Below are 288,358 nucleotides of genomic sequence, written 5' to 3' on the forward strand. Positions count from 1 at the left end.
CCTTTGAAATTGGTACAGAAATAATTATATATATATTTGAACAAGAAATATACTAAAAAAATAAATTCACATATTAATTAGCGTAATTAATTAAAAATCTTTGTATAAGATCTTGATTTCAATGAACGTACAGTGTCGATTGAGAATCACGAGAACAGAATTATTTTTTGGAATATTCTGAGTTTTTATCAAAAAAAAAAAAAAAAGGATTGGATCGATAATTATCGAGCAGATTTATTCTGAGAATTTCCAGCTGTTGCCTTCTCTTTCTATTTCGCTCTGTCCTTTTCTGGTCATATGAGACAAGAGACAAAAGGAAAATTGGACGATAAAGAGAGAATTTTTTTTAATTATGATACTTCATCGTGAAAAGACTTGAGAGAAGTTTTTTATTTTCTATTTTTATTATTCATTGCTAGTTAAAATAACGTTTAGAGACGAGGTTCAGAGACTCCGGCACTCTATCGAAGCAATTCTATAAAACGGCGAAAATAAGTCCAAGGCAGTTAACGAGGCAGAAAATGTAGCACTTAACGAGGCTGTACTTATACAGGGTGCAGTTATGTACTGCTATCAAGCAAGAGTTTCTCAAAAAAGAGGGGGGGAGGGAGGAAAAAAAAAAAAGTATTTCGTAAAATTTTTCGTCGGAGGTTTAGTTTTCTGAGGGGAGAGAGAGAGAGATAGGGAGGGGGGGAGGGGGAAGGGGAGAAAAAAATCGAGTTTGAAGATCCTGGTCGAGAAAGCACTTTAAAGTTTTAGTGCAGTGCTTCCCGACCCTTTTCAAATCCCGACCTACTTTTATTATAGTCAAATTATCTCCGAGTTTCACCCTCATTTGCATAAAAAAAAAAAAAAAAAGAAAAAAAGAAAAGAAAAAGAAAAAATCAGCGTTACACTAAATACCAGAATTATTGAAATAAATTAGTGCATTTGAGGTGAATTAGCGGAAATTCTCTCAGCGAAATAACTCCCATGGAAATAATTTCATATTAAAAATAATCCTCGCGATTATTGGTAATCCTAAAACTGCCCCGCCTATTATATTCTCGAAAACGATAATTTTATTCATGGGAATAAAGAATTACGAATTGCAATCATATAAAAAGAAAATTCCATGGAATTCTTTGAACACATAGATTGTTCGTGTAACAATCGACGATACCGAAAACTCATAGGTTTATGGATAAATCGTTCTTGAACGTTGGTTCGTCGTGAAAAATGGCGGCGTGCAACACGTCGCGCCACGTTTAAAAGTACGGAGATAAGTCTGTTTCCACTACGAAGCGAACCTCGTTCCCGGCCGCATAGCAATTCACTGTGCAAACCCGCATAAAATTTCAAAATTAACACGTTGACTGCCGCGCTGCTGCCATGGGATTCCCGCGAAATTTTCGTTAAACCGCTGTACCGATCCCGCAGGACCTGTAAGATATATTAAACTTTTGAAGGAAGCTACGCTCGCCGTTCTAATTAAACAAGAGATCGATATTATTATTAACAACGGCGGTTTCTCCTTAAAACGTGAAATTTAATAAATGATATATAATAAATAACGTACGAATTGTGGATTGTTGTAAAAGTTTCGTGTAAATAAATAAAAATAGGGAGAATAGTGTGAAGAAAGTATAATCATCAGCTCGAAAGAAACGATAAATTCAAAGATAAATATTTTATTTTAGATTGTTTTATACCCAAATGAAGATCGAAAAATTTTACAGTTGACGCTCTTAATAGAAATTCAAGATTCACTAGATGCAGATTAAACGAAGTGATTTTTATTTATTCACAGTCCCTTGAATTGATTATATTTAAATATCAATCAAGTATACATATATATATCATCTATTTCCTGAATACTTAATACTTGCTTTCGATATCCTTCAATTTTTCAAACATTTTGCTCCTCCCAAAATGTGTAATTATATTCGAACTGTATATCGCGAAATTGTAATTTGTGTTAAATCATTATGGAATTGTAACGCGATAACCGAATAGAATTTCATCTGGAAATCCTGGCTTAACCTTTCTCTCTCTCTCTCTCTCTCCCTCTCTTCAACGCAGTGATTTACTTCCGATCGGCAGTGAATGATAGTAAATTCGCTATTTAGCAAGTTCTCAGCCGATGAATATTCTGCTATATGACGTATAATGGGATGTACGCGGTATACATGCTTCATCCCCTCTTATTATAGCGGTCGTTTCTCTGCCTCTTGCTGAATCCCTCGCAGTGCTCATCTCCCATTCCGTGGCTATTCTATGGATCTCAATTTATACAATTATTTGCGAGAGAGGCGAGCTTTTGCCCGTGTATCTAGAGCTGGGGATGGGAATCGATAAAGCTCCGATTTATCTCGTTTCGAAATTATGATCGACGACTTCTTGTCCACTTCTTTTAATCCACGAGTGATGCGCAATTCGAGGATGCTAATCGTGCTAACACGATTGATAGCGAAGAACACGCATGTTGCTTATTGGAGTTTACCTTCCCTACCTTCGAATATTTCATTTCATCAGCTTGTTCGTATAATAATCGAGATAAAGAAATTAATAATGAAAAGGAAGAGAACAATATCGTGGATTCCAATTCACGAATGAATCATTCGATGGCATTTCTCTCTTTCGCATTTTCACGAAAATATATATATATACATATTCAATTCTCATCAAACGTATCATTTAAATCCTTCAAATCGAAATCGTTTAAAATCGTCCTTTGATCCGATTCAACGATCCATTCGCTTTATTATTTATCCAACGGAGTCCGAATTCAAAAAGTGCAATTTCAACCTCAATTTCCGTCGCATCGGCTGTGACACACTCGAAAGACCATCCACCGCGCAACCAACGCGTGTAACAACAAATTGCCTCGTCTAACGTAACAAACAGGCATTGCGGAGGCAACGTGTCCGCCGCGTAATGCTCCAGGGTGTTGCTTCTCTGGCAGCAGAAAAAAATTATCACTTCAAACACCCTCGAACGTAACCGTGTAACATCATCAGTTGGGCAGCGAGCATACAAATTTCACACACACACACACACATATACACACATATATGGGTCATGTGTGTACCTGAGTCTCTCTCGGTTGCTCTTTCGGCCACCGCGACGGCCATTTGTCGTTCGAGGGACGTAGTTTGAACGAGCGATTCGCTTACCATCGAGTCAACAGCAGATAAAACCAAGGATCGATCGTCTTGTAATGGCCGATCGGAATCCAATGCCGCGTATCCCCGCATTAGCTTTTTGTTTCTAACGAACGGTGACCGCCGCCCATCCTCTCCGCTGGAGAATGGCCAGCATTATACTTTATTTCTTTTTTTTCTCTCTTCTTCTTCCACTGCCGGAACACGCATCCCTCCTCCCCTTTTGTCACGCAAAAAACCGATACGGGTAGATGGAATAGAATTTCCCCCTTTTATTTCCTTTTGCTCGCGCGGATGGATATGATAAAAGAGAATCAGAGTTGGAACTCTTGTGTTCAATCGGAATCTCGCGTGAATCTTTGTTTGAAATTGTGTGGTTTGTTCGATCGTGTGTGATGATTTCTTTTTTTAGGAGGAGTAGAGTTGTTTATTGGGAATTTGTCGGGAAATTGATTCGATAGAAAGATTCTTGGGGGTTTGTGAATCTTTCTTTTGAAATCGCGCGACGCTTCCTTCTTGCTCTTTTCCTTTTTCCCGAGGAAAATTATTTAGCGGGAATGGATTGCGAATTTGCGGAGGAATTTGCATATGATCCAGGTATTTTCTCTCGATGGAATATATTTAATAAATCGAGTTTAACGAGCTTGTTTGGAGTACGTTGAGTAATTTTTGCGACTTCGAAACGAGGTTTAAACTCTGCCGGGATTTTACCCGCTGTAAATTATAACTTAAATCGAATATCTAGCGGAATATTAAATTTATACTCGTTCACTCGATTATTTATGTAAATTATTTTATATATTAATAAAAATTTATCTCTCGTTCCTTCGAGTCGATCGTTTCATAAATTTAATAGCCGAATCAACCATCATCAAAATTCCATTCCTTCGATTTGTAATTTTTCTTCCGAATAAAAAAAATTATCCTTCTCTCTCCGTTTCAAATATTCAAATTCACGGATCGTTCCATTTAACGAACGGAATATCGAATGAAACAGTTCAATCGATAGTTTCGTTTCAATAATTATCATCCGGTATCTTGGATCATTTTAATCTCCTGTAAACAGAAAGCGGTGTTATTCGAAAAGGATCGCCAAGCGAGGAGAGCACTTTCGATTTGTAATCCGAGTAAATCGCATCATCGACGAAATGAGCGGCAACGGCAGCGGCCTTCCTTTCTTCCCGGCCATCAGAGGGGCGGAGAAGCTGAGACCCTTTGGCAGAACTTATGAATAATGAGGCGGGTCTCTCGTTTCAACAAACGCTCGCTTTGTCGGCCGCGCTTTTTTCACCTTTCCCTCCAAAAAAAGACGAGAAACTTTCCTCCTCCTGTAAACGTGACAGATCTTGGAAACACCCGTCCTCTTTTCACGCGTCATCCTCGAAATTAAAGAAGCATCATCGGCCTCATTTTTTAATTTTCCCCATTTTCGCAAACACCAAGTTTTATTAATAGCATTCCAATTCTTATAAGGGAATGTATCGAAAAAAATGATTCCATCTCAATCTCTCGCGAGTGGCGAAATTTTTTTCTTCAATTACGACGATGTAATTTTGAAAAAAAGAGAAAAGAATGAATATATATATATAATTCGAAAAAATTGAAATTGAATTTTGACTGCATAAGGAGGTGATTGATCTATTTGAAAATTTCGTAAGTTGTATATAACTTATTTATTTTTCTTTCTTTCTTTTCGTATAGAAAATGTAGTGTAACAGATGAGAAATTTTTAGGAATGAAGAGGAAGTGATTTTAATCGCTTTTAAGAAGAAGCCATCGAACAGAACAATGAACACACAAACAATTGTTGTTAAATCGTAACTTGGAGCAACATCGATTGAGGATTCTAATCTTCGCAGGTTTCTGTCAGCTTGGTAGAATATGCAAACTTTGACGCTTAACCGACTTTGCGATCTCGCCATCGTGAAGATCGTTACACGTACATTCACGCAAATTTAACTATTCAATTTCTGGAAATGACTTTAATATTGATCGATATTTATTTTAGATTATTCTTTATACAATTTTTTAAAAATCATATTCACTGATGCATCTTGAAAAAAAGAAATGAGACATTTTATTAACTCTCTTCATTGCTTTCCTTTCGAAAATATATTACTCTAGAACGATGTACAACAATCAACATTTCTTCCAATTAAATTACTCTCGAACAATACGCAATCTCTGTATACACATAAATTTAATTATATTTTTTAATAATTTCATTTTATTTTACCAATAGATTCAATGTATATTCACGTACATAATATAAGTATCGGAGCAAAAATATCTCAAACACGAGCGCAACTGGTCGATCCAACCTCTGGAAACACGCACGGTCCATCAAAAATCCACGTCCGACACCCGTAAAAGTTTTTAACCTAGGATGGGCCACTTTTGTTTCAAGATTTTAACCCGTGCAATGGGCGACGCGGAAACCATCCCCCTTTTGTTTCACACGCGCCACGGATACGTGGCTACTTCCTGCGAGCTAGTTTCCTTTCATGCAGATACGCGTATCGTGTTTACACGGCGAGAACTGGTGGTGGTGGTGGAAAGAGATGTTTGAAATAACAGCCGGCCACCGGAAGGATATTCGAAACGGTCTCGACTCCGATCACAAACAACGAAAGGAGAGAGAGAGAGAGAGAGAGAGAGAGAGAGAGGGAGAGCAGAATGGGAGGAAACGAGGGAAAAAGGGGAATAACTCGCGTTGTGGAACGCTGGTAACGGAATAAGTTTCGCGGTAGGCAAATCGTCGGGATGGGCATCAAGTTCCTCTGGATGTTACTTTTTTTTTTTTTTTTTGCAATGCGAGTAATATTTTAGGGGGCTTTCCTCGTTCATTGTTGTCGTTTCGAAAAGTTTCTGACGTGGAACGGCGAGAGGGAGAGGACTCGATGACGGGTATATACACTCTTTTACTTGCGGAATTGAATGTCGAATTTGAGAGATGATGAGAAACGATGGGTTTTCGTCGAACGGATCAAAGGATTATATTAGATTTTTTTTTACCCAACTCTCGACTTGGAATTTGTTCCAAGAGAAAAGTTTTTTTATCTTTTCGCGTTACTTTGGCTGGTCGATCGTTATTCTATCGCGTGGTCGTCGTTTTACTTTCTGGATTGTTTGTTTGAAGTTTATAACCGCGCGTGGGGAGGTAGGCTGTTGAAAAATCAATTTATGTATCGGCCGGATAATTGTTTCGAACAGTTGTGCATCAAATATGTAGGTTACTTATCATAGGATCGTTATATTAAAAAGTTGAGAATAATGAAAATTTGTTGTCGAGATATTGTTTCGCAAACTTGAAATTTATAATTGGAAAGATTAATGAATTTTCTCAAGGGGGATTTTAAAACAAACTATAAGTGATTGCGATTATGGATGGAAATGGTACATCGTTGACCGAGGCCGGTTGATTAATAATTATGAAATTTCAAAGTTTCGCGCGAAAGTAGATGATACTGCCAAGTGGCCTAATAACAAAGAGTGTTTACGTACTCTTTCCGAATGAAAGTCCTTCTTTCTGACATTAACGCCACCCTTTGTTAAAGTTTTCAGACGGACGGTGAGAAGAAAAGTCTGCGACTTTTAATAGAATTGCAAACTACGTTCGAACCGGCGACTCGGCAAAACGGGATCCTTCCTGAAAATGGAAACTAACTAGAATCACGTAATATGTTGCCGGCTTATTAGAAATAAACAATCGAGCGATACTTTCAGATCGTTCTAGAAAACTTTGTCTAATTGACAATAATCGAATAAGAACTTTACAAATATCGATGATTTTTTTATCTGGGAAAGAAAAGGAAGGAATTTCTGTTACACAATTTCGCGATGTTTCAAATATTAAATTTAATTCATATCGAAACACAAAGTTATTGAAATTATTTATACTTCCTAAGAAATATTTATTCTTATATTAACGATTTCAATTTTTCTTTTCTTTTCTTCAGGAAAATAAAGAGATCGTCGACGAGAAGGAATTCGCGCGCGTAAAATAATTTACCGCCATATAACTTATTAAAAGGAACGCTCAAATATTTGCAAAGCAGTTTTTCATTTTTTTTCAAGCTCAAACTAATCTTATATTTTCTTCCATCCCCAACCTCACTTTCGTTACACGTATCCCAACCTTCATCCATTATTCCCTTGTACAAAAACCGCAAGAGGAAAGGGAGGGACGTGAGTGACGACAGACGAAAAAGAATGGGGATTAAAGTTGGTAACGAGACACCTTGCTTAAAAAACACTACAAATTAGTTAAAAATTACGGGACCGTTTTTAGATTTTTCTGCACGTGTTTCGCGGCCATTCTTCCTCGCCCAACAGCAAACAGAATTTTCCCTCGACCCAATTTCTTTACACGCTATTAATTCTTTTTTCTTCTTCGTCTCGAGGAACGAAATACCACGCATTTTTAATGTGTGCGACAGAAGAAAAAATTCCCGCTTTTATACGTGTATGTATGCGCATAGATAGTTTCATTATTATTTATTAATCGTCACTCAACGTTTTTCATACTTTCTCAAATTCAATTCTTTATATTTTTCTTTTGAGTCCTTGCACGATAACTCATTTGCAGCAACAATAATTTATAACTTTCTTTTTCGTTTTTAGCTTGAAATTTCGACGTGACGATCGCAAATTTTTAAATTTCCCTAAGAATCCCTAAGAAAAATATACTTTCCTATATTTTTATAAACAGATGAATCGCACTCAGAGCGCTTCCAAACGAAACGATGATCCCAAGATATCAGAAAATGGAATTCCAAACGGTTTGAAAGATCGGGCAAAAAACAAACTCGAACATTCTAATCACGTTAATGTCTCAAGTTTTTCTAGAAAATCGAATTGAAGAAGAAAACGAATTGAGAATCGACAACCGCCCCGCAAACAGATAAATCGAGAAGGTTTATGCTCGATTTGTATCGAGAGGGAGGAGCAGTTTTTAAAGCGCGGCTTCAATTCTCGATTCAATTCGCGACACACGCATCGTTTATTCGCGAAAATTTCCTTTCGAATCGGATCCATAACAAATCGTCTCTAACGTCTCGGTTTCGCCGAGTACGCTTGGAAAGTTTTCGCGCGGTTAAATATTTCAAGCGTGGCGAGAAAGAAAAAAGAAAGAAAGAGAAAGAGAGAGAGAGAGAGAGAGAGGAGCAGTCGAGCTGAGAAAGTTCAAGTAACGACGACGGGACCAAGGTAGCCACGGCTGAGAGAGAAACAAATGGAAAAAGTTTCGACCTCGGTCTGATTAACGGGAAATATGTCACGGTCTCGAAACTCGTCGCGGATGGAAAAGAAAATCAATCAAGCACCGGAAAGAGGCGGCTTTTATGCGTTGTGGTCCGAGTTTTGTGATTAAATGAAAATACATGGAACGATATCGTTTCGATTAGCGATAGTTTAATAAATATATTGTAACGATAAGTTGATTGGAAATAATGTAGAGATAATTAATTTATCATGATGGAGAATGGTAAACGAGTAGATTGGAATTTAAGGCAATTTTTATTTCTTAGAGTATAAAACTTCTACAAATATTTGATCATTTTCATTGATTAAATATTATTAATCATGTGCAGGAAAGTTTGGAAGATATATTGTACGTATGTAGATAGTAGTTAGTATCTCGTCTTTCCAAATCATCTTCAAACACACTGTTTATGCTTGTGAAGTTACTTGAGCTTAACTAAATTGGACTTCTCGAGTAATTATATAACGGTCTACCGAGGTATCGAGAAATTATAGCTTCGGCAAGCTGTTTCGCTGGACAAATTAGACAACTGGTGGAGTTAATGCTCAAAGAAAACTGATTATTTATCCTATCGTAAGTGGCTCTTCTGTAAGTATAAATTTACAATTTATTATTTAATCGATTATCCGATTATTCTCGATAAAAAAAATGAAATAAAATAAAATCAAACTGCTCGATTCAAGGAGCATTTCCAAAAGAACAATCGATCTCCAGTAATCCAATTTCAATATCTTCAGAAGTCAGATCAAATGGCTCCCTCCATTTTCACTCATTGAGCTAAACCAACTAAAGAGACGGAAGAAAGGAAAGTTTGAACGGATGATAAAAGAGATTCGTATTCACTTACAGAAGAAAGAATTACGTTGGAGAATCGTTTGGGAATAATGGACATTCACCTCTTCTGCGTGTTCATAATTAAGGGGTTGCGTATGGGGTTCGTATTGTCGCAACGAAAGTCGTCGAAGGGAATATTATTCTTTTATTGGGATACGCGTTAAATATTCAATGCGACACGCCCACATTGTTTCCTTCCTCAACAGGGGGGGAGGGGGTTATAGTTCGCTTTATTTAATTTTACTCCTGCACGCACCCCATTGAAATTCCGCCCTTTGCACGAAGAAATCACGCCTTTAATGTAACGGTCATTGCATCCTGCTCGAGATATTTTCTATGTTAATGGAACACGTTGCGTAAATTAATTTAATGTATATTCCAATAATCTTAATATTCTGCGAATATTTTATCCTTATGCACGATGCGAAGAATTTTAAAAGATTTTCTTTTCAATTCGATATCGTAATTTCGATATTAATTTATGTGATTATTTATATTGTATTATTGAATTTTATACTAGTGTTAGGATATTTGTGGTGCCAATTCAATGGTGCCAGCAATATCGTTGTGAAATAAAAGATTTTATAAATTTACTAGGATTACTAGGCAAGTTGTTAGTTGGTTAAAAGATTTTGAAATTAAAGTTTTGCGAAGACAAAAAGCTTTCGAAACTTTTAGATTATTAAAATAATTCAATTATATAAGATTTTCAAACTTTACAATAGTTTGTAAGATAAAGCATAGTTAATAAATTATAAAGTCAGTGGTATCTTTGAGGAAAAGGTTTGAATAAAGAAGGAAAATTCTTTTCGCTTTTTATATTAAAGAATTTATTTTACAAGTTTTTCAAACTGTGTAATAAATTCCTCTCAATGAATATAATCTAAAACAATTAAGTATATAACTTATTTTAATTAAATTTGCTAGAAATTTAATAGAATTTTTTCTTCAATTAATTCAACGTTTTCCGATAAGAACATCTGTCAAATTCATATTCATACTAACAATTTAATTATCCGAATAATGATGGATTTTTCTTCCAAATTGACCATTTAATTACAGAAATTCCATTGTCAAAATAGGATACGTGACATTTTAGATAATGAAAAATTTAATATTCCTAAAATTAATTCTCAAAATATTTATTCCTTTTATTTGACATGTGTTACGTTGTAACATCCATATTCATTAATAATACGTAGTTAATTTTAGATTTAAAAAATTTTTTTATTTATAAATCTTTAAAATATATACAGAATGTTATTTAAATAATTTTGAATATTAAATAAGTTTTAATGATTTATTTATCAAAACTAAGAAAATCATCAATAATATGCATATTTCTTTCTATGTCTAAGAAGAAAATTCATTTTACGTGAAATGAAATGTTTAAAATTACTACGAACTTTAGATTCTTCGTTTAAACCATTCCTCTATTTATTCACACACAGAGAACAATTATACCTTCCATTAACTGAAAAAAAATCAATCATAGCAATTCTCAGAGCAAAATCTCTTCGACAAACAATCCGCGAGTTTTATAGTTCCATAAAGTTTCGATTGGACGAAGAAAGTTTTAAACACGAATGGACCATTTACACTCGTTAGATCGAAAAATAATTGGACGCATGATTTTCAATCGAACACTTATAACGCTTGGCTTCAATTAAATACCATTATAAAATATCCGACACTCGACCATTAAATGTTATTTCCATTATTTATTAAATACACACCGCTATCAATTTCATCTCAACAAACTGAACTTAGCAACGCTTATGAAACACCAAAACTCTTGTTCCAAAAGGGCACGATTTACACTCGAAGGCCCCAACAATGATAACTCTGTGCTTCCAAGCCTGCGAAAACCTCAAATCCCCTAACTAGAACTCTCCATTCAACTCTCTCCCTCCCTTCCTCTCCCCCCCCCTCTCTTTCTCTCTCTCTCAGAAAGGAAGAAAGTCTGAGTTTCTAACAGGCGTAGGACACGCAGGTGCAGGATACGTACGCTGTTTCGCGGATCCGCCAATAAAACAGAGGGTATTATCTCTTCGTTCGCAGTGTCACCATTATTATTTGTGACGGGCTTAAACACGAGCAACCGTGTCAAGCGTGAAAATGCCATTGTTTCAAACTGGACACGGTAAATCCACCCCTCGTTCGCCTCCTCCCATATTCCGCCGATATTATGCTGTCGGGTGAAAAGTAACCCTGCTCCAACGCATCGATACATCGACCGACCCTCCTCGTGCAAAAATCATGGGCGTTCGAGGGGTGGCGTCAACTTTCCATCCCCCTCTCCCCCCCCCCCCTCGAGCTTTTAAAACGGACGAGAATCTCGCTGTCCGACAGGTCAACGACAGCGTCAATTCAATGGAATTACACGATGTTTAGTGACAGTTTCCTAGTTTCGTCGATTATCATTTCGATTTATCATTCTAATTTGCCCTTTTTTCAGGGACCGTTTTTTTTTTTTTTTTTTTTTTCAAATAAACGATGGCTTGTCAAAAGTATTTGTTACACGTGATTCGATCGAATCGACGTTGTCCGATTATTACAAATTACAGACTAATTCTATCGATATCTAATACAGTATAGTATATTTATGAGATTGTGATATGACAATTCATATCCAATTTATATTCCCTGAAAATGTGTTTCGTGACGAAAGACGAATAAAATTCTGCATAAACGTATCTTATTAAACGCACAAAGGCCCATCCGATTTATCGATGATTTTCTTACAATTCTTGGATCGTGTGTACAAAGGAGGAGGAGGAGGAGGAGGAGAAGGGGTTTATTTCGTAACGTTATAGGAAATAAGGGTGTACGGATCCCCGCGATTCATCCCTAGCCGGCCGGCCTTGTTATTCCACTCGATAGAGCTTACGCAATAAAATTTATATGTTCATAAGACGTGACTTTGAATTACGCGTACAAACCCTCCCCCCGTAAAAATGGAACGAACGAGGGGATGGAAGAAAGGAGATTAAGTATTTACCTGGGGAACAGGAACGCTCTAGAAATTCTAAAGCTCCGGGGGCTATATCGAACCAGCGTACCACCCTCCCCCTCCCTCCGTCTCCCGTTGCATACAGTTTTACGAGGGTAATCGATTTGCGCTTGGTTTTGCTTGCTCCCAAGAAGATCCACCGTGCACTTTTACCGTGGACGCGAGTTTAACGAAGTTTCCCTGCCACGTAGCTCATACAAATGGGAGACGGGATTTCCCTTCTATTTTGACGGTGATCAAATTCGAGGGTAACGTGATTTATACGTGCCTCTCTTTTCTTTTTCTTTTCCTCTCCTTTTCATTCCGTTTTATTCTCTCTCTCTCCCTTCTTCTTAGCAAGGAAACTCGAAGGGGTGGTTAATCGTTGTGCAAGATCAGAAGGCGAAAGAAGCTTCCCTCTCTCTCTCTTTTTTTCATGAAAATTAATCTTTATCTGCGTATATATATATATATATATATATATATACATATATAATCCGCGTGTACATGCATGATAAACGTCGGAAAATAGGTGTCGAACTATGGAATTGAAACAATAATATGTATCTCGAACGTGATCTGATACATTTCCAATAAAACGAGCAACGTCGATAGCAGGAAACCTACTATAATAATCCTAACTTGCGAATTTAGTTTAGATTGCGGAATAGATTAGGCCGGAAACTGTATCCAAGGTCAAAGTTATGAGGCATCATCGCTGCAAACTTGGGCACATCATTAACGTCGTACAAGGTACGTTGTCAATCACGGATACAGGGAAAACGATATTCACCGTGAAAATGGAATTTTCGTCGGGCGTTTATTCCGTTTTGGTTTGCCAGAGAAACACGAGTCCCTGTGAAGAACGCGCGGAAGGCGGTTTTACATTTGAAATTCGACCGTCTAGCAAACGGCTTTTGCTAAAGCGACTCCGAAAGAGGGAGCAGTGTCAAATGTCATTCCCCTCCCCCCAAGGGTTATTTACGCCTCTAAACGGTGTAAAACCACGAAACGGGCAAGGACGTTGCGCGCCAACTCGCTCGTGTTAATTTCGAATGTATCCGCATAACACGAACTATGGCCCCTTTTTGCTCCCTCCTACGTGTCCTCAATTAGTCTGAAAGCATGCACGACGAATGTTCCGAGGGAAGGATTGACACGAGGGCGGGTTGAACACACACGACGTTCCGCGAATTCCACATTTTTGCGAATAAGGGATGAGGATAAGATTGGTGTAATAACAAAGCGACGAGGTTGGTGGTTATTTTCTTTATTCCGTTCACAGTTTTATAAAACATTTCAATTTTTATTTCAATATCGTCTCGGGTTTTTAATTTGTTTTTACGCAACTCGATGTATTGAAATTCGCTATAATTTTCCAGGAAATAAAATAAATTAATTTTATCCGTGGAACGAGAGAGATAGAGAGAGTTGAACGGGCATAATTATTGCAATGTGTATTATTGCTGCTACAATAGATAACGATGACCATTACCTATACCATTGTTCGGCCGGGTATTACGGGGGATAGAAATTAAACCAATTACAATTTCCGAATAATTCTATGCGTTAAAAACGTATATCGTAACTAAAGGCAAGACTGATCGTTATATCGAAATAAAATTACAATAACACGAAACTTTATTTGCTACGAATAATTAAGTAGGAATCAATCCAAAATTCGGATTATTACACGCATCATCCTCAAAACCGGTCGAATATAATTAAAATATCGTTTCAAAGGGGCGGTGTACAGTTTGCCTGAACTGCATGCAACCGAGGTATTGAAACAGAGGTATCATAAAACGGAAGATTTCCACTCGAACAGTTACCTTTTTCAAACTGCCATTTGATCGGATAATCCCGAAGAGAGAGAACGTTACTCCGGAGAATTTGGTAAATTGCGTATTTTTGCCGATTATTTTATTCCATTCTCTCTCTTTCTCTCTCTCTTTTTATCGCGATCTTTCAACCGGATTTATTGTCGTCACGGTCCATTTAAACGCCTTTGCAAAAGGGCTTGATTACAATTTATTACACGTCTGAACGTTTCGCTAGTGCTACTTATCAATTACTCTCAATTGAAACACAATTGACGCTGGAAACGGACGCTTTGCCTCGCAGAAACGATAACATAAATCATTCATCGCGCTGGGAAATCAGTGCGCGGAAATATACGGATGGTCACGCTTCCTCGAATTTTTAAAAACACCTGCTCGCGTTTCCGCCGATACATTATTTTCCAAGCGTTGCCGCCCAGGGATTGGGATGAAATTTGAAATAGAGAGCAAAATGTTAAATACCGAAGCAAACGTGTTGACAAACTATATATATATCGAGAATAACATTACGTGATTAAATATTACGTGTTTAATACAATACAAATTTCAATGACTTTAATATGTTATTTATTCCTTATAAAGTGTGTATGAATCGGTGTATATATATTTTATTTAAATACTATTTCAAAAAAAGAAAAGAAAACGTTTATCGAAATGCATGATCGAAGTTATTTCTATTTGTTCAAAATCTATTTTACCGCAGAGTTATGAAAGAATTGCTGTCGTTTATTTCGATAATGGTATAATTTATACGCACGTGTGTATCTTCGGAATGGCCATAGATTAACGATGATCACACTGTGATTACATCGCATATTAACACCAGATAGACTGTCCAGCAACGAATGTTCAACAATCGAGAATAACGTAATTACACGTGTTACGTGTAAGCGAAATAGGAATGTGAAATAAAATTTCTCGATACGGAGTTTCGTTTTTGGGGAAAATTGAATTTAAAAATTCTGCGCATGATGCGCGCTTTCAAGTTCTCGTTGCGAGGCATTGTTATATTTATACAATCGACGATGGGAGGGAAAAGAAAAAAAAAAAAAAAATAGGAGAGGCGATAAGAGAAGGATTACGTTTTCGAATTTGAAAAAATTTAAACAACGATAGAAATCTTGGCCTATTCCGTGCGATTGAAGGTTTAATTTAAAAGCGCTCGTGCCCGAGGGATTATATTTTTAAAAATTTAATTTAACGGGAAATGAGGCCTCGTGTTATAAAAAATTTTGCCCGTTTCTCGATTCGTTTCTGCATGTACAATCACTCCACTTTTAATCATATAATATTATTTCAGAATATTTTATCATTTTAACCATTCAAGTTTGTAAAATATGTAAAAGTTATATCGCGTGGAAATATTAATTTCCTTTGCTTCGATATAATAATAAATAAAACGATGCTTAATTATCGAAAATGGGATAAAGTTTAATGAGATGTTATAAACAATAAATAATAGCATAATAGTTTTATGCATTTCGATTACAACGATTGATAAATATTTTGCAAAGATTTTTGCGAGCATCCGTTGAAAATTTATATAGAATTAAAAATGCGATGAAAAGAATCCTATCAATATATTCGTACATTATTATTACAATAATTTGCAATTCATATACTCAAATTTTACTTTAAAATAATAACAAAATAAATTATTGAAATACTTTTTCTTTGAGATACCAATATTTCGTTTCAGAATTTAATTGTCTCAAACATTCAGAATCTCCATCCTAGAGCCTATCTTTATCAAATTTCGTCGAAAGGAAATATACTTTTCCTTGCAAAAAATTTCTACGAATTTTCTTCTTCCTCCAAATTACAAAGTTGAAAAATAGAGAATTAATTACAATCACAGGATTGTTAAAGTAAATTCTAGGATCGCCAGGAATTCTCGAGTCCCGTCAGATGAGCGTTTTTCTTCACAATGGAAAATCGGCGAGACTTACAAGCAAGCAAGTTGCGAAGCCCAAGAGCCTCGGTCGCCGACTGTTCCCCAAACTTCATTTCGCGTCGCGTGGGAAAAAGTATGTGAGATCGTAGAATGCGAGTCACGATATTCCCCCAGGATTCAACGACAGTTTCGTCTGGCGTATCTACGAGACGCGACGAACGAAAAAGGGGAGGACGAGTCCTCCTCCACCTTTTTTCCCTCTTATTGTCTCGTGGCTATTTCGCGAGAACTCAAGAAACGCTAACTGAAACAGTTCCACTCGAAAAGTTTGCAACTGCAAAACTGTTTATCATCCAATCCGATTTGCATAACTCAGACTTTAATACATTTTGAGTTTTATTTCTAAAAGTATCTTTAAAAGTCCTCGTATCGATTGATTAGTAATCTTGATTTTCGATATTTTGTTTCGTCAAAAAATTACAAATTGGTAGATGTAATTTCAATTTTGGAACGATATCTTTTAAGGTAAATATCGAAATCTCTTTGATTTTTCAGAAAATGTAAAAAAAAAATACTGTGAATGAAAAGCGTATCAACGATTCAATCGTTCTAACTCCAATATTTAGAGGTTTTTATACATCGAGAATTTTCTACGTGTAATACATCGAGTTTTAATCTTCAAAAGAAAGTGAAACTCGGGATAAAAATCCGAACGAATTTCCAAATTGAATATTTAGAAGACATTTCGCTTCATTTATCGAGAATTCTCTTTGTTTAATACCGTGTTTTAATTTTCGAAAAGAACCGTTAACGATCTTAAATTTAGACGAGTTTCGCTTCGTTTATTGGAATTTTTCTTTTCCGAATAACGATGTTAATAGTAAGTTGAATATTTAAACGAGGTGCGTTTCGCTTTGTTTATCGAAAATTTTCTTCGTGTAACGCCTAGTTGGAAATTCCATATCAGCGAAAATTTCAAATAACTCGCTCAGCCGTACTTACTTCGGGGGTAGCCTAATTGCCTTAGCCAAAGTGGGTGTTGGAGATATTGTTGACGTTGATGGAATTATGGATCTATTAATTGACGAGCCAAACGCATATTTTAATTTTAATTGATACTTAATGAAACACATTTTTAAAGAACTTTGTTTTCGTTGATCAACAAGTTAAAAAATTAGACTTAGCTATGAGATAGAATTACCGATACTGATAAATATCGTCAAATAAGTATCTTGTACTGGAACTTCATTGGTGTTAAATTTTTAATTTAACGTTGTATAAAAGAGATTCTCAGTAATTCAAATTATTGAAAATATTTTTGGTTTCTTAATCTAAAATTTTTATACAACTTTATGAACTTTATGAATCATACAAACTTTCACTTCTCTCCAACGATAATATTCGAAGAGGAAAAAATATATTTACCTCTTACATTACATTTTAAAAATTTCTTTCTCAATATCATACGTATAAATTTTGTTAACATTCTGCAACTTTATATCCCTCTATTAACATTCCTTCAATATTATCAACACGAATTAGAAATAAACCCAGCTCAATCAAAGATGATATTACACACACACGCGCGCGCGCTCGTAATCGCCATGTTCATCCTGAACAATTTCCATTCCGGTTCCGATCGTTCGTTTACTTAAACGTCACGTGTAATTTCTCGTAACGCGCGCACAACCGGCTTCCTTTTTTCCCCCTCTTTCCCCTCCTTTCCTCCCCGTATCCGTATCGGTCTGCGTGCAACGTTTTCCCATGAAAATCCGCGCGGCTGCGAGAGAAGCCGTAAGAGCCTCGAAGTCTGAGAAACGGTTCTGCAAACTTCGTTTCACCCTCACGAGGGGGTGGAGAATGCCGCGAAAAGTGTGCAAGATCGGCGAATCCGAGTCACGATATTCCCGCGGGAGTCGGGGGTCTTGGTTATGTACGTCTGCGCCGTTCCCGACGATGAGGAAAATGAGATTTGGCTTGATTCTTTTTGCATTCAAATTCTGGGGGGCCCGTGCTTCTCCACCGCGTCATTACGGCTCGCCATTCCTTTTATTAACAATGCATTACGCGCTTTGACACTTTTTCCCACTTGGCGGTTTTGGTGTATACCTGCTTTTCCACTTTGCTCTCTTTCTCTTCGAATCTTGGGGAAGGAAGGAGTTACGATACTCGATGAATAAGGTTTTTAAACGCCTTTGTGTAACTTTATATCCATCCTGTGCAAGTGAAATACACGAGAACCGATTGTTTCGCGCTTCACCGTGACCTGAAAGGTCTTATTATTTCTCTTCCTCTCGAAAAAAAGAAAAAGAAAAATAATAAAATCAGTACGAGAGTTCCTTTCGAGGGAGGAACGTTGCATCGAAATGTGCGAAGCCACCGTTTTTAAAGATTAAAAACCTCCCGTTGCGGGGGTAGCTAAGGTTAAAAGATCAACATTTTTTTCAACACGTTCGAAGTTAAGACAAAAAAAAAAAAAAGAGAAGAGAGACAAAAAGGAAAAAAAAAAAAAAAATAGCAGGGCAAAATTGCACGGTTGACACACCAGCGCGAGAGTGCGCCCATTAATTTTCTCGACCGTTTTATGATCCGTATAAAAATAAGAGGATTAGCGGGGAAGATTGTTCGTGAAAATAAATGCATCCTCGTAGAACGTCGTTGCGTTTTAATTACCTCGCGCGGAATTCTTTCGTCTGGTAATAAATGTAGGGAAACGCTCCTTTTGAAACAATTTTAACGACAAAGCCTTCGCCACCACTTCTACCTCCCACCTACACCTAACATAAACAATTAACGTCGGTGGAACGCGTATTTTGCTTGGCCTCAACCCACCCCCTCCCCGCCTACACCTTACACGGGAACGCACTAAAACGCCATCCGTGAAAGCTTCCATTTAATTTCGCACGACTGTAGAAGTTAATTCCCGTATCCCCGGCCTGTTATTGTATCGCTCGTTATTTCGATTTATTTTCTAAATGTTTCATTAACGAAGGCACGGTATCCGTGTTCAAAGAGTTCTGAAACAATCGAGGGGCGGCACAATTTGAGAGAACCATTCTTCCGATAATAATAAATTATTTCTTTTTTTTTTTTTCTTTCGTTTAATTCATCGTGAAATATGGGTTAGACGTTTCGTTGGTTTTGTTGGATCCTGGGTGTATTTTCTTCTTTTTTCTTTTTTTTTTTTGAGTTATCCTTTCATCAAGTTTCGAAATAAGTTGTTGACGAGTACTCGCGATAACGGTGGTGTTTCAATGGTGTTAATGTGAAAAATAAAAGTGAATCGATAATTTTCCTTCGTATTCGAAATTTCGAATTTTTGATAAAAATTTTAATGATTATTCAATTATTTCGATTTATTATTAATTATTCGGATAATTGATTTTGTTTATACGTATTTCACGATAGGTGATCACGATAGATTTTGTTAAAAAGCTATCCATTAATATTACGCGATAAATTTACTTAAACGCGAATGGAATTGTATTTGTGATAATATTCGACTCGTGTATTAATTTAATTCAATAAGCACGATTAATAAAATTGTACTTGTTCAAGATATCCACTCTCCAAGATTTATTTCCAAGAATAAAATTATGAATCGTTGCGAACAGCTGTCGCACAATTTAAGATTAACCAAAGTCTAAAGCTAAAAGTGTCTCTTTTATTAGCCACTGTTCTTCGTTAGTCAACAAGTGTCCTTTTGTTTCAAAGATTCGCCACAAGGAGTTTCTGTCATTATCTCGTGAAATCTCTCTAGGTTCCTCGTACTTCAGGCTAATCAGATTCAAGCAAACTAACTTGCACACTGTCGAACATAATCTTAAAACTGCCGCCACCGCACCAACCACCCTCTTTATCCTTTACGTTGCATACACCCGTTATCTTGCGTTATCTTTAGCGTTGTTGTTGTTTGGTAAAAGGGCCACCATAGATAAAATAAATGTTAATTCAAGCTATCTTAAGTGATAATTGAAATAGACCGTAGTTAAGTAAATTGGTAAAGTTATGCTCAGACTCTTTACTAGACTTAGGCCAACTTGGCGCCAACTCGTAACCACATTGGATATGCTCGGTGTGTTAAATGCGACCCGATTCAAGTAATTCGGTATTATAAATTTGCATTATCTTTAAGAATTAATAATTTCAATGAAATCAGAAGGAATATCGCGATGAATTGTTAATCCGTATTACAATATCGTATACGATGCGATTCCAAAAAAGAAAGTCTCAATAAAAATCTGCCATTTATATAGAGGAAAAGAAAAAATTACTCAAGAAACAGATTTGATTGGTATACGTTGGCACTCTTTATTCTTTCATAGATTTCGTTTCACAGCTACGGTAGAAATTTATTTACAGATGCATACCATGCCATAGAAGAAAATGGGCGTACTACGGGGTTATAAAGTTCGATGCACTTTGAACCGAGTTTACCGAGGTAGCTGCGAGCTGAACGATAACAGGTCACAATTTTTGTACGCTTGACAATGCTATATATATATACATATACAGAGTTTCGATCGGCGGTGTTTTATCTCTTTTGAAATGCCAGTAATTGAAAGTCAATTCCTACGTTAACGAGTAGGTCGTGCGCGGTTTCCATGCCGGCGGCCTGTGTGGCGACTGTTTTCACCGTCGAAAAGAGCACACCAGATTTTTTTTCCCCCTCCCCTCCCTTCTCTTTTTCCTTTTTTTTTTTTTCAGCCGTGCGCGCCTCCTCTTTATCTCCATCGTCGAGTAACCGTTTTTGTAAAAGCCCCGGCGGAGCATCGCGATAACTGGAGAAATTATCCGGGGCCCCCGTGTGAGCAAAGCTTTCCGAACGGCGTGTTTCAGATTCAACGTTGGATAAAGTGTCCATTCATTCTCGCGAAACCTGCTCCCGGAAAATATACACACACACACACACACACACAGTCGAGGAAGAAGGAGGGAAAAAAGGCAGTGAAAGAAGATGAAGGAGGAGAAGGAGAGGAGAAACACGCGTTCAAGAATCTTTCGAATAGCGAATTTCGTAGTTCCTTATCGTATGTTTCCTTTCGATATCTGATTGTAGGTAGTTCACGACAACCTGGACGAATCTGTTGGCCTCTCCCTGATTTTTATCACCGCGCAATTTACGGGATAGAAAGCGAAAATGAGCAAGGGAAACGGGTAATTTCTATGGACGTATCGAGCTTGCCTCTCGGACACGTCGCCGCGCAAAACGTCGGGATAATCAAAATCTCCCATCGGCGCGATTATCGGAAGGGTTGATTGTAGCGTGAACCTTGGAGGTAGATTCGTCTCGTTGATAAATTGGAAAAGATAAAGAAATTTTATTTCGTACGCTTTTTCCCCCCTTTTTCTCCAACTTGGCGTAAAACTTTCAACGATGATCTTTGTTTATGGATGGTGCAGTTTCTTCTTGAAACTCTTCTTTCTTCAGCAATTGTTTATAAGCAATGAACATTTGTATCTGCATTGGTAAAGATTAGCAAAAGCAAAAATTAAAACTCTCTTTTGAATTTCGATTTTCAAGTACGATAAAAAAGATAGGATGAGAATTAATTTGTCGAAAAAATCATTATACCGTTTATTTATTTTTCAATATACACAAATATCGGATAAATTTGAATAAGATTGTCGTGCAAGGTATCGTATTTGAAACGTGATTGTCCTTCGAACGGCACGATTTTTCCGGCAATAAATATTTCGAACTGCATTAAATGAAACAATCATAACAATTTCTATGAATAATCATGCGCGTCTCGTGAAACGAAAATAGAATATTAAACGAGGAGATCAAACTCGTGAAGCATCGAGCATTGCACGAACAGTTGGATGTGCGTACTCGATATAAATCGTCTATATATCTTTTTCTCGGTTTACTTTCTCGTTCAGCTTATGCTCGTGGCACAAGCTTCCCCTTTGAAACGTAATCAACAAACACATAGACGCGGCGCGATTAGGGGAAAGATATTTCTCAGTAGAGTCTTTATGCGCGGTGCGGAACGTGTAATTGGCCGTGTTGCTAATGGCCATGTAAATCCACGTAAACACGCAGTGAATCATACCGTGTCGACACTTCCAAATTTTAATATCGCTTATTACCTGGAATCCGTCCAAATAAATTTCGAGAAAATTCCGCGAAATTTCTGTATCAGACGATTAATTGAAATTTATGGCCACGAATAGGCAAATATTATTTCTAAAATAATTGATAATTGGAAAGAAGCGGAGTTGTCGTGAACTTGAACGTGTATTGAAAAATTTAATAACGACGTTTTTTGGTAGACATTTTTCTTCTTCTTTACACAAAATTATAAAAGCAAACGAATTGAAATTGTGAATTACTTTAAGGTATTACCGTAACGGAAGTATATGTTGCTATTTTTAATAGCGATATCTACATAGTTATCAATGTAATGTAGTCTCTTTTAAATCATTCGTGTTTGCCTCTAATGTTCTAATTATAACTCGAAAAAATATATGAGCTGTCACAGTTGGGAAGAGTACCTTATACAAGTGAATCGCGATTGTTAGTAAGAGGTCATGCTTGTAACTGCGAAGATACGGAGTTCTCTACAAGCCTATTATAACTTCTGACGTGAAAATAAGTGTTGTACATGAAGCTTTCATAACTTTTAACAACAACTTTATGTTACATGCATGGTACAAGATGGATCACAGTCATCGTTCAAAGTTGAAACATTTTCGGAATTTAGATCAATTCAACGAAATATCCATTTGCACATTTAAGGATAGATTTTTGGAACGATTAAACTCGTTTCGATTTCATCAAATCAAAAAGACAATGGAATAATTAAGAAAATCATGATTAATTTTCACTCTTCTTCATATCTCTTAAATAAATAATATACTGATCAACGATGTAACACTTAAATAAAACGAGACAAAATGAAACGAAGACACGTTTCTCTCGTGTTATATCGTGTTATTTCTATAATGGGATCTAAACTGCAATTATTATTTCCTCGCTCGATATCTTGAAAAAGTATTTCGAGTCCAGCAAAATTAAAAGAGCACATGCAGTAGGCGGTAGTTGCGACGCACTACACACAGAATGTGCATCTTTGAAAGACTTTTATCAGTTCGGCGCCGCGGTAGCCGACGCCGTTCTGCCGCCGCGGAATGTCTTGAAAGAGGACGAGAGGGCAACCCCTTGATGTTATACCTCGAAACACTCGTTAATCTCGCTCGTTCCAGAAGTGGGGAAGAGGAGAGGCCGTAAGGTCCCGCAAGAAATCCTTTGGGAGATCTCCTCTATTGACCCTCGTCCCTTTTCTCTATATAGAAAAGCAAATAGGTACACCGGTAGGGATGAACGGACGTGATCGGATCGCCTTCCCTGATCTAAACGATGTCTTTCAGGACCCGCTACGCATATGTAATGCGTGTCCCACAGAGTTTATGGAATCGTAATAGAGCGGAGCCTTCATCGTGTTCAGGGGATATCAGTTATTTAAATACTTCTTTGGCCGTGAAACGAGGTTGAGGAGAAGAAAATATGCGTCGCTGAAAGTTGGGAGTCGAGGAAGATTTATTTCTTTGATACTTGAATCTCTCGCGGGTATGTATAGTTACGATGAGTTTATATTCATTTACGTTAAAATTTAGATTCAATTTTATTAGAAGAAATAATTATTTGGTTCTATATATGTAAAAAAACAACTGAAGACGTTTAATTATAAACCAACATTCTCAACATATGATCAACTTAAAGTCGATCACCTCTCGATCCCACAGTTTCACATCTTCTTTATAAGCGTGTAACTACTTTGTCCTCGCTTACGTAGCGATTTTCACTGTATCTTGCACATTATCGACTTCTCGGTTCAAGCAGTCTTCCCTCGCCCTTCCCTCTAATCAATGTTCCACCCCCCATTCTTCGCAAAATATTCCTTCGATATTCCTTCTCGATTAAAAAAGAGAGAGAGAGAAGAAAAAAGAGGAAAACGTAATTCCATCGTAAACGTTAACCAAGTTTCCGCCGGTATATCCACCCTTTGAATATAGACTAGAAATTTCGTTCCAAAGTTCCCAGTTTTCCACGGATCGTATCACTCGACGTCTCGTATAATTCGATCGACTTTCCAGGTGATATTATGCGCGTGGAAAACCTATTTACCGTTGGCCACGGAACCGCCACCCCGTCGACACTGTTTACAGTCCAACGAGAGAGAGATTGTGTGTCCCCCTGTGTGTCTACCTCTTCCAAGGAAACGCGGAAAGTTTGCACAGTTCGTTCGGGCAGGCACAGAGAGGAGGGGAGAGGATGGACGTACTTGGTACTTGGTATACCTACAATAGGCGCCTAACAATGAGTTTACCGGCGGCGGCCCACAGACAATTTCGAGTAAACTCGCAGAACGATGGGATTCGTTATCCCAGTTATAAGCTGCCGTCGTCGTCGTCGTTGCTTGCCCTTCTTCTTACGTTATATGTACAGGGAGGGTGAGAAGGGGGGGAGCATTGATCTACAGGGCGTAAGAGACGGCAATAGCCGTAATGGGTTGATGATTTAAGGACGCAATTAGGCAAAGTGGAGGGTTTCGTGGAAGTTGAACGTACCACTCCCCGGCCAAAGTATCCCCGGGTGGTGTTTTCGCAAAGGCACTAATTATCCTCTCCCGGGCCGGTTTTTCCTTCCACCGCCACGCTGCGACAACCGGTCGATTTTGTAACGAGCTTTTTCCGCTTTCACCCGCCGAAGACGGCAATTGCCAAGTCTCCCGTGAATATGCATATTTTTCTGCCCTTCCGCGGTTTATCCGACGCAGCCGCCGCGTTATCCATTATCGTTCGCGCGGGGGAGAGGAGGGGGAAGGGGAGGGGAGAGAAAATTAAAATACACGCCCGTGGCTTGCCGCCAGAACCGTGCATGCATACCATACGTTGATACACCGTTCCTGCAACGTCGATTAACCAAGTCCTCACCTGTAGCCCCGCACCTGTATCTGCTGTATTTGTATTTTTCTGCTATTGTTACGCGTCGCGACGATAATAACTGGTACACGGTGTTACGATCGAGGTTATAAATTAATAGTTAGATTGGAATGTGATCTAAAGGAGAGAGAGAGAGAGAGAGAGCGTGATCAGGTTTGGTTTCGTTACGAAATGAATGTTTTATCGTGAAGTTTCTCGTTCAAATTGAATTCGGGAGTTGAACGAAATTTCTTGAGGAAATTTCAATAAACACCTTGCTCGAAAAGCGAAGGTTTGGACAAAGAATAAAGGTTCGAATTCGAAGAATGAAACTTGAACGAGTTAACGAACGAAATGATTAAAACTATTTGCGAAACGATTTGCTTAGAGTGTAGAAATGCGACAAAGGGGATGCAATTCTCGGCGAGGAGGGGAACCCTTTCGCTCCATTGTAAACATTGACTCCTATACCACACAATTCCAAATTGAAACTTGTATATTCGATCGCAGGTTATTCTCGAGACAATCCCCGAAATTAGAACGTTTCCTATTCCGAATTATTTCTTTTTTCCTCTCTCTCTCTCTCTCTCTTTTTTCTTCTTTTTTTTTCCTATCCGTTCCGCGGAAGAAATATCAGCGAGCGGAGAAGAATAAAACGGAGGAAAAAGCGAGCAAACAAACGGTGGCGGAGAGAAAATCGACAGGGGGAATAATGAGAGAGAAGGAGACGAGTAGAAGGTTGAAGTAAGGGAGAGGGACGAAGGGAGAAGGAGATGGTCGTTTCAAGCGGTTTTTTTCCCAGTGTACGTAGAGGTACAGAGCAACACGTCGCTCGTTGTGTGCTGGGAATACCGACCCTTACACGATTAATCACTGCCATCCGCGTGGCCATGCCCCATGCCCCTACGGAAAGAAACGAGAAAAGCTCACGAGAGGAGAGAAAGAGAAAGAGAGAGAGAGAGAGAAAAGGGAGGAAACCTGGTTGGATTGTATATATTTCGACTCGTATACCACTGACACTTTGGACAGGAGATGCTTTATTGCCAACCGAGTGTGGTTCGGTCGCATTTTCGTACTGGACTAGGTGGATAAAGCGCGAACGTTTACCGGTCTACCGAAGAAACACGAGCACCTATGGAGGAGGAGGGAGGGAATGGATTTTCTGAATATTTTCTCTATTATCGGACGAGCCATATTTCCATTTGAAAAATGATTATTACGTGCTAAGGGATATCGCGTCGAGAAACGCGTGGTAAAATCTTTTGGAATCATTTTCGAGAAAATTAGAGATTGAAAAAGGAGATGGTTAATTCTCGTGATTGGCGAAATTGAAGTAGAACTATTTCATATCGATATTTTTATATCTAGTAATGGATATTTATTCTTCTGAAAACATAATAACTCCACGAGAAAACTTGAATTCATATTACACCGTAATAAGTAAAATATCTTTTCCCTCTACAAGAAATCTACACATTTGTACTATGTATATTTCTCTCCTGGTAATAACAATTTTTAATGCATGCTTAAAAAACGCATGATCGAAACGGAACGAACAAGCACACGTATATTATCCATTATTTTCCACCGCGTGATCGAAATCCCTTCCAATCACCGTTCGAGGGTGCACAGCCAATACTTGTAAATTTCGCGTAAACTCCTCGTCGAATCCGTGTCGAAAGCATCGCGGAACCCTTAGCCGAGAAATTGAGAAAAGGAAATGAAGTCCCCTCTTTGACGTAGCGTAACGACGAGAAACAAGACAGGCTTTAAAAGCTTGCCGAAACAATTTTCGGGATGAAGCGGATGACGATAAATCGTAAGCGCGGTGCCGAGAGGAGGGGGCAAGGAGGGAGAGAACACCGTGGAAAGAAAACAGTCTCCCGAGCATTTGTTATTCCAGCATCGTGCGCCCTGGTATATCTATAAAGTTGCGTGCGTGGAGGGAGGGGAGAATGCCACTTTCGAAACTGTTGTCGCATTTTCCATAGTTTCGAACCCTCCCTCCCTTCTGCGACAACCACCTTTGCCCTCCTCCTCCTCCTCCTCCTCCTCCTCCTCAACGTTAGAAAGTAATTCGCGTGTGTTGAATGCGCGTTCGATACTTTCGTCGTCCCATTTTGCAGCGGCTGTGTCGGCGAATATATGTATATATATATATATTTTTTTTTTTTTCATATTATACGCAGGACAATGGCCGACGGGGGTGAAAGAGAATCACTACGCATATACGTCTTCTTCGTGTATTTTTTTTAATTTGAATCGAGCTTTCCTTTCGTTTCCTCGAAAGTGTAACTTAATTGGACTTGGATTTTTATCGTATATATCGTATATAAGCTTCAGAGTTGAAGCTATATGTATGCGAATGTGCCACTCTTAGAAATCGGATTTTGTTTTTTTTTAATAAGAATTTTGTTCAACTTGCTTTTGTTGTTTGCTCGAGGCGTGTGCTTTATGCTGTCGCTTGTTATAAATTAATTTCACAAACGAATGAATTTAATTTTATTGGTATTTATTGGTATTTTTGAATAAACGAATTGAATAACGATTGGTTATGATGATTTTATGCAATACTTAAATACGATAATGTTGAAAATTGTGGTACAAGAGAGAGAAAGATTCGTACAAAAATAAATTGAGAATGTAGAATGAACAGTTTTCATTTGAAGGTTTATTTTAGAAAATTCATTTGCTTGTTCGAATCTAATTTCATCGAAAATAAAACTTGAAAGAAAAATATTGTATTCCGCATTTTTGACTTTATTTTGTACGAGGAGCCATTAATTTTCGACTTGTAACGCGATACTCTCTGCTCGTTATTCTGTACTCTTTATTTTTTATTCCAATATCGCGAAAAGATTTATTGAAAGAAATATATAATTTTTCTTTTAAAAAGATAAGGAACGATAATACCTATTGCAAAAAATCTCTTCGCGAAACTTGGGAACAATTAAAAGAGTAAAATTCAAACTGAGATAGCTCCCGTACCATTTGACAAAAGCTGAAAAACAAAAAATTCGTGTACGCTGTAACCATCCTCTTCGCAGACCGGCCGATTAAAAGTTTAATTACTTGAGTAACCTTTTAAGCAGTGGACTTATTTCCTTGGGGATTCGTTACAGGAACTAGATTCAACTTACTTTCTACGAAAGTATATTTTCAATCAGAACATCTTCCATCTTTGTTTAAAATAAAATTTTCAATCTAGCTAATCTTTTGTTAATATAAGAAAAAAATTTATATTAATATTCATTTTTTTCCCCTATTGAATTTGTTATTTCGTAGAAGAAAATATTTTAAACGGTGATACTTGTGAAATAAAATTTAAAAAAAGAACATTATATTTTCACGTTTGTTCATATCAATTAATATTTTTAAGAAAAATATTTTGCATATAAATTTTGTAGAAAATTATTATGAGTTTAATATCTTCTAGTATTCTAACCTTTTCGTTTAATATATTTGTCTATGCTTAAAATAATTATTTTCGATATAAATAATCTTTTCTTTAAAATCTATAAAATATTTTATAGATTTAAATATAAAATATTATAAAAATATATAAAATATAATATATGAATATAAAATATTTTAAAAATTATAATTATTCACTTATATTTCCACGCATAATCTTTTCGAGTCTAATAAATTCAAAAGTGAATCGAAATAAAAGCTGAAAAATACGACTCATATATGATTATCTATCATTTTATTTCAAAATGAAAATTAGAATTTTTTGCAGCAAATGTCTTGCCATGAATTATAATCCCTGCGCTTTTCTGAAATGGTACTACATCTTGTTATACATATCCTGACAAAGGGCAAAAAACGTCTCCTCTCCAAAGTTTCACGGTTACGTAACAATTGGTGCTTTTTTATTCCCTCAGTTTTAAATATCCGGCTCTCGTCGGTACACTGTGTCAAGTAAGGGAAGCTACGGAGTGTTTATCTTTCTTCTTCTATACAGTCAGCAAAGTGTTAAGAGGAAATATATCCAAGCAGATGCGCGCACGTGATTTCCCTCGAAATGTTTCATTCGTGTTGATGGTTTCGAAGCAGCAAAAATATACACAAATTGTGCAATAAACGTATGGGGAATGCCATGAAATTGTGGAAATAACAAGGGAGAGAGGCACGAATTCACGAATCTGGAGTAGTTTGGAAAAAATAAAATGTGCCATATGTTCTTTTTTTTTTTTTTTTTCTTTTTTAACGATTCCATCCTATCGATTGAACGATGAAATTCTATGGAAAAACACGTGTACGAAAAACCGGTCGGATATTTGTGTATCGATAATACATTCAATGAACAAACGTGGTTCCCTATTGTTTCTCCCTCACAATGGTTAGAATGATTAGAAATAAAATGGAAAATGCGGTGAGCGAGTTTTATTGGATAAAAGTATATTTCACGAATGTGTCGTTATTTATTAATATTTCAGAATTAAACGAAAGATAAATACTGATTATCGTACTGGATTAATTTGTAAGTTTAAATAGATTTTCAAATTTTTTTTTTTACATACAATGCACCTGCATATTATTATCTGAACATTGTAACGATACGAATTTATTAGATATTGCATAATAATATATTTACTTATTGTTTGAATGCAAATGTTATATCCCTAAATATATTAATTACTTTAGCATTAAAAGATATATAATAAAGATAAAAAATATTGAATAGAGAAAATTTGAATAGATTGCATTATTTCTCTTTTATTTTTTTTTTTTTTTTGAAGGAGAAAAACTAACAGGGGGATTATTTTCCTTATAAATAATCCCCCTTCTTAATTTCTTTCGAATTTCATTTCTTATGTTATCATGAACAAACACAAGCAACATTTTTTAATATCCAAGATAAATAGCAACCAAATTTCAATTCCTCCGAATATCGTCCTTTCATTGCTCGGTACATTAATCTCGTTTCTTATTTCGTTCTCGTAACACACGGCGACAAATTATAATTTCCATTAAAACATGACGGATATTAAATGAATATAAATGGATGAATACATAATGGGGTACAGTGATGCATCTTATAGTAGCCTAAAATACGAGGATGGAAAATACGAGAAGAAAAAGGGTTACGAAGGATAGAAAGAGAAAAATTAGGCAGCCGCTAAAGTGCGTGACGGTGCGTCGTGGTTTCTGGCGGGACGATCTTCTTCCACGGCTTTTTACATATCTTCCTCTTTTTGCTCGCTCGATACTCTTCACGATGGATCGTGCTTTTGCTCGTAGACGTTTATATAAGTTACACGTTTTTGAGGGTGCACGTAGCGTCGTAGTTTCGAGGTTGGTGGACCATCGGCAGGCAGGGATGTTCCGCGTGGATATAACGTACGGCTACCTTATTTTTGATGAATGCATTTTAATTTCGAAATTGCGTATAAAAAGATATTCGCGATAATTTTATTTCTGGATTACTACGTGTACCGTTTTATTACAAAATTAATTTGAAAAATGTATCATATGTTAATGAAGATAATCCTCCTGATCAATCTATCATCTATGTATATATCACAATGAACATTGTACGAACAAATTATTTAATTATTAGATTAAAAAGATTTCTATCAGTCAATTAACTCCACGAAATAATAGACAATCTGTTTCGTTATCATCGATTCGTCTTAAATTATTGTAAATCGATGTATCCATCTTTGGGGGAAAATAAATGAATACGACACGTGATAAGAAGAAACAAGTAACGTGCGATAATTCGCGCACGCGTTTGCTTCCTGAAACTAATTCCAGAGGATCCTTCGTAAAAGAAAAAAAGGAAAAAAAAAAAAAAAGAGGGAAAGATGTGTTTTCTCCCTTTCTACCTATGTGGTCGTCCTATTAAAGTGCGATCTTCTGAATCCCGGGTTCGTAGACAGGGATCCAAGTTGAACCACCATGAATGAGGATGGAGGGCAGTTTTATACGTTCGAGGCGGAACGACGATACGGATAAACGACGCAGCGGTAACGAATGATGTCTTCGTAATATTTCAAGCGGGGGTCTTGCTGCCTTTTGCCCGGTTCCTGCACCCTCTTCCTCCCCATTCCCTTCCAGGCACTTCCGGGGTCAAGATTCACGAGACACGAAAAAGGAAGAGGCGGAAAAGGAAAGAAAGAAAGGCGACAAAGGGTGAGGCGAAAGAACGGGCCGGGAAAAGATAAATTGGGATCGCGGATGCGACCTCGTAAAAGTTGCGCTTGCTCGCCTTTTTTGCGATATTCCTAATGAATGCGTGCGTATTTAACCGGGAAATTGTTTGCTGAAAACTCAAGGTTTGCTTTCCTTTGAACAAGAAGCGCGAAATATAACAGTTTATTAGATCCTTTGATGTGATAATTGCGAGAGATAGATCTCCTAGGCGTTGGATATCTCATTTTGATAATTATTCTTGTTTCGATGTTTTGGAAATATGTTTCAAAGAGGGAGAAAGCGAGACAATTGTTATTTATGGAAATTATATTATTGATTAGAGATTTTAAATTGTGAATATGGACGAAGAAAATGTTGAAAATATGTTTCATAAAAATATAAATATAAATTATTACAAAAATATTATTTCGTATAATTTTATATATTTAATTTTTATTTGCAAACGTATAATACTTTCGTAACTGCGTGATGAGTTATTGAAAATGGTAAAAAATATTGAATAAATACATGTATATTTTGTTTTCTTCGAATGATCTTCCTTTGTGAAAAATGAAATTGCGTATGAAGAAATAATTGAAAACAAAGTTTCTATTGAATAATTAAATGTAGCAAAAAATGTAGAAAAGCCAAGTAAAACTTTTCGTAATTAATAAAAATACATTTATCATAACATTTTTTTACAACGAAACTTGCAGTATTCAGATTTGTTTGCACACAATGTGATGTTACAAAGCATAATTAATTAAAAAACAAGATCAAATTGTACATTGTTGAAAAATTGAAGAATTAGTTGGGAGAGATTTCAAACGAGGCACTAAAAATAGTCAAAAAATCCCGGGTGTTATTATTTCATTTGCCTGTAAATTTCACGATCCGTAAATCGTACATAATCGACGAACAGCTATCTATTATATAATACACATAGCCGTTGCTCATCGAGCATTTAAATTTTCTAGGTATTCGATGTCCAGATCCTCCTCTCGAACTTTCACGGAAACTCCGGAATCGCGTTGTCGATGTTCAAACAAGAGATCAGCATATGTTGTTACACAGTTCGACACCCTGGCGCCTGCGGACAGGTCGTGCGATGGGGAGACGAACAAGAGTGTAATGCACGTCAGGGAGATATCCACTGCATGGATATATACCGTGTCTGTGGTTTATCGCGTGTCTGTTCCATGAGGAGGCGCGCAGACATTGGAAAATATATAAGATCAAGACAAGAGGGAGAGGCTGTGGCTCGACAATGGCCTTAATGCGACTGAATGATGATACGTAACAAACCTTATTCAACAAAAAGTTTCGGCCGGCAAATTGAATCCAGAGGGCTTGGACTCTCTTCTTCCTTCTCGTTCCTTCGAGTCTCGTCTCACCCCGAAAGGAGGTGTGGAATAAGATCACGGCGCGATCGTGTGCGTGCTGCGAGGGCGAGTGGCAATGAGTGCAAGTGAGAAGCAACGAGAAGAGAGAGAGAGAGGCACATTCTTTCGGATGGTTCGGGCGAAGCAGAGTGGTGGGGATGGAAGGGCGGTCTGCGCACGCGCGGCTCGCGACGGAACAGCTTCGCGCGGCGACGCTCAGTCTCGTCTGTCGCAATCCAGTGCAGATATACGTGCAATTACCCTGTCAACAGTGCTTAAAATCTCTTCTAGTGCTTGTGCCGTTGCTCTACACTTGGTGATCGATAACGTTCGTCGACCGATACGGCATCGATCGTCTTAATAGTTCGCGCGTTACGGTTCGAAGAAGTGAAGATCGCGTGTCGCGGCCACGTGAAGGAAAAATTAAACGAGTCCTCTGTCTCGCGGTTCGCGATTTGAATCGCCGCTGTCGCCACCACCGCATCGTCTAACGGTTTCGCGGATCAGTCGGTATCCACGCTGCGCACAGTGAGTTTGACGTTTCGTTACGGGGACAACGTGTGGTGACGTTTGGTTCGGAAAAAAGTGGCGTTCATCGTCCTTCGTGTACCATGACTATTTCGTGAGACCGGTGAAAGTCAGTTATCATCGATGCATTGTCAAAGATTTCAATGCCTTCCATGTAAATAGCGCGAAAAGTATCGCGTGTGGTGTGCTATTGTGTGAACGAAAGACCAGTGATCGAAAGGAAGAACGACGTTATCCACGGATTCGAGATGATTCGCCACCTGTGGCTAAGAGCGGTTTTCGCTTTCTTCGTAATATCAGGTAAGCTGTTTAATAATCGCATTTCCACGATCGCGTAACTGCGATTGTTCGTACACGGGTCGAAATATGGAGTAACGGAATACGCGAATAATGACGCTTGATGCGAATGTACGCGTGGGACGCGAGTAATCGCTTGTAATGTGACAAAACGATAAGATTACCATTCCCCTTCCGTATACCGGATTCAACATCATCGTCGTGTGTCGTAACCAACTTTTTAGTTACCACATTGTCCGGCATTTCGCCAAGCGGGACGTGTCATTTCTTACGGTGCGCTCGGTTAGCTGGTGGTTTAAAAGAAACGACAAAGTGACAACGAACGCGAGAATAAACTAGGGGAAAAGTATGTCCCGTGATAACTGTTGGCATTATTTGCCAGTGCCATTGCGGAAATCCTTTTTTCATCGTTACGCCGGAAGCGTGAGATAGAGACACAAAGGAATTGTACACCGGGTTGCAAAGCTCGATTGAGCAAAGAAATATTTTTTCCTTCTGAGCGTGCAAAGGAGTTATAAGGAACAATGTTGAAAGGCAGTGGATTTTTTGTAGCTTTCATTATTGTCCCAACTGATTCAACTGAAATTATCCTTTAAAGTAGAATACGTTGAATACGCTTTTTACAAATTTCCATCAGAAAGCTATAGATTTTGAGACGAAATTTCGAGGGGAGCATTATATATTCGTAACATAGGATTTTATGAGAATTTATTCGTGTCGCAGAATAGAAGAACCCTCGAGCGACATTATTCCCGTGAGAATTACAGAAATAAGAGATCAGAAGATATCGAGTCACTGGTTCTACGAACTTTCTCGTGATAATACGCAAGTACAGTCTGCCATGTCCGCGATTGTTTTTCACCTTTTATTTCAGACAATACATTGTCAAGAGTAACATAATCGCATATATAATACTTTGAAATTACCATTAAATCCGCGACGTGAAATTGCTTGATGATTTCATACTAGTAAGTGCAACGACCGAGTAATGACTTCGAAATTGACAAAGGAAATTCTGGTGTATCCACCGGTACAATCAGACTTCTTTGGAAATGCAAATCGATTTCATTTCTCTTTGGGACGATTTCTACGCGTAACTGTGCCCTTTGTCGTGGTTCGATATTGTGCTGGCTGCTCTCTCTTTTCGTCTCTTTCTCTCTCTTTCCCTTTATCCTCTCTCTTTCTCAAAAGTAAAATATCTAGTAGTAGACAAATTCTAACGAGTCTCCTCCTCTCTTCTCTCTCTCTCTCTCTCTCTCTCTGTAATTAAAAAGCTATTGCGTGGAAATTTATCGCATCTCCTCTATCGACGTTCGACGAACGATCCCCAGGATCCGGTGGGTGGGTGTTGGCTCGTTTGCCTTTGGGCGGAAATTCAAATCGCAACCTAAGAAGAGAAGGTTATTCCCTTTTCACCGCTTCCCTATCCCTATCCGGCTTGATTACACTCACGAAACTCCGTTGTCGTCGTTGTGTAAACTCATTTGATTCCGTGGCCTCTGCCTCGCCTTTTTAGACGACTCCCAACCGTGACAATCCTCCATCTGCCTGGTCTCGTTCTGTCACGTAAACGAGCTAAAGCTTGGCTAGCTTTTCACGGTACAGATACTCGAGACCAGTACGATCCTTGGTACATTGTTAAGACCGGATACTTGACTAAGCTGCAGAGAGAGAAAGAGAAAGAGAAAGAGGGCGAGAGAGAGAGAGAGAGAGAGTTCACTTTTGACTGCCTCGGTCGAGTGTAATCTCTGCGGTTGACTCGTGCACGGAGCGAGAGCAACGATTTACGACACATTAACGGGCCTTCCGTATACCTCTCTCGGGCAAACTTTACAGAGTGACTTAACTCGAGCGAGCGTGCAGGGCGGCACGGTGGCAACTCTCTTTACTGCCGACGCTGCTTGAAACTCCTCGACATGCGCGTATTAGCAAGTGAACCTCAGCCATCGAGGCTCGGCAATAATCGAGGCTTTGCGCTTTGCCGGGGGAGAATGACACGCGTTAATCTCGAGATCGAGAAATGCCAAACTGATCGCGAGGGAACTTTATTGTTGTGATAGATGCAGAGTTTGCTACGTGAGAAGCTCGATTATAAGTGGGATGGAGGGGAGATGGAGGGAGGGGAAGGGAGAAACTTAGAAACCCGTTGCAACCGGGTTGTAAGCAAGAGCGAAACGGATGTCGGTATTAATCGCAGCTAGTTATAATTAATACTGGTGGAATGGTTATGAGAATAGATGGATGGATGCTTGTACAATATAATGGGGGAATTTAAATCGGTGAGAATGTAGAAAATGCGGATAACGTTTAATCCAGCATTTCGGTTCGTTAATGAGGGTGCATTCCGCTGTGCAAGAATTTTCCATCGTTATTACTACACTTTTATCTCTTTTATCTCTTCATTATATTAATGTCACTTTTTTTCTTTTTCTTTTTACCCGTATCATTTCGATGCGACGCGATAGAACGCGCGCGTATCCGTGCCGTTTCAACGAGAATATTATTCAAAGTAAGGAACTTCTTGTAATATTTAAGGGATGAAAGATTAAGATTCATTTTTAATCATCGAAAGATTGATCGAAGGTTTCATATATTTCTTTTCGTAAAAGAAATATTATTTTACGTTTTAAATCGTACGTTTATTTCATTCTTCCTGGCTCTATTGATCAAGATTATTTTGTCAGAATGTTATTAACTAAGCGTCGAAAAAAACGTCGTCGATTTTATTATTCGAACAAATCGCGGTTGTTAAAACGCTATTGATCATTTTATACCATTATATTGTTATATTCCCCGTAAAATTGGGAGATTTTAATTGGAGGTAGCCATGCCCCCGCCTAAATTTTATTTCACACCGTTATATATGTATTCTCATTTAATGAACATTGTTCGAATTCCGGCATGCGCAAAAATTTACGTATATCGTTTCTTTGATGTTCCTTAATTTATTCATTCGTTGTTGTTCTGCCATTATTCGCCAGAATATCGTTAAATCCTCTCCCTCCTCCCCCTCCTGCACCGTGTAATTTATTTTTGTAATTAACGTACCGTCAATTACGTTTGATTGTTCTTTGCACGGCGCCGTGACGAAGAAAGGATTTTTACCTCGAATAAATGTAAATGACGTCGAGTAATAGCCAGCCTCCTTTTTTTTCCCTATTCAATATAAAGCTACAATAAGCCCCGCGTTTCTCGTTCTCATCATTAATAATCCATTTCGCTTTTCCACCAACTTACGAACTTTTAGAATGCTATTAATATTTTTCATACCTCGTCCCGATCTATACGCATAAAGAGACACGTGCCACGCTCGTTGGAAACAAAAACTTGGAACAACTATCCTTCCCTTCCATAAAAGTCCAGTAACAGTTTGCGAACAGCGAGGATTCGATCGAGAGAAGTTCGTTCTTCCTCCTCTCTCTCTCTCTCTCTCTCTCTCTCTCTACGCATCATGCAATTATTCGATGCTAATCGATTTTTTTCATCGGTTCACGCTCCGTGAAATCCTCTTGTCGATCGTCGATTCATCATATTTAAATGATATATTTCCACCCCGTACGTGGAAATATGAAATATCGCTCGGGTGAAACAACGAGTGGAGGGACGCGCCCCTCGCGTGATTGATCGCGAAATAGAACAGTCTACGCGAGTGTTATACCCCCGAAATGGGCGAGGAGGAAAGAAGTTCTCCTCCAATCTCCCTCTTCCAATCCTTCCCTTCAACCTCTCGTTTCCATATCCTCGGAATCGAGAAGAAGAAGAACCATCGAGGAACGATTCTCGAGGACCCACTGTCAATCTTTGATCGCAAGAGTACAAGTTATCTCGTTAAAGCGAGGAGAAATATCCTCTCCTCCAATAACTGGAAAATTCCTCTTTGAAACTCCCCGGGGGAGAGGAGGAGAGGCGGGGGTTCCGTCGAAGATTAAGGGCAGCTTTTTGTAAGGGTAAACGCTCGCTCCACGGAGCGACCAAACGAGTTGAAACGAATCCCTTCACTCCCTCTCCCCCTCCTCCTCGTGTGTACGAGCATTGGAAAGGATGGGAAGAGAGGAGAGGAGAGAAGGAATCACGAGGACGAAAAAAAAAAGAAGGAAAAAAAGGAAGCAAAGGTAGAAAAGGTTGAAAGGGAAGCTGGCTGGGGAGAAGGGGCAGCGCCGCCAGTGTCTTTCGAGTAGACGGCGTGACTGCCGACCGGAACCCCGGGGGGCTGTAATTTCATCTCGCATTAGCTTAGGGAAAGTCCCCGCGGGATACGTTGAATGCATCTCACGGTTCGCGGACTTCTTCGGGGGCCAACGAAACGAAAGGAAAGGAAAGGAAAGGAAAGGAAAGGAAAGGAAAAAACAGGGCTCCGGCTTTGAATCAGCCCACCGCTTTCTTGGATTTCCATTGCGGCGTAAATGCGCGTCTCCGAGTCCTCGACCACGATATCGTGAGAACTTCTATCACGTGGCTAGGTGGTTACATTCACGCAACGTATTTCGCCCGGTGGCTTTTCGCCGATTTTCATCGTTATTCCGTATAGCTGGAAGCGGTTCCTCTTGAGGAAGGAACTTCGTATGAACGAATCGGAGAGGGGGTTTCGGTGTTGGAGGGATTGATTCATTTAACGATGATGCCTTTTAAGAGTGAGGTTAATTTACGAAGAAATCGTGCAACTTTTATATATAACTTTGAGATATTCAGTTTTAGGGCAACTTTCACGTTCTTCTGTTAGGAAGTGGTAGTGGTAGTTTTGACGCAATGAAATTTTAACACCGACGTGATGTAACGAAGCGACTTCTCGTGCATCTTTCAATCGTTTCATTACTTTAGCAAACTATCTTCCCCTCCTAAATTCTCGAAATCAATTGATACAACTAATTTCTCCATCTCTCCGCTCGGTCTTGACTTTGAAAATTTCAAAAGTTGGTTGAGCAAGATCGGTACGATAAATGTGATCCGAAAATCAATTTCTAGATCTGATCTCGGGATGGAAGGCGGTCGTTTAAGTTGAATGGAAAGATGAAGATAGAGGCGATGATGTAACGAGTCTGTGAAGTTAGGAAGGGATGACTCGAATCCGTCGAATCTTCCCTTCGATGAGGCGCTTCAGAGTTCACCGATCGAATCTTTATAACGGTGTGCAGGGTGATTCAGGCCCGTTGGCGAAGCAATTAGACGGCCGAGGTATTCTCGCCGTGAATTACGACGTGATACCCGAGAACGTGCTGCTGCTCGCTTACCTTTGAGCGTAATTGTTTAGTTAACGTAGAAGTAAATGGAAAATTTTCTGAAATGGAACAATTGCCGTGAATCGGTTTCGAATTTGTTTCCTTTTTTTTTTTTTTTTTTTCTCGTTTTATTAAACGTTAAGTTAAGCAGAATTGCCATTTTCCATGTTCTATTTTTCCCCACGAGCACAATAGGACTTCGATTAACCGAGTTAATTAAGATTCGAATCGGTGAAATGGATCGAGATTCGTTTGATAACGAAGGCATAAGCAAAATGGATTAAAAAAAGTCATTTGGGATCGCTGGAAGAAAGAAATTCGTTGGAATTAATGTAAAATGTGTAACAAGTAAAGAAAATATATAATAATAATAATAATAATAATAATATTTGTTCCTTAATCGTGAATAATATAACGAAATAATTGTCAGTCTATTTAAAGAACGAGGATCGATTAATTTTGCACTGAGATTTATTTGTAATTTATTTATTTAACGTTTAAATATTCAAAAGAAAGAAGAAACAAGATACATTGATTGATAATAATCACGCGCCCCGAAATTCAATCGATGATTAATAATTTTCGAGATTCCTATATTTGGACGAGCGAAAAATGATTTACAATTTGAAACGTGCAATATAAATTGCACGATATATGTAGATCATATATCAAAACATATTCTCATTAATTGAGATTGAATTTACACGATGAATACACGTGTACATATTCTGAGGAATGATCATGTATAAAATTCTATTTTCTTAATGAAAATTAATAATCGTCGAAATAATATCACGAAATAAGTATGTTGATAAAAAAAGTGGGAAAAAGTGGAAAATTACTTTTAAATATATTAAATTTTTTCTAACTTAACGATTGAATTTCTACTTTGTTTTTAACATCGTGCGTATATAATCGCGGTAAATGTACATTTATTAAATGTACATTTTTATCAGAGTATAATAATAATAATAATTTTTTCTTACATATTTTTATATTTGTAACGATATCATAATATGATCGACTGTTCACATTTCACAGTATAATTACTTTGAGGAAACTGTTTACGATGATGTAACTGAATATTTAATTACAAGTTCCATTTATTGCAAGAGACGTAATATTTTTGATATTGTTTCATATTGATTAAGAAATGTTTATTTAACCTGATACGGTAAATAATTCATTTCTATTATTATTTCTAAATAAATAACGCGAATAAAATTTTATAAGATTGTTTCCTCAAAATTGATTTATTATCTCCATGACGAAGTTCTTGCTCTTTGTAACTTTTTTCCATAAATTCCTATCCTCCTTCTTCGAATCGAAGAAGTATCTTTATGCATCCAAAAAATTCAAATTTTACTTTTCTACATCTCATACTCATCATCGATTAATTATATCTTCTTCCATAAATAATTACAATTTTTGCCACGTTTATTTTCTATTCGATCTCGACCCTTTTCCACGCGCGATTAAAAACGGACGTAACCCGAAACGAATCTTTCAATATTATTCGTTCCCAAGCATCGTTCAATAAACCCTCGTTCAATAAATACACAGACTCGCTGCAGGCGGACGGTTCTCTCGCGTTATCGATATAACTCGTCAAAATTACACACTAACGAAAAGATTTATCGCGAGACAATGCGCGTGACGGTGTCCCTTTTGATCTACGCTTTCAGAGGCCGCGTGCCGTGATATTAGGGGGGGCTTTTTCACGCTTGTTTTCGAGGGAAAACGCACGTGCGAACACGCGGTATGGAATTCCGCCAAGAAGAGTGGACGGCTCGAAGAGAAGACACAAGAGTGTACGAAGAGGAGGGGAGGAAAGATCGACGGCTAATTTTAGAAACGTCCGTGAACGTAAAGGGACGCCGTGCATCGAGGATGAGGATGGTTTAATAATATACACGAGTGTCCAACTGTGCCGCGAATGCGATAATAAACGATTTGACGTGTACGAGCGCGCATGCTGATACGATACGACATTCCTCGGCCAACAGTGAGAGATTATTATCATTAGAACCTCGAACAGGAAATCGTGCGAGGCGCCTCTACGATCACCCTTTCTTCTGATCCTTCCTTTGCGAAGTGCCTCGTTTCATTAAGATAGTATGTGATCTCTTTCGAACGATATCCAGTTTGGAATGGAAAATAATCCGAAGTAATTCGTACATATTTATCGAAAATCAATTTCTCGCATATGAGATTAAAAATTTTTGATTATTTGTGAAATGGGAAAATAAGAAACGAATAAATAGTGAATTTTTTGAAACGATTATTTTTAGGTATTAGAAATTAGTGCTTCGTAAGGCAATTATGAATATATGGTTATATCCGTTTTGATTCGACTTTTTTGTTCAATTCTTTTAAATTAATTTAATCCAGAAATGTTTTATCTACTTTGAACTATTGTATCACGGTATTGATATAATATTAGCATTATTTAGCTATTTTAGGTAACATTTGATATATTTTCGTATAATATCTATTATATTATAATTATATTTCAAGCATGTTTAAAAGATATATATATAGAGTAGCTCATTTAAATCGATCCTATCGAATATCTACTGTCTACTGACGAAAACTATTTTAGATAAAAGTTGAACGGAGACAAACATAATTTAAAGTTAGCGTCTTTAATATTTATACAAATTATCAACGTTTGTAAATAGCGTATTGTCTCTGATAGATTTGAAACATAATTAACTCGATACGTTCTTTAACAAAACATCAAAATGTTTTATTACTTCCACGATTTGTTAAAAATTCTTTATACAACGGATAAGCTTTCGGGTGCTAGCATTTTGTTGAATACTAATTAAAAAGCTTGTTTTATGACTTTCATGTTTCCTTTCAACTTGACAAAGTGTTCCAAACGAGTCAGAAAATAATTTTTCAGAGCAAAAGTTAACAAAGTTTTATATGTTCCAAAAACTATCCCTCTTTATATTTCACGTCAACGAAATAATTCTCACATTATTCTATTTCTTCCATCATCATCCCTCTGTCTTCATCCCCAAAGCGAAAAGCGCCAGCTCCACTCTCTCGGTATATTCATCGAGCAACCCCTATTTATTCTTTTTATCAAGAATTCTCGTATCCCAGTTCCCCCGCATAATATAATAATTTCCAAAAGATCAGAAAAGCTTAAATATTCAAAAACTATCTCCACATTATATCCTATCCTATCATAAGACGGTACAACGAAATAATCCTCCATGTTACTCTATTTCTTCCATCGCTCTTTATCATCCCTCAATCAAATAGCTCTATTTTATACTCTTTCCATCAAGAACTGCATCCGCACTTCTACATAATTTTCAAAAAAATTTTTCAACAAGCTTAAGTATTCTCTCTGTCTTGAAACTATCTCTCCATCTATCATTCCATATACACATCTTGTCATTCCATTTTTCCCCCCGAAACGAAAAGGAAATCTGATTCGTTCGATGTATTCATCATTGCCATCTCTTTTCATCGAGAACTCTCCTCCTCAGTGATAACATCATCTTTTTTTGGAAAGGGAGAGAATATATATTTTTTAGCCGTGTCAAGAGCAACGGTTTAACGTTCGACCGTGGCCGGATATTACCTCACGAAACCGCATTCATATAGCATTTCCCCGCATTATGAGGCCTGGTTACATGCGTAATGTGTGTGTCTCGCTTGTAAAAATGCCCCGTAAACGAAAACTTGGAGTTTTCAACGGCTTATTGGTCCGAACCGGTGGCTCGTTTTGCGAAAACACGTTTCGCGAGATATCGTTCGAACGTAGGAATACTTGAAAAGTTTCGTATCGCGGATAAAATTTTCGAGAGACACGTGTGACCTGTCGCGTGGCTGTCCTTTCTCATTCGGATATATTGGCAAATTTTGGCCAAGGAAGATACGTTTCGTTTTTTCTCGATCGAGGTTTTAAAATTTGAGAGGGTTGAGAATGTTCTCGTGATAGAAGATAGAAATTTTCTTTCTCTCAAACGCAGTATCGAGAAAGAAAAAATAACTCTTGAATATTTTTATTTTTCATCGGTGGATACGTGCGTTGATACCGTTTTGCGAAAAATATTCGCGAGGCCAATTCTCGAGGGTTTTATTCTCGAATATATTCGCGCCCTTAGAGAGACCACCGTGTCCGCCGACATTTGCACCACTGAATTTTAGGAAAAGGATTTGCTCTTCTGACCGAGTTCTCTGACCGAGGGGATTCCAAACCGAGGACGTTTCCACGGTGTGTTTGTGTGTGTGTGTGCTTATATATTTTCCGTTTGAATTCATCGTGTTGCACGAGAGATTAAAGCAAGCAGGTAATGTGAAATTATTATTTTAATTGTGTGTGTGTGTGTAGTATTTTCGCATTGTCGTCCATGGTTGTTAGAATATTTGCTGATTTTGCGAGAAATGTGATAATCCGAATTATCAGGAAAAAAAAAAAATTAATTGTTAATTGTAAAGAAGAATTATTAGGATAGGATAAATTCAAAACTTATGGAAGAAAGTTTAGAAAATTATTGATAAGGATTGTTTTCGTCAAAATTTGTATCGTTGAATATAGAAAAACAGAATTAATTATTAATCACACAATAAGCTAATAATACTCTCATTCAAACAAGTACTCGTAAAAGATTCAACGTGCAAGGAACAAAAATTTGAAAAAACAAAAAATCCACCAAGAAAAGTTTTTCAATTTACCTGAAAAAAAAAAAATAAACACCGAGCAAGATTCAAAAAATAAATTTGATTATCCAACTCACGCTTCACACACAAAAGGATTCATATCGTAGTTGCACGAAATAACTTTCTCCATTCCACATTCCATACATCCCTCTTATCTTTTCGTCGCAAGATGACAAGATTAAAGTTAAATGAGAAACCATAGGAGAGAGACAGAGAGAGAGATACATCATTTAATAGAGAATTATTGAAATGTAAAACGCTTCGAATGCATGGTTTCAAATCCTGTTCCACAATTTTTCTCCCCTCAGATATAACAGGGAAAGGAAATACATGGCGGTTGTTGCGGTAAAACATGCTTCGTTCTGACGTTATCAAAATTCCATCCATCTCCTTCCCTTCCACGCGATCTGATACACCACTCTCTCTCTCTCTCTCTCTCTCTCTCTCTCTCTCTCCCTTCATCCCTCGTTGAACGCAATAGGAGTTGTGTTCCCGTAGAACGCCTTTTTTTTTTTTTTCAAGGAAACACGAGACGAGGATGAGAAACCCTGTGCGCATAATTCGATAGAAAATCCCACGGGGAAGGAGGGAAGGAATTCGAATATCAGCAGGTTTTCTTACAGTCTGCGCGCGTTAATTAATCCCCTTTCAATTAGGAGCCACGCCTTTCTTGCCCCGGCAAAATCCCAAAGCGCGAAAGCTAATGTCTACAAGGATACTCGGGTTGGATCGAGTGTGAATTCGAAACGGGATCGTCTTGCCATCGTGACACCGTTTACTTAACCGGCTCTCCCTCTGTAATCGTAATAATCGGGGTTAGGTGATTCGATCAGCGTCGCTGATGGAATTTTAGGCGGACTCGAAGTTTAAGAAACGGACGATTATGGCGGTTCACGGTGTGATAAAAGATGTTTATTCTCTCCCTCTGTTTAATACTCTCTCGTTCGTGTGTAGAAAATAAGAAGATTTTTTTCGCGTAGAAATGAGAATTTTTACGTTTTGTCGATTTTTAATTTAATAATTTGGAAAGTAATTGTTTCGGTTACAATAATAATGTAATAAGTGTAGCATGCATGTATGTGAAAATAATTTTCATTTGAAATATTAAGCAGTTGGTTTAAGTAGAAACGGATGAATATATATTTATAATCTTTTTCATGTACTTTTATATTTTATTTTTTAATTGAATTTTGTTTGTATAAGAGAATAATATTTATTTAATTAAGAGAGGAAAATATATAGTTCTATTATGTTTTTAGTGTTGTCCAATTTGTTTAGTTTAATATCTTTCTGTTTATATCAGTGGATGGATGAACATCTCGAGGAAATAACAAATTTTGCCACAAGATAGATCAATAGATCTTGCAACTACCTTGTAATAGACAATACACTTGTCAAGAACGTTGACAATTTCAACGTTAATTGAGAGTTGTCATCGCCAAGCGTATCATAGCTGACCTACTGGGATTTCATTTGACAGTCATCAAATATATTGATATTATAGTTCAAACTCGGTATCGTCGGGTTGACTCTGTCATAAAATTAATGTACGTACACTCAGAGAGATTCTGTGAATACATTATAGTTCGTTCTAAAAAATTCTATGATAAAATTATAAAAAATATTATTCTAGAATTACTTTAGAATCGGTATGTTATATAAAATCAAAAATAATATAAGGATCCATGAAAAGTTTTCTTCTCTCAAAAATTCCTAAACGGACGAAATTCCTCTTTCATTTATTAATGTTTCATATTCTTATAAAAATTAAAAAAATTGCATAAATATTCACAAACTCGTTACATGCTCTACGAATAATTAAACTGTATCATCCATAATTGAAGACGTTACGTTACTGGTTAATCAAACTCGGTAAGAAGCCAATTATCCTTAGACACGAGCATTCGATCAGGAAATTGTTCTCGAACCTCAAACTAGTTGGATAGTTTTTAATAGATCAAAGAACAGGCTGAACGCGTCTTAAGGTGTCTTGAGAGGAGAAATTCGGATAGTTAGAGTTGTCCAACAGTAACGCTCAGACAATTATCAAGTCGTTAAGAGAGGCAACACATCGGTGAACGGTATTTTCTTTAACCCCAAAGCTGAGTTGCTTAACGGGGCTATAGTCAATGTTTGCTCTTCGAGCGTGGGGCATACTCTGCTCTTTTATCGCCCGCTTACAAATGGATCCAAACTTGGTACAACCGGCGAAGAAGGGGCGGAACTGGGGGAGCCACGAGGGTTCTTATGACAATTAGTTTGATGAAAGATTTGTGTGTGCTCAAACAATAGAATGGATATAAGATGTTCGGCGGTTTATCTTTTTCTGTCTTTAATTTTATTTGGAGAGGAAAATTGGTATTGTATCAATATTGTCGACGAGCAGGTAGCAATAAAGATTATTTATAGTAGGGATTTGATTAGGGATTTTTTAAATAAGATTATAGTATTAATAAATATTACACTTTAAATTATTTCTAGATGTTAATGAAATATAGCAATATTATTCCTTCGTTATCATTGTTAAGATTCTTATTAATTTCTTTTCCCTCTGAAAACTCATAAAGTTTTACAAAGAGGTTCTGACTGAACTTTAAACTCCCGTATTTATATACCGACATATGCTCGTCCAAAAAGGATGTCTGGTAATAATTACGCAAGCGTTGCTAGTAATGTAGCATACACTTCTTTCGGGTATCGAAGTATTTTACGGCTGAGATCCAGCAGATGTCGATCATAGACTTCAAAGCTCGTGTTTCGATTTAAATTATCACGTGTGATAGTTTAAATAATTGATGATTCGAATGTTAAAAGATCTGCAGATATAATTGAGATTATTTTTAATTAAGTAGCATACGTAAATTTTTTCGAAATGATTTTAATTATATTTAAAAAATTACTATGCCAAAAAGTGCATATTAAGTGAGTCAAAAATTTAATCAGAAATGTATTGTAATCCTTTATAACAAATCTGAATATCCGTTTGAAAAAACGACACATAAGAATGATTGTTCTTTTAAATTCAAATGAATCAACAAACACGATCAGGAATATCAAGTTTCCACATCTTCGATTGTAATCTAAATTTCTTATATTTCCAAACACTTGATTACCATTCAAATTTCACTTGTCCATAAATTTTTATTCTCTCGATAAATTCATCGCTGTATATACCTTTGCTGGATCATCGATCGTTCACAATTATGGCCGCCCTTTCGAGAGTGTTCGTAAGGAAAGTGGAGAGAATTTAAAATGGAAGACCTTTGTTTTCGCGCAACTTACGTTGAATAGAGGGAGGTAAGCCACTTGAAGTACACTGGAACAGAAAACCAAACTCGCTGCTTGGTCGAGCTTCATTTTCAGACCTATGTTTATTCTGAACTCTAAAACACTCTTCCTAACTGCCCGCATGTTTCGGTCAAAAACAAAAGGGCGCCCCCCGCGAGATTAAACTTCCTATTTCTTTCCTGTATTTTGTATTCCCTTCCCTCTTTCCATAAAACCACGTAAACCACCTCACCCGCTTTAGGGTGAAAACCTGCCCTCCCTCGACTATCTTATCAAATTGTTAGCCGAATAAAACTCGAATACACACCGATCGATCCTTCGACTATTTAATCCTAGCTGAAACACCCTTCAACCGAGCAGCGAGTAATTGATTTTCCTTGCTGCCTCAACACCCGCGATCCATCCAACATTTTTCTTTTTTTCACATCCCCTGGCGTGTATGCATCGATCAGATCACGTTTCGCGAGCGGAAGAAGACTTCTTACCCTAAGCCATTTTCAAGAAGTAAACCGCGTGGAAGAGGGTCGTCGAACGTAATGGAACGATGAAGGAGGAGGTCAGAGTGACGAGGTCGAAGGAGAATAATTAATGAAGAGAGAGAGAGAGAGAGAAAAGAAAATGAGCGAAAGGAGTTTCGATCCTCTTCGTAAATCGTATACCGCTCTTCGAGAGCCGGAATTCTCAGAATTCCCTCCCCCTTGAGGTATAGCGTGGATTTATAAAGTATGCAAATATGTGGAGGGATGCAGGGCAGAGGGAGATTACAAGTAGAGACAAGAAGGTAAAGGTGAAAGTGTAGGAATGGCAAGTGGTGTAAATCCAATTTGCGCAACATCGGGGGGGTTACAGCATTTCGTTCATTAGCCCTTATTAGGCTGCATTATGCAAAAATGAGTCAACCTGTGCAGCGAACCGGAAATTAGGCGTGCACATCTCACTCTGCACACCTCCTCTCTTTCCTTTTCTCAGAAGCTCGAGCGTGTCTCTCCCCTCGTGTTAGCTTTCGTAGGATGGATCACTCGTTCCACGAACTACTTCGCTAAGATTACAAGGAAACTTCTTTTGTGTGTGTGTGTGTGTGTGTTATTATCGTTATGGCGCGTGTTCGCCTGGATTATTGCCTGCTCAGCCCTGTAATCACCTGGAGAAGTGCGTGAAGGGTGAAGGTAACGAGCGAATTTTTCGTGGCGAGACAAATCAGAAAGTTTTCTTTTATTTGTCGTGTTTTAAGTAAGTTAGATGGAATGTTGGAAATTATAATGTGTAATGGAAATCGAAGAATACCGGTGATTTACTGTATAAATTGAAACGATTCAAAATGATCATATCTATGTATGTGATGGATGGAAAATTTAAAGCTTTTTAAAAATATTATTGATAAGTAATAATGGCTTATTATGTTAATTTATGGATATTGAATTAAAATCGGTTTGAGAAAAAGTTCAGTAACGAGATCATTATCATCAATAAAGAAAATAAATTTATTCCTTTTGTTACAATAAAATACATTCTGAACATTGAAATGACTTATAGAGATTTTATTAATTTATAGCAATTGTAATTCTCTTTATACGTGAAATATCTACATAAATATTCTCGTGGAAAATTTAATAAATTCGGAATTATTATGATATTTCTTGATCATCTATCTTGAATATAGAGAAGTGATATTTTTTTCTTTTTATCATTAATTCGATATTAATAAATACAGGTGTAAAGTATGTAATTACGTATAATACAATTGATGGTATAAAACAATTCGAAACAAAGGGAATAACAAATCATTGATACTTCAATATTCTTCTCGTATCATTCATTTACAGTGTGATGCAAAATTATTAAATGTTAATAATTAATTGGGAAGGAATAATTTACATATTGTTTATGATAGGATGTTCTTGACAAATGAAACAATTATTGTTCAAGAAATAACAATTCATTTTAGTTTAACAAATTTAACTGCTGGAGAAATAAATAAAAAGTGTAATAGTTAGATTCATTATTTATATCGAGATTTATTTATGATATTTTATAAAAATTATTAAAGAGATTCTGATGTGATTTTATTCGTGACGTTATTCGATTTTATTCTTTTACAATTTCCTACGTAATTTTCAACGAGAAGTATTGATCGATCCGAGAGAAATGCCAATTAAATCTAAAATTAATAAATAATGGCGAATGGTATCTTGATAAATATACTTCACTTATGAACACGCCTTTTAAATCATCCTTTTGTTTATTTTCATTCAGAGATTTATGACTTTTCCTCCAAGTAAAAAGGATCCCTGTTCAATGAATCTTTTTTACCGAAGGATGTATATTGTATTATACTATTCTCTGTTACTTGTATTTATTTTGTGTTATCAATAATTACATTTTTACGATTTCTCGTAAAGCATTTTGCCTAGTAAGAAATTTATAGACTACTATTGGTACGTTTTACAGCTACATCTCCACAAACGGAATTTATAAATCGTTTGAGCTCGTGCATACGATCCTATGTTCCGTGTTCTATTCTATATTTCCACTGGACACGTTTTTCTGTGCATTCTATAAGTGGATTTATTGAACGATAGTTGATTTTATGGAACAGACTTTTAACTTCTTATTCTCTCTTTCTCTCTTTTTTTTTTTTTTTTAATGAACATTCAGAGAGTTTTATCGGAAACCAAGCCTTTTTTACTTAAAAAAGAAATATATAATTTTCTAATTAATAGTACGTGTATTCATATGATGAAAAATTTTTTCTAAAATTTTTAGTATTACAAACTTGGACGTGAAGTGCGTATCGTTTGAAAAAAATTTACTTAAAAATTTGCTTTGAAGGACGTGTGCTTCATGAATTTTAATGCTGGTTTAAAAGTAAAACACACGGAAACATTATTTTTTATTACACATTATGAAAGAATTTAAACAAACAGAAAAGGTTTTTATTACGTTTTTATAATAAATGTAAAGATAAAAATTCTGAAATATTGTATTACCTATTGTATTTTCGTTTCACATTCATCACTGCGAATATTATTATTAGTAAATGTAAAAGATATGACAGTTGTACGAAACTTTATACGTTTCTACTAATTTTTGGAATACTTTAAAGAGAAAGAATAGAAAAAGCGCGAGAGTAAGTAAAAAAAAAAAAAAAATTGGTATAATTTTTCATTGTGTCGAAACGTGAATAACTCATAAAAAAAAAAAAAAATTTAAAACTTTAATATCACTGAAATACATTTAGATTATTGGAATATATTTATGCTTTCGTATTTTCGTACAGAAATTGTGAATTAAAATTAGTTCTACCAAAATTCAAACTGAAGTACCACATTTATTAACATTTTAGTAGGGAGAATAGGATATTAACTTTCTCGTAACAGAATAAATTCAACGTGAATATATTAAAAGTAGTAGAAAGCGTTTCGAGTGGAATATAGATAGGAGGTATTTAAATAAAACCATGCTTTTACATCGCTTTACTTATTTAAAACAAATTAATATTGTTAAGTACACTATCACTCCAAGTTTAAAAGACTTGTCTTGATTTAACTGGAAGATTATGTTAAAATAATCATTATTTAAAATTATCTAAAAATGAATTTAATTAGACACTTATCGATTATTTTTAACTAAACTCCATTTTTTCTTTCTTTCTTTTTTTTTAATATATTTTTCAGATATAAATAATTTAAGTGAAAATCTTTTTCCCGATAGTATTTTGTAATTCGATAGACTTTAAAATATTTCACAACTGAACGCATATTTTAATAAATTCTTTAAAAAATATTTTAAAAATAAAATAAAATTGAAGTAGAAAATATTTTAAAAATAATATGAGAGCGAGAGATAAAAAATGAAATTGTCCATGCTTTCGTGTCTAAACAAAAATTTCAAAATTATACATGAATATAATATTAAAGGAATTGAAAAATTTTATATTTTTCCTGAAGAATTTTAAAATCAATTGACGATTCTATCTTTATACTCGATTTTTTTGCTTCCCTAGAGGTTGCTCTTTCCTCATGCCGATATATTTCAGCAGATATTAGATATTTTTCAACGATGGAAGCATAGAATCGAGCCTGATATCACGTAGCACGTAGAGAAATCCTATGCAATTGGAGGACCGATCGTTCCTCCAAGAGGGGGAAGAAGACAACTGCGTTTGACCTCATTCCACGCATACCGTAAATCGCATTGTTCTTTGGCGTAGTCGATTCCTGTCGTTCACAAATTGACCAATTCGAAAAGAAAAAAGAAAAAAAAAAAAAAAATAGAAAAAATTCGTAATCACATTTTCCAAAATTCCAATAAGCGTGCTTAGAGCGCGTTCAAAATTTGCAATAAAATAGCTCGCGCAATTGTGTGGAGTTTTTCCATATCCATTCCAATATCCATTATTATTTGCATTATTTGAATATGTTCTAATCAAATTCTAATCAACACTACGTTCTTTTAATATAAAATTTCTTACCTAACGAAGGAATCACGAAGGGATAAATAACGCCAATGGACAAGGAACAATATTTCCTTTTTTTTCTCATGTGTAACATAGATTTTTCCTTAAGCATCTTAGAATCCGATTCGAAGAATGCACTCCGGTTGATTGCAACAGTATCAATAGATTTTTACACTCCACACACATTTCAATATCTCCTTACTCTCCATTCCCCTAATGGCCAGACCGTAACACTTTCTTTCCACCACTTTTAACAATACACCATTGCAAATCCGGGCCTCGCAACAAGACCCAAAAGAACTCAGCCGCCATTGAACATCGAGAGATTAGCGCCCCCTTACGGATCAACTTCAAACTATCGCTCGAGCATCGTCGTCATCGACATTGGAGGGAGGAGGGTCCATTTCCGCCGGACTTAATTAACAGGTTTTTTTCGCATTTTTCCCAAGCGTGCAAGCCTTGCTTTTAAATGCATGCTTTTTTGCCCGGGGAGCTCGTTATCCCGCGTCCAATGAAGCGTAAGAAGTAATTAACGTAAACGTTGCGATGGAATTCGAGCAGTAAACGAGGCCGAAATGAGATCGATGCTCTTCTCCTTCCGAATCGGATGAAAATCCGACATCTCTTCCCACCCAAACTAGTTATTTCGCTAGAAAGTATCTCGAAAAACGAGCGAGATAGGAATCAAGGGTGGAACAAGAGTTTCACGGGTTGGTTGCGTTTTCTTTCGCGAAGAATCGAGTATCCAATAAGATGGGAAACTACCTTCCCCATCCCGTATAAACGAATTCGCTCTTTTTCTTGAATTCTCCACACGCTTTCGCGTGTTCACGAGCTCTTTGTTCTTTTGGTGGAGGTACGATAGCACTGCGGATAACACGGATTTCGTTTAATAGGTAGATATTGCCGGGTGGGGATTTTGTGCGGAAAAGTGGGCAGTATAGGCGTGTATAAACTATAATAAGATGAACGTCGAATGTTTATCCAAATGTTTTTTCCTTCTTTTTGAAAATTAAAGGCGATAAGATTAGGCGAGAAGAAGATTTCGTGAATAAATTTAACAAATCCCTTCGTATTCCCTTTTAATTTTTAAAGCAAATATAAGTTTTTTAAATTTTAAAATCATAACGCGTTTCGAAGAATTTTAAAAAAATGTTAAATCAGAATATTATTAACGTAGAAAATTTTCTCATTTAAAGTTTATTGAGCTTATTGCAGGATACAATTAATTCGACGGTAGCTACACGAATAGTTTCTCCAACATATATATTATTATTCTTTAAATCACAAAATCACCAGTGGTGCAAAATTAAATTAAAAAGAAAAATTTAAATATATCAATATAATGATTCAACGTATCGTAGAAGAGAAGAGAATTTTTATTACTCTATGGACAACTTATATATATATATATATTCCAGTGTCATAACTTACTTCTGCCAAATGAAATAATTTTATCGCGCGAAATAACCGAGAATATCATCCATTCTTAAAGGAAAACGAAGACGAGGCTATAAATACATTTCTTGGTTCGTTAGACGGAATTTCGAGGGACGAGCAAGTACGAAACGATTTTTAACCTTTCCAGATGTAGTGGCACCCTCGTCCGACACGCCTTGACTACTTATACTCTTCCGGGCAAACAGCGAAGCGCGGCAAGTCCAATTGGGAATGATTTAACGTCTTGCGTATAAAAACGGATGGTTTACATAAGTACATCGTTGTCATTCATGGCCGAGCCGTGGAATCTTTTCGGTTCCCTTCAATGCGGTTTCAGATACCAGTGGCCTCTCGTTAAAATTTTTTATCGGCACTAAATATAGCGCAGTATTTGCGCAGCATTTATTTCGTAATTCGTGAAAGAAATCAATCCGCTATATAATAGATCTTTGTTTCGTATGATCGATTAAAAGCATCAGTTGTTTCGTTCAAAATTATTAATAAATTTCATTTCTCCTTTTAACTAACTTAATTATTTGTTTGCTTGTTTTTAATTGATTGTCGATGAAAGAAAGAGTGATTGTAGAATTTTTTTTTTTGTTTCCACAAACAAACGATTTCACTTTCTGTTTTAAAACTCCTTTGATCTCTCGTTTCTACAAATTTAATTACAAGTTTTTTTTCAAACTTGTTACGCTTGTTCTAATGTGTTTGACAATTGATAATTTTGAGAGACAGTTCTTTGAGAGACAGTTTTAATGCGAAACTTTGAAAATGGAATTGGAAAGAAGTTAATTGAAAATAAATTGAAAAGTAATTCTGGCTTCTTTCAATTTTCTTTCTCTCTGTGGTTTCTCTTCCCCTTACAGTTCAAGTTTTACTTTGGAACTCGTTTTCGAATAGGGCTCGTATTCCATAGATTGGAAACGTAAATTGTTTTAACGATTTTATCTACAGATTATTAATATTTCACATAATTCTGTAATTAATTATTACGATCAACGATAATATACAAACATTTATATAACATTTTAAAATTGCAAAATTTTTCCCCGAAATCTTACGATCAGCTGATAATCATTATGCCATAATACGAATAGATTTGAATTAGGTTACATAAACATAATTTAAATACTTAATTTAATCTAAAATCTCACGAAATATGATAAATATTTTAAATAATTCACATCAAATTCTGTCGTATTGTCAAAACGATAATTAATAATTCGTTCCTTTAATTTTCCTAATCAATTCTATTCATCGCGTTTTATTTCCATTCATTCTAAAACAAAGAAAAAAATTCTCAAAATTATAGGAAGAAACGAGATAATTCCTACGAGAGCCATCTGCGTGATTCGAATTTGAACCTCGGTCTACCGTTTTCCCGCACACGTGGTCATATTTATAAAGAATAATGACGTTTGTCTAGAAAACAAAACAACAGGAGAGAGAGAAAGAGAGAGAGAGGAAAAAATATATATTCAGCACGAAGAACGATCGTTGAACCGCTAAAAGACGCGAGGAACGTACGCTCTTTCCACGTGCACCATTCCCTTTGTTCTCGAGCACCCGTGACATATGTTTCGAACCCTTGAGGCCCTTTCTGAATCACAGCCCGTAGTGCTAACCGTGGTTGGAGCGAAAGGCTCAAGGCACTAGGTCATAGTCGAGGCGGCATTCAAATACTGAATCCTCGAGACTCGAGTTTGCTTTATTGTTAGCCAGCCTGAATATTTTATCGGTTTTTCGAGCGACAGGAAAGTTTTGCGGTAACATTGCTTCTACAAACACCTCGAGCCACTCGTTTCGCTTCGGCTTACCGAATCTTACCAGTATATTTAACAAGGCGAAACGTGCTCTCCTCGCACGAGCCGCTGCGATTTCCTTCATTTGCCTGCCTCGATTCATTCGTCGGGAATCAAGCTGTAAGCAGATTCGAAAATTTAAATTCTTCCTTTTTTTTTTTTTTTTTTGTGTGACGATTCGTGAATAATGACGAATTCATTACGAAACGTACGAGCTTTCCTCGCACGATTTCCTTTATTCGCCTGCCTCGATTCATCCTCGTCGGGAATCGAGCACAGCTGTAAGCAGATTCGAAAATTTAAATCCGTTTTTTTTTTTTGTGGCGATTCGTGAATGATGATGAATTCACGTACGATGGACATTGTCTGTCGCGCATCGTATTCACGATCGTGGAAATTGTTCAATGGCGATTATTGGAGAGCCAATTTTATTCCCTCGATCTGTCCACGTTCTTCGAATCGACGCGGCCGATAAATGTAGAAACAAACGATAGAATTCATTCGAGAGAATCGCTCATTTGCAGACAAAGAAAGCTTCTCGAACAAAGAAGAACAATGCTACGAAATTATGGATACTGCATACAGGACGACGCGAATTCATCACCGAGAATTCTTTCTCAAAGTAAATTTCGCACGAGCATAATTTTTAAACCAGTTTCGAGATTAATATCCCTATAAAATCTTTTACTCGAGCAATCGCTTTTTTTTTTTTAATTAGAAAAACAGAGAACAAAAGTTAGAGATCACTCGATAAATCGCTTCCCGCTTCTCGTCAATCGCCCTAAAACTAAAAATACCCCGCGTACCCACCCTAGAACCCAGGGGTGAAGTCGAAAGCGAGTGCATCTTAAGTGTGTGTCGCCATAAACACGTCGTCGCGATTTGTGAAAGCAAAGGGGGCATCCCCCTCCCTGGCTTTTAGAAAAATTGACCTCGTCAACCCTGCCTGCCTGTAAAAATTCCTCCAGTAATTGCGTCCCCTCCTCCTCCTCCCCCTCCTCGTCCCTCGCCCATGGCTCGATTCTCGCGCGCGATTGATACGAGACCAGGTGCGCTTATGACGCTCGTAAATTTCTCAGATCGGATAAAATTCAGATCGGAGGAGGGATGGAAAAAAATAGGCGCATTATCTCCTGGAGGCGAAATTAACCAGGTGAAATTAACGTTTCAGTTTTTCAATCGATACGTGTCCAGTATGAGAGGCCATTGGTTTCGAGCACAGCTTTTGTTGAAATTTTTCGGCGAAACCGAAATTGAGCGCGAATCTCGAAAGTGAATGGATAGGATTCATCGTTTCTTCTATAAATTTCGTATGGAAGGAAAAAATTTTAAACTGTCGTTTTAATGGGATGGAACCGTTTTGACCGATATTTGTAGTGAAACGGAACGAAAATTCGTTCGAATCGGATGTAATAAATATGCTATGAATGGTAAAAGCAAGAGTGTATTATGCTCGAACGAGCGATAGAAATATATGTCAAAGACTCGAATGGAAATGGAATTTGAAAAATCAGTGTTTGAAACGTTAGAACGGATATTTTGTTCATCTTCAATTTGCCGGCGTTTAATTGGAAGCCGCTTTTGACCGGATCCACGCTCGTATCCGGCGGAGAGGAGAGCCCCAATTAACTCCGGCTCATCATTATTTCATTCGCGTTTTCCCCTCCCCGCCTCTTACTTTCGAAAATGCCTAATATAATTGCACGGCTATATTTAAATTCCGTGGCAATGTTCCGAAAACCACGTGCACAACGGTTCGAATCGCGTAGCAACAAGCGAATATTGCAATACGGGCCGGCCATTCCATTTTTCTCCCTCCCCCCTCTCCCCCCCTCTTCCGCCGTTCCGCTCTTTGTTCTCGCTCTCGGGGCGAGAAATTTATATAAAATCGCAATTACTTTTGCCTTCGGTGCATTGATGAACTATTTCGCGTTTGAAACGTGTACAAACGTGATCTCTGTCGAATTAAAGAGAGAGAGAGAGAGAGAGAGAGAGAGAGAGAGAGAGAGAACTCGTTCAGGCGTTCGATTATAACATTGATCATAAAATACTGGTAGGGCAAACATTTGGATTTTAAGATAAACGTCAATATCGATCGGACTTTGTAAAAATCTGTGGATCAAAAAAAATGTTGAAAGATTTTTTAACACATCATCTTAATTTTTGAGAAAGGAAACGAGCTACGTTGCGAGAAACGCGCAAATGAAATATTTCTTTTTATTTTCAACTCGATTCATTTATGAAAATCGTACAATTGCTTTACGCGTTAAAGACGTCTCCTTCTTTGTCAGAGGTTCTTCGTTAACGAACAATTAAATCGATTAAGTTTCGTGCAGCAGTTTAATTTAACTATTATTCTTGATTAAGCATCCTGAAAGGAAAACAGATAGTAGCAGTTTTAACCATAGTATCGATTTTTCATTTTCTAGCATTGGCTGCAATAATTATTTTCCGATATCCGTCACAACCCGTGCTTTATCACTTCCGTTGTACCCTCCGATTAGGATAGATCGTGCACACACGAAAAATCCATTTTTTTTTTTTTCGTGCTTGCGTAACTAGTTGCTCGGATCTATCATAGTAAAGTATGATAGGGGTAATTTAGTTTTGACGCATCACGCTATATTGTAATGTCCGTGAAATTATCAGCTTCGTTCATGATATAATCGCAAACAAATCAGATAACAAATGGGGTGGAAATAAACGATAAATAATGAAATTGAAAGCTGGTAATTATTTTTCCATTTTTTTTTTTTAATTGTGATGCCTTCTCTGGTATAAAAACTTTGAAATTCAAGTAGATACTTGTTTATAGTTTCTCTGTTAACTCGTTCGATATTTGTATCTTGTTTCACATTTCTTCAGAGGAGTGTTCCTTTTAACTGTTGGACTTATCACCACTGGTGTTCTATTTCTTTCGTGTTTATGGACAGAGTCCATCCAGAGTTTTTTCTCGAAAGTTTTTTCTCTCGATATATAATATTTCTCGAATCGGTCATTCTTTTATTCCGTTACTGCTGTGCTTTTATGATTCGACAAAGTGCCAGTTCTTTTAACACTTCGTAATTGCAGAAAATAGATAAACCGCTTTTTGACATTTGTTTTCTTTTTTCTTGTCTCGTACAGTCGAACATTGAAAGAATCGATTATTAATTAATATTTCGATTCTTATAATGGTTATAAACAGTGTTATTTATTATGGTCACAAGAAAATCAAACTCACGTCTTTACAAAAGGACGTAAAATTATATTTTATGTCGAAAGTGTTCACTTTATGGAACTGTATGGATCAAGTCGCGCATTCTTTGTCTCTTTTTACGAGTGTTATAAACTCTTTATATCTTGTCTTTTAACATCCTGTGTAAGTAAAAACAGGTTTACAGGATACTTATTCCACGAGAAAAAGTGAAATAACGAAAGTTTTAGACTGTTATTTCAAAAGGAGCTCCTTTTTATCTCGTCACATAACTCGTCACTTGAATTTTTAAATCATAACTAACACACTTGCTCTTCGATCACGCGTTAAATTCAATTATTATTACATTTCAATTTAAACTAATTATTATAATCATCAGACATATAACAAAATTACAAAATTATAACATTACCATAATTAACCTAGACTCTTTCTTCGGATTGAAATAAATTCGAAAACGATTCTCAATTTTTACATTACCAAAAATTATCCCCACGATAATTTTAAGGTGTATTAATTTCGTTATTACTCTCATAGAAGCCTAACGAAATAAGCACGCCTTATTTAACGTATTGGTATTATATAAATTATTCTATATAACAATCATTCTTTCGTAGATATAATCGTCTAATCCATTGTCAAAATATTTTGATCCAAGCTGAACTCGCGCAACTAGCTTCATCAAGCTCGCGTGAAAAACGTGGGCTTTCCAACCTCTCGATCCTCTGCAAGATTCTCGGCGCGTAATGCGATTTGAGGGCACGGAGTTAGAACGCTGCTTGTCATTACACGGTCTCCTAAGAAGCCGCACCGTAACACTGTTTGCACCGGAAGAAGCAAACCCGAGCCTCGACACGTAAGTATATCCTCGGTGTCTCGTTAAACCGAGAATTTTGGATATACCACGGTCGGTAAAATAGGATAAAATAGGAGCGGAGAAGGCGAAAAGCGGGAAGGGAGCGACAAATCAGGAGGCGCTAATTGCATCTGCATTATACTGCATCCGGTGCCGAGTTTCGAACAAGTACAATAATTACGGACTTAGCATGGCGACTCGAGATCGATCACCTCGTGTAGGAGGGAATACTCGATGGATTAGCCCTCGGTAAGGCGTTATTGCGCCTCGAGGCGCAGACAAGGCAACGTTCGAAATTTCGATCGTTCGTTAACGAGCTTTTGCACCCGTTACGGCCTGTCTGCTGCTGCTAATTACTCTTTCATATTCTGGCTGGATACGTTGCGGCGCCTACTGACGCCAGTTCCTAAGCGCTGGCTGTCTCACAAGCCGGTATTAACCTGTGAGGGGGTGTGTGACACATTTGTGCAGGGGTTCTCGATTTCGATATTAATTTCGGATTCGATTCTATTTATATTGCATTTCGTCTGGATAATTGATCGTTTTGTCGATCGCTAGTAAAATTATATTGTCTCTAATTTGCAATAATATAATTTTGAGAACTTTAAATTTATATCTTCTTAAACTCAGCAAGTTTATAAATGTAAGAAACAGGAAGAAGAAGTCTTTTGCTTCCTCATTTGTTATGCGTGAAACTTGATTACTTCTGATTTAATGAAAATTTGTATTAATCAAGAATAATGGAAGATAACGTAAAATAATATATGTATCTTTTGTTTAATTTAAGAAAAAAAGAATATCCATTGCACGCTATTACTAATTATATTTCATAAAGAATTTCGTCTACTCGAATCATGAAGTTGTAATAAGCTTCATTGATTAAAACAAAAGTTCGATTTTGTTATGAACGTGTTCGATCATTGAAGAAGCTCCATATCCACGAAATACCTAATTACTAATTCAGTAAGATAGATAGATTAATAATTATAAGCAGCTGAATTTCGAAGACAGAACCAAAAGAGATTCCACTCAGACAAGAGTGGTACACCCTTTTATTAATCATTCCTCTTTAACCGTCTCTCTCTTCGGTTACCTTTATCCAATACGTGTACGTTTTCTCTATGAATGTAGATGACTCGGTTCATGGGTGATACACGGCTGCGAGTAATGCGAGATGAAGCGTAAAAGAGCGCACGTATACGTTGCGCGCACACAAAGCAGGTTACACCGTGGCCACGTGATGGCAATCGAATGGCCAACATTTCACTCCACGTTTGCCTGTTCGCCGCCTTTGCAATGGATAAACGGATATCCTTGCAACGCCACTTGTATCTCTCTTGTATCGAGGGTGCTATCCCCCTTTTCATCGGTATGAATTTGTTCTCAGAGGGGCTTTTACGGTCAGCCACTTGACGAGGCGGTTTACGCACGCTTCTAATTAAATATTTCGCCACTCTGGTTAACGCCACCGTCCACCGTTAAACTTTTACGACCGTCTCAGACCGTCACCGTTGCCGTTCTTCCTCTTCGTGATCGAGTAATCGCCATTTTTTTTTTTGACGATTTCATCACTTCGAAATTTTCACCAGGTGAAAATTGATTTGTTTTTTTATTACCGTTATTATTATTTTATCATATATCGTCAAATTTATCGGCCACTCGGCTCGGCTGTTAATCGTTTAAATCGCTGCCCTCGATGATTTCGCGCTGCATTAATTATTTTTAAAGGGCTTCAACGAAGCGGTAAAACTGAATACGCGCACACTGAAAATATAATTTTCCAATTTCCAGTGATAAAAAATTAAAGGGGAAATAATGAAATTATAAACTGGGAGGGAATGAATTTGCTTCGCGGATAAATCAGTTTTTCCGTTATTTAATTTTTTAGCATGCGAAAGTAAAGATTCGTTCTTTTTCTTTTTTTCTGTTTTTTTTTTTTTTTTTTTTTTTTTTCCCTCTTCGCTCGCCTCTCCCTTTTGTCAAACGCGTAAATTCAAACGTAATCTTAACGTTATTTTCTCGTTTTGTTGAAACAGAGTTTTAATTGCACACGTGCTAATTCACACGGTGGAACGAGCAAGAAGAACAGATTTTCCAAATAAATGCAACTTTAAACGGTTGTGTAAATGTCAGCTTTGAATTATCACTGATTATAATTGACATTACGAAAATATTAAAGCTTAATTTGTTGTTTCTAAATTAGTAATATAGCAAAGAGATTGTCCGACGATAATATTACCGTAGAAATAATGTTTATATTCTTTAAAGCGCTTTGTGTTTTTCAAAGCCTTCGCTTCGACGTTAAAAAAAAGAAAAGAAAAAAAGAGAAATAATAATAATAATAAAATTAGGAAGAATAATTTCACTTTTTTTTTTTTAATTTGAATCACCACAGCACCATACCTACGTAAAAGAAGATTACTTTATTTTTATACGCTTTCAAACCTTCAGACTCCCATTAAAATCTAGGTCAAGCATGTCACGCAGCGCTTCTTTGACAAAGGGAACTGAGAAAAAAAAAAAGATAGGAGCGAAATTTAGTATTTTTATCGCGAAAAGTAATCTTAGAAAAAAAAAATAAAATAAAATAAAATAAAATGTCCGGCAGAAATATGAAATATCTGTTTAAGTGGAAGAGGGAGGAAAGTATAATTTAATTATGCATAAGACAATGCTTGTACCGACTCTCATGCACCTTTTTATTAAAGAACACTTCAAAGGAAAATACACGTGACATACCTACCTATCCACCCTTCCCAAAGAGAGATATTGAAAATTGTATTAAACTCAAAGCCTTTATTCCTTTTCGAGCAAAATGAAATAAAAATTGCATCACGACAATGGAATGGGATACACGTCGACCCAGTGATGTCTGTCCCTGTTTTCCAAAGAACCGCAGCGACGTTTTTCCAACCCTCATTAGCGTGGCTGGCTCGTTCATGCGATTTTGATGTGCGTTCGATTTTTATTTCACATCACTTGGCCATGCATTTACGTCCACGCTTGACGTCCGAAATATTGCATTGCAAACGGAATATTTACATTGCTGCTATAACGTAACGGTAAAATGCGAATTGCCTATTAGTATTCATAGTGGATGGCCTGAATGGCTTACGTTGTTGACCAATGGTCATTAATAAAACCGTTATTATTAGTAATTACGCGAGAAATTGTTTCGTCGTATCCTCCTATCATGGGAATTAATAAAATGATCTGGTTTGTAATTATGTCATTTCAGTTAGAGGATAAATACACATATCCTGTGAATTATGCGTATAAATAAATTTCGTCAAATCATTTTGGAAATCGGAAGAATCATATTTCTTAAGCGTTTGGATCTATTCGAAACTTATTAAAAAAAAAATCTGTGATGACAAAATTTTTATCAATTTGCCAATAATTAAACATAGATACAGTTATTTACGTACGATTGTATGTACATTACTGGGCCAATCAAAGCGGCGATTTCTATCAATGTGAGCGTTAAGCGTGTAAATTGGTGATAGCCAGGTTTGTTCTTTCGTTAAGCCCATTAAGAGTTATTTATGATTACACAAATGGAGGGGGAGGAGAGAGTGATTATTCAGGAAACGGATTGTCTGAGCTCAATCGGGTAATTAACAAATACTTCGATCGGTTTTCGTTAAAATTTATGGGCAATCGTTATTTCAAATAATTCTTGCGCGGTGAATTGATCGAATTTATTCTGCAATGCTTTCACATGGATGTATCGTACGTTACTTACAGTGCAACATCTTGTAACAATTTCCATTTAGCTTCGTATGAAATGTCTGATGTAATCGTCATTCTATTTTTTCCAAATCTTTCACCAATATTTGATTCATCCTCGTATTATTTTTATTTTAAATACAATCTCTTCCTTTCCAAGCTCACAAATCGTGATCACTTTTCAACCAAACACGAGAAAAAAGAAAAAAAAAAATTCCTGTAAAATACCGAAAAATTCTCCAATCTCTGTGCAGCTTGAACAAGCATTATTGTAATACGCGGAGGGAACGTCGTCCGCGAAATTTATTGCAATCACTCTTCACCTCCATATTTACCTAGCTACGTACAATTATGCATTCAATCGAGTTCCGATTGAACGTGGGGGAGCATCGAGGATAGGAGAGTACCGGCGACAGGTGATCAATGAGCCGATTCCCTCGATTCCAGAGAAAAATCCTTCTCCGCTCCTTCAATTTCCAATCCTTATCTTTTCTCTCTCTCTCTCTCTCCTTCCTTCTTTTCCTCGATCACATCGCGCGATTCATCCTGTGGAATTCTGGATGCAAGACTCTCCGTTGAAAGGGAGGATGTGTACACGGGGACCAGGAAGGGAAATCTGGTGACGATCACCAAGATCGGCCAAAGAAGTGAGAGCTGGTTGGATGGAAGATCGGTCTTCTCGGTTGATTAATTAAATCCGACAGCGTATTTTCCCAACGAGAATCGTCGTGTGTTGAGATAGGGATCAATGGAGCCAGATCCAGGTTTCGTATCTGGATTTTTTCGCGATTCGTCGAAGAGGGAAGAGTTTCTGCAAAGCCGATCGACGAAGAATCTTCGTCGAAGATTCGCTCTCAAGGCGAATTTACATTGGACGTACAGCGTCTTGGATGGACAGATTTCATTGTTCACTCATTGTACGATTTCGTTCAAAATGAAGATCTGAAATAGAGCCAGTTTTGGCGAATAGATTTATATAGCGATGAAACTAAACATTTGTATAACAGTATCGAACAATTATTCGGTTATGCAGTTTCGTCAAAATGAAATATAAATTTTTACAATTGTTTGCAATAAGTGAAAAAGGAAAAAAAAAATGTTTTTCAGGGTATTCGTTGATTTCTTTTTCTTTTTTTTTTTTTCATAAAAAAATATTATTTTCTTGTTAAACGGCTATGAATATCTAAGGCGTATCCAATCCTGTTTTAGATAGTTACAATCCCCATCTGAACCAATTTTGAGTGAACCGGCGTATGCCGGTGATCTACCTCAATAACCCCGTGGCTGTTGATTCTACAGGAAATTCGTTTGGATAGACGTTGGACGATAAGAGAGAGAGAGAGAGAGAGTTCCTGTGTGATCGTTTTCGAAGTAGATTCGTCTTTTGTAGAAGTAGATTCTATTACTTTAGAAGATACACGAGTATGGAGGATTATAAGAGAGATAAAATCTCCTGTTAATTGGTTATTCATTTGATCGATATGATTAAAATGAGAATTTATTACAAATCAATCTTAAAAATTAATATTAATATTCCGTTAAAAAAGAAGAGAAGAAAAATCTGAAGAGTATAATCCTCAATTCAGGATTATTTCTCTTTTTAACCGATTTAACAAATATGGAACGTATGTATAAATTGTTGCAATTGATTCTATAGAAATTCTATTGCTTCGAAATTCGAACGATTAAAAGTAATAAATAAAATTTGGAATAATTTCACACACGCTCATCCCTGTTTCAAATATTCATGAGAATGATATATTATGATCGAAGGTATTTCAACTATGCGGCCCGCCTTTCCATATATTTCCGCCAAATAATAATTCCGTGCCGAATAATAAATTTAAAATGAAAATGCGAACGATGTTGTTACGCACGCGAAATGTTTGAGCTTTTGGTCACTTTTCGCTAATAATTTATGAGTTTATCTCATTATCACACGCGCGTCATCTTCATTTTCACAGTTTTCACAGCTGCGGGAAATTCGCATTTTCGAAAAATTCGCGTCCCGTTCCTTATCGTTTATCGCGTTTTTCAATTTAAAAATTTCCCTCTCGCGGATCGAGCCCACAAAATTTACCTGCCAGAGGAGAGAAAACTACTCTTCGCTCTTTGTATATACTCGAGCGGGCATAAATTCGCATATAGAATTTTCGAGATCCTCTCGAGAGAGCGAAAGTTTTGGTTAAGCTCGCCTTTTTAAAGCGAACTCCATTTCAGACGGATGAGGATATAAATCGACGAAGCCTGTGACGAGATTAGGCCGCTTTCCCACCCGAATCATACATATTCGATACCATTCCGAGGTGTGAGAAGAGCATCTGGGAAAACGTCGCTGGCTTATTGATGCTGCTCCCGCTTTTGTTCTCCTATACTTTGTTATCCACTTTCAGTGCAAAGCCAATTATACCGTCAAACCGTGTTTTCTGGAAAGAGATAGATAGATTTGGATATGAAACGTGACACATCGAAAAAAAAAAAATCTATTTAGAATTTGTGCGACCGAATATTGGCGTTGAATAACAATACATCTTAAAGACGAACGAATACGATTTGAACGGTGTTTTATAAAGTTTTCTTTTTCTCGTAAATTGGATTTCGCGGTGGAAACGAATATTTTATTGTTTCAATGCTCTCTGCTGTGAATTTTGTCGTCATTGGTATTTTCAAACATGGATTATAATTTACGCGGTGTACATTAAACTTTGAAGATTATCATCAGAGTTGTGAGAATAATTTGTGAAAGGAGTGGATGGAAGTTGTTAGTGAGCTAATTATCGGTCCCTTTGCTTCTATTTGGCTACGAGTCATGCTGTCGTTATAAATTATTAACTATCTTATTTCTTCTACTTTGTCCATCGAAACGAATAATTTCAAGGAATTCTGATCACCATAAATATAAATTCGATGGAATAATATAAATTTCATTATTAAATATTCATAATTTCATTCATTAAATTCCATTCTAAAATTGAATATTCGTATAAAATCTTTTTTTATTGTATATTTTATTTATATATTTTGAAATAATAATTGAGAGATGGAACAAAATACATTGCTGTGAAATTTTTTTTCTGTTTGTATCTTTCTTTGCTTTGTAAGTGAAATGCATAAAAAACAGCTTATGTTCATCCTTCTCCTCGAATGCAATTTATTTTTTATTTTATCCGTTGTATGTCCAGGGAAACGAAATTTCGTTCAGATCTCTCTTCGTTGTTAATACAAAGGTTATTATCAAGACTTCCTTCATATTTCATAGATCAAAGGGTTACTGTTTCGTTTCTTTCCTCATGCAAAAGGCACAAATGGATTCCCTTCTATATGATTTTAATTCTTCGTTATTTTACGTAGAAGAAAAAGAAGGATTGTTCCTTTTTATTGGAAGAAGGTTGAAATATCAGATTTTACGTGTAATGCATCAACTATCTTTATTCTTTTTAATTCCATTTTGGAGAATTAAATTTACATTATGATTGAAACTTTAAGAATATATTATAATTTTGATTATTCTTTAAAAATTCAGTAGATAGTTAAAATAAATTTGTCGATATGATTTCTGTGACATATAGTTTATTCTCATTTTCTATTATCTAATTCAATTCGTGTCGATCTTTTCAAAGCACAATTTTAATTCAATTTTCTTATGAATAGCTATCCCTTTTTTTCATAACTTGATATTGGCCTTGACCAATTTAACCATTATTAACCTATTGATCTCTATAAATTTAGGAATTAGAATCCCTTACAAATATGAAACAATGTATTCAATTTGAACAAAACAATCTCAACTTGCATAGTCACTATGCAAGAATATTTTGAAAAATCGTAAAATCGTAAATGCAGAATGTAATCCTAAATAATCTGCGTGTAAAAATTAAAATATACATATCACTTTCGACATAGATAAAAATCCTTGTTCATTCCGTGTTCCAAATGTTCAAAAAGCGGAAAAATGTCGAAAAAAGTATCGTATTCCGTTAAATCCGCTACAAGCGTCGTTCAAAAATCAAGTTTATCTCGGTAATACGAAAATTTCACTTTTCTCTTTTTCGAACATGCTCGACCATGCTCATTTTTGGACGTTTAAGTGCTTTTCCTTTTTTTTTTTCTTTCTCTCTTTTTCTTTTTCTCTTTTTGCAACGCATGATTCTGTCGGAAAATGAAATTTCAAAAAATTCTGACGAACTTCAAAGCCTTTGCAGAGAATCTTTTTTTTTTTTTCTGCAATCCGTATTTTGTTTCTCTAACTGCTTACGCACACGCATACCGGATTTATTTCACGCGCGTGAGTAGAATGAATAAGATCAATTTATTGATTTCGTTGAAATTCACTTTTAGTGAATTTAATATAGTGAATCATTTTTGTGAACTTCGTGTTCCATATTAGCTATATAACTTGAAAAAAAGAGAGATGAAAATTTCGTTAGCCGAATGTATAATGCAAACGTGTCTGGCATTTGAAGAAAAGATTCATAACTTTAAGATTATTTTCTTAAATTAAGAAGAAAAGGATTAGTTCTAGTAGAAATCGTAACATTGAAAATATTAATTTTTTAGTTAAAATTTATTTCTCTCGTTCATACTAATCCAAGAAGAACTCTTTCCTTTATCATTTCTCATAGGTATCTATTTATCTATTTATTTCCTTTCTGTGAAATAATATTCCTTTGCATCTTTTATTAATAATCACATCAAGTATTCATAAATATTTTTGAAATAAATATAAATATTCTAAGTTTCTTGATCATGATCATTTTTGTTTATATCAATAAACGAATATTTTCACCGAGCATATATAATTTTATACTTAATTCTATTTTGAATAATATATATATATATATTTTATTATATATCCGAAATAAATTTCGATATCTGCATAAAGTACATGTTTGTTTATATTTACGTCAATGCAACATTACAATATTCATTATAATTTATGCATTATACGGGACATTATGCGCATAATTAATTTGTTTACCGTCTCGTCAAGGAAATTACATTTATTTAAATATACGAAACGTCGAATAAGTCGGATTTTAAAGTGACATAAAATTTGCATTCCGCCAAATCCGGAGAATGTCCATTCGTATTTTCTTTTAGAGAAACAATACGAAAATTTTTACGCCTGTTATTTTCTTTCTCCGCGAAATCTGACTTTTACATGACTATTTTTCGTAATTACGCGTAATTTCAAAAATTTAAATATCAGGAAATTAAACGCAAAAAACAATATAAAAAATATAAACTAAAAATATCCTTAGAAATTCTCAAAACAAAATGTTGATTAAACTATAAAGTTGAAGTGATATTTATCGTTTATTGAAATAATATATTATTAAATTATATATATATTATTCCTTTTAAAAAATATCCTTTGATATTTATACGATGTTGTTAACGAAAGCAGATTTTATTTAGTAAAGATAAATATATTTATCATATTTCTTTCCTTTAATAATAATCTTGTTGCGTCGAGACGCTTAATCGGGTTTTTTTGTGTAAAAGGAATCTAAAAACCGGTTCATTCGAGCTATATTAATTGCAATTTATTTAAACGGAAACCAAAGGAAAAATATAAAGATCAAAAACATTTCATTTGACGATTTACAGAATTTTTATTCATTCTGATTTGTCATACTGATTTTCATCGTGAAATTAATTTTTCTAGGAATTCTCCTTTAAAAATTATCCTCCTTTCTTCTTGTTGATTCCATTAATTTTAGAATAATCGTGTAAATACAAGGAGAGTAATTTAAATTTTATCGAGGATTTCACTTCAACTTTATAATTTAATCATTTTGTTTTGAGAATTTCTAAGGATATTTTTAATTTATATTTTTTATATTGTTTACTTATATTAATATTTAATATATTTTTATTAAATAAAAAATAATAATCTAATTTTACAATAAATAATTTTAAATTAAAATATTTCTATTCTAATAATGTACTAGATAATGTTTATTAAAATTGACAATTCTTTTAGATGTATAGATAAGTGATATTTGTATACCTTTTGAAAAAAAATAAACAAATTGTAGAAATTAATGAAATTAGTAGAATAGTGAAAGAAAGTGGAGAAGTAATGAAATTTTTATAATTCCTTTTCATAAAAATATACATTTATAAGATAATTTTTATCCCAAATTAACATCTTGCAAAGTTTTCAATAAAACTTATAAATTACAATTTATTCCAATTATAAACTGATAAAGATTTTTCAATCCTTTTATTCTAGTCTCTGTGAAACAATTGCTCGTTACTGATCTTATCATTTCTTCTGAGATTATCGGTACACGTGTATCCCATTGATATTTCGAATGTTTTTTTATTTGCATAGAAATAGCCAATACTTTAAAAAACTCCACTTTGTCAACTTCCCTTTTATCTTCGGTTTAATCCTACAGATACGTTTAACCAGATTTATTTGTTGGTCGATGACCATTCGATTTCTTTTTTCCCTATCTTATCGATACTTGGCGAAGGAATAGAAGGAGAAAAGTTCTCTTTGATGGCCCTTTGACTTTTTTTTTCTTATTTATCTCAACGAGAAGAAGAAAGTAGATTGGAAAATCATTCAATAGAATTCGATTGACCAATCGAATGAAAACAAAATGTTTAATTCGAAAATAAATATTTCAATTTAGATACTTTTCGACTTTCCTTTTTTTTGTCTTATAAGTTTTTCTATCTTTTCAATTATATAAAATATATTGTCGATCATTTAATCGGTTCATTAATTGTATATGTGTATCAAAATTTATATTGAAGTTTTAAAACTATTCCAAACAAAATTATTATTCTTTTAAAATCATCTTATGATGTCTAAAAATCTCACGAAGATTCTATCTTCACTATCTATCTTAACATAAAATTATGCTAAAATTTTTATTCTCAAAATAAAACGAATAAAATAGAATACGGACAAAAGAGCACCGACTAATATTACATAATTTCCGGACTGAAAGAAAAATTTTGTTTTCGAGCATCCAGAGAAACGGCGGTATCCCAAGAGCCGGAAGTCTTCCAAAGCTTCACCAGTTTCAAGCCTTCCGAGGCATTCAAGTTTCCCAAGCTTCTTAAGTGTTCTTTAAATTTTTCTTAAAGATTTACAGCAACTTCCAATTTCGAATACCCACTATTCCAATCTTTACACGATCCAATCGTTTCAAACTTTCATCCCTTATATTCCCTTCTCTTCTTGCATATCTGCTCACTGTACAAACATATAATATAGCACGTCAAGCAAGAGGTAACGATATATAAATATTTTTCACTTCGATCGAGGAAACTTAGAAGGGAAGTTAATTAACGAAAAATGGTTATTCTTAAAAAAAATCGTTATTATCTATCATACTCGATGGCTCGTTATTAAAGTTGAGTACACCGTAATACTCTTACACTGCACTTTTCTCTCGAACTTTTTTTTTTCCTTTTCTTCTTTCTCGAGCCTAATCTGCAGCAGCATCCAATGTTTGCGTGTGCGCGGTAATCGGTTTATACTGAGTCGATTATCGTCGTTATAGCTTTGTACCGTAAAGTATATTTCACCCCCACCCCTCGATATCGGCCAATTACGGCCGAGTTTTAATTTTCCTCTCTGGAAACCGCGTGGCCCACCGGAAGCGAGCGTTGAGCACTAATAACGAAAGGCAAAGGATCTCGTTTATTGCCGAGTCGGCGAAGCAATCGAAAGAACGAATCTTATTCGAAGAATTTTATTTTCAGCAAACGGCCGGTGGAGTTTCGCGGAGTAAGTAGTTATCGCGAAAAATCTTCTATTTCTGTACGCAATCAATGTTTGAACGAATTTTTGAAATACTTTGGAAACTTGCGCTCCCAGCAAACTTTCGGATAGATTTTAATTAAACCATCCGTCGGGAGGAATCTCTTCCTCTTATTCGAATTTTTCTTTCTTTATGCGAGAAATAATCATGTTAATTATCCTCCTCCATTCGATTTCCCATTTTATTATCTCTTGAAATTGATCTTGAGAGAGCTCCAACCGGTTCAAAAAATGATTTAATTCGAATAATTTTATCTCAATATATCGCGAAACTATTACATATTAAATTGTTCGAAAGCGAAATATTTCCTCAATTTCGAGAAACAATTCCGACAGCGAAACATTCGAAAACAGATCGAAAGGCAGAAATCGAGAGCACATCTTAAATCAAGTCGGAACGATGTCAGTAGGTGGACGTTGGTCAGCTTCCGTTGCTCTCCGGTGAAAGGTCGATTTATGTCGCGTGTTTTCCCACGTATACACGCGGATCTCGCGACCAGTGCAATTTTTAATAGAACTTTTCAATTTCCTCCCGGACGTGCACCCTTCCCATCTTTCAAAGGTCTCGCTGTTACAAGTGGTACACGCGGATTTCGGATCACCCTCCAACCTACGTACTCGCTCGTACTCGTGATATATTCATAAAACTCGTGGCTTCGCCTTCTTCCCCATTCGCTATGATCTCTAAGACGGAACAGACTTTCGTCCCCGGATACCAACTTGGCTTTTTGATACGGGCTACGTGACAACCGGCCCATATCGTATTCCTGGATTCCGTCTATATTGCATGATTTACATCACCGATTCGCGTCCCCTGTACTGGGCGTAGTCGGTGCATAAGTTATTGCACGGGGCAGATATCGGTGTTATTAATATACCCGGTGTTACGTCTAGTTTGTAACTCTGCATGTTTCACATCCGTGCCACCTTTATTTGAACCGGGGAGAGAATAATCGATTGTCCGGGTTTTCTTTTTTTTTTTTGAATATTTGGAGACTTGTTCGTTGCATTAATTTTTTTTCATTTTGCTTCGTGGTATGATCAAGTAAAAAGTTGCAATAAATGATGCTCAGATATAATATATTGTAATGTATTGTGTTCCTAAATCTTGCGTTAATTTTTCGTGAGAAAATTAATATTTTATGATTCTTAATGAAATTTTTAATATTATTGATACAATTCAACTTCGTTTTCGTATTCATAGGATTTTTTTTTTTTGGTCATTAATATTATATTTCGCATGCATTTTATTATCCTCAACGCTGTTTAATTAGATATTAAACGTTTCAAAAATATTTATATGTCGTATAAATATCGCTGTGACAAACATTTATCTACAATCGAGTATCTTTGAGTATAATAAATTCGCATCGAGTAGCACACGTCGTTACAAGTAATAACATCTCTTATATTAACCCGTGGGTTTTATCTCGTTGGAAGTAACATTTCCAGGGAGTAACGAGAAACAAAACTTGTAATATCAAGCTGAATAAAGGAACGGCGAGTTGTACGCGGGACGCTTCTTTCTTTCGCTTTTTCTGTTTCATTGACCTGGGTGGCGAGCATAAGTTGGTGTCCCAGAATCGCGGAATTTTAAGGGGGTCGGGACCGAAGTTGAATTTAAATTGGAAAGTTTCCTCGCGATGAAAAAAACGTGATATCGAATCGGGGCCATTCCTTTTTTTCTCTCTCTCTCTCTCTCTCCTTTTTCGAAAAGAAAAAAGAAAAAGAGGGAAGAAAAACCCGCGACATCCACCTCTCTTGGAAAGGAGATCATCGATCATACGTCCGTGGAATTTTAAGTGGTTGTGCATCGTGATTCAAACGTGTTATTAAAGAAGAAACAAGATATCGAATTGCGTGGTGGCAAGATGATCGTTGAAAAAGGGATGGTGGATAAGTTCCTCTTCGTGAGAATCGAGGAATCGTTGGTATAAAACCGAGCAGTTGGCTTTCTCGCGCCTCTTCAGAAATATTTTGGACGCGCGGAGTCGCGAAACGTATATCTCCTCTCCGTTGCACCGTAATCCCAGATCAGCCTAGAAATACGATCCCTTTTTCCCACCATTCTTCTCATCTTTTCCGCAACTTGGCGATACGCCTTGCCGTTTCTCGTGATTTAAGCAATTCCGTTGAAATGCCGGCCAACGATATTTTTCGATTTGTTTCATCGCCAATTCCTAAGCATTGGAAGTATAAGAATATTCGAATATCAGATGATACCTTCTTAACCAATGTTGATCAAAGTTAATCTTCAAGAAGAATCACGAAATACTTTAAAATATTAATTTTTTTCTTCTTTCTCGTATTATTGATTAATCGGTAGTTAATAGTCGCGTGGCGCTAGTGTCGCGCCATTGATCCTCGCAGTATTAAAATTTGAAATATCGTCAATTATCTTAAAGGCTAATGATCAGATGCTTGGATGATCAGAAATTGTAATTTAAGATTTAAAATACGTATTTGAAACCATAATCTTCTAGAATCTATATATATAAAAGATCCAGGAATTAAAATCTAGACAAGAAAATAAAGACAAATATTAAAATGCATCCACCATTCTCTGAAAATTAACAATCTTTAACACAATTCTTTAATGAAAAACGATACGCTTATGTAATTACGCTCAAATCTCGCGAAAGATAGCCGAATCGGAATCGAGATAATCCCGTGGCAAACGATCCAATAATCCAGTCTCGATAGATTCGTTATACAATCCCTGTATATCATACCACGACGCTTTACTTCCTCCTCGCTATTCCGCTTGTCTTATGGGTCATTTGCCATCGAACGATGGCAACCAAGATTTATCCGTCTATCTTCTTTTTTTCTATCCACGATTCGAGACCTGCCCTCCAAAGGGGATGGTCCAGGTCCCCCTCCTCGTGATCGATGGAAAAATTTTTAGGAAACGTCGACGAGTTGGTTCGGGGAGGCAAGCTTAATATTTCTCTCGAGGAAAGGCAACGACGTATCTGCCTGCTTTTTACCGATGAACACATTCGTCAGATCGTCTCGTATTACCATGCATCCATGGATAAAAGAAGGATACGCGGAACCATCCCCTCGAAGAAAGAAACGATGACGATGGACCGGCGGAGTGGTGGAGACGAATGGTTGTTTATCGCCATTGAAAATATTTCAGAGCCGCGGTGGATAAATGAGACTCGACCAACCCCTTTCTGTCCATCCGTGGACCACTGGATTTCCAAGGGCGGAGTTTAATGCGCGACGCCTCTTCACCCGGACATGGAAATAATTCAACCGAGATTGTGACAGACGTACGCATCTGTCATTCGATTTTTAAATCGCGACAGATCGTGTTTCGATTCGTTTTTTTTTTTTTTTTTAGGATATCGCCATCACTCGATGAGATTCGTTATTATCGCGTGGTGAAAGAGGGAGTCGTGTAATTGGACGTATTGTCAATTTGGTTTGTCGATGAACTGACAATTCTCGTTTCTCGTTCATTTTATTTTTCCATGTATTCGTGATTTCGCAGGAAATGACAATTCATCGGAAAAATAGGGGGAGTTAGGTTATTTAATTTTAATCATTAAAATATGCAAGGGGAAAAAAAAGTCTGTAAGGGATATTTTTTCAGAATCACCAGATTCTGTATCTGGTTAAAAAGAAGAAGAAGAAATTTATCCTTGATGGAATGTTAACGCGTTCAATAAATTCTTACGATTCTCCTTCAAACAACATCTCCAAATATTAAACTGGAAATCAAAATGAGAAATTTCCCCGATTTATCCGGGTTCAGAGTTTCCCTTCGAAAAACTTTCTCTCTATTTCTGCAATACCTGCTCCTCCTCCGCTTTACCTTCTGTCTGGATCGCGTATCGAAAACGAGATAACATAACTCGGCAGTATATCGTGCGGAATACAAATACGAAATTCGCCACGGACAAATAACGAATAAGGGAAGAGATGGGGTGAAAAGGCAGAAGGAGGGGGATACGCGTTACGCGCGTTTACTAAACGGTTAAGGGGAGAAACGGGGACGCAATTTCCTCCCCCGATTTTCCACTCTCTCTCAATAAACTCTGGGGGACCCGATTATCGAGAAACTATGTTGACGTTCGAGCGACAAATTCCTCAAAAACGAAGGGCCTCTCTCTTCATCCCTGGAATGGAAGATATCCTCTTGTATTAGCCGAATTCGATTTAACGGATCGTCTCCCCTTCCGTTTCCGGCCGTGGACAAAATCCTTGAAAATCCCGGTTGGAAAGTCGAGCTTGAACGATGAGAGGGAGAGATGGGTTGAGGGGTTGGATTTGGGGAAAAATCGGCGAGATATAAAAAAAAAAAGGAAAAAGGGGGGACACCGTTACACGGTCCTCGGTAAACACGTCCTTTCTTCCTCCTCCTCCCCCTCCTTCCTTTTGTTCCTCCGTTTTCCACGAGGCTCCTCTCCACGCACGATCGTCGAATTTCCCCCTCCTCCATCCCCCGATTCTCTATTTCCAGCAATGCTTCCCCCCCCCCCCCCCCCGATATAGGAATAGATCTCCGAGAGGGGCGTGGCGATACGTCGTGGCGGAAGAGAAATCGTCTTTTCGTAACAAACCGGCCACCCTTCTGGAAATTCTTTTTCCAACGGCAGAAATTTTCTTGTCCCCCCCCTCGCAGCTGGCAAATAAACAATGAAGCCGCGTATTTATGCCGGAGCAAGCGTCGATCGTGCCGGTTTCGAGCCCCGGTTTACCACTCGGATAGGAAAGGGAGGGGAAAAAAAAGAAAAGAAAAGAAAAGATGGAGGGACGACAAATGTTCGGTGCTGCCCTCTGTGCGCCCTACGAAATCTATATCCTCGATTCAAGCGATGGGGGAGATTTTTTTCTTTTTTTTCGCTCGTTTCTCGCTCGATCTCGTAAAATTGAGATAATTTTTAAGGGTTGTAAACGTTCGTTCAGATAATTACGTTATATGATTAAGAAACGAATGTTGAATCTATAAAAGGAGAAATCATTGGTTCGAGTATAATGATCTAAAGGATGAAGAAAACGAGGAAAGCCATCTTTAACGGTGGCGTGTTTTATAAAAATTTATAGCTTAATTTATCATTATTTATCGTCGTTTGGTACGTTAATATGACTGAACTTCGACTTTTTCAACTTCCTCGCAGGTCCATGAGCAAGTAATAACAATAATCGATACTGATTAATAATAACAAAACTCGATTGTATCTTTAAAATGAGAGAGAGAGAGAGAAAAAATAAGGCTCCTCTCGTTTTCTTTCGTCGTAGATGACGTTGTATTTATCCGGCCATTTATTAGACGGATCGTGTAATCGCGTTGAATTAAAAGCGGATGGAATAAGTCGTAGCGTTGCCAAGGCGAATTAAGCGTAACGCGCGCAGTTGTGGCCTCGTGCTAATTAAAATCGAAAGATAAACGTAATACTCTTTACGCTGTTTACCATTCGGGTAAAGACGTCCCAGATTTTCTACACGTATAAAAGAAGGAATCTTGGAAATCAACGATGAGATCCTCCTCCTCCTCCTCCTCCTCCTCCTCGGTGTTGTAATAAGAAACACAATTTTAGTGGAATTTATTTAATTGAAAAGTTTAAATTGTATTATTTAATCTTTTCAACCTATTCCGCTTTAGTCAGTTCCCTTTAAATGTAACGGGGTATCTTATAATGAACGAAACAACGTAATCCTATTACGTTGCTTGGATAAGTTTATTTGCTCGCTTGAACACTTACACTCCTAAAGTTTCATAAATTAAGGCAGAGATTTTACTGAAAATATTAGCAGGAATATTCTCGTAAAAAGTGTCGTTGCTAATAATAATAATATATATATATATGTATAGTGTTGAGCGAAATTATTTAAATAATTTTTCTCGATAATTAATAAAGGAATAGGAACGCGTCGTATAATTTTTTTTAAAAACCGAGAAAGATTATTGCCACTTCATTTGAATATGAAAACCGCAGGAGAGAAACTTGGACGGTTCATTTTTGTTAATTTTTTCGTATCTTTTTACGTCATTTACCATCTGAAAGGAAGTGCTTTAATATTTCAAAGGATGGAAAACGACCAAGATATGGTTCCGAGATATTTGTACTAATTTTTTAATTTTCTTCTTTAAAAATTATAAAGCCCATCGTAGATAGAGATATTTTTCTTTTTAATATTCACACAATTATCGATTAAACTTTGCCACGAACAACATTATTTTAAATATAAATACGTAAATATTTCCTCACCAAAAATAAAAGTCGCAAAATTACGTTTTAGAACACGATATAACCACCTGGTCCATTTGCTCGTAGCGAATATCCATTACCACGAGTCCGATAGGTGTTACGTTGAAATTGACGTAAAGTAGACAAAGTACCGTTTAAATAGTTTCAACGTAAGTCGATCTGAGTGTATTAGTAACTGAGGGAGTATTCGAAAGGGAGAACGAGCAGGGCCTAAGCGTTTCACCTCCTAGGATTTTCCGGCTAACTTTGCACCAGTCCGGTTCCCATGAGCAGCTTTTAAATTCTTTTATTTTTTCTCTTTATACAACCCTGGTACAAGAGTTTTGTTTTGTTGTGAGCGAGAAGTAAACCTCGAGTATATTCCCCGAATCTCGGTTTTTCCAGGTATCCCTTCTTGACAGCGTGAAAGTCTCTGGTTTTTGCGTGCAACGATCGTGAGAATTTTCACCTACACTGATTCCTCGAATTTCATCGCTCGAAACGATCGAATTAAATTATAATAATCGACGATTATTAGACACATCCCTTTGATAATTCAATAATCAAACCACGGTTTCATCTCCTCTCAAAATTTCATTGATTTTGATAATTTAATTCGATTAATCGGAAATATATGGAAATATATTTTTAATGAATTGAATATATAAAGAAAAGAAAAAAAAAGTAAAAGCAAAAGTACGTAAGTATACTTACGGATTTCGAGTTTAAGCAGGATCTTTCCTCTGCTTTTATCCGTGTGAAATATAGTAGACGTAGCGTTAAATTTATCCGAAAGAATGTCAGGTTTATGGGTCGCACGAGGAGGAGCAAGAATGTTCCGATCGTCAGAAATACACGGTACCTTAAATGAACAAAATTAAACGAGGGGATTTAAATTTATTAGCATATTGAGAATAATTATTAGAGCGAGATCCAACGAGTTCGAAACTTCATCGATCATTCTCTTCAGCAGCTGGCTTCAATTCGAAAGAAAAAAAGACAGAATAGAATAGGAAACTCGATCTTGCCCGATTTTTTTCTTCCACCCTCATTACGATCACAATGGACTTTTAACACGAGAAAGAGGGACAGTTGTGATCGCCGGATAAAGGAGGGGGGGGGGGGGGCAAACGTGGCGCCTGTGTCGAAATTTAAACGGCTGTCATCCCTAAATAAAAAAGGAAAGAAGATAGAAGGGGACAATATTGTAGTGGAAAGTTCATAGGTCCATTCTTCCTCCATTTCTCGGCCGACTATTTGTTTGACGTGTCTGAGGTTTGTATCTTCAAAGGGGTCGTGCACGCGCCCTCCCCTTCCATCTCCGCTCTCCTTTCGGCCGTATGGGCCCATATGGCGGCGAATGTATAAATAACGCGATTCGTTTCTATTGTGGGATAAGTAAACTCGAGGAGTGCTCTCTCGGTGTAAAAGGCACAAAGAGAAAGAGAGAGAAAGGGCAGGAGCACGGGGTGGAAGAGAGGAGGGAGGGGTGCGGTCGGTTGAAGGAAAGCACACACTTGGCGTCTGACACGGAGTCAGGAATGAGAATGGAAAACGTAATATACGTTTCGAAAGAGAGAAAAATTGGCGCGAAGTTGTAAAAACACGACGAGGTGGTGTGAAAGAGAGGAAATGATGGCGGGCAATGATGTATCGATTCGCGGAGGAAAAGGAGAATCATTTGGTTGGTTGGAAATGGTTTTTAATCGATAGGATGGATGGAAAGTTTTGAAAGATCGGGGAAGAGGAAAAAGGAAAAAGAAAAAAAAAAATGATTCGGCCCTTTTCCTTCCCTCAATGTCTTTTCCAATAGTTGTGTACAGTTTCCTCGCTTTTTAAGACCGAGGAACGCTCCGTGCTTGAGCGTTGAATGCTCTTGTACAATGAGAGTTTCTTCAAAGCGAATGGTTATAGCTTTGCATGTTTCCATATTATTGCTTCGCCTATCGCGTGTTATCACGTTTGTTTGTTTGTGGTTATTTTTTGAGGAAATTATTTGTGGAAATTTCACAAAATATAATAAAAATGAACAGTATAAAATATCTTTTCTCGTACGAGTTATTCATAAAATTTCATCTAAATCTCTATGATTTATTTCTTAGGCTTTAACTATAGTTTTACTTGAAATACTAATATTCTGCCAACATATCATGGAGCGTTAAGTAATTCTTTATAATTTCATAACGAAAGTTTCGTTGTTTCGATGTTCTGCAAATTTTGATTTTTACAATCAAACTTGAAAACCATTAAAAATGATCGAACAGCTCGACTCGTCTTGCATACCAACTACGTTTCTTTCTCAACTAGCACGTTGCAGAAAGTATTGAAAATATTATTTATCGTTAACAATCATTAATTACATTCATAAAACAGTATTCACATAGCATTCGAGATTTTAATCATTGACGAAAATTATCATTTCCTCGAGATCGGATTATTGGATTTCTCATTTCCTATTTGCATTCTTCGCGCGGATGTAGATTTAAAGACACTAGATCCAACTTAAGGATATTAGGCGTGAGCAGGTTATATGAATGAATACGGTGGCCATACCGGGGACCGTAAATCATTGGTAAAGCCGTGCCGGAGAGGGTCGGATTCCAAGGGATTCGCACTTTATCATGGCGAATGACGAAGACACAAACGATCTGGCTCGCAGGGGGAATTAACGTTGACAGCCTCTCCTTCTTCTATCCTGAAACGATTATCTCTGCCAACTCCTTGAGAGGATCCGGATTATGAATTAATTATAACCCGAACCGTATGCCACCCCGAAACGGTTTTTCGAAGACAAACACCGAATAATCGTGCTAGTTAGACGAGAGGAAACGAACGTTTTAACAAATTGATCGTTCCATGGATGGACATTCTTTAAAAATTTCAGACGTTGCTCCGTTCATTAAACATCTGTCTCGTTGTTGTTGCGCTTTAAATACACCGAATAGTTCGGTCGATTGCTTTCTGTTTATTTATTGATTTGTACTACCAAGAATGATTTCATTGGTTTCCTTGGAGTTTTAGTTTTGTTAGCAATATACATTGAATTTTGAAGAATCAAAAGAAATTTGCTATTTCGTACAATCGACGAGGAATTTATCTGATTAAAAATTCTCCAAGTTTTCGAGATTTGAGATTTCGAGAAAGGTATTTATTTATGAGAAATTGTGAAATAGATTTTATAAGTTTAAAAATCGAAGGAATGTAGTAAAAGGAGTTGCATTTGATATGCAATTTCGCAGAATCAAACGAATGTATATTTGAACAATGACTAAGTTTCAATTCCAATGAAGAATTTTTGACGAGGAATTTTTTCCAGCTATCGTTTCGAAACTGAATATTACGCAACTAGGTTTTTTTTTTTAAACAAGATTTCAAGCGAAGAAAGCTTACTTTGTTGAAGTTACGTAAACGTTCGACTCGAATCGAAGTTTCACAGGTTGTTTACTTTAATAATAAGTAAGACTGCGTTAGTTGGCAATATCAATTAGCTGAATACAATTTCATTTTTTAAATAAGATGGCGAAAATAAACAAAGAAAATTTAAATACTTAAAAGGAAGTTACAAGGCAATTTTAAAAAAGTAATAAGTAAAAATTCTTAAAGAGTAATATTGAATCAGAAAAATTGCTAATTAACGTGACAATTTCAAAAAATATTATTTGCAAAGAAAGAGGAACATTCAACACAAATTAAGAAGTATAAAATAAAAATTACAGATATTCGATCGGATCAGGCATATAAAATATGTGTATATTTTATTAGTTTTAAAAATATTTGTACGTGAGGAAAAAAATGTGATGTAACGAGGATAAATTACTCGATTATATTTTTATATGTATTTGTAGCTTGAACATTGGGGAAACACATTCGCATACATAAATGGGGGATGATAAATATTCCACGAATATTCCAAAAAAAAAAAAAAAAATAACTATCAAATACGCATACGTGTATCCATATAATACGAAAGCTTTGTTTTCCATATGAAAATTATTATTAAAACTTCCAGGAATTTTACAAATTTAAACAAAAATTGCAACAATTCTAATTGCAAGTTAGATTTTAAAATTAAACACGAGTTACATTTATTGAAGTTTTAATTAAAAAAAGAAAAGCTTGAAAATCTATTAAAAACAGACAAAAACATATATTTTGATTAATGTTTGAACGAACATGATATCGTATTTGCATATGCGTGTTTTTTTTTTTTTTTTATTAATTTGCTGGTAATGGAAAATAAAATTGTTTTGAAAACAATATAACAATGATATAACAAAAGATCGCAAAAACATGTTTACTTGAGTTCAATACATCCTTTGTGATAAATGAAACACGAAAATACTTCAATTCAGATATTTCTCCATATTTTCTTTCAACCGAGAAACTTAACTCGTATAACGTATTGTCTTAAATATAAATATTTATCAAACGCTTGAAGAATCGTATTCGAGAAATATACTACTTTCATTCCACTTCCTCGAGAAATCTCGATCGACACGTAACTTTCCATTACCGCCAATCTTCATCCTCCTCTTAAAATATTAAAATTTACATCCTTCCCTTATCAAGCTACAACTTTAAACCATAACACTTTGCTTCCTACAAATTTCCACGCTCAAAATAACATCCCACCCCCCCCCTGAACACGCGCAGCAACATCTGCAACAACTTCTCGAACTATCAAAACTGCAATTCTCGGTTCGCATTGACCGTATCGAGGAAGGCGACCACGGGATACATATACAGATAGAATCGCATCGAAATCAATATCCTCCTCCGCGCGTTATCCACGAACACGATCGCCCTATCAAAAAACTCGTATTGAACAATAAAAATTCCTCGAAACGTTGCAGAAAATATTCGGCGAAAGAGATTCGAGAGGCGATCGAATTTACCGGAACTTGTTCTTTTGAAAAAGCTTCCAGCAACCCCTCCTCCTGGAAATTATAGTCGCGACGTCTTCTAATGCGATCAGCTGTGCCATATGACAGCGGCGAGTTTTCGCCCCCCCTTCGGCCAATTGCAGGTCACGTAGATGCTGCAACGCGAGTCCCCTCTCATCCACGTATGTGACTTACGTATCGCACGTACGTTTTTGGCACGGTCGAGAACAACGTTGAGGACACGTACGTACGAGCCCTCCCTTACACGTGAGGGGGGGGGGAGGAGGGACCGACGGGCCTCTCTGTCTCCCTTCTTTTTGAAAAGAAGAGAGACGCCTCTTGGACAAATTTCAACGTGATTCACGGGACAAGATACCGGGACAAGGGACATTTTTCATCCCGGACACCCCTGCACGTAGTACGTGTAACTACTGTTTCCCTTGTTTGGAAGTTCTCGGTACAAAGTGCCACTATTTCTCATCGACCACTTCCCCGATGTAATAAGTCGTTGCATTGTTAGCGGTGAATAACTCGCGTTATTTCGAAGGGATTCGTTCCCTCGATTCGAGGCTTTTCGAGAAAGAAGAAGGTTTCGCGGGCGAAGAGTTATTGCCGATGGTTATTATTCTCTATTTTGGGGGATGAACGAAATTAATTTGTTCAATATCGCTAAAAGTTCTAAATTTTTTTAGAACTTATAATTGATAAAAGAAACAGTTTACTGTTTAAAGTAATAAAATAAAGTAAGATAACAATCGATTATGGGCGATATTAATTGATTGGCAATTTTCTTGTTCAATCAATGATCGCTCAATGAACTATTCTATTGATTTTTATAAATGTTTCTCAATTACTAATCGCTTGATTGACCACTAACTGATTGATTATTGGCTGACCACTCGCTGACCACTCATTGACCCCTAACTAACAACTGATTGACAACTAATTAACCATTGATTGATCATTGATTGACCATCGATATATATATATATATATAACTCACCACTCGTACATAAGAATATCGTCTAACTTCTTACGAAAAATTTTTACACCCCCTTCTATTCATTCCTTACGTAATTAATCCGTCCAATGATACTTCACGTATCATTGAATATAATTACACTCCTACAATAGCTGGAATAACGAGTCGAATTGAAATAATCACGTCCTCGATTTTTCGAGTCGGATGAAAAGACAGCAACCACCGTTCGAGTACAATGAATCGGCATGCGTGCAAATAGCCCCCCCCGGCTAACAATCGATTCACGCAATGCAAATGAAAATCTTATGCGGCGGTGGGCCGCCCCATTGGCGATGCGCGCGCGTGTGTGCACCGCTTTCCAGAGCGCTGACTGCGTTAAACGTGACCAAATGGGACCGATGCCCGTTGAAAACGAAGCGGGTGTCCTAACACCAGCTCCTGTTGACATTGCATTAGCCCTGGAATAATTATTCGCGTATCGATCATCGTGTCCGGGGTGTAATTGGTTCCAACGTGACCGGCCGGCCTATCGGCTACTTAAATTGCAGTTTCAATCCACCAAACCCTGGAAGAATTAATTCCTCCCTCGACGAAAATATCGCCGCTTTACTGATTCGTCGTTCACGAATTTTATCAGCTGATTGAACGAAATTTCGAACGATCCACGTGTTTCGATCCTCGTCTAATTTTTTAACGACGAGCTTTGACTCGAAATCGATACGATTTGTTTGTACGTTTTGTCTGGTATGAATGATGAGTGAGAATAGATAAATTTTCTCGATGGATGGATAAATTTAGCACATTCGGTTTGCCGCGGAGAATTTTCATAATTGAAGTTCTTTCTGATTTTGTAGAAATTTGTATAATCTGATATGCATATTATTTTTGAATTATAAAATGTTTATCGTATAATTTTTATTGATGATTAACGTGCTTATGTACGATGATAGTTAAATCACCGTTGATGCGAATAAATTAAATTTAACAATGTTAAATTTATATTATTGACGATATTGATTTTGTTGCAATTCATAAAACATATATATACATTTTTCAACAAACTTTATAATGGTACAAAAATATTTATGTTATCGGATGATTTAAGATGATGAAATCTTGTTGTAACGCCAATTGAATAATTTTATTCCCACGACATATAATTTAAAATTTTTAATTTATACATTTGTACAGTTGATGCGAGACTGTAATGTATCGGCGTACGTACATATAACACGTTTATTACGTGGTATATTTCATGATACAAAAGATTTCATGTACTCGCGTAGGAGTATGAATGTTTGCATTTGCTATAATGCTAGCAGCGCAGAAATTCGCGTTAATGCTTGCGATCCACGTATTTAATAATTGCGATCATGACGCTACTCATGCGTGCTCGTAAAGAGGTCGTTATCACGAAGAAGGACGTGATTAATAAAAATGTTCCGTTTGCTACGTGTTGCGAATACTATCGTCCTTTCAACGTCCGTTGAAAACATCGGAGAGACTGCCTGCCGGTCTTATTCCCTCGAGAGATTTTTAAAATCTCTCTATTCGTCTTGTGAAATAGTTTTAAAAGTGTTATTATTAAAATTATTTTTTTGTGAAATAATATTTTCCAGAAATATTATAATATTTCACGAATAGTAATATTCACGAATGAAAATGTTGTTTGAATATTATTCGAATATTATTCTTCTACTGTGATGTAACTTTTTCTGATGAAATATCAATTATGAGACATAATTCTTTTTAATGATGTATAATATAGTATAATTTTGTTGTATTATAAAGAAACGATAAAAATAGTATAAGTATTCATTTATTTGATTCATATTTATTTTCAATCAAATGTTTCGATCAAATTATTTTCAGATTTTAAAACCTGGATGATAATTTAATAAAATTTAACGAAACAAGAGCGAGTATATTTTTCATCGATATCGTTCCATGTTTTCATAATTGATATTACGTTATACAGTTTGCATTATATTTGAAAGGATAAGACTGAAAAAGAAATTCTATAGATATACTACGGATATATAAAGGCTCGAAGAGGGCTCTGTAGCATGAATTCCGGACGTTGATTACAAGACTCGGCTTGTTAAAGGATAATGATGTTTGCTTCCGTTGTTCTTCAGGGAAAAAATGTGTTCAGAAAATATGAAAATCAGCATAACCGACGTATTATATGGATTATATATATATATAAATATCGGAAATTAGAGCAATAATTTAAAATCTTTTAGATTTAAAATGAAAAAAAGAACGAAAGATATTTCTATTGAAACGAATTCCTTGGATTTAATACTGGAACTCTCGTTACTAGAATATCCACAAAATTAAGAGACGGATGAAATAGATCCTATAACGGAACACCAATCGTCCATTTCATTTCCATTCCGTCCACCGAATTGCAAATTAATTGCTCCAACATTTTTTTCAATTGCAATCCTAAAATAAAATTTTCCACGTGATTTAAATATAATTTGGAGATCCTCGTCAATAGCCCATCGTCGCAACGTTAATATTCTAACAATCTGTTTATAACTGTATTTAGAGAACGCAGGAGCATTGTCCCGGTATCGAAATTAGAAACGAAATCGAATTATTATTTAGATAATTTTGCACGTGCGAGAGCATATAGGCCAGTGTCCATTTCAGGAAACATTTGAAACGTAGTTTAACATGATCAATCTCAAACAAACTCGTACGCCAATTTCTCCCCTAATATAGATAACATGTCATATCTCATTAGCGATGCGTTACATCAAATCGTGTGTATTATCTGTAAACACCGATTATTCCTCACGGTTATCGAAAACGATATAATTAATACTCTCAGCCGACGTGCATCGGCAAAGTGCATCGATTGTTGCACGGAACGATCGTTTCAAACGATCCGAACCGATCTGAATCCCTGCACCGGAACAATTCTAGTTTTTGATACAATAACGTCGATACGAAATTATTCGATCGCAAGTTGCCCAGTTCGTTAACGAACTGTACTGTTCACATCTTGTAAATCGTGTGTAATAAATACTCGTGCAATATGTGGCGATTTTCATTCATAAAATATTCGTTCGTTCGACGTGATTAATGTTTCGAGTGAAACGAGTGTCACGCATCAACCTAAATTTAGGATCTGTTTAATAACGTATTGCTACGTGTGTATACACACGCATGTTAATGCAACTCGATACATAAGGAGATACGTGTATGTAAATGCAATATTGTAGCTCGTCAAAATTATTCAATTATTCAAATTATTTTAAAGTTGATCATATTACGCAAATTACTTCTCGCTTTATAAAAATGACGTATATATATTTTATTCAAAAGTTAACAATGCTCGATTTACGATTAAGTGTAAATTTATTATGTTAATATTATTCTTCCAACTGTTTTTTTGAAATTATATGCAACTTTTTTACTTTATTTAGATTATTTTTCGCTACAATGGTCACAGTCCGTTTTACCCGTATAAATATTCAAATGGAATATTTGATGATCGGAAAGCTCGGGTATGGTGGTTCTTTCTCGTGCAAAATCTCGTGTAAAATGTGCAAATAACTTTTTAAAATCCGACGAAATGAAGATAATGACGGGGACGGATGAGCGACAGAATATCAGGTGTCTTTCGACACAACGTCACGTCGACGCAACAACAACAAAAAAAAAAAAAGCTCTTCCACGGAATTCCAATCCCAGATTATTACATCAACGTCACGATAGTCACCCTGGAATCTTACCCTGGACTTCCAATCTGATCCCCAGAATAATCAGATTGCGCATCCTCGGTTTGGAGTTGCAATTCAATTTTCGAATATAAGGATTTCCAATTGCGGATGAAGAGGTTTAAGACGTTATCGTGATCGATGCCAAATTATATTTACGTTGTGTTTCTTTTTTTTCTTTTTTAAATTCTTCAATATCATCTTTGTGATCACTTGAGATATTCTTTAATTTCAGATGATAGGATCTTATAATTTGAAACAAGAGTTCAACAACGTTCTTTCTATTTATTATTCTCCTCTTCCGATTTTGTAATGTATCTTTAATACATTAATCGAATTAATTGTATAAACCGTGAATACCATAGATTGATAATATACACAAGCATTTTATTTTTGCAATCGAAATCAAATTGTTAAGTAACACATAAATTTTCCGCTATGCTAAACGCTTTCTATCAATCTTTTGTTTTTCATTCTCATTCCGTGTTTGCAAAGATTTATCGCGTTAAAAAAACACGTGCAATATATAATCCACGACACGATATTGGAACGAAGTCAAACATTTGGAGAGATGGATACGATGCAACGGAAAAAAATACGTGTATACACTCAGTCGCAAAACGAGAATTCATTTAATGAAAATCTTCGAGAAAATTTCGAGTCCTTGCTTCGAATACGATTTATCCAATGAATATATTTTAAAATATGACCGCATCATTTTCATTCAAAGTTTTCTCTACCATTACAAAACAAAACAAGAGAAAGTTGAGAATAGAATCGAAAGCCGTTAAAAATAATTTATTCCTTTATCCTTTTAATTTATTCTTCCCGATCCTCCACTCGTATTCGCAAAGTTCCATTAAAAGACAGAATTTTCGTTGAAACTTGTTATTCGTAAGGTGGTATCCAGAGAAGATTTTCCCGACCGACTGTATATCCGAGAAAAATATATCCCTTGCGCTATTACACGGATATAAGAGAACATCCACGACGCGGGTAAATAAGAACGAGGTCGACTTTTTGAACTTCCAAGCCGTTCATGCAATCATCGAGCCGGGTCTTCCCCTTCTCCTTCTCGGGGAAGATTTGTCGAAAGAAGAGTCCCTGGCTGGCTACCACCGGAGAGCGAGAGATCCTCCATCTCACGAAGTTTCTCGCAAACCGAGAGTGCATCGCGTAACAAGGAAAAAACTTTGTACGCGAAGCAAGACCGAAAAAGGTATGGCTTTTAAATCTTACCGATTGCGTCATTAAATTTAGCTTCTCGAAAGGGAGGATCCCTCGAAGATCAAGAATATTAATTTTAAACTTTCCCTCCTTCCTTCCTTCTTTAGAAATAACAATTTAGTTTTGTGAGGATGAAAAGAAAACGCTTCAACTTCGTGAGTTTATTTAAGAATTGGATAAATATACGCGGGGATTAACAGGGTTTGAAAATGAGTGTTCTGCATTGCAAATTTATTGTGGGAAATAATTAAATGTTTGTGAATAATATATTTTTGTTTTTAATCTGAAAAGTAATTTTTCTGGTTAATTCTGGATAATTTATTTATTATTATATTTATAGCCAGGCATATAACCAGTTCGTGGATGTAATAATTTTTTCTAAACTTTTGCCTTATTTCTCGAGAGAAATGAATAAATAGCTTGTATCCTGATACAAATTAAAATTTGAACTTCTTCTAAAACGATCCAATTCGCAAATATTTATTAAGTATTTCTCGACAGTTTTTCTCTTTTGATTGAAATTGTTTAGAAATACTGTAGAAATAATGAAAATATTGTATTGAATATGAAATATTTAATTAATATTTCGTAATGATGATACCATATTGAAATATTTTTCTTTCCCTATAAACAAACATTTAGATCGATATTTAATAGTTGAAGTGGTATCTATCATTTCAAGACGATAACGTTATATTACAATTCAAAGTATACGTATATCAACTTACGTATATACATATATTAACTATATTTTTACGCTTCAATTTTCATCTTCGTCGTCTCATTATATAAATTAAATGAATAGAATTTCGATTTATTAAATTCTGAAGATATTCAACATTTCATCGTAAATTTCCACAAATTTAATTAACAACCCCGAAATGAATTTAACAAAATATCTCGATAAAATCAAAACACCATAAAGGAACACACCCTCTCCTCCATTCAATGAAACTGAATTATCGAAGCAAAAAGTTCGTCATTAAATCCATCATTAGAAGGTTGGCGCTTCATCATGCGCGAAGATCGGTATTCCAGAGACAGTTTCGCGCGATTTTAACGAGGAATCCTCGAAAATCCCATTGCGTTCTCGTTAAAACTCAGCTTGGCCGCCTGGTCCGCATGAATGGCCGAGTACTCGCGTCGAGTATGCACGTGGAACATTTCGATAGGCAAGATAATTAACCAATAAAGAGGAGTTTGCTTCGTGGTTCGACCGAGAAATTTGCAAATGTACAGTGAAAACGCAGTTTATTTGCTTTGCTTGCCCGTTTTTGAGAAGTCGATGAGATTACTGAAACCTGTAATCCTTTTCGATTATTCAATTTAATGGAAAAAATGACGATGACGAGAATTCGGATGAAACGAGTCTGAAATTCAAAACAATGAACGACGAAAACAAATCTTTCCTTTTTAAAAGATTTGATTAAATGCAATTCTTCTGCGATATGATTACAGAAAATTATATTATCGTATAATAAATGGATATTTTGTTGGGGGAAATTAATTTAAATTTATGAAAGAAAAATTGAAATGAAATTTTTTGAAATAATGAATACGTTTTTTTTTTTTGAATGATCTGGAAAAATTGATACGAATTTTATCGAGTTTTATCATGAAACTCGCGTACATGCAAATGTTTCGATTAATCAACTTGATGTAATAACGTTGGATTATATTTACAATATCTTTGAAATCGTGAAAGTTAATTATGATTTAACAAACAATGTAAATGGAAATGATATTTCATATTAAAGAGAATGTACACGTGGAATTTCAATTATTCCTTGAATATTTATCTATACGTATACATTATTTTTAAACAAACACGTTCATTAAAACTTTTCTCCAAAATTCAAGATTAAAGCGATCGATATTTCAAAAAACAACACATAAATCACATCTCTATATCTTTCAAAAATTAAAAAAAAAAAAAATTCGCTCACAACACAACGAATTCCCTAGAAATTCCCCAAGACTCTTCCAGTATCCATCTCGATCCAAGATCCAAGACCTCGTCCAAACAAAACAAACAATGGGGCAAGCTCGATTATTTCTTCCCTCGCGCAAAAATACCATAAACATCATCTCAAAACCGAGAATCGAGCAAAGGAATCCAAAAAAAAAAAAAAAAAAAAAAAAGAAGAAGAAGAAGAAAATAACGAGCCATACCAATTACACCAATCGAGTCAGCATTCGAGTTATTCGAAAGAATAACTTGGGAATGGCATAATTAGAGTCAAAGGCGGGCTTCGATACACCGGAAGCGAGATCGATTTCACGAGCGATTCCGAAGAAACATCTCGTGGTCCAAAGTTCTCGTGGTTTGCACGGTAACTAGCGATGAGAAGCGGAAGAGGATACGATCTCTTTCCGTCTTGCTGAATTTATCAGCCAGAGACTTCGTTATACCGCAGAACCAGTAATTTCACCTCCCCAAAGCGCGAGCCCTAATACACCCTGGCACGCTTCTCTCCGAAGGGAAAGAAAGATTGCGTTGCGCGCGTGTGTCGCTTTCATGGCTCCCGTTGAAGAAGATAGACGTTGTCCTCCGCGCGACATTTCCAAGCCGACTTTTCTCACCCTCGAAAGGGAACAAAGGGAGACGTGGTCGGCTTGTTAATTCAATCCCTTTGATTAACGACGTTTTTTTACAAATTACACCAGCTCGAACGAATCTCTCGTCGAGAAGCGAGTTTTATTACACGTAAATGTTCTTAATTCGTGGACAAAGTGGAAGTTTGAGACTTTTATTTGTGTTAGGTGTGTTAAGGTGATGAACGAGGTAAATGTAGGACGAGTTAGAAAAAGTCTTTGCGTAATAAATTGTTCTTACGACGATTTTTTTTTTATTACTTAATTAAGAAAAACTGAGACAATAAACGATTATTCGTTGCAAGGCAGTTGGAATAAAGATGAAAAATTCATGCATTCCAGAAGAGCTATGCCAAGAGCTATCTTCTTTTGTCGAGAAAAAATTCGCATAAACACTTCAATTTCATCGAAATCAAACAACCCTTACTCCTCCCCGATAAAATCCCCGCCTTAACCCCACGTTTACCTAATTCACAACCTCGTTAACCATTTATCCGGGGAAGTAAGCACAAACAAGAATCATCGTTTTTCGTTGTGGAGCGATTCAAGCTCGTTCACCGACAATTCGAAGGGTTTATCGTTGGGCCGATCTCGGGGCATAAAATCTCTCCTCGCGTAATCGGCCGGCGAAACTTCCCTTGAAGATCGTAAAAGCAGCGGAGTTGGAAGTTAGATTTACATGGCGGGGCGGGTGAATTCAGTTCAGCTTGCACCGTTTACTCGCGAATGGGAAAGTACTTTGTTTTAAACGTTGCCGCGAGCAGGCTCCCGGTGTAAAACGGCTCCGCGGCATATATTATGGCCGAGACAAAAAAATATCATCGCGAAAATGGCGTTGGCTCCGCGTTACCACGGGGGTGAATACAAAACGCGGAATAGGAGGGGAAGGGATAGTCGGGTTTCGCCTCGGCCTCCTCCATTGTTCCGTTTTAATCGAGGGTGAATACCACGGACGCTAATTGCGAATTAAACGGATCAATATTTGAACGAAGAAGCTAATTTCTTTGTGAAAAGAATTTTTGCGATTATTATATAATCTTTTTTAATCTTTATTCGACCTAAGGGAGGAGGATTAATAATTACGGTGGTGAGAATGTCAAAAGTGAGTATAAAATCAGTATGATATTTATTCAATATTGATGTTTTGTCTTCGAAATGTGTGGATATTAGGTAGAAATTCATCAAGGAATTATCGAATTATAGGATTTCGTTCGTTTGTTGGTTATATTTACTGAACTGGATATAAATTTTTAATTGTGGATGTTTGAATAAAATTTTAGAAAGGCGTATATTTGTTGATTAAATGGCATTGAAATTAAAATTATTCCACGAGAATATTTTATGAGCGCAGTTATATATCTTTCCAATGGATGAATCAATAAGATGGGAAGATTAATTAATGGTTAATAAATTTTCATTATTATTAACCATTGCTACGTACCAATATTTGCATGCCAATATACCAATAATTACCTTCTTTATTAATTATTAAAAACGTTTTTAATATTTTCAGCAAATCAGATTTTTAATATAATAATATGAAATATTAATCCACGTTAAGTATGATTCAAGAGAATCATTTGATTAATATTCATTATTGCTAAATTAACCCGATATTAAAGGAAAATAATTGTTCATTTATAATGAAATCGTCGTAATAATCGTTCCATTAACAACAAATCGAAACTTCAAATGTGAAAAAGTTCAAAAAAGTTTCGCATCTTTCCACCAATACAAAATACCCCAAAATCAAAACGTATCCCAAGTCATCTTCGATTTGCCAATTCCCAAATATAGCGGAAGAAAACCATAAATATCTCGGTGGAAGTTTAGGGTAAGCGGATTATTAGCGCAAACTTTAATTACCTGAATAATATATGCGATCGAAAGTCGATAGGGAGAGAAGACTCGTCGAGGTTCATCCCCTTTCCCAGTGTCGCGGATCTTCCACCCCCTGCGCCACCGTAAATTTGCTTTTCCCGCTGCGTTTGAACGTGTCGTGTGCTTGCACAGCACGCTTGCACAACGCGTCGAGTGCTCTCTCGCGTGTGTGCACACACGCACGCACCTCTGGTTGGACAGCCGAGTGGTTGCATTGCACGCAACGCTCGTCCTCCTTCCATTGAATCGTTATAATCTCCCGCGGTGGAGCACGCGAGCTCGTTAATTGCTACATTTTCTCCGCGAAATTACATTACTGCGACAGCTGTCGTGTAACGCTCACCCGTGTTTCCCCCTTTCTCCTCCCCCCTCTTCAACGCATATAATATTCGGTTTCTGAGGCGTGCCGCGATGCGGCTCGTTCTCTAAATGCCTGGCGCCACACCTTCATGAGAATAGACGACCCTTTTAACTCCTCGGCGCCCATTCATCCAACCTACTCTCCCCTCCCTCGCATGACCGGTGTATCTTTGTCAAGTTTCTCCTTTTACGAGGTAGGCATTGTCAAACGGAACGGTTTTATGCGGTATAACACTTAGCAACGATGCTCGTTATCGTTGCGATATGGAGTAGGCGTGTTTCTATGTGACAATTTTGCAATTAGAGAGGCGTTTGGAGAAGTTTTTGAAACGTTTTCGAGGGATTTCACGTGAAATTGCGAGGAGAATTGCAATTTTTATGTTGTTTCGTGGAAAAGGGCAGGGAATATGTATGAGATAATCCGTGACCGATGGACCCCGGGCCGGGGTCTTCATAGCTTTCGCCACGGAATCGTCTCGTTGATTATTTAATATCGTGATTTGTTTCTTCCTCTTCTTTTTTTGAAATAGAGATTTATCTTACAAATTATCGTATAAATCTTTATCGAGATGACGTTGATTCTTATTTCTGAACTTTATCATTCAAATTGTAATGTTTTCAGAAAAGAGAAATGGTTGAAAATTATTAATAAACCCGTTTTTCGATACCATTGAAATGAAGTTACATTTAATCATTAATTTCTGAAAAGCGTCAAGCTTGAAGAAAATTGATTTTAAATATTTACAATAAAAAACTTTACTTTTGATCGCTCATGGTAGGATAAGTGCATCTCTAAAAGTCAATATCCCAAAGCTTTTAACACTTGATGAAAATCAACGTTGATACTCTAATTCAATAATGACATGAAAATTATTCGTTAATGCCATTATGAAAATTCGTAATACAATTTCTGTTAAATTCAGCGTCATTAATAAACATAATATCGATCATAAAGGATGAATTATAAAGTGTATTGCTAGATAGTAAATTATCAGTAGGCAGAATGTAATTATATTGGCAAAACTCCAGATACGACGATCTATAGATGAACAGATCACATTCGTGTCTTACATTACCTATATTAGTAACTTTAGACATTTAGTCTAAAATATTTTTCATAGTTTATAAATATGTAAGAATTATATATTTGAATTATGTAACATATAAAAATCTATTTACGCCTCCAAAATTTTTAAGTCTGCAAATTATATACTTATTCTATTAATAAACATTGTATGAATTTTTGAACATCGCAGCGTAATAAGCTTAATAGGACAGATAGTATGATTTGAACATTATGTATTTTGAATATAAACCGTATACATGTTGGCATTGCCATTAGTAAGATTGTGGATGAAATGTACATCTGTCATATCCATGTTGAAATAATAAACGGATATTGATTTGTTTCTGTTCTAAATCCGTTTAATGAAACGGATAGGTATTGATAAATGTTATTCCAATGTCTACTGCATTATTGCGATTTCTTGACGTCTAATTTTTATCGTTATTAATGCATTTATTTAGAAAGAAATTGCAAAACTTTAAAACTTTTCGTTCGAGTAGCTTTTTTAATCTCGTACTGTATAAAATTCGTTTCAGCTTTTCCCCCAAAAAGTAGGATTCGGAACTAACCGGAAACTTTTGGATTTACATGCATAGTAAAGTTCAACGTTGCTTTTGCACCGAAAAAAGGGACGTTTTTCCGCAAAGTGAAAGCATTTTCGTTACGAAACAGTCAACGACTGCCAATTGTGTCTGTCGAGGCTAAGTTGCATTCTCGTGTATTTGCAAATATTCGTGAAAAATCGTGCGCTGAAAAAAATGGTTAAATCGTGTATACTTTGCGTTGGGACAGATATTCAAGTTTTCCCTTTCTCACTTTTGTGAAAAGTCGATAATAAAGTTCTTTTTAATCCGAAAAAAATTTACAAAAATAAATCGTATATTAAAATTATTTTGCAAAATATTGAAATGAAGAATCGTGTAAAAAATCATGAGGAGAAGGTGATAAACTTTATTCATTACGTCTATAAAGTATTTATATGTAAAATATAAAATAGAATACTCAATTTGAATTAATAACATTATAAAAATTTATGCAATTCGTTTAACAACAAGATACCATTAAATCCCTTTGATTAAGAAATTATTAAATTCTTTTATCCATAAAAAATTTTAAGTAAATTATTCAAAATAATTTGTTATCTATGCATAAAAAATATCTCGCAGTTCTTTACCATGGAAATTCCACACACTTTGTACGATAAGTACTTTATAAGCAATTTAAGGTTGTCAAGTTACCAGGTTCGTCCTCTTCATTACGTTGGCTGGCTGTTCATTAATTGGCGCATTTTGCTCGCAAAATCGAATTACCGCGGAAACTGATGCGGTTGACTTGTATGTAATGCACGCATGTGTGCTTTACATGGAAATTGTGTCTTTCCATAAACGTGATTTAAACTACACACTGAAAAAATTGCTTTATGAATTTTTACACGCTTCATGTTGGAAAATTGGAAGCAGATTTTTACGGAATATTTTTAGTTAGTACAAAGAGAATATTGTTTCGATGGAATTATTTATGAATTAAAAAGACTGCTGAATTTTTATGAAAAAGAACTTTTATTTCACTTTATCAATAAAATTTTAAATTGGAAATCAAGGTATTTTCGATGCTTTCGTCGTCAACCAAGAAAATAATGTTTATCAGTGTGTTACACGTCAGGAATTTCAATGTTAATAAACTCGAAGTAAAATTAATGAAAATTTTTATATTTGGCAAGTTCTATGATTTTTTTTTTTTTAATTAATTGTTTCTTTCTAATTATTGCTCAATCTTGAATTTTAAATTTCGTGATTTTTAATTTTAATAGATTGAAATATATATATCGATATATTCGTTCTAATTATATGAAAAAATATTCGTATATAAAGCTCGAAATAATCTCTTCCAATTTCATTTTTATCACATACGTAATATTAAAATACCACGTATTATATATTCGTGTGAATAAATTTCACTTTATAATTTTTAATTGATTATTCTTTCTGAATACTAACGTTATTTATTAATGAAATGATAATTCATAACTAAATACGGATTTAAATATTCATCAGAATGTTTATCAATCGTTAATTCAAATGAATTTATCCGAATTCGTCAAATCAATTTCATAATTAAAATATTTATTAATTACGTTCTATTACAAATTATCTTCAATTTCAAGTGGAAGCTACGAAACGCCAATGCTTTTCATCGATTACAAATATTGCGTTCTCATAGAATAAACTGGAATTTAAAATTACGTTCGAAATTGTCCCCGATCAATTATAAAGTTTAAATCTAAACCGATATTGCTCGAAGATAAATATCCAGGAAAATTGTCAAAAAATTATAATTATATAAAATTTCAATCGCCAATTAAATTAAAATTTCAACCTTATTTAAACAATATTCTATAATAAATCCACAATAATAAAATACTTGTAATTCCAGCTAAATTTAATTATATAGAAAATTGCAATAGTTGATAATTTACCAATAACAGCAAAGTATTATTTAAAAAAAAAAAATACTACATCTCTCATTTTTAATACCCCTCTCGATAAAAATGTTTAATCAAAAGGATTCCTGGAAAATGCGAATCTCACGAATCTTGATTAAACATTATTCCCATTATTCCTTCCTTTCTTTTTTTTTTTTTCCACATCGACAAACAACATTGAATATTAATACAACGCGCGGCTCTCTTCCAACAACGATAAATGTACGTACAAACGTAATAGACGTACGCGCCGCGACAGCTAATAATTCACTTCGAACCACGATTCCCCTCTTTCATTCACTTAAATTTCATGAAAACAGCTTGTCGACCGAACAAAAGGAACGTCAACAAACGGATCGCGATCGCGACACACGCTTTCCCACAGCTATATACATACGTATATACAACTTTGCTCGAGTGACTTTTGCGGTCGCGTATCGCAAAGCGGGATCTGGAAAAAAGAGGGAAACAGAAAAAGAGGAGGAGGAGGAGGAGGAGGAAGAAGAAAAAAAAAGAAAAGACAAATATTAGTCGACCGCGCAATGTGAATAGTCACTCAAGAAGTTTAAAAAAAGAGAGAGAGAGAGAGAGAGACGAAAAGGAAAAACGAAAATATCTAGGAAGGAACTGGCAAATGACGGAGACTTCGTCTTGTTCCTGCACAGGCCATTCACCGCAGGGCAATTTATCCAGGTATATACATATATACGAGTATATCTTCCGTGGCTACGGATGCTCCCAGCCAGCATCCATCGAGTTGAGCCGGGAGATCCATCCCCTGGAAGAGGGGGATGGGTTCGAGCGTGGGGCGGAACTCGACTGCGGGAGGCTGAATTGCACGACTCGAGCGCTATTTTGTTTGCCCTCTTCCGGCGTTTTAATTCACGGCGCGCGGGCTTTTAAAGTTTCGAAACCGCGGAAATTGTACTGTCGCGCTTGAGGACTTGGCGCGCATCGCGGAGACATAGCGTAACAGGCAGATCCGAACGATTATTGGGGACGATTGGTTAGCCCTTTTCTTTGAAATAACTTATCGTTTAATTTTTCTCGGTAAAATTTAAACTACTTATTTGTGAATTAACGAACAGTGTTAACGAGATCTTTCGAGGGATGAAATAATTTTTGGAAAATTGTTTTTGAAAAATTTATCTCCTCTCGAATAGTAAACGATATCGTTATTACATGGAAACAAGTACTTTGATTACAATCCCGCGATTGAAATTTGGAACAGATCCGCTGATCTGGCGGATAACGGTCTTATAAATTGCGCTACACGGACCAAAGATGGCTCATCTCCTTTCCTATTTACCCTCCCCGCTTTAAATCTTCTCTCAGCTACGTTTGAATCAACCCCTTTATCGAGTTTTATCCCATGGAACATGCATACTCCGCTCGACGACGCGAATAAATATCCATCCCTCTCCTTTTTTCCTTCTCTCATCAATTCCCTCCCTTCTTTTCGTTTCGAAGAGCGCGACATAGTTTACGGGAAGAGAGGTGGATAACTGAAACTCGTTCAAAGTTTCCAGAGCACCGATAGAACACACTTTTTAAGGGTGCCATTATCCGAGCTACGAATTTTCCCTGCACGAACATCTCTCTCGTCGCAATTAACAAAGATATAAAGGATCCGCTGCGTGCGCAGCTTACGTTCGAGATACCGAGGTGACTTCTTTCTTCATAGCCACGAAATGAAAATCTTTTGTGAATGGAACAGGAGGGTTTCGAGTTTCTTGCAACAAAATTATTAGTTTGCAGCGAAGATCGTACAATTTTTCGGATCGAGCAACGATTTTTGTTCGTGAAAGGGAGCTGGATTGGGAAGATTTGTAGAAGATTGAAAGGATTGGCTGTGATGTTGGCTGCTTGTTATTTTAATTGTTTCGAATTGAAGTAGCTTAGGTTAATTGGAAGTGTAAAGATGTATGCAAATTTAGCGGCAATTCCATTTCAACGATTCGATGAGTTAAGTAGTTTTGTAAAGGTTGTATCCGATAAGGAAAACGTTCAGAGATTATTATTATTATTATGGTTATTTATAACAGATATTTATACGCTTTTAAAAATTTGCTCTTATAAATTGCGATTACAAAGTATTTATATTACTAATTTGAAGAGAGATTCGAGTGAAAGTGGCGCTTTTTCTGAAATTAATTCAATCTAAAAATAAGAATACGAACAATAGGTAACATTAAATTAGAAGATAGGAAAATAGGAAATGATTATAATTATAATATCGAGTAAACAATAGGTGTGCGATGAGATACGGAGGATCCTAATTTAAATAATTTCGTATTACAATATTAGGATACAATAGATACCCTAGTATGTACTAATAATCAGTTATCCGTATCACGAACAGTTTCGTGTCGTGTTGTATCAACATTTACTTGTTTAAACAGCTAGTTCAATTCTGGTAGTACATTCGAAGGATATGTACAAACATTGTTATTTACGTATTGTTATACTATAGATAAATACTTACGATAATATATCAATTTGGACCAACATTGTATTACGAAACTGATATATTCGTATATTTAATGGAAATAATTTTTGAAAATATACCCCATATTTTCTCAACTTTTTGCTATTTTTCCATTAAATTTTCTATACAAGTTTTATCGGTTTTCAAAAATTATCTATTCACGCAAAGATTTAATATTTGAGTTTGAGATGTTCTGAAAAAAAAAAATAATACTTGGAAGCTATAGAACTCGACTTAAAAATTGTGCGTGTCACTCTTTCGGAAAATTCAATATCCGAGGAGAAAAATGGTGTCTGTCATGAACAGCTGCGAAAATGAATATATGTAACTTTCTTTCCATCATTCCCTTGACTTTTTAAGTTTTGTGGATACATGAGAATATATCCGGGAAAGGAACGGGATTCGAAAATGTATCAATAATTAAAAATCAATATTGGATTTTGCGACACTCGAAACGAAATAAGTAAAAAATTTACGATACGAATCTAAAAATAAAAACTAACTTTTTCCAATCAATCCAAACGTAACCACTAACTCGCTTTATCATATGCAAAATTAGATTTCTCGCGACTCCAACGTTTCTCCTTTCTTTTTTCCCAGATTTTAAGATTACCTCTTAAATTTCTTACCTACTTCGCCTCAACATCTTATATATTACATTATACACGCTGTTAGCTACACCCATCGTATCGTTTACCCCATTCATTCCCCTGCCAGAAATAAAAAATCTCCGATCGTAATCTCCCTGTCGTTGAATAAATCGCGACGAGGGGCGAGGAACAGAGGATCGTTAATTTTTGCATCCCATCCTCGCAAACATAATTCAAAGAAAAAGGCTCTCCTCTTTTTTTCCCCCTCCCGGATAATAATTCTTGCTCCCGACAGATACGTTAATATTCCGTTTGGCCGAGTGTGAAACTGGCACACAAATTGTTTCGTTCGTGTAATTTCAAAAGCGATTGTCAACGAAGCGAAATTATCGATCCTCTCGATACGATTCACCGTGGAATCGAACGAAGAAGTGAAGAAGAGAAAGGGAAGAGAGAAAATTCGATTCCGTTATAATGCGGTAGAGGAGCGTAATATACAATCGCTATACCTCGAGTCAACGATTACAACTTCGAAGTGGAATAAAGGGAGGGACGTCACCCGACCGCAAGTTCGTTCAACCAGTTTCTGCTTTTAAACTACGCGAAACTATTGTATTTTCTTATGACCAGCGGACTAGAAGCGGCCTCTCTCTCCTCGCCCGCTTTGTTCCCTTTTCTTCTGTATCGGGAAACGTTTCCTCCCCTTCACGTTCGAGACTTCCATCTTGGAGGAGCCGATCGGATAACTCGATGAACGTTGATCTTGGCGAAATTCCCGTTGAAATTACGAGTTGTAGGGTGAAGAAAAAATTAAAGAGGAAAAGGATTTATAATTGAAAGGATTTTCTTTTAAATTTTCATTTTTTAGGTACGTAGCTTTGGAATGTGCTATTAAAAAAATAAAGTATATATAAGAATAAGAAAGAATTTCAAGCGTGAAGAATAAGTTTTTCAGGGAACAGGGAAGAAAGATGCACGTAGTGTTCAAAATGAAACATTTTTTTTGTGCCAAGTTTAATCAAGCCTAAGTTCGAGGCTATAATGAAACATTTGAAGCTCATTTTTGAAATGACATCCAAAATATTACTGTAAGAAAAAGAAGAATAAATCGATGGATATTAGGCAAATATAAATGAGTAGCAATTTGTTACATTCGAGGTATAATTAGATGAATCGGAACCTGATATCAGCTCTGTCCGATATTGAAAGGGTGGAATGAGCGAGCAATCGTTTTCGTGAAAAATAGTCCATTATAAATCCTCGACGAACGAATTGAAATTCTGAATTGGTGAACAGCTGATACCTTGTCACTTTTTAATCTATTTACTTTTCTCAAGCGATTTGTCAAATGTAAGGGAAGTGTAGTCTGTTATAATAAATTCAGATTGATTAAAAACACAAATGCGAATTATTATTCAGAATAATTTAATTAATAACAGTTTGAAAATCAGATTTTCAATTTTCTATTCTAAAAGTTCATCGGTATGTCAACATTTATAGAGAATTCTTCCAAGAATCGAAACATCTACACGTGTTCCAGAAATCTCTTTAAAGATATTGACGATTTGATCACCGCATAGACCACCAGCTCCTTTTGAATTATGCAACAAAGCAGTAACACGTATGCTAAAATCAATGTTTACAGATCGTCTAAGTGCGTGAACCGAAGTAAATGCGAACCAAACGTAGATATGTGTCACGCATATGAAAACAGCATGGCTTGGAGTATGTATTGGAAGCAGGCATAATGTCTCTCGTGTGCATAAAATTAGTGACTCTCGAAGTAACTTATCGAAGTGAACGATCTAGAAAGTAGATTTTCTTCTCAAAATTATCTATAAACAATCTATAAATAATTTACAAGATCGATTTAATCATTAATATTTAAAAGATACATTCACTTCCCATTCCCAACATGATTTCAAAAAAATCAAAAACTTGACAATATAATCTTCACACGTATATTTCGAATATCATCTGTCTTCCATCATATTCACGAATACGTACGTGAAAGAATGTACGATAAAAGGATATAAAAACACGTAAATTCGTTTTTTAGAAACGAACAACAATTTCTCGAATCTCGCGAATGTTTCACCCGCAACATTCCTACACACAGAACAGATTTGTCCTTCTCCATTTTACACCAACATGTCTCAGACAGTTCTGAATCTCACTGTATTAATAAGTGCCACTGCTCGAGGGTTTCATTTATGACCTCGCTAGATTTCTTGCGCCTGTACACCGCACTCCATACGCCATCCAGTTGCCAACATTAGGCGGGCGGCTCGGCTCAACTCTCAGAAAAAAAAAAAAAAAACCCCAGAACTCGCATTTTTCTTCCCACTTCCCGACCTTTCCCCCGTTTGTCCTCTTAATTGAGTTTTTTTCAAAGACGTCTCCATATCAAGACGTCTAGCTGTATCCGCGGATGTATACACGAGCGAAGGAAGCTAGATAGCAACGAGTGTTGCAAAGAAACGAGCCGCTAGTAAATTATCGCGCTTCTAATCTCGAGTATATTTCGTTGCGCGGAGGTGGCGCCCTCCTTTCGCAACGAAACATTTCTCGAGTTAACCTCGCTTCACGGTGGAAGATGCTTGCCAGCAACGATCTCGTGCTTTTTTTTTCCCCCTCTCTTTTTCGTGTTTTTATCTTTCTTTCTTTTTTCATTTTATCGCTGCCTGGACAGGCTAAACAAATGTAACGACGTGGCGAATTTAAGTAACCTAAAACCTCTTTGGAACATTTAGCTCGCGCGGCGCTCGAGAAGGATTTTTATCGTTTTTCTTATTGCGATTTTTCTCGTTGCGTAGCGGAGAAATATAGGTCGAAAGGAGGTAATTATTTCAGAGTCGAAAATAGGAGGTGATAATTTTTTATTTATGGAGCTTGGTTTTCGAGTGAAAGTCGATCGAGGAAGTTTTGCGCGCGCGTGAAGTTGAGAGATAGTTGGTTAGTTGAATGTGTTTCCTTGTACTTCGAATAGCGTGGTTGTGTATGTAAACAGTTTCACGATTTGTTGCAATTTCGTGGTCCGTCTCTCGCTGTTCCTATTACGTCCACCAACTCTTGAATTTTAATAGATTAAGAGTTTTGAATATTTAAAGCATATTATGTAAAATATACGTCAAATTGTATTATTTAAAAAAAGAAATAATTTTCTCTTTTTATTGTCTATTTGAAAAAGATTTGGACCATTCAGAATTTTTTCAATATCATATCGTAAAGTATTTTAATCAGAACACGATTAAATTTGTTTATAGTATTATTATTATCAATTAAAAAACAAAATATAAATTGTGAAATATGAAAACATCTATTTGCATAAAAACTCACAGTCTAATTATAAGTATAATTGGGAAGGAACATATTTTTCTATTTCACGTGTATGCTATTTTCACGTATAAAACTTTTTTCGTATCAAAAATTATCATTCCACATTTTCTATTTAGTTTCGTACGGGGAATCATCACATTTCGGCTTGTATCGCGATTTTCGATGCATTCTGCATTCGTGCATTTCGAGTTCTGTCGCGATAGTTGCACGTTTAATGCATTTGTTTCTTGTATAACGCGATTCGGTTATTCGGTGAAATTCTGGTCGAAGTTAGTTCCGAGTTATCTTATTGCAGGCTCTGCATTCCGAATCGTGGAAACGATTTAACGCTAGCTTACGCGAAGTAAGAGGATGGGAAGAGTAAAGTGAATGTTTGGTAAATTTCTCGTTTTTTTTTTTAGAAGGAAGAAGTTGATTATTTAATCCATGCATGCGTTGATATAGACGGATTTATGAAATTTTCGTTTCGATAATTGTTTTATAATCGATCAGTTTAAATATAGTTGAAGTTCATAAGAATTTTTCTTGGAAAATAATGATTAAATAATGTTTTGCCAAAAGTGAAATGATTAATTTTAATGAGTAGGATTCGAAAGTTTTTAGGAAATGTTTTATTTTCAAAGGGAAGAATTTTTATATCTCACGTGGATTATGAAGTTTATTATTATTGCACAAATATTTTATCAAATTTTTCATAATATACTGTATATATTTTTTATTGTACAAAATTCTCAATATTTTATAATAATTTATAAGAAAGTAACAAAACGATACTTTTAAATTTTTTTTAAAGCAAATGTAAATTGTTTTAAGACATGTATATTTATCGAAATAATTAATATTGAATAAAACTGAATTAATTAAATTTTATTTTTACTTCTACGCTTTCAAAGTTTTTTTATTTTTGAAAATCTCAATCAGCTATACAAAAATAAGACATATATTTGATCTCATCACAAATCAATAGAGAGTTTTCACATCGAATTTTTTCAAAACAAATAATCGAAAAAGGAAAAAATGTGGCGATATCGAATAAATTGATAAATATAAATAACGATATCGTATGTTGACGATTCAAATTAAAACTTTATAAAAAGTGATAAAATTTGTCCATATGTTATTCGCCGTTCATTAAAGCAAAAAACACATCAATTTGTAAATCGTGGAAACAGGAAAATCGCGTTGAAATAATTCTTAAAAATTCTAAGAAAAATTTAATCCAACGTTTTCCAAAATCCTCGAATCCATCGCTCATATTAAATTTCGAGCGGTGATACACAATAGGACAGGGCCGTATGTATTCCGAATTGATTAATTGCACTCTGTGCTCTATCGTTCATGAACAATTTATCGAACGTTTGTTAATGTATCTGGTTAATCCCGGTCGAATCACCTTTAGTCCTCTAATATATAACTTCGTACAGATATAATCGCATCGATTCCGCGCAAATGGCCGGTTATGAACGCGTACGATAGTCACACATGGAAACAGCCAGTGTCCAAATGTCGGTTTCCCCGTGTAATCTTAATAATTCATCGATAGGAACGGTGTCAGAACGCGGTAATCGCTCATCGGATTTTCGCGTTTCGAAAATCGTTTCAGCCCTTATGCTTCTTTCTGAAAAGAATTTTCTTTCGATTGGAAAAGTATTAAGTGTCGAATCTATTTATGATTATTGCAATTATTGTAATTACATATTATTTGCAAAATTAATATTATTATGATCTGTTCGTTTCTATTTCAATTTTCTTCCGTTTCGTTTTTTATTCGAAGAAAACAATTTAAAGAAGAATCGTTATTAAAGCATGTGACGTGTTGGCTCGATTGTCAAGATTTATAATGATAAAAGATTCGTATATTCGTACTGTTGAATTTTAATAAATAAGTTTCGTTAAAGAATAGGAAGGAATTAAATTTCTTTTTCAAGATTATTCGCATAATTGATAAATAAAGCTGGGCACACTGCAACGTGTCAAATTGATTAATTGCTACCCTCCTTATTAAATGAACTCCCGCAGATTATATTTGAGCATAAACTTCCATTATTACAATGAAAAATTTTAACTTGTATTATGTAAACTATTACATTGAAGTATTTTAAATTCCATGCATCGTTTAAGAATAATATAGAATCAGATCTAATTTATTTTTCTCAACAAAGATAAATAGAAATGATGAAAATCTCAATTTATTCGCATGCTTTGTTAATTTAAGTGCAATATTTTAATTCATAAGAGTAATATGAATTCTAATAAGAAAGAATTTCCATCATATATTACATTTACAAAATATTTTTAATCACATCGTTAAACACTGTATCGTTTCTTTTCATTAAAAAAGTTGAGAACTTTCTCTCAATTCACTTTCTTTTATATATATATATATTTTATATCTACGCGATCATATTTTTTGCACGAAGAAACATACGTAAAAGTTAAGGATCTTGGAAAGAAGATCTTAGTTTATCCAAAAACCTTGGAAGTTTCGATAAGACTCTTGGATTGGGTAGGAAAGTTTTGCCGAACTGACATAATAAGTTTGATTAAGTATCATCGTGGAACTTGCTTGTTCATCAACAAAAGGGACTGTCTCTTGTCAATGGAAATGTACGTCAACGTCAACGCCGACGTCCCTTTATTAACGTTGACACACGGTTCATCAACGATCCTCTAAGAGGTTTCTTGTCGATCCTCCAAGTTTTCGAGTATCGCCTACCAAGGGGGGGAAGGTCAAAATGACTATTCAATTGTTCGTGAAAAGGCTTCGTGATGATATATTGCATGGAACGAGAAATTATTTGTCTGTTCAACAATTGAATCTTTACAAATGAAAGCATTTTGCAAAGAAATGAAGGTAACATAAATTGGAATATTCTTCGTGTTATTTTTTTTTTTGACACGACGATATTTCTGAACAGACGATCCTCTTTATTGCTTCTTTTTCTCGTAAATTCTAGAATTATGAGATACTTAGGTTTATTTCAAATGTAAAAAAGTTTCCACTTTGTATTCGAACTTTGAATACTTGGTAGAAAGAAAAGAAAAAAAGAAAAGAGATAAAACCAGTTATCAGAAAATTAGATTGATGTGAAATATATTTAATAACAAGTGATAGAAATGAATTAGATTAATTAATTTGATCTTTAAAAAAAAAACATTTATAGTTCTGAATCGAAGTAGATTAAATAAATTTTTTTTTTTTTTTGAAGAGATTTCGATAATCGAATAAAATATTATGTGGTACAAATTCAGATATTAGTGCACGTTATAACAATGTCCAATCGAAAAAAATATAACAAATACATGATGATTGAGCTTGATGAAAATGAATCAAATCTTTCTCGAATTTATTCTCGAATTCTTTTTTAACAATTTAATAATATTTAAATATCATATTGCGAATATTGTTTTATAACATATCGATACACGCGTAATAAGGATAAATAGGAAGGATTAACAATAGAAATACAAAATATTCAGTGAAATCAATTAATATCGCAATATTCGATTTCGAAAAAAAAAAAATATAGATAAAATTTAGGAAAAGAGTTTAAAATATCAGGGAAACAAATGCAACAACGTTGTTATCATGTTTCATTTATTAAGATTATTATTTTGCATAGTATCTGTCAAAAGACTTCCAGTTCTGTGGTTCAATAAATTGCTATTTATTCCAAGGGGTATTTTCCTATGCATTATTGAAATTTCCCCTGAAACGTTCTTGAATAAAATGAACAACTACACGGCCTTTGACAATAATACCTTGAACACGTTTGACAGGCACGACGATGGAATTTCTGCTAGAAAGCAAACACAACATGAATAGGAATGAAAGAAACCGAATACAAGTCGCAAAGGTATTTCGCGACACGTGCCAAGTGTCTCGTAAATTTTGAGCCGTTTGAGAAACTTCCGACGGTTGAGAAAATTCAGAAACAAAGCTGAGAATTTAGAAGTAACGTCTAATAGAGTTTGTTTAATTTTTTATGGATTTATATAAAAAAGAATCTTGGTTTGTCTTATGTCACAATATTATTTTCACATTAAGGAAAATTTTAAATTTCGAGATAAAACTCGTTTAATTTCTAGTGAAAATGAAAGTAATTTATATGTATCAAATGTTGCACAAGTTTACGAGAAATTCGTACACAGAACGAAATGAAAAATTATCGAAGAAGCATGAATTAATTTACAAAATTTTTACAAAATTTACAATTTTATACAATTCATACCACAACTATCTTAAATCAACAACATATTTTCTTCACACTTTTTTTTTACATTTATCCATTTATAAAGAAGCAAAGCATCGATTGGAAAAGAATTGCACAAACGCGTACAACTCAACTGGAAAAGAAAAAAAAAGAAGAAGAAAGAAAGAAAGAGCAACAACGTGAAATTATATAACGATTCAACCACGATAAACTAAACGAAGATTGAATCACTCGTCTCGTCGCTTGACAAATTGAATGTTTGGATTAATCTGTCCGCGGTAACAGGCTTTGCACAGCCGTTGAATCGATTCAGGTGATAATCCATTTAAAATCTGTCAGGAGCGAACTTCCAGTTTCACCATAGAGCTCCTTATCTTTAGATCTCCGGGAGATTTGCGGCTGTCACGGTTTGATGGTACAAGTGTGTTATTCACGCGACGGGCACGAGTTGCAGGTGACTGAATGGGACAAGCGAAAATGGGCGATTTGGAAGAGAAGTCTGCGCGCGCGCGCTCTTGCTTTTCCTTTCGCCGGAAACTTGGCGGCGCTCCGCCTCGAATCCCATTGTTCCAGGGTCACAACGGTTATTCCGATCGTTAATTAGCTGCTTCATCGGCGAAAGACCAAACGGAGAGTGACTTTTTATCGAGTACAGTTCGCTAATGAAAACTCGTGGAATTCGTTCCCCGACACAATGGGCCACCCTCATTGTCTATCTGCTCTTTGAAAAATATTGGGCTCAAAAGAGTGTTGTTCGGTTTATCGTTCCACGGTTACCAATGTTGAAGATGTAGTCGCAAAATTTAATAATTGGCGAAATTCAAAGCAATGGAATTTATCCAATTCATTCCAAGTTTTAAATCTTTATTCCATTAATTTTGCTGTTCATAGATTTGTTCTCAAATAATTGATGAACAACAGTAGTCTAAGGTTTCAAGCTTCTATCCTTCGTTACTTTTGCCGTCCATAATTTTATTCTCGACATTGTCGAGAATTTATTGGACAGCACTGTTTTGAACAATATTATCTTCAACTACGTTGAACAATATCATCATCGAATCGTTCATCAGCTATGATCTAAAAATTTATAAACTGTTTGATGAGATACGAAGGGATACGATGTAACACAATTTATTTAAATTCTCTGTATTAACTGATTTTTAAAAAAGCGATGAATTCGAGCTTATTAAACCTATCTCGTTCACTCATTTAATCCATTATTTTTACATAATCTACGAATACATTTCAGAAAATTGCTGAGCTCATACAAAATTATCCGCGTACACACGTATCGTACATGATATTCTCATATTCTCAATGATTATCCCGGGGCATTAAACTTCTCCAACCTCTTCGAGCTATCTTATTTTCACGATCTAATTCACCAAAACACGACAGTACTCGCAACTTTCGTGCAGCTGATTTCGCGTCCTGGAAAGAATATCCGATATATATATAACGGTATATATATATATATTTAGAGTTGGAGTTAAGGTTATTCGTGAGATTACTTATGCATCAGATTACGGGATACAAGAGAGAGCGTCACAATTTCGCCTCTCGTTCTCGTTTCATTTCCTTCCACATTTCGTATTTGCATATGGACCGATCCTTTGGAAAACTTGGTGAAAACTTTTTCGACTGGACAACAAGCCAGGAGTGAAGTTCTTACACTTAGAAGTTAATTCGGCCCCTCTTTGAAATAAAGTCGCCATTTATTCAGAACGAAACCACGCGACTTTTATTCTTCACAATATTCGCATTCGTAACTTTGTTATTAGTTTTCACGCAATTCTCAAATTCAATAGAATTGACAATAGAAAAGATGTAAATAAGTTTTCATATCTATTTTATTTTGATGATTGATGATTAAAGTTCTGATAATATTCTAATGTGTTTTATAATCAATTATCAAAATAAGGAAATGAATAATAAAAATAAAAAGTTGAGGTGAAATTAATTCTTCTCGTTTTCTTATTAGTATAATTTTCAAATTTATTACACTATTGTAAAAAATTCGCAAACAAAATTGTACCTAAAAGATTATTAAAAAATTATAAAAATTAGATTTCACGGACTGAAAAAGATTTTGCATGAAAACAAATTACCACACCTACAATCCATTATACTCAACATACACGCAAACTTTCATTGAAGTCAAAATTTTCGTGTTATTACGAATTTCCTTTTAAAATAATGCATGGAAACTTCTGACTAACATATATTATTACATGATATCAAACAACTTCAAACTTCTGAAGCCGTGCATCGTTCGCAAATTTTACAAATACGTCTTTAAATAAAACAACATATCCACCACTAAACTAAATGCTAACTAAACTCCAAAAAAAAAAAAAAAGGGAAAAGAAAATAAATAAATATTCCAAAACTTCCTCCAACTAATAATAATAATAATAAAAAAAACTCCACGTCCAAAATAAATGATATTAAAAATAAAAAAATTCCAACGCGCAATTAGGAATTCGCTGGAATAAAAAAAAAAAAAAAAAAAACAAAATTCACAGCCATGAATCAGCCTGAATATCACGGATATCGTTTATATAAAAATTTTTCCACGGTTGAAAAATTACAAACGTTCCAACACCGGTTCCAACGTTATCACTCAACGATGACCAACCAACGATAACGCTATATACACACACGCTCCCTCGCCCCCTCGTATATACACGTCGTGTATACCACCACCTAGGAAGAAGAACGTCCTAATTTCTCGCATGGTCAATTTTAAACGGCTGTTAACGTGGGGTAACGTGGCAACACGGACCCTGTTAATGGGTCGCGAAGGAGCCAAGATGGCCGGTATCGGCCGCTTATCAGCGGCCCAGATTCAATTGGCACTCGTTCTCGCGTGGAGGGAAGATATCATTCCTCCACCAGGTACGTGTTCCGCATTCTCGAATAGCAATAAAGCGATACCGTGTTACGAGCGTTACGTGCAAGAAAAAGAAAAGGGTGGGAGAGGAATGTGCGTGCACGGTTATGCACGTATCCCTTTTTTCTCTCCGTTTAAAGTGGCCTTAAAGTTGAGGAGAACCATCGAGGGTGGGATTTCAACCCGTTCGTTTCTGTCTTCTTGTTTGATAAAAGGGGCAGGTTGTTGGGTTTCGATGTTCGTTTCCGCATGTTCGAAGCACGACGAAAAAATGGTTGCAGGTTGGAGGGATGGGGGAGGAGGGAGAGGATTATTGCCGGATGAAACTGTAAAACTTCGGATCGGATTGAAATATTTCCCACTGATTCATTTGTATCTGATTCATTTTTGTTGGGAGATGAGGTTAATTTGATGAGGAATTTAATTTTGTTTGGTTTAAAGCTTTGAATACTTTATTAACCGGCTTATCGTTTGATGAAACTATAAATTGGATTGAATTGTGATATGTTTTCTGTTTAATTGAAAATTCATTTTTATTGGAAAAAAATAAGGCAATTTGATAGGAATTTAATTTTGTTTAGCTCAAAGTTTTGAAATTGAAAATTGTAAATTGGATTGGATTAAAATTATTTCTTTCTTTTTTTTTTTTTTTTTTTTTTTTTCCTACTGGATTGAAAATTCATTTTTGCTGAAAAGTAATGCGAATTTAATAGGGATTTGTTTTTCCTTTTTTTAATACGAAATTTTGAATTGCTGCTTTTATGATATTTGAGATAATCTTCCTTTTTTCCCCCAATACTTTAATGTATTTAAAATATATATATACTTTTATGATTTGCTGTAGATGAATTTTTATTTCATGTCTTTCTTTCAAATTCTACAAAATCCTTTTATTTATATTATTATTCTATATTTTTAGGGAACAATAAACGCTTTTAAAAAATGAATTTTCCTTATTAGTCTAACAGCATACAAATTTTAATAATTTTATAAAATTTCAAATGCTTTCAAGAAAAGTGATTTTTTCTTTAATTTTACTGAAATATATATAAATAATAAAATATTCCATATTATCGTAAATAATAAAATACGTAAATATTATTACGTAGGCCTATTTTTATTTATTTTTCATTCTATATATTTTATGTCGAATCATTGGGAAAGCAATGCGTTTTTGTTTTTCATGCAATTACGCTATTTTCCGGGATTTTAGACGTTCGAGCCATGCATTCGACCATCACTACATTTTCATTTGCCTATCTATGTATTGCTCTCATATATACACTTGTTTCCAATTCGTTTTACCTCGTGTTTTATTTTTTTTCCCCTTTTTTCTCCCCTCTCTTTTCATTTTCGTCCGTTTTTCCTCTCATCCTCTCATGTTCCATTTTTTTTTTTTTATCTTTTTTATTTTAATGCATTTTTTCGATTCGTTTTCAAAGTCAATAAGGAAATGTTGTTCATCAATGGACGAATTTATATAAATGCAATGTAATTTAAGCTAACTTATGTACCGTAATATTGATTGATACAATTATGAAAAAACAGTAACCGGTGAAGAAAAGAAGAGACAAGTATTTTAAAAAATTATTTGACGTATCCTTTTTTGTGCTTTTAAAAGTGTAGAAGTTTAGCAGTGAAAAAGCTTTTAATTTGCGAATGCTATTTCTTTTAAAAGAAAATAGTATATTGCATGTTTTTTAAAAAAATATATATACAGTGTTTTTACATTAATAATGTCAAGACTACTTTAAAAATTTATTATATTTATTATTTTCTTATTGTGTAAATAAGCAAATGAATATAATATAAACTGTATAGAAAAGTTTTGAAAAAGATATATAAATTGTGTTTATTAAAATTATTTAACTTAATAAACACTAATTATTTATTCATATGGTCGATCCATTTCATGTCGAATTTTAAGGAATTTATTATAAAATTCCACTTTCAATGAGGACAAACTGTTTCAAATTTTATTTTTAATTTTATCAAAATGTTATAAATATGACGTTATAAATTTCGTTTGTATTAAAATCGTTGGAAAAGACTTGTAATTGCTTGAAAATTTACTAAATTTTTTGTTCGAATTCGCATTTGCAAAATCCTACGTAGTCAAATCGTACAAACATACCGATTTCTACGAAATAAATTGCATTTTCAGTTCATCGGACGCTTGATGAAGGAATTGGCCGTAAAATTTTTAACCGTTAAAATTTTTCAACGAACCATTCGACAGCTACATTCGATTAACAAACGAACACTTTTGAAAAATTCATAAGCTTGTTGTAATATTGCCAATTGTGTATTACATTTCTGTTGATTGCTTTGTAGAAAATATTTTCACGATTTACAATCTGAAAAAACAAGATTATATCAATCAACACTTATCCTATAATTATTATTTTTCTCGATACACAATTTAACTTTCCTTTCCCTAATTCTACATATTTAAATTCTAATTAAGTAATTAGAACATTGTAACAATAAATCAATCAATGACTTATAACTTCAATAAAATAACCCATTATTCCTTCATGATAAAAATTACAAGTTATCCAAATTTATTAGTAAGTTGAATCAGATACCAACTAATATTATTATTTTTTACTGCACTACTATATTCGTAAATATTATTTCTCCATCTAAATATTTAATAAATCATCATATTACGTTTCCTCTCTATTCACCAAACTTGCAATCGACACGATCAACCTCACATCCAATCGAACCCTCCAAACTTTTTCTATCTAATATGAAACACACACACACACACACACACACACACACCGAAAACTCTGCCACGTGTTACTACCGACTTTTCTTCGAAACAATATGATACATCTCGACGGTACAAAAAACTCTGCCGTCCTGTTCGCGATTACGGAATCGTCGCTAGATTCGTCGACGAATTTCACCCCGGCCTGGCACGGAAACGGTGTACACGGTGAAAAATCGCGATGGCGTCGCGACGCGGCCATTGTTAACCCTCCTCTCCCTTCCATCGAACCGCCAAACTTCCCGTAATAACTCAGGGAATTCGTTAACTTGTCCCGGCTTGCGCCAGTGTTCGTGACGTGTACGAAAAACCTCGCCTTTTTCAACATGTGCGTCCCGCCTGCACGGCTCACGATGCTAAATCTGTTTGTTACTTCCGCTTGATTCACTGCGACCAGCGCCTCCCAGGTCTCAAAGTCGAAAGTTCACTCCTGTGGAACGACAATAAGCCGCTCGTATTGTATAGTATCGAATTCCCTCCACCACGATCGAATCTTCCACTCGTGCTTCCGGATTGTGTTTGCGGCCCTGGCAAGAGGGAATGTTTTTCTTTTTTTTTTTTTTTTTTTTTTGCAGAATGGATCTATAGAGAAATCTCGCCCGATTCTCTGTTTACTTTGCGATTCAGGTGTTCAAGTAAGAGTTTATGAGAATTGTTGTATATTGGGAGGAGTCTCGTTTGGATTGGATTTCGTTGCGTATAAATATTGGATTGCGAAGGTCGAGACAGTGTTTTGGAATCAGCTTTGTCGAGCGCTCAATTGTATATAAATATTTTCCACGCGATAGTAAAGATTGTCTGGAAATTTTGGCCATTCCGATATACGTGTATCGAATTGAAATTTTTAACATCTCCCTTTTAGTTCGATTTAACAGTTGAAGGTAAAAATTGAAGTCTCGAAAATGTGCTCTCGAATTTTATGTAAACGCTCTTTAATACATTTTGCACGATAATTCAAGTAACTCATTTATCTAATTAATTCACGAATAATCCTATTATTAATACAAAATTCATATCGCAGGAATACTTTTACATATTTTGAATTAAACATCGAATTTTCCGCCATATACTTTCAAAAGAAAAAAAAAAAAAAAGAAATACAGAGAAGCTATGTTTATCGAAACGAATTTCAAAAATAAATAGAATATATATATATTCGTTTCTCAAATACGATCCTCGCGGTTTTCCTCGAAACCTTGCGGGGTATTTCTCTTTTCCCCCCGCTAAGGAAACGTTTCCACGTGTTACACCGTAATAAAACTTTCAACGCGGCGAATACACGCGTTTATTTACGGCATCAGGTGCGTCCAAACTTGTAAAATATATATATCTCGCTGGAAAGAAGACGGGCAATATCCTTCTCTGTCTGTTTCCACGTACGAAATTTTGCAATTCTGATTATAGCTCGGTCGGAAGCTTCGTGTGCCGTTTAATTTGCGTAAACCGTGCTCGCAGCTGCACACCCAGTTGTAAACCGAGGGAGATAAAAAAAAGGGGAGAGGGAAAGGGAGGGACGAAAGCCGTAATTGATCGATTTGTTTCATGCCAGGTTTTCGGATTGGATGAAAATGTCAGAAATGAACGGTGGCTCGCGTGAAATTTATCGCGCTCGAAAACGTCGAATGGATCGTTCCCCGGGCACTGAAAATTTAGATAAGAACTGGAAATTGGCCGGTTTTAATTATCGCTATTAAAAGGGATCGCGAATCTTTTTTCCAGCGTGGAGGAAAATCGGATTGACATTATCTTCGTTTGGATGTGTATAAAGGTAGGGGATAAACGTGAAAAATGTGAGAAGTGTATTTTAATATTGTTACGCGTGTTTGTCGAGTGAAAATTTGCGAGTGGAATATTAAAATGAAATGTGTTATAATGAAATGCGTTTTAATGTTATTACGGATATTCCAGTGTATTTTTCATTGTTATATAGAAGGGTGGATAAAATTTATATAAATTTCGTTGTTTCATCATTGCCGTTGCATCGATTTCTAATTGAGAATTCTTTGAGTTGCGATATAATTAATAATTCAAATTTATACGACAGGTTTTTAAAACATAAAGTAAAGTGAATTTATAATTTCTATTTTCTCTTGGCTATGATGAATCTTAAACTTCAACAATGTAAATGAAAAATTAAAAACATCTCTATAGAAAGATACACGTTATTCAACGAAATAATTTAAGTTGTATCTGTTATTTTGTTTTGCACTTGACTATATTTTCCCCTTTTCTTTTTTTAAGCAACATTAATTCGTCGAATAAGAGTTATTTGCAATTCATTGGGAAAAGAAAAAGAAACCAGGCAGAGGAAGAACTAACTGGATTCTGCAATTCTAATTGTGGTCAGGAATTGAAGCTTAGTTTGCTTAGTGCATGTTCGCACGTTGGCTGAAAATATCAGAATGAAATGGTAGACAGAAGTGCTCGTCGGTTAAGAAAACAGTGAAAATCGAGAAAGAGGGAGAGGCAACTATGTCTTCAGTAATTACACTTAACGAAAATATATCTTATCTCTGAATTTTTTCGTCAATTATCGAATTTAGGAAGGGGGGAAAAAATTGGATTTTAAATACGAATTTTTATAACGATTTTCGCAATTAAGGATTCTTCGAAAAATGGAACCGATCCATTTCACTTCCAAAAGTGAAAAGTTATCGATGAACGAAACTTTCACGGTTAATTCAATAAATTGTGACATGTAAATAGATCTCAAATTGAGATGTATATATATATATATGTATTTTTTTTCTCGCGCGTCGAATAACAAGGTAAAAGAGCAGAAGAAAGCAAACGAAGATTGAGAACATCGTGATCCTCAAAAGCAGTCCCCAGAAACTTTCAACATGCGCCATGTACCTGCCTACATTTCCTAGAATTTCTTTCAGTTCGAAATGAAAGGAGGAAATACTCCTCCAACTTTGCAGCTTTTTGGCTTTTGTGCGCCAAGAATTTTCATTTATTTTTCTTGTACTTGTCGCAAATGTCGCCCGAAACACGAATACGAACGAAAAATATGTATGGATATTAAGTGTTGAAAAATGTTTAGGAGACTTTAATACACATATCTCTTTCTGAAATGTATATATATTGAAATTTTTCTTTTCTTCAATATAGATACAATGTATTTTATGATACGCATTGACAGTATTAATAGAAATTGAAAAATCAAATCGTTGTTTGCGAATTTACGAATTTAAATTTATGAAAAAATATTTTATTCATTAATGATAACAAATAAAGTTTCTACTAGGAAGTTATAATTTTATAATTGATTGTTCTAAATTAAAAAAATTAAAAGAAAGATTCGTTCTAAAGGATATAATTGCGAAATGAATTTTAAGTTGCAAGCATTTTATGAATCGAAAAATTAAAATAACATTTCGTTATTTTTCAGTTTCGAAAACTTTTTAAAATGTGCACGAAGTATATTCCAGTTACTCTCCCCATTGACACCTGTGTTTACTTTGAACAAGACCAGTTGAATCTGTTGAAAAAACATATCTTTTAGAACGTGTACACAGAACTCCATTGCTACGTATTTACAATTCTCTCAATAAGCTTTAACTTTGCTAGAAAAAAAAAAAAAAATCAAATATAACAACATTTTATCGATTTAAAATTCCATAAAAAATTGCACGTGCGTTTTTTTTTATCTGAAACGTCATTACGACTACAACGCTATTTTGCGACAATACGTGATACTGCATAAAGAGATATTGATGACGCAAATATTAAAATAAAACTCTCACTGAAAAGTTATTTCCCCTATCGTATATCCGCATTTCATAGCATATATACATTTTTATATTTATATAAAAAAAAAATCTCTATAATGCGGATCATGTTTTAATATTTATTCGTTGAAAAATAGTTGAGTAGTATAAAATCGATACGATATCGTGTTCGTTTTCATCAATGCGCAAGATATATCATGTGTCACTCATTGACCTATAATTGTAAAAAATGTATTTCACAAAATATTTTCAAATTAAGCTTAATAATCTTAAAACAAACGTAAAAAATAGTATTTTCGTATTAATTATTGTACTGTATTTTTGTTTATAAGATTAAGAAAGATAAAAATATTCGAGAGTAATAAAAGATTCAGATATTATTATTATTATTATTATTATTATATTATTCGATAACATTGGTGAGAATAAGAAATTTATAATATAATTTAAAAGTTGGCGAAAGAATATTTTTTAGATTAAATTCGGTATCGTGAAGTAGGTGGATAAAAAATAGAATAAACTTTAGTTGGGAAACTAGCATTCTAAAAGAAATTTCAACTCTCATTCTGGTCACGTGACTCAAGAGAAGAGTACGGAGTTTACTATTTCGAAGTTTTTGGGAAAAAAGAGTTGTTTCGATTTCTTTTCTTATTTTCCCATAAATTATTGCACAAACTGTGCAACTTGAAACAAAGTTTATTGAAATTTTTCTGAATAGTACAATAAATGTAATTTCTTCTTCCTTCGAGGATTTGATGTAAAAGCTTCAAGCTTCAATAGGAGAGGGGGAGGGAGAGTAAGATTGAGACAGTAATTACAATAAATGATTTCCATCTTTTTTATTGAATTTTTTCTTCTTTCTTTTACTAAATAAGGCCAATTCTCAAATAAAACGCACATACATAATTTTTCTTTTATATAATTGTTAGATTGATCTGATAAAAATTCTTATACCTATATATCGTGAATTTTAATTCTTGAATTTGATCCAATTTTCCGACCGAAATCTCTCGTAACAAGTGCACAAGTTCTCGAATAATGAATTTTTGGGATAATAGATAGGCCATGTGGGATTACATTATTCTATAATACATCCATGAAATATTATACCGATTGCAAATCGATACCGATTGATCATATTAATAATATAATCATTATCTTCAACGAGATCCACGCGACTTGATCTCTTCCAATGAATAATTTCTTTAAATAAAAAAAACTGTCCTTGCAATCTTTAAAATTAAACTAAAGAATCGAACGAACAATATTTGCGGGCCAAATCATTCGAGGACAAAATAAAATCCAATCTAAATCAATTTCAACGAACACAACTATACCCAAGAAAGAGAAACCAACATCCTACACCAATTTATCCTTCTCCAGGTCACGGCGGTGTCCCCCTTTTCCCGGTGACAAAGGTTCGCGACTCCCGTCGAAAAGATAATATGGCCGGTAAAATATCATGGCCCCGGATGTTTCCCAGCCTAAATCAGCCCGCGGAGTTTCGCCCCTATTCGTCGGTGCTCGAGCGACGTCTACCTACTTCCCCGTAGCCGGAAGCTAGCACGTAATAAGAGGTCTCATCCTGAAGCGACACGAGGAAGCAGCAAAAGCTCGATTCTGTTTTAATATGAATGACGTATACGGTTCAATTGCTCGGGGCTTTAATAGGTCGAATCGTCGATAATCCGGGGTAAACGGGGGAACGTCAGCGGAAAATACAGAAAATCGAGGGAGGGGGGTGTGTGCGGGTTCTAGGAACGGGGGGGAGGACGTGAAAGAAAGTGGTATGTTGATCGAGGGGGGGGAAGCGCGAGAGAAGAAAAATTGTACGGTGTGTACGTTTGAGAACGGTGTGAAACGTTTACATATGTGTGCGTGATGTGTGCACGGTTGGCTGAGTGGGAGGCGGAATGGGTTGGGGGGGAGCGGAGAGGAATTGTCATTCGGTGGAATTGCAATTTCTCGCTGACGCGTGCTGTGCAACCTCCGGCGCGAGGAGTAAAAGCGGACTAATGATGCACACTAGACTTAATGCTCCGTTCCTGTTCTCATTTCCCACAAAGGTGCGAGCTGCCTGCGGAATGTCAGCCTAGAAGTAGTTCCGGAGATAGCGGAACGTGGTCAGAAGGTGATTCTCCGCTGCCATTACAATCTCGAGGAGGCGCCTCTTTACTCCCTCAAGTGGTACCGCGGCAGGTACGAGTTCTACCGTTACACGCCCAGCGAGGAGCCGTCGACCAAGATCTTCAATGTTACCGGGATTAACGTTGACGTGAGTGTCAATCCATTTTTTTTTTTTTGTGTTTCCCGCCGCCCCCTTTTTGCGCGATGTTGCGTATGATATTGGACATTGCACCTATTACGGTATTTATATTCGTTGCATTCGTGTAAAATGAATCGGCTCCCTCTTAATTCGAACATATTGATTCGAAGAAGTTGTTGAAAAGAAATGTATGGAAACAAGAGAAATTATCGTTAATTAGGTTAGATTACAATTATTATTAGATTATTATTGCACAAGGTATATCGTACAAAGCGTTAATTTGAATAAATTTAATCAGGCATTATATTACTTGCAATTTACACATTAAACATATGTAAATACCGTGCATTACCATTTATAATTAACAGCTCGATTAATCAGCCATCATCGTTTAAGACTTTTAATCGATAACACACAAATATCCATTTAATGATGAATTCATTATATTACAATTAACCTTCCATTATACGAATGATCATAATAATCGTCAGACAAAAGTCGTCAGAACGAAAGTGATTACAATCCAATAATTACAATAATCCAATTCTCATTATATATACACGCGCAAATCGTCAAGGAAACAACATTCCTCAAATTAACGAATTACGCTGTTGTTCAACAAGAAATTACAGACAATCCAACTCACCATAAGATAAAATAAAACGAAATCTACGAGCGATTCTCGAATTACTTTTCGTAAGAAATAAAACTTGTCGTAAACCAGTCGCGAAAAAGGAAGTTTGCGTCCTTAAATAAGCGGATTAATCCTTTGTTTTCGGTGAGAATATTCGACGAGTGGGGTTGTGGGGCGCATCAATCGTCGTGAAACAACAAACAACGGTGGACGTCGCGCGGGAATAACCTTCCGGTTGGCCAGCAACGATCCAAATATGTGGTTTCATCGCACAAGCGTGCCGTGCGACGCTTGTTAACACCATCCTTGACCGCTGTAATCGCCGTAAAACAGGCGGCTTTTATCATCGTTCGAACATTTCCGCGCGATCCCGATGTTTGCACGCGTTTCCGGTTCCCATTTTGGTTCCGCGCAGGCCGCCGCCATCATGGCTCTGCTCATATGCGTTTACGCGGCTGAAAACCAGTCGCGTCTGGCCTGTTGTTGTTTTCGTTGTTCCCGTTATTTTGGCCCGAATTTCGAACGAACAATGGCGAGTATGGAATGGTATCGTCGCTTTTACCTTTATCAGGCAGACGCATCTGTTCTCCGTAATTCAAAGTGTTTTCTACGTGTGCGTGTGTTGAAAGATGACGCGTATTCACTGGTTAATTTTATACAGATAGATTGGTAATGATTGTTTAGTTGTTTCGTTTGTTTAACAGTTTATTTATCTTTGATACGTGAATATTCGTAATGTTAGGTTGTATTGCTGTCCATAAAAGATGATAGATTAGTCGTAGATCGTTTATTTATTCATTAGAATAGATAATATACATTACATTTCAATATTTTATTGAATATAGATTGGTTTTTTTTTTTCATTTTTAAATTTGTAAATTTTTAAAAAATTTTTTAACATTCCAAGCGTTTGATTTGGCTATATACATTATTTTTTTTTGCTCTTTTTAATTATTAGCAAAATTAAATATTCTTCATCTTCTTTTCTAATTTTAAAGTTCATTCGGTATTCCTTTTGAGGGAACTATATTCTAGTTACAAATCTAGTTACAAAAGTAGCTGTGACAGTAATTGAAAATTCGCATCTCGATATGAACGAACATATATCCACGAATTTCGCTGTCGTTCAATATATCTCTTTGTTAATTTGTAAAAACCTTAATTCGCGATGGCCATTTCGCATGGCTGCAAAAGGTTCGAACGAAAAAACAACGTTGTTCGACGCGTGAAGGAAATATATATACCCACATCGTACGTTCATTTTAACGGTATCAGCGAGTTTTGAACTTTTTACTTACGCACTCTATCATACATCGTGACGAGAGCTTTTGTATTTTCGTTTTATCTTTGTTCTCTCTCTTTTTTCTTGTTAGTTGGATAACCATTTTTCTCTTTAGAGGACTTCGAGAGCTGATATAACGAGTTGACGTTACTTTTTTTTTTTTTTTTTTTTTCGTATATTTGTTTGCAGAGTTCTTTTTTTTTTTTTTTTTGCTTTTTTATGGAATTGAATATTGTATGATATATATGATCCGCAAAATTACTTTAGGATAGGATAGCGTATATGAAAGTTTGATCGTGATCATTTAGTTTGTATTAGATGTTTTATTTTGTATATATTTATATATTATTTTATTGTATTGAAAGTTTTTGTATAGATATTACTTTATAAGTATATTCTGTTACAAGTGGAAAAAAATTATTATCTAGAAATATTTATCTAAATGTTTTTATAATATTTAGAAAAGTAGTCAGAAAAGAGTCTGATTATAGGCATAATCTACTGTGAAACAATAGAAGAGAAAGTATAATGGTGTATTGCAAAATCAGATATTAGAAAATTAGTATTTAAATAATTAGTATTTCATAAAAAAAATCAATCCGCTAATTTTAACATTCTTTATCCTAAAACCAAAGATTTCTTACATAAAAATTCTTATTCTTCATTTATCCTTAAACCAAAACTTAATAAATAATTCATTGATCTGTAATAATAACATCCATTTCACAATCAATTAATATAATATAAAATCTTCTTCAAATCCTTAAATAACAAGCAAGATCCTTATACGATAATTCACGAAGAAACATTCCTTACTTGAAACAAATAAGAGTTTAATTAAATTTCTATAAAAAAATATCCTCCAAACTCCATCCATTATATATCTTCCCTGATAAACATCTTAATAAACATCAGAGAAGAAATTCAAGATTCCATAATGAACAATCTTTTCCACAGTTTCCTCAGCGTCCATCGTATGCATCCAACACATAAATCAAACGAAGCTTGATGAAAAAAAGCCCTCTCCTCCTTCTTCGTTTCTTTCATCCCCGTTAAAAGCTACCCCCCTCTCTCTCTCTCCCGCGTCCAACGGCATATCTTTCTCCTTCGTTATTTAAATCCCGCTAATTATGCATATTTTGCCTTTGCCTGTAACGATGAAACGATCTTCCACCACTATTCCCGGAGGAAGGCTGCAGCCCCGCCTTCGCCGCTATCTTCGCGTGTCTCGGCCTTCGCGCTCGCTTCATCGAGCCAATTTACTCGAGTGCAGGGTAATTCCTGATAAGATGACGATTTTCTCGAGTGCTCTGCGTTGCCTGGTCACCGGAGAAACATTTAAGAAAAGAAGGGGGTGGAGAAAAAAGAAGAAGAAAGAGAGAGAGAGAGAGAGAGAGAGAATCTCTTTGCAGCCTTTGTCGACTTCAACGTTTCGCCGTCTCTTTTAATATAGAAATATAGGACGAACGTTTAATATTTCGTGACACGACGGATGTCCCCAGAGGTAATAATCTCGAACCGGTATATATATATATCCGGATGTTTGAGACGTGTAGAGCTGCATGGATATCGATTAGCACGCGATCGGATGAATTTCCACGCTCGTATGGAATAGTCGGTGTGAAATTTTATATTCCTCGGCATGAAATGCGCGTGGAAGCGTTTAACATCTTGGAGGGGGAAGGGTTATTGTTCGATCTTAGATAAAAGATATAAAAGTCTTCATCGAGGTATAATAATATAACTTTATAACAGCTGGTTGGTATAAAAGTTTTCGGTCGATTTTTGGCGTGAAATTAGGAATATGAAAGGATGGCCGTTTGTTCGATATTGAATGAATTTCTTTTAAACTTAATAAATTGATATGGATCGTTGAAGTTCAATCATTTGAAATTTTGCTAATGATTTGTTTTTCTTGTCAATATTATTTGATTTAAATAATAATAATATATATATATATTGTTCGTGCTTTTGCAAAATTTGCTTTATTTGTTTATAAATATCCTGACAGATATTATTATTTATTTAATAATCAATATCGGTTAAAAGCTTATTCAAAATTGCCCGTTTCATTCGTAAAAATATTCTCTCGTTGCTATCTAACTAAAAGGTTTTTAATTACGTTGCATATCATTAACAATTTTCAATTTTAATCTCTATCATTTCAGAAATATTCGAAGTTTTTAATATAATAAATCGAATTAATGTATTATGCGTGCCAGTATAACAATTAAATTGAGCGTAACATCGAATAGAAGACAGAGTATTCTATGTAAATGAAAATTAAAAAAAAAAAAAAAATGAAAGAAAAAAATGGACAACAAAACAATTGTTTCTCGATTAAATAACGTCATCAAAACTGTTAATTCGGTAAATTGCAACGGGCAAATTGAATTCTCATTGGGTTTGTGGGTTCGCTTTAAATAATACGCTTTCGTTCGAGAATTCCGATCATCCAATAACAACTACCATTTCGAAATACAATCGTTAATACTAATTTACGTATTAATTGTCGATGGATATACGCTCACACAACGTATAGAACGTTTGATGAGATTGGGAAAACAAAGAAATCTATCTGATTAGATCGTCACGTGTAATAATGATTTTATATTATTTATTAGTAATTATCAGGTTCTGTCGAACATTGTCTGAATAATATAGAAAGCTGTTGAATCAGATTACAACAACAATAATAACGAGTACCAAAATTAATTTTCAATTGTTATTGTATTATTGTTATTGTATTATGGAACATATTAACATTAATAATCTATACATCCACTAACATTTAATTATATTACAAAATACGAACCTATTAATATATTAATACGCAAGATATTAGTATTTCAACAGAGACTGATAAATATCTTTTTAAATACGAATAATTTTTATTAATATTAAAATTGGAAAAATGTGTTCTTTTCAATTTGATAATATTACGATTGTTAAGTATAGGACAATAACACTTAGAGATAGAGAATTATACGTACATTCACAGGAATAAAGAATTAATGATTTACTGGGGAAAATATTTGACAAAAAAATCGTTGAAAATCCAATATTTATGCCCGACAGTCATGATATATGGTATTGCATAACCTGGGAGGTACAGCAGTGGCATGAAAGATCTCTTGAATTGATGTGTACACTCTAAAAGTCGGATTTCAAATGGATTCTGCAATAAAATATAAGGAAGCGAAAGGATTTAGAGTCAATCCGTTTCGTCTCTTCGTGATACTTTATTTTTATTATATCAATTTAAAAATTTAAACAATTGTGACAGTTGTATACGAAATATATATATAATATGCATACAATAATAAGTAAATAAATTAGAATCATCATTATCAATTTATAATTTAAAAATTATGTAATTGTAATCACAGAAGCTAATGATTCTACACATTTAATATATATATATATAGTGATTTCATTTATCTATATACAAAATTTAATAAAATTATTTGTCTTTCAATAGTTATGAATAAACCATTACGTAAGAATATTTCATATAATATTATGAAAATATAATTTCAAATTGCATATTTTAAATCGCGTTAGGTATACACGATATTAAATTTCATCATACTGACACGAGCAAGATTCAAATAACAAGTCGATGATAATTAAATTAAAGTTATTAAACTACTTCTATCAAACTACCTCACTATTAACACTCGAATTAACGACAAAATTAGAAAAAGGAAGAGATCGAAACCATTTATACGAATTTCATCCAATCCGATATCGATAGAACAAAAACACGCACAGTTCTACCATCGTTTAATATCATAACTCGATCCACCGAAACAGCAAACAATTGCCCGATGTTTCTTCCATTTCAAAACAAACTTAAATACAAACCGAACGAACCCTCATTCAATTTCAAACGACAACGGGAGAAACTAAATAATAGGAAACAACTGGTATCAAACAATCAGAACCGAAATTTAACCGTGAAGTTTAACTCGAGCCGGTCTACGTAAATGTATTTATCCTTGATTCCTCCAACGTTTTCGCGATAACGCGGCGATAACGCCACGGCTGATACATCCATTTGCATTCACTTTGCGCACACACACGTTGCTCTGTTTCAGGAGGAGAACTCGAACAAGAGCCAGGTAACCCTGCGCGACGTCAGCTTCGCCGTCTCGGGTAAATTCAGTTGCGAAGTTACGGCGGACGCGCCGACTTTCTCCACGGCCAGCGGCTCGAAGAATCTTACAGTAGTGTGTAAGTACATGCTTCACGACATTACAGAGTATCGCGGGGAACTCGACGTATTCAACATGCTCGGCTCTATCCCTCGCCAACCACCCCTTTTCTCCTCGATGCACGCGTGTACGGCATCGCAAGTCACTCAACTCTTGCTCTTGGCTACAGGCTGTTTCATTTATTTCTTATCCATCTAAGGTTCTCCAGTTTTGTTTTCAGTTTGTTAGCTTACGAGTGATATAATTATAATCTTGGGTTGAATTAATAGGATGATAAGTAAGTGTGATAGAATTGGATTTGAAAATTTTTTTAATAGGAATATGAAGGATGTTAAGTGGAAGTGAAAGTAATTAGTTAATTATTGTGTATATATTTGTGTAATAATATTATATGATTGGGTAAATAGATGGAAAGTTTTTCTTTTTAAATTGTGCAGTAGTAAATTTATCTGTAGATATTTAATTAATTCTTATTCCTGCAAAATTTTAACTTTTTAAAGTGAGAAAGGGTAAAATAGAACGCGAGAAGAAATTGTTGGAAGTATAATAATTATAATAAAGTCTTCTACGTTTCCTTTCTTTAAATTCTTTTATTCGATTGGAAAATGTGTTTTGCCTTGTCTGGAGGCAAGATAGATAACTTTCTCTATCTCGAGACGAGTGGCATTGTATTCGTACACAATTCTAAAAAAATATATAATAGGTGGAATTCCGCACACAATGCAACGTGTTTCCCTTTAAATTCTTTCCCCAATATTTTCCAATTCTTTTCACCTTCGCGTACACAAAGATCTATAGCCTGGTTCACTTTCTAGAACCACTCTGTGCATGGAACAGACTTCACCAAGTCCTACATACGAAACAAAGTTATAGTCTCGCTTCGAACAATTCCAGGAAAAGCAACCCATTTCTCTTTCATTTCCGCACCTATTATTGTAAATTATTTCGTATTCTTCTTGTGAAAGCGAATAAAATCTCGTATAACTATGATTGGGTCATTTAAGATCGGAGCAATATGTTTCAAAAACAGATAACAATAATATGAAGTTCGATTTTATCCTCGTATTTCCATTTAATGTATTTTTAATAAGGAAAAAGTCTTCATTAAGGAAAAATTAAGAGATAATTTTTTCTCTGTTTCTAAGAGTTCACCTTACAATAAATAATACTCAAAAATATTATTATAAAATCAAATATATTTTTCCATTTAATTATTCTATATTAATAATATACAATAATAAATAAACAATAATCCTTGTCCAAACACAAGTAGAAATTCCTCGAAATTCAAAAATAGTCGAGAAATTCAAAATTCCTCAACCATAAAAAAAAAAAACGTTCTCACAAAAACTCGGATACAATAACGCAAACCTAGTCCAACCTCTGTACAGACGGAAATTCCCCGATTCAAAATTCAAAAATACCTAAAATTCCTCGACCGAGGATAAATCAGATTAGAACAACTGCATTCTACAGGAACACCCTGTAGATTTGCATTACCCTCCCCCCCCCCTCCCCCCAATTCCACTTCACCGACGCGCATTCCTCTTTACAGTGTTGAATCCACACGAATTTCCGCGGAGAAAGTTTCTCCTTGATAGCGTCATTAACTCTGTTCGCGTTTGATTCGAACTGGTCGCACCTCTCCCCCGCCTTCTAAAACCCTCGTGAATCGGCTTCGTTGTCGCGAAGCGTTTCCTCGCGCACACACGCACACCACCACCACGTGAAACTGGCTCTCACGTAAATTCGCGGAGTGTTTCTAATTTCCTCGAGCACGCCGCGGCGAGATCAAAGGAGTGCTTCTGGGGTTAATCAGTGCACGCCACAGGATCGCGAGCACGTTAACGGGTTTCTCGAATTCACAACGATATCTCCGCCATTCTTATTTTCCCGTACTTTTTCTCCTGGAATATCAGACGATGGTTTATTATCATTATTAGGTGGCTGTAACAACCGAAACAACCGATTTCGTAGATATGTTGTTGATTTAAATGGTGTGGTTTTACACTTTTTATACTTTTTACTTTTAACGATCGATCCATTGTAAAAACGAATGTTAATAATTGAACTGAAACAGATAATTATGCGAATTTTGTGTGGACGCGATTGTATATTTCTCGTACAGGTTTAAAAATAGCTGCCAAGCGTATAACTTTCACATCAAGAATTAAATACGAAATATTGTTGTTTTTCTCGTGTTTGTAAATAGCGAAAAGTAGAAAAGTGATAAATGATTAAAGATAATTTAGTAATATTTAGTAATTTAATATATTTATGTATGTAAATATATTGGGTCTTAATAGTTAATCACGTGGCGCTAGTATCGCTGTTGTCTATTATCATAGAATTCATGAAAAGATTATGTTGAAAGAATAAATAATTTGTCATTGATATGAAAATTCTGAATTGGCAAATATAAATGTGAGAAATAAATCGAGGAATTATTAATAAATCGATACAAGAATTTAATTTGTAATAATAATTTTAACTTTGCTTTTCGACAAGATATCGAATATATTTAATCAAGCTTTGATTGACGTTATTTTTTAAACAAATCTATAAAACGTTAAAACATGAATCTTCAATCATTCCATCTGTTAATAATTTAATACATATATCGAAATTACGTTTCCACGTTTCTTGTGTTACTGAATGTTGAATTTCTATTCTGAATATTATAATTACATCGAGAGAAGTTTAATTGCAGGAATAATTAAAAGTAAAATACAAGAGAGGATGGGGAAATAGAGCATGAAAAATGGAATATGAAATGCATCCCTCTTTTTTCGAAATTGTCGAGCGAACGATACGATGTATGCACTTGTACAAAAAGTAAGACAAAAATTGAACTGTTCATAATAAATATTAATAATTAAATAATACGATACAAAATTTGAAATCATAAATACAAGGAATATATTAATATCTATATTCCTTTTTATTTTTAGAACTGATAATTAACATTTCGAGTGTATTCAAAATATTTGCACAAGGTGTGTCGATATTTCTTGAAACGATTCGCCATGAAAATGTTAGTCAATAAGATCCTTTTTTCCTGCTCACCTACGCGAATGTTAATTGATAATTGTATAAAAGTTTCAATCAGGATGACAGTAGGTCGATATCGTTGGTTCATTGTTTCGTAAGAGTGCGTTAGCCGCGTGTCAATTTATTCATCGTGAAAGTTTAGTTAAAACTTCAAATCCGAGAAGTTGATAGAAGCGAAACTTTCCGGTGAATGTTGCGTGCATAAATATTGGAGCAGGGAGTTTCGTGCAAACGAATACAGGAGGACGAAGAAAGGCTGAACTTCGGAAGACAGTAAATACGAGAAGACGCACGAAACGAGAGGCGTTTCCGACTTCTCAAAGATTAACAATGTGAATAATATGATTTTTGAAAATGAATTTTCATCGTATAAAATACATTTCAAACTGGTGTGAATGAATTGAAATTCTCCCTAACGAAATTTAAATCTAAAATACGATTTGTGAATCTTTGAATCCTCCTCCCTGATTTTCTGATCTCCTAAAATTAACACTTTCTATGTTATATTCTTAAAGACTTGAAGACCATTATCGCGCAATTAATTATTACTCGATTATTGAATAATTCAAGATTATTTATCTCCTAAAAAGTTGGCACGTATAATTTTTGTTTCATTTAAGAATATTTCTAAAAGAAACATTTGTATTTTAAATAAATATAAAAATAAAAAATCATTATTTTTCTTTCTTTCAAAATTTAATAATTTAATGAATTTAATAAATTTATTGGCAAAAGATTAAATTAACAAGATAATGGTACCAGTTAAAATTCCAGAATAGTTAATACATAAATGAATACGAGTTCTTGTTTACGGTAAATGAGATAATAATGTTCTACATATAATATTTGATAGTCCAATATTCTATAAATATAATAGTATTTGGAAATAATATTCGTAACAACAATAGCGATACTTGATAATATTCAAATCTCGATTGTATTAATATTCGAAATCCTATTAATATACATTCTTTGGCTGATGATCATAATCTATGCTATTTGTGATATTCAAATTCTACAGTCAAAAATAATAATAATCTCTTATATTACAGGTTAATTTAGATCTCGATCCTTACAGAGATATTGTTTTAAAAATTTTACAACAAAATGAGATGAAAATTTCTCAAACATTCTATCATCTTTCAGAAATTAACTTGCTCCAATCGATTTTAAGTAAATTTTTATAAAAATCTTCACGAGTTAAGCTTCCTGTTATCTTTCTAGAATATTTAATTCGAGTTTGTATTGCCATAAAAATCTCAATTTCTGAATAATAACAAACTAATTCTTAAATATATTTAAAAAACCAAGCCTCATTAATGTATCCTACATGTTTACAATCCAATATTTAGTTGCCCAGAAATGATTCCTTATGAAAATCCTTCTGTAAGGAATCCTCTTTTAATTAAATTCGAATTTTTCGATCTGTTTATCGCGAATTTTTTTATTCGAAAAATCGAAACCAAGTTCTATTTGCCAGTCTGTGCGAGAGATCAGAGGAATCTCCAATTTATTGCGAGCAATTCCGATATTGAAACTCGAATCCCTGTGGTGGCTGCGTTTCGGTTCCTCTTCTCGAGGAATTCTTCATGCCCGGTCAATTGTCCTGGCAGAAACTCTTTCATATCTTTTACATTTTTTTTTTTTTATATATATATTTCTTCCATCAACCGTCTTACAGATAACACATCTCGAGAATTCGTTATACGTTACCTATTTGCAGGGAACGAGATCAGATACCGAATATAACTTGAAATCGAGCGGAATGTTATTCGATCAGAATTTCGTTTGGAAGGGTTTGTGAACTCGTTTTATAAAGGACCACGTGTCTATCACGTTTTCCATCTCCATCCTTTGCATTTTCAAACGAAAAGGCACCTATGCAGTTTCCACGTCTGAAGGATATCTGTATCTTAGATACTTGGATCCTATGGGAAATTTTGTTTATTGCTGCTGATAAAAAAGATTGTATTTTCTTGAGTGAGGATAAAAATAAATTAATATCTATAATTATTCATACTTTGGAAATTGGAATTTCATTGTATACGAATAAGAGAGAATATTGGTTAGAGAAATTTAATGGAAGTTTGACAACAAGAATTGGAATTGAAATAGAAATAGAAATTCCGAATGAACAATTTATATTTTATATTTTATATTTTTCGTAAAAAAAATTTTGTACTTTTGATAAAAGCAAATTTATTTTGACTTTAAATAAAAGAAATATATATTTTTAATATTAGATACAAAAAAATTTCAATAAATATCTTATGAACAATATAATGTAAAATGCAAAGTGTATAGAATTATTTTGATAATTTATCTGAATTTCATCGCTCAATAATTTGTTGACAACTCTCCTACAACTTTGACCAATAATTATATACAAATGCTTTTATTTTAAGCTACCACTATAGATTGTTAATTGATTAATCAATTATTCTGCTGCAGTGTAATGTGATTATACTTACGTGCAATTACACTTATTTTAAAATTACACGTAAACGAGCTTTGAATAATTTTATGTTAATTTTAAATGGAATCATGGACGAAACTATGAAACGTATTTACCCTCATTACGTTAATGGATAATGGTTAACTTTAACGCTTATTTTAAGCGAAAATATTAAACACAATGATCATCGTGTATTTCATGCTAATGATGCAACATTGCAATGAATAATCTTTTTTTGACTTTTTAACACTCGAATAAATGCAGAAATATTAAATTGCATTCAGATGGATGTGAATAAGCTAAAAAAAAAAAATAAATAAATAAAAATAACGAAGAACATGTAATTAATTATCAAAAAATAATCATAACGAATAAAACAGTTATAAATTGCGTATTAATAATCTGATTTAATTACTACGTTAATAACGCATTTCGAATATATTAAATTTTATACATTTGTTCATTAAAATATTAATTTAAGCTACAATTATTGCTTGAACAACACTACTTATTTCTCGAAACAAGGAATGCAAGGTAGAATAGAATGCACGATGCTTGGCAGCGGTTGCCCTAGAATTTCTGTAATCCAGCAATTTGCTGGGACCGAGTACAGTGATTTCGTAAAATGCACGATTCTAGTGAGGTTCAATGAGAAGACGATCTCGTGGAATGCGAAGAAGAATTTTACGTTTGTCGCATTTAAAAACTTCAATGGAAAATATATTAAATCAGAATACGTATTTTATTTTATAAAAAACTTTGCGAATATTTTTAAGATTGATATAATTTGATAATTTAGAAACTTTGTTTCCGAAATTTTTTCTAATTTACGTAAAAAAGTAATTAAGAATAAATTGCTTAATTTGAATGCAGATATTTATATTCCACATTTAATTAAATAAAATAATACTTATATATATATATATTTGTATATTCAATAATTATTCGTTCACGCTGCCGTATTATTCTTCAATTATTCAATTAGATCACAATCAAGCTTTTCACTTATTTCCAAGATTTTATTTATTAACACACGCGAAACTTTAAATTAAATCTTCTTAAAATTTATTCCAACAACCATCTCTATACATTTCTACACATCTATCTCTGTAACAAGTATAAAAAGTATAAATACATAATCTATTCTTACATCCGAATATTCGAACATATTTAAATATCGTATATTTTACAATATAAAACGAAAATAAAGCAAACGTAAAGTTTTTCCGTGTCGATTCTATAAAACTGCATCAAGAGAGATGCGTTTATACGAACATCCCCATCCATCCATCCGAAAGAGTGGCTTAAAGAAATATAAGAATCAAGGAATTTATGATAATTCTGATGCGTCTTCTTGGTCGCTTCTTCGAAATGGCCTATGAATTTCAAGCGTATGCGGCAAGAATACGAACGTTACCATGGAAAATATTCCTGGCTACGTACGCTCGGAATACTCGTGCCACGTTCTCATCTCCCCGGCACGTGGATCGGCATTTTTATCCCGGATTTCGGCCATTCCGCAAACAATTACGCAAAATTGATTTTTATTAAATTCGTCCACCCGTCTACGTGTAATGTATTCGATGCCGCGAATGAAATTGCCCACGATTTCTATTCAATAGGACAGTTGCCTGCCATGGAGGGAGGACTGGTTAAATCGCGTGAATGGTAGTTTCACAAACTTTGAGAATTGTTCTCTAAGAAAATACAAAATTGTGTGATTGTGTGCTTTGGAAGTTGGACGACTGTTGTATTCGGTAAAAATTTGGACGTGGAACGTTTCGAGGAAATAATTTATAGAGTGAATGTTTGTTAGAATAATTGGTGTGATTTTATATTGCGATAGTAATGGAAAAATTGTATTTTTTTCGATATATATAGAGTTTATTTTCGAGGAATAATTTATCACTTCTCCAATTAATGCTTGTAGATAAAAGATATTTTGCATGCATATATCTTTGCTTATTAAAATTGTAAAAGAGGAACTCATAAATTTTTCATATTAAGTAACCATTTATTATCGATTTATCGATTCATTATATTTGAGTATTGAAAGTGGGGAGGAGAAGGGAGAGGGAAGATCGATGAACGTCTGACAGGGAATAATAGAAACTTTTGCAATGGGAGCATTATAAGTAGTTAAAGGATTTCTGGAATCAGCAAGTATGTTAGAAGAAAATGGCGGTGCAACGAGGAAACTATTCTTTGCGTGCACGCTGAACTTTAATCAATTCTCATACTTCAAGTTTCGAACTTCTTAGTTAGAACGAATTAGTTAGAACGAATTTCAAGAAAGCTAGTGAATAATTAAAGGGAATAAAGGAATACATTTTATGGGAAAAAGTACTTATTCTATTTCCATATTTTTTATTTATATAAATCAAAATTCCAGAAGAACTGAGATAATCGTTTGATTTATTAATAATAATTTATACATTCAAAAAATTAAATCCTTTTAATTATCCTTTCAACTTTATATCACAATATTTTAAAGCAACACATCTATTTAAAATATTTTTATCAACTCCAACAAGATTTCTCCTCAAATAACTTTCGTTCAATTTTTACATACAATAATGCTATAGTCTCTTTGCATTCAGTCAACTGTGCAATCACTCGGTTCCATTTGATTCGTTGACAGTGCTCGAGCGAGGTGGAAGGTTTAAAAACCAATTTTCGAGCGATTTCGTTGGCCAGTCGTTACGTTTAACCGGTCGATAAATACGTTACGACATTTCAGATAGGAGAGAGAAAAGAGAGAAAGAGAGAGAGAGAAAAAAATGGTAAAATTAGTTAATGCAATTCCAAGTCGCCGCATCGTACGGGCAGACACGCAATTACAAGTTCACACTTTGACGAGACAAAAACGAATTCAGTCAACAGTTTCGTAATGAATTAACTGCATCCACGTAATTGGTGACAGAGAGTTGTTCCATCGGGGAGAAACATTTCGTTCTATCCACGTATTTTTCCTGTTTCGAGCAGGTATCAACAGAAATGACAACGCAATTAAATGTGCACCGTGATTAAAAGTGAGACATCTTGCCTGTAATGAGCGTATCAAAATTCAGTAACATTGTAATTGCCATTATTTCGATTTATTCCAGAATGCATTCCATTTCTTTTTTCCGGTCGAATATTGGAACATTGAGTATCAATTTTAGCATTAGCTTGTTAAATATAATGATAATGAATCTTTCTGTTATATATTTAAAATTATTATACCAGAATTGTGTTGCAAAAGAAATTGTGAATTGATTACATAATTATTTCAAATCTGAAAGATATAAAGTATATAATAAGAAAAAATAAGATTATGAAACACACTAGTCAAATATATTTTCATTACACCATTTTTAAATCACATGCAAACCTGACAAGACCACTTTTACATTTTCCCTTCTAATTCGACAAAATTAACTTAATAACATCATCTAAATTAATAGAACACTTGTCTCTATAAAGAGTTTCATTTTTATCTTCTCGAAAGATCAAAATTTTTTACAATTAAAAATTGACAAAATCAAATTAACGATCGATAATCACACTTCCACCAACCATCGTTCCGCGAAAAAATCAATAATCTTTTACGCGAAACCGTGCATTTTATTCGCCTTTGACCACCCCCACCGGTAGTTTATATCTTTTGCCATTACACCCCCGGTGTAGATTAAACAGTTGTTGACCAACGTGACACAACGCAAAACGTGCAGCGTGAGAGCAATTTTGAAATCGGGCAGCGATAAGCGAGCAACAAGATTGATGATCGAATGATACCCGATGCCTGTCGAAATCCCTGTGAACCGTGGCCCATTCAAATCCGCGGGATTCATGGATCGTTTGTATCGAGCAATATTCCGTGGTCCACGGACGAATTCGTCCGTATAAAACACTTTCAGCGACACAAATTAGCCCCCACCCTCCAACCACCCTCCTGCCGGCTATGCGATAATGTCGCAATGTGCGAGAGAAATTCGGTCTCGAAACGAACCCTGTATAAATGCGCGCGTATTTCGTCGGGACACGCGTTATTTCGAGGGGAGGGGAAAAAAATGACAATCAATGGAAATTTATATTAGAAATAAAAATACACGCGTTAGAGAATTTGTTCTGTTCGAATCATTAAATTTTATCTCTGTTATTTTAAAAATTCTTTCGAGCAGAATTTATTTTGTTTCGAGAATAATTTCGTGGTCGTGATTCCTTTTTTTGGGGGGACGGATGGATATATCGAGAATGTATGAAGATTAATATTGTTTTTCTCTCTAATTAGTTGAAATTTGGCAATATTTGGACTTTATCTTGTAGAATTTATGAGAAACAAAGAGAATAAAATATCGCTATGTCCCATAAATTTTATAAAATTGAAGTTAGAATATTTAGATATAATTATAAAATTTAACAAGAAATATAAAATTTTATTTAAAAATTTAAGTTAATTTTTATGTTTCATTTATAGCTTCATGTAGGAAAAATTATTTATTCATTTACACGATATCTACTTGAAATATAATTTGAAATATATTTTGAAATAGTGAAAGAAAAATATATAATACGACATATTACATTTGCATATATATTCAATTGAACAATTTAATAAGATAATGCAATAAGATCTTTTGAAATATCCGTAGAATAATTATTAAATATTATAATATAACAGAATATTTTGAGCTATCTATTAGCTCCTAAGTAGTATAAACTTATAAGTAACGCGACATTCTACTGACTTGTAAGTAGTATAACCTTAAAAATAATGCAACCACACAAATTATTTTACAAATTTTATTCTAAATTATTTGTCACTGTTTCCAGAAATATGATATTAGTTTCGCGTAATATGGAATATTAATATTTAATGTTCTGTACCAACATTTATTGAAAATTTAATGATGATGCGCATAACCGTCTTGACTATAGAATGAAGTTAGGCAGTTTCTAATCAGACATGTTAAGCATATTAAGCTGGATTACATTTTAGGTTGATTAAGACTAGATCAGACAACCTCGGTTACATCTACCTTTGATTACGTTGGATTATCCGAATTGAACCGAACACAATCGATAATTGAAATAGAGAGAATTGGCAATCAAATTTATTGCAAGCATATTACGAATGATTTTTTACATAACAAAAATATATAATTAAAAAAAAAAAATAACGAAATAAACTTTAACGCGTGTATTATAAATTTATTCCAAATTAAAATTAAGGAAACATTTAATTTTTTCCCTTTAAAATTGAGATATCTCAATTTTCTTACAAAGTGGAAAAATATAATATCATAAATCAACAAAATTCTTCGTTGAATAACGTTTAAAAATTTTATCACATTAATCCATTTCTCTTTTTTCAAGATCCCCCTATCACAAATTAAAATAATATTTAATTTTACTTTCTCGACGGTATCCCAATTTCTTTCGAAAATAAAGAAAACGACAGTATTCTCTCTCTGGGAGTAACGTAAAAACTTTTATCCATTATACTCATTCATAAAAGTTTCATAAAACTGCTGTCACCATAGTTCGGCGTAAACGAAGCAAACGCAGGATTAAAGGTCATAAGTTATCACGATGTCTTAAAATAGATCGAAAGGAGACACGATACTTCAGGCTTGTTAAAAATTGTTACCATCGGTTAAAGAATAATATTCATGGAAGTGGTGTTCTTTATTAGCACCACTTGGGATCGAGGAGGTAGAAATTTTTCGCGGAGATAGACTTTGTGAGACCGTACGGATATGAATTTCATATTTTACGATAATACCGCGGGATGTTCTTAAAGTAAACGAATCTTGGCCTGCCGCAGTTTTCACGTAGTCGAAGAAAAATCGTACTTACTCCCGGATTCCGTGAAACGACTTTTATATCGATTTCTATCTGAACCTCTGCCCCGTTCATCTCGTCATAAATATCGAAGATTGAAAAACCGGCACTTTCAGTTTAAATCGTAACTCGATGCCTCATCCCTTTGTCACTCGAGAATTGATTCTCGATATTAATTTTCAGCCTGTCGCTGAAAATCTATATTAACCGAAAAAACTATATTGAATTACAAATTTGTACACGAGCTATTTCGATCATTCTCAATGCATTAGAATTTTTTTTTTTTTTATAAAATAATTAACTTTTTAAAAATTTGAAAAAATTCGTACAGCGTCTTAATAGAACGTACTCTGAATTGATGAGATTAGAATAAAAAGCGTGGTGATTTCGTTTGAACAAACAAAAAATTTTCAAAAAATAAACTTCTTTTACGATTTAAAAATCACTCCATCATTGTCGTTCTTTTATTCAACTTCATAATTATTTCTCAACTAGTATACATAACTATACTTTCTCCACTTTCTTTAAACACTCAAAATTCACAACATGCTCCATACGAATATCATATTAAAAATACATATATACATTTCTTTTTAATTCTACTTTACACCGATGCGTACGATCAAATAATTCAGATGACACGAAGAACACGCGTCGAAACGTAGGTTAGTTCATTAATAGAATAAGTCCCTCCTTGTTCCTCGAACCGAGAGCGACGAAGACAAACACTACAATACAGCGGAAGCGAGAAAGTGTGCGACAGCTCCAAAACGCGGCGGACGTTAAACCGGCCAGGACAAAGTTCATTTCATATCCCTCCCGTTTGGAACTGTTTGATCTCGTTTACCCTTTCCAACCTCCCCTTTCACGAAATTCGTTTATATTGGAAAATGTAAAATCATGTTTGCAGTTGGCGCGCGCAAAACGGGTACGCGCATACCTGGGTATGTATAGAGCGATCAAGTTAGAGGAAACCATTCATACGGGGAAGACGATAACATAACTGAAATTCGATTACTTCGTTCTATCGTTACAGCGAATCACCGGTTTATCACCGGCCAAGGTGAGAGAGGGTTAAACGGTTATTTCCCTCGCCACGCTTCGCCCGTAATCGGTTCTAGTTTCAGCTGTCGCTCGTTAGATAGATAAAGTTAAAGGATCGTGTTATAATTGGCGATGTTCACGCGCCGTGCATTCCCTCGATTGTAAAACTGAATGCGATAATGGCCGGTCTAAACACCCTCGTTTATTGGCCGCGACCTCGTTCGACGTGTACATCACAATTGGCGGAGGGTAAAACGAGTTGTACCAATACTATTTTGTTTCTCACGATTAATTAGAGGCAATTCTCATTTTCTTGGTGTTATCGTTGGTTATCTCTAAGGGAAATTGTGTTGTGGGTAATAAAATTATAATCGTGCTGTTATCTGGATACACGTTTCATTGAAAGTATTTTTTTTTCCTTTCTCCTTTCTTTTGTATTTATTAAAAAATTATAAGGAGTTGAATTATAATATTCTTTGTGTGTGTGTGTGTGTTTTTTTTGGGGATATTTTTATGTTGTTAATATCGAGCAATATTGATTACACGTTATATTTTGGTCGTATCTTTTCTTGTAGGATAATTATTTTGATTTTTATTCGATCGAAAATATTTTTCTAATTCTTACTTTTTTCGCTTCGTCAACTCGTTGTTTAAAAAATCGTTTAGCAATAAGTTTACATTTCAACTCTTCTCAGTGTTACGACAATTTTAATATCTTTCCAACACTTTATTTTACTTCGTTCAACTTTATCGTTATAAATATTCGTTTCGTTTATTTGCGAAATATTCTCACCATGAATTTTATTTCAAATATATACGAACTCTTGATTAACTCGGTAATACTATAAGAGTATTATTTTTATTAGTATTATTTCACCATCTGAAAATTGCGGAAATTCTCAATTATTGGTACTTTGAAAACACGATTTTATCCCGAATATTTAACTGCCACGATTATTCACGTTGCTTGGCGACGTGTTTCCATTGATCAATGTTGAATGTTTTATTCAACATGATTTCGATGTAACGATGGTACACGGACGTCCATTTTATACGAATGTTGCCTCTACTTTATCGAGACATATAAATCAATAAACCGAAACCACCACCTTGTTTACAAAACTATTTATCTCCCTCTTTTCTCTTGTCAAGTTTACGAAAATTATCATAATTCAAATACAAAGCAATGCTTTCCTGAATATTCGAACATTTTATCAAAGTAATAATTTCCAAATTATTCCACATTGTTCTAACAATCTCAAAATCTCAAAAGTTTCTATTATTTTTGATCGAGAAACGAGAGAGTACGATTCTATGGCGAATGTTCAATTTACAGTTTCATTATCACGATAGATCCGTTACAAGTGTCGTTACGATCTCCTCGACCAATTTCTGTTATTCTTCTTCTTGCTGCAACTTATATCGTTGATATTTTGTAACTATACCACGACCTACTTTATACCATTATTCGGATTGTTTCGAAAGATTTGTCGACAGCGATCGAAAATCCAATATACTTAATGGAAAGTCGAACGCACGCGGTTGAACTACGAAAGATCTCGTTTATTTCGAATCAATCGATTCGTGGATTTTAATGGTCGTTTTTTTCTCTCGCGTTCCAGAAAATCATTTCAACTGTGATGAAATTTACAATAATAATGGACAAAAATATACATGATTGCATACTTCGTATATTCGAAAGAAAAAAATTGTACATTTTATATCGAAAATGAATGTGTAGAAATCTTAAGTTCGTAAAATAGTAGGACAAAAAATTTAGTGAATTAAAAAGTAAACATAAATTGACTTGAATAAAATCGAATAACATTGATGAAAATATATAATATATATAAAGAAGAAAAACATCATTTCTAGTAACATCAATGTATTTATCTAAAGAAAAAAAAAAAGGGAAAAACAGTAAATGATAAAGAACTATAAGAATGTGAGTCACTTAAAATATTACAAATATACAAAATACTAGATTTATTCCTAATTATTATTATAGAACACAATTCGTTTAATCGACAAAGAGATTTTTTGTTGCAAAATTAAGTCGTCGAAATGGCGGTGTAAATGAGATTAATTCCATCCGTGGCCACCGTCGATGGTGGCACTGCCGAGATATGTATTTCATTATGTATACACGCTGGTGAGAAAATGGCTGCATAATTTCGCTCCATAATCATCATTTGGCGATGCAAACTGTATTGATATTTCTTGTGTTATCAAGAATATTCATATTCGTAGATTTTAATATTGGTTTCGGATTGCAATCGCATCATATTCTTCGCAATATATCAACCGCTATTTAAATAATCGAATTATAAGACTGCACGCGCGTGACTTTGAACACTCGAACAATCAAGTTTAATTCCATCTTGAATTTTCGCATCGTTTCACTCACGCGATCTTTATTAATGGCTCGTAATTTATCTCTCTTAAATTATTTTCCCCCTCTTTTTCTTGAAATCTCCATCATATCGATTATTTATTTCATCGCAGATAGAGATAATGGAGGAAATGAGAAATGTCATTTATTATAAATTCAATCTCAATTCATAAAGACAAGATTGTTTTTAAACTTTAAATTTTCCATTTTCGTTACTTCCAATATACAATACAAATAACGCCAAAAGATAATTATAAATTGCAATAATTAGATCAAAATAAGAGCATCGATATTATTAAAATATTATCAAAACAAAAGTCCATCCTCAACGAGAAATAACATAAGCTTTTTAAAACAGTAATAAATATCAAAATTTTTGCACTCAAGCGCTTTCTCTACGCTGCTCGTGCAACCATATAAATTAAGAGAAACATCGTAAAACCAACTACTTAATCTGTTCCACGTTGCTTCTTATGAATATCGGATAGGATAAGCGGAATAGCCGAATAATGTTGCTCGTATCGTTGGAACGAAGCGCGAACAATCGAGCCGCTGACAATGAGTGGAAGAGATACACACCCATGGAATTATTATGTTTCAGCTCTGCCCAAAGTGAAGCCTGTTATCGTATCGGAACGTGAACGTTACGACGTCGGAGACACTTTGAGGGCAAATTGTAGCTTACCACCCTCGAAGCCACCGGCTCATCTCTCATTCACCCTGAACAACGTGGCGGTAAGTGATACCTATAATCCACGCGTCATTATCGAATCCGCAGTTAAGGGGAAACCCGTGAAATTAATGGTTTAAGAGCGTCTCTATATACGGTGTCTAACGTTATTGATTCGAATACGCTTACTAGTGTGTTGTTTTCAATGGAATGTGGCCAGAGAAAGAAAGTTATTTGAGTTGATTGAACGGGGATGATGGTGATTCGAAAGAATTTATTTCCCACTCGGTAAATTTTACTTTACTTGGCGTATTTATTTTGATTTTTAGGAAAGAGATTTCATACTTTTCATTTTAATAATACGAAGCTATCGTTCCTTGTAGAAGAATTTGATAACAATTCAAAATTTCCACAATCTTGTAATTAATAATAAATGATTATATGAAAACTTTTTTTTTTTCATTATTCGAAATCAAATTACAAAGATCTCTTTCAATGTAACATTTTATTAATTAATCGTATTAATGATTTTTAGATTTCTATTTTAAAATTATAAAAGAAGAAATAGTATTATTAATTCATTTCTAAAACATCGTCCAGACAGTTCGATATTAATAAAACAATATTCATTGAAGAGGACAAATTTCACCACTAATATCATTAATTCAAAATCATACATCACATTCAATCGATCAACGCGTGAAAATTCGTAGTTATCTCGTAGCAATCATATTTCAAAATTGTGGCATTAAAGCATCCAGAGAAATCGATATCGGGAATTACGAGCTAAAACGATCTCGAAAATTCACGAAGTAAAATCTCGCGCCGCCATCCAGCTTTCTCTGGAGCCCCTCCCTCCCTCGGTCGAAGAGAGAACTTTTTCCTTAAACGCTTTTCCGTGTCATCGAAAATAATTTTCAACGGTGACGTCGGATACTTCTCCGCTGTGTGTACGTATATACATACATATATATATATATACATACATACACAACTAAAATAATTGCACGATACAGCAGCGAAACGTAGAAGTTATCACAGTATGAAAGTTTGAGGGGCCGGTCTATAAAAGTTAAGGAGGTTAAGCAAAGAAGGGGAACTTTTCCTCTTGAAAGATCTTCCTCGGCCGTACAACCTGGCTAGGTGTACGTGTCTGTGTGTACATTAGCCCGGTATCTCCGTTCGCAAAGGATTTGTTTCTCGTAATTTTTAAATTCCGTCCCCCTTCTTCTGAATGATTACCCGCAGAGAGAATTTTCATCCGTCCTTCTCTACGAAACGTAGTTCAACCCTTCTCCCTCTTTCTTTCTTTTTTCTTTTTTTATTCGAACAAAGAAACCTTTCGCAATCAATTAATTCGAAAACAGAGAATCGAGTTACGAAGTTGGAGAGAAAAAAAAGGAGAGAGAGGGAGAAAATATTATCGACCAACTTTTATCAAAATGGAAGTCGGGAGTTGTAGCCGTTGGCAATGTATTACCCGTAATCCCCGAGGATGACGACGCAGGATCTCATTATCCGATATGGCTAAATACGTATACCTAGAAAATGGAATGCTCCCTGTATTCGGCTCGTAAGAAAACCGACGAATATATTGTTTAATTAAGTTCGAAATTTTACGAAAGTTTATTCGACTCGAGAGGAGACTCGACTCCTGTGATACGTTTTTAGTGAAAAATACTTATTGGTCTTGGCATGTTTTCAATGCATTATTAAGTCGAATCTAGGACAATCGAGTTCCGATAGAGGGAACAAGTTTGAAGGGAAAATTTACACACGAATGTAATTTTCATCGTATCCTAGTTTTCAACTATGTATAATGATATTGTATAATGGTGATTTTAATTATTCATATTTTATTGAGGATTTTCGAGAAGTGTTTCTCAGTTGAGTAGTACTAGTATACGCGTGCACGTATACGAGAAGAGTTGTTATCTTTTTTCAGCATTTCGAACTTTTTTGTAACAATTTTTTCTTTTCTGAATTATCCTAGAAAGAATATACCGGATGTTTCGCATAATTTTACGCCCGCAATAGAAATTTCGCTCGTTCTTTACAATATTAAAAAAAGAATTTTTTCGAATAAAAGTTGAATAGAATCGGTATTCTCGTGTTAATAATTTTTTCGTGGATGTGTAAAGAACTCGTGAAGCTGAATTTTTGTTTTTTTCAATAGAATTATATTTTTAATATATGAATATGTGTCTTATTATTCTCTATAAAAAAAGTATATATATATATATATATATATATATATATATATATATATATATATATAATAAAGTTTACAAAAGTCGATAAATTAAATTGATGTAAAAAGTAATTAACTATAATTAAATATCTATAAATTAATAATTCTTATAGAAGAGAATTCTTATAGAAGAATGTGCTGTACTCGCATTAGAAAATATAATTTCGCTTAAAAAAAATAAAGTTGATCTATGCGTCATTTACGCGTTCATCTATGGTATGAAAATAATAATTTACATCACGTCTCCCTCAACTTTGAAATATTTTTTAATAGTTTAAAAAAACAAGCGAGATATTCCAGGTGATAAAATTACGTGAAATACCCGGAATATGACACGTCTCATGCAAATGTCACATAAATCTAATCGCTTAATTACCTCCAATTATCTAGCCTGTTTAACCTAGATATATTTAGCGGAAATTTGAGGTTATGAAATGGACGAACAGCTATAATTAACATATTTTCTTATATCAACAATAATTCTTTTATTCACCAATTCCCACCAATTCTATATTTTATCATACAATAATTCTTCGATTATTCGAATATTAATAATCTTTTCTGCATCATCGATTTTCTTTTCTTTTATTTTCATTTATTATAGTAATATCCAAATTCATATAATTTCTTTTACAATACTTTCTTCGAATATTTATTAAATTCCTACTCTTTTTATTTTTAAAAAGCTATGACATATAAATTCAGATAATAATTTTAAATAGAGAAAGATATATTTTAATATAAAGCAGCATATCTATATATATATATAAAAATTAAAAGTTAAATAATTATTTACGTAGTTTTTCGTTTTGTCAAATTCCATTACCGGTGAATTTTGCGGTATATAATACGGGGTATAGAAGAGGAAGATGCTATTTTCTCGAACACGCGCCACCGTAAAAAGAGTGGGTGGAATGTACGGTTATGAAGAAAGTCGGGGCCAGGTTCTTCACACGATGAGACTGAGAGAAAATTAGTAGTACGCGTGCACACGCTTGCAAAGAAACCTTGGCTTATAAGGAATTGCGAAATTGGAGGGCGAGAAGATTGGTTTTGCTCATTTCTTAACACCGTTCTCGTAGAATCCGACGAATTTAGAGAGGGAATGTAACTGGCAAGAAATAAGTCATTCCGAAAACACCATTCGTTACAAGGTGGAGTTAAACACATTTTGCATATTTGCAAGGTCAATGGTTTAATTATTCCATTTTAGATCCTTGATTTTGATCTATTTTATTTCACAAATTTAAAATACTTGTAATAACGAATTATTTCTTATGTATTTCTTTGAATTGTATATTTCAATGCTGCATGCAATAATTTTCTATTTCAATTGTTATCGTGTTATACATGATTATAAGTGAAGGCAACAGAATTAGATTGGAATTTTAATGTTTGCAACATCTTGAAGTAATTTTGATCTTCATACTACTTTACTTGATAAATTTCATTGGTAATCTTCATTACATAAGATAGAAAATTACAAGTGATAACAACAATTAGAATTTAAAATAATTATTTCAAATTTGTTGTTTAATTTTAATATACATTCCACGTATATCATGTTAATCTCACAAGGGATAGCTCTTTGGTGAAACCAACGATGACTAAAACAATTAACAATATTTGTCTTTTGCATGCTGGTAGATAGGGGAGCGTACAGTGGGTAGATGTACAAACTGTCTACATTGTTAGAATTCAACACAAACAAAATTAATCTGGAAACTTTGTCTCCATCTCCTATCAGTTGGTCATTACATTTTTTTAACAATATTTTACCGCGATGAACGAGACATTTTGTTTAAAGATGTAACTAATCAAGTGGTTTGGAACGCCGCAGGGAAAACATGTAAAGCGAGAAAGTACATGGAATCTGATGGGCCGCAATTAATGTCATATATGTTCTCCGGTGGCATTCACCGTTCTCTATTGTAAGGAGAAAAAATAGGCCGATCGGATTGCTGGTCCGAGATTCGAAGCCAGATCTTTCATTTACCGAATGCTGCTATCAATTGAGCAATCCAGGCCGCCGATAGATCTTTCCTTGAGCCTAATATTCGAACAGTGGCTGCTGTCGTCAGATAGATAGAAAAGAGGGATAGTAGATAATTAATAATATTTTCCATTTTACACGTTTAATTAAAAAAAGAAAGTGTAGACTCTTGGTGAGTCGATTATTTTAATCAATTTTTATATTGTGATTCCAAACGAATAGAATATTTCAAATATTATATATGATAAAAGAAAAAGAGGTTGTGAGAATATGACAATATTGGATTACGACTAAGAGTTCGAGTTAAATTACTCGTTTATTGCTCGTATTGTACACGATGAAAATCAAAATGGCCTTGCTTTTGTTTAATTCTTCAAATCAAATTTCTTCAAATTATATCATAATTAACTCGTAATATCAGTGTCCCTTACAAAAAGTTATGGTTTACGAGCAGCTACCTTAGACAGTATTAACTGTCAAAGGATAAAGTTTAAGTTAATTGCAACAGAAAGCGGATCCCAGGGGTATGTGATGAAGTACAAGATCCTCTTTGAATTGTGCACTCTGGAGGATTGTGTAGGTTCTACTTTTTAAAGAGTTTTAAAATACTGGCACATCAGCTTTTGCTTGGAATGAATATGTTCTTCAATATCATGTAAGAGAAAGATAGATATTAATTCTATTTTTTTTTTTTTACAAATATTATATCTTTGTTTCTTATTGATCTCATTGATATTTGTATATTTTCATTTGTTCATTATCTTTCTTTCACGTTGTCTGAATTATAATTGATATTTACTACTTTCGTAGCATCACATTTTGAGTAAAAGCTTTAATAGAAGCATAGCTTTTGTACAAAGTATTCAGGAGTTTTTAAGAGTATTATAAAATAACGAAATTCTTTAAATATTATTAAAATTGTAAATGATCTTAAATATTAATTTATATAAATATTACAAATAACTTAAATTTTAATGTTTAATTTGTTTATATGTTTTCTTATTATTCACTCGTGTCTATTATTTTATTATATGAGATTTATATTATTTATCTTATGAATTGTGACATTAGAAAGTAGCAGAACTGTGTATTTCACTTAAAAACGCAGTGCGATATTTACTTTTAAGCAAAATTACGATTAACCACGGGAAAATAACTTTTAATGATGAAACTTCCCCAGCTTCAACAAATTATTACTTTCGGTTATATACTTTTTCAGAATTTTTCAGATTATTAATAATGAGACTTGCAACATATAAATTACAAGCAATTTGAAATCTTGAAATCAGTGACGATAAATACATTTTGACAAATGTAATTAAGTGACCCAAAAATAATATTCCTTTTTTTTTCCCCCACAAGATTTTTTTATAAGAGTTATAAATCTCGTCAAAGGCAAACTCGTATAAAACGAAACTACTTTATGCTTTCCCTGTATTTATATTTTATACGTTTATAACTTTTAATTTTTTGCACAGATAACCAAGAAAGAAATTATTCTTCTTTAGAATTAATATTTAAAAAATTTATTAATATATGAAAAATTTGAAAAAAATATTCTTCATTAAATCTTCGTTTATTATAATCAGAAATAAATTTATTCGAACAAAGTTCATTGAAGAATTCAATTCAAGAATTCTTTTCATTCCTTCAAAAAATTGTCAATTTATTATATATATATATAAATAACTTAAAGAAATTAAACCAAGAATATCATTTTCAAAGAATGAACGTAGTTGATTCTGGGTCAGTACACGATATTTATGGGTTGGTAAACGTTGCACGTGAACGATTGAGTAGAACCGCGTCAAATGACAGCTATCACAGAGCTAATAGCGCTCTTATCGTCTTGCTCGTGTAAAATGACGAAATGATGCATTCCTGGTGCAACGATAAACAGGCATTTTTAGAGAATCGTAAAACAACATGAAGAGGAAGGAATTTCGAGCAACCTTGCCGGGTCGAGAAGCTAAAAGAAGATCGCTATAACGTTGGCTTATATCGGCACGTTATGAGAAGCCATTCGTGTATATATTTGTTGAGAATGAGAGACGCCATGAATTCTTTCAACTGGTCATCAAACATCGTCAATGGACGAACACCCACGATTTTCATTTCCATTTCATTCTATCGCGATCTATTTACTTTATTTTATTTTATTTTTCCATTGCACGAGATATTTGTATATTCTCTTACTCTGTTTTAATTCGTGTCTAATTACTACTCTTCATTCCACCATTTTTTCTTCATCATTAATTTACGATTTTGTAAAAATTTATTTTTGTCATTAAATTTTTTAAATGGGATGGTATTAATTATGAAATAAATCTACTAGAAATGATTTACTTGATAATCTTATAGAAATAAACTTTGGTCATTTTTCTTTAATTAATAATTTTTAATAAGAATATACGTTAATTTTATCGAAGTAAATTTAATTAGAGGGCACAATTTAAATAAAATAAGTACAAGCTTTGTTAAAGATTATTTAGTTATATTCAATTATATTCATACATTCAATTCAAATTATTATTCAATAATTAATTCTTTTATTTTATCTTTATACAAAATTATCCATAAAATTTTATACAATAATAATTAAATTCATTCTTTTTGTAAATCTGTCTCTCTCTTTCTCTATTTTTCCTTCATTTCGAGAAGAAATTACGTTTATTATGAAGCGTTCATAATAATAATGTCCTTTCTTATATTACGATTCAATAAATCATATAACCTAATTAATTTTAAATCGCGAAATTGATTTTGCTTTATCGATTCATATTTTCTTCAAAGTTAAATCGTTTATCTTAAATGTTCTTTTATCTCATTCTAAAGTTTTAAATTCTATCTATTTGTATGATACACACGATACAAGAGAACAAATAAGCGAAAAAATCTTTCTATATTTTAATGGAAAATATTTATCTTTCCAAAAACCATTCGTTCCGGAACCACTGGAGACTTTTACTTATTGATCCAGAGTATACTTCCGCTCGTTCAATATTCGACATGCTATATCTACTAGTAAGTCGAAGTAATAGTTTCTATTATCGTTCATTGAAGTCTATTTCCTCCGATCTTCATTTTATCATGATGATACATGCTTTCCTCGATACTGCACATTGTATAAATCGACTGTCTTACTCCACCAAGATTTATTTCCACCATATTATTCGTAACGTGTAACATTTGCATAACAATTTGCAATTTTTCTCCAAAAATTTTCTATGTTAAACAGATTAACATACAATAGTACATACTTGCTAATAGTTTTTGCGATAGTAACAGATATTATCTTTCAAAATCTTTGATATATTAAATATTATATACAAAATACCGATAAAATAATATATATCTCGAAATATAATTAATTTCAAGTAATACACGACAATATGTTCAAAGAACTCTACGAAATAAAAATCCAATGAAAATCTTTCTCCCTTGATAATAAATTTATCAGATATAACGATGCACGACTCCGAATAAAATTCGCACGTTTATTAACTGCACGACACGAATCATTCTTAACACGAGGCTGTCGCTCGCAATATATTACACGAGAGTCGCTAGTGTGCCGTTCGTACAATTTAATTGGCTCAAAAACTAAGGTAACTTTTACCAATCAAATGCACACCCTGCGGGAAGAAAGATCGGGGTCGCAGCTGCACGAGAGGCGACTGGAGGAAGGGGTGGAAACTTTATTGGATCGTAAGTTGCCACCTGAAGGTACGAGGGCGACCGATGTCCGTGCACTCAACACTTTCCAGGACGAATCGAGTATTTTCTTTACTTGCTTGCTCGCAGGTGAAACCCCCTTTTTGTTTTCTTAGATTTGTTTTCGCGTTTATACGACGGGGCAGAAACGGTTCGCAAAGGAAGGAGCCCGCTCTTGGTTTTTCTAATAAGATAAAAGGGGAGATCCGGAAATTGAAGAAATTATGAGACATCAGGGTCGAAGGTTGTCTTAATAATGGAAACACGTGGCTTTCGCCTCAAATTCGGGAGAAAAGGGGTGAAATTATTTGATTAACTTGGATATGAAGAAATTTTATTTGGAAAAGGGAATGAAAAAAGAAAAAAAATATATATATCTGAGCTTTCTTGCGTAAATGAAATAATATATTTTTAGAAGTAGAATTTTAAGTCAAAGGATTATTATATTTAAGTCGTCTGATTGTGGAAGAAGGATGAAATTTTTTTTAATATCCTTTCCTTTCGAATTTTTGAAAGAGGAATTTAATTATTTTCTATTAGAAAATGTTACGTTACAAGAAAAGATAAAATTGATGTATCGTAACAAAGTATACAAAACACATGCAACACGAGCAATTTCACTCTTAATTTCAAGCGAATCGAACCAGATCGAGCAAATTCATTTCCATGTTGTATCGACGACTCAGCGAACTATCAACGTTTTCCAATGAATCGTTCAATCGTATTGTTCTTACGACCTGGTGAAATACTTGGCTAGATACTTGGTACCTTGGAAAGATCGAGAACAAGAAGAAAATAAAATTATTCTAAACTTCGTGTTTCTATCGATTCCTCTATGGGTTTATCGATTTCGAAATTTCAAAGAATTTTCTTTCCTTGTTTAATTTTGTACGTTTAAATATTTATTAAAAATTATCATGAAAATAATTAATTTTTCTAATTCTTATGAGAATTTAAAATGAAATTGTAAATTTAATTAAATATCTTGAAACATGACGGAACACATATTCGTTTAAAATAGCTATTCAGTTAAAATTCCCCTTTTCTTCTACAAAATTCTTTCTCTTCTCTTTCATACAGATCGGTTATATTTCAATTCTTTATCTAGTTATTACAAAGTTCGATCGAAGTTCGTTCGTAACGCTTCGTAATTCTCTCGAAAACCTACTCTAATTGAATTTCAAAGAGGACCTAAACTCGTTTATTCTTTTAGAACTTACATTCTACGTGACCAATAGAATACGTGCATACACGTGCATATACATAGAAAGTCAAAGCGAGCAATTATATCAGATGGACAAAAAAATAAATTCCATTTTCCAGTTTTCCTAATTTTCGATATTCCACTGTATAATTATTTCATAAATAGTTCGTCCATTTCTACGATTCAGTGTTTGTATAAAATATCTATAACTTTTGCACAAATCAAGTTTTAACATTCAATGGGATTTTATTTCTTATAAAAAAGATCAATAACATAAAAATCAAATTCTATAATAAATATAATTTTCTTAGGAAATTTAGTTATTAATTTGTATATAAATAAATTTCAAATATATTTATCCATTTGAAGAAATTCTTATCGATTTTTAATATTAATACAGATTGTAGAATATCTTCTAATTAATATATGCTGTATAACCGATACTTGCTAACTATTTATTATAACCATTAAAGAAAATACATTCTTTCATTTTCTTTCCTTGTCTTTCTTTTCTCTAACTTCAAGCCTCTCATTTACAGAAAATACAACGATATCTAATATTCAATTTTTTTGAAATGAATAACAGATTAAATTATTAAGAACAAATATTATTAATTAAATCTATATCACTGCGTACACGTAATCATACGTAAATATGCGATGTGTGCAGTATCATATTAATGAGATGGTGAAAATGACACGTATCCTGTGTACGGGATTCAACGATACGCAACTGCTCAAGCACGATAATGATCCGATTCGGTTTCGTCCAATTACGTGAGCCTACAAGCACACGTTTATAGTAGCTTGAAACTAGTAATTGTCGTGCCATGAAACGCTCGCTTAACTCACTTTCTCTATACTGATTATACACTGTACAATAACACATTACGTATTATTTTAAGTATTTTATGGTATCTTGACAAAGTACAATTTTCCCTACGATCTGCACAACTTTCGCCGAAACGATCACGGAACAATTACTCTCCAATTTTTTTCTTTTTTTATCGATCAAATCGCGACGAGAATTGAATCTCCACTAGGCATAGAAAGAAAAAGAAGAAGAGAAGAAAGGGAATGGTGAACGTCGAAATGAATTCTTGTGATTTACGACACAGCGAAAGCAAGGGAAAGGATTATATCATTCCGACATTACTTTCGTTTTCCATGATAAATAGACGAGTGTGTCTAAAGTGATAACGCAAAGGGATTTTCCTCTCAGGTGAGCCGTTCTTTATACTCCTCGCGCATAGTCTTGGCCAATGTATATATATATATATATATACACACAAACAAGCGACCACTTTCCCGCGTGGCTTCGACATAATGAAATGCATCGTCCTTTTGAGAGTATAATCCAATGCAGATTAAAATCTTCTTGTCCTCTCTCTCGCTTTCGCGGTTCCTTCGTTTCCACGATACAAATTGCAGAGCAGCACAGTGGCATAGGAGAGAAAAGGGTGTCGAGGCTAATCCGACGAGGAGCTCGTCACGACTTTATGGGCGAGGTACTGACTGAGTGGAGAGGCATCCTTAGCAGGAAAAATCGAGGTCGACGGGGAATAGTTTTCTTCCTTCGTATCTTCCTCCCTTACCCTCCGTCTTTTTTCAAGCTTAGGATGCAGCCAGTTACGTACGCCTCTTTGCGGTGTCATCGAATCCACGGCAAAAGTTTGTAGCAAAAGAGAGGAGAAATCGGGTAACGACCTGGGTCTTAACCACCTAGCCAAACTAACCCATCGACTCCTCTTTCCCTCCTCCTTTATACTCCCTTGTTGCCCATTTCTCTTCCTTCTCATCCACCTCATCGTCTCGCTTCCACTTCCACACCATCTCCGTTCCATCCGTCCTTCCTTTCTCGCCAAGTCTCATTCATTAAGTCTCAAGAACGGTCTCGCAATCTCTATAGGGTCGTCGGTAGACGTGTACACGACGTGCCGTTTGTTCTCCACTGAAACTCGAGATGTCCTCCTCGAATAACACGCTGCGCGGCCGTCAACGCTCTCAGAAATACGCCCTGCCTCGATATATATATATATACGCGTATACGCCCGCTTGACGAAACATCCTCTCCACATTGCTACGAGAACGACATAATAAAATCGTGGGGAGGAAGATAATGAAAGGTTATGCCAGCCATGACCTGGGATACTATAGGGTTCTATAGGGATGATAAAAGTTCTTCTATCGTCCCCTATATTGTCGAGAAGTGTAACATTAATAAGGAAATATAGAAGTTGTTGAAAATTATTGATTGTTTAATGTCTCGAGTATTCAATTTGCTAATTCCATTTACTTATTCGTTGGGAAGTTTAGATCCTATTGTCTGTTGTTCATAGTTGCTTGTGTCGAATGAATTTTAAGTCTTTGTTAGTTTGATTGGTCACAATAGATTTGATCTATTAAGCTATTGCTTAATAGATGAGAATGTTTAAAATAATTGTGAGCCGATTATCGTTACTTTAGATTGGCCTACAACATTGATTGCTCGTCATTCGACCAAACTGGAACGGCACTGATCCAATTTTAAGTCCCCATTAGCTTTGTCCTAGGCATTATTCGCGTGTAACATGCATTGTTGCAGTCCCAGCGAGACTGGGAAGTCTCGAAAGACCTAATATCTTCCTAATCCTCAGCTGTTCTGCTTATATGAACTGCTATCATTGGTTTAAAGTCTCAAGCCTCTACTTTTCCTTCGTACAGCTTCGCTCTCGGCATCGTATCTCACCGCACACCGTATGAAGTCTCTCCATTCCGCTGCAATTATAGCTTCGCTATAGCATTATCTACCGGTTAACATGTAGAGCCTAAAGTCTCAAGGGGTCTTCGTGCTCCGTTAATTTTCCTATCTATAGCTTCACCTCGTTGGCTGCTCGTAGGCAATTACAGTGGCCCAAAATGATTATAGAACGACACGGTGCTATATAAATTTTAAGAGATGCGATCGAAGAAATCTAACCGGTTTATTGGAAGTAAAAATCACGTCACGCTTGCCTTCAAGACACTTGATCCCTTGACCGAAAAGGATCTTCCATTTTGTCGACGATCGATTCCGCCGGACATAGCGTACAACGTTCGACAATCCTCTGTATCCGGCACGCGTGCACGCGTACACACGTTCGAACATCGAATTTCAACGTGGCTAGGCACGGACAATGTAATCACGTTGTTTGCTTGCCTGTCCTGTCATTCGGACACAGAAGGTGGGCGTACTCGCGGCTCCAATCAGGGTTTGGCCTCCCTTTGATTCCGTTCTTCAATTTGTCACTGATGAGGTTTCTTCGAATTTTGGCCTGGCCAGGGTCAAACACCATGTGACGAACAAACGTCGAATCGTATCGATTTGCATACCGAGGTTTCGATGGATGAATAGCATAGTGGATAATTGTGAAGCTCGGAGAGTTGGAAAATGAAGGGTTGCGGAGATACGTAAACACCATCATTGAGTTGTTATCGAAATCGTATTTTTTCCTTCGCTTTTCTTCTTTTTTTTTTTTCTCTCTCGAAACGAATCATCGGGTAACAGACAGATTATCAATAAGTATTCAACGTTAGAATTAATGACGTGTATTTTGTTTTCTTGAATATGATGTAAGTAAAAGATTAGAAGTAATACGATGGAGGTAAGTACAATGATTTTAATAATTACAAAAAATTTTTAATTGGATCCTAATTGTGATATCCACACAATACTTTCAAATATCTATAATTAGATATTGAAAAAAATTACGTGTATTTTATCGAATATAGCAAGATGAGACAACGAAGAATTCCTGATTAAAATTGAATGAAACACGGATTAAATTAAAATTAATGCTACTCTTTTCCACTCTTATTCTATCATCTACCATCGTTAAATATAAAGGTCAGATCTCGTGTTGAGATTCATCATCGATCGATGGGGGTTCGAAAAACGAGTCACGCGTAGGAATTTAATAAATAATTCCGCGATACGGGGTCACATAATGTTTCAGTATTTAATGATAAATGTTGACAATCAACATCGAATATTTACGTACATCTCGTATAAGGTAGAATATCACGCGGCAGCGTGCCGCAACTGTTGTTTTGCAAATCTCCGCAAACCGCTGGACGTTCCAAGCAACATAGATATCCCGTGAAAATTATTACCACCATCCGTGAATGTAGGACGGAAATTAGATACCCGGTGTACATTCAGTGGTCATCTACACTGTTCGTAATGCAGATGTCGTGTAGATCAGGCAAGATTGAAAGTCTGTGGTGTTCTTTGACGAAACATAAGTTTGATTTATCAGCTCTGATAAATGATATAGAAAGAATTTTGAAAGAAAAATCGTAGTGAATCAAAAGTAAAAAAGATAGGTTTAGTTTTGTATGAGATAAAGGAAATTCTAATATAATTTATAGAGGAAATGGTATGATGAGGTATATTTTATGAATGTAACACAACAAATTTAGATACGTTTGTCCATGAAACGTAGAAAGATGTAATAAATTATTAAAGAAATATTAATTGAAAATTAAAATTAATGAAAAGAAAATGTACGAGGAGCTTGAGAAATTATTTAAATGATATATTACATATTTATATGTATATATTTAATAAAATATATAATTATATATAATAATATAATTTTACGTAATAAATATAAGATTAAAAATTTAATTTATGCTTTATTATCCATTATAGAAAGAAAAATAAAAGAAACGAGGCAACTTGTACTTCAATTATTTATAATTTTTATACTTTTTTTAACGTAATAATTATTTTCAACTGTATGTTAAAATTTCATATCTTCATTGAAGTATTCATCAAGTACAACTTCCTGCTTTGAAAGTAAAATTATCAATGAATACTTAATTAAAAATTAACTTTCTAAGAATTTGTAAAACACTTCTTTAAATACCGAAGTTATAAAGAAGTTTAAGAATTTAATTTTCTTATACATCGCTTTTTCAAAACTTTTTTCATTTATTAACTAGAACATTGCTTTGAAAATTTGTTTACTTTTTATTATAAACATTGCATTATCTTTATCTTTCACTCTCTTATAACCTTATTCAGAAGATAAATTATTCGAAAATTAAATTATACAATATTTTATAAAATATTAATCGATTCATGAACTTTAATATCAAGTGATTGCTATATAAATCAAATTGAAATCAAATTGATGAAATATTAGTTTTCTTATTTCGTTCAGATTATATACTGGAAGTATATTAACTCCTAATTTTATTAGCCTATACGATACACTATTATTAACACTCGAATTGATCAATCAAATAATTAATTCATATTCATATAAAATATTATTAAACTTAAATAAGATCAAAGAAAGGAATGAATATCTAAATGCAGAAACTACAAATTGCCAGCGAGACGATATATTCTTTATGATTTTCTTTTAGAAAATATCTCTGTTATAATGACAATATGAAGTTATTTGAATAGACTAGAATAAATTCGGAATAAATCTTCAATTAGCAATTCCATGCAGAAAAAAACAGTAGCTATAAAAATCAATATATCGACTCGTAACCACCCTTCTTTCCTCTTCTTTAATAAAATTAAAGAATCTTCTTATTTTCCTTCCAAAATTAACGCCTACTAACGATTAACCAGACGGATCAACGAAGCGGCCTAAAAATTAAACTCGTTACAACCCTTCCAATTCATCCAACCCGCCTAACCTCATCTGACCCCCGATCAAAGAATTCTCCAGCCTGCCCTCCCCCAAGTAAAATCAGTCGAACAAGTCTCGTTAAAAAATCCGCTCCTTCCTCCACCACAATCCACCATCCCTGCGGACGAATTGCAGGAAAACTGCTCAGTATCCGTGCGATCTGCCCACGCTGATTAAGCTGCCTGCGTGTCGGATCGATGGGGATCGGTTGATCTCGTATTCACGTATCGCGTAGACACCCCTTCTCTGCGGCTCGTTGCGGGGAGGGTAGCTATTACAATTTACACGCGGTTATATCGTAGCTAAACGAAGCACCGGCCCTGCTAATTGTGGTTAAGTTTAATTCGCGCCGACGTGCGGGCTTTGGTCGACGGCTGAACACGCTCGAGAGGGGTGGAGAAAGGGTTTTCGTTTGACGTGTGCTTCCATCGTATCGCCATCGTTGTTGCCATCCATGCATCCTCCGCGTGTAAGCCGGCCGCGAGACGATATGCCGTGTATATATTTGCGCGTTTATCGATACCGCGAGGTTATTGGCCAATAATGCGGAGGAAAACCGGCGTGCAACCCTCCACCACGGGCAATCAACGACCGCCTGATTCCGCACGAGCCTTTGCCGACCGATGCTGTTGCACAAATGCCACTGGAATAGCGTGGGTCTTAAGCTTTTTTATTTGTCATTGATCTCTCCCTTTCTTTTTTCTTCTTTTTAATTGGTTTTCTTCGTCGAAGACGCAGCTTCGAGATTCGAACTGCGTGTATATGGAATCGATGATCGAATTTGAAAGAGAAGAAAATTGTATCTTTAAGAAGCGAGAACGTTTGATTTGTACGATTTTTACCGTATATTTCTCTGAATCGTTCGAGGGAAGAATCGTTGAAAGAATAAAAAAGAAAAAAAAGGAGAGAAAGAAGGAAGAGAGGGATGAAAAATAAGAATGAGAAGATCGATGGATAGCCACTTACTACTATTGGCGATAGACAAGTACGATCACTCAGCGTCAAATTACCACTAGCGGCACATGATGGAATGGACGGACATGGATGCAGATGGATCCTATTGTTTCCGCGGCAAGATCCTCCACCAAAGCGGAAGATACGCATCCGAACTTTTCTCTTGTCTCTCGCGCATCGCTCGTTCCTCTCTGCCTGTGTATTTCTAAAGTCTGGTGAATTATCCGCTCTCTCTTTTTTCCCTCCTCCTCCTCTTGGTTGATTTTTTTTTCTCGTGATTTTCACGTGTTCCTTTTCTTCTTTCATCGCTTCCTTTTCATTCCCCCCCGTTAGCTCATTCGAAATATTCACTCGTTCTCTGATCAATTCAGCATTCAGGATGAAAATCACCGACAACAACAAAGAGGTATTTTTAATCTTGCAGCAAATGTGGAAAGAAAATATGTAATTTTGTTTCAAGTTCTAATCTTTTACTGTAATATCGAATATTGGAACAAATCATCTTGCCATGCATCGATAAAATTTCGAATCACGAGTTAAGCTGCGAATATTTCAAATTAGATTTCTGTCTGTATTTGATTTATTGCGATTTATCGTGAAAGATAGAATTTCGATTTCAATTAAGACAAACGTTATCGATTTTCACAAATATCCTGCATTCGTGCATTACGTAATTCCGGAAACGCAAGGAGACAGAATACGTTTCCACGTATTTCGTTGAAAGGATCCACGAGCCAGAACCAATGGTAAATTGAAGCTGATACCGTACAATCAATTCAAATGGTTGATGAGTTTATCGGATAGCTTAGTTGTTGCCAGCCACCCTTACCCTCGCCGAAATTCTGGATCTACAAGGGGTTGAGTGTCATGCGCTAATCCCTTATCCATCGGTTCAGGTGTATCGACCAATGGAATTGCTTCCTTGGCTAAGAAAGGGCTCGTAGATCCCTGTTACTCTTAATGGCATAATCCTGACACGGCACAAACGATCGATGATGACTAATTCATGATGATGACGAAGGAATTTTTCTTCGATTTCTCGATGAGGATAATACATGGAAGGATAGTTATATACATATATATATATATCTAGATCCTCGTGGTCGAGGTGTGGCTATTGTGCCAAGTTTAACGAATGAACGATGGAATATAGATTGCTTTCATTATTGTATCCTGGAGAAGGAGTAAAATATGGATTAATTAAAGAAGAGAAGGAGAAAGATGAGAAATGTAAAAGATTATAACGTAAAAAGTGATGAAGCGGGTAGCGATCTTTAGATGGAGAAATTTTAATCAAAGTTATGATTACACGAAGAAAAGAAAAAGAAGAAGAAAATATTACATCGTTGGTATTTTATCACATTTTTTTTTTTCCACATTTATAATTTTTAATCCGAAGCTTCGACATGACAGATATTTGATTTGAATTGCACATTTCCCTGCTTCGAAACCATTTCTATGCATTTTAAGATATTTTTGCATGTATTTTGAGAAATGTAACGATACTCCTTTTTCGCACAATTTTTGTATAACTGCACCAGAAAGCGAGATCAAATTAATAAATATTAATAAATCCTTTCTACAACCATTATGAGCAAATTTTTTAGTCATTCTCGTTATTACACGAAATAATACATATTTAACAAATAAAATAATATAATTCGAGGATAAAATTTATACACATAATTAAAATTTACACACGAACGATTAGGAAGAAAGAAGAGAAACATCATCCGACGTGAAATCCAATAAACGTCAAGATTGAAGAAACGTACAAAATGGTACAACCATTACAACGATTCCAAGTAGAAACATATTTTACATTCGTGAATGGAGTTCGAATTCGTCGAAAATGAAACACATTTCTAAAAACGTCGATCGAGCGTGGTTGTTACCGTGGCCGGTATCCGAAAGACAGCCATTGTCAAGTGGCGGAAAGCTCGAACGGCAAAATCGAATAATGGAAATTTTATTACTTCACCGTGCCATTCAGAGCGATTCTAACGTCCCGAAGATAAATTTGAGGCAGAAATTTCACGATTTTTCCATGGAGCGAACTTAAAAGTCGCAATTCCTCCCCAAGTTTGCCGAACTCAGCTGAAAACGTGGCGAATTTACTGCGAGTCACGGATGACAGGCTAATACCAGTTTTTCGCCCCGGAAGAAACGTAATCCCGCCGATGAGCATCGTAGCTAAGAAACTGCGCAGCTGGTGTCTCGCGACTTTTCAAAATTCCTCCCGGATCCGCCCAGCTTCCCATGTTAATTTTATTACCCTCGAGCGGGCTAATCTGTTAATTCGTCTGCAGGGAGGAGGACGCAGAATCGACGGCAGAAGAGAAGAAATTTTTCATTGGTCGCCTTCGACGATAATTACGACGAGCAATTTCAGTGAGCAAGAAACTAAGTTTAAAAAGCATCATACGATGCGTTCTATCCTTTGCATTAAAATTAAAAGAAGAAAGAAACTCGATTCGAGATAGAGATTCGAAGCTTTGTATTTATTAAACATATTGAAAATGATGATCTAATTTCGCATGATTTATATCATATCCAACAATTTTAAATAATCCTTAACCCCAAAAAGTAATTGATTTATCGTGAATATCTGAATCTCAATATCTGCTAACTGTAACTGCTATCGTATAGTCGATACTTGCTAATTATAACACTCGTTTCCTTTGATTTTCTCTCCTCGTCTTTCTTTCATCTCAGCGTGTATAGAAGATTAATTCTTTTAAATGCACGGAACAATGGAGGAAACGAATATCTATTAATTGTAAACATATATATGTAAAATTTTATATTCGATTTCTGTGGCATCAACGTTGTTGAGACGAACGATTCTCTTAAATGATCGTCTTTGGCAATAATTACGCGTTTAAAAGGGGGAGAAAAAGAGGGAAGAGGATGGTTTAATCGAGCGCACGTGAAACTCTTGTCGTTGAAGTCAATTAGTCAGAATTAGTTAGAAAATCCTAAGAGAGTTTTTATTTAAATTGCTTAAGCGGTGTCCCGCTACTTTAATGTAGAAACGTGACTAGGTAGTCGCTAATTATCTTCTTTTCTAGTCTTCTTCGCGATAACACGCACATTGTGGATGAAAAATAGTTTTTAAATTCAGCATAAGTATCAAGCTCGGTTACCGAGATATAGAAGGAAAAAGTGAAGCATAAAATATCCTAATTGCCTGCTTAATATCCTTGCTTGCCGCCATTTTTTTTTTTTCCTTCACTAGTTTGCTGCTAATGTCGTTTCCTCGGATAAATCTTCTTTCGAAAGCATTATGGATATACGTATTTAATGAAAATAAAACGATTCTAATCATCTCACTTTTCGTTATTTAATAATCATTAAAGATTTTATCACATTTCTAAAATCTTCTAAAAAATCTAAAATTCAATATCTTTTAATGTTCCTACAATTTTTTTCGTTAACACTTTATTTAGCAAAAAGTTGATAATCTTGAATTTTCAACTAACACCAGCCAATTTGCACCAATACTTTTTCCAAGCTTTTAAATAAATTTTCTTACTAAATAAATGTTACAAATTGATTCATTAGAAATTTATTTCTTCTCTGCCTGTAAGTCGTAAGTGTTTCAAAAAAATCCAACAAATAACAATCGAAAATATTTAATTGCGTATATGATCTTAACACATCAATGTTGCACAGAGCATAATTAAGATCCCCGTTAGTTCCTGTTGTTCAAAATTACATTATACCAAAATTCTGGATGCGACTGTCGTTATACCATACTATACGCTAGTTTCCTCTACCGCATACAAATAAGATGGTGATGTTCATATCGGCATAATCATAGAGTTTCCATTACTTTCGTTACGATTTCCTTGCACACTTGCTGTTTCGAAACTTTGGTGCTTCAGCCAACGGTCGTTACGCTCGTTAAAAACACCCCTGTCCCGATATGTTCGAATTTCTTTGCAAATGGACGTGCGCGACATTCCAAGTATCGAACTTCTTCCCTTCCTTTTTATGCACGAGAAACATCATGGTAAATTATATTATCGTGGATGGAATTTTAGCAGTAATGAAAGAGCAATAAAAGTAGTGGAACACGTAATATTTTAAATATATATATATAGATTTCTATTTATATAAAAATATGAGCATCTCAGTCTGCAAGAAGAAAGAATCAAACTTTTTAACAAAATCGTAAGTCGAATATAATTTTATCAATCGTTCGTTTAGTATTCGAAATTAATTTATTAACGAAAGAATGCGCTTAATTAAATATTTCCTCCATGAAACTTAATCGCGATTGTTCTATTAATATTAAAATACCTCGAATACCTGCTTTCATCTGTTTTAACTGTATAACTAATTAAATAACTCACTCAAATAAATAAGTAACGCCTAATATAATTTCAACCGGTTTATCGAAAATTCGACGATTGAATTTCTATTAATAAAATTCAATCGATAAACTTTTCAAAATAATTCGATTCAACATAAAACGATATAAAATATTGAAATCGTTTTAAAAGTTTGGCTATTAGTCTCGGCCATTAGATGGTCTCACGCGTGACGATTTAAGTGTCACCATAATTTCGCGACACCGCGTACGGAACGAGGAATCGCATAGTCGATCAAATTAACCTGGTCGAATCTGTCTAACGTTCGAAACTTTTGCTTTCGGGTTTATGCGTTTTGGATCTCATTGAAACGTTACCACGGTGGTAATCAAACGTCAAATGGGCCGCTGTAATTTGCGCAGAAGCGCATTAATTGCTTCCATAAATCTAGACGTTAATGCACGGCAGGGCGACTAATTGCGCGAAAGACCGTGCCAGTGTTTGAGAGATCGTGCTGCTGAACATTGCTGTCGAGCAATCTCAAGGAATCTAACGTCCGTTTCGGTATTCCCATGGGTCGAGACTGCTGCGCGTATACACCGTGTTCTTTATGCAATTTGTATAACTGAAACGTTATTCGAAATTGTTGTGCACGCTGGTCTAACAAACTAAATTTTAGGGAACAAAAATATATCTCTCTTCGTGATTGAAATGATATTTTTATCGATATGATTTTCAGTATCGTGTAATTTAACATAAAAAATGATAAGTGTAATTATTGCAGATGGGAAAGGAAATAAGTTTTTTTAAAATGCATTTAAAAATTGAATGCTCGAATTAATTAAATAATTGTCAACGATGAAAAATGTGAGAAACGACTATGACAAACGTACGCTAAATTACGCATCGAATACGAATCTCCTATTCGAATCACGTACCATCTTGTACGTGAAATTCTCCGTGTGTATTTCTGGAAACAGCGTATAACAGTTGAATATTATGCTTGATCTGTTCTACTTGCCATTCGCACGTGACATGTAAGAAGCTTAATCATGCGAATTGTAAATGAAGAAAGTTATACACGTGTATTACGCGTGGAAACGTTATGTTATTTGTACGATATTAACACATTGTGCACACCTAACGTGATACATGTCCTCGCATTTAGTAAGCCAAACATTGTGTGAAATTACGGGATTCTGCCCATGTCAACTTGAGGCCAAATAATAGAGATAATTTAAACTCGAGACGTAATAAAAGTATAAATCAATCTTAAGAATCAATGATAGAAATGGAATGTAATTGTTTTTTAAAAAGAAACATTTAGAAATATTTTCCACATTAAAAATATAAATTTTTAACATTTAATAATAGAAGTAATAAATGTACAAATATTCTTCATTATTCTATGATTTCGTACGTAAAAGATAGAATTAGCAACAATCGTAATACTGATTAATGTGATCACGTAAATATTATAGCAAGAACGAAAACTACATACTTCTAGATCAATACGATTGTCTTCTTCTTAATATATTACTCGATTATATCGTAGAATCAATATCAAAGATTTTTTAAACTGAAAGAGAAGACAAGTTGCAATTTATTCGCACAAACTTATTAATAAAATCAAAAAAAAAAAAAAATAAATGGGATAAAAACGCAAAATTATTTCGAAACGTAAACAAACTTATTATAATCCACAATTTACATGATTCTCCTAAATTCTCAGAGAAAAATATATTTTCTCCAATCAGCACCGTTCTTCCTCGGCCATTCTCAAACATCATACGCAACCACAATTTCCTTCCACTTCATCATCCCTCAAATAATTCCACCACCTAAGCTTAACGTAGCAAACATCGCCAGCTTATATCGTCGTGACGGCGTATTTGTAACTCAAAACCCCCTCCCCTTCCTCGTTTCTCGTTCATTTCGCCTTTCGCGCGGCTCTGCAAAACAACAACTAAAAAAAAAAAAAAAAAAAAGAGAAGAAGAAGAAGAAAACGCGGAAACAATGAAGAGGGAGCAAAGAAACTACGTCTTTATCGCGGAGTATCTACTGCAAACAGACGACGTCTTATTACGAGAAGGTCGAGGAGCTTTGAAGTCGGGCCGGTGACTGGAACGAGGGTAGAAAATACAAGAGAAACACCGAATAAAGGGAAGAAAGGGGGCGGTGGTGGTGTGGGGTGGTTAAAGGTGGAAGAGAGGAAGCGTCCACCGCGCTCCAAGTTTTCGAACGTGGCGAGGAGGAGGAGGAGGAAGAGGAGGAGGAAGAAGAAGAAGAAGAAGAAGACGAAGACGAAGGAAAGGGAGTTTGTTCCCTTTGCAGCATAAAGCGTCACGATGAAACACATCGAGGGTGGGGGTGGAGGCGAGATAGAATGTCGCTTAAGCGCCGTCGTGGCCAATGGCCCGGAATGCCTCTTCCGGTATCGGGCCAAACGGCGCGTTACACGATGATGCCGAGTTATACGAGTATTCGTAATTTTTCGTTCTCCCTCCAGCTCGAGGGAAATCACGCTTTGTTTGACCGGATAACGTGTTTCTTCCTTTTTATCCTCGATTGAATAACTGAGCCGCCATTATCGGCCTCCTTTCCTGTTTTCTTCCTCGATCGAAGGTTCGTGGATTTGTCGCCGGTTCCGTTTTGTGTAATCGTTGACTTGCAACGAGATCAGACTAGATTTTAATTCGAGGGATTGGATTATTGAGTTTGACTTTGATCAATGTGACAATGGGGTGTTGATTACGAGAGATATTCGATGGAAATATATATATATTCTGTTTATCAGTAGGATAGGATACGTAAGTGGTATTATGAGCTTGAGAATTATTGCCTGATTTGAATTTGAATTTTGAGGCGTGAAAATCACTCCTTAATAATTGATATTACGTATAATAGAATTTAATGTTTCTTTCATCTAGTAGTTCACGAAGATTTTGAAGAATTTACTTGATTACACGTAAAATAAAATTTAAAACAAGATATATATTTCAGTAAAATAACTTCGTTACTTCCTAATTCCCCTTTGTTATTTTCTTTTGCATGATTCCATTAATTCCACTAACTCTACTAAATTTACGTAGATATTAAATTTCCCTCCATTAACTAATTATAAATTTCAGCGTATAATTATACACTCTGTAAAATTTAAAATACATCCTATGAAATTTCTTAAACAGAATTTCTAACATAAATATATAATGTATTTTAAAAATTTTGAAACAGCAATCAATTCATTGCTTTCCAATTTCATTCTCTCCAATTGATCAATATGAAAGATGTATCATTATTCTCGATAATTAAATTACAAAATAAACATTGGATGGAATTAAATAATTTTGCTCAAACGTGGCGTAGAACGTTTCTTTGAATTTGAAATTTTTCGCTGCGGCAGAGCCATCAGGTTTGAAAATCGTCCAATATATACATTCTACAGAGACTCGACCTATATTCACCGTGTGCCGGGATACTACTCGTGCCTGGACAATTCTGGAACGCGCGTACAGATGCATACGTTTGAAATATCGGCGATTAAACTTTACCGAGCCGATTGCTTCGAACGGCGTGCAATTTTGCTGCAAGACATCAAGCGAAATTGTCGAATTTACTGCGACCAGATCGTCTTCCAATTATTACAGTATCGATATTTAAATATCGATTCATGAACCGTTGGGTTTCAAGAAGAATTAACTTACACGTTCTATAGCAATAATTTTATTCGTAATTCTACTTTTATTTTTTTCTTTCAGTAGTAAAGGAATTTTATCTTGAAAGGTTGAAAGATGTCGAGGATTAAAGGATATTCGATAAGAAATCGAATAAAATTCATTTTTACAATTTGTATATCTAGAAACGAATTGAAATAAAATAATTTTGGTTTAATTTTCGAGAATTTTTAGGTCATATAAAAATATCATAAAAAACGTGTAGGACAAACAAATCGATTGATATCTGTAGCCTTTAGTATTGGCTCTTGTTCAAATGTTATTGAATTTCCAACAATAAATAGCAATAAAAGATACGAGAAATTCGAAAATCAAATTACATAGAAATTGTTCAAATATTACTGCCACGATGAAAATCTACGCAAATAAAATTATAATAAACCTTTGAATTAATTAAAAAAAAGTTGAATGAAATGTTTGTGAAATATATATACATATATATATATATATATGAGAGAGAGAGAGAGATTTAAAAATTGCAATTAAGGGATAATCGTAAAATATTAATAAAATAAGTTATTGCAAATATATTTTTCACAATGAAATCACATTCCTATCACTTATAAATCACTTTCTTGCTATTTTTAACGTGAGCTAAGGAAAATACATGATAATAAAATACAATAGAAAGAATACTATTGTTCTTTTAAATCTTCCAACGCTTTTCGAAACACTGTTGTTTAATTTATTTCCACGATTCTGTTTCTTGTTCCAAACAATTTATAGTTCCTTGCATCAATTCCTTTTTGTTTTAAGGCTTCCGCTAGTTCCTTGCCGTGTAAACTCTCCGCGCGATAATGGCCCATAGATTTTCGAGCGAAATTCGGGTCAGGGCTTCTTGTTGGCCACTCCAAGCCTCGAACTCCATAGTCGATAAACCGCTTCCTTCGTCGAGCCTCGAGCATTGTCGAATGCACATTGTCCCTGTGAAAAATTATCTCCTTTTGGTCTAGCCAATAAGTATAGACAATTGTATTTCGGTCTATCCATCTTGGCCATCATGCGTTTCCGGTGTTCGTTTGTTTCACGCTCAAGTAACTCAGACTCAGTCTCAAAAATGTTCCGTAATTTCCTGCAAATCTCTTTCAAAAGAAACGTGTCTTTCATATTTCTTATATCATCTAGCACAAAAGATTATTTTGTATCTTGAATTACTGACATATATTTATTATTGACTGAAAATATAATTATATTACAACAATAAAAACAAGTAATATTATTAAATTAACAATATTTTTATACAATATATACAAAATCAATTATCTAGAAACTAAAAACTGATTTAAAATCGAAAATATATTGTTTCATCATATCAAGTAATTTAGAACGTTCATTGAATCCTAAGGCATTTAGTTTAAACTTAATCCACCAGATGTCGTCATTGATTTACGAATCTTCGTATCTTTTCATACATATCCTCCATTAATTAATGAATACATTATGGATCTTTTTAACAAAAAATAACTATTACAAATTATACCAAATCTTTTGTACTTACACTTGTAAACGTCCTCTTTCTTACAATAATAAAACCAAACATTTTTTATTTCTACAATCTTCGTACAAAAACTGATATCAAATTGCAAAGATTTTAAAATAATTGATCTCTCAGGCGATTCGATCGACATTCCTCGTCCCTACAATTTTAAATAAAACCCCATCCTTTCCATCCTTTAAGATTATTTTACATATAAATTATCAAACGTAACTCAAGACGTATCACGTTATTCAAGATCTTCTTCGTCGCTTTCCACGATGTAATATCGATTCTCAAAATCAAAGTGTCTAGATTTCACGGGATTCATCGTTGCACAGATTCTTCACTGCCCTAGGCTGTTTTCCCAGGGGGGGGGGAGAGGGCGGAATGAAAATTCTGGTGGATGTACAACGGTAGGCGAAGACGAGCCGCCATCGATACGAAAATTAATCGAGCACCTGAGAATTGAAAGTAAACCCGGTCCGTTGGGAATGGATATCCTGGATATAAGCGATGGGTTACGTTTAATACGCGATAGCGGACGCAATGGCTGGCGTGGGTTTACGACGATAATGGATGCGATCGTTTGTTCAGCGACGTGACGTGTCCGCGTTTTTCTTGTAATTTTATACGTTTAATAGCCGTCCACGTGTGACGGGCCCCAACGTTTCGAAAAAAATAACCGACGATTGTTTCCTCCCGTGATTTATTCATTTTCGAAAAAGAACAAAACCTCCCCTTTTGGATGGGTTTTCCTCCTGGAAGGGAAAGAAGGATGAGCGAAATAATATTTGATCACTCGTATCTCTACGTGAAAGTGCACGTTTGTTGTTTCACCGGGAATAACGATGTGTGCATCGATTTTCATATTTCTTGAAACATCAAAGTGTGTCTCCTTGTATCGATGTACTTTATGTATATAGTTGAGCTGATGAGAAATGTGAGGAGTTCTTGTTGAGCCAACGAAATGGATTGAAATTTAATGCAATTTACTTTGAACGAAAATGTTGTTTGTCAACTTTGTAAAACTTGGAAATTTTGCATTAATGAGATGTATCAGTGGCAGTAAATTCTTCTTGAATCGATGTTATTATTAACATCGATTTTTTTCGTTATTAACTTTGCTTTTTGTGAGTATTTAATTAGTACAGAAGGCGAGAAATTTCTTTTATAGATTCAATAATAAATTTCTTACGTATCTTTTATATAATGATGAAGAATGATAAAAATGTTTCTTAATTCTGATTATAAAAAAATACGAAAAAGTATGTATTTTTGCTCAACAAAATCATACACCATTTTATATTTCTATTAAAAACTTCATATTTAACACAAATCATCAAATTTTACGCATAATTCTAATAAAATTATTAATATACAACGCTATCAACCTTAACAATCTCAGAATCAATTTTAAATATCAATTCTAAACTTAATTCAAAAGTTTACATCACATAAAGAATTAAAAATAGAGCGAAACGCAAGACAGAAATGGAATCATTCCACCTTCATCTGATACAAACTTCACTTGCCTTTAACTTATAATATCCAAAAGATATTTCATCCTCTTATAGTAACCTGTATGTACACTGCTCAGGAAACTATTTAAAAAAATATAATATTCTACGTAATTATTCGATCGCAACTGACATCTGAATTGGCATCAAGTAAAAATCCTAGCTCGAATTACACGACAATGTCAAGACACGAGGCTCACTCGAGGAGCATCGATGGAACGAGAGGACGAAGAAGGAGAGCGGTCGTTTTTACTTGCCAGCCCGAATCCTCGACAAGATTTCTCAAACTGCATATTATTTATTATAACTGCCTCGTGCCATAACCGTCCTGGCTACGTTATAAACGACGCTATATAACGTGGAAGCTCCGTGACGTATCGGGAGACATATTTACCAAGGTAGATCCTATTCGGACTATTTACTCGACAACTCACGGTGAAAGCCTGCAGTACGTGTACATAAAGTCAGCCTTACAAATGTTTAAACACGGTGTGCCTGTGTTAGAGAGAGAGAGAGAGAGGGGGAGAGAGAGAGAGAGAGGAGAGAGAGAGAGAGAGAGAGAGAGACTGCTACTGAGAAATATTATATTTCTATTACGGAAGGAGTATCGTTCGATATCCTCGAACGTATTTGCAGCATCACGATGAAATGTGGCGCGTGAACCGTGCGATTTGAAATGCTCATGCATTTTGCGATATTCAACGGAACTTTCCCTCGACGAGGGAAATTTTATCCTTGAAACGAGATCACTTTGAAAGTTAATCAGATTTTATAAGGTGGTTGGAAATTTTTCAATGGAAACCCATAAATATTGCCATCGATTGGAGAGAAATATGACGTGTTATATTTTAACGTATCTACTTATATGTATTTTTATTATTGGGATATTTTGTCTTATTTTTGGTGAAATTTTACTTGTTGTTATTTTAACGATGGAATATTTTAGTTTCGATGTATGTATATATTCGATATAAGTATTAATTTACGCTACGTCATACTTTTATTGATGTTTTATTTTATCTTTTCTATCAGAATTGAAACGTTGAGTATATTATCATTACGTGAATCAAGTTACATTTCTTTTCTTATTCTACTTTTATCTTCTTCTTCTTCTTCTTTTGCTTCATCGTAACAGCGTGCTTTAATTAATCATTGAAAAGTGACATTTATCTATGATATTAAAGGGTTGAATGAATCCAATTAATCCGATACCTGTTCTAACTTCTAAAATTATCCAAATCAATTTATTTAATAACCGCACAATTATTCTTCGAAACTTCGTCTCTTGATCTCGAATAACATCATCAGCAATTCATAGATAGAAGATAAAATACAATCTCGAAAACAATTCACGAATAGGCGTTGACTCGAATTTTGTCCACGTCACGTGCACACGAAATTATCGGATAGATAATCCGACGATTGCTGATAGACAATGCACACGAGTTATCTGACTAACCGTTTGCACGCGATGCCTGTCAGACCGATCTTATCCTGATGACGAACATACCTCCAATCAACGATTTCCATCAAACACAAATAATTAATATAACGAATGCACGATACCTTGTGTGATAAAATGTCCACCCAACAAATGTCAGAATCATTCACAGAAACGTCACCAACACCACGAGATACAACGAAGAGCGAGGTTCCTTTTCAACCGTCATGAAACGAAGGATTCCTCTCGAAATTCCAACGTGTTTCCTCTCCTTTTTCTTCGCGGTGGAAATATACGTCTTCGAACGAGGTAAGCTTCGCAATCACGCGGGCGGTAGTATCTTGATTCGAATAAATCTCCTGTAACTCGAGGATTGTGGCGAGGGAAGGGAAGGAGACGTCTTTTCGTGACAAGTACACACGTAATGGGAAAAGCTTTGCGACGTAAAGGGGATACGCAGTGTATCCCATGAATTCAAAACAAGCCAGGATCTCAGATACTCACGGATAACGTAATTATACGCGTATATCTACGTGTATAGTGGCTGTTATAAGTATACGATCCAAAGTGAGGAACTGAGGCCTCATTTTTCATTTGCAGTGTATACTTAGGTTATTAGGATTTATATCAGGTGATCAATTCTTTCTTGGAGAAGAGAGTATTATTATCAGAGTGTTGTTACTTTTATTTCATTCATTGGTGAGATGCTTGTATCATTTGAAGAGTTTTAATCGAATGTTTCGAAATGTTAAATGTTTAATGTAAAAACGATAATCACGTTTCGTTGGTATTTTCTAATAAAAATCGTGTAATTATAAATATATTGAATATTATTAATATTGTTATTAATGGTAAATAGTGTCTCATAACAATTATTGTAGAAAATGATGATGAAGAATGTTGAAAAAATGGAGAATACAATTTATCTATAGTGTCTAGCTTTTATTTATTTTTTACAAAAACGCGGATATACATGGGTTACGCGTGTTTCCATTGGAATTCACTATAATGGCCGTCGCTACAAATCTTGACAATGTTTGCACATGTAGAGAGAAAACAAGTCGGCTGATCGGATTACGAGACCACGGTTCGAACTTGAATCTTTCGCTTGTTGAACGATTGTTTTAACTATTTTTCCCATTCAATCAGTGACAACGTTTTTTCATCCTGTCATTTTAAGTGGCTGTGACGATAAAACAATTCATGAATATATTTAAATAAAAGTAATATATTATAAAATATATTTAAAATCGAAATAATATTTAAATTTAGTTCAAGAATTAATGATTTAGTCTATTCACTCTTACACGATCTAATTGAACAGTTAATATCAATGAATTCTTCATTACAAACTTATTGCACAAATAATTTTTCAATGCACATTTTTCTTATTTTTACTACCAAATTTATTAACTTCATCGCTGGATCAATTGTTACATTTCAACACTAAAATTAAAAATTTTTAAAATGGAATAATTTGATCTAAAATACCTCATAATTTATAATTCATAAAATTTCACTTTTCGTATATAGATCACGAATAATATTTTAAAGAAAAACTTTGTTAAAATCAAATATTTTTTACAAAATTCTGTTATATTAACACCACGAAGACTATCGAATTAAATCAATATTATTGATAGAATATCGAATTACAAATTGGAATATATTTTCTTCTCCATAAATGATTAGGACGAATACAGAGTAACTTAGCAGTCTGTTTCATTCAACGTTACAGACTGGAATTGATATATACGATGAATTAAATCGTGGTCTAGACGAAGACTGGCAACATCTTCTACACGTACGTGTGGATCACAGGTAACCACAAGTTAAATCCTTCGAGTCTTTGAACTTGGCAACCTGGGTACGTTCGATATTGGTTCGATAACTTTGTCATCGAATAAGTAATCAACGTGACCCAGATAATACGGCTTTATTGTCGATTCGCTGTAAATTCGTCGGTCGTGAATCAATCCCTTTCAAACTGTTCACTAACGAACAACAATATACATTTCGTACGATCATTCTACGAATATTTTTCATACGTCGTGTTGTCGTTAAACCGAATGAGATTTAAAACATTGGAATATAAAGTTTCTAGTTTATTCCTAGTCGATCATTACTTACTTTATGGATGTAAAAACACAAACGTAGTTATTATCGAGGGAAATTTTATTTATAGCTCTCACCTTTTATGAGTCGAATTAGTATAACTTTGTGTTATTTGTACACGAGAATTGGTAAAATTGTACTCGAAAAGATTGTAAATTTGTAATAACATGATGATTAAATCATATAATGATTAAAGATAAGTTTGAAGAATCATACTTTGCGTACCACGATAACATTTTCCAAGGATAAATAAGGATAAGCACGAACTTGAATTCTCAAAGTCTATACGATACATCTAAAGATAAAGAAAAATAGGAAATAGGAATAAATAAGGGAAAAAATGTGTGTATGTATCAAAGAAATGGCGCGGTATCGATAGCGCAACTGTCACGCCCTGAGCCGAAGAAAAATTTGCGTTTCAAGGGGTTAATCATCCGCGCTGTGCTTTCTCAACATCCCTTTCTTACGTGGCATTCTTCGAAGCAATGGCGGAAGAAAAAAAAACCGAAGTAGAGGAAACGAGAAGCGCTGTACAGCACGCTTCTTTATACTTGGTTTTTTTACCCAGAAAATCCCCTTCCAACCGCTCTTTGTACGGATGCATAAATTATTTTTTTCCCCCAGATTTCCGCTACAACTCTGCGAAAAATCCGTGCCCTTTGGATCGAGGCGTGATTCAGCCGTGAGTGTGATATTCTTCACCCGCATTGAATCCATCGTTTGAACGATGCATTCGATTGGATACGCAACGAACACAGGAATTAATTTTATCGATCTGGATGATTTTCAAACACTGATTTGCGAAATGTGACGAGAAAACGTCAGATGAAATCCGACATCTCTTAAACATTCGATACTTCAAATATAACTTCCAATTGATTTGCGAAATAAGCGTTTTAAAAAGAGGACAGATGATTTTCATCAGTAAGCAATGATAATATGATAATATTAAATTGCGTATTTTAATTAAATATTTTCACACCTGTCGCACAACTTTTTTTATGATATACTTTTTTCATGTTACATATCTGTATATAAATTTGACTTAACATATATTTGAGGATAACGTGAGAATATTTAAGTACTTGTATATCGATTTGCCGTTTCAAATTTTATATTATATTTAATTATTAACGAAGTGTTGAAAATAAATTTATGAAAAAGTTGTACGAATATTATAAAGAAAGAAAAAATAAATAAATAAATGCAAAATATTGATTTCACATTTGCCCCAGTTATTTTTCTCTTATCTTTCAAAAGTTAGCTACATACGTTTATACAATTTTACCGTGTTATATTTTGTTATATTTCCTTATCGGTTCAAAAACATATATAAAATACAAATAACAATTGTTACGTTTCAAAAACAAAGGAAAAAATTCACCGATCTTTTCAAAAATATTAAATTTGGCGAATGAAATGATATTAATACATTTCCATGATGAAATTTGTTAAACAATCGTTCTGTTATCGATACGTTTTAACGTTACCGTATTCCTGCGTAACGTTTATTTTATCCGTATAATTAATTCGCACAGAAATTCAATCGAGAAGTTTCTACGAAAATCCCTCTCCGTGTCAAAATGTCGGTTCCCCTGTATTTGTATTCTTCGTTCTGATGTTTAACGATCTTGGAAATGATTGAATTAAAATTGAGATGGACGTTATATTGTACCTGGTTTCTCCAATAACTGATAAAATTGGAATATTCTAGCAATGTATTAAAATTCAAATTCTTCAACATCCGATCCTCCACGTTTCTCTATTCTCGTTTGCCATAACTGCGAACAAAAATTAAAGGGTCCAGCATCGCCGGATCGTACGTTGATGCGAGTAATTTTGCATACATGTTTAATTCATGCCAGCGATTTAGTTTCTGGATTTCAATCAATAAGCGCCGCGTTTAAGCAATGTACAAATAATTTCTATAATTAATAATATACATGTACAGGCATACGAAATTCAATTCGGTAAATGTACGGTATCGGGTGAAATTAAATTTGGCTATTTGCTTGGAAATAAAATAACGCAATTAATAAAAAAAATTAACGATCAAATAAAATTTTCAGCTAAGTTTAGAAACAAAACATGCCGATCTTGAAGTCTTGAAAAAAAGATCTTTTGTTTAGTGAAAAGTTATTGGAAGTTATTAAATGATTTTAAAAATTAAAATTTATTAAAATTTTTTGTTTCGTATTCTCAATATCAATATAATAATTAATATGACGTAGACATTTAAATCGAATTCTGATATATACTACAAAATCTTCGATATATTATTTCATCCAATATTTTTTCAATTTTCAAATTTTAATATACGTCAAACAACATCATGTTTTGATTCATGTAGCTCGATAAAAAAAAAAGAAGAAAGACAGAAATATAGCCGAATGTTTTTACGCGTATGTACAACTTGTTTTCGAAAAAAAAAAAAAAAAATCGAGATTGGACATATCTATAGAATCGAAAATATTATTCGAAATTCGAACTTCACTTTTAAATGAACTTCGATCGTTTTCACGTACGAAATGTACGTTTCGTGTTCGTATAACTATGAAAAATATATAAATACGTTCTAAAATTTTCATGTTTCCTCGCAGTTTGCAACGCTTCGAGTTTCCTTTATACCGTTTTAAGTGACAACTGGAAATTTTGAAAAATTGCATCTGTCGAAAAACAAAATGCAAATTTCTGAAATGTCGTGACGTATGATTGATCGATGATTAGAGGAAACATATGTATCCTGTTATCTATACAGAAATACTGATCTTAGCAAGACAAACACGTTTACTCTAAATAGGCAGATTATGTAATCAGGCGATTATATATACGCACGCACCTGCGTATCTAACGTCGCTGCTGGTAAAACGGCTAATATCCTATATGCAATTACACACATTGATAACTAAAGGAACAATGCTAATCACTTATGCGTGTAATTGATACAATTGTATATCTGGTACACGCATCATCGAACTTACCTCCCATTCTCCGGTTGTCAGTTTGATCAGACAATTCTGACGCTTTCGTTGAAAGATGATATTCAACTATCGATCTCGATATTGAGAGAAAATTAAAAATAGACTAATATTATAAATCTATCCTTTTATTTTTCCAATAGTTGAAACGACTCATCAGCTTGTTTCAGCCTTAAACAGTGTCATAATAATGTAATAACGATTACTGGAACAATAGCTATTTTCAATACCAATGCAATTTCCTAGAGAATTTTGATTACCGTTATACTACGACAGCCTATCTTCCTTCGACGAAAAAGCGATAATAATAACGGAACAGAGGCATGTGCTATCCTATCAATAACATTATTTCTCTAAAAAAAAAAAAAAAAGAAGAAGAAACAAAAATTCACGATCGAGAAGCTCGTAAAAATCATCTCGTTTATCGGCGCATTATACCCGGATCGTTGTTTACGAAACACGGCGCCACGCCGATACATCACACGGCCGAGAAAAAAAGTGTAGGGAGGGAAAAAACAGGTAGGAGACAATGGCTGGAAGTTTAATCTTCCACGCGAGTTCAGCTCGCTCGTTCGAGCTGGATGAAGCCGGGAGACGGTGGAGAAAAAGTGAAGTGAAGGGGGAGGAGGAGAGGCGAGGAGGGAAATAGTAGTTTTATGAGAGGCGTTCTTAATTTTCCAAGTGTCACAGGTCACCGTAGCACCGGTAAAGCAACAACGACTGCAGGATCATCGATCAGGGGAGGGGGGAGGTGTGCAGGCAAGAGAGGGTGAGACAGGGATGGATGGATATAGAAAGAGGGAGATGCTGCAAAGAGAAACTGCAAACGCTTGCCTTGGACCTGTTTCAAACGGCATACCGCGCGTTTCGATCTCATATTCGCCATGATTTATTGTACTCGCCAGCGCCACCATACGTGGAGGCAGCCGTGCGATCGATCGGATCATATTCGACTCGTAGATTATCGATGTGCACGAGTATATTTAGGATAAAAGTTTCCATGGATCACGCGGACAATCATCGAGATACGACCGACCTGATCAATCGAATTGATTTCGAAGATATCCTTTGGACGAGCTCGCCTTTCTTTGTCAGGAGAGAATGGAAAAAAAGGAAGAGAGAGAGAGAGAATCGTGAATTGAATCGATTCGACGGTGAAATCGTGTCCTTTGATTCCTGGAAATCGAGACCTCCGCTGTTTCAGTCTCTGTCTTCTCAACTCTGTGTAATAAAATCCCTGTAATCTTGACTCTGTATTAAGGATATTTCATGGGTGGTGGATGCTGGAAGTTACGTTAGACGTTGTCAACGATTCATGACACTTTTGGTTCCTATCAAGATTCGTGTAAAAGATGGTTACAAGCGGTAAGGTACGGACTGTTATAGGGTGATCTACGTGAAATTGGAACCAGTTTGATTTTATTGAATAATAAATTCGGTATACTTACGAAAGTGCTTGTATTTGATAGGCCAGATAAAGGTGCGTTACTTGACGCTGTTTTATTCAGATTACGAGACAAAGAAAGGGAAGAGAAATATATGAGAAATTCGATTAATGGTGATGGCGCAAATGAAATGGTATTGTAGGTTTGTGTTAGTTAATTTATGACTATTTGATGTTGGAAATAAGCGTTAATCTAACACTTGAGCTTAAATTACAGAAAGTTAACAGTTCAAGGAAATAGATATTTTTTTGTTGTGATAAGAGATAATGAAATAAGTTGCAATTTGTCAAATTGATTTGTAAAATTTAATTTATTATGCGTTATATCTACTATCTACTATCATTGCTTTTCTTCTAATTATACTTTTAAATATATGATATTTTTGTTTATTGTTTGAAATAATGAAAATGCTTGAAATAATTGATAAAACATTTTATATATTTTATCTTAAAAGTTATTATTCCTTTATAATCTTCTCCCTTTATATCTTACAGTGTTATATAAATCTCTATAATAGTTCAATTACGAAGAAAAAATACAATTTCACCTAACAGCTGCATCTGCAATAAATATTGAATAAAGTATTCTTTTACAACATTCAATTTTATTTTATATCATTGTTACCCATAAAAAGAAGAAACCAATCGATTTTATAATTCATACTTATTTATATTTTACATAAAACTGCACGTTTTAGTAGCTTTTATTTTTTCCCTTAATATATGATAATCTAAAAATTACTCACTCCATGAAACATCTTAAAATTCAGGAGTATATCATTTCATCCAAGAATTATTTATCTTTTATAATTTCACTTATTTAAAAAAAATTAAACACATTTGAAAAAATTGTTCAATTTTTACTTTTTAATTCGCATTAATCCTTTCCGATCAAAATTATTATTCCAAAGAACCGTTTATTTCCACACATTTTCCTCCCAATTAGTTCAAATAATCAATAACACAGATAAGAGACTTAAGATCACAATACCTGTACAATATAAACGAATCAGTACAACGAATTTCTGAAGCATCTTGCAAATAAAAGGGAATTAGGGATCCGGATCAACAGCTTATCTATCTCGAACCACAGGTTGGTGTATTTAAGCCGGTTTAATTGAGATTTCGTTGCCGAAATCGTCGGACAAATTGCACGAATTTCGACCGTCTTACCTCGCAAAGCGAAGTCCGAACACGTCGGTCGATCCGCCAAGCATCTGGCTAACCCTGTAAAGAGGAGAATGGAGGAATCTTATAGGATCGATTCGGTGTTCGAGCATCGGCTTTCAGTTTCTTTCCCCCGACTCAGTTCGTTCCTATCCTCTTCCATCCTCCCTTCCATCCACCGATCCCTTACCACCACCCTTTTGCTCACTCGATACCAGAGCTGTGCTCTTTCAACGGGCGTAAGCGCGCTTAAATACCTGGTGAATCTCGACGAGGCCAGGAAATCACGGACGAGAAGAGTCTGTGAAAAAGGAACGGCTAAAAAAAGGCAACTGCGCGAAATGCCACAGCTTTTTCTTTCGTTCCTCTTCCTTTTCCTTTTTTTTTTCTTTCGTTCTTTTTTTTTTTTTTTTTTGCCTACCATTCTTCCTTTCTCTCCTTCGATTTACGCGTGTTGCAGAGTTACGCTTCCTATACACGTACAACCACCCCGATTGCGGTCAAAATTTGCATGCAAGTTACGCGCCATCTCCTTCCGGCAAATTTGGTCTCCATCCGACAATCTACGTGTGTACGCGAGCATCTGGTTTTGATTCGGTGTATCGGCGTATGGAGGGAAAGATGAAAAATTCGATTATTCACGATTACATATTCGAATTTGGTTGAATCGATGACACGTGTTAGTTCATAAACTTTTTTAAGGAACGTTTATTTAGAGAACTAATGATTTTAGCTATGTGCTATTTGAATAGATTCTTAATTTGATCATGCAAATTAATATTATAATTATTTGGAATTATTTTTACGAAATTTTTCTATAATTAATATTTTGCTTTTTGATTGTGATCATAATTAGAAATTGAGATTGAAGCTTATTTTTATTTAAAATCCCTGAATATCTAGTGCAGTAATTATTTATGCATTCGAATGGACGATTAATGAACAAATTGGGATGAAAATTTTCGTGATAATTTCAAACATTTCGAATGGGCCGAATTTTTCGAATCGATGGACCAAGATTAAAGCGATCAATGTAGTCCAATGACAAAGGATTATAGGTTTTCGAAGCGGCGCTGTATTTAATCGCAGAAGAAATACAGTGGGGGAAAGAAAAAAAAAAAAAAAAAAGTAAATTCCACTGGTAATACTATGCATTGAGACTTAACGAAGATTGAAAAAGTATCGAGAGAAAATTGGTTCTGCATAAATTGCCTATAGTGACTCCTCGCTTTTTACCATACGGAATAGTGGGGGTGGTTTCATCTTCTATTGAAATATTAATAAAATCTTTCCTGAGCTTTAGTGAAAACCTATTATAAACTCGATACCAGGAATTTACCATTAAATTTTTAATACGTTTTAACAAAATGTAAAACACGCAAATTATTTAGAATCAATCAGAGAATGAAAACAACAACGCAGTGTCGCAATAATTAATCGTATAATATCAAGCATCATTATATCTTATGAAACGTTTTAAATTTTTCAATTTTAATCGATGAAAATTAATATTGAATGAAATGTTTCATATGAAGGTTATAATTAAAAAAAAAATTATTATGGATGCAACTCTTGATAAAAATATATTATTGTTGACGAAATTAACGATTAATTGAAAATTACGATTAAATTCTTAATAGAATCAATTGCATGATTTTTTGAATGATTAAATTTTTAATTGTAATATGATAAATGTTATTCCACTGTAAATTTTAATCGACTATCGTTACTCTTAAAGCAAAATTCTTATCGGAACAACCACCGCTGAGAAACAGAGAAACAATACAACAAATAAACTTTCGTTTATTGTACGTATAAGAGATAACTGGAAGGAAGAATACATTGGCTCGGATTAACACGACATTTCAAAGAATTCGTAACGCGCTAACTTTCCGAAAAGCACGATAAAATTAATAAAACTGTCAGAGAAAACAGATCGATATTCCAATATCGCGATGCACCATCCTCACGAATTAATAGTAAACGTTTTTGCAATGTCTCTCGTTACGCTCAAACATAACCAAATAAGAATAATAAAAATACAAATACAACAGTAGAGTAACGAAGAATAAATCCATGTTGAAAAAAATGTATCTATAAGTTCGTACCTTTAATCATAAGAAACTCGAGTAATAAAACAATAAAGTCAACCAATCATCGAGAAGAAAGAAAATAATTGACAAATTGAAAATCAAAATGGAATTTTTTGAATAACTCCTTCCAAACACTCAAACAGATCAATAGAACAGGTAACTAAATCTAGATTTAGTATTGGCCCTTACATGATTATATGATTAAAAAATCTAATATTATTTTATAAATATACTGCTCGAAATCATCATAATTCAATATCCACTACTCTTCAAAGAACAACTTGAAAGCAAATATAATATCATCCAATTTCTAAAAAGAAAAAAAAATATAAAATACTATACATGCTAATAATCAAAATTCTTGATGCAACTACAAATAATCCAAATGAAAAAAAAAAAAAAAAAAAAAGCAAAATTCAGTAAAATAAATCTACGTGAAAAGGGTTGAATCCACGTATAGGTTAAATTCGTGGGGAAGAAAAGGGATCGAAAGCCCTCGGCCGTATGGAGGTTCGCCCTCAGTCGGTTCTCGAGTAATAACGTGTCAAATAACGTTAAAACAATATCGCCGGAAGTGTCGGTGCGGCGTGTCGCGATGGAGAAGCGTATTTCATAGCCGCGGTTAGCCTGGAAACCGCCGAGAGACACTTCAAAGGTGCCAAAAAGGCTTGACGTTTACGGTGCGAAATAACGGTCGAAAGTATCCCGTTCTCGGCGGCAGCCACGTGCATAAATTCGTGGGACAAACTGCCATTGCAGGGGTTTCGCATGGCTACATCCTTAGGTGTGAATGCATAGCGCGACTGCATTTCGAGGTGAGCGTGTTTCGCGTGTATACTGAGTGTCACAAAAATTTCCGCTAGAATATACCTCGCGAAAAATGGTAGAAGTTTAGTTCGCGTGTGGGTGTGATAGACGTTTCCAGATTCGTGGGTGTATTAATTCTGGAGGAAAGGAAATAATTTTTTGGTCGAAGAAGCTTAGTGAGAGAACGTTAGGGGAATCGATGATCGATGGTTGAAAGATGTGCAAAGTGTATTTTTTTTTATGCTACGTTTAATCAAGTGCGAGATATGGGTTATTGATATTAATATTTGATCATGATCTCAGATTAGTTAATTATTGATACGTTACTTAAATGAGTATATAAAAAATGCGCAATATAATTCGTTAAATAGAATTTTAATTAAACTTCTATCGAAGTAATTGATTAATATCTTTAATTGATGATTGACGATATTTGTATTTATATTGACAATATTTATATTGCTCGTTGAACGAATAAGTGGCGATTAATTTCGCCAGTTTATTAAATTAATTGCAATCTTTGGTGATTAATTTCTTATAAATGTCAATCAATCGACGTAAATTTTAAATTTTTAGTGGATTGATGCCCAATTTACTGATGTGAATTTTGAATCTATCTACTTGCTTTTATAAATAATAATTATATGAAACAATGTTAATATATTTGAACGAATTTTAGCGAGTTTTAAAATTATAATAATTTGCGCAAAAATAAAAAATGTTATAATAATACATGCAATATAAAGTAACGAAGTTATTTAATAATGATTCAAAGATATTAATTAGATGAAATATTGTGACGTAAAATAGCAGTCGAATTTAATTTTGTATTTCGAAATGTATGCTATATCGGATGAAATATTCAATTTATGATTTCATGAACTTGGCAATTTTGCTTGAGCTATCGAGTAAATGCAATATTAATGATAGTAATTTGTGCTACTTGTTAATTTCATTTATCATCAATGACAAGTTGAAACGATTAATGATTCCTTCATAAAAATAAAATTAAAATTAAATGCTTAAAATAATGAATAAAAAAATTATCGAGTAATAATACTTAATTTTTTTATTTCATTGATTTTGTTATGATTCGTTCGTTATACACACATAACAGAATAAGTTAACACGTGCACTGTATATTATATGAGAAAAATATTTCAAACAAAAATTGTACGACACGAGGTGCAGTAATAAGGTTTTGTTCCTTTGCTTTTTTTTTTTTATCGAGAAATCTAGGTCACCGTAGCTTTTTTAAATAGAATGTACGATACTTGACTGTACAATTTAAAACTGTATTGAACGTTGAATAAAAAAATAATAAAATATATCCCTAGAAACTTAATAATTATTCAAAATATAAAATATATAAAATTTAATTAAAATTCCTTGCTATATAATTAAAAAATTAATTATGTATAAATTACAATAATTTATATTTTAATATTAAAATTTAATCAATCTCTCTTGAACAAATTTTTAAAATATTTAATGTTTCATATATATAAAAATTGTTTGAGAAATTCTTCTAAGAATTTTATTAAAAATAGAATATATAATGTACGAAGTTGAAAATAATAGCACGCATGAAACACGTTTACTTTCGTGTGTTGTACATTGTAACGTTATACATACATTATCCCATTTGAATTGCAATAAATGCACAGTGAAACTACTCATGTTCATCATCACAGAATTTCTAAGAGGATTTCCATTATCCTTATGAAATTTCTATTTCCCGTATATTCCGTGTTCAACCATTGCTCCGTTTCAAATATATTTCGCATTTTCATCTTGGATATTTCCATCTATAAAATAGAACAATTTTAGATTTCAATGTTTTAATACGGATCATTTTATAATATTATTGTTTCACTAAATAATTATTATATCAATTAATACTTAGATATTACTTAATTAATTTTGACATTTCTCTTCTGAGTCGACAATTATTTAATTAGATATATTATTATTCCAATAATATTAGATCAATCCTGATGAAATGAAACGTTTATTTAAAAAGAAAATTCGTTCAAATGACAATTTAAAAAAAATTATAACAATATGATACATTTGAAGAACCAATTTAATTAAACTAGAAATTGAACTTCAATTCTTCCATTTTGTCTTTTTCCTTCAGTTTATTACCGATTTTATTAATAACAATCAAAAAAGGATTTTATTTGTAATTTGCAATTTTTAATAAATAAAATTTAATAAATAATTTAATATTCATTGTACTACAACAACAGAATTTCTTCGAAATTTAAATTATTTCATTATTATTAAATAATCTCTACCGTTCAACTTCATGTAAAATTATTTATTTAAAATTTAAAAAATATTATAATCGATTTTAAAATCACTGAATACCATTTCCATATAAGCAATAAATACAATGGTAAATATTTAACATCCAAAATTTCATTAAAAAAAAGAACACCATAGAATAATTTAAAAATGTTTCAATTTAAAATAAAAAAAAAAAACAAACACAAAATAAAATTTAAATCCAACATTTCCAAATAAATAAATTTACACAAAAATTAACACTCGCACATTCAATTTCAAAATTTACTCCGTATATCAATCCAAAGTTTCATAGAAAAATTTCGGTATAGCAAGCATGCTTATATACACGCCTTTTATATACAGATATATGTTGCACACTGCTGCACTTTTTCATCGCTGTATACGTCGTAAACTGCATCGTTCGCCAACAATCGTCGTGCCCGGACGAGAAGCGTGTCGGTGTCATCCTTGTCGCGACCTGGTAATCCCCGTCGCTGCTTTTCAACGACCTCCACCCCCCTTCGAGCTTCTCTCCGCCGCTTCGTCTTCGACGAAACACAGAAGAGCAGGCATAAAGCGTGACGGGCTCGGTTGTGGGGCGCGTTTTCTCGGTTTTCTTTAATTGAACGGAGCGGTGGAGGATTTAAACCTCTCTCCACGGTGTGCTGGTTTGTTTGGGAGCGCCTACGCGCCGCTCTGCGCTCAATTCCCCCCTCTCGAGCTAATTGCTCATGACCTTCGTGCCTGGCACTGGGCTCTTGCCGCGAATTCAATTAAAGACACGAGCCAATGAGGAGCCATAACGTCGAAAGTTGTTTTACTGTGGAAACGTGGCCGGGTGAGTGGTTTATTGGTACGTTGGATTACTCGAGGGCTTTGATTTTTCTTCGATTTAATTCGAGTTTGACCTTAGGAAAATTGGATTTTTTTTTATGAGGAAGATTGTACGCGCAATCACTGTATAATAAAATTAATAAGATGAAAAGATATATGTTTATGATTAATTTAAAGAAAAAGATAATTTTTCGTTACTATACTATTAAATAATATTTAATGTTTAATGATTAATGATATGTGAAAAAGAATTTTGTTAAGTTTACTTTTTGAAAAATTTTACTTTGAAAATTTATTTATTTATGACAGTTAGAAATTATTTAATTATTCGTTATTTTTCTCTAATTTGCATACAAAATTCTTGGATGGATTCTTTGTTTATTTTTATTTACTTCCTTTCTGTTCTCGTTTTCAATTAAATATATAAAATTCATCTTTTTTTTTCCGCGCAAAAATAGCTGTTGAAAACGAATTCCTTTCTTTGAAGTAACTTTAACTGGTTATTTCCATTGGTTCGAAATGTCACAAAACGTTATGAAAAAAAAAAAAAAAAAAACACGTGGAACGTTGAAAACAGACAATTCTCGCAATGTTGCATCGTATATCATTTAATTAATATTTATTCAGTGCATACAGAATATTTATATAGTGTCAACGATTCTAACAACCATTTCATTTCATTTCAATGTGCCATACACGATATTGATTTAAATTCTCGATAACTAGTTTTATTACCCGGTTGTATTCATACACATTTGCAAAGGGAAAGCACAGAATTCGTGGGAAGCAATATATAACAAATTCGGATAATGTCGCCTGAATTAAACCGATATCGAATTTTAACAAATCTCTATTATTGGCAAGGCTTTACTGTTATTTCCATAGATTAAAAATAAATATTCATTCGCATCAAAACGTCGTGGTATCTTTAATCAATATCCAAGTCCATTCAATAACTTGTTCAACCTTTGAATGTTGATAAAGCTATTTTTTCCTCCACAAAAAAAAAAATCAATTAGGAATGCAATTCCACAATCCATGATCAGAGAATTTTTTCAAAAATTTAATTCAATTTTTATTTAATCCTCTTCTCTTTTATATAACTCTTCCTGTATAAAAATCACAATTTGCCTTTTATTTCATACTTATTCTACCCTCAATTCTTTCCAAATAATACTAATTTTTATTTTTTTATCTTAAAGTATCTCTCATATATCATAAATCGAATAGAAAATAATTGTCAAAGTCGAAATTTTACAATAGAATTGTACAATTAATTAGAAACAAGAAAGAAATGATTCAATCTAGGCAAAATTGATCACAAACTATATAGGTTATGACGTTACAGAGGGCGTGCATGCAAGAACACCCATTATATTATACATTTTTCTGTTCGATTCTTTCATCCACTTATTTTTCCTTATTAAGAGTTCAGAAGAAAAATACATTCCTTTACGATATTATTACGAAAAATAATCAAAACTGTCTCAATATATGATTACATCTTCTCGTTCGTAATTACTTTCGCGACCCACTTCCGGAAGTTGAATTCCAAAAAAAGACAAGATTTATTTATCAACCAGATACGATCCTCGTCACGGGCAAAAAGACACCCATCAACACTGCACAGCCATTAATCATCGAAATCGTATTTTTTCGTCTAAGACCAAGCCCGGGGCGAGAGGTGTGAATTGCATAATTTTTCAACCGAGGAAATCCTCCAACTCCAACGTGGTATCCAACGTGCACACATTTGTCTCGACTGACGCAGATTTGACAAATCGCTAAATGTACACATATATATATATATAATCCCTGTTGGAAATGAATTTTTCCGCTCTCTTACGCTCCGCCATGTTTCCAGGGCCAGGATTAATCGATAGCAATTCTTAACGCGTTACGAGGGAAAGTTGGAGCAAGTTTGAAACCTTGAGTGTACCACGTTGAAATGGAATTCGACACGAATTGACAATGATATAGCAGAGGAGAACGCTCCTCGTTAACAATGAACTACGAGAATTCTTTTCAAGGGTTTCGTAGGAACGGCTTCTGCCGATTGTCTATTATCAAAGACCCCACAGAGATGTAATTTCACGACAGCCAAACGACCCTGATTCCTTCGTAACGGGATCGTGGCCGCCTGACGAAACTTTTTTCGAAGTAATTGGTAAGAGGTTTCGTTCCACTTGTGAGTTTTCTCCCTTCGCTATTTTTATTTTGATTGATCTGTTGAATGATTTACGATTATTTGACACATTCTTATATCAATTTCGATAATATATTCATATTTTCTTGAGGATTTCTGGGAAGATTATTAGAGCAATAATCTTTCGAAACGTATAAAAGTAATATCTAATTGTCCAAATCATAGAATAAATCATTAAATTGTACTCTGAAATTATGGAAATTAATTGTCGATGAAATGATGATCGATAAAGTTGCTAAAAAAGTTTTTTTAGAAAAATTCGATAGAGTTCGTATTTAAAAAAAAAAAAAAAAAAAAGAGAAGGAATTTAAACGAAAATTTGATTGATCTTTTGCGCGAAAAGAAGTAAATATACACGTGCACGTGTATGCAAAAAGATTTTCAAGTTGAAAAATTTGCTGAAGTTGGTCTATATTTTTATAAAAAAAGAAAAACAAGGTAAAGCTTGTATTTGCTTCTAAAAAATCTAAAGCTACGAAGCTCAATAGTTTTGTTTGAAAGGTAGCGAAGTTTTTAAAAAAAATCCTTTTACATGTTGCAAAAAACAAACAGCAAAGGTTTCTATTCAAACTAAAAATACGCGAAAGATTTCATTGAAATATATTAATTTATAGACATTCGAACAACTAACAAAAAATAATAATAATAACAATTCTGAGAAGAATTAAATAACTATTATTTTATTTTATCAGCTATCTAATAAATTGTTATGCATTTCATTTAATTTTTTCAATTATTATAGAAAACAAAATCTCCTCCACATTTTTATTATCATTACAATTATGTTCAAATTCTAAACCGATTTAATAGATTTTATTACTCGCATCGAAAGTATCATCCTTTTCATTACAATTGAGAAGTGAATTTTAATGCAGGTATCGATAAAAATGCAAGGATATATACATTTTGGCGAAAATCCCCAACGTTCTCTTCGTTGGCATAAAAAAAGAATCGCTGCAGGAACAGACTACTACAATGTTTCCTCTGATTCTTCTCTATTTTTAGCTTTCATTTATTCGACTCTCGTATTCCTTCTCCTTTTTCTCCCTTCCCTCCAAATAAATTCCATCGCAGTTTCCGAATTCCACTCCCGAAACGAAACGAAACACGAAACGAATGAAAATTTAAAAAAAAAAAAAAGAAAGAAAAAAAGAAAAAAGGAAAAAAGAAAGAAAGAAAGAAAGAAAGAAAGAAAGAAAGAAAAACGAATAAAGAAGAGAAGGGAAAGGGGGGGGAGGGGGAAAGCGGATGTACGTAGACGCTGTTTGGACGTTATCCCCCGTTTCCTTCCGTGTTCTCGTGCAATTCGCTTTTTCATTTCCACTGTTACTCGAATTTATGAAGAACGTTCATCGAAATAATAATAAATCGCGCGGGGCAAGAGCGTTTGTTACATTTAAAAACGCGTTACTCATCGGCCGCGAACACGACAGAAACGTCCGGGCATTTGTTCTTATACCGACCATTCCGTCACGCATTTGCTTCCACATTTTACAGCGAAACACCGATCCCTGTGCATTGGATTTTAAGCGATGTTTGTTAAAAGATTCGCCGGGATATCCGGTGCAGTGGATTCAATTTGTTTAATTTGCGTTGATATCGATTTCGTAATGCAGTATCGTAGAAGAGCGATGTTGTTCGAAAGATATTTATATCGATGTTGCGTTACAATTGGAATTTCTGTGAATCGTGTGAACATTGTATCAATTTGATTCGTAGTTAACTTTTTAGAAATGGAATGGAATATATATCTTAGTTGTATTTCTTAATCGCAATGCTTATATCTTACATTGTGTTTTTATAAATTTTAGTTGATTCTTTTATATTTAATTTAATACATCAGATGAATTTTTGTACGAGAAAGAATGCCAGGAGGAATTAACTTAAAGTAATATAACAAGGAAACTAGAAGTTGAAGTAGCAAAAGTAATTTTAACAAGAAATAAACAAAAAAGAAAAATATATACGTCAAGATGCAACGCGTTACAAAATTTTTCTCTTCGTTTGTCAAATTCAAGATAACATTTTGCAACGTGTATCAATTTCAAAAAGAGAATAAAAATTGCAGGGCGATGTGTCAAGAATAAAAAGTAGCATTCATAATAATTTTTATCTTTCTGGCCCATTGCAACGTGACCTGGTCAGGTGTAACATCAATAACAGATATAAAAATCGCTAGACCTACTTTTGAAATGATAAATAAAACGCTACGTACAAATCAAATGTTACACAATTTATAATCGAACAAAATTGTATTCCAAATAATAATAATTTTGCAATTTAATAACGTACATTTATTTTGCGTATATGAATTAAAATCAACGAAATAAAAATTCGAATATTTAACGCAAGAGAAATGAATAACGAATATTGAAAATAACGAATTAAAATACAATAATTAATGTTTCTTTTCTAATAATCAACGCACGAATCTTATAGAATCTTAATTGTAAGAGAAATATCATCAAAATTGTTCATTTCATGCAAATCGTAACGTCTTTCATCCCTAATCTCCGACTCCCATCAACATTACGAAATCCTCCGCTTCCGACGAATTCCTAATCATCGATCTAGTCGAATTACCGCCATATTCCTAACACCAAATGTTTCCAATGTATCCAAAGAAGGGGAATCTTGTAATTTTGAACTGATGAGTTCATTTGTAGGCCTATCTCCGCTTATCAACCATTCCTCCTATTGTTGCCTAACTCGCATTAGCATGATTGTCCCGCGAGATGGCACAAAAACTAATTCAAGCAGTCACGTTTCCGAGTCAACTTACATAAATGCTAATTGGGAGGATCACCTATCTCTATGTTATATCCAGTTTGCTTTTAATCCATTACAAATAATATTTAAATATCGAGAAATGAAGAAGAGTTATAGTTAAAATGTATCGTGTTCATTTTACATTGCAAATGAAGATTGCGTGGATTAAAGTTGGAGTTGAAAGTTGAAAATAATGCGATTATATTGGCGTCTTCGTTTCTATGAGAGAAAATCAAATTCGAAAATTAATTAAATACGTAGAAATTTGGTCAGATACGATTAAATAATTAACAAGTAATTAAATTTAACCGATCAATAATTATATACAGATAGATATATTCGACGAATTTTATTTTTTCAAAATGGAGACCTCGAACAAACAAAGTTTCATTCTATATTTTTACTTATTTTTACACGTAGATTCCAGTCTATCCCCGATTATCCGATCGTATCCAATTGGAAATAAGCCAAATACACTTCTACTTGACTGAATTTCAAAAACATTTTCCCTTCAAACTTCCAATGCGATTTTCTTATTCTCGATTTCCTTTTTTAAAAATTATCATTTCAACTTTTATACCGTGAATCATAATACTCCACCATACAATTCAATTATACTCATTTTCATAATTCAGATAAAAATAAACGAATTCGCCCATTCGATAAAAACACATTAACGCGGTGGTACGGCTCGTGTATCGAGTGAAGTTCTCGGTATTTTTTTTTTCTCGAAAGTTTTAAGTAAATCTTAGCCGATCTACTTGCGATTCACAGCTCGCCGTGGCCCGCTCAACCGAATAACTTACTTTCGATGCCATCACCAGTTCTCAGAACGATAATGATCCATTAAGAAACTCGGAACTCGGCCACTCCCGTGAATACTCGACTCGGTTACCTGGGGAGGGACGCTCTACTCCTCGCGACGAGGAGAGAAGGGAAGGAAAGGAAAAAGAGAAAAAAAAATGGAAGAAAAAAAACGTTAATCGGAGGAACACCGTGCCGGAAACGGCCGAGTCCTTCGACTTTTCATCGAACTGGAAGGAGTCGTCTTTGTGCTTAACGGCCGGTACCAGCATGCGGTACTTATGGGGAGAAAGAGAGAGAAAGAGAGAGGGAGGAGTTGAGGGGATGAAGAGAAACGAAAGGTTCGCTTCTCGATTCCAGATGAACGGATTTCGTTAAAAGCAGATTTACATTTCCTCGGCTCCGTCCTTCTCTTTCCAATATTATTCTTCCCTTTTCCATCCATCGCGCGTACGCGCGACTGAATCCGTGTTGAGATTCCACGAGTTGAATTCACGTTTGATTTCTCGCAGGTCGAATCGCAGACGAGACAGCAGCCGCAACAGAGGTGGGATCGTAACGATGCCCACTCAGATCAGGAGGATCTTCAGTGGATCGAGATCAGGATGAATCTTCAATCGTTCCATTTCTCGAACGGCCAGCTGAATTTACAATGCAACGCCCAAATTCCGGGCGTCTACTCGAAGATGAGCGAGATCCATTTAGGCGGTGGACTGCGTGAACCTGTTCCGGAGAGAGGTAATACGAGTTTTATCGCTGAATGGTGAATGTGCTGACGTCGAGGTATCGATGGTTTTTTTTTTTTTTTTTTTTTTTTTGATTTAATCGAGCGCGATGTTGAAATGAATAAGGATTGTTGTGAAAGTTGTAAAATCTGATGATTTTTTTAGTGGAATTGGAGAGGTCGTGTAGCATGTCGATGTTTTGGAGGATATTCGGTGTTAGGTTGTTAAAACTTTCATTTTAATGGATCGAGGATTGCGGAAAAATTGCAGCGGTTTCGTTGAAATAATTCAAATTTGCAGAATTCGTGTTTTTTTTAAAAGTTTCGTGTTATTTTTTAGAATCAAATATTTAATTATTTGCCTTTGGGAAAAATACATGTTAGAAAAATACGGTTAATATTGATTGTTGCAAAATTTTTAAGATAGAGTAATTTAATTCTGAAACGTGTCATCACAATACTGTGATATTTTATTAAAATATTAAAAAACATGAGTTTTGTAAAAGTAATTTCTCAAAGAACATTGCATCTCAAAAACGTAAAAAGATCCTAACATTAAACTTCTTTATATTATTAATCACTTCATAAAAACATCTCCTTCCTTTTTGATATCGAATCATTCTAACTCTTTTCAACAAAACAACGAATTCTCGTAAACGACATTTTTCAGAAAATTAAGAAAAGTGATCAAAGAAAATATCCATCTAAAAAGAAATTTTCCAAAATCCATATAAAAGAATCCAATGCAATAAAACCTCCCCTATTTATATAGCTAATTATCCTATCAAAATACCTATCACCCTTCCCCCAATCCCAAAAACATTTCGACCGCCAGTTCCCCAGTTTCAACAATACACCCCCCGCCGTTTCAACGAACCCTTCGCGAAAGAACGTTTCCCCCAAAGCCGTAGGGAAGGGTCTGAGCCAACAGAGACACGCAGAGTACACCCGTTAAAATTGAATCACTTAAAAGTGTCCGACATAAGACAAAGAACAGAGTCCCTCTCCCCTCCCCCCTCTTTTTCCAACCTTCTGTTTACATTTCATTCGCATTCCCTCCGTGTCCATCCGACACGTGAAACTCCTTCTTTTTTCGCTTAATTTCATCACACCTGGGCCGATCCGCTTGCGGCCAGCCCCAGACGCGCGCCGCGGATAATAGTTGCACGCTCGAGGGCTACCGTCGAGGATTAGCCGGTCGGTCGCACGGCCTAATAAATTTTAGGGTCCACCCACTCGAAATCGGAAAGGAAGGCTCTCGTGCACGCAGCGTCCCGCTTCCTGCACGCGACGTCGACGAGATTTAATTGACCGTCCACGGTTAGAGAGATCCCTGTTATCCCTCTCCTTTCCTCGTCCTCGTCGTTTCCAGGGAGTGTATACCAAATTCCGGAATTCCTGTCGCGACTAAGTTGACATCTTATGACGATGCACGATATGCGCGATAAATTAAGTAAGAATAAGAGGAAGTGGAAATAGCGTGCTGTGAATTTATGCTATGCTTTGTCGAATTCACGGTGAATTAATAAGTCTGGAGTGTAGTGTGTTGAAAGAGAGGTTGAAGGGAAGGGAATTTGAGAAGTTTGGTGAATTTTTAAAGGTTCGTGTTATGAATTGATACGAGAGAACTCGCTGAGAATGTTATGCAAAAGGATGAGGAAGAAAGAATTAATGATGCACGTGGAAATAATTCTAGATAAGTCTAGGTTTAAATTCTCCTGTGAAAAATTTTCTTCTTGGCCTTTCTTCTGTCTAAACTCTGAATATATTCTAATATTATAAAAGGTTCTTCGTTCCAGTTAAAAATATGAAATAGAATTTATTTTTATATGGATAGGTATTTTTTAATTCTTCTTTTGAACGTTTGATATTTCATTGGTTTATTACTGAAATTCTTATTATCCGCAGTGCGGTGTTACGCTTGAATTTGCAAATTTAACTGAGAGCCGCGATCTTTGAACGATTGAAATAATTTTACCTTCGCTGGATCGAGAAACTGTGTCATTCTCGTAACAAAAGGCAATGAATTATATTCTATCAGGGGATATTTACCAACCGAGCACACTGCAAATAAAAATCTTAAAATTTTCATCCTGTTTTTATCGACGAGCCTCGACGCCTGCCGCCCGATTAAATTGAATTTTAGCTCTCGCAAGTAGAATATGATGGATGGCGTCGGACGACCGGCTACGTTGTCGGATTAAAACGTGCACAATTCACTAGTTTCTTGCATGAGAATCATCCCGCAGTTAGATATTCATAACGTTGAACCTATTATTTATATTCGAGAAATTAAATTCTCAGCGTTATTAACGACTGTCAAATGTTTTCTTTTTTTTTTTTTTAAATTGAAATTAATATCTGTACCTTTTATTCACTTTACATCTATATCTTAACGCAATATTTATGCATTGTGGAAAATTAAAAATTAAGAAATAAGAAAGTTCCAAGTTTGAAATTTATTATTGTCTAAAGACAAATCAAATATATAAATTAAATATTATTTTCAAATATTGGAGTTGTTTAACGTTATGCGTGTATCACTTTAATCCATTGACTGCCGCCGAATCATGTTGTTTCGGGATAGACAATCAGCTATGCAGCGGTAAACCAGAGTTATTTGGGATAGGCAATCAACTATGCAGTGGTGAACCGAGATATCTCACGTGATACGAAGGGAAAGTACGTATATGGGTCAATAGTAGCAGGATACCGCCGTTATTGTGATCGGTGTATTGTAGAAAATTCGAAATTATTGGGGTGAGGACATATTAAACGGTTCAATGGGCGTATTATGGTTTAAAAAGTTTGAGATAATCGAGAATTGTTATAATAAATTGATAATGAATGAATTATAATTGGCAATAATATCGTTGTACAATTTTCAAAATGTTTAAAATACAATAACGAGATTTCGATGAAACGTTTGTTAATTTTTACAATATCAATAATAGGAATATTGAATTAGTTTTAAAATGGAATATGGGATGTAATTAATACAAATTAAAGGATAAATTTTATAAATTGTTTGAATTATCGTGTTAAAATATTAATTATATTCATAATCACGTATTATTTCTATTGTATTAATAATCGATTTCAATAATCCTTTTGAATTCGAAACTTTGAATATAGTTTCTCAATTTCTCCTCTTTAATTTCTAAAACTCCTCGTGTTTTCATGTATTATTACTGCGGAATAATTACTATTCGCACGAAGTAATCTCTTACTATGTTTCTTCCATTCCCGTTTAAACTTCTTTTTTTTTTTTTTTTTAACTTTCATGATTTCAGAGCACAAATATTGACATTACTCGGTATATATTGAACTTCCAATACTCCGACGAACAATTGGACTTTGATTTCTCGGAAGTTTTCAAAAACTTTCTCCAAACTTTTAAATATTTTATCCATTACTATATCCCATTCGAATTCAAACTTACTGCAATTTTAAATCGTGATATTTAATTCAGATATTAAACCACATTATATTTCTCTCTTGTTGTAATACTTGTCTTTAATATTTTTATTATATAAATCGATATCGCTACTTTATCTTTAATTCCCAAATTTTCTACATCCATACATATATATATAAAACATCATTCGACAACTTCTTTTCTCTTCTTTCCAAACAATAAAATTATTCCACCGAACTGCCCACTCAAAGCGATCCAAAAACAAAGCTACATTATCAACGATTCGCCGGGAGAGATAAAAGAACAACCATTACAAAACTCTACGAAGATCAAACTATTGACCGAAGAAAAAGAATCGTTCCCCCGTAAACTCGAGAGTAGATCGAAAATTAGATCATGTATAGAGACGGAGTCATCTTTTGGATAACTCGTTCCAACGATCTGGTATATTATATCGAAATCGTTCTTCCTCTCCTCCCGCAAAAAAATCAAATGTGCACGCAAGAAGTTAGAGCAATTGCTCTGTATCCTCCCTTTTCCAATAGAATCCGTGAGTATATAAGATTTCAGCCTCGTTGAGAAAACTTACTCTGCGAAAGATGCCGACTGTCGGTCGTTTCGAAACTTCGTCCCTTCGTCCTCTTCTCTCTTGACCCCGTATATAGCCACCGCTCTCTCTTTCACTCTTTCTCTCTAATCCTCTCAAGTTTTCGTTCCACTGGCTTCGCGAATCTTTTCCAGAATCTCTCTGGACGCTGATCTCGTGTACGACGACCAACTAAATGGTGGAAAAACGTCTTCGAATCTCACTTTACCGATCTCGAATCGAGCGATAAATTGTTTAATAGTTTTTAGATAGACCTGTGTAATTGTATCTTTATGGGAACTCGATTGTTTGTGGAATTATATATAGAATGTAGCGTTACATCTTTATATAATTGTTATGTACTATCGTTACATTGCTTCGATTCTGAGGATCATACACAATTCATAATATAATATACTTATAGAAAAAAATGAAAGATTGTACTTTGCTCTTTCATAGATCGAATTTCCATGAAAAAAAATAACAACAACGGTACAAATTTATCCAATACGTCTATCACGATTATTTCGAGAGAAAGCGTACGTCACTTCGGCAAACCACTACTTGATATAAATATCTTTACCCATGGCATCACAAAAGTAACATCGGCTCTCATACGCCATTGGAGAGAGAGTAAGGGGTTCTTATCTTTCATTCAAATGCCAAGTGGGAGGGCCGGTTTTCGCATAAGAGCAATCGAGTATCGCGATAGCTCGACGTGCCTCTGAAACGCGTGCTTACTTCAAGGACGGGTGTATCATAGGTTTATTCGACATCCCAACTCGACGAGTGGCGTATTGTTATCAGACTTTGCATACTTGATTATTATTCCAACCGACGTTTCGCGTGTACGATTACTTCGCGAAGGAGGAAGGCCGCGTTAGGGATAAACTCTCGACTAACAACTCGATCGGTAACTGCGGCAACATCGGCAATGCTCCCTTATCGGCCGAGCAATGCAACACGGCCATCGAGAGGCAGCCACGTGCAGTCAGATAGGGAAATATCCCGGCCTACGATGTCGTTGAAACGCGTCTGAACGCCACTCCACTTACACGCCATGGGCTGAGAACGTTATCGAGTGATTGATCGACGATGCTTAGCGGCGTGATTATCGGAAATGTCTCCACGTCGATTATTTTGACCGATAGCCCACCGACGATGTCGAAAGGAATCACTTTTAGGGGGTTACCCGAACGTGAAGGAATCCTCGGCTCGGTCAAGCTGAAGAATAATCTATATAGGAATTCCCTCGTTTCGCAACGTCGATCGAGTAATTGAGGCGTTTCTTCTTTCGATCAAGACCGATCTTTTGTTATCTCGGGTATGATTGATCGAGCATCGAGTTTCATCGGTGTGGATGCGGGTTCAGATGTGTGTCGATTCGTCGTGTACGGTACACATTGGTTATAATTATTGCGGGCATAATTCGTAATTGAGAGGACGTTGACTGACGACGATTTTGAGATTGCAATGTGAAATAAATCTTATTGGGAAGATTCTGTTTATAGATTCATATTTATCGAGGGATGGATGGATTTGTGTAAACAGATTGTTCACAATCCAATTCTTCCGTTTAGATATAATTTTTCGTTGAATTAGTAGAATTTCAAACGATAAGATTTCGAGGAAAAGTGTAGTCCATTCTTTAAATGATAATCGAATAATAAATTTAGAAATTAGGAAAATTCAGTTTGCAGATATAACAGGTAGAGTTTGATTAATTATTTAAATTTAAATTTCGCATGAACGAAATTTAAATTAGAATTGGAATTAGGTTTAAACCGAACAAAACGAATCGAGTTTCAAGATTTTATTAAAACCAAATCACCATCGATATTCTCTATTCGAGCGAGATAACGGAAAACTTATCCAAAAGGAAAAACGCAAAGTGAATACGAAATAAGACAACGGGCGTTTGGTGCACCGATGTCTCGTAGCAGCGTGTAAAATTGCAAGCCTGCTTCATTCCGAGAATCTCATTCCAGCCTTAATCCTATGTAATTTGCAAAGTTATGTCTTCAGTGCAACCGACTGGGACCCATCCTCTTTTCTTTTCCTTTTTTTTTTCTTCTTTCTTTTTTCTTCCCTTAACCATCGCATCTCGTGAAATTTTCACCCCCAGAGGGCACGAACGCATGCGTGCACGCGATACACATACGCAAACGTGACGTAAAAAAACGTACACGATGGCAACAACCCTTTAGTTCTTTATCCCATATTCTCTAAGTAAATCGTTTCTGTAAAACTTTCGAGGACTCGTGTCACGAACTTTAGAATGCCGGCTCATGAAGTTGTCTGGAGAGTTTTTATATCAAGAACTCTCCCGGATTTCCCTGCAGCTTAAGCCTCGTGCACTTCTCAAAACGCACGGTCACTTGAATTCCGCTGAAAAGCCCTTACCAAAAACCCATACAGCAATCTTGCAAACTGCTTCCACATTTATATTGCATTTCTATATGTTACCCCGACAATTTCACTCACGGCTACCCTTGAAAATTCTTCCCAACACGATCGAAATGCATTCCATCCCTGTCCCTCGAATTATCGAAACTGGAAATATTAATTTCGAAAAGACTGATTAACGAAGGCAAAAGCATCGAAGTTTGCGTATATCTATTATTTATTGATAATTTTAAAAAATTTGTCTACCAACAATATATTATTAAAGTGAAAATATTAAATTTTTCAATTATATTTTTTTCAAAACATCGAAACTTTTCACAATCATTATTTTAATCGACTAATTTATTTTTAAATGCTTTTCGCAAAATGAAAATTTAAAATTTATTTATGAAGAGACTTTTTTTTTAAAAAAAAAGTTACAATGCTCTGTTGCTCTAAAAAGATCGTTTAAAGAATATTCTTTTTTATACTCGAACGCACTATTTTTATCTTTCGATCGTTTGTTAACAGTTTGCAATTGAAAAAACACAATTTCCATTAGAAAATTGCAGGAAAGTTATTTCTAAGAAGTTTTGCCAACAAAATATTTATTTACGATAATTTATAGTAATCGAAAAATATAAAAAATGTTCGTTCTTAATTTTCTTAATTTTTACTTCAATTAAAAGGGATCGTTTTAATAACTCAAAGAAAGATAATTCGAAGATAAAGAACTCGACATAATAAATCTGACAATTCCAATTTTTTAAAATTATTCTTCTCGCCAAATTAAAAAAAATACAATTTATCGAGTTCTTCCCTTAAAATGAATGAATGAATAACTTTCAAATTTTAATTAAATCTACCATCATTTAAAATCTTTCTTGTGCCATCACTTAATGCCATTATAAATTCACAAAAACGCCAAACGTAAAACCAGAATTAAAGATTATAAGCGGATTTTCGCAAATTAAATGTGCAACGTTCTCACATAACAGTCTTGTGTAGTTAGTTCGTCTTAAAAGGCGCGTGAGAAATTTAGAAAGTTATCTCAAAAATACTTGTTAATCCTCTGACGTTTTACACTTACATTAGCAGCCCTCCAAGAACCTTTTAAAGGAAGAAATTGAAATTTAAATGTCACGTTCCATTAAGTACAAAGTAAGAAAGGTAATCCCATCGTACGAATTATGACTTTCGTAATCTTCTAATTTCTGAAATCTTTGAAAATTTTCGTGTTTTACTTGACAAAATTTATATTATTTCCAAAACTCGCGGCACAAATGTTCATTTTTATTTTATATTTGAAAACAAGCATAACAATGGCATGAATAATTATTGTTAAACAAGTTTCACATACTTAATATATCGATAAATCGTTATAGCAGCAACATATGCATCATTTTAGTGACAGAGATTAATTGTTTAATCAATATACGTGTACGATATACGAATTCATTCATTAATTAAGAGTTGCTGATACACATAAAATTTTGTAGAGAAGATGTTATGACTTTTGAAATTTTCTTTTGAAATTAATTACTTTTAATTTTTCTATATTATTTTCTATATTATTTTAACTACATTAAAAATGAACTTTATAAAAGAAAAAAAATTAATGTTACAACGTTTAAAAATAAAATTAGATATGCAGCAATTTTATTTACAATTTCTCATATCCGAAAGTATTGTATTCCTCATAGAATTGCAACACTTTATAAAAAAAACTTTATAAAACTTGTTGCAAATATATTCAAAATTTTAATCAAATAAACATTTGCATTCCTACATAACTTCGAAATCCTGAATTAATATTTCAAAACCTGCACTTTTTTTAACAAAAAAACAAGCGAAAAATAAAAATTCATATTAACAACTTTAATATCCTAATATTAAAACAATCCAGAAACTTGGAATTTTATAATTTTATTAACCTACTCCAAATTTTTATATCTCAATCTCGCTTTTGTCCCGATAAAAAGGAAAAAAGATTTTTAATATATCCCAAACTACTTCACCGCGTAAAATCGGGACGAGAAATCAGAAAGTATTAATTCTCTCAAACTTTCTCTCAAATTTTCTAAACTTTACACACTCGATATTGAGATATAAAACGAAAGTAATCAGGGTTGTCAGAATTGAGTATACGCGATATATATATATATTTGCATTTCGATGGAATTGATTCGGGTGTCCATTATCGAAGGATTGATACGTCAAGAAAGAAAGCGGGTTCTAATTCGATCCCCCTTCGCCATCAAATTCCCCCGCATCGACGTTACAGAAATTTCGTTCGGTAATTTCATTTCGTTCACACCGGTCTCTTTTCTGGCACCCGTGTTCGTTGACTCGTACTACGTATTTCTGGCCCGCAGAATTGTTTTTGCGAAATTGACTTTTCCCTCGGCCGAAGGAACAAAGCGGAACCAAGAAGGGAAAATCAATCGGCCTTACCCGTTTAATGCTGTCTACCCAGCAAGGGCAGGCGACGCTTTCCGCTCCGGTACCGGCTTTTATTACGTTTCAATATTCCGAGGTTGGTTTAATCGTATTACGGATTCAGAAGGAGGGAGAGAAAGAGAGAGAGAGAGAGATAGGAATTTGTAGAAAATGCTTTTTGGATAATCTTCTGTAACCATTAGTATATGATGAAGCGGACGACGGATGGATGAACAGAGAAAAATTGATAAATGGAGGAGGGAAGGAAGGAAGGGTGTGGGTTAATGGGCTGATCGAATAAGGTTCGATCACTTTCTGGATTATGCTAAAATTCAAAGTATGCACAAATGTGTATGGTTTTTTTTTTAACGAATTAATTTTGATATGTGATTTGATTACGATAAGGTTTGTAGATTTATTAGATGTTTTCTTTAATTTTAAAGAGAATCTTTGGGAATTATTAATCGTTGTAAAATGGCTTTCATCAGTTAGGAAATACGGATTAAAAGAAGCAGCCTATAATATCTAAATATACAAGAAATATTAAATATATTATGATATAATTATATTTCTCATTTTAACATTTTAATGAAAATTAATAATTTTAATTTTGTCAAAAATATCTGTTTATTTTAATTATTTGATTTGTTTGATATTTCTAAATTAAAAGAGTAAAGATATTAGATATTGATTACCATTTTTTTATTAAAACGAAATATTTAAAAGATGTTCTTTATTGTATAAAATGTTTTTTATTATTTTTAAACTACTTATATAGAAATATTTTCCACGAGGCACGTTGTATATTTGAAAGTATACAACAATAACACTTCGACGACCAGAGTCTGAGCTATTTGGGAATTTGATGAAAGGAATTAGACATGGCAACTTTGAAATATCATCGTTCTGTGCACACCGATGCAATTTAAGCTTGTATCCTCTCCACTGATCTTCAGCATCTGTTGATATCGGCAGAATACCAGATATTTGGCTTTCGTACGCATCGTAGTCGATAACACATGATAGTTCTATCGACACGGAAATCTACCAATTACTCTTTCTACCGAAGAGCACGATATCTATTCATTAAATTTCAAACCTTTTCACACTATCATATCCACTACCCAAGCATCTGTCATTCGTCAATTTCAATTTTCTATAGAAGCATAACGACTTTACTTACTTGTTTATCTCGTAGTTCCTTTTTTCAAATTAAATTAAAAAAATTCGAAAAGAATGTTTTGAAAACGTCTCTCATATCATTAAGCATAAAAAAACATCGTATTTATACGTGAATTTATAAGATTTATTAAACGTTCGCTTAAACTGGCTAATAGAACACGGGCCGAAAATGATTTCTAATTACCTCCTGACAAACTGCACACCGTACAATGGAAACTTAACGTTATACGACAAAGCATAATCTGCAACATGTGCAAAATTCAGCAAAGGACGGCAACTATCGTTTAATCAACTCATCATGGCCCGTAATGGCCAGTTTAGGTGACAAGTGTACACATTAACCGCAAACCTCCATACAAGACAACGTAATAACATTGCGCGTAACGTGCGCGCGCGTGTGTGTTCCAGTGACCTCCGAGAACGGAAGTGAAGCACCCACCGCCATCTATATGACGATGCTGATGCTGTGTATGCTCCAGCTGTTTCTGAGATAGTCACGATACGCCTGAGGCCACGGGAAGGGAATCCATGGGCGTCGCACGGCAAACAGCGCACTAGTCAAAAGGAGGGGCAGGAGGAAAGGGAGAGAGGGTAGTTTAAGGGTTGGCCGAACCGACGGTGGGAAAGCGAATAATAATATTGTTGAATCGGCATTGATATTACGTGTTTTTTAGCGTACTCGGTTCGATTTGTTCGAAGAGGAACGATCACGCGATAGCCATCATCGCTTTTATTGTTACATCCTTACGTACCCCGGATTAATGACCCGTTTATCGAGATCAAGACGACTGCAGGCCGCTATACGGATGATTATCGATTACGCTTATCTCGATTTGACGATATCAAACGATTACTGCCACATATACAACTCAAAAAAAAAAAAAAAAATGACTTTCTCGGTTCGAAATGAGTAGAAAGTTAATCGATGAAAAAATGCTCAAACCAATCTCGTGTTGCACGCACGTGACGAACGATTGATCTTTTAAAGGACGATATTGACTTTGAAGTGCAGCATGCACTTTGGGGTGTGCGAGATCGGGAAAACTCGAGCGAAATCGAGCGGGATTTTGGACAGTTGAGTGGCAGTCGGACTTCGAATCAGACTCGACAGTCCCTTGAGGCCCAGTTGTTAGAGCCCCAGTTGTTTAGTCGATCGCACCCGACTATTGCCGAGTCGATCCGAACCCGAGTATTGCCACTTATACGCTTCTCTGTCGTATTTGTCCCAAGCGACACGGAAAATATCCGAAGTACAATGCGATTTCGCTTCGAAATTTCTCGATCCTCGGAATAGAAAACTCGTGATCTTGCACGATTCATTTTTTTTTCTTTTTTCTTTGTTCTAAAATCAAATCTATATATACATCGTGATTGTACAAATCGATGAAAATGGAAGAGAAATAATTGGCCAGAAATAAGGGAACTTGACTCTTGAGGAAATTCGTAAAATTTTGAACAAGCAAAAAACGATATCCCATTACCACATACATGCACCCCTATTTTCGTCTTCGATAAGAGGACACGATCGAATATCCTGGCATTGTTCCGACTAAAGATGCGTGTCACCACGCTCTACGTCATTCCATCGTGTCTATTCAACCATTGTCCGTGAGCCAGATGAAGGGCCGAGGATCGATCCTATGATTTTGAAGGGGTTAATCAAGTGGCGCTCGCTAGACTCCCAATTTCTCCTTTCCCTCTTCTCTTGTGTGTCCTATGGGGAAGATGCCTATCTGTTGTTTCATGTAGCAACCACGAGATATTGGCGGGACGAGAATTCTTGTGAGAGACGCGAGTGTTTAGATACGCGAGTTTGTTATCGTGAAGCGAGAGAGAAAGAGAGAAAGAGAAGGAGAGATCGTTCGGGAAACGCGTAATAATCGAGCTCGATGAATAATAATAAGAAGAGTTAATTTTTGAATTGATTTATTTTATACGATATATTGTTTGCGCGATAGTGTAAATTTGATATATGGAATGATTGAACGCAATGTTTGCAAATATTGTAATAAATTCTCAACCTCGAAGAAGGAACATATTCTTTTTTTTTTCTTTTTCCTTAGAAGAGTATGAACAAGTAATACGATTTTATATAATTTAAGGGAATATTTAAAGGAAAACATTTTCTACTTGTTCTTTTTTCTTTCGAAATAAAACTATTTGTAAATATCTTGAGAAACAATTTTTAATCAATCCATATATTACCTACTAATCAAAAGTGTTAAACTAATTGCACGATTGTTACAAATATTATATTACTAATTTTACTAATTTATGCTGCTTTAATTATTTTTCCAATTTAAACGAGGGATACGAATGTAAAATGGAACTCTGTATAATACTTACCATTATATATATAGACTTTGTCAGACTCGAGCAACAAGGAGCAAAGAAGAGAAATCAAAGAGAGGAGAGGATAATAATAATAATAAATTAAAAGTTGCGAATCGTTGCACGAAATGGATTCGAAGCACATGGTTGGGAAAATATTCTCGGGAAAACGCGCGATATTTTCTTATATTTCATCCGACGCAAATTTCACTCGAATATTTCCCTGTTTACCGTCGTATAACTTGTGTCAACAATCAAGCTTCTCTTTCGCGCAAAATGTTTCGCGTAATACGAAAAGTTTGCCGTAAATATGCCCTGGTCAAAGACGAAAGGAATCGATAGCTCGATGGCGGAAGGGTGGATTCGATGGTGAAATTAGAGGCGGTGGTCCTCTCCACCTGTCTTCCTTTTTTCTTTTTTTTTTTTTTTTTTTCTTTTGAAGAGAATTTAAATCCGCCAAAGGATTCCCCGTGTCTTATAAAGAGTCCACGTATCGCGCTTCTACGGATAGAAAAATCGCTCGTGTTATTCTGTGGATGTGACAACGTTCCTTTTTATCCACATGCAAACCGGACCGAATCCTTGGCAAACTTCACGAGCATTTATGCAAGGCGTAAAAGAGGTACAAGGATGGTATGAAAGAGAGAGAGAGAGAAAGAGAAATAGAGAGAGAGAGAGAGAGAGAGAGAGAGAGAGAGAGAGAAAGAGAGAGAGTTTTTCTACGAGAGCGAACGTATCGACAACAGGTAAAGCTACACGTATGTGGTGTCAAGCAAGATGAATTGACGTTAAACATGTAAATTCAGAAGTGTATATAAGGATCGGGAAAATATCGGTCGACGAAGAGGTATCGCGAAAATTGATGGCAGGGGAGTACGCGTCAAAATTCTCCGAGGAGAATACGCTTCTTTATGATTTTCTTTCATTTTTTTTTTTCTTTCTTTCTTGCGCGTGAATCATTTGGGTTCATAACGAAAACGACACTTGTCAATTCTTGGGTTTCTGTGAAATATTTATTATTGTTGAAACATTCTTTTACACTGCATTATTATTTTGATACATATTATATAATTGTAATAATTTGGTAATCTTTATAAAAATTACTTTAATATATATATATATTGTTTTTTATTGGTTTTAAAAGAGTTAAAAAAGAGAATATTATACACAATAATAAATATTTGATATGTTTACCCATTGATTTTTCACAATAATCGAGAAAATTCAATTTTTATGTATGTTACAAAAGCAAAAGAAGTACTTGAAGTCAATAAACTCATGAATTTGTATATTTCATGATTAACTTAGAGTTTTCGTTATGAGCTTTCAAATGTCACGAATGTATCTTGTAATTACTTTTCAAAGGGATGCGTGCAACTATATTACACGTTTAGAGTTAAGATTTATATTCTATTCTTTAACAGCTTTTGACAACGAAAAACATTTGCTCGTTTCTCTAATATTTTATTACGGAAAACAAGTTAATCGCGAATGGAAACGAATTCCTAGCGAAATATATAGGATAAATGTTCTTTTCCTTTTTTATATTAACCAACAACGCGGCATTGTGCTTATACCGTGCACTATTTCGTAAATTCTGTTTCTCGTTCGTACAATTGTATCTTTCTTTCCGCCGTATACCGAAGGTTACAAGCGGTACACGGCTTTGTATGTATAGAGTTTCCGGTAGAAGGCAGCGTAACATACTGGTAGATATTTTTCCGCGGGGGAAAAAATGAGGGATGAATTTTTGTAAGTGTACATGCGGCTTTTTCGAGAGAGGTAACGTTGAATGCATTGTGAGTTTACAGAAACATGGATAAATTGTAGAATAGTTACCAGAAAATACTCTGATGTACGTTCAGCTTACAGAGGAAGTAATGCTACAATGTTGTAACGAATAACTGCCATGTTACAAAGAACGAAACGTTATTTGTAAAATTAAGTTGAAAATATCATTTATACTGAAGAAAAAGAAGGAATTAGCGCGTTTGACATTCAATGTCTTGAGATACCAAAGATATTTGTTCCTTTTTATTATATCATAAGTTATTTTATTTTTCCCTTCTCCCCCCCACCCCTTTTTGAATTCGAGAGAATTGCTTTAACATGGTTGTATGTAAAAAAAAAAAAAAAAAAAAAAAAGGAAAGAAGAAGATTCGAAGGATATTAATTAAATGCTATTGTTCATAACTTTAATGATATTTTTTCCATTGACGAAGTAATATAGTTAACACATTTTGCTTTATAAAATTATAATTTAATTAATTTAAATTGTTACGAATGAAAAACTATATATTAATATAAGAGAGATTATTTTTATTAAAATGATATGATAAAGAATAATATGATATACAAAATGTGTCAACTTGCAAATAATAATGATTATATATATTAACACTCTTACATTAATACTCAAAAGTATCCAAGCATTTACATAGGATGATTTATATATTTTTAATTGTAAAATATTTCAAAATATCTTTTCTTAATCTCAAATTGTGTTTTGTTTTTAAATCAAATAAATTATAAATATTTACGCAACAAATTGCACATACAATTAGAAAAATATATAAATTATCTTCAAATTTATAAATAAACAATTCGAATTTCAAAAAATTAATACTTTTGCCCCATTCTTTTGTCCCAAATTTATTCCTTTTATTAAAATTTATTACAAATCGGCTAAAGTTTCCGGATACTTACGAGTAGCAATGTAAATCTCGTGTCATTTTTTTCTAATCCTGCGCATCAGACAGAGAGAAACTTTATTTTAAGCTTCTTACCTGCATTACCTCCATCTTCAGAAGGGATTTACATGTTACCGGTAATGATGGCGATTCACCAAGACGCTCTGTATAAAATTGATCCTATGGAGATGCGGTCCGAGGATGGAAAGGGCCACAATTAACTCAAGTTGAAATCTCTCCTACTCTCCAGACATGTCGAAGCTGCCAAAGTCGCGGAAGGAAGCCCCCGACGTCTCCAAATCCAAAGTTTGCAAGACGAATACCGGTGTGCAGGTACGCCACCCCTTCGGGATATTGTGTACTCTCCAAGCTGGCTCGGATGATTGTGTATCCTCCGCAATTGTACGTATACCACTATTAGTCGGTAGATATACGTGTGCCTGTTTCTACGAGCTGGAATGGCTCCCATCTCGCACACAAACGCGACAAAGGAAACGACCTTTCAGTTACCTGAAACGTCGTCGCCGTAACAATTACCACTGCTGCCTCTCTGTTGTCCTCTGCCTCACCGCATTTCCACATCCCCTTCACTCGTCCTCTCTTCTCCCTCCCTTCCTCCCTCTCTCTCCCTCTCTCTTCACATCTTGTTTCTCCATTCCTTTAACCATCTGTCTCTCCACATTCCATTTGATTTCTTTTTGTTATTCTCTCTTTCTCTCTCTCTCTCTCTCTCCTTTTCTATTCTTCCGCAAATGTGGAGAGCGACACAGGTGGCACCACTATCGAAAGTGGCACCAATAGTTAACCGCGTGAAGCGACTTCGTGTCGTTCGGATGACTGGCGCAAAATAAACTTTGTTCCTGGCCCCACCTAATATCCTTCCAACCGTCAAACACGGCAACTCGCACGCGTATTCGCCAGAAATTCTCTTCTTTGTCCGCCATTTCATCGGGGAGGAAAACCGCGAACCCCAACGTTTCGGTTCTCGTTGCGAGCATCTTCTTCAATGGGACACGTTTGATACGTTTAGTTTGCGTATTAGATGCACCAGAGGGCGCATGCATCGCTGCGTTTTAACGGCACAAGTTTCCAACACGCGCGCAATAACTGTCGCGCGTTTCGTCGCTCTTTCCCTTCGCTTCGAAAGTGGGATTTTTGTTTCGCCGAGGATACCAGTTTTCCAATACGCTATCCGATTGCTAACTTCGAAATCGCGTGCTACAACGGGCAAACAGAGGCGAACAACCTTTTATCCGAAACAATAAGTAGAAAATGGAGGCTCCGTGCCACGGTAGTAACGATACCTACGGAAAATACGGGCATTCGAGAAGTGATCGACACGCGAATTCTTTACTGCGAGAATTATTTGGGTTTGGGTAATTGGTTTATCGGTTCCCGGTTGAAGAATTTCGTTACCACGGGCGGATTCATTGTTGACGCTATTGTCCGAGCCACTTATTTGACGAAAAAGAATCTTGGATTTTTCAAGTATTAAGAGATAATTGAATTCTTTTATGCGGCCTCGTACAATCAGCTATTGTATAGATCTTGTGAAGAAAGTAAATACAAAATTATTAAATACGTAATACGAGTCTCTTGAAAATGTATCGATAATTGATATACTTTTCATTAAATTTCATATATACATTTATTTACATTTATATATACATTTATTTAAAAAATTAGAAGACATTTTTTATCGTCTTGAAGATTATTCCATGATAGAGGTAGCTAAAAATTACGAATAATACGAAGGAATAATAGAAGGAAAATCTTATAATCCATGCTCGAAGTGAATAAATAAAAAAGATGGTATTGAAGCGATACTGTTTCGAAATAAAAGGCAGACACGAAAATACAATGAAAAGAGTCTTTAATAAACCTTTCACAATGAAGAAACGGTAAACTGCATTATATTTTCATAAACCATCCTTAGCAATAGAAGAAACGTAATATTTAAAAGAAGAAAAAAAAGTTCCACGAAAAGATAAAACCATTTAATATCTTTCTAATAAAAATGTCGCGCAACAACGGAGCCGCGAATAGCGTTCGAAGATTAAAAATGAACAAAGAGAACAAAGAGGAGGCGCAAAGATAATCGATCGATTCATAAACTTTCAGCAAACAAATTGGAAACGATTGAAACATCCCTGTGAGAATAATTCCCCGAGAATTTAATACAGTCTTCCGTCCGCTGCGATGAAGCACGACGTAAACGCGGGAAACGGAGTCCTCGAGTTCCGGTTTCTCGAGGACGAAAACATCAGAAACGCATTCCACCGCGAAGTTTTATACGACAGTTGGAATTGTTTCCCCTGTTCAAGGACGCGTGGCATGAACATTATTTCGCGCAAAGCACCGCATTAGCCGGAAGAAAGACGATCGGTATTAGGTCGCCTCGCGATCTTTGCTCCGGATGCCGATTCACCGAGACATAGTAATGGACTCTGGCTACTTTATGCCCCGTTCTCAACGACCGATCCACTCGGAAACGATCCCCTTCCGTCGCGGGCGCAACGACTAACCCGGCTGTGAATTGATACTACGAACATTTGCTCAAGCTGTTTGGACGAGAGAAAGATCGTACTGGAAAAGCTTCTCTCGATTAGGAGCGCGCTCTGCCCCAGTAATGGAGGATCGCATGTGTGTTCATGTGTGTGTGGACACTGGGTAACATCGCGATTTAAACCCATTTAGTAGGTTGGAACACCGGGTCCGAAGGTTCTCGTTAATCCTTTCAAGCGTCGCAATTGATCCTTTTAACTGATAGTTTGAATTGATTAAAAAATAGTATTTTTTTCGATCGAAGAAATGATCAAATTAGGTAGATAATTATTCGTCGCTCAATGAAATTTGGCAATTCGTATTTGTTGATGAAAATATATCTATCGTATTTTTTGGTTTATTCTTTTTTGTTGAGATAAATATGTTTGTTTCTAGAAAAAAAGTAACTTTCAATATGAAAAAGAACAAATTGAAATATTAGGATATATTTTATTTATGTTAAAATTCTCTTCTCTTCACGAAACTTGATTTGGAAAATCTGTTAGGTATGCGCATATACCAGATAAACCACAATAATGCTATATATAAACCACAATTATGTTTCTCTGGAATGTATATTACATGCCGTCTATTAACGTAATTCAACGTGTATTACTGATCTAATTTACTTGGATCACTAATGAGCTGCCGAAACGCGTGAAAATCACTCAAATTAGAAATGTTTTAACTATTTGAAATTTTTTTCGATGATTAACGAGCAATATAATAAATTTTTAATTATCTCAATATATACTTTTATCAATCCTACATTCATTCAATAAAATTATTCTTCATTCAGATAAATGACGATAATTTTATTCGAATTGGTTAATAATTAACCAATGATTATCGTTATATATGGTATCTACAAATAAATAAAAGAATATCATTAATTAATAAATATTCAAAATAGCTTCATGAAATATTTGAAATAATTGTATTTTTGAAAAGAAAATCACGTAATACATTGATTCACCATTTTAATGCCAATAGTACGATTCAACGAGAACACTCTGTATATTCCACAATTCTAGTCTTCCTTCTTCATTGTTCAAACGCACAAACCCTCTCAATTGTTTTGCAAACTATACTGTCACAGTTAGCTCTTCGATGGCTTCGACTCGAACAGTTTTACGAAAGTTTCAGCCTATTCGCCTGTTCGATCGAGTCCCTTTCGCAATCGTAAATCGAGCGTCGCCTCACAGCAACGAAAACACGTAACTATACACCCTGTAACGAAATAGCGTAGTAGAACGAGTCAGCCAACCAGTCAGCCGAAGCCAGATTTAAATGGCTATCTATGGAAATTTAATGTCACACTTTGACCGCCTGTTACATTTGTAATTCTTCGAGTCACTGCGTGTCACAGACAGTTCTGAAATCGTATATAATAGAATGAATTTATATCGATCGCACCACGCCTCCTTTCTCTTTTTTTCTTTTTTCCTCCATCCTTATCCGGAACGCCTTTCCTTTTCCTCTTAACTAACTGGTTCGCGCCACAAAGTGCCGTTTACCTTCGACTCTCTATTTTTCAAACAATTTTATCATGATAACGTTTCACCAGGAATCGACAACTACCGGTGGATAAAATAGGTTAAGAGTCTTAAGTCTTGAATTCCTTTGTGTTGTGCTTCGTTATGTGGAAAAATATGCTTCCTTTTCGGCTAACACTGAGCTACGAAATCTGTGTCAAGGATAATGATGGAACGTTAAATGCGGAATGAAGGTCTCTTGGCTCTTATGAAACTTCGTTTCTGAGTTGAGCGAATTTGGGAATAATTTGAAATGAGATGAAATGCTTTTGTGTCACTTGGAATAATAGAAGAATTTGATTAATATCAAAGATTATTACGTTTAGCAGTGTTTTTCCGAGCGATATAAATTCAAGTTCAAATTGACATAAGCAATAAAAATCAATTGATCAATTCTATAAATTTTCTTGTAATTTATAAAATTGCATTATTCAAATGTATATTAAATAGAATTTAATTTTAACTTGTTGTTTCATTGAAATTAATACTAATTGCTACATTATTTTTTTTTTTTAATAATTTTTACAACATAAAGAATCATTTTTGCGTATTATGTACTTGCAAGCAACGATATTACTATTGTCTTATAATTTCTGCTATCTTACTTAACATTAATTTAAATTATTGGTGATATAACGAAGCTTCAACGATATTACAATATAACGACTACAAATACAATAACACGTTATTTCCACATAGAGAAGTTGCAGTGATGACGGTTGCACCTGAATAGCGAATGAAACTCTCGTGATGCGCAACTACGAGAATGGCAATTTCAACAATTCGCTAATTAATTGGCATAAGTGATAATAACTGGCATTATTACTATTGTCAATTGACAAATTTTAATCGCATAAAAGTTAGTTAATCTTACACTTTAATCTTATTCGATATATTTTTCAATCTCGATACATATGTAATTTTTAAATTATTTTTAAAGACAATATGTAGAATAATATACACCTTTCAAATATCACTTAAGAAGGATTCTTGAAATTGCACAACGTATTCAATTTAACTATACTCAAAGTATTTACTTTAACAAGTGCCAATGTATTAACAACCCTTAACATTATGAACATTATACACGATCCTTTAAATTTACATGCCAAAATTAAAATTGTACACGTGCGAATCGACAATTTAATAAAACAGTTTTTAAATTTCACATGCTGCACATGAAAAATTAGAAACGAATGGAAATAGTCTTTCACGACTCGAAAAATTCCACGATTCAATAATCCTTCTTTCTTTACAACGAGAGATTCCGACAATCTAATTCTTTAACTCTCAATGGTGTATGGATATCAGTGCATTCCAAATAATTCAAAGTCTCTACCGGCCGCACACACACACGTCGAATCGTTTTCAGTGCAACAATACACGCTCCCAACGGTCTCCAGGCAATCGAATTTCAGCCACTCTTTGTATCGCTCTCCTTTCATCATTTTTCCCCTTATTTTTCTATCCGTCGCGTTTTTCCAGCGAGCAAGCCACATTGAGTTTACACGTAGATTCGTTTCTTTGCGCATCCCGCGGCGTTGTGTGCTCATGTATACGCCATACCACCAAAACGTTCAAGCCACACGGAAAAGAGCGTAATAGGTCTTCCTCCGGGTTCTCAATGTAAATTTGCACATGCTCTCGCAGTTACCCAGCGACGGTCCACACGTCTACACTCGCAAGAACGCGGCCACGCGATTTCGCGTGTCCGTTTCTTCACGTCGAATTCTTCACGGGAAAAATGTCTCGAATGGATGCCACTAGGGTATTTGTAACTATCATTGCGCTTTTCAATTACTTTCTCGCTGAATTTTCGATGAATTTTAACTCCGTCTAAACTGAGGATAATCAGTTTTCTCTTAAATAAATTTTAATTTATTTATTACAATTAAAAAATCTGGGACATTTATTTATTTTTATCTTCATTTCGAAAATTGGTTCGATTTCCGTGTAAATTTTAATTCGAAATGCTTATATATCTATAAGATATGTTTGGATTATGGTCAGATTAAAGGTAAATTTAATATTTTATTCATTTCTTTTTTATGTATATGTATATACAATATTTGGTTTGAAGAAAAAAATTGGTAAGAAGAATATTGAATATATTGAAAAATAGATATAAATGTTTATTTCGATAAAAATTCTGAAAATCAAGTTAAGGAACATGATAACAAATATCCTACGGCGTTGCAGTTTCAATCATCAAATTCTAAATTTCCTCACAGGATGGAAAAACCGTTCCATCTCGCGTCAAGTTTTCGCGTTCGATCGTCTTTGTCGAATAACGAATCGCGTTTGGACAAAAAGAAAACTCATTGCGTTTCATTGGATTTCGTAGAGACTAGCGGCGACCGAATTTGATTTTCCCGCGCAAATCTGTCGATCACGCGGTCTCCGCGATCCGATCGAGACTCAAATCGTTTTATTGTGAATAGCACGTGAACACGTATGTATACTTGTACCGATACACGCTTGATATTATATTTGTAGTCGAGAAGTATATTTCACTACGCTTTGCACTCCGAATTCAAGTGATACCGCACGTTTTAAGCGATTCAATATTCAAACTTACTATCAGAATCACGTGTTTTTAATAACTTTTAGTCAATTTGTTACAATTTTAGATCAATTCAAAGCAATTAAATCAATTTCTACGTAAAATGTACTCGATTGTTTCATCTAAATGAGTTGATTAACAATTTTTGCTTGTTTAGAATTTTATGTATTATAATAATGAATTTGTAGTGAAATGTTGTATTTATTAATTGATAAAAATATTTTTACTTTTTATAAGTTTTTTATATTGCCACTAATAACTTTTCAATTTTATACACTTTTTATAACACGTTTGACATCGTTTTACTTCTACTCTGTTCAACACCGAAACGTGTCTTATTACTTTTTTAAATCGCGATGTACACAATTTGTCGGACACCACGGAAGTAGAACGATAGTCATTTTATGAGAAAGTAATAAAAAAAATATATATATAAAATATGTATATATATTTGGAGTGCAAAGAGTTCGTTTTTCCGGTGCAATTATATGTATATACACGAGTACATGTAAGACAAATGTATAGTTTACACCGAGTTAGAAATATAATAGATAAGTTTCATTTATTTTTCGATAATAATTCTATAAAGAAGCATAGGCTTTATTTTATGTTAGTATGCGTAGAAGAAATAGAAACGTATATGAAAATATATATTTGCTTTTTTCCCATTTATATTTGTTACATACTCAAATGTACGAAATTTTATTATAAGTGCATGATTGATTGAAATACTGTACTTTGTAAATGTACAATAATTTATGTAATATTTTGAATGTATAATGTACAAAAGTGTATTGTTTCGATAAAAGAAAACTGTTTTACGATTTATATAAGAGGATTGCTTACGAACTACATTTTACATATGCTACGGATAAAAAAAAGGATAATAAAGAAAATAAATATTGTAATCAATTATATGTTTAGAATTATTTCTGATAAATCTGCAAGGATGAACAATGGATGAACAAATTTTTGTTATTAAAATTTTGTCAAATTATAATTTTACAGTTATTCAATTTCAATAAATTTAAATTTTTCAGATATTATGTGATATTATTAATTTCAACAATTTTTATTTAATAAGTAATCCTAACCTTCTAATAACTCACTTAAAATTAATTATTTATCTATAAAATAAAAATTATTTTTTATAAAAAATTCTAAAAGTTGTGTTAATTACTTTCATATCATCTATTAATATTAATAATATTATTATTTCTGTAACAAATAATACTTGATTTTCATCTACATTTTATGTACAAAAGTTATATTTTATAATTTGTGTTATAATTCTTGTATAATATAACGAAAGAAATTATTTAATACGATCGTAATTATTTATTACAATTTTATTGCTTCCTTTCTTTTTTTCCAAATATTTATATTGATAAATAATTTTCAAATTTATTTTTTAAATGAAATTAAAATTTAAAGTAAAATGCATCCGATAATCAGCAAAGAGAACGAATTAAAACGGAAAATACATCAATTACGGGAATAAATAGAAATATAATTCACATTTGATTAAAACTACTTTCAGGAAAATCTTTCAAAGAAACGCGTGTTGTTCGAACATGATTTGCCCGCGAGAATAAATTGTTTTGTACGGATTAAATCGGAATTTTTCGATAATTTTTAATATCGTTCCTTGTCAATATAATTTTTATCAACGTTCCACGAAACGATCACAGTCTCGTGAAACATCGACGAATTTCTAAATCGTTAATCGATTCATATAAAAAAAAAAAAAAAAAAAAAATCGACGAAATTCAAGCACTGAAACAATGTGCAAAAGCCCTCCATATTCAAATTCAATTATTCGAGCAATTTCAATCGTTCGTGAGTGGCCATCGCTCTCTAACTTCCAACCATTCGTGCACAACATAAATTATAGCTACCGAGTCAGCGCATGTTCAAGCTCTTAAATCGATTCTACTTTCTCCACCAAAGTGTATCTTCGGGCTGCAATTGTCGCGGTGATAATCAGTTTCGTGAAATCACGCAACTCGTGGAGAAGTGTCCTTTTCAGAGTTCGACCGGCTCGGTGATATAAAGGATGTCCCATTTTTATCTATCTACGTAATCTTCACATGAACGTTATTAAAAAGAATGTTTCAAATAGAACTTAACTCTATTTCTAAAAGTATATTTCACGATGAGCATAAATTAGATTATAGCTCTAAAATTATGGATTTCAAACTGACTTCTTTTTTAATGGAACTATATATTTTCGTTTAGTAAGACTAACTTTATTCCGTGACAGAATTCAACGATCTATATAAGTTTTCCAAGATTATTCAATGTTATTTAATCCTTTGCTGATTGCTCTTCAGAATTTTTTAAAATAATCATTTTAAAAAAAATTAATACAAATTATAAAAATGAAAAAATCAAGAATTCAAACAAAACTCGAGACTCTCTTAATAATTTCCACTTATAAATCATAGAGATACAATAATCAACTCCGTAAAAATAAACTTTAATATTAAAATTCGAAATTTGTAAAAACCAGAATTAATCAATTCGACTTTTAAATATAATATTCTCATATTCGAATATTCCCTTTTTGACAATACATTTATTATATTATCTTTCAAACATTTTCTTTTCCTTCTTTCGCATATAAATAAATCTCATGACATCCGATTAAAACGAGATTAAAACGAGACACCCTGTATACACACGGGAGCATGTTCGCGCGTACGATCACCTATACATTTTACAGCGCAGCAAGTATTCCCAAAGTCGGTTTTCACCCTCGATTCCGGATCGTAACGCTCGTATTTCGACGATGCTGACTGCGAGGAATCGAGGTGGGAGAGGCATCGAACTGGCTAGGATATATCGTCGCTACAACGAGCTTCGATCACCTCGAAAGCTTTCCTCAATGGCTCCCACGCTCCGCCGTCAAGCCACGGTATAAATCGTGCCGTGTCTCTTGCCCACCGGAAACCTCGCCGCACTGATATTCTGCCTTCAAATTCCTCTCGCTAATCGAACGGAGATGCACGTTCGAATATATATACTGTGCTACGCGTAGAGTGCTCCGAAAACTCGTTTTTGCAAGGCGAAGAGGCGAGCGTGCTATATACGCGAATATCTAGAAAGGGGTGGAATTGGAGTTGGTTGTTCCTCGCCTTGCCAAGTCTTTAGCATACGATTTTTAATACGATTTTATTTTAGAGAAAAGCTTAATATAGCGAAATTGATGTATTTATTAAATTTTGTATGTCTTTTATATTTTCTTCGATTGTGTGTAATAATGTAATATAAGAGAATATAAGAAAGGAAAAATCATATCATTTTTTTTTTCATAAAAAAGTTATATATTTTGATATATTTTCTTCGATTTATTTTTTTTATAATCGTTTTTTATTTCGTTACATGTAGTTTGAGAAACAATCTATGAAAATATTATGAAGACTGTATTATATATCATGGACAAAAATATTGATTTTCAACATATTTGTTTTATTTTGATTGAATTGAATTTATTGAATTATACTCAGTGATCGATACGAAGAAGAAAACCTCGATTTTACTTCGCCTCGTGTATATATCTCTATACAAATGATTAGGAATCAACGATAAGTTACATATTCGAAACTTTCATCCTATCTATCTCCAATATATTTTATTAAATTCTACTTGCCAATAACGTTTCTACTACTTAAAGTGCTTTTATTGACCCAGAATACTCTGTCGTATTTCGATGATACTTCCAACTCTTTCCGCTCCGTCGTTAGAATTTTTCTTGGAAACTGGGTCTCATCCATATTACGAAACATCGTATACAATAGATCTAAATATCTCTGCTAATATGATTCGAGCACAGACGAATGGGGGACAAGAGAAAAAGAGAAGGAGATATGATAAGAGGAACAAGAGGGCAGAAGAGGGAGGAAGATACATTGAAGAAGCGATTGCTGCGTATGAGCACTTCTGAAGCTTTAATTAGCCATGGATCAAAGGTACGGTTAATGGAAGCCAGAAATGTCGATCTGTGATGCACTTTAAGAAAAAGAATCGAAAGTAGCAGCGTAGATTTGGAATGAGGGAAGATTGCGGTTTGAATATTCGAAACCAGATCGTAACCATACGATTCACCGATTTTTTTTCGAATATACGGAAGTGCAATGTGGATGATCTTCGTTTTTTTGCAACGAGTAAGTATTTATATGATTATATTTATAATTGTTGCTCTTTGTTGAAATAAATTAAATAAGTTTATATTTATTAATTTCTCTTTAAGTTTGTCAGTTGCAATTAAATTATAATGAAGTTGAAATTTAATTAAATTCTTAAATTTCTTTTTCAGAATCTCTTACATAATTCTTCTCAAACATTTTTAATAGGGTTTAAATCAAAAAATTGCAACGGACAATTCATTATTTTCCTGTAACTTTTGCAAATTTATCTTGCATACAACTATCTTATATATATATAACTATGTATTAATAATTGTATATCTTAAGACTTAAGTTTTATATCAAATATTTTTAATCTCTTGAAGAGGAAAATAATTCCCTTGAATAAAATTCTGAAGAAAAAACTTACTTTTATATTGTGTACGTAACTTTATTCAATATTAAAATTAACTGTTCGTGAAATTTTGTACGATCAGAAATATTTATTTCATTTTACTTTTCAAATCGTAAATAATCGATATTAAAAATTGATATAAAATAGACATCTATGAATCATTAAACTTATTCCTATCAATTAAACGATCGAATTCTTAGCCCTACACGTGCAAAAATCATACCAGCTTGAGAAAAAGAGACAGGCCTGAGTTTCCATCCTTGGCTACTTTAGAAATTGTCGGTCATTTTATACGAGACGAATTGTTTTTCACTGGCTATAAAAGAAGCGGGGAAACGGTGGAAGGTACGTAACGATAGTTCGTAAGAAGCCTCGTTTCAACGAGGAGTTGGCCCTTTTCATGGATCAGACTGGTCGGCTCCATCGATGGAAAGGGGATCCTCGTTCCTTGTATATTTCTTTCACGACTGTGGCTTCGAACTTTACCACTGAATCAGCCCTCGGCCGGAAGATGTTCCAATGTTCGCTGATTCTTTCCCAACATCGAATCTCTCGCGATTCTGAGAATTTCGCCGTTGAATAAAGTACATAAAACCGGGAACCGCCATCACGGCGCGATGATTCGACAAAAAAAGATATATCGATTTCGGTTGTACCGGGATAGCTGTTGGATTCCTGTCGAAGGTATCGACGTGGAGTACGTTTCGTAAATAGCTTTATCGCAACACAGATTTACAAACTTTCTTGAGCACTTTGGCGAGTGCTAAAATAGATCTGACCCGAGGCATCGAGAAATACACTTTGAATAAAATTTTTCTGTTTGCCCAATAGTTTTGTAAAAATTGCAAATGAATTTCAAAGAAATCGATATCATATCCATATAAATTAAATATATTCGATTATAAAATGAGAAAATATTGAAATTGGTATCATTTAGAAGTAAAAAAGAATAAATTAAACGTTTAAAATATCGATATTGATTGTCATATATTACGATACGTGTGTTTAATTTTTATTATAGAGAGAAACTGGTTTTCGATTAAACGTAGATTGTACAAATAACGGATGATAAAAAATTTTGAACAGCTCATTTTGAATCGTGCAACACTTGTCCAAATCAATTTTCGCGAAAATCAATATTTGCGAGGGTGTTGAAGCCCAGTTACAGTCAACGTAAAAGCATACAAATGATTGCATTCTATTTGCAAACTAATCTTGTTTTCAAAAAATCTAACATTTCTAATCATTAAATAAAATCACTTACGATAAAATTTATCGAGAATTTGAAGGATTGAATACACGTGCAATTTTTTTAATTAAGATAAACATAACGGAACAAATTTTATTTTAAAAATAATTTTATAACATGAAAGAAATTCAATCGATATTATCAATTATACTCCAAGCAAAATACTTTGTATATAAAAGAAGTAATCAAATAGAATAAATCCCTCTCTGACAGTTTTAAAAATAATCCATCAGAATTTGAGGTCTCCAATATTAGAGACACGCAATTTGTTGAATTCGCACACCTATCTTTTTTACTCTATTATATAATACGATTAATCGAAAGTTTTATTTTGTCCATCAAAAAAAAATTTTAAATCTCATTGTTTGCAAATACTAATATTAACTTTCTACAACGTTTATACTCGATATAATAATTCATCAAAGATGCCGAAATTTCGTCATCAATTTCAAGCGCATAAAAAATTTCACCACCACTAAATCTACGATTTCTTGGTTCTGCCAATATGAACCCTTTCCTTGCCTAACATTTCAGCCAACCAGCGAGCAGAGCCAGTAACCATCCTAGCAATCGAGTCAGCTGGCTCCATGACCACATAAAACGCCACCTATCGTCGGCAGATTGGAAATAATCGGAATAAAGTGATTCCCCGGAATAATAGCTGGGTCCCTCCCTGTCCTGATTCTCGAATATGAGGTAAGAGAAACGAGGCTGCAGGAAGGAAGAGAAGAAGAGAAAAAGGAAGAAAAGGAACGAATCGGGAAATGTCAGTGCACAGAATCACATTGTAGCATCCAGGTCAACAATACATGGATATATACCATTCCGCTATTGGGATAGATAATGGAACGTCGAATAAACAAGTGAGCGCACGAAAAAAGTAAGGACTCAGTACTATGATTTTATTTTGCAGCATCGTTCGTCATTATACGCGTCTCCTCCTCATTTTTCCTCTGGATAAGATTTCTTTGCATTATTTATTTCGAAATGACTAGCGATTGTTATCTGTAACGAGGGAATATGTATTTTCGTGTTGAGGGTTGTGAATTTTATGAAAGGGAAATTCCACATTTCAAAATTATTGTTCATTTTATAATCAATTATCATTATGAAAATGCGCAGAACGAATAATCAACCATTCTATGCATATTTCCAAGAAACAACATAGTATAAAATAACAGTAATTATAGAAAGAAAATCTATTTTAATAGGCACACACACCAGAAATAATTAACGCAATTACTTTTTTTAAAATGCAAGTACAACAAACTTTAAATTTCCAACATATCGATAAGAATCAATATTCATTGAAAATCACTGCCTTTTAAGAACCAGTTACAATGAACAATAAAGAAAAGAATAAAAAAAATAAGTGAAAATAATGAAATATTTATAATCTCCAATATTGGAAGAAAGAACAACATTGAATTTCAAAACGACACATAAATTAACACTACAAGTGGATGATAGTACTCCCGATCACAAGTGTCCGCAAGAAGTTGCTGCAACGACGAGTACTTATATATATATATATATATACCCATCTTACTTCACTCTTGGATTAAGTGTTATATTCAGAAGAAGAGTCGGTTCTCGGATATTATTAATGCGGTAAATTACTCAGCGAGTTCCGTTGCGTCTTCGACTCCCTTCTTTTCGCGATATTCACTATTTCCTCGCGCATCTTTCTCTCGAGGGGGTGAAGCATAAATTTATAGCCGCGCGAAAGGCGCGTTGGGGGAGGAGGGTGGGTGGAACACCTCCCCTCGTTTCGCATAATATCTGTAGGAAGTGAGGGCGTGTAAACCGGCGCGTTGCTCATCGCTCAAACGATGACAAGTGATGCTGACTGATGTTCGCCGCCTCCAATCGCCTCCTCTTCCTTCTGGCGCCCGACGCCCTCGATGCTCGCGAGAGGAAACGGCCTCTTAATGGAGCGTGCCGTGGAAAAGGCGCTCAGATCCAGTGCAAAGCGTAAACGCGACATCATTTTAAGCATGTGCACGCGTTTCCGCTTTAAAGGGAAGAACGCTTTGACCCGTGTAGAGCCTCGAACGAGGTATACGTATCATCTTAGGTCTTGAAATTGAATAGGGTGGGTTTTAATTGGAACGATACAGATTTGTTTTTCTAACCGAAATTAGAAAAAGATTGTATACTTTTTAACAATGTTTATTGTTGTTGTGATGCGTTCTTTTTCTCCGGTGTATTGCACGTAGACGAAGTGATTTTCTTCTTAAATGGAAGAATCTTAATGCTAAATCTTTTTAAGAATATTGTTATCTTTTATAAAATGACACGAGCAATTAATTTATGTAAAAAATTGTATATAAAAAATTAGCCACTGGTGCATATTTGAGGAAAAAATTGCTCGTCGAATATTACAAAATTCTTTCGTAATAATTTTTTGTTTAATTTTATATATTGCAATATGTGCCTCAGTTATTGATTGTATCCCATATATGAATTTTAATATTTTATAGGTTCATAAAAAAGTATTTAATAAGGCTTAAAACAAATCCGATCGACATATATATTTGCATTCATATTTGACAGAAATATTAATAACGGAACTATTTCGAAAAAATCGTCGGCAACAAAATTTTGAAAAAAATTGAAGCGTTCCCAATAAAATAGTTTGTGCATCGTTTGAAAATAAATGAATGAAATAGAATCGTCCCTATTTCTGGAATTCTTTACAGCGTGCATTCAAAAAAAAAAAAAAAAAAAGAAAAAGTATAGATCCGTTTCTAACGATCGAAAAGCCAGAACGATAGTTTTATTTCATACTTTCTAGTGATCAGAGAATTGTAAAAGTGGATTGCTGCAAGGCAACAGGTTCACTGAATAAATGACCTAACTTTTTTTTTCAAATAGTTTGTGTTGATAAAAAAAAAAAGAAAAAAAAAACGTACATAACGTATGTATGGAAATGGGTGGGGCATACTGTTACATCCACGATTGAAAAACTAGCCTCATCGGGTCAAAGGTTCAAAAGATATGAGCATTCATTCTATCGTGTCGCTACACTTGAAATATTGTATTTTTTTTTTCTCAATCAAATTCAACAAAGCTTCAAGTTTACCACCAATAAATATTGGAGAATTTAATATATCATTGATATATCATTGATGTTACATACAGGATGTTACATACGTCAAAAGTATAACTTGGAGATTCTTGGAGAACTTGAACTAACTTGAAGTAATTTCGAGCAATAGTTTTTCTTTTGCAAAAATTTTCGTTAAAGTTTTGTTAATAAAAAAATAATATTTATAAATAATATTTTTATAAATAATAACGTTGGCAATTTGTGATATTTAATTTAAAATTTAATTTTAAATTTTGTAAAGTTATTAATAACATATTAATAAATGTAATAATATTATTTGAAAAGTATTTATAATTAAATATAATTATAACATTCATTTATAAAAGTGAAATTAATGTCAACGTAATAATTATTTTGTTTTCCGCTTTAATTATAAACTAGCAATTATTCATATAAAATATTAAATAAATCATTTTCACATGCTCTATCCTTAAATATTGTTGATTTCATTTTGTATTATTATATAATTTCTCGTTAATTAAATCTTCTTTATAATAAATTAAATTGTGTAATAATTTTCATATACAGAGTAATATCTTTTGATTCATTAATGCATACATATATTATAATCGCAATTAGTAAAATTTATAATCACTTATACTTTCCGGTCAATGAATTAATATACAAATTATTCGAAAAATTTTAATGCAATACGATAGTTTAAGTTTAATAATATCGAATTAATTATCTCGTGTATTTCCAGAACATATGTACATTTTAATTAATTGATATCCACGATTATAAATCAAAATAAAATATTTTAGCATTTTCGTGATTTCCTATATTAAGATTAACAAACATGGTACTTCATCACTTTCTTTCGAATTAACATCATTCAACGATTATGTTATTGCTTTTTGTTTGAAATGAATTCAATCCATTCAACGAATCGCTCTGCGTTATTCGAGAAACTTTCGAGCAAGATAAACCAAACGCATAGCGCGATATGCTATTTACGGAACTGCTTGCCCGTGTAAAAGTATATCGTTTTTTACCGTGATATCCGGGCTGAATCTCGAAATCGGTTCCAACGAATGCTCCGTGAAAATGATTAATGTCCTCAAAAATGAAGAATGTAATAGTTCGCCGCTTATCCTCGAATCGTTTTATCTCGTTAACGGTAGGCAACAAAGTTTCTGATGAAACGTTTCAAAATGAAATTCCGTTTGTTCCACTCTTTTTGTTGAAAAAGAACGAATAAAGTTACGGCAAACGCCGTAGTTCTCAACGGAATACGATAAATTTTAACGGCAACGGCTTTTAATGCTATATTAAAATTATCCTTGCATGTTAATATCACAAAACTTTAATTCAAATTTAATTTATGAATATATTAGGAATAAAAATTTTATGTTTCGTTTAACAAGTTAATATTTGACAAGGGTTGAATGGAAAATTAATGAAAATATACATAAAAAATAATTATAAAAACGAAAAATACGAAATCAATAATTTGAATCAGTTTAATAAATTTAGTCTTGGATTTTCAACACTTTGAAATATAACAGAACTATTAATATTCCCAATAATTTATTACTACGAATTTAAAAATACATATTACCATTGAAAATAAAAAATCTAAGCTTTGAATAATTCTGAAAATATCAAAAGAAATCTATTTCGATCTCCCGTAGTTCAAGCAAGTAATCTTCAAACCCAACGAACAGCAGTTTACAAAAGTCTTCAATATCGTAGCCCTCTTTTTTACGATTTACGAACCATTAATAACAAATCTTTATATTCTAGTTTATACAACAACGAACCGTTACATCGAAGAAAAGTTGTTTATTCTTTCCTCGTTTCCACATTAATCAGATTATTATCTTTCGTCCAAAAACTCTGTCACGTATAGATACATTACATTCGAGCGTATAAATTAATCTGGAAAGCTGGAAATCATGGGCATGTGTCAAAATTCTAGGGAGTCAAGGTGAACACGTCCCAGGGGGGAAAAATTTGCCGAACAAAAGCACGTAACTCGTGGAAAAATTCGCGTATGAATCAGAATCAGTGAAAAAAGCACGATGATACGCTCAAGAATCCCACCCGATTTTCTCTTACTGGCCCGTTCACCGATTCACAATATTGGAATTCAGCTCTGTTTGCCGGTGTTATGTATTTGCCGTGCGTAATTCGTTTCACGCCGTCCTCAAAAGCTTCGCGTCGTATAAATTAAATTTTCGAATCGCGATACCTTGCAAACGATCGATCTGTGTCCTCCTGTGTACTCCTCGTCCCGCCTCTAAGAACGTGTCAAATTAATTTTAGTACCGAATCACCTTCGTTTTATGTGCGTTTGTTGACGTTGTATTAAGGAGTAAAGGATAGGAGGCGATTGGAGAGAAGAGGATAAGAAGATGGAAATTAATTTAGTTTATTAGAAGTTCAATTCTGTGAAATGAAGTTATTTCCCTTGCTAATTGTTGATTTAATTTCTCCGTCATTTAACCTCTTTCTTTAGTGTTTTCTTCTTTCTGCCTCTTTACGGAATAAATGAGTGAAACGTGTAGAAAAAAAAAATTAGGAATTAAAAATATTATGAAACGTGAGTTTGTTGTTAATTAAGGAATTTCAATGCTATTTTACGTTAATAAAATAATTAGTTTCGTGTCATTTGATAATTTAATAATAGTACATCTGATTTTAAACAAGTGCATCAAAATTGTGAAAAATATAAAATAAGAATAAAAATAAAAATGTCTGATCAATTAAAAGACAATACAATCCTTCGTTTTAATATCATGTTTTAATTATTTCATAACGATATTACGTTTCAATAATTGATTTCAATAAATATATTAATCAAGTCTCTTTTGATTCCTCGTCTCTTGCAAAATAAAATTATAATTAAGTTAATATACGAATTTTACAACCTGATTTTATCTTCATCTTTAAAGTTGCAAATACAATACGTACATATTTTCCATATAAGAATATCTTCAACTGGCAAGTGTTTATTCTATTGAATGATGAAACAAAAGATTTCACCTTTGATCAATAACAATAGAACACAATTACTCTATCTTTTCCTTGTGTGTATTCGAGCGAATACTTATCAGAGAATTATATTCATCAAAGAGATATTTCATAAAATTTTCATAATTATAATTCTCTAATTATCTGTTTGTCCGTTGTTTCAGGTACTTCGATATATCGTAAAATTGCACTCGTATAAATGGAGAAAGAAACAATATCGATGAAAAGCATTCAATGGTTAAAACCAGATTTCCGCTATCGTGATATTGGTTCTATCGCTATCTATCGCTTTAAAGCTAAGCTATTATTATCGGATAACGTTGTACGTGAAACCAACCGATAGATTATTTTTGAGAATCACAATTGCTACGAAACGTGTAGAATATTATTATTTTCCAATTATAATATCAATACGATATATTATCATTTTCCTATCTAACGAAATATTTTAAATCGAATAAATTTTAAATAACATTGTACAAAATTTTGTATCGATAATTCAATATCTCTTAAAAATTTACGAAAGTAGAAAACTAGTTCACTACGTATTACAGTTTTCTCCTCTAAGCTTCTTCGAGAGTTTAGAAAGAACATTTAGCATTTAAAGAAATAATTCTCAAGATACCAACTCTTAAATACAAAACTTCTAAAAATACGCAACAATAAGTCACACTTTTTTCTAAACACAATAAACAATGAATCAATCTCGCAGATAAAAAATTCCTTAAACAATTAAACATCCTTGTAAAAGGATGTTATTAATCGTCTCCTTTTTTTCCCACTCTTGTGTATATACACCTACATCCGTCATCAGATTTATCCGCTCCACTTCTTTTTCCTTTCTCTCTCTCTCTCTCTCTTCCTCTTCGCGACACTGCGATTAATACTCCGTAAAAACCGTGCCGGAAACGTATCGAATCACTCGACCAACGACTACAACCACCGTTTCTACTCCATTGTCGCGCGTCGAATAATTAATAACGAGCGGAAATATGTTACGATCGAGGGCCGGCTGGAAGAGAAATACAGGTAAATCGGTGTCGCGTGGCTTGATAAAACCAGGATTGTTTTATATCGTACGTAAGCCCTCTCGGCCGAGCCGAACGTCGATCGTTAAACGGATTATTTAACGTATATACAGCCATGAATTTGCCCGCTTATGCGGTTGCGGTTCCCGTACGTATTATAGCCTCAACGAACGTGACCCTTCTCCATTCCACCCTCCCCTCCCCCCTCCAATTACCGTAATCGATGTTTAACGTTTATTGCCGAACTGTGTGTATTCGACTTTTGATGTCCATAAACAGAATCATGGATATTTGATTAAGATTTGGTTGTTGATCAATCAAGGCGACTGACGAATTTTGAGAATATTTTTAAAATGTTGTTTCGTGAAAATGTGGAACATTTGTGGATGGAGGATGGATTCGTCGAAACGATGAGAAAAGTTATAATATACGTTAAGTATGTCCGTTGAGGCTTGGCTAAGTAGTTGGAAGCATTTTAAGCGTTTCAGAATGCGAGGGAGATAGAAGAAGTCTCGCTCTATGTTTCTATGTTTCGCTTCGTCTGATGGAATTCGAAAATACGATGGATGCGAATTTAAGAGATTTATTATTTATTTTGAATTTCTTCTCTATAAAAATTGGATAATTAATTCGAATCGTCTAATTTCGAGTATCGTCTTCACACGACTCATTTATCAAAGGAAAGAATAGTTCTTCCAGAGATTCGAACTAATTCTCATTAATGGTGTGTTTAATCGCATAAAAAACGCATTAAACAAAGCGAGAGGTTTTGGTTTCCATTTGCTTATTAAATGCTTTTTATTAATTCATTAAAAGCGTTAATCAAGTAGTAGTATTCCATTTAATCAATGGAATTAAATATAAATTAGATATAGACGAGATGAAAATAGAAGATTATACAGGGAAAATTTTTAATGAAATTAGAATAATTCTACCATAAAACATTCATATTCATAACTAGTTTTTTCGTCAAACTTGGAAAAGGTAGAATTTTTCGTAATATTTTATTATTCTTTTTCATATTAGAACTCTCTTTTTCATACTCTTGTTCAATGTATATTTGATTCTTTATCCTTCTAAAATACGTAAGTTTACGCGTGACTAGCTACTTTGCTAAGGAACCAACGTTTCGACGAGACATCGTCAGAAGGAATAAATAATTCTGAGGAACGAGGTAAAACGTCACGGTAAATGCAAAGATCGATCGGGCTTATGGCGTACTTTGCGACGGGAGCCATTTCGAGTTTACTGCCGACTGAGCGTCCGTACGATTTACTCCGATTCTATTTGCGATATTACAAAGACGAATTTCATTGGGTCTTTGATGTCCAAGAAAAATTACCTCAAGGATGAATCATCGTTCTCAAATTTAAATAAAAATCATTTCAAGATATATATATTTTTAAATATGAATCAAAAACTACTGAATGAGCAAATACAATTTTCTATGAAAAATTGATATTAAAAATATCAATTTAATACTTATCGTTTATAGAATTAATAAACACGAAATTAGCTCATTTATTCTCTTATCAAATTTGTTGCTTCTCGAGGATTACAATTTATTAATAATTCACTTGTGCTTTCTTCCTCCCATTTCAAATTATTCCCAATATTTTATATTACATTATAATTTTCAATCCAATTTTTATCCAATTAAAGCTTTAAACAAAAGTATCTTTACTTATCAACGACTGAATACCCGAGTGATTTCACTTACCAAAATCAATACCCGAAAAATATATTTTCACTGTGATGGCAAGGAACAATAAATAAAATAATCGAGAGGGTTGATGTGAGACAGTTTTCACGGTTGGGTGAAGCTGATGCAGAACGAATACACCGCGAGTGGATGCATCTTGAAGAGATGCCGATCCCGAGAAAGGACACAGCCAGGGTTCAGCAGCCAGAAGCCAGCTGAATTGGAGGTGAGCGAAACGGAGAATCGAGTCTCGATGCAGAGACAGCGTAAACCATCGGTCTTGCCGCGGTTTTCCAAGATCCTCGAGTTTATCTCGGGGAGTTTATCTTGAGGAACGGCAGGCAAGTGATCTAAGTTTCATCCGGCCCGTCACGACTCGGGGCTATTCGGCTGTTGGTTATCTTTCAGTGGTGTCAAGAGCCTTGCGCCCAACGCGGCCCTCGATAACGCCCTTTTCGCGTAGTTACACGCCAATCTATCACGTTACCAAAAACCTACTTTGTAGGTAACCGTGCATAATGCTCGTGTGCGAAGCACGTTATTGAACTTGTACGCCGTTGAGCAGAGGGAGGTAGGTATGCTACAAGTACATGGTTCGTTGTCGAGGAAAGACATTTGGTTACGTGAATTTTAGAAGATGTGATTAAGGATAAATTGATCGATTGATATTGGGGGGATAGAGTGTGTTCGAAGGGTGAATAGGAGGGAGGAGGATGATCTGGTTTAAGTTTTAGCATAATTTTTTTGTTTTGTTTAAGGATCAGAGATGGATGGAATTATGTTGATTTGTTTAGAGAATTTTTATGAGAATAAAAATTGACAGAAGTTACTTTTTCCTTGGGATATTTTATTTTGCATATTGCGTGGATTAAATTTTCTATAAATTGGTAAACTTTCTTTAAAGCGGATTGGATTATTCATCGTTATAATTTATTCGATATTGTAATGATTTAAAATTCTATGCAAGTTCTCCAATTATTTAGTAGGAAAGAAATTATTATTTCGCGTTGACACAAACGAGTTGTCAATTTTTCGAGTATAACACAATTTTTAATGTAATACACGTTCTTTGAACTTTCCCTCTTTTGTCCATTCGCAGATAGACAAATTTTAGATTTGTATATTTACGTACACTGTTTGCCTTCTGTTATCAAAGCATACAACAACAAAGAGAGTCGGAATATATTTGGAATCGTGTTTGGAATTGTAGAGTAAACGCAACACAAGAAAGCTAAACCGTTAATATCCAAAGTAATATTCAAAGAAGTATATTTAAAATCCAAAGATATTCTAGATATCCTTCTTTAATCAATATTAAACATGTTTCTTTGAATGTCACCTTTGATAGATTGGCCACTTATTTTTTATCTACACTTAAAAACTCATTATAACTCGTTTCAAAGCTCGAAACAAAGTAAAATTTAAAACTTTCTGGCGTGTGCAGAATCAAAAATAAGAAGAAGAAGAAGGTAAGAACGATACATTGTAACAGCGGCCGATTGTAAAATGCCGAGAAGGTGTCCGATGGGCTGCCATTGCGAACGAATGGGCAGAGCGGAACGTCAGAGTATAAAGGGTTAAATTTGCTTTCTTCGGCACGACCGATTCGAAGGCATCGACCCCGTTAGACCCCCTCGAGTTATTAGTTATCAGCCGTTTCCCACGGCGTTGTCAATGTTCCCTCTCGTCCAGGAGCGGGTTATTGATCGGCCGTTCCGAAGATTCCTGGCACCGTGGCGGGTCACTTCTGTTAGACTGCTCGTCCAGCAGGAAACGGAGTGGTAGTTATCCCCGGAAAAGAAGATCGGCCAACGAACTTATCGATTGTACTTCCCGACTCTGTACAGCCGTCTGCTGACTATTGCACACCGGATCAAAGGTACTCCAGGCCTAGCGATCCTCGTCGAATCAGACACTTTCTTTATCCCCCCTTTCTTCTATCCCCTATGGATAATAACTGTCCGGGTAAGCGAGGAACAACCTTGAACAATTCTTTTAATCACGTCGATTCGAGTAATTATGAACGATTATTAATTCAATTAATATCAATCCACTATTGCCAACACTGTTTTGAGGAAGGAAATGCCACGGTTTCGTGTGGAATAAAATTGTTTGAGAAGGGATATTCTAAAATTGTTGTAAAATCGGAGGAAATGTTTCGTATGGAATAAAATTGGCCTACAATTCAATGGAAGATACAGTAAAATTTTGTGTTTATAGTTTTCCAAGGGATGTGTTTTAAAGCCAACGTGATATCCAGCGTTAAAACGCGCGAGTAATAATAATAATAATAATTTTATCACGATCGGATCTCGTGGAGTAATCGGCATACATTAACGTCACCGTTGACGTGAATTCGAGATTTGGAGCATCGACCGCGATAGAAACGCTCGAGCGACGAATAAGTCCGCCCGCCCGAGTTAAGTGTACACGAGTCCATACTCGAACGCGTTCGAAATGGTCATCTTCCGCTCCGGTAAACACGGCGAAATGTTGATCCATCGAATCTTGGTCAACCGGTGGGCGTAGAAGATCGTGCTTAGACTTTAGGCGTGCTCGTTTCGCGTGAAAGCCATCGATTATTCTCTTTGTATCCACTTTGGATAACTATCCTTTGTTCTTTAAAATAGAGAACCGAGAGAGGTGCAAGGGTTATAGGGAAATAAAATGATCGCGTTAAAGATGGAGGTCGAGTCCATTAATCGAAGAATTAACTATTCTGTTATAACCGGTTCGATAAATAACGAGAATTTAAATGGTCTAATTGAATTGCTGGTTTATGCTGAACGAGTTCTCAGACGTGATTTAAAAATATTTAAATGTTCTATTGTAAAATAGGTTCTCATTTCTCTCACAATCGTTCCTCGCTATTTTAATTAAATGGCTAAACTTGATCGTCAAACGAAGATTCAAAAGAAGGATACACATATTTCTCAAAAATTGGAAGGATTTACATCGATACATTTTTCATCGAATAATATTATATTTTCAGAACAATATATATATAAAAACGGGATCAAACGGAAGGAAAGGAGAAAAAATTTCAGAACAAAGGATTAACGCTATTCCAAGCAACTTGTCGATAGTTTTAAAAATATTTTATCGAAAGAGGCGAACACTTGGACTGAAATTGTCTCCATTTCCAGCCTTCATCTCGCAATCGAGGATGAATCAATGATTCATCCTCCGATAGACAAGACGACAGACAACTTCAGAAACTTGGAGAAACATTAACGTATAATAAAAGTTGGACTAGTTGATCGGATCGATCGACCCGCATATCGTTCTTCTCGCTGAAAAAGGGGGGAAAAAAAAACTCTTGATGGTTATACATTCTGCTGAAAAACGATGTCAGGGGTTATAGAAAGGAATCGTTTGTGCTTCGTAGACGCGTAGTAGCGCGCATCAACTATATTTAACGCATGTATTAGATCGACGAGGTTAACGATACCTCGTAAATAGCATCAAGTCTCCGATTCTATTCGTTCCAACGTGGCTCACATGGAAGGAATAATGAGAAGGAAAAAACGTAGAATCAAGAGGATCCATCATTATACAGGTACCGTAATATTTGGATATCAATTTTGTTCTTCTAGCTAGATTTTGTTGTTCTGTTAATATAATAATAGAGAATGAATTTCATTTGCTCGCTAATTCACAGAAAAGAATGTTGCATAACCTATTCGTTTTAGCTTTTTATCTTTGTTTGTACTACAGACTGAGTCAACAATTCTGTGATACAAATAAAATTATATTATTTCTATTATACGATAGAAATAGTTCAAATGTATCATTTCTTCCCTTCCAATATAAGATAGTATAATAAAACATGATGATCGCATAGTATTTCACTTATTTAAAAACAAAAAAGAATAAGTGATAAATAAATATGCTTCATCTGGATAAAACAAATTTCTCATATTTTATTAATATACTGCAAATATATTCCTATAAAGATTCCCCTCTAAAAGGATTGAATAAAAGAATCGAAATATAGATCAAATCGATCGATCGTTCAAAAAGTTAATTGCAAGGTAATCCGATACGAAACTCGTTAGCGTAAGTCGATCGTTCCCAAAATCTAACAACGTCGTTCGTGCTCTCACCCCTTAATCTACAAGTTGAGAAGAAGAAACTAAGGAAAAGGAACGATTACCACTTTATTATTCGATATTATAGCTTTGTCTAAGGAACGAGGTTAATGGCTGTTGCACGCCTCGACAAAAACCGCGACGAAACTGTTCTATAGAACAGGAATCAATGCGAATCGAATTCGATACCTAATCGCGAAGTAATATTCCACGCAGCTTCGGAATCCTGCCCCACATACTGAACTTCCCCAAATGGATTCGAAGCTCGTTCTCGAACATCGGGAATCGCGCAATCTGCATTTTTCCAAGGGATTATCCCCCATGTTCCCACAATATCGCCCCCGTTTTCCACAACGTGCACGGAACACGATGATTATTATCGTTCCCTAATCGCAAACAAATTGAACGTCGACGATTCCTCGAACGATCCGTTGTTTCCACGCATGAACGGATTCCGTGCACGTTTATACATCGTACATTGGACGGAGTGAATTTATTTTACTTTGGGAGGTGAGGAAAAATTCGTTTGGAAAGGGGAGGAATCGTTTTTTTTTTTCGTAAAGAATCGTGGAAAGAATATTGGCAAGTTTTGTTTCTTTAAATATCTTATTATAATAATTATTTTCTTTTTTCTGCTATTTAAATTTGAACAAGAAGGGAATTATTGTGCTTCAGTTTTTTTTGATACGAGTTAATTAATTGTTATTACAATATTGGGGATTTTATAATGCATTTTCTTTCTATTTAAAACGTTTTTAAAATTATTTAATCCTATTTTGTAACATTCTTGATATGTTAATTGTAATAATTGAAATTAATTAAATAATGTTATTGTATAGTCTGTTTTGACATAAAAAAATATAATTTAATTTTGTTTTTTTTTTTAATTTATTAATTCTTTCTTTTATTCAAAAATATAGAAGAATATTATTCATTTATAAGAATACATTGTACTAAAAATATTTGAGGACGAATAATTTTTAATATTATTAATATTTTTTTAATATTATTTTCTTTTATATGTAATGTAAATACTTTTTTTTATACTTCTTTTCATAATTTAGAAAGTGGAAAAATATAAAATGGAAAAAAATAAAGTTTTATAAATAGAAAGATTAAATATTTAATTAGAATTATTCAATTATAAAACAAATTTTGTTTTAATTTATATATTTTTGATAAAATATATAAATTGTTTATTAATTTTCTTTCTTTTTTTTTGATTGACAATAAATAAATAAAACTTAACTTTAATTTAAAATGATATTTTATAAGAAATTTGATTGAAGGGTGAATCTTTAAAGTTTATTGTGCTGCCATCTAGTGATACATTTACGTATTTCTCATTTAGAGATAACATCTAAAGTTTATTGTGCTGCCATCTAGTAATGAATTTACGTACTTTTAATTTTGAGATGAACTTATAAAGTTCATTGTGCTGCCATCTATTGATGAATTTTTGTATTTCCAATTTAAAGATAAACTTTTAAAGTTCATTGTGCTGCCATCTATCAATGAATTTATGTATTTCCAATTTAAAGATAAACTTTTAAAGTTCATTGTGCTGCCATCTAGTAATGTATTAACATATTTTTATTTTAAATACAGTAGAGATAGTTATTTATATTCTTCGAACATTTATTTGGTTAGTTTACGAGTTTTTAAAGTGTATCTATTTAATGTAATAAAAATTGATGAAAAAATGAAAGTTAAAAAATGAGTGACAATCGCTTAAGAAGGCTAAATTATTTACACCATTGAAGTTTATAATCTTCTTTTAGTATTAAATGAATAAGGTAGTGAATTCAATTTTTTGTTTACACTGCTTATTGTTGTGGAGGGATGTATAAAATATTGTGTAAATACTGTATACATATAAATTTGTTGGGAGCACATAATAATTGGATTTGATTTGCTTTGGTGAAAGGAAATTTAAATGGATGATGAGTGATTCTGATGATACAGATGTTTTGCTCTTAATTCCACCCGACCTATTCCTTGTACCGTCATCTTCAGAATCTGATGCTAGTTCTGATCGAATGAAAACAAATTATAGTAGTAAAAGAACTGGAGTAATATCAGAACTTGTGGAGCATATGCAATCATTAGAAAGCAGAATTTCTGCTATTGAATCCAAAGACACTAGTTTAGATGCTACTTTTCTAAATAATTCATTGGATTCACAAATTGAAAATAATTCAATTGCCAAATTTAGGCAGACATTACCTAATAAAACTAAACTTTCTGTAAGTGAGAACTGTAGCTTACAAAACACACCTGTAAAACCTCGTCAATCCTTATCTGTTCCATCAACCCCTAATGGTAATTCATTGCCAAACCGTATTAATTTTTGTCAAAATGATATAAACTTGGGGAATCATCTTTTTGTGTCTACGGCTACTAACGTAACTAATGCTAATAAACATGATGAAAATAAGCATGGTACTTTAATATCCCAGTCCTCTGTGGTGGTTTCTTCTGCTTGCAATGTGGGTTTTCCGCATGTTAATGTTACATCTTCTGGAGGGAAAACTTATTCTCATCCAGTTAATTGTAGAAATACAGATAATATATATGTTAAGCCTTCTGTCAATCAATTGCGTTCAATGCCATCTACCTCAACTTTACCTAGCACAACAGAACAACCACAGTCACGTTCTAAAACTAACATACCAGAAATGGAGCTCTCCGAAGTTGATGAGTTACTTCAAGAGATGGAGGCTACTGAATTAGAATTGTCAAAAAGGATAAACAGGGTTTCTATGCAACATTGTCTTAAGGAACAAAATAATGTATTAACTAATGATAGTAATGACAGTTTTAAGAAAGGATATAGTAATATATACAAAAATTCTGTAAATCGACGATTGGAATTTAAATCGCAAGATTCAAATGAATGTCATGATGTTTTATCAGTAAAATCTAATAAAAAATCTGATATCTTTGCTGATATATCCTTACCATACTGTGATTCATTCCATATAAATGAGACTGATAAAATGATCTCAGAATTTAAAACATGGGAGCAAAATATACAAACTCAAGTTTCAAAGATTGGAGAAGTAGAACACACAGATACAAATTCAAGCAGTATTGATAAATCAATTGTAAAAGCAAATGATGTACAAAATAAGGAAATAGTTACTCAACAAATCCCTTTAAGTATAGATAATGTAAATAATATGAATTCAATGAATGTGCATAATACTGAAGTACGTAATATGCATAAAAAGATAGATGCTTCATTGCATGATGAATCAACACAATGCAACACTGCAACATCAATAAAAAATACAGAATGTAATGTATTGCATTTGGCAGAACCTTATAAAAGTTTACAACAAAATGGAAATTTAGAACATATAAAACAAACATGTGATGTACCACTTGTTAGAAATATTGCTCATGCCTCAACAAATACAGATTTTTTATCAAGGTATTTTTTATTATAATAACTAACTAGTTATAAATATTTATATATAATTGGTGTTAAAAATTTAGTATCAGAATTAATAATAAAGTTTTATTTTTATCTTTACAGAAGAACTTTAACAAATCCCAGGCTTTTGTCACTATCAGATTTTTGGGAAAATAATGGTAACAAAACACAAGAAGAAATACATAGAATCAAGTTAGAAGAAGAAAAATTTCGACGAGAGGTATATGAAAGTTTATTACTAATGAATATGTTTAATTATAAAAAATTTCATTAGAATATTTTTTATAGCATTGTGAACATTTAATTCAAGAACTCCAAAAACGATTGTTAGAACAACAAGAGAAAGTTGCGGTGGCACTTAGAGTAGATAATGAAAAAAATGAGTTAATAGTACAATTTCATAATGCATGGTCTAAATTAAAACAAAGAGTGCATATATTAGAAAATGAATACAGTACTTTACAGACAAATTTTAAAAATGTAACAGAAAAGCATCAATTAGAGATTTCAGAATTTCAATTACAAATCAAACGATGTGAAGGCGAATTATCAAAAGCTTTAGATCTTGCAGCTGGATATAAGGAAAAAAATGATATTGCAATGAAAGAAAAAGTAGAATTATTAAAAAATCATGCCGACGAGTTGGAAAATTATAAATCATTTGTACAAGAAGCTGAAAATAGATATGAAAAATTAAAAATAGAGTATGATAAATTATTAGAAAAAAATCAACAATCTGAGGAAATATTAAAAACTCTTCAACAAGAGTTAGGAAAGGAACGATTAAAAGGTGGAGAAGTTAGAAATGAAATGGATGTTATTCATAAAGCATTAGATACTTGTGAAGCTGAATTGATTGTACTTAGGCAAGAAAAAGAAAACTTACAATTGAAACTAAGAGAAGAAAATGGTAGAAATTCAATTCTAGAACAAAAAAATGCGGCGTTACTTTCAACTCTTGATGATGTTAAGAAAGCTGAGGTAATAAAATAAATAATATTTTTCGGCATTTATAAATATTAATTTGTAATAATTTTTATAGAAATTAGCTAGAGACGAAACAAGATTTCTTGCAGAGCAAAAAGAAAAAATTAGATGTGAATTACAAGAAATTTATCAGAAACAAGTTGATGAAGTAGTAAAAGTTAAATTACAAGAGTTTCAAACTCAACTTGATGTTGCTGAATCAGAATTTCTTGAAGAATTAAAAACTAGACAACAAGTTATTGCTGAATGTGCAGCTAGAAAAATTAAAGATATTATAGATAAGTATGTTTTTTATATTCTCATGATAATTTAAAAAGAAATAAAACATTTCATAAATTAATTTATATCAATTATATATAGACATAAATTAGAAATAAATTTATTGGAAGAAAAACATAAAGAAGAAAAAAGACTATGTGAGCTTCAATTAGCAGAAGCTTTGCAGAAGTCGTCGTTCTTAGAATCGCAACTTAATTCTCAACGTGCTACTAAATCTCAGCTTGCAGAACAGCTTCACTCAGTAATGCAAAATCAATGGCAACAAGCTTTACAAATTATATCAGGTAGAATTTTTTCAATTTATTATTTATATAATAAATTGTCATTAATTTTGTCATTAACAAACTCAATATATATTTAATATATATTTATAGGTGGAAATATGGAAAATTTGACACCGCTTCAAAAAATCCATGCTGAAAAATTATTCGAATTAAGAAGTCCAAAAAAATCTGAATCGATGCCAAATTGTTATACAAAGATTTCTCAAGAACCAATAAAATTAACTTCGCACGTATCAGATCTAAGAAAATTTTGTGATCAAAACGAATGTATGAATACATCAATTGATGAAACCCCATTAAGTAGTAGAAAAGAATCAAAAGATGATCTCCGAAAATATGTGAAAATGGTTAGTTACTATTTGATTTTAGCATATATATAAATAATTTAAGATTTGATATTTTATAGATTGCCGAAATGCAAAAAGCAAATGAAGAATTTTCAAAAATAACGGGAAGTATTTCTAGTCCATCTTTAACATGTAGAGAAGTACCAAGAAAACATTATTTGAGAAAGGAATGTGATATTAGAGATGAAAATCATATTGAATGGCAATCTGTATCAAAAGTAAGCAAATTTATTTTGTTATTTCAAAGTAATTAATTAATATTATATTTTGTTTTCCTTATATATTATAAACTTAGGAAACTACTGAATTCATTCCAATTTCACAAAAGATATCTACAAAAGGAGAGCAACAGAAAATTAAACCTCCATGGAAATGATTTTACATATATAATGATATATTGTAGATCAATTCATAAAGTGGACCATATTAAAATCGTGACTATACAGTGCATTTAATTAGACATATTTAAAATGTATTAAAAAAATATTTTTTACACAAATGAAATATATTTTTCATTTTTAATTATGCTATTGTGTCCTTATATAATATTTTCATATATGATAATTTTTTTCTTTTTTTACACTTATATAATTATAACATTAATTATTTTATTCCGATTATAATTCAAAGGAAAAGGATGTTCGATAAAAAAACTTGATGATAAGGCGCGTATCTTTCTCGTCAAATCAGTGTTATATACACTCGTTAAAATCATTTTCTATTATATCTTGTTGTACTATTCTATAATATTTGAATAAAAAATTATTTTTTATAAAGTTTTTTGCAAATAAAATAATACGAATTATTGATAAATATATCGATAAATATATCGATAAAATGTTTATCTTTGATAATATTTAATGTATTAATTCGTTATGACCATTCTGGACATCGCCTATTCTATAAGGTTATTGTCAATCTTTGCAAGTTTGGAAATATTAGTCATGAAAATAAAGATACACGGAAGTTTAAAATTGTTTGAACACAGATAATACTTTTCAATTTTTGTATATTATGATTCATAGTTATCCTTGATAAAAAACAAACCAATTTTGGAACAAAAACAGATATGGGAATTTAGTTTGAACAATTCTATAAACTATTTGAAAGAAATACTTGTAATGTTACATCACGTATTTCATGAATCATATAAATGAAACATGATTTATTTCAAACACGTTTTCGTGCGACGAGGTGGTATGTCGAAGTTATTCAGTGAACTGTTACTATTGTCACTGAATTATTTATTGACAACGATTCTTGAATAGTGAATGTGAAAGAGAAGAACATAATGTACAAGTCTAAAAATGCATATTAATTAAATGTACGTCAATTTATATGGCAATTAAGATACATTTATCACAATGAAAAAATACTGTGATTAATGAATTGATGCGTTTAATGAATTCTTTTAAGACCGTTTTCATGCAATGAATTGTGCTTATTGAACATATTATTTTATTAACACAATTACTTTATTACTTTTTAATTTTAACTAAATTTTTTAAATATAGTATCTCATGTAATATTCGTTATTTCCTTTTTAAATTAATAATTTTTATATAAGCAAATTTAAAAAAAATTCATTTTTATTCAATACTTTCATAGTATTATTTTGTGTAAAATTGCATTAATATCTAATCATCCAATCGTATTCAAAACAGTGAAAGATATTGCCGATACCGAATACGATATAAATCATATGAAATATGAAAACTGAATCGACTGAATTTTAATTGTTTAAATTTAATATTATTTTTTATCATATAAAACTAAACATCTTTATAAATCATACTATAATATTCAAAATTTTGAAAATTCACTGAAAATGGAATATAATTTATCACGTATCTAGATATATACACATACTTACATAATTTCTTTCTCTTTTCTTTTTTTTTTTTATTAACATTTAATTTCAATCTCAGTGAAGACACTATTCTGCAAAAGATTTTACACTTATTACAATATCCTTTCTTAAAATCAATTACATTACATTTATCTTAGATACGAAATTACGCGTATTTCAACAAATAAAAATTTTCTCTCCCTTCTTTCTCTCACGTTCAGAAAAGAAAATCCGATAAAACTATCTCGGTTACGAAATACACGCATATATCGATCACCATTGCTCACCGGGCCGGATATAAAGCTCCGGCGAACATTGGTTTACCTTGAACACACGAGCGTCGTGTAAAAAACCGCGAAGAGGCTCGTATATAGGATAGTAAGCGGGACGAGGTGGTCTAACAGTCGATGCCCTTCTTTAGCCGTGACGGCGATCACGCCTACGATCAACAGAGTCCTGGTGGAGCCTGGGCTGGCGCCAGTTACGAGGATCGTACGTACGCGCGACGTACGGAAACAAGTTGCCGATTGAAAACGGAAAGAGTGGAAGAATGCGAAGGGAGGAACGTGATAGTGGCCACCCCCTCTCGGTTTTGTCAAGATAGTGGTAGCCACGAGCGCGTCCGCTCTTCATTCTGCCCGCCTCGGTGGCCTTTAGTCGACCAGGCGAACCTATCGAGCGAAGAAGTAAGAGAAGCACCGCGTGTGTGCCAACCGGATAGAGGCGAGGTTGAATGTGACCGAGAGAAATGCAGCCCGGAACGAAGCGTGCGAGATTCTGTTCCACGATAATAGCGCTACTGTTCCTCATCGGTTGTAACGTGGACGCTACGTGGAAGAGGCGGGAGGACAAGACCAAGTGTCCTAAAGTAAAGGGAATCAGAAATTTTGACATATCCGAGGTACGTTCTTCGCGATGTAGTCATTGTTCCGTTATTATTATTGATTGATTGATGGTAATTCTGGTTGATGAATTCTTTGTGAATGGATTTATATAGTTGCAGTGCGGGTGTTGATTTGTGATTTTCTTTAAGTTTGTTTGCTTGCTTGTTGAATTAGAATCAATGTGGTGTGCAATGTGCTTCTTGTAAATTGAAAAATGAAATGGAAATAGGATAGGTAATGTGGATCTTTGAAGAATTTTCGAGATTATTGTATTTGTTTTTTTTTTTTCAAATAACAATGAAAAGTATATATGACTATATATAACAAAAAAAATAATCAATGTGATCATATTAAATGTCTTTATGATTCTGCATCTTCTTTATCTTTATAAAAAGTAATAATTAATTTTCATTAAAGGAAAACATATATAAATCATTATTTTGATAAATTCTAGTTCAAAATCTGAAGATCAATTTTCTAAAATCGATTTAGTTTTTTTTAATTACCTAATAAATAAATTAACAACCTGTTTTAGACAATTTTAATAAAAATGAATAAGAAAATGCAAAAGTATGCGACATACAGATTCAAAGTGTAATAAATTGATAAAAGAGTACAATAATAATTATTGATATCTTCTTGCACAGCGAGAAGCTTCATTGTGATCAAATATAGCAAGTTAGCAACATGTTAATATAGATAATCAACTGCTGAATTTTCTCTAATTGCTTCACAGAATCATTGAACATCGAGCTGCGTGTATCTCGTTGATATTCTGATTTCATAAATAGACGATCACGACGGATATCCGATCAATATGCACGATGAATATATAATAATAATTGTAGGGAACGCAATTGGAACGCGTTTGTTGAATTCTCCCGATTGGAATGAGAATAACAGAAATTACAATTTCCTCGTGGCATTGCGGTATGATTTTAACATCACAAAAGAAGATGTTTAGCGTCTACAATTCATTTGAACGAAAGTTCTTCGATATTTAATCGAAGAAATTTAATCAAACGTAAACTTCATTGTAATTTTCGTGTTTCCACCAGTGAGTGTTTCTCAACTTACGTATCATATATCGATGTAAAATAATGTAAAATGCGTGATATTTATTAATATTTGTAATTAATGACGAGTTGATCAACACGAGTATCAAAAATTATTATTAATTACAAGTGTGAATGGTCTTTTGTTGATATTTTTACATTATTTTTTTCTTAAATAAACAAATCGACAAACAAGTTGACTTGACAACAATTTTGAGAACCGATATCTCGAGGAATTTTATTCTGTAAGATTGCAGTTACAGAAGGGGAAGACAAGGACCTCGCATAAAATATCGCGAGTTTCTTTCAAAGGAAGACTCCAGGCAATTTATTTTTGGAACTTTATGCGTGTTTAAAGGAAGGCTATTTCGGACATACTTTGTGTGCATATAAAACTGCTCACTTCCATTGAACCTTTCTGTATATTTCTGTTATATTTATTATTTTAGATAGAATCTTATTTCTCTGTCTTTCTTTTTTTTTAATTTTGGCAACTTTATCATATGATTTACTTGATTTCATTGTTTTATTTATCATTGTATTTGAGTTTATATGATCTAATCATATATATATCTTGAAATCAATGTATCTTATTTGCATTAAATGTAGGAATTATATTATTGTTATTTGATCTTTGATTTTATTTATTTTTACGTTTGTTAATTTTTTTCATTAGATTACTGATAGATTCTGATAGATAATAATAATTATATGGAAGACATCAACTTTTACAGAGATAATAGAAGGATGAATGAAATGTAATGAGATTAGGAAAAAACTTTTATTATTTTTGTCTCTTTCTTTTCTCTTTTCATTTAAAACAAAAGATTTACTCTTCATTATGTGATTTTTTATAATTTCTTAATGCTGTTATTGAAAATCTATTAGTTTCTGAAATATAAAAGAAACTTTTCGCAATCTTAGATTCTTATTTATAGTAAACTATTGTTGACTGACAACATATGAGATAATTATTTTTTCTTATTCTAACCTTGGAATTCTCTTTTCAGATAGGCAATGAACTGAATCGTTCAGCTTCATTGATAACCCAAAAACCACTCACGCTATGCTTATTCTCTTAGTCAATTTTCAAACTCTAGATACACACTATCTCATCAATGCTTCCTGACAGAACTAATCTCATAGAATTCACATTAAATAAATTCTAAAATAAATGTCACATATAAGTTTCAACGACATAACACCAATATTCTATGACATCGAGGATTAAAAGTTACTCGAAAAAAGTAATCTAATTTTTTTGCATTAATCAAAATTATTAAAAAAGGAAAAGAAAAGAAAAAAACAAACTTTGAATATTTGATGCTTGGAAAAAGTCAAGAACGAAGAAGAAGTGTGAATTTTTACCCTTCGTTCACGACGTGTTAATATCGACATGGAGCTGAAATAATGATAATCAAGACAGAGATGGATGATGGATCGTCGTGCAAGAGGATGAATACACGAGAGGTAGAAAGGGAGATAGTTTTGCATTGCATGCCAAACTAAATGACAGTCCGCGGCAACGATTGCATGACCTGCCTCACGTAAAAACCTCTCTGCAGCATTTACACGAGACTGGGATACCGAATTTTCCACTTTCGCATAAATCACTCGTACAATAGACCATCTATCGCCATCGTTCGAAATATAAGAGTTATTTTTGAATAGAGGAGATGACTTAAACATTCGACTTGATAAACGTAATAATAAAACTAAAACGTGTATACAAAAATGGGAAATTGTTTTCAAAATTGTGATAAAAATATAAGTATTAAAATAGATATATATATATATATATTTTTTCATACAAGAAAATAAAATTGATCTTCAGATCCTTCTTACACCGTGCATATATCTATAAATTGTATTTCACTCATGTAGCTTCGTCTATACATAGTCTGAACCTCGCACGAAGCCTTAAATGCTTAATAGAGGAAAAAAGACCTCTTTTCTAAAGAAACTTTTGTAATTTATCTTTCTTGCAGTTGCGAATATAGAACTTTAATAAACGATTTATCGTTTAAACGAATATATCTACTTTTAGAATAAAAATAGAACATATATTTGAAACGATAAATTTAAAATCAAATCTACATAGATGGTGCCTAACAAGCATAAAAATATCCTTCTAGAAATGATATAAATAATAATAATACTAATCAAATGATAGGAATAATTCGAGAAACATATCTGTAATGAAACAACAATGTTAAACACGCATCTGTTGCCATTAACACGATATAATTTAATTACATCTCTCCCCGTGGAATGCATTCGGTCTCCCGCATCTACATACGTTTTCCTCGAGAACTTACTCTCCCTGCACTACAAGCAGAAGTCCATTAGAGCTCTAGGCGTTTCGATTAACATAGCAGCGCGAACAACAAAAAAGAGTATACAAGGCGTGGATAAGTTGGCGGATTAACCGTGAAGACACGTTTCCTCATGCGGTAATAAAGAGCACGCGTTTTCTTGCAGTTCCTCGGCTCGTGGTATATAGTGCAGTACTATGCAAGCTCCGAGGAGGCTCTCGCTTACAGATGCATGCGAGCCGAATTGTCGATTTCCCCGGAAAGCACCGAGGTTACAATGAATTTCACTTATAGCTTCACAGACGACCCTATCAATGAGCAACTCGTTGGCAATATCACCTGGAAGATACCGTCCCCTGAACTGCCTGCGCACTGGGTGCACGCTGAGTATCCGTGTGAGTAAAAATTTCGATTCGATTCTCAAATCGTTGGCGATCAGTGTTTATCGAATTTTTCTTTTTTTTTTTTTTAATATCTATGCAAATTGAAACTTTTGCGAAACTTTTGAAATTAGAGATGTATCATAATATGCAGTTTATAACATTTTAATTAAATTATAAACTTTTGAATAATTTACGATCCTATCTGTATAAAGTAAGGAAAATTAAAAAGTATATGATAATAATTTTGAATCTTACGTGTGATTAGTCAATGTAAATATTATTTAGAATATGTTCAATGGTGAAAATTACTTATAATTTGATAAATTTTAATTGAAAGTATAAATCGTGATTAACATTTTCTATTAATATTAATAAAATACTATTATTAATGGAAAAATATTATTGGAAATTGTCATTTTTATTGTTTATCGTATGTAGATCGTTAATATATAAAAAACTTTATTTTCATATTCATTATTTGGGGTAAAAGAATAAAATATAGCGAAGCATTTATTTAGTTAAAAATAGCCTTACATATTTCATCCAATTATATTAAGGATACTGATATAGAAAGAGATAACAACCCAAAAATAGGGTTTTAATTATCTTCTTATAGATTACTCCTTTTTTTTGGAGGAAAATAGTAAAGTGATATCTTCCAAAAAAAGAAATATACGTCAATTATACTTAATGTAACTTACTTTTTTGAAAGATAAGAAACCAACTTGGTCCATTTATAGTACAAGTATATCAATATTCAAATATTTTAAGAAATAATACTTGAAATTTCACGTATAATTATTTATTTTATATTTATTTTTCAATTTTGAAAAATGCTTAAGATAGTTATTATTAAGTAAAATATATTTTTTTGGAAGAATAAATATGTAGATGTAGATAGTCCTTTGTTCTTTAAGAAAATATGCAAAAAGAATGATTCTATACGTAATGCATATTTTATGAATACAAATATAAGCTGTAACGAAATCTTCTTTTAGAAAGATACGACTGACAGCCGGAAACTACAGATAGCATTATAAATTATTTTTATGCTGTCCACTATAATGTTATATTTTCATTTCTATACACTATACTTATCTAGTTCACCCACTTCTCTTCTTTTTCTATTCTATAGTGACATGTACATTTTCTATTCAATCGATTTAAGATGAATTATATTTGGTTTATCTCTTTTAAGATATTTTATTCTGATAGACATTGCATATATGACTAATATTATTACTTGAATGTATTGGAAAAAATAGATTATATTTATATTTTGTTATATTTTGAATAAAAGATATGCACAATATCTATATTAAACGCATAAAAATAAAAATTTTTACTTATCAAGAATTACCAAATTGTCAAATTGTCACTTTGATTTTAAACTTTTATTAATTTCATTAGAAATGTTATATTATGGTGTATATTCATATATCAGAGATATTAGAAATATATGCTTCATATTTTATAAATCTAACTAACATTTAACATGTATTTCAGACATAACAAGAAGAATCATAAATTTTTATATAAAACAAAAACAAATAAATCAATCAAAATATAAAAAATTCTCAATTCTCACATGATACTCATATTTCACAGATGAAGGAGTGTACAATACGTATGTGCTAGATTCGGATTATAAATCTTGGGCATTGTTGATGCATTGTGCGGAACAAAGCAAAACTCCTCGATACTTATCGAGCTTCATCATGAGCCGAGAGCCGAGTCTTGGAACTAACGTTATTTCTTATCTACGCGAGAAGTTGCCCAGGTGAGTAACAATACGATCCTATTTCTCGTAAACGTGAATAACTGACGATTGAACCTGTGCGAGAATTGAATTAATACGATGGATATCTAACACCACACATGTAGGCTCATGAAATATTCATTCCAGAATAGAATTCAGAATATTCCAAGCGTACGAGAGCTTGAAAGATTCTGACAGGTTTACTTCGTTGTTTTAGCAATTGAATTTGTCAATTAATTAATTTTCTACGATCTTCAGAATATTTTAGATTCTAATTAATAAATAATTCTAATTAAGAAATTCTAAAAAATAAAAAAAAAGAATAAAAAAATGAATATTTTGGAATATTTATTTTTGGAATTTATGGAATATTTACTTATAAAACATTATCAGATATAAGAAATATTTCGCATTTTTTAAAATGATATTTTTTAATACAAAATTGAAATTTCTAGCAGAACAAATTTTTGTTCAAATTTACAATTTTGTAATAGGAGAATATGATTGAAGAAGAGATAACATGATAAAATATTTTAGAATTTAATGTATTAACTTTTTTACTTATTTCTTTTAATTTGTCATATTTTCATAAAAAAGATTAAGAGAAACAAAAATATATATAAAATAAATATATATTGTAATAAAAATATATTTTTTTCTGGTATTTAATTAGTGTTGTCATCTCTTTAAAAAATGCTCAAACTTCTCATACTTTTTACCTACCATAAAATAATACAGTTTGATTGGTGGTGCCATCTTCTCAGGAAATGTTGAAACTTCTTACGCGTAACTATCGACAAAGTGAATTATTTAAATAAAATTAACATTAAATTTTTGTTTCAATATACTTAATTATACTATAAATTGTGATTTTTCTCGATATTATTCAAATAATCGATTTCTGAGAAAAAATTTCACGTTTTACTTCTTATCAGGTTATCTTCTCCCAATACAAAAAAGGAAATTTTTAAGAAAAAGAATTATTTAAAGTTTCTTTTCAAATTTTTAATTTTATATCAGGAGAATATAATAATAAAAGAGATAAAACGAAACGATTTTTTAAAATCTTATATAATTTATAATATTTATTCAGTGCGATTCTCTATGTGATATTACTTACCGGAAATACTATCAATTGTTAATCAATTTTAATTAATAATTAATTTCAATGAGTATTAATGTAAAATTAATTCCAAATACTATAAATAAATTATTATATTACCATTAATTGTTTGATCCTTTTTTTATTTGAAGATATGACATTGATCTGGAGTATATGTTCCCTATGGATCAGAATCAATGTAATAAAACAGAAATTTCCGAAATGGATATGTTGATTCCACCATCAGTAATAGTCAGAAGAAACAATGCTGCACGGAAACACCCTCTGAAACGGAAACATCGACGTGTTTAAATTTATTATGCACTATTTGTTTAAATAGGTACGATCTTATTATATATTTAATCTTACTATATTTAACAATAAATATATTATATTTTCCTTTAGGATTATTCATTCTATGTTGTTTAAAATACAATAATAAAAAGTATTAATTTTATTTTTATATGTGTTGCAATATTGTATCTACTAATAAATACACATTTTTTCGTATTAATACATGATCATTTTTGAAATGTCGAAGATTCATATAAATCCTTCAGTAAATTTTTTTTTATTAATTAAAAACTTGTGAATATAATAATATACGAAGTAATTATGAAAATATTAAAATTGGCGTAATATAAAAAAAATTATGCGCAAATATTGTAATATTCAGCGACTGTCATATTTTTAAGGACGATCACGATACTAGTCTATTAAAATATTAAATATATTATATTCTAAGTTAAGATTAATTTCAAATAGATTTACATAGATAGATTATGATTAAATTATGTGATCGATTTAAGTACTTAAACATCTGATAAATTTTTGTGATATAAGTGGTAACGATAACAATATATATTTTATACATTGATGAATGAAATTGTAAAAAAATTAAATTATTGAAATTATAATAATTTTGTAATAAAATTTAATGATTGATTTGACAATTTTCATTATTGAAAACTATACATTCGTTCTTTCACTTATATTGAAGAAATTATCGATGACAATACAATTTTTTCTTATATTATGCAATATCAGAACAATTGTATATAGGAATAGAATATGTATATACATTAAAAGAATATTTGTATCGTTAAATTATTAAGAATATTAAATGTTATAATATTATATTTGAAAGAAATATTTTATATTATGTTTTCAATATTACAAATAGACAATATAACCGTTGTTTAATTATTATTTAAAGTAAATGATTATATTTTCATAGGTTTTTATTTTTCTTTTTGTAACAATTTTATTAAAATTTTATATATTTGTAATATACAAATAAAGATCGTTATAATTTTAATTCAATTAATTAAACTTTTCGTTGCTTGAAATACTGTTATTAATAATTATATAAAGATTTTTAATATTAATAAAAACTATAGTTTTATGGTTAATAATAACATTCTTTCTAATTCTTATATATTAAGAATATTGCGTTTTAAACTATAAATATTTACAATTATATAACTATCTATAATATAGTACTACGCAATACGTAAAATAACACAGATGTTTCAAAATATTTGCCTATAGAAGTCACTGAATAATTATTGTTTAACTATTTTTTAAAACAATTTTATTATAAATTTTATCCCACATTATATTTTCCTATTCTTAAAATAGTTAATCCGAAATTTGATTATATGATTTAAAGTAAAGCTTTATTATCTAAAACAATCTAAAACAATAAGTATTATTTTAAACTATTGTAATTTTAAGTTATATTTTATAAAAACATTCCACATACTTCCCGCATACCTAATAATTTAATTTATTATATTATTATATCAAATATTTGGAGTAATACAAGTTTTATTGTTAAATCTAAAAATGTAAACACATTATTAAAAAATTCCACGCATTAAATTTTCATTTTACAATTAACGTCTCTCAGAATAATAAATGTTTCTGGTATACAGGTTGAAATGATTTTTTTTTTTTTTTTGATACATGTTGATTGCTTGATGCTTGAGAGCGACCAGTCAATAGTTATTGAGTAGTCAATGAGTGCTCAGTTAATGGTCCAGTTAATGGTCGGTTAAATGGTCCATCAATCAATAAATGGCAACAGAATAATGAATAATCAAAGTGGACAATCAATAGCCAATCAATGATTTGTTATAAAGCAATCAAGTGCCGGTTAATTTTCAGACAAAATTCAGTTAGATATTATTCGTCGACCGACTAATCAATTGTCAATCTATTTATCAATCCTTCAATGAAATCCAACATGTATCCAAATATCCTGTATACTGTTTTTCGCAGCGAAAGGCTAAGAGATCAACAAGAAGGGTGATGAAACAAAAGCTACTTAGACACTTTGGGCTAGTTTTATTAATTCAATTAACAACGTGTTATAATACTCTTCGTCTCTTTCTCTTACTTATAATTACATAATTGTAATGAACTTGTTATTGTTTTCTTTAGACCCGTCGTCTTTCAACATCTTAGCGTAACTCATCCAAAGTCGCGGACACACACTTGCAGGAGCACGTAGGATCATTATGATCATCATCATCATCATCATCATTATCATCATCATTATCATCATTATATGTCATCAACAACACCACCATCATCACCATTAGAATCGTTATCGTCAACAGTCGTCGTCAGATAATCACCCAGCGCACCTAGTACTTAATTTTATTGGATATGGCAGCTACAACTTATAAGAAATATTACAAAATCACTGAAGATTCGTTCTTCTTGCGTCTCGATAAGTTTTCTCACTCACACAAAACGATCATACCGACACGAGCTTTCCTTCACGTAGTTTCACGCGACGTTCTTTTTCATTTTTTTTCCTTCCCCCCCCTTCCCCTCCTTTTTTTAAAATGATTTCAGACTTGTCTTCGTATTTGTGGTGGGCCTGCTGCTCGTCGACGTTCTCGCAGCCGTTCCTCGCTAAGTATAATACCGATAATAACGCGCTCGATGGCATCTCTTCGGTTTCTCTTTATTTGTTTATTTATTTATTTTTTTTATCTCCCTTTTTTCTTTTGTATTTAACTCCACCATCGAAGTATCGCGTTTTATTAAGGGATAATTACACGCTCGATGACTAATATCGTGTGTCGAATAGGAAGAACGTAGTAAAACCTATATGTGTACGCGTATTTGTAATGTATGCACGTGTTTACGTATGTCGTATGTGCCATGTGTACGTGTGTGCGTATGTTCCTCTCGAGGTCCTCTTTTTATCTTTTTATCTTTTATTTTTTTTTATCTTTTTATCTTTTCAAATATAAGTAGTTGAGCTGTAATTGAACAAGTTCTGAACAAAGCCGCGTGAAGGGTCGATCAAAACGCAGATCGCCGAAATGCAATTAGATTCACACCATACCCGTACGTACACGCATTCACTCCTTCGCTCTACGGGCTGCATATGCAAATTTCTCCTATTAGTCTTCTAGTAATTTAGTATTAATTAGTTACACAATTAATTTATTTAATTCGCTTGTTAATTAATTATCTAGTCGTTAAATCTGTTTCTCGTGAATCCGCGTTACTTGTTCTGTGTATTATGTATTAATGTATTCGTCCATACGTGTGAAGTGTAACTTTTGTATAACTTATATATATGTAAATATATATATATATATATGTATGTATATGTATATTATATGTTGCGTGTATTTGCGTTATGTTTTCATGTAAGCGTCTACGTGTATTCGTGTATTTGTCAGTGTGTGTGTGTGTGTGTTGTGTGTGTGTGTGTGTTGTGTGTGTGTACGTGTACTAGACTTTTGTAATTTTATTTTTATTTTTATTTTATTTTATTTTTTTTTAAATTATTTTCCTTTAATGCGAGACGGTGTTTAGTATTATTTCATATAGATTTGGTAGACTATCTATTTACTTGAGTTTACGTGTTATAAATATCGTATAGTAAACCGCGTTTCTGTCACTTCGTCATTCGATTATGCGCTTTGTACGAGGGTGCAATGCGAACCGAGTGAATATTATTACAGTTTGATGTGTGTACATGTACATGTTTTGTCGTTTGTGTCGAACGTAAAATCACGTTTCCTTCCTTTTGATTTTTCCTTGATGGGATTTGACGCCGTGTCTAAGACGTGTCATCAGTTCGTCGCGGCGAAACTCGTCGAGCCAAAAAGCAGCAACGAGATTCATTGATTTTTACGATATTTCGGTCGGTGCTCTTTGATTTCGCTCGAGAACGAAAATTAGAAACGATACAACGACGAGTTGCACGAGTTGTTGTTCGACGTCCTAGATTCGGCGAGAGTAGGAAATAAAACAGCAACGCGGGAAAGTTTATGGAGAAAACCGAAAATGCTCGAGTCAAGGGAGAGAGAGAGATAGATAGACAGAAAGAGAGAGAGAGAGAGAGAGAGAGAGAGAGAGAGAGAGAGAGAAAAGTGAAAGAAAATATGGATAAGGAAGAACAGCGCTCGCGCATATACATGTACGAAGGTCCATCTCGAGTCTCACGGTCATAGATGAACTTTCGTTAGATGTTGGAAGTACTAGACGAAATCGGCGAAGTTTCTTCTACTGCTTAAAAGTTACAGGTAAACGACTAGCCGTTACGATAGTCCGATTTCCTTCGAAACTTGAACAAAGATTGACTATTTACGGTGGGATAGAGACGGCGGACTATCGAACAGCGCGGTCCTAGTGTTTTTCTTTCTTTCTTTCTTTTTTTTCCTTTTCCTTTTTTTTTTCTTTTTTTTTTTTTCATTTCGTGTAAATAGTTATAAGAGAATACGATAGGGAGGCAATTATTAGGTTACGGATAGTCGATTCTTATCATTTTTTTTCTTCTTCTTCTTTTCTTCAAGAACGGTGTCAACAAGCGTGTCCACATTCGGTCAACATTCACGAACAGTTCGAACGACCGTCCCTCGTTATGATCCTTATCGATCAGTCTGATCCTCGAAAAGAGCGGAGTGGAGGGTGTTGCTGCTTTTCGATTCATCCCTTCTTTTTCTTTTTTTTCCTTTTTTTTTTTTCGCATCGTTTACCATTGTTATCGCACAGACCGTACAGACTGACGAAACTAGCGATAAATTCGTGTACGCGCGCTAAAAAACGTGGCGCGAGGAATGTATTGGAGGAAAAATGCAAGAAACAAGATGACGGAATGGAGAGAGAAAGAGAGAGAGAGAGAGAGATAAGATGGAGAGAAAAATGAAATAGAGAAGCGGAAGAACGCGCGAAGAGGGTGAGAGAGAAAACTGCGCGATCGAGAGTGTATAAGTAATAATTCGCGGGGAAATGAACTCGGTTTTTTTTTTTTTTTTTAATTTGAATTAAAACTCGTTGAATGTATCTAACCGAGACGATAGATTACATCGTGGAAATCGTATTGCTTATATTTATCTCGAGGAAGCAGCAACGTTATATAATCCTATGGAGCTTATTAATAATGATCGAAATCGAAATGCCTGTTCTCTCTCTGCCTTTCTTCCTTTTATTGTTATTTTTTTTTTCTCTTCTTTTTTTTTTTTTTTTTTTTTTGATTGTCGTATTTATACGCCTCGGTGATGTAACAGTTTCGTCTCTTCGCCACTCTCCGCTTGATAACAATAACGGCGATCGAATAATAATTAGAATAATTAAATAGTAATGAAAAAAGTCGATGAACACACGGCCAAAGTCACGCGTTCCAGTCGATATCGTGCTGTTGATCGATCGAAGAATTGACGGTAAATTCGTTCGTTCGATTGGTCCGACGTGTTTATACGCGGCTGTCCGCCTCGAAACGGCCACGATACTAATCCCCCACGAACACCGTGAATTGTTAAAGGCGCACGACGTCGAGAAGATTATCGTTGCCGCATTAAAACGATCGCAAACGGACCGGTCGTTCGGTGGATCGCGATTCGATGATCACTGTTTCACGTTCGACGAGCCATTGCAGTTAGTGATCTGCCTAATTGGCGAGGTTCGCTGTCAGTAGACCCAGGACACGGGTACCCATTGGGGTGTCGTGTGTACCCGCTCGATGGCCGCCTCCAGTTGCGCGATCGTCTCGTCTATCTCGTTGTTCACGATGGTCAGGTCGAAAAAGTGACCGTACGCTTGCTTCAGCGAGTCAGACTCTTTCGCCAGTCTTGCCAAGCTTCCGTCGCACTGGAACATTCGTTAAAATGTTCGTTGTCTTTGTATCGTTATATTTGATACAATTTATTTCAGAAAATTAAATTTTTTTTAAAGATTCGTGGAGATACTGAGGAAATATTGTAAAATACCTAAATATCTAGTTGAATGATAAAAAAAAAAAAAAAAGAAAAGAAAAGAAAAAGAAAAGTTCAAGAACATTTATCTTCTAGTTAGATTTTTGAATATTCAACTATTCAATTATATTCTTTATGTTTTTTTCTTGACTATCTGTAAAAAATATTATATTATTTATTATAATATTATTTTGATGTTATTATAATAGCACTAATTACAATTACTCTATAAATATTATATTATTTCTGTTATAATTTGTTTTTAATTTATAACTTTATTCTCTATCTTCCTTCTTTCCAATTCAAGAATTACAAATATATCTTCTAAATGTATCTCGTTGATACTATCACCCAGTCACCCGAGTAATTCTTGGCGAGAAAATTTAAATAATCGAATTAAATGGAAGCGTTGAAGTTTCGTAATCTCGTCAAAAGTCGATTAATCGTTCAATTAGGTGACCTTACGACAATAAGTAACCCGATTCCCCGGGGAAGATGTTAACGATCGATATTCGTTACTTACATCGGTGATATTTTCGAACACTGGAGCAGCGATGAAAACTACATAAGGCGCGAACTCTGCTGTACGTAACACTTTCAAGGCTTGGGGCTCGACGTCCAATATCGCCACCTTTCCTTCTTCGTGAATTTTGCGGATCGTCTCGAGCTTCGTTCCGTACATTGCGTTCTCGTGTGTACCTGCACAGTGATTTAGAAACGGTGAGATTCGTGCGTGGAATGCGATGAATTGAAATAAGGATACGAATACTTACCATATTCGAGGTATTCATTGGAATGGATATCGTTCATCATTTCATCGTGCGATATGAAGTAATAATTGCGACCATTCTCTTCGTCGTTCCGTGGAGGCCTCGTTGTATCTGAAAATCGATATAATTTTAATACGTGATCTCAGAAATTTGATAAAATATTAATTTTGTTTTAGATTTTAACGATGGTTTCAGATTGGATCAAAAATAAATTACTGAAATAATTCTTAAAGAAAAAAATAAGTATTTCATGAAGAATTGAACGAAAATAAATAAGTTAATGATTGCAATATTATATTCTAAATAGTGGTCGAAAGTGTAATAATGAGATTGTTTTTACTTACGTGGAATAGGATAGGCATATTTATCAGGATGCTTCGCGATAATGGTATTTTTTATCTGACGACGACCAACACCGTGTGCTCCCAGTAATACTAATGTTTTCCGTTGGAATGCAGGATCTGTAGGAAAAATTATTACAAAAATATTAATAAAAAAACAGAATACAAAGATAATAACATCCATTTACACGAATTATTTGTTAACAAAGTATATGTTTCCTTTTATTTTATTCACAATTTATGTTATTTCATTAGCAACATCAATCGAATATGTAAATAAACAACTAATAATAATTTAATTATTATAATAATTTTAATGGATGATGTTAGGTTACTTACAGGGAAGCTTAACGACCTCTTCGTAGGTGACCAGATCCAGCTGGTCAAATACTGCGTTGTGTTTTGCGAGATACTTATCCTTGTACTGTTTCTTTTTCCGGCCAAATATTGAGCAATTCACTGGAAATGTAAAAAATTAGTTAGTCGAATGTTTGATTAAATTAAATTGAGCATCAATCATTTTGAAAATCCTGTAAAAGAGTGATTTTTTATTCTTGTACGTTAAATCAATTCTATGTAGGATTCAGAGCTTATATTTCATCATGAAAAAACAAGAAAAAATGAATGTATTTCAATTTATCAAGCTATGTTTAATTCATCTATGGAAAAATTATTATTTTAAATGATAGAAATGATTAAAAATGAATTGAAATGACAATAACATATAAATATTCGAATATCTGAGTACACGTTAATAAAATGAAATGAAATCAATTTTATTTAACAAATTGGTTTTTTGATTTTAATAAATTCACAGAAAATGAGTCAAATGAAATAATTGATCGAACATACAAGATTTCTATAAAAATGATTCAATCCAGATAATTGTCTAGCGATTAAGTAATAATTTTTCCACGAAAAATTATATACTACTTAACTATAAAGAAAATTGCAGGCTGTTTCATAATATGAAATTATACATAATAAAAAAAAAAATAAAATTGTGTATAATTCGATTAGATCTTCTTTATTTTAAATTAAAATAGCTTTAAAATTTGTACATTTCATTCATTTATGTTATTTTCTCATATTATAAAACAACCTACATAATCAAAATAATAGTCCCAACAGGTATACAATATCGACGATAAAGAATTACTTGATAAACGTTTTGATACGAAAATAAAAAATAGAAGAAGAAACTCGTATCAATTATTATGCCATTCAAATAACGTACGTTCCTTGAAATTCATTAAAAGTGTAACGTGTAGTAGAGGCTGTAATTGAAACACTTAGCAAATCTATATGTATATATTACTAATCAGCATCTTCCTCAAATGCTCGAAACAGCATTTTACGCGTAATAGAAGTGAAGAACTACTTCAAGTAAATATCAATCACTGTGTAAGCATATTCTCTCTAATGGTAAAGAGATCTCATTCAATCAGCCAGTTTACATAGATAAGCCATAACCATAAAGGAGGGCGTGGGATTCCCACTGAGATGAGTGTTCCAGCAGGTCACAAGATGAAAAGTTAAGGGTGTAGTTCATTGAATAATTCGTGTATATTTTTGTATGTATTTGTATGTGTATGTGTGTTTGATTTTGAAAATTGGAGTCATGATTAAAGCATGATTATGAGATTAAATAATAGACAGTTGAAATATATTAATAATGATATAATTTTATTTAAGTATTTAATTTTTATTTTCTAATCGAATATCAATAGATAAAATTTTGTTTTAATAATTACATGAATATTTTTAAAAATCAGAAAATAAGCCCAATTCTGTTTTTATATGATTTGGATTAACTTCAATAAAGTTTAAAATCTGAAAAAATTCTAAAAATAATATAAAGAATGTTTAGCCATATCTAATATTCTTTAAAAAATAAGATGAAAATCAAGAATAAAAAATTTTTTATTTTGTTTATCAACAATTATTATTTTATAATTAAAGATAATCTTTAATGATCAATTAAAAAAATATCTTTGAAAGAATCGTATCTACCATGTTATTTGCCTTAAAACTCGATTGAACCTTATTAAAAATTAAGAAAACTTTGAACCATTATAATTCCGAAGATAATAATTTCCGGTTAACGAATGAAAGCTCATTAGAAGCGCGAAACCTTGCCCTTTAAAACGCTTTTTCATTTATTCCAATACGACTTCCGGTTATCGAGATATTATCGTGTAAAGAAAGAGTAATTTTTTAATCATTATGTCAAATCTGATCAAGTCCTATTAAAATTAGGAAAACTTTGAACCGTTATAACTCGGAAAATAATAACTTCCGGTCAACGAATGAAAGCTCATTAGAAGCGCAGAACCTTTCCCTTTAAAACGCTTTTTCATTTATCTCGATACGAGTTCCGGTTCCCGAGATATCGTCGTGTAAAGAAAAGGGTAATTTTTGATGGTTTACTATTTCCGTCTTTGTCGTTTATTCGGACCTCTCGCTCGCACCTCGTCTCACCGACCTATTCCAAACTCCAGACAAGCGACAGACGCGATTCCTGGAAAAACGTAGCGCGCGATTCTTGGAAAGATATAGTACGCATTTCCAAGAAAAAATGTAGGTCAGTGGTTCGCGGCCCCATTCATAACTGCTACACCGCTTTAAGCATTATGGACACTTTGAGTCCTTATATCTCGGCAACGGATTGAGATATCGAGATAAAACAAAAAGAGACTTCAATGGCATGGTTTTCTCTATCTTCTGAGTAAGTTTCGACGATAAACTTTTTGATTCTTCCTCATAATTTTTACACGAAAAGATCTAAATTTTACTTGTGATCGCGATTGTCATAATATAAAATATATAGGGATTTAAATTTATTTAAATTTTTACGACATTAAGATCATAATTTATCCAATAATACAATAGATGAAGCATATAAATTGCTACATAAATGTCGGATTTCACTGTCGGGAAATCACTGTACTTTCTATTGTTTCAATTATTCTTATTCTTTTGTAATATGAAAAAATATTCAAAATAAATAAAAATTAAATGAAACTTTTTGTGTTTTGTCTAAGAGCTATTGTCATCGGGTTTTCACGTCTGGTACTATTCCTTTTTTATATGCAGTTATATTTTTTTTTACACAGACTTTTTAGAAATTTGTATAAGATATAAAATCATATAAAAACCGAATTGGGTGTATTAATATTAGCTTCAATAATAATTAATAACATGTGATAAGTTTATTTATGAATAAATTTGTTTAATATTTTATAATTTTTTAACGAAACTTGTGTAATGGAAATTTATGTTGAAAGTCTCAACATAACAATGCTGCGACGATGTGCTTGCGAGTGGTGTCGTGCGAAACAAGCGTAGGTGCGTGAAATGTTTAGCGAAAGCATGCATTGAAGCACGCTGCATGAAAGCATGTTCTGTATTACCTAATATAACTCGATGTTTATAAAGTATAATATTAAAATAAAACATGAAAATAGAAAAAGAAAGATCTACTAGCCTTTTACAAAATTTCATAGAACAAAAAGTGTCCTTATACGTTATCCTATATTTATTAAACAGAACATATTTCTTTCCATCATTCTTCCTATAATATTTGTCTCGCTAATTTGTATGTATTCTGAAATGTATATACAATAAATTTAATATTGATTTGTCCATGTAATTCGTGACGATGAAATGCATTCAGTGAATAATTCGATACATACGAAATATATATTTAGAGTTATTATTATCATTGATTCGTTCGTTCGCCAAGAAAATCGAAGCCATTCTCCTTTTAAGCTTTTAAGTTAAAACTCTGAATGATATTTTCACCTCGATAAAAAAAAGTGTTTCTCTTCATTCTCAAGTTGATGCGTGTGTTGAAAGCACGGAACGAGTATATATTTTAGTATTACATGCGGACTACACGGTTCTACGTGACTCTACGCGTTGTCTACCTGAAGGCAGAGTCATACCTGTCGAACCGTCGCAGCCTTCGGTGTGAGAAGAACATCCTCCTTCTCCTTCAGCATCTAGCCCCGCACAACACAAAATAATAACTGTATCACTGAAGCTAATTATTTCTCTTCAATCTATCATTCTGTCACGATTCAACGATCATTTTTTTTTTTTCCCTCCCTCAGTTAAATATCCTCTTAATCATTTCTCTAATCTCTTCTATCGTTATCAGTTTATAAAAGTATCAGGTGATAAAACTATGTATATTTCTATTTATATGAAGGGTGAAGGGGAAAACAGGAAATGTTCATTTTTTGGTGATTTTATGATATGTAATGTAATTTGTTGGTAGAATATAATAGAATTGTTGAATAATTATGAAACAAGAATTATTCGTATTTAGTGGTATAAGATTTGATATATCGATTAAATATTAAGAAGATTAATAAAAAAAATCTCGTGAATGTCAAATAATATTAACACTCCTTTTTTTTTTATATTAATTGCAAGTGGACAATTCTTATTTCTGTAATCTACAGTAATCTATTATAGTGTCTAGATTGAAAAAAACTTCTCTTTATCCTTTATAATCTCCCCGTGTAAATTATACGATAAATTGTTATAACCATAGTATATTACCGCAAATATAATCAGCTCGAGAAGAAGATTATATGCAATTTTGTGGAATAAAACGATCAGACGAAGTGGGTCAAAATGAAAAAAAAAAAAAAAATAGAAAAAAAAATTAATCAGTTTTTATTACTCGTAATCACGATCAGTCATTGAAACACTCAACTTTCGTAATCACTCGTTCCACGTTGGAGAGAAAAAGAGCGTAAGAGAGAGAGAGAGAGAGAGAGAGAGAGAGAGAGAGAGAGAGAGGAAAAAAAGAAAAAAAAACACATATAGATGAACTTGGTAGACTTCTCGTATCGCACGATAGACATGACTGACATCGAACGATACTACATGCTCCATTGAAAACCTGCGCACATCTAACAACACATACATGACATCATATTCACCAGCACATTCGTTTTATGGCAGCAGCGAGAGTAGTGGAGATTAATCGGAGAATCAAACGTGACAGGGTTGATAATGGATCGGTAAGGCGATGGGAAAACGCGGCGAAAAAAATTCCGTTTTCTGGATATATTCAGACAGAATGCGATCTGCTGGAACCTATAATTATCCTGAAACTCGCATTGATATTAGCTATAGATGGAAAAAAAAAAAAAAGAAGCAAACGTTTCTTTCCCTGACGCAATCATATCGTGACGATTTAATTTGCTGTTCGATGTTCGATTCCTTGATACGATAAAAAATCCTCTTGATATCTAAATTTGATCTCGATTATGTAATAATCAAGGGAAAATATTGGAAGTGTGCATATATTTATAAAATCTTGGGATTAAACCCATGTTAACGAAGTGAGCATTATTGTTGAGATTATTAATTTGGAGCTGGTTAGATGATAGAAGACATACATTTTGGTTATTATAATAATATACGTATAAGTTTCGATTTTAATTTAAATTTTGCACTTTTCAGATCAGGCACAAAAATCGTGTAAGATATATACTCTCAAAGAGGACATGTTGTTACTTGTTACAGAATGTATGTTTGAAAATTCTATCTTTTTTTAATCGGGATTTATATTACTTACAAAGTGAATACTTTCAATTTATCTCTTCGTGCTGTAGTGATATCAATGAAGCCATATTTACTAATTGACGAATTAAACTATTATCACGAAACATTGTGTTATACACAACTAGATTTATTTTAAATCCTCAGTAGCTATTTTTTAATTATTTTTATAGTAAAAAGTGAAAGGGATTAATAAAATGATACATTATATACTAAATATATAATTAATAACTAATAATGAATATATTATAAATTTTTCCGAACATGAAACTATATAAACTCCATATAATTTATAACACCAAGAAAATAAAATTAACATTAAATGACAGCCACTGAGGATTAATTTTAAACATAAAACATTTACTCAAAATTCGACTACCTTATTTCTTTCTCTCACGAATATTTCTCTATGCTATAATAGCCACAACAGTTTAAATAAATTGAACGCTCATCTACCGACACACTTGACCACGAGTTATACTTTATTCGACTGTTACCTTGTTCTTGCTTGTTCTTTTCCATTGCCATGTAAGCGATACGTCGTTCCTGAAGTTCAGGCGAAGGTATCAACCCCGCGGAACCGGCCGCGTTATCCTTCTGCGCTTGCCACCAATAATGATCGTCCTTGCTGATGATCTGCAGGATGTCGCCGGTTTTGAACGCGATTCCGGCTTGGGCGCACGGTATCAGCTCGTCCTCCAGCGGATCATAGTCAAATTGTGCTCGAACGAATATCTGTCGGTGCAGAAACATCATAATATTAATATTTTTCAACGCATTCCGGGACAGTTCGTTTCGATTGGTTGCTGTATCAGTGATCCTATATGAGATCGGTGAAATGACATCGACAGTTTTTGAATATTGTATTGAAATGTAACGTGTGAGAGATGTGCGGGTTGATCACGAGTTCGAGAATCAAAAATTGATAAAATTCGGATCGGATCTCGATAACTTCGCGTTACTCACTGAGATCACGAAACTTTTGATTCTGGACGAAACTTCGTGACGTGAAATCGAGCACAATCGGTTCGAAAGGGATCGAAACGTGACCATTAAAGCCTTCAACCGATCACATCCGATTACAGTCGGGAATTAAAGTCGAAGAAATTGCACTTTTCTGAATCGTCCTTGAATCGAGACTTTCGAAATCCCGAAAATTGCCGACAGTTATCGATCTTATCCGAATTTTCCCGATCTTTCCCAAGGTTAAATTTCTCGAATCTCATACGAGACAATCCCGCACACCTTTAATAATGTGATGCGGGAAGACACGAAGGAAAATAAAATAATAATAATAAAAAAAAAAGAGGAAGAAGAACGTTAAACGGTGCAGAAGATCGGTATCGTGACATGGTATCGTTAAAATTTCAGGTGAGGGGGTGGAGGGGGGAGCGATACTTTACAATTTTCGCACTCAGATCACCGAAACCATTTAGGTTAATAGAAAATCACATGAAGGGTAAATTACTCGTTGGCCTAAAACGCGTTGGCGAAACGTTCGTTCTACGACGTTATCGATCGCTGTGCCGATGCTGCTTACGTTGGCTTAGGCTGTTGCTATTGCAAATTAATTAAATCGCTGGCGAAAAAGAAGCGGAGAATGCGACAAACGTAAGCTCGCTGGCGGTTATTGCAAACAGCGTGTACACTTTCCTTTCAATGGAACGTCTATTTTGCCGGGGGAACATTCACCCCGGAGAATACATTCCATATCTTTCTCCGTTCTATTTTAATAGCATCCGATGATTATCGTTGGAGCGTGTAAGCGCAACGCGGAATAGGCATTTACAATGGAATTTTGTATTCAGTTTCAATAGCGATCGATGCGTAGTACGAATCAGTCACCGTTTCAAGCATCGAAAAACACTTTACGAAAGAGAATCAATTTGTTTCATTGTTAATCTCATCGTGATTACAGTTTTAATGCATATCTTTGGAAACGTTCACCTTTGGATTATTTGTAACACACAATGTGAAATAATTGAAATATGTTTCGTAATCGATCTTTTTTTTTTTTTTTTTTCAATTTTGATAACGCAATTTATCGTGAAAATAAAATGAAAATAATAAAGTGGTGGCAAATAAGATTTTTTTTTTCCAAATTTCAATCTTCGTTAGATTAATTTATTTCTGAATTAGCGCAGCAGGAAAATTAATTTATTTTTGATTAATAAAATATTGAAATTTCAAATTGTGAATTTTAAATTTCATTAAATTTCTCCGATATAAATTTTCCTGATACAACGATTTTTGAATTTCAATTAACAAGATTCACATTGAAAAATGCAATATAAAATTAATATTTATTTATTAACTTTCGTATCAATCAAATTTCATGAAAATGTTTTAATCCAATGCGAGTAAATGAAAAAATTTTTTATTTTCACTCTTGTTAAATAAAAATTATATTCAAACTATATATTCAATTATTTTCTCCGTTAAACAACTAATAGTTAATGAAATAGAATAATTAATAAATTTTAACAATCGACGAACTTTAACAAATTTCACTGTCTCGGAATTGATCCACTTCACAACGAAAAAATTATTTTCATTTTCCAAAAAACATTCAAGTAACCAAATGATTTATCTTCTGTGCAAACTCGATTAAAACAACAAGCATAAATCTCATTTCGTAAAGCGTTCATGATGCGATACACGACATTAATTCGCAATCATTGACAATCCATTAGAGAAAAACAAAAAAAAAAAAAGGAAGAAAAAGAAAATACTGGATCGCTGGTTTTTCGAAAGTCCATCATCAGTGACACGGCTTAAAAAGCTATAATCGTTTTATATTTACACGTACATTCGTAACAACGATTCGTATGAAAAAGTTGAACGACACTAGAACGACAATTACACGATCTCGTTGTCATTATCAAATCGTATTAAAAACCAGTGCAACGATCGTTCATCTAGCGATACACATGGACAAAGTGACACGTCTCTTTTTTTTTTTTTTTTTATTCTGTACATTCATTCCCCCTTTTTTTTCTCTTTTTTTCTTTTTTTTTTTTTTCTCCAACAATAAGCTGAAGCACTAAATGCTGCACAGTAGTACGTACACAGCACACCGACACACGCACGCACGCCACATACGCACACGTATACACGCTTGAAAATGCGCGATATGCAGAGTATGCATTCGGGCTCTCTACGTAAATGTGCGAATAAGAAATACGGCATACGAAGGAATAGAATAATAATAATAATAATGATGATGATGCTGAGTGACAATAAAAATGCCATTTTGCGTATCATTCGCAAATCGAATATATGCCGACGATGATTCATTATGAGCTCAAAAAGGGGGACGTGGAGTGTAGTGAGTGATGAAATTCGTGTTTAGTGAGAGCCAGCCTTGCACGAATATTCCAAAAATTTGATTTTTTTTTTTGGGGGGGAGGAGGAGTCATCTTAGGTGGATAATTATAACTTGTTGAGAATTAATCTTTTGTAAGTAATTTTTGGGATACCTCATTTTAATTTACATTCTTCTCGAGATGAAAAGCATTTAAAAGGTTGGAGCAGATTGGATTAGTATTCGATTAACGAGAAAGTCTTTTCAGTGAAAGCATTGTTTGAAAAGAATGATGGTTTGATGAAAAATACGAGCTTTTCACTCGTTTTACGTATGAATGGTTTTATTATTGAATATATGGAACTTTTATTATCATTTTATCATGCACGTTTTATTAGAAATTTAAAGATGTTTTTATGGTGATTGATATTTTAGATAAATATGTTTATATGTATCAATGCTAATTATTCATATGATTTGAATTATTGATACAGTTTGAATTAATTATTGTAATTTTTAAATTTTCGTTAAATTTTAATTAAAGATAATATATAATAATGTTACAACAATAAAAGCTGGCTAGCACTAAGAAGATTACATGATATATTCGATAAAATATAAAATGTACGTCAAAGATTGATTCTTGAAAAGATATTATCAATTATATCTGAATCTTACAAGCTAAAAACTCGATTTACGAAACAATTTATCATCCCAACGATATCCTATATTTTATGTGAAAATAAATACGCGAAAAGATTTGAAAAGTTTCAATAGAGAAACTTATATTCGTTCCTTCTTATTAAAGGATATTTCATCATTCCTCAAAGTTATATTAAAAATTGCAAAGATTTTCTTGCACAGCCGACAGATTCGTGAGTTCGTTTCGAGAAACGTTTCGAGAACCAAAGAAAGTGAGTGTAAAATAAGAGAAAATATAAGAGAAAATGGAAATTAAAATTGGGAAAAAATTGGTATATTCGTACAGGCCTAATCTCTACGGCTAAATCTAACGTGATGGTTCAATGGTCGCGCAATCATCTACGCCTCTCAGTGACTACGAGGCACGCCATAACATTAGCAGTAAAAGGAGAATTCTTGTGTTCAGGTGTACTAGATGAGATAGAAAGAGAGGTGAAAAGGAAGGTGAAAAGGAGAGAAAAAAGGGATAAACGTTTCATTTCACGAAACTTAATACACCTTGACACGTTTTTATCATATCCACCTAGCAAAATGTTGGAGTAAAAAAAAAAAAAAAAAAAAAAGAAAAAAAAACGAAGAACTAAAAAATGCAGGAAACATGATGGAACGAAGTAAATGGAAGCCTACTTTCTTGCGATGGCGTATGACATGGTGATCGAATAATCGTGCAGCTTGGGTCTGGGTAAATTTCAGACTTTCTAAGAGAAATCTAAGTGGATCCTATTATATATTCGCTGCAGATATTTTGATAAAATTATTCCCAATGCATATTTACTTTCAAAAAAAAAAAAGGAAAAAAACCAATAATCTGTTATTTGGTCATTCATCAAGTTACATTACAATATTTGATATATTATCTTCATCGAATGCACACAGTTAACGAACGAATGTAATGTCAACGTTGATTAGTTGTTAAATGACACAAAATACAAAAACTAAAGAAAAGAAAAGAAAAGTAAAACACAAACCATTGGCAAGGATAAAAAAAAAAAAAAAGATCAAACATCACACGAGTGATAAATCACGAGCATTGCCTTGATATCTGAGCGTTAGCTTTCGCGTAATTCTTCGTTATTTACTCAGACTCACACCGCACACGGTACACAATATGCGTGTGTTCAAATGTAATGTGGATAATATATATATATATATATATGTATGAATAAACGCATAGCCTTCTAACTACAGCAGTCCAATCACACCAGATCAAGTGGCGGTACTTACTAACACTGGCAGAGGCTTAATCCTGAACAACTAGAGCGTTGAAGAAACAGAAAAAAGGAAGATCGATTAATTAACATGTTCATCAAAACTTGATCTCGGTCGAATTTTCTCGATTTCTCTATTTTTTTTCTCTCTTGTCATTTTCTTTACTCTTTCTCTCTCTCTCTCTCTCTCTCTCCCTCTCTTTCTCTCTCTCTCTCTCTCTCTCTCTCTTTCCTTGCCGACGTACACAAGAAAAAAAAAGGAAAAAAAAAAAAAAAAGAAAGAAAGAAGAACACCTACGTTGGAATGTCGCGCTATGTCAACGCTTCCGAGATTCACGGTGCGCATTGCTGTGACACATGCAGTTTCCTTTCTAGCTCTCCTCTCTCGATCTAGTCGAGTCTTGGAACCTCATCGTATCATCGATCGTACGAAAAACGATCGAGCTCATAGCTTCGCGACAGCCAAAAGCGTCACAACCAAGGTGCGAGCTGGAGAACCAAAGATCACGGTACGTTTTTCGTCGTTTCGCAGGAAGAATCGATTTCTGCTTGTACGTTTTTCGTCAAGTGATGCGGATCAATGCTTTCTTGTTACTCAAGTTCAATAAACAGGTCGTCAGGTGTAATAAGGCGTACGAATAAATGGAAAATCTTGAGGAATAGAGAGTAGACAGAATCGATTTTCCAGGAACGATCGAGCAATGTTCCGTTTTCACAAGCGTCGAGCAACGCCACAGTTTACTCACGTTCGACATTAAGTTATATTACGTTATTAAATCGCGTTCTTTGTGGCTCATTTCCGCAAAGACTTTACAGTTACAATGCGGCCTGTTCAACGATCACTCGTACAGATATATCAGATTTTTAATAATAAAAAAAAAAAAAAAAAAAAAAAAGAAAAAAGAAAAAATGAAAAAAGAAACATGAAAATGTCTACCATCCACATATATATATATATACTTCTATAGAAGAAAAAAGAAACATTAAAGGGGTGTATGTATGTATATGTGAGACGGTGAAGCATAAAAATAGACAGACAATGAAGGCATTCTAAAGACCAGTTTCATAGAAAAATCTACCTTCCTTTACGAGCCCTTTATGGTCGATATCTTCGACTATGGACCGTTTTTCTTTTTTCTTTTTTTGTATCTCACATGAACGGTTAAGACGTATGAAACTGGTCTTAGGAGGAGCCATAGAGGAAGGGAAGGATTCTCCATGAGTTTCAAGCCGCACTGTTCCAGAAAAGTCACCGCGAGAATTGCCTCACCCGATCTCTCAACAACGTTCTCGTATGGTATAATAATATTGATGGTCGAATGGCTGCCGGCGTGCATTGGAAGCTACGTTCTACTTTAAAGAGAGCTAAAAAGTGGATCGGGAAAGAATGGTTTGACGAATGATAGGTAAATAATGGGAATCGAGGAGTAAAAAGGGGATACAACAACTTCTACACAGTGACATAGCAGGTACTGCACTATCGACAACTCGTCTGGTGGACTGACTGCTGCTGACGCTGCTGAATTCTCTGCTCGATTTCCATTGGAACTGCGCTCTACCATCGAGTGTCGGACCAGAGAGGGGGTTCCTTGTTAGAGGATTAAAACGGCAGGGTTCTGTGCCCCGTGTCTCATTGTAACATATTATGGGAGAGTTATGCAAAGAAAAGAAAAGAAAAAAAAAAAAAGGACGCGTTGTACCATCAAGCAAAGAAACATCGAACTGCGTGAAGATATCGTGATTGATACGAAATTTATTGCATCTCGATTTCACGAGGGATTCTATCAGTGGCGTGGAAATGGCGAATCTCTCGAGAGTGCATATATAGTGTGAGAATTGAAGTTTCGTTCAACTGGTGTGGGAGACGATCAAGGTGGATTTCTTTCATTTCCAGGCCAGGTCTGAATAAGATCGATGAATAATCGTGAAATATTTCCATAGTTGAGATCCAACGTTTCGCAATATCGTTCACTGTTCATTTTGCGGTACGTCCTTCCGATTGGTACTGTTCACTCACAATTCCAAGGTTCAAGGTGTATACATATAATATAATGGCCAGAGAAATGAGTTTAAAGACACAGATAAATGTTACCTAATTGGTCCACGCATACTGCAATAACTTGTATGGGATTGGCAGTTTACAAAGGATCGTCGTGGTATACAGGACAATGAATTCTCGACGAGTTTACGGCACAGATTTCGTAAAATACCGATCCGATCGAAGAAAACGAAAACGTAAATAGAGCATCCTTAAAATTCTACAACGAAAGCAACGAGTTAGCTTTAGTTTAAATCAGGCCACATAATTCTTCTTTCTTAACGATGCCTTCGTATCGAACGATCTCGAAAAAAAATCAGAAACAATAAACCTCACGATTTTTCTTTATACGCTCATCGTTATATACTGTATGCAAATAAAATCAATCAAAAGACTCGATCGATTAACGGAAGGGAGACTGCCGTAAACGTTTAATAATCATAATGGACATATAAGTCGGTGCAAAGGGTGAAACAACACGAGTAGTCGTAATTTAAGGTACGTGTACGTGCTTAAAACCGAGAGATCGGTGTCCGGTCGCCGGCTATATTGTTATCTACGACGGACAGAGAGAAGAGAAATCACGTTGGAGGTGACGTGCGACGAATCATGATGTTCCAGCAGTTCGTGCTTTATTATATCTTCGTACAATGCACCGCCGCAATAATACCGCTGCTCGTTTTGCTCGCCGCCGTTGACGGGTACTGGTTTCGCGTGCAACACTATACGTAACAGAGAAATATCACTTCCCAGATATACAACGGTGGTACAATTTTTATCGTTACACACAGGTGTCCACGACAGGTGAGATCGACCGGGGGACACTTACGTTACTTTGCGCTATGCCAGCCGGGGAGGGGGGGGCCCACCATTGATGCTCACTGGGGAGAGATAGTCTTAAGCGTATCACAAGCGGGTGTATGTATGTATGTATATATATATGCACAGGGCTCGTAAAAATACAGATCGGCACTGTAAGCGCGATTGCTTAAGAATTGCTTGGATCGAATTAAGTGCAAATAATATTTGCACAAAACAGGAACGATGTTATAAAGTGTACTCGATTTTAGCTTGGATACTTTTAGATTTTCTCTCTTCTTGATAATAATTTTTTGCAATTTGGTCAGTTTCTTATTGTTTCGTTCGAAATAAGTTTTATGATAAATAACGATTGTAATGTTGTTGGTAGTCTGAAAATATCCAAACACCATGAATTAAGAATTTTATAATTATCTATTTTTTAGATTCAAATCTGTCGATGTTTTAATTTCAGATTCAGAAATTTTATAAATATCAAAATTTCAGATCGGATTAATTAGATAGGTGTTACCTGTTTTGTGCTGATTTGTGTAATATATCGGAACGATATAATAATCGTACATAATAGAATCCATTACATTAGCACGTTTACTTACTTACACATGTAATAATCGATAAACTTTCGTGTTAACATTTATATGTATATAGTATATATATATATATGTAAGTATCTATGTACTCGGCACAATTTACAATACTTTACAAAACCTGTCAATTAAGCAGTACATCTGTACACATGGCAAGTGACAGGGCCTCATCTCGTGGTGATTTCAATCTCTTCGTATTGGGTAATGAAATCCGCTGGATCAAACATCGAAACGACATATAGAGGCTATATACAGGTACAAACTATGTACAAAAATCGAGACGTAAAACGTCACGCTTGTAAACGCGAAATTAGGATTTTAATCGTACTCTCTGGCACAAGGGAACATCGATAAATAAAAAAATTCCAATCTTCATTCTTTTTGAAGGCCGTTCTAGTTCGTAATGGAATTCGGTAAATATTGGACAATCACTGGTTTTAATCTACACTGGATTCTTTTTTTCAGAAAGGATGTGTAACAATATCAAGCAGGAATATACTAAAACTATAGGAAATAGATTTTCAAAACTATGGGAAACTAAAACTAAAAAAGGGAGAGATTTTTTTAAAAAGTAATTGTTCCGATTATAAAGTGCAATGCAGTTGTATTGTAAAATATGAATTTATAATTAAGAAAATAAAAATCATATGAACAAGATGTGAAAAATGTTTAAAATTGTTTTTTTTTTTTAATTTTAAATCATAAACCGTGTATATGTATTCACAAATATAATATATTGAAATAAAATACTAACATAAATGAAAGTGATTTTCTACTGATATATATTGTTTTTAAAAAATATATAATAATACATTTATAGTATTTCTAAATTTAGAGAGGAACTTATCTATGCTTAAAATAATATTAAATTCATTTTAATCAATTTTTAAAGTAACAATTCGAAAAAGGAAAATTTGTCTAATATTCGATCCATCGAATTCCATCGCGTACCAATAAGAAATTATCGAAGTTCTCTTGTACAAATTCCATGCATGTACAAATAAGAGATCAAAATGAGAGATCAAAAGAAACGTTAATTCAATCGATCAAGAAACTATTATCAAGATTATCGGATATTGCTTGACGATTATCTATCATTTCTTGAGATACGAGAAACATAGAGCTTTTACATTACAATTCTTCTGTTTACAGGAATCGTTGTTGTTGCATCCGCATGATTGATCGAACTCCCTGAGATTAATATACGAAACATAATCGATGCGAAGAGAGAACGTAAGATTCATCGTAATCGGCTACCCTCAGCTGCATGTTCAGAGATATTTGCAGATTCGGTGACATTCGTTGTGCAAACTTCTGAGCAAGGAGAATCCGCTCGTGGTGAGGATGCGAGATGATCATGATGATGAGACGCGTGTTGCATGATTTCAGATAGAACAAAGATATTTCTACTTTACTCGAATGTTTGTATGCCAAAAAGAAAAAAAATAAATAAATAAAATAAAATAAAATTGCACTACTACTTCTCCGAATCGGTGATTGTAATTTCGATTTTAAATTATTCTATTTTTAAACGTATGGAAAAATTTTTCTTTAAGACAGACTAATTTCATGTGTTTAATATCTTTTTCTAAGAATAAATTAGATTACTAAGATAAAGAAGTTTAATTTAATAGAATCTAAGTTTTCGTTCAACACATTTGAATTCATGTTCTTATTACAATGATTTTTAATATATTTTAATCAATATTTCTTCGTTTTTTTCTTTTTATTAAAATGTTTTTCAAAATGATATATATATATATAATGACACTCTTCATATTAAAATATTACAATTATATTTTAAAATGAATTAATTATATTTAAATTAAACATAACTATATAATTACAAAAGCTCAAATATCTAATTTTTTTGAATTTGAAAATAATAGAAATAATAATGGAGATTAAAAAATTTTTTAATTTGCCGTATGAATCTAAAACATTCAACTGTCTAAAAATTAACTATACCAGAAAATTAAAAAGTACATTCTTCTATATACATATAAAAAAAAAAAAAAGAAACAGATTCAATCACCAATTCGGTTATGCATCATGTCGTGCAGGAAATAAATATGATCGGGAAAGTCGAAGATAATCCCCGTTATTTCAATCGATCGAACGATCCAGATCGAGAGAGATCGCACAGTATATATGCATTAATTAAAATCACGATGCAATAAAACTATAAATATAATATATATTTATATATATATATACCGGTCAGAAAGGAAAGCTTTAACGTTTGCAAAGATATCCTTCATGCAGGTGAGGGTATAATGAGGGGTGTAACAAAAGCTTCTTTACGACAAAAAACAACAAACAACATTCCAACACATGTTGTAACGAAAGGTGCATTCCTTACGAAACTCGTTCGCAATAATATATTAACTGTCTACCAAGACGAAGTGATCAACCCGCCGTTGAGGGATAAATGAAAAATAAAACAGAGAGCGATAGAGATAGAGACAGAGATGAGGAGATAAAAGAAACAAAGAGAAAGATAGTAAGAATATTTAAGGGGAAGACAGAGTGGGAGAGATGTAGGCAGATTGTCCCACTTTACTTAACTCATTGGCTCTCATAGAGAAATAATAATCAGAAAGAACAATTACTTGGATAATTCTTTTATTTTAAAAAAAACGCAGAGTTGAAACCTTAACAATTCTCAAAAAGTTTCGAAAATTGAAACTTTTAAGAGGAATCTTTTGTTCTATTGGACACTTTGCAATGATTGCAATTTTGATATATAATTGTCAAAATGGTCAAGTGAAATGAGACGCACCCTTAAATACGTAAAGAAAGAACAGAGAGAACGAGAGAAATATATAGAAGGATTCGAAAGAAGAGACATGCAAACGCGCCGTGGACTCGAAAGCGCCGACCAAAGCGTTTTGTTACACCGCTCGACTACTGAACTTTGCCTTCTTTTCGCCATTTCTTTGATTTTTTTTTTTTTTTTTTCTTATTCTTCCTCTTCCTTGTATTGTTCTGTTTGTCAAAACTCACACGTATAAACTGTGGGATCGCACTTAATTATCTTCTAGCAAACGGGGATCGTCCCTGTTTAGTCGTTTCGTTGCTTTGCAAGTAATATGAAACAAGGCGCAAACTTCGAAATTCGTCGGTCGTAATACAAAATTTTGTATTACGCGTGCCCGAAATATATTTTCGTGTCGACTTTCTTGATGTTAAACACCTTTTAACATCCGTTCCATCCGTGAATCTTCGATTCACAGCCAATCAAGTTATAGTTAACGAGTTAAAAATTAATTATTAAACTCCACGTTCGCGAATTTCTTGTTTGCACTTCTATGCGTTTTGTGTACAACAAGGTGAGACGTATTCCATTGTATTAAGGAGAGAAAGTGATTTTTCCCCATAAAATAAGTCGAAAATATAAAATACCATTTTCCTTTTTTTTTTCCCCCAGATAAATTCTGACTTTGAAGATCAATCTTGGCTAATATATCCTAGATAAGTTCTCGTGCAAACTATTTTATTTCTGATTGGAGATTCTGGTTTTGTTTAAATCAATAATTTACCACTGCTTCTCAAATTGGAAACAGATCTGCTTTGTTGGGCAATAAATATTTATCAACGAGAAAAAAAAGCATAGGATTATTTATTACTTAATCAAGCTTGGAACCATTATTTTGGAACAGCATGTCAAATTACTTTGTTAAATATGATATATGGCTCGTTTTTTAGAACGAAATATGACGATGGTTTTTGTAGGGAAAACCGTGGAGATTTCTTTTTTCTTTTTTTTTTTTTTTTTTTTTTTGAAAAGGAAATTTCATGCGGATAAAAAGTATTTTACACTTTCTGCTTATTTTTGAGAAAATCACTCTTTACTATGATATATACTATGAATCACGTCGCTCCCTGTTTGCATATTATTCTACGATAAATCACGCGTTAATTGGCATCATAGCTTCTTTAATATCTTTTGAGTTTGCAGCATTTATCCGTAAATTAAAGAAGTTTTTAATTAATTTTGCAAATTTAATTTTAGAATCTCTTCAAATATCACACAAATCAAGTGATTAACCAATTTTCCTTGTTAAGATATTATTATTGACAAATAATCTAATTATAATTAATATTATGTAACATATTATTCTATATATAATAATATTATATAATTATTATATAATAATAATTCTAATAATTATGAATAATAATTGAAAATTCTTAAATTTTTTTTGAAAATTTCTTATAAAAATTGACTGAATTCTTGCATAATCTATATGTTGTCGAAATTATCGATAAATGCTACAAATTATGAGATAAATCTAGAAAGACTATGAAGCATTTTAATTTAGTGATTTAACATGGAATAATTTTTAAAATAATGTATGTCATGCGATGCTGGGTATTATTTCTATTAATTTCACTTTTTTTTTTCATTATTTTTTAATACTTAAAAATATGATTACATCCATATATGTGGGAGAAACAAATATTAAAACACCTATTTAAAAATTAATAAAAGACTTAAAGAGGAAAAAATTTCAAATTTCCTTCGAAACGTAATCGTGCATTAAAATTATAAATTTATATATAAATTCATGTTTATTACCAAGAATAGCATACTAGTATGTAATCGAAATAAATGTCACATATGATCAAACAATTATTTTAAATAGTGAAAAACATTCAATATTAAAAATTATTACGTGCTTTGTATAATTAAATAATTTCAATAATTATTCAAATTATAATCAATACTTAATTTGTAATTCGTAATTAATACTTAATTGTTTGTACTAATGTAAACATCAATTTACCCAGAATCGACATGTCGTGATGAAACTTTCAAAAAAGAAAAGAAATTTTCTTTCCTTACATATCTCGTCATCGCAAAATTACTTTCATCCGTACTGTTCGAAATGAACATATTAAATGACGAATATATATATTCTACGTATAAATATATACATATGTGAGCATATGTATACTTGAAGCAAAAGAGGAGAAGGGATAAATCGTATTTATGTTTCATATGTAAATATGTGAGTGTATATGTGTGTTCAAAATTCTTCGCTATATATATGCTATTTATTCACTTATACGTGTCTAATATCTATATATGCGAAAAGAAAAAAGCATAAAAACGTGATAATTAAATAATCACATATTGTGGCATCGAATGGCATTTTTTTTTTTTTTTTGAAAAATTATTTCAATTTCACGAGGTATTTAAATTCATGATCTGGTTGTTCCAATATAAATTAAAACAAATGGCACGAACAACGTATAATTTGCGGATTAATATTCACGATGTTATTAACTGAAAATGAAAGCATCATATAAAATTTGTAATCGCAAAGTATGTTTCACTTTGCATTTACCTAATTGCAAATAAAGAATTATTCCTTGATAATTGATAAATGATAAAAACGGAGCTCTCTTGTCGAGAGCTTCACTGGATATTGAAATAATGTCTATGTTAAGCTGAAAAGTGAATATTTCTTGTATTTATACATGTTACTGTTCAAATACAGAGAAAGAAACGAAATATAATAAATAATTTTTAAAATTAAAATTATATCCTGATAATGCAAGAAAGGAAAAAAAATTATCATAATTATTTTTAAGCAAAATTTCTCTCTCCGATACGTGAAACAGTAAATTAAGCTTCAATATAGGTATAAAAAAATTGGTCATATGACTCAAGTGTCTTAGTGTTTAAGTGTAGTAATAATTCTTTGAATATATATGTATGTACGTGTGTGTGTGTGTGTGTGTGTGTATTGTATGTATGCATTCAAAGAAATCAGTGAAAACCTTTAGTTATCGGCTCCATTTAATAAATCATACGATCGTTATTAAAAAATAATTATCTTGGAAAAACTTTTTCACCAAGATAGACGAAAAAATGGTATCTTATAGCGAGGTCAAGACTTCGTAAAAACATTGGAAAAAAAAAAGTAGAAAAAACATTGTATTCAGCTACGTTCTTTTCAGAGTTCGTTAGCAGGTAACTGAAAACCTCATTTGTAGGGGTAGAAATGGCTCAATTAAATCCTGGTTGGCTTAATTTCAAAAAAATCTTGCATCTTGCTCCACGTACTTTCTCTAATGAATTTATAACGTTACCTCGTGCTCCGTGTTAGATACCTCATTTTACTCTTAATTTCACTCTCTATATTCCCTGCGTTTATTATTGATTTAGAAAAATATTATTTCTTACGTGCGTAATTGTTCTAATACCTGTTCGATTTATTAAAAACGCAAGATAATTTTTGATAATTTTCGTTTGACAGCGATTAATTTTAAATAAAACTAACAGATGATGTTTTATATCGAGTCATTAAGAAAATGATTTGAAAACTATTTTATTTAATCTAAATTTATATTCAAAAAGATGTATTTATGAAAAAATTAATGAACGTAATTTGTGAATGTATTAATTACCAATGTACGAAATTATTTTTTATAACGATATTTTCGTAGAGAATATTTTTTATGATTGAATATTTTTACGGGATAAAAGAAATTACTACACGAAAAATAATTATTGTGATAATAATATAATTCTATTGTAATTGTAAAAGATGTACGAAAGTATCTGATATCATTTTAAATAATCAAATTTCATAATCTGATTAATGAATGATTCATTACAACACTTTCGTAGAAACTTTGAAAAATATCAAAATTGAACAGCGATCTTTTGCATTAACTATCCGTGTTTGACCCAGTTTCGATTCTTTCAGCAATTCAATTTCAAGTACATTGAAATTCGATGTAATTCCTTTAAATTCATTTCTTAGTAACCATTGGTTCATGAAATTTATATTTATTAGTTGGAACTTCGTTCCTAGAGCATAAAAATTATCTAATATCAATTGAAAATATTAGGCAAAACTACAAGTAATTTCCAATAATTCTTATTTGTAACTTAAAAATTTATATAAATTATATATTTATGCACTATATACTACTATAAAAATGATTACTCAAAAAATGAGTGGAAAAGAAAATAAATTTATTATTTTATTTAAGTAAAAAAAATGATAATTTTCAAACAAGATAAAAATTTTTATAGAACATTAAACTTTTTTATATTCTAGGCATCAACTAATTATTATTTACATTAAGTTTTTTTTTAAAACTATTGGACGGAGGATTCTTTTTAGAAAGGTTCGACTCTTTATCCTCTTAAAATATTATTAAGAAAGATATATTACCCTGATTGCAGGATTATTAAGAGAAACGACTATATTTGCTTATCTTAAATATTTATTATGTCTATATCGAAAATAATTTAATAAATGAATATTAGAAAAATACATTTAGAGAAAAATTGGAAATTACTTCTTAGCTCACCCAATTCCAAAGGTACAAAGCTTAATACTTGATTACAATCTAAAAAGCATTAGAAAGAAAAATTAGCTACGAGTTCTCAAATTGAAGACAATTATTACGGGATTGTAATGTTCAGGTACGAATATATATATTATTATAATATCATAAGTTTATATATATATATATATATATTTATATGAACTTTCTCTTTTATATATATATATAATTTTTTTTTTTTTTTTTATGTTTCAAGATCTAATTCTATATCTGAAATATTTAAATTTCTCTAATCGATTCAATTTCCTATAATCTAGGAAATTTATTAAGCAACTAAATATTCTATTATTCGACTATTATTATTAATCTATTATTAACTTCTAATAATTAACTTCTCTATATTGTATACAACATATAATATTATAATGTATACAAAAATCTCTAAATAAAATAGGAAATAGATTCCAATAATTTATATTCAATTACTTTATACGTAAAGCATATAAATTTTTATGAATTTAATTACTTTATAGATTTTATTCTAGAAATGAAATAAAAATATTTGCATAAAGTATATATGCAAATTGTTTAAAATATAATATGTATTATAAAATTGAAAGAAAATCTTGAAATATAATTTTAAAAATAAAAATAAAATAGTTTTTAATAGTACATAATAATAAATAAAATCTCACATTTTTCAAATTAATATAATAATATCAACAAAGCTTTATTAAATAAAAATAAAATAAAATGATATCAATATATTTTTTTTTTTGCCTAGTAATTCGATCATCTGATAAGAATTTTTTTTTAATATCAAATAGAAAAAATTAATATCCACTCGAAATATAAATATATAAATAATAATTCAGAGAAACTGAAATTGCAATTTAGATTCGAAACTTAACATCTACAAATTTAACTATTAAAGCTTCATAGGAGTTCTCTAAACAGCGTAACACCAGATATAGCCAAGATCCAACAAATCAAAACACGCCAGATTCGAGTACACAAGGTACTCTGTAATCTATTATACGAACTGTCTCTTTCCACGTTTATCCATTCATGAAACTTGATGTTTAACTACGTATAAACTACCGACTATCCATGGAACTTCTCAAGTTCCATGCGATTCCAGTCCAAATCATTCTCGACTATTGTACAAAAGATTAGGCGCGTAATACAAGACTAAATACCGAAATAAAACTTTCATTTTGTCGGTGAATAAAGACTAGAAAATTCCAATATTAAAATATTTAATATATATATATCTTTCTTCTCTTTATTCAGATATTAGATTAAGTAATAAGCTTGTCTGTATTTCTTTAAAAATTTGAAAGTGTTACATAAAATTTATTTAATTAGTCATTTTTTTGCGCAAATTATTAATATATTAGATAATTAATTCATTTATTTTTTGTGTTAAGTAAGTTTAGTGAAAGAAATTAATAATAATTTTGTAATAATTTTTATCATATCTAATATAAATATGTAATCTGATTTGTACATTTATTCACAATAGTTGATATTAATAACATTCTTTCTAGAAAAGAGACAACTGATTACTCAACCTAATATTATGAATAAAATTTACAGGATAAAGAAAAAATGGGAATATAAATTGGACTAGAAATAATTTGTACGTACTTTCTCAGTAATAAATTTCTAAAAAGCACGTTTGTTTATCGGAATTCACCTGTTTAAAATGAAATTCCTTATCTAATCTCAAGTTAGATGGCATTCTGTTATTTAAGCTCACCCTATATTGGCGAGCAGCAGACTATCAAACAACTAGCTAACTGAATACCAAGGAATTAATTTCTATCATCACAGTGACACGAAATAGATATTCTAATATAGTTTATAAAGCGACAAGTCTATCTATACAAACTATAAATAGCTTTCTTCTAATTAAAGAATTTAATCACTGTACAAATGGAACTATGTGTTATTTAATTTTTATATTTCTAATTATATAGTAAAATCGATATTAGACAAAGAAGAAATTTTATTCGATTAAATTTACTTTAGTTTTCAAAATTTTATTTAAAAATTAATTAAATTAATCTTTGTGTTTTGTAATATTACATTATAAAATTCTATATTTTTTCATAACGATAAAATAAATTCTAATATACTTCTAATAAAATACTTGAATTTAATAATCAAAATCTAATGTTGGCACTGCATTAATAATTTTAATATAATTTTCCATAAACAAATAAAAAGATTATAATTTCTTGTGAATTTTTAACAAAAACTGAAGTATATTCAATATTCACATGTTCGATGATTATAATTATTATCGTATACAAAAAAATTCCAATAATTGAATATAAACTTTCAAATTTTCTGACATATTTTTGGAATAAATAAAGTATACGTATAGCTAATAGCAATTATATACTGTTTTATGTATTCCATTAATAAATATCGAGATTGCTAATGAAAAATTTATAAATCTTCTTGAAATATATCCTTTGATGAACGATGAAGTTAAATAACATTTTCACATGAATATTATTTAATTTTGTTTGAATCTCCATATTTCCAATAATCAAAATAATTTATAAGTACCATCTTAAAATTGAAAAACTTTACAAGTATTAAACTTATTACTGATAACGATCCTTGATGCGAAATTATATATTTTGATACGAAAATCACACGAAATATCATTCAATATTAAAAAACTAATCAACGAAAATAGAAAAACAACGAAAAAAATTATATATATAAAACAAAAAAGAAAGAAGAACACGAATATATAATAAAATATGATAAAGAATATTTCACTTATTTTCAAGTAAGACTACAAGTTCAAGATTATAAGATATCATCTAACTAGTGCTCTACTAGGAAATATTTTAATATTTTCCAAACGATTGTAATTTAAAGTCAGAAAAAAGGTGACTACAGAAAAATTATTCGATGAAACACAACACAAAACTATTCCTATTAGAACTATTCCTATTCAAAGAACATCAGAAGAACTATCGAATCTATCTATCGAATTATCTATCAAAGACTCTTCGAGTTTAAGATTTTCGCGATCTGAGAGCTGATAAGGGGTTAAGTCGTCGCCTAGGTGTACTATCGGTCGAGGAAGAGCCACTTTTATTTTTAGAAGACTTGGATTTACTTTTCTCTTTTGCGTTGGTAGCCGTGGAGGTTTTCACTGATTTCCCGGATTTGATCGCGGCAGTGGCCGAGCTGGTGCTCGACACTGCCGCGGCCACGGGTTTATTCGTTGTACTTGGGTTCTGGGACTGGGTTTGGGTTTTAGGGCTTACTTGTACCTCACAGGGGGGTGGCGCACTCCTGTACGATGGCACGATTTTGAAGGTCACCGAACCTCGTGCTTCCCGCTGAAACAGAAAGTCGAATTGTTAATGTTTGATGAAGTGTTATACGAACATCGAAAAAAATAATTTTTCTCGAGCCAAAGTGGAAGAAAAATTTTAATATAACTTTTTACCGACCATCTGAATAAATGTAGGTCAGTTCAAGCAGAATAATTCTCCAAAAAAGAAACTCTATTAAACTGTATTAAAAATAAAAGTAAATAAATAAATAAATCTAGCTGTAACATCGAAGATAATGATTTTTAATTGATGGATGATTAATACACTGCATATATGTCATTCTTTTGTATGAATCACTGAGTATTTAGTAGGTATGAAGCAAAGAGCTGCATATCCAGCATGGATTAATGTCAGATTCGATGTCAAATCTCCGAAACTAGCGATAAACTTGACGTATATATCAAAATGATGGGAGATTTTATTGGTTGTATGTAACAGAATCGGAAATCAGGACAGATTTCCTGTGATATCGATTTAATCGTAGAATTTTATATATTCGTAGGATTTTATACAGTCATGTATATGTATGCTCGAATTTATCTTAAAAGATCATTTTCAATACGAATGATGAATATAAATATCGCGTAATTATTTTAATATTAAAATCACATAATGAATAACTGAAGAATATAGCGTGTAAAAAAATTATTTTATAAACTACTTATTAATTCAAATGATGCAGAATAAAAACATAATAACACCAATTTTGAATAAAGTACAAAAAAAAGTGAATTTTATCATTTTTTAATTATATCTATTATTTCATTCTTCTCTATATAATTTCATTTCAATATTCGACGAAATAAGATATTGTTTGTTCCAATTACGAGATTCATTATATATTTATATATTCTTCAAAGAAAGGAAACAAAACAATTGTAAAACACGCGATGTTATTCGAAAACATGGTATCACACATCAATCAATAATATTTCACACAATATCTGCGATTTGATCTCAATTGTACTCACGAGTATCTTTTGCAAGGCATTGACAGATTGATTGGCCACCGGTATCCCATTAATTTCTCTGATCTCGTCACCCACGTGAAGGGTCGCTTGTCTGTGTATCATGCCGCCGTGCATAATTCGTGCTACCACACATTTTCCATCTTCGTTCATTTTTAAAGTGATTCCCTGCAACCGAACAAGTAATGCTATCTTTTTATCGCCTTTCCTTGTTTTTCCTTTTATCGAAGGAAAATTTTATTTATATAAAAGACAAAAAATTTTTAAAATTTGATAATCTCTTTTCCATAAATTTCACACATCATTAAAATGTTATTTATGAAATTGAATCTTTAATTATTTGACATTTAATTTATGCAATTATATCATATATACATATTTTTCTTACCATTGGCTCATCCGTATTCTTTTGGAATTGGACCAGCCTGACGCGTGTTACATTTTCCAGGTCCAAATCACCGTTCTGTCCCTCGAGATCGTCGCCACCGTTTAGATAGGGGAGAAGAGGAGGTGGTGTAACTCTGGTGGCTTCTTCGCCATAAACTTCATGTCCCGCTACGTCATGTGCTTGCAAAAGCGCCTGAAACAGAAGATCAAACGAAAGAAATTAAATACCAGTCAAACACCAGCTGGCATGGAGCAGGAATAAAACAACAAACCGTCACGCTATCATGGATGCAATATTGCGTGTCGCTTGAATAGCACCTACTATCCGTAAATACGCCAACACTTTTCGTTCACAGAATTTCAGGATATTGCTGTCTGCCGTCACTTTTTCTTTTTTTCTTTTTTTAAGCCGATAAGAACAGTATATTTTTATCAATCATGTATAAAAAAGAGAAAAAGAAGAAATAACAAATATTTTCGAATAAAATTTGATAAAAGAAAAATTTCAAATTATACTTCAAATTTAAGAATTATACCTTGAAAATTATATATTCGAGATTATTAGAGAAATCAAATTGTATAATTAAGAAATTAATAACAAAATTAATTATTTGATATATTTTAAAGAGTTTTTCTTATATATTTCTTTATTTTGAAGAGACACAACTTTCAAAAAATTGTCGATTTTTATGAAATTTAAGTATGATATATATATACAGTTCTCGAAAAATTTTTTATATTTTCGTTATCCACTATATATTATTCTTTTGTTTCGACAAAAGCCATCATGAAAAGAAGTTGTGTTAAAACAACATTTCTTTAGAAATTTCATTCGTAATTGCTTTTGAGGGATGTTAGTACATAACGAAGGAATAAATGTTCTTTTGTTTACTTAGAAACCTTTTATGGAAAAATTTCTTTCTTACAAACTGAAAGCCTCTTGTCCTATTTAATTTAAAAAAAAAAAAAAAACAAATGCAATCGCCATCTGCAGTGATTTCAATAAGAAAACAGTATTTAACGCTTTATTTGACCGAGTGAATTGAAAATTGTGTGCAAATTGCACGATTTTCACATGTGTAAAGAACACATGAAGTGGTGACTCGACATGAAAAAACAAAACATTAAGCAAATTCGTTAAAAATAAATTTACAGTCTCATATTTAACGGCACCAGTTGGAGCCATACCGATGGAATAATTGAAGTACGTAAATAGTTGCGCAACGAAACGTTGAAACATTGTGTTACAATCACTTTTACATATTTTCTGAACTGAATGTTGAAAATACGTGCAATTTTTTACGGCGCGTAGAACATTCGTTGAATTTATAACGCGAAAATGTTTGGAATCACAATTTATGCAACACGTGGCGTATGAAACGGTCAAGAAACAAGTTCACCAACATGTATATAATTTCGCGCCATGAAATCCGACTAATATTTGCAAATGACGACATCATAATATCGAAAAATAAACCGGTTTGTCACATGAAAAAAGTAATTACAAAGAGAGTGAGTGAAATCGTACTACCTGTCAATATATATTTCATTTTCATTGAAAGATACTTAGAATTGTGAGAACAACATCAATAGAAATAATCAATATTTGATTTAATATCTTTTAGCTTATATATAACATCAGACTATTAAAAATTGCATTGGCAACGATATTATAAATTTGTCGAATAATAATCAGAATCCATAAATAATACGATAAACTTTGAATCTATTATACATATATAAATAAATATATAACGTATAATTTGAGAGCATTCAATTCGCAATATTTGCATAAATTCATAAAAAAAATACAATATTCGCAAGTTCAATCAATCCTAAATGCTGAATATACCACGCGAGATTCATACAAAAATTAACTCTCTGGAAGACGGAGGGGCATTGAAAATACAGATACATAGGAATGTATGTATAGAATATGATTTTTCTATCATCGATTTCCACCGACACGTTCAACGGCCTCTCCGCGCTACGGCTTTTCAAGCTACGTAATGAGAGAAGAGTCACGTCGCCAGGTTCGAAAAGTGGAGGAAGAATAAGAAAAGGAAAAGAAATAAAGCAGAAGTGGAGGTTTGATTCTCGACACGCTACAATACGATATACCGCACGAAATACTAGGTTATTCCCTGTTGGAATAATTCGTTGGAATAGTGCCAGTGTCTGAAGAGATCGATCTCGAATATGGCCGCGAAATTCCCGCGAAATTCGACTAAGCAAAACAAAACTTTACGCTATGATATTACTCTTCGAACCATTGACGATGGATAGCACGAATTACGTTACACGTTACGTCGACAAAAATTCGACAGTGATAGCAAAAATAACACTGTAACACGATACCATCCAAGACCGACTAAGAATAAAGCTCTAATCTAACATTTTCTTGACAGGGAACGCGTGGAAGTAGACGTATAGAAATACGAGTGCGCGAGACACGTATGCGCGTCTGGAACCGGTTCTGTTTGAAATCGGGCCAAAATCGTCACGCGATTCCCTCCCTCCTCCATTGATAGCCACGCCGCGTTTCTATTTCCCTCTCAAGCCGTGAACATCCGTCTAATCTATATGTAAATCCTCGTTCGAGGGTACGAGGGTGTGTGTGCATGTGTGTAACGCGCGAAAATGTACGGATATCGGTACAATTTTAACCATAATTTTCGGAAGCGACCGGACTCGCCAGATACCGGCACTTGGGAAATGGACGAGGGCGCGCTCGGATGGAAACTTTCCCTTTATCGAATATTTTGTTCGCGAATGTTGTCATGTGTTTATCGCGAAAATAATAGCGGGGGAGGGATAATACGATATCTGGACAACGCGGATTTTATTTCTCCGTTTTTGCATGGAAATTACTATTTTTTTTTTTTCGTGAGTTATTAAAATTGAAAAGTGGGTCGATAGTTTTTCCTTTTGAATTTCTATGGTTTTTTTGTTTTTTCGAATTATAATTTTAAAGTTATAGTAGATTGACTTTTTGCAATTTATTATAGGCTTTTTATTGTTGTAATTCGAGGGAAAAGTTTGATTTGCATATTACTCGAATTTAATTTCTTACATCGAAGTTAATAAATTATATTTAATAATTTATAACTTTTTTTGTTCGACAATTCAGTGTTCGTAATATCAAAGAATAAAATATTAAAGAAAAAGAATTTTTTCACATAATATATATTGAAAATTTGATTGAATGATTAACAACGGGAAAACTTTTTTTATTTTAACGTAATTTAATATAATCTCTTATATTATTCCTTCAGGATGGAATATAAAAATAAAAATTTTTGGTTCGTCTATATATAATTTCTCTCTATCAATAACAATTAGAAGTATTTTCAATTGTGATAGAATCTTTTTCCAACGGTATATTTTATTATATAAATATTATTGGTATATTTTCACTAAATTTTCAAATGGGAGGAAGAAGAAAAAAGATAGATATATGAAAAATGTGAAATAAAATCTTCTCACAAAGCTTTGTGTTAAAAACTCCATTTTGAAATGATGTTAAGTAAAATTGGATACTGTTATATAAAAAATATACAAATCGGCTTTATAAAAAGAATATTATGTCACAGGGTAGTAAAGACAAAGTAAATTCGACGTGTTGAAATGAAAGAGGAAAAAGAGAAAAAGAAAGGAAATTGTGTTTCACTTTTATCAGTAAATTTACGATTTCTTGTCAAAAATTTCATAAATAAAAAAAACAATAGATAAGACAGAAAACGAACATAATTAGACAAACACAGAAAATATTAAAATAAGAAAGAATTTTTAAAAATTATTATTGTATCAATTTAAATCCATCTGATGGAAAATTATCATAAAAATTCCAATTTATAATATTTACTTAGCATCAAATTATTTTTGAATGCTAATTGTTTATGAATAAACAAAATTATTTTTATTAAATGAATTTTTGAGAAAAAAAATCACAGTTTAAATTTTAAAAATATTACTTTTTCAATATATGCACCTACATTGTCTCGGAATAGCCATTTTCGCAAGAACGATACCAAATATTCAAAACGAAATTTCCCAAGATACTGCCAGTAAAATATTCGTGTGAAAAATTCAATTGCATTTTCTTATATTTATATTTTTATTTATTCTTCGAGAGAAATCTCGTGCGACGTTTCTGTCTAATAATTGATATCAGAGATAGAACAGAAAATAGGAATTTTCGTATTGTCAATTTCGATAATGCTTCGATATTCGCTGTGATATTAATGCCATTAATCACGCCATCTCTATCGGCTATTCATTAATTAGTATTCATCTGACCGTTAGGAAAGCAAAGTTTATTATGTAAACGTTTTGCAAGCTTGATAAATGAAAACTACAAAATAAATCACAACTCGATTCGATCAAGTTGAAAACGAAACCTTTATCAATTTCTCTGGAAATTAAAATTTCTTTCTATCTCTGAAACAAGTTTCGTTTTCCTAACTTTTTTTTTTATTTACTTCCTGCGATGTAAATGAAACAGTAAACGTGAAACGAATATAGGAAAGTAATTTGTAAATTTTATCAAAAGAAGATGTATTTCAAAATGATAAATATTTATATAATATGAAATCTATTTAATGAAAAAGTTGCTAAAAATTGTATTCTGAAATAATACTTTTCACATGTTCAATAGAAATGATAATTCATATAATTTTGCAATTAATCATACATTATAAATTGCATAAAATTATTAAACTTTTTCGATGAAATATGCTTATGATTCAATTATTTTATCATTACAACAATAGTAAAATTTATTTTCGATTTGACAAATTCTTGTATATTAATTATAATTATTAATGTGAGTGAAATATTTACGAGAAAGAATATTTTTATGCAAAATAATTTTGATCGTTAAATTAATACATTTCAAAGAAACCATAATTATATTATTATTGTAAAAATTAAATACATATTTAAATATACATATATACTTTTCTTTTATGATTTGAATAACACATGTTTCATGACGCTGAAGATATAATTCTAGAAATTACCAGAGAATTTTTTTTCTGAAATATTAATTTCAAGATGCGGTGACACTGACTGACTTGCAAGAGATCTCAACTTTGCTCCACTTGACTTTTGCTTATGCAACTTCTTTAAACACCCTGCTTACGGAAACTCAACCAGTCCGCTCCAGTTGAAGCAGAATATCCGAAACGAAGCTGGGGCAATTGCTAGAGAAGTGTGTCAACGGGTTTTTTAAAATTTAAAGTCTTGCTTCAAAGAATTAGCTGCTTCATCGTATGAATACCATTATAATATAATTATCGATTTAATTTCAGGATATTAGTGACAATATATGCAGCATAATATATAGCAGGATTTAAGATATTTATGAAAAATATGAAATTGAATTTAATTAAGAACTGAAATCTTTTATTTTTACAATGAATCAATATAAATCAATGCGTGAAAAAAAATGGAATGTAAAACATCAATAAAATAATGAAACGGAATGAATAAATGTTTAAAATTAATAATTACACGTTTGTATAAATAATACGCATTTTATCGTCAGATTATATTTTTTAAAATTCACATGACTCTGCATTTTTCATGTGTCTTTATTATTTCAAATTTATTCAGAACTGCAATAATATTAGTATTTCCAGATAAAACACGTAAAGGCAATAATTATTTCGAAAATGTACAAGATAAATACTTATAGAAAAACTATGAATATATAAATACATTTAATTTCTTTTAACGTAAACTTTGCTGTAACATAAAAATAGAATCAATTTTAATTCGTTTATTTCAATTCATTCGCGTGAAATTCAATAATAATATTGTAAAAGCATAATACAATACTTCAAGAGGATAAATGAAGTATCCGTACACGATTATTATATTCCTAGAAAAAATGAACGAGAAGCGAGTATCCATGCTGGTTACCAAGTGCAATTTAGATGGCATTAAAGGTATAAATTGTCTTAATTCGAGCGAACGTTAAAAGGTATTATGACCGGCTAAACTGCAACCGTTTGTGGCCACGTTTGCACGTCAATGAGCCAGTTAGCGGTTTCGAGGGTAAAATAATATTGCCCCATGCAAATTTCACCACGGTGTACCTAGCGTGCTACTATCCTATAACTGGAAACCAATGCATCCTATCGAATGATCCTGCCTATTGGATCTTTGGATTAACTTGTCTTTGTTTTATATCGCGATCTACATTGAGTGGTTAAATTAATCACTTTATTACTTAACGCAGTATTATGCTTCGGGTTTACGATTTAAATATTGGTATTATCTATTATTCGTCTCATTGAATCAATTTGAAGAAATCAATTTAAAAATATATTATATTGGAAATATAGTTAGGCTGGAAATAAGTATTTACGTTGATTTTAAAAATAAATGTTCGATTCTTTGAAAGCAATAAAACTTTTTGAAAATTTTAATTTTATTTTTAATAATAAAAAATATTTCAAATTAAATTCTTCGTGTATTGAATTTATATTTATAAAGGAAAATCAATATATGAAAATTGAAGCTATGAAAAATGAACAACGATAGGAGTTAAATAATTGTTGTTAGGAAGAGGTTTGAAACAGAAACCAGATGATGGAATAGCGTCGCTATGCGTGCTAAAAATGGCACTTGCATTCCACATGACGAATGGATGCAATTCACAGTTGACCATTGATTTCTATCGATTTATTTTCCTAAAGTAAAATCCACAAATCCAAATCGAATTATCGTTTCACCATCCTATTTATTGATTCTATGTTTACAATTTAAATTTATTCCATGTATTTTATAGGCAATTCAAGTAAATACTATATGTTTGTCCAAATACTATTCGTTTGGCGGAATGCATTTTCACGAAACTGATTCAACTGATAGAGAGAAAATAATGAATGCAAAGTATGTTGACATCAGATAAAATAATGAAATATGGGTGTAGTGTAATGACATATTTCATTAAATTTCCACGTTGCGTTCTGAATGAATTTTCATTGGAGTAAATTTTGATTAAACGAATTGAATTAATAATTACACGTATAGCTATTATATGAAAGAAATTACTTAAAAAAATGATTAATCATTACGTCATTCGCACTAGCAAGTAATCTTTTTTACTTAATCTTAAATTTGCAAAAAATATTTATGATAATTTAATGTTAAAATTCATAAAATTAAAATTGAATTTTTAATATTGTTGCTTTTGAATTTTTTAATTTTACTATTTTAATATATAATTTGCAATAACATATATATATATATTATTATTAATTCAAAAAATTGATATTATCTACATTCATTTTTATATTACATTAATTTTGCCCATAAATGAAATAAACGAATATTTGTAATACCTATAAAATGCACACAAGGAATTTAAAAAGTTTCTAAGATTTTCTTATAATTTGAACACTCGATGGAACGATGAAGAAAAAGGATGTTCGAGAAATAGATACGCGAAGACGAGAAAAGATGTGGAGGAATTTCTGCCTCGAGGTGAAGTTTCGTTCAAAGACGGGGAGGGATAGAAGTAGTAAAAGGAATGGCGTCTTTGGATGTGTCGTGGATGGCGGAAAAACCAATGTACACGCGCTATAGATAGTGAATACCTGTATGTGACACAGTTACACAACCATGAATGGGGGAAAAGTTCCAGATTCTGAGGATAGCACAGAATGGCCAAAATTTTTCAGCCGAACTGTGTCACTATACTCTCGTAAGTGGAAATCAGAAAAAATTTTGTGCAAAGTGCTTGTGATAAGGTACAATCGTTGAACACTATCTATGTAATTGCATCTTATTTTATTGTATTATTGGTAAATCTAAAAGATACCAGCCGTGTTTTCGTAAGAGACAATCAGAATTTGCAAGATACAACTGGTATAATATAAATGATAATGACTTTGTGAATAAAATATATACATTTATAAATTAAATTAGAACAAAAATATTTTACGAAGTTCTCGATGTAATTCATTTATATATAATAAATGTATAATAATTTATCTTATGTAATTTTTTTTAAAAAAGATTGAATAAGATAAATTTTGTATATACAATATTTGACATTTTTGTACATTGATAAAATTCATTTCCGATATATATTTCACTTCCATTATTTTATCTTTATTTATCTTCATTATTTCATCGATAACAAGTATAACAGTTAGCAAGCTAAAGTTACAATGGAAAGTCGATTAAATACGAATCTCTTATTGAATCAAGTATCCTTTCCATTGTTACTACCAAAGAATCGTAAGAAGATCAATTCAAGATGCTAAAAGAATAGTAGAATTCGGAATATCGATAATAAAATAAATTTTAATTGGATAATTACATTCCTACGATTTTCCATTCTACGTTGATATGATAGAGTAATTAATTACATTATAAAAATTTTAATTCCAGTCGAAATTAATAAACAAAGTTTATATTTATGGAAAATATTTCGTGAATCTTCGATCGATTTCCAATAAGCCATATATTCTAGACAAAAGTCTGAAAATGATGCGGAGGAAAAGTGTGAAAAATACACCTAAGTCTTCGACTTCCGGCTTTCGATAACTTTATCGAGGGGTCTATTGAAGAGAAACCAAGCACAGAGGTATACTACTTCATATATTTCATGTCGATACTACCTAGCTTTAGTTGATGGCCATAGATAGTATCATCGTTGCAGCACGATCGAAAAATCTATCTTGGAAAATTAAAATTGTTAAAATATTTCAGAATGCAAGGGGCATCGAGAAAGAGATGAAAAGAAGTTCTTAGCGCGGAAGGCGTTTCCTTTGAAGAGATAAAGTGAAAAGGAGATTTTTCCTCCCTCTTTATAACTGAAAGAAAATTTTAATCTTTATGATCGTGAAATATTCATTTCTATTATTTCGATTAAAATTTTATTATCATCATTTGAATATATTTAAATGGTACATTAAAATATTAATCGATAACAAATGATGTTGAAAATTTTGATTTATAATTGTAACAAAATAAAATAATCGAACAAAAAATATCAATGAGAAACAAATATATTTGCATATTTATAGTTTTAATTCGTTGTTAATTGTAAATCAATATTTATTAAAAAATCAATCCAAAATCTAAAAGAAGGAAAAAGTGTTTTTGTAATTTTAATTAAAAACAAATTAAATTGCAAATATATTATTTAAAGTCTTAAATATTTGTTCATTATAGACATAATTATTCTAATTCCCAAATTTGAATTTGCGATTCTTCTTATTTTTTTTAAGAAATAATCGAAGATAATTGAATTACCTGCTATATTACACATGATATTTCTTTCATCCTTTGTAAAATATGAAAATTATATCTATCTATCATCTAACTTTATCAAAACATCATTAGAGTGCAATGAACTGGACACAAAACATTCGCACTTCAGGAACGAAAGATCATTCGTTCCAGAAGTCGGGATTAATATATGCGCAAATTAGCGCAGAGTTGTTATATAACTACGACTCGTTTTACATAATCGCCTATTTTACGTCGATTACACCGGTCGGTTTTGCGCTCGACCCTAACTACTGAATCCGTTAGAAAAGATATTTTTGCCATTACGTCCATACGAATTTTTTTCACATATTTTTCTCCTCCTTTTATTTAGAACAGCATACAGAAGCCATTGAAAACTGTCCTATGTTCTCGGCAAGTTTTCGAATTTCAAAGAAACTTTCTATTTTCAAGCTAGTCGAAAACAAGTTGTTTATTGGGAAATGTCGAAGATCGCCCTTTGATGTCGAGGTGTAATTGCATTTTCTCGATACTAATTTTTTCCTTTCTCGACAGAAACGGGATAATCAAACGTAATTCAATGCGCCACCGGTAAAGAGAAAGCGCAGGATCTATATAATTGCCACTTCGTCAACGTGAATTGCTTTTTCTCTCGTCTTGCCTCATGATTACGTTTTATCGAGAAAGATTCTCTCCTCTTGGAATTACTTGGAAAAGAAATTCACTAACAGATTGTCGTGTTGTTCCGTATTGCCTCGACGAGATATATGTATAACGCTGTTACGTGATCTACTAAGTCTTTATCACTTAATCTTAATTACAACCAATCTAAATTTTAGAATTTTCGATATAAATATATATATATATTATTCTATGCAATATTTTTAACAATTTTTGCAATAGAAAATTTCTCTTACACCTTCTAAAATCTTTTCAAAAATTAAACATTTCCTCCCCAATCCATTTTTTATTATACAAAGGTATTCTCCTTTTCACCCTTATCTCCTAACACCCTTACTTTCTTCTTCTGCTAAATGTCTAACCAATTTTCCGTATCGACGATTTTCCAGTGTTCCTATCTCACCGTCTCCAAGCCAAGGATGGAACAACTTCCAATGAACGGCGGGCGATTGTGCAAACACGGGCAATGGCGAAATTATGCATATAATAACTAGGAAAGGCGGAAGGAGGGAGGTATAAAGTGTAAAGGGGCACGGTGTACAGAGGGAATCAAGTTACGAGAGTTGATCCTCGTTGCTTCGTATCCACTTTCCCAACCATGGGTTTGCTTAACGGGGAACAATTATAAAGGGAGCCACGGCGAAAGAATGGACAGGATAGGAAGCAGTGGGAAACAAAGCCGCCTAGGAACATGCCGGACCGTGGTTCTGAATGCTCATTGTTTTCGTTTTTCGCGGTTTCAGCTGACGCTGAAGAGAACCGGTTTAGCAATTGGAGTTTACCAGTTTCAACGGTGCAAATGAAATTTTCTTCGTTTCGATGTTCGCGCGAGAGACGAGATAATTGCGCCCTCTCTCTCTCTCTCTTGCATTACCATAGATGGAAAATGTTAACAGTTGACGTCACGATGTTAGGCGATATTTTTTTGGTAAAATATTTCATTCGAGATCTGTTCGGTGAATTGGCTGGATACGATGGAAAATAATAATTCAATATAAATACAGAGGATTTCTGTACAATGGGAGGAATACGGGGTTGTACACGAAACACGTTATAGTTCATTCAGAAAGTTCGCGGATTTCCGAATAATAGAGACGAAATTTATCGATTTGTTTTGTGCGAGTGATATTAAAAAGACAATTTGTTGGAATTTGTCTGTTGCGACAGTGAATAGATGTTGGATAATGGAGCACTATGGAGCAATTTTTGAATGCGCCTTTTGATTTGAGATTATAATAATCCGCTGGATCAATTGTATTTCCTATTCCAATGTGGATCGTGATATAAAATTATTTTTCTTATCGAATGGAATTTTCATCTCAATGTCTCGAAAAATCTTGAAAATTTATCGAGAGATGGAAAATACAGGAGAAGATTTATTGTGTTTCAAAAAATATCCTAAATGTTAAAATTTATCTAAAAAATCTTATATCATCGCAATTTTTTTCTCCACCTTGTACAATTTCCTACTATAATATGTAATTTAACAAGGTTTCAAAAATCTTGTATATAATAACGTGATGTAAACTAGAGTCTAATGTAATTAAAGTTTAATCAATTTAGAATTTTTATACGTATTAGAGGAACGCTAGCAAATTAGATAATAAGGTAAATGAGACGGACACTACTTAAGGTTCCTTTTATTTTTCGTAATTTGCACGACTGGGTCCACCGACTCAATTCTCTTCTCCTTTTTTTTTTCTCTCCCCTCTCTCTTTTCAACGCGTTTCTTTCAGCTCCACGCTTCACTGTTTCTCTTAATGGAACGCCTTTATTCATTCGCGCGCTGACACAATTTCCTCCCAGATAGGTGGAAAACCTCAAACGCAACTCAAGATACTCCAGATTAATTCCGCTCCTTCAGGACGCGATGTAATACACAAAACACTGGGATGGCGAAACTACCGAAAACAGATTCTTTCTCTTCTTCGTTCTTTTCTTCGTCTTTCTTGCCACGAGATTTGTTTCGTTCGGAGTAATAAGCTTTGGAATTTTGTTAAGTAGTGGCCCAGTTAGGAACAATGAGCGTTTTATCATGCAAAGCGTTACAACGCTTTGAAGAAGTAAGCATTAGTTTATGTTTGGTAATTCGGTTGAGCTTTCACATGCAAATGACTTAGTTCCTTTGTCCACCGTTGATATGTTGAGGTTTTCATTGATATATAGATACACCACGTTGACGAAACGTGCTTTTAACCGATACACTTATCACACGGTGCTCTTGAATACATTAAGATGATTAATTTTACTCCCAGGTGTTGCACCGTTGTTGA

General features: G+C 33.6%; 4 protein-coding genes and 1 long non-coding RNA gene across 16 annotated transcripts in view; 3 read left to right on the forward strand and 2 right to left on the reverse strand.

Annotated features, from left to right (window-relative positions):
- Positions 1-32,639: 32,639 nt before the first annotated feature.
- On the forward strand, positions 32,640-201,811 carry LOC100871247 (uncharacterized). The gene is made up of 6 exons (XM_086903464.1): positions 32,640-33,249; positions 117,218-117,426; positions 123,434-123,569; positions 138,920-139,053; positions 187,281-187,506; positions 197,911-201,811. The coding sequence occupies exons 1-6, from the start codon at positions 33,198-33,200 to the stop codon at positions 197,994-197,996; spliced, it is 843 nt and encodes a 280-aa protein (XP_086759590.1). The 5' UTR covers positions 32,640-33,197; the 3' UTR covers positions 197,997-201,811.
- A 27,669-nt stretch (positions 201,812-229,480) lies between these two features.
- Positions 229,481-233,720, forward strand: Cnb (centriole duplication and spindle assembly protein centrobin). Its single transcript, XM_003698988.4, has 8 exons — positions 229,481-231,301; positions 231,407-231,524; positions 231,593-232,285; positions 232,347-232,573; positions 232,652-232,854; positions 232,945-233,201; positions 233,261-233,419; positions 233,497-233,720. Exons 1-8 carry the CDS (start codon positions 229,806-229,808, stop codon positions 233,575-233,577), a joined length of 3,234 nt encoding a protein of 1,077 aa, XP_003699036.2. The 5' UTR covers positions 229,481-229,805; the 3' UTR covers positions 233,578-233,720.
- Positions 233,721-235,443: 1,723 nt separating this feature from the next.
- On the forward strand, positions 235,444-243,062 carry Karl (lipocalin/cytosolic fatty acid-binding protein Karl). The gene is made up of 4 exons (XM_012494178.3): positions 235,444-235,951; positions 239,471-239,699; positions 241,296-241,467; positions 242,701-243,062. Exons 1-4 carry the CDS (start codon positions 235,799-235,801, stop codon positions 242,858-242,860), a joined length of 714 nt encoding a protein of 237 aa, XP_012349632.2. The 5' UTR covers positions 235,444-235,798; the 3' UTR covers positions 242,861-243,062.
- On the reverse strand, positions 241,782-242,833 carry LOC147658863 (uncharacterized). The gene is made up of 2 exons (XR_015290738.1): positions 242,669-242,833; positions 241,782-242,236 (listed from the first exon to the last, which is right to left on the reverse strand). It is a non-coding gene; the product is annotated as an uncharacterized LOC147658863 (long non-coding RNA).
- Positions 243,063-246,882: 3,820 nt separating the features above from the next.
- Positions 246,883-288,358, reverse strand: part of CASK (peripheral plasma membrane protein CASK) — a 235,986-nt gene continuing 194,510 nt past the window's right edge. For 4 of the 12 annotated variants that reach the window (XM_086902629.1, XM_086902815.1, XM_086903000.1 and 1 more), the window contains 11 exons: positions 276,157-276,348; positions 275,772-275,936; positions 274,735-274,803; positions 260,694-260,723; positions 255,961-256,198; positions 253,831-253,887; positions 250,223-250,342; positions 249,887-250,003; positions 249,546-249,653; positions 249,296-249,471; positions 246,883-248,668 (listed from right to left, as the gene is read on the reverse strand). In XM_086902629.1, coding sequence (XP_086758755.1) covers positions 248,489-248,668; positions 249,296-249,471; positions 249,546-249,653; positions 249,887-250,003; positions 250,223-250,342; positions 253,831-253,887; positions 255,961-256,198; positions 260,694-260,723; positions 274,735-274,803; positions 275,772-275,936; positions 276,157-276,348 — 1,452 coding nt within the window. In that variant the 3' untranslated portion in view covers positions 246,883-248,488. Of the gene's footprint in view, positions 248,669-249,295; positions 249,472-249,545; positions 249,654-249,886; positions 250,004-250,222; positions 250,343-253,830; positions 253,888-255,960; positions 256,199-260,693; positions 260,724-274,728; positions 274,804-275,771; positions 275,937-276,156; positions 276,349-288,358 lie in introns of all 12 variants that reach the window. The other 8 variants (XM_086902771.1, XM_086903119.1, XM_086902908.1 and 5 more) reach the window with 6 other exon arrangements.

Source organism: Apis florea, unplaced genomic scaffold (genome assembly GCF_048593485.1).
Source record: "Apis florea isolate Af1SG1 unplaced genomic scaffold, ASM4859348v1 contig_1603_pilon, whole genome shotgun sequence".
Classification (NCBI taxonomy): domain Eukaryota; kingdom Metazoa; phylum Arthropoda; class Insecta; order Hymenoptera; family Apidae; genus Apis; species Apis florea.

Coding starts and splice junctions, on each gene's coding strand:
- LOC100871247 (XM_086903464.1), top strand. CDS start 33,198: ATGATTCGCCACCTGTGGCTAAGAGCGGTTTTCGCTTTCTTCGTAATA. Junction 117,427..123,433: donor TTACCGGGATTAACGTTGAC/GTGAGTGTCAAT, acceptor GCTCTGTTTCAG/GAGGAGAACTCGAACAAGAG. Junction 139,054..187,280: donor TCACCCTGAACAACGTGGCG/GTAAGTGATACC, acceptor GATTTCTCGCAG/GTCGAATCGCAGACGAGACA.
- Cnb (XM_003698988.4), top strand. CDS start 229,806: ATGATGAGTGATTCTGATGATACAGATGTTTTGCTCTTAATTCCACCC. Junction 231,302..231,406: donor AATACAGATTTTTTATCAAG/GTATTTTTTATT, acceptor TTATCTTTACAG/AAGAACTTTAACAAATCCCA. Junction 233,202..233,260: donor TCCGAAAATATGTGAAAATG/GTTAGTTACTAT, acceptor GATATTTTATAG/ATTGCCGAAATGCAAAAAGC.
- Karl (XM_012494178.3), top strand. CDS start 235,799: ATGCAGCCCGGAACGAAGCGTGCGAGATTCTGTTCCACGATAATAGCG. Junction 235,952..239,470: donor GAAATTTTGACATATCCGAG/GTACGTTCTTCG, acceptor GTTTTCTTGCAG/TTCCTCGGCTCGTGGTATAT. Junction 239,700..241,295: donor GGTGCACGCTGAGTATCCGT/GTGAGTAAAAAT, acceptor CATATTTCACAG/ATGAAGGAGTGTACAATACG.